The 288,358-nt window shown below is 37.7% G+C and overlaps 1 protein-coding gene across 1 annotated transcript; it reads right to left on the bottom strand.

Moving 5' to 3' along the window:
* Positions 1 to 6,525: 6,525 nt before the first annotated feature.
* SPEF2 (sperm flagellar 2) lies at positions 6,526 to 172,410 on the bottom strand. Its single transcript, XM_081053291.1, has 37 exons — positions 172,292 to 172,410; positions 161,287 to 161,389; positions 148,404 to 148,656; positions 145,081 to 145,251; positions 142,923 to 143,063; positions 141,335 to 141,399; positions 136,886 to 137,072; positions 130,386 to 130,574; positions 125,051 to 125,238; positions 119,507 to 119,675; positions 104,892 to 105,111; positions 103,203 to 103,357; positions 101,650 to 101,710; positions 100,608 to 100,669; positions 98,554 to 98,657; positions 95,658 to 95,914; positions 88,224 to 88,332; positions 86,943 to 87,100; positions 83,781 to 83,951; positions 80,251 to 80,325; positions 77,108 to 77,256; positions 72,815 to 72,942; positions 72,593 to 72,731; positions 69,946 to 70,083; positions 65,919 to 66,070; positions 62,291 to 62,471; positions 54,398 to 54,545; positions 51,940 to 52,068; positions 49,518 to 49,656; positions 46,607 to 46,836; positions 34,435 to 34,541; positions 33,545 to 33,727; positions 29,202 to 29,294; positions 23,500 to 23,679; positions 16,868 to 17,107; positions 16,586 to 16,708; positions 6,526 to 10,013 (listed from the first exon to the last, which is right to left on the bottom strand). The coding sequence occupies exons 1-37, from the start codon at positions 172,347 to 172,349 to the stop codon at positions 9,957 to 9,959; spliced, it is 5,412 nt and encodes a 1,803-aa protein (XP_080909417.1). The 5' UTR covers positions 172,350 to 172,410; the 3' UTR covers positions 6,526 to 9,956.
* Positions 172,411 to 288,358: the final 115,948 nt, after the last annotated feature.

Consider the following 288,358-nt stretch of genomic DNA (forward strand, 5'->3'; position numbering starts at 1 on the left):
TTGCAGTCCATCTCTCCTGAGATCACGGGCATGAGAGGGTTTCACCAGAAGACAAATCCAGGTAATAGAAAACATTCTGTGGCCCTGACATTGTTGGCGAATCTAGCTGCTCTAGTTCCTCCTCAAGTTACATTTGTCTTAGGATTTCATCTTCTGCATATGGACTTTTGAGTCCCTGATTAAGTTTATGTTGGGCTTCCTACTACACCCCCAGCAGAAATTCTAGGTTCATGAGAAATAGTAGTTAATTGTCTGGACTTCTCTGAACCCTAGTACCTAAATGAGAAGGTTGCATGGCTAACCAGATACTGTCTACACAATCTTAAGGAACTTCCAGGGGCAAAGGACAAGCCAGGGAGTCATTAGCTCCATGGCAAGGACAGTGTTAACTGGTATTCAGCCACTTCTTTTCGCTGTCTCTAATGTGAAAATGGAAGTCCATTTCATCCTGTGTGGGAAAATGCAGCGCCCATCACATTCTGGGAAAGTTGAGGGAGAGGCCTGCTCCATTCTCAGGCCACCTGATGCCTCAGAGCTTCTGCCCAAGTGCAGCTCAGATGTGAGAATGTCTGGTGTGGATGGGTGGGTGCTGAGACAGAGGTGGGGAACCAGAGTACGGGAAGAGAAATGGGCAATACTTTCACCCAGAGTGCCCCTACAATTAGTAATGAACTTTTCAAAAGATACATTTTTATTTTCATGAAGGAAAGGGGATGTGATGGTGGCAGTGAAAGGGGACAGGGTGATGGGGTGAGTATGGCAAATATATCTTCTGACCGTACTCTTTTGCCTCTGGGCATTTCTCTGAGAGGAAGGGGATGCCTTAGGAAATGGGTCTGCAGCCAATTTGGGAATAGATCCACCAGCTGTGGTTTTGGAACAAAAGTGTGAGCACAAGTGATCTGTGAGTTTTTAGTAATCACCACCTCGATGGCCTTGCCCCATTCTTAGTCACGGGGGGAAGGGTGGCTACAGGAAGCACTGCTGGCTTTTTCATTTTTCAATTTAGCCCTACAGATGACATTGACAGGTAAAAGGTACATTGCTAAACCACCTCCTATGCAAAGGTACGTGTGGGCAAAGGCATCAACAGATTATGCAGTGTGTTTGTGTGCTTATCCTCGGACTTGTCCTACTTTACTACGTCTGTGCTTCTTCACGTCTCAGCCTTGTGCCACACACATGTGCAATATGTCTCTTCTAGTCTTCCACATCTAGCATGATGGGAGATGCAGGCGATGAGAAAATGGGCTGTAGAGAGGGTCATATCTCTGATTTTGGTCTAGCTGTGGACTCCTAGCCTCCTGGGCGGTCAAATGTCTGCAGATAACAGCTGGAGAATCCTGGCTGTGGACTGTCTGCCTTCTTCAGCTGATTTTATTGTTTCATCCACATGGTTTGAATGTTCAGATATGCTGGGTGGGGCCACATCAAGGCTGCTGTACATGGTTGGGCACTTTGTGCACTGCAGAAATGCTACCAGTTAAAAGGAGAATGGGGGCTGAAGTCTATTAGCCAACCTGTAGTCTCCTGCCATGGTGCAGTATCAGGCTGGAGGATGTGATGCCTCCGAGAGGGTGCCTTGTGGAGAGTCACACGAAGGGGGCCCTGGACACATGGTTTAAGGCATGAAGTGTTGGGTTTGGCAGCCTGTTCCTGCTGCCGTGACTAGCCCCTCTGACTTGCTTGCAGTGACACCCTTTGGGGAAATCAGACATTGGGAAACTGATAGGCCACAGACCACACACAAGGCCTATGAACGTAATCATTTGGCTTACACAGAGTTTCAAAATATTTGAATTAATTGTCAATATGTACAATTTGAGAGACTTTTGCAACAAGAACCAGAATTTCTGTCTTCCCATGGTACTGCTGGGAAACATTTGGCAGCAGCCGATGAGTGAGTGACAGTCTTCAACAAGCCCCGTGGACCCCCTTTAGTACTGAGGATGAAGGTTAATTGCTGTTTATCATCATACTTGTACTCTGTTTTCTTGCAATAGAATTGAGAAAAAAGTGAACTCTATTCTGTGCTCGCTTTTAAAAATGGGAGAATTAAAGAAAGACTGAGAAGCCATTAAAAAAAAAAATCTGACCTGCTAAGTATTTTTAAAATGCCTGCCAAGTCCCTCTAGCATTTGTGTTTGCAACCTGTGCTCTGGTGGTCAAATTGTCTCATAATCATGCAGTCGAGAAAACTGGAGAACTTCAATTAAAGCACATGAGCCTTCATTTGACCATTAAATTAATCTGCAAGGCTGACAGAAGAACCTTAATTTTTCATGTTCCCTCTGCAGTAGAGGGCTTACCGTGGGAAGTGTGTTCTGGGGGCTCATCTGTCCCACTGTCTTCCTTCTAAAGTGCTTGTCAGGACAAAAGGTTTAGACCTTTCCTGCTAAGCTGGGAGTCTCAAAGGTGAGTGGACCCCATGGGGTCAGGACAAGGGTGAAATAGACAGATTTGTGATTAGAAATATGGAGATCAAAATGGGGGCGGGCAAAGACAGAGAAATTAGGAATGCAGGTAAGGCAAGACAGCTGGCCCCAAAAAGTCAGATATGTCTGTCGGTGAGCCACGTTTCATAAGCCTCTGTTGGTAAAGTGCTGTCACTAGGGAGGTAATGCTCAAGCGAGAGGGTCGAGGAAACCGCTACTGGGATGTCGCACATGCAGCTTTACCTTGGGAGGCCTCTACCTGACCCACAGGTGATAGAAAAGCAGCCAGTGGAAGAGTTAAGGACAAAGACTCTGGAGACAGATTCCAGCTCTCCTAGGTAGGAATCCTAGCCTCTTACTATTATAGCTGTATGGCTTAGGTGAACTCTTTAACACCTTCACGCCTTAGCTTCCTTTGGTACATAAAGAGGATAGTAATATACCTATCTTATAAGGTTGCCTATAAATAAGAATTCAATCAGCGAATTCTTAGAAAGTGCTTAGAATAGTGGTTGGCACATGTCAAATACCCAAGAAGCATTTATTACTACCTGTATGCTACCTCTCTCACCTCCCTTAGGAAAATGCAATGTTTAGAAACAAGGTTATTGGCTTGGAGGAAGTTGTCCTCTGAAGGAAATAACAGCATCATATTTTTACAAGTGGCACCTTAGCATTTTAAAGGAACTTTCCAAACAGTCCCACTGGCACGATGCGTAAACTTTATGAAACGTACCTAAATTCAGAAAGAAATTGTAAACGCCTCCTGCAGCATGAGAAAGTTAAGTGATGTCTTCCAATTCAGGACGCTTTTCCTGTAGACTCTTTTGCAAGGAGCATGGTAGCAAAGTCCTTGATTTACAAGGACTTTACCATGAAATGAGCTCAAACAGTGAAACTGGTGGAAGAAGAGTAAGCCTTCATCCTTCGCAGAGCATGATGAATTCTGCCGTGGGCGAGAAGGATGTTGTGGTTTCAGCCTGGTTTGTGGGGGCACAGCAAGGTGAGGCTGTTTCAGACAGTGCTCAGTGTCGCTGTCTCTCTGCGGTTAGCGTGAAGTGAGCAAAGACACAACAGCTTTTGCTTGGAGCTCAAGTGCTCAAGGCCCTGCTTTGAGCCCAGTGCGGCCCTTTTGGGGCTTTGAACTGCAGCCACAAGACTCTAGTGGCATCTCTTTCCAGATTTGTTTTGACACAGGCTTGAAAACAAAATTTCACTCTGTCTTTATGTTAAGAACCCAAGAGTGAATGTGCTTAAAGATTTGTTTATCCCTAGCTCACCAGAATCCTTAATGATGTTTTTAGTAACAGAAGATGCCCTGGCTAAGTCTGTGTCAGAGAACATGTCAGAAGAACTACTGGAGGCAAAACTAGTGCAGTAGGCAACATAAATTTGTTATTAAGGCAAATATGCCAGTAAAATATGAGAGACAGAATAAGTTGCTAAGGGTGTTGGGGGCAGAGTTAGAATAGCTTTTGTTTAGATAGAAAATGGATAGGGAGTTGGTGAGGGGCTTATAGGGAGCTCAGATGGTGGGGGCTGCTGGGCTGACCTGTTCAGAGTTATACCAGGCTCCAGTTCCTAAAAGGAGCTGATTATAATAGAATTCATGGGTTTCACTAGCATCTATTAGTCAGTTTCTAGCAGAGGTACCCTGATGTCACTCAGCCTCTTTTGTCCAGAGCTGCAGGGGGCCATTCAGGGAGGAGAAAAGTGACCCTCCTCACACACACACACACACACACACACACACTCCTAAAAGATTAAATCACTTCTTTCTAGCATGAAGGATGTATAAGTTTGTAGAAACATCTTTACTATAAAAAGTTCCTCTCCACCTCCTAGAATTTGTTAAAAGGAGACATCCCTCTTGATTCATTAATTCATTCCATAATTATTGGATATCTAATAAGTACCAGAAGCTGTGTTAAGTGGCATTGTGTGAACATTAGTGTGAGAGAAAGATGATAAGCATAGAAAGACAGAGTCTGATTCTAAATAACATTCAAGAGATGTGGAATTTATTTGATATCAAGGGGGCAGAGGTAAGGTTTTTAAGCAAAAGTGTGATGTGCTCAAGCAGAGTTTCAGGAAAATTATTTGGGAGTAGTGTAGAGGCTGGAAAGGATTAGAAAAATGGAAGGTTTGGAGGAAGATGCAAAAAGTAAGGAGGTTAATTGAGAGTTACTGAGAGAGTCTTGAAGAAAGATGTTGAGAGCTTTTGAAATAAGGTGGACATTGTGGGAACTGAAAGCAGAGGATTAATATCAGGTTTCTAGCCGGTGCCTATTATTTACCAGCTGTGAGACTTTGGGTAAGTTATGTAATCTCTAAATGTCATTTTCTTTACAGGTAAATGGCACTCTTAACAATACTTATTTCACAGAGTTATGAGAACTAAATGAGATAATGCCTGTAAAGCTTCCAACACATTGCCTGAGTCACAGTGAACTCTCTGTGGTATTAGGCATTGTTATCTATTGTTACCTATTATTATTTATTTTATTTATTTTATTTTTTTAAAGTTTATTGGGGTGACAATTGTTAGTAAAATTACTTAGATTTCAGGTGTACAATTCTATATTACATCATCTATAAATCCCATTGTGTGCTCACCACCCAGAGTCAGTTCTCCTTCCATCACCATATATTTGATCCCCTTTACCCTCATCTCCCATCCCTCTTCCCCCTTACCCTCTGGTAACCACTAAACTATTATCTGTGTCTATGAGTTTTTGTTTCTCATTTGTTTGTCTTGTTCTTTTGTTGTTTTTGGTTTATATACCACATATCAGTGAAATCATATGGTTCTCTGCTTTTTCTGTCTGACTTATTTCGCTTAGCATTATACTCTCAAGATCCATCCATGTTGTCACAAATGTTCCTATATCATCTCTTCTTACTGCCGAATAGTATTCCATTGTGTATATGTACCACAACTTCTTTATTCACTCATCTATCGAAGGACATTTTGGTTGTTTCCCTGTCTTGGCCACCATAAACAAAGCTGCAATGAACATTGGAGCACACATGTCTTTATGTATAAATGTTTTCAGAATTTTTGGGTAGATACCCAGGAGAGGGATTGCTGGGTCTATGGTAATTCTATTCATAATTTTTTCAGGAACCTCCCCACTGCCCTCCATAACAGCTGCACCAGTCTGCATTCTCACCAACAGTGTATGAAGGTTCCTTTTTCTCCACAGCCTCTCCAACACTTGTTACTATTTGTCTTGTTGATGATAGCCATTTTGACTGGGGTGAGGTGATAGCTCTTGTGGTTTTTATTTGCATTTCTCTGATGATTAGTGATGTTGAGCATTTTTTCATATGTCTATTTGCCATTTGTATGTCCTCTTTGGAGAAATGTCTCTTCAGGTCGTCTGCCCATTTTTCAGTTGGGTTGTTTGTTTTTCTGTGATTGAGTTGCATGAGTTCCCTGTATATTTTTGATATTAGCCCCTTATCAAAGGCACTGTTTGCAAAAATCTTCTCCATTCAGTTGTTTGCCTCTTTATTTTGTCGATGGTTTCTTTTGCTGTGCAGAAGCTTTTAAGTTTCATATAGTCCCATTCATTTATTTTAGCTTTTACTTCCCTTGCCTTTGGAGTCAAATTCATAAAATGTTCTTTGAACCCAAGGTCCATAAGTTTAGTGCCTATGTTTTCTTTATGCAGTTTATTGTTTCAGGTCTTATGCTTAAGGCTTTGATCCATTTTGAATTAATTTTGGTACATGGTGACAGATAGCAGTCCAGTTTCATTCTTTTGCACATGGGTTTCCAATTCTGCCAGCACTATTTATTGAAGAGACTGTCTTTTCTCCATTGTATGTTTTTAGCTTCTTTGTCAAAAATTATCTGTCCATATTTATGTGGTTTTATTTCTGGATTCTCAATTCTATTCCATTGGTCTATGTGTCTGTTTTTCTGCCAATACCATGCTGTTTTGATTATTGTAGCCTTGTAGTACAAGCTAAAGTCAGGGAGTGTGATACCTCCAGTATTGTTCTTTTTTCTTAAGATTGCTTTGGCTATTCGGGGTCTTTTGTGGTTCCAAACAAATCTGATGATTTTTTGTTCTATTTCTTTAAAAAATGCCATTGGGATTTTGATGGGGATTGCATTAAATCTGTATATGGCTTTGGGTAATTTGGCCATTTTAACTATGTAGATTCTTCCAATCCATGAGCACAGAATGTCTTTCCATTTCTTTTTGTCTTCTTCAATTTCTTTTAAAAATGTCTTATAGTTTTCAGGATATAGGTCTTTCACATCCTTGGTTAAGTTTATTCCTAGATATTTTCTTCTGTTTGCTTCAACTGCAAAAGGAATTGTTTTTTGTATTTCTTTTTCTGAGATTTCATTGTTAGTATATAGGAATGCAATGGACTTTTGTACGTTGATTTTGTAGCCAGCAACTTTACTGTATTCGTTGATTGTTTCTAACAGCTTTTTGGTGGAGTCTTTAGGGTTTTCTATATATAGCATTATGTCATCTGCAAAGAGTGACAATTTAACTTTTTCATTACCAATTTGGATGCTTTTTATTTCTTTCTCTTGCCTGATTGCTCTGGCAAGGATTTCCAACACTATGTTGAAAAGCAGAGGTGATAGGGGACAGCCCTGTCATGTCCCTGAATGTAGAACAAAGGGCTTCAATTTTCAACCATTAATTATGAGATTAGCTGAGGGTTTGTCATATATGGCCTTTATTATGTTAAGGTATTTTTCCTTCTATACCTATTTTTATTATTACCTATTATTAATATCAACCTTGTTATTGGGTCCTCTTTCTCTTATTAAACAGAATCGAATTCAAATCTCTGCCAACATTGTGTCAACCACAATTATAATTTGCATGGATTCTGCATCTTTCTTTGAATTTTTTTTGTTGATGTTTGGTATCAGAGAGGTGAATCAGACAGAGATGGTCAGTATCTGCTATAGTTAAATGTCCATCAAGGATAAGATATAATGAATCATTCATGAATTGTCTATGTTTGCTGAAGTCTCTCCACCAATACTCCACTCCGATACACCTTCGCTTGTCTTTGCATTCAGACCATATTTATTTACCTTGTTTTTAAGGATATCATGAAGATATCATGAATAACCCTGTCAAATGCCACCCTGACATCCAAAAGAGCAACCAGGACAAGAGACTTCAGGTCCATCTTGCAAAAGCAATGGCTGGAGGACATGGTAATATCTAGTGAGGAGAAAGGGAGGGAGAGAGGGAGAGATGGAGAGCAGGAGAAAGAGAGAGTGCAAATGGTAGAAAATACTGAAGAGGGTAACAATTTGGTAGGTAAGTTTGATGAGGATGGAGACAACGTAGCCAAAGTTGTCATTAACTTCCAATGAGGCCAATGCTATGTTGTCAGAAAATGATCTGGAAGTAGTTATTTCCAGAGGTCCATGCTGACACCTCCTGGACCTACAATTTAGAAGAAATGGTGACTACCTTGCAGGTTTTTCCTAGGAATTAATTTAAAATATCAATCTTTGTTAAAGAGGGAGAAATGTATCTTTGAAATAAGTGGACATTGTAAGCCAGTTGTGATGGAAGAAGAGACCTATTTAGGGAAGGAAACAATGTAGGTCTTTCTAATAATGTAGGTCTTTTGTAAATTCAAGTGGTGTAATGTAAACTTTCAGAAAGCAAGGAATATCTGTATTCCTCTGTTCCCTTCTATAGAATAATAGAATTATCCAGTAATAACTAGAATTACATGTAAATCAGCTAAATTCAAAGTCTGAAATCTCTGGCAGAGTTTCTTCTCTATCTCTGAAGCATGCTTCTGGGTCACCATCCTCCATCATCTTAAAGACAAAGGTTCTGGGCATGAAGTCTTGGGTGAACCTTAGCCCTTAAGAAGAAAATTTAGGAGCTGTGTCACTCTCTAAAAGCAGAATATAATTCCCACTTATAATAGAAATTGTTTTGCGATTGCTCATTGTTTTAGTGATCAATCTAAATGTGATATTTAGACACATTTTGCACAGATGTATCAGCACAATTTAAAGATGACTATGATTTTAGTCTTAGATTCTGGAGCATAACAAGAAAGAAAATACACAAAACTCTTAACTTCATGGAACTTACAGCCTAGTGGAAAGACAGATAAGCGAAAGAGTAAGTATGTTGTTTGTCAGATGTTAAGTGCAATGGAAAAAAGGTTAAGTGGGAGTGAGGTGTGTGTGGGGGATGTGCTATTTCTATCTTGTATTATGTGTTGAGGGAAGACCATACTGACATAGTATCATTTGAACAGAGACCTGAAGGAAGTCCAGGGATAAGCCACACAGATATTTGGGAGAGATCATTCCAGGCAGGGAGAAAAGCAAGTGCAAAGTCCCTGAGGCAGGAGTGTGCCTGGTATGTTCTGGGATCAACAAGGGGGATTTGTCAGTTAAACAGAGTGGTGAAGGAGGAGAACAGCAGGAGGTGAGATCAGAGATATAGTAAAGGGTAAGACCAAGGTGAGGACTTGGACTAAACTCTGCATGAGATGGGAGAGGACTGGAGCAGAAGGGTCATAAGACCCGACTTGTGTTATAAAAGACTTCCTCTGTTGGCTGTGGATACGTGTTTGCAATGACTATGCATGTGGTAATCTAGTGGACTGGTAAGAGGGCAGTTTGGGTTTCTGGAGAAGATGGAAATGGAAATTTCAGTGTTAGCCTCTGTAATACCAATAAAGTCATGGAAATGGATGAATCATCCAGGTATTGACTGTAGATAGAAAATACTGAATGCTGGGATCCTCCAACATTTGGAAGGAGATCCGGCAACATTTAGAACAGGAGGATCCAGCAAGATGTCCTTAGGAGTAGCTAGTGCGGAGACCTGAGGGGTTTCCTAAGAGCCTAAGCACTGAGGACACATTATTACTCACTTACAAAGAAAAAAACATTTTCTTGAGATGAGTGTCATTGAATTTGAGTCACTAATTAATACAACTAAAAAGATATGATTGTTCATCTCCTATACAGGAAACATATTCTGTTATGAAAGAATTATGAATAAACAATAGGAGCATGACTATATGAGTAGTTGACAGTATAGTCAACTACTCGTTGGCTTGTGGGATGAACCTTGAAATTGCACTTGTAGCAAAAACTACAAAATGTACACAGCCGAACTGCCCCTATGTGGAGCTTTGGGGGAATATTCACTGCATCTGCCTCATGGAGATGCTTTGCATAGGGATTGTTCATGTGTTGATTTTTGAACATATTGTTCGGGTGCCTTCTATTTTCAGAATCACTTCCAAATGCATTACTTCTTTGGATTTTTGCTCTGAAATTTAAGATTTATTACAGAATATTCTCTCAGTTAAAGATGGCCTCCTTTTCAGTGCACCTCATAACCTGGTAGGGGTCATTTCTATACTTAGAAGGATAACGTATATGACAAACACCATGTTTACATTTGACGTTCGGAAGATTCAATGACAAATTATAAAAATCACACTCTTGTGTCTTTATTTCTTTTCCTCTGTAAGTCTTGACGGAAATCATTCTCCATCACTTCCTTGCACATGCTCACTCCTCTGGAGAATCATTTTAATATCCTATGAGAAGAGATTCAAAGAGGAGTTATAAATATTTATAAATGACTTAGGGTTAAAGATCATCTGCTATATGACAGTAAGTAAACAGAAAATTGATTTTTATTTTTTTCCTTTGAGAAAATTGTTCTCCATTTAGTTTGAATCCTGCTCTGTAGCTTACTAGTTATATGCTTAGAAAGATGTCAGAGACCTTGAAGCCTGTTTTTTCTCATGTAATAATAGAATGGTCATATTAGATTAAATAACATTTATAAAAGCAATTACACAGAGTTTGACACATAGTGGGCAAGCCAAAAGATTATTTCCCTATTAATGAATAAAAAACAGTATTCACCTCTATTCAAGGAAAATTCCAATGACAAATTAATCATGTCTATGGACTTGTAGAATTTTAGAGCAACAGATTACTGAGGAGGTAGGGATTGCCTCATTTCTCCATGTATTTTTAATATCAGGGACAGAATGATGTTTTTTATCCACTCTAAATACCCAGCTAGCTTATATTTTTAAATCACAGATATTTTAAAAATAAACTTAAAATATTGTTATAATGTAGAAGGGGTACAAACACATGTGCAAAATGTACAATTATATTAACATTTATGCAGTTTCTAGGTTTTTCCCCCCACAACTTTAGGGAAGTACTTTAAAAGTATGAGTTTCTTCTCTTCAGAGCTAAGTTCCTAAGGTTTCAATTTGACTGTGGTCATTTTTCTCACCAAGACTTGAGTTAGTTCACTATCAGAGCTGATCCTTGCTGAGTGACACGCACGCTGCTTATCACTCACTGCCAGGAATCAGAGTGAATCATTTTCTTGAGGGAACTTTTCTTTGAAAACACAGATCTCCTACAGCCAAAGGCCAAATTTGAGTGAAATAAGTGGAAAAAGAACAGCTGCTCACCATTGACCTTTCTGGGCCTATCCAACACAACTCTTAATAACATGTCTTCTTTGACTAGTGAGTTTTTAATAACTAATGTTGACTGTAGACTGTTTACTTGAGGATTAGGAACAAGCTGACCTGTGTTTATCTGATACTCGATAGCATGGGGAAAGTTATAAACTCCAGATATTTAAACCAACCTTGGCTAAGTTTATAGCTGAAATCAGGGGTCATAATTTTCAGTAGCAGTTCACTGAGAAAAGCTTGATAGAGTCTGGAAATACAGAGGGTGCCAAAAAAATGTAAGGACAGACATTTTAAGAAAGGAAATCAAAGTATTAAAGTGATATTACTCAATATATACCGATAACAAAAGATAAATACAAGTCACGTGTATACATTTTTTTGGCACCCCTGATATTTGACATGGGTGCTACAAAAACACAAAGCACTGAAGCAGCCACCATATTTTGTTATAAAGATAAAGGAGAAGGTTGGAGCATATGTTAAAATCAGATATCTTGAAAACAAAATGGGATGAAAGTCCCTTCAAGTCACACTTACATTTATAGGTATTTTGTCCTCATGTAATTGGGACCTTACAGAAATTCTCCTGTAACATTCTGATTTTAACACTAAAGGATGTATTGTTATGCCCTATTGAATGGCCACCTTGATTTTGAGTATATATACTTGATTTATACGTTTGCTAGAAGAAATTTACATTTACTCAGCATGTGCTCACTATGAGAAACTACATTTGTTAGGTTAGTATAAAAAAAATCATGCATTCCTTTGCATTAGTAAATACATTTGGCATAGGATATTAATGGACTTTACTCACTAATAACCCAGTTATAGTATCCTCATCGATCTTGTTGCATTTAACCAAAGCATTTTCTTAATCATTGGGGAATATTACTTGAAAATAACCTCTCTGTATAATATGAGGTCTATGAAAGTAGCAGTTCAATACATGACTTGAATTGAATAACTATAAAATCCAACATAAAATCTGGATTTTCCGCATGGGTATTGATCACATGGGACTTCCTAGGGTTTCGGTTTAGACCTTTCGTCACTATGGCATTATACCAGTGAAAACTTTCTTCCTTTCCAAGAACAGACACTGAAATCAAGAGATGACATGCCAGCTTATTTGTTCATCCACATATAATTTCACACAGTTCAGAAATATGTCCTGTGCACTGCAACTACCAACAGACTAGCAATCCTAATAGTAATAATAATAATAAAATAGTGATGTCTACTGTTTATGGAGTGATATCTATCTGTCAAACATGTTATATGTATTAAGTCATTGAATCCATACGAGAACACTATGAGGTATGTATGATAATTAACCCCATTTTATAGAGGGAGAAACCAAGGCACCACGAGGTCACTTGCCCAAGGTCACACATCTGGTAGGTGTGAACCAATCAGTGTGGCTCCCAAGACTGCTCTCCTAACCACAAAGCCAGGCCACCCACAATAGGAGCAAAAATAAAACACATCAAAATAATTATGCATACGTGGCTTTTTCAAATATGTATTTTTTAAACGTAGATGCTTCCAAACACGAAACTTGTAAACATAGCTGTTAGGCAACAACCTTCACTTCCCACTGTTTATAACAGCAAACACATTTTAACCTGAAAAACCACACTCTAGCTTTTGCTCTACTTATCTTGAAAGATCTTCAAATAACATCACTGTGGTTAAAGTTCATTTTTAAATGTGATCTATTTACTTGCACATGGATATCTGGAGCAAAAAATGATGACAAGTTGAATGTGATAGTACCTGAATCTTCAGAGATTTCTTTTTTCCTCTTTCTCTTTCTTTCTTTCTTTCTTTCTTTCTTTTTCTTTCTTTCTTTCTTTCTTTCTTTCTTTCTTTCTTTCTTTCTTTCTTTCTTTCTTTCTTTCTTTCTTTCTCTCTTTCTCTCTTTCTCTCTTTCTCTCTTTCTCTCTTTCTCTCTTTCTCTCTTTCTCTCTTTCTCTCTTTCTCTCTTTCTCTCTTTCTCTCTTTCTCTCTTTCTCTCTTTCTCTCTTTCTCTCTTTCTCTCTTTCTCTCTTTCTCTCTTTCTCTCTCTCTCTCTCTCTCTCTCTCTCTCTCTCTCTCTCTCTCTCTCTCTCTCTCCCCCCCCCTCTCTCTCTTTCTTTTTCTTTCTTTCTTTTTCTTTTCTTTCTTTCCTTCCTTCCTTCCTTCCTTCCTTCCTTCCTTCCTTCCTTCCTTCCTTCCTTCCTTCCTTTCTCTCCTTTCTCTCCTTTCCTTTCCTTTCCTTTCCTTTCCCTTTCCCTTTCCCTTTCCCTTTCCCTTCCCCTTCCCCTTCCCCTTCCCCTTCCCTTCCCTTCCCTTCCCTTCCCTTCCCTTCCCTTCCCTTCCCTTCCCTTCCCTTTCCTTTTTCCTTTCTTCTTTATTTTTCTTTTCTTTTTTTGCTTAGTGAAAATGAGAATAGAGCATCTTACTGAAAAGGGAACCGCTTTCATTTTGAAATATCAGAATTAAGGCTTTTCACATCATAGGCTCGACTCTCCTCGATTCACAATCATAAGGATGAGTCCTGATTACGGTGGTCCCGTGTGCCCTCAGTAGATTCCTCCATGGAGGGACAGGGAGGAGGTGTGAAGGATGAGGAGAACAGAGTGAAAGAAGTTGACTCAGCGAAGCACTCTGGGAACGGAGGCTCAAGACCGAGCAGACTGACTGGCGGACAGACAGACTCTCTTTCTGCTCCTAGAGTGTCAGGCCATCTTGGTCCTGTGAAGCTGGTTCAGTGGGGCTGTGACGTCCTCCAGCTGGCTGGCTCTCAGCCAAGGGGTGCCTGAGCACCAGGGAGAAGTGGAGACTATGCAGAGGTACTTGTGGTGGTCGCTATATCTAGGTGCTCCTGGAATATAGTGGGTAGCAGTCCAAAGTGTTAGCCGTCCTGCCACACTGGACGCACAAGGAGGAACCGTGCTTTCTAAAATGACAATAGGACTTCAGGTGAGATGCCCTGCAAGTTGATGAAACTCCTTCCAAAATGAGGGAAGTGCTCAAATTAAAAAGAGATTTCCTGTGAAGTCAGGACACCGCTTCAGGAGACTGGGTCTGAAAGGCAGTCATCTGTTGGTCGTTTTCTTTTCTCAGGAAAATGACCAGCAGAATCTTCTCAGCAAGTTAATCATATTTCGCTGGCCAGAGTAAGGATGATCCCAAATTATGCTGACTGTGTAGGGAGTTTGTCTCCCATGAGGGGAGGAAATAATTGTGGTACCATTTTATGTTCCTACTTGCTCTTGTCAATATAAGATAAATACCATTATACATAATTCCAAGGGATTTGGAACATCAGTTTAGTGGTGCCAAGTGAGAAGACTGTTCGTTGAAAGGTGGAACAGAATGTGTAGGATGAAGTGCAGTCTAAAGTGACGAGCTTCTGGAACCCGCCTTATACACAATGACGTTTGCCAAGAGAAAGCGAAACGGGGGGCAGATCCCCACAGCGGGCGACTCTTCCCCCATCCTGCAGGTGACACTGACTCACCTGCCTCTCTCAACCCCTTTGTCTAGTTCTGATGTGCTCAGTCCCTAGTAATTCTAGGGTTGACCTGAGTTATGCCCTCCTCATTCTAAGTGGGGAAAACAGCTGGTCTTTGTTAATGAAAGTATGGGATATAAAATGCTGAGAAGGGACATGCAACATACTAGTTTCAGTGCAAACAGTAAGTGTTTGTGGAATGTATGAATACAACATCTTGGAATAACTGCCACCTGTGTTTCCCAATAATTCAGACCGATTTAAATAGACACAAATAATTTTAAAAAGGGCCCCCATTACATGTAGGGACATAACTATATGATATGGCTAAGAGACAAAGAAACACTTAGGGATGAAGAAATTAATACCACTTCATGCCCCTGCTCAGAAGTCCATCCATTCTCCATTGCTTTTTAAATCCAATCCAAGTGTCCCTGTGGGATGTCTGGGTTCTTTACAATCTGCCTGATCTTACTGATCCAATGGGATCACCAAACCCTTCACAGACTGCTCTTCAGCCAGTCAGGCTCCTGCTGCTCCCATGCAGTCCTGCCTCCACACCCTTGCCCAGGCCTCTCCTCGCACCTAGGATGCTACCTTCTCTCCATCCAACAGCAAAATCCATGGAGACATCCTGTCATCTCCCTCCACTTTCTAAAACCCTGGCCATCTTTAAAGACCCAGCTTCTAGCCACCCCCCAGACACAGTGTCCTATTTTTTGAATTCCCATAATATTGCATTTGCATGGTTTACCTTATATCATTATCTTATAATTCCTGCATGTAAAAATTCTCTTGGAAACAGAAGTGGATTGCTTGAGAGCAGCAACTGAGTTTTGTACTCATTATTCTGTCTCTCATGGATCCTTATATTCCTGGCCTCAGTAGTAAGTGTTCGGTATCGAATAGTAATCGTAATAGCCATCATTTCTGTAGTACTCGCCATGTGTCAGAGTTTTAGATGCCCGTGTTTTAGATGCACAATCTCATTTAATCCTCACCATCATCCTTGAAATAGGAATGGCTGTTATCTCCATTTAACAGATGAGAAAGCCAGGATCAAGAGAAAGTTAAGGTCGGGTATTCATATTAAAAAAGGATCAGCAATTTAGAGGCAATAAATTTAGGTAAAAAGATATTTAAGTCTGGATAGTCTCATTTCTGGGCATAGATAGTTATCACCGAGAAGTCAGGAGAAATGCATCTTATACCACCTGTATTTTATCAAAGTGAAAGTGCTTTTATCTTAAGCTCAGCAAACACTTTTAGTCTAATAAACAACTAGCAGTAGCCAAATAGGGGGACTTCATGCTGTTCAACTGGTATGTGAGAGGATCAGAGCAACTAGCTCACCCTGAAAGGGGTCAGCCTCTGCCTTCCTTAGCCCCTGCTGTTGGAGACCTGGGACTTGCCACGGAGGAGGCACATTCAACACGTGGGGTTGCAAGTTGCTTGGTTACTGTGTGAGCTCAGGGGTGCAGTGCTTCCTTTCATCCTTTCTTCCTCTGCTGGGTTGGTCCAGTCTCACTGGGTTTTGTCCCCAGTTTCCCCATTGTGAACACTGTTTCCCTGATGGAACTGGCATCCATTTCCTAGGCACCTTCAGCACCCACACTGCATCGGCAATATGAGCCATGAAGACGTCAGCACTTGGCTAGGGGTCATGGGTTCCTTAGTTCTCTTTGGCAAGGGGAGATCTTATTCTCCCTACTCGTTGATCATCGGTGAGGGTCATTGGCTGGAATGATCCAGAACACTAATACTGCTGTTTACCGGGCTTTATCTATTATCACCCTCCAGCCTTCTGTGGTAGCTCCAAAGTAGCCCCAGAGTCCTGATGAGACAGCGCCACAGTACTGAGAGTACTATCCCTAATATTTCTAGTACTATCCACAGTACTAGTATTTCTAGTACTATCCAAAGTACTGACAGTGCTATCCCTAGTACTGATAGCTATCTCTACTCTACTTGCCCTTGCTGCCCTTGGGTATTTTGGGCTAGCCTGTCTGGCCTGAGGCTATAACCAGCTTAGCTTCCCCAGACCCTGTTCTGGCTAAGTCCAACTTTTATCCCCTTTCGACTTGTCCACACTTGAAATGTCCCACCATGCTCTGAGTCTGAGTTCAGCCAAATTAGGATGCCTTTGAGTAGTACTCACAGGAATTTTATAGTCTGGATAACTCGAAATCAGCTCTTGAATAAACGGATGCTTCAAAAGGACAGCAACTTCAACTGGCTCCAGATGCTTGGCACCCAGGTCCTGAAATACTTTTATGAAGTCCTTTAAAGAGAAAAAAAAATGAAGTTAATTAACTTTACAGTCCTGCAGGTGTTAAAAAATGGTTTTACTTAATAAAGAAATTTGATGAAAATATGCTCAAAATTGGGGGCAACTTTTCTTATGTATAGGCTGCCCTTTTTACGAAATAATCTAACGAACCTCTGAATAAATGTTCTCTATCTTTAGGTGGCTGGCAAATCTGTTAACATCCTGTGCTTCACTTCCTCCTCTGAACACTTTGAGCAGTGTTTCCATGGAAATCTTTTCAGTGTTGGCATTTACGGGAATTTCTTCTTCCTTTTCCACCCTGTCTTCTCTTAATTCCCTTTCTTCACTTACAAAATTTTCCTCAAGTTCAGGATATTCCTCAATGGGACTCATGTTGGTAAAGGAGTAGGTCTGCACAATTAAATGAAGAGAACATGAAGTCAGACTGAAGTCTTCCCAGTAATAGAGACATTTAGAAAATACCAATTTTGTCACACACTTTTTATGCAATGGAATGACAGTGACTACCACAAACTAGCTAAATGAAGTCTATAGAGAATATTCTTGCTGAACTGGAAATCACATCAAAATCCTGAAACAATTCTTCTGGTAGTTTACAGAGAGGCCTCAGTGCAGAGTGTGTCTTACTCATCTCTATACATGCTTTGGCTTACTGACAGGTACATTGCTTTCCTCAATAAATGGACACTGGAAAGAATTTGTGTAGCTGGTGTCAGATTTCTTCCCATTGATGTAAAGTTCTAACAGGATTTGCTTAAGAAATTGACTGCAGACAAGAGGTTATGGCAAGTTCATTTCTCAAGCTTGATAGATTCTTTTTTTTAAATGTTTATTCGGGTGACAATGGTTAGTAAAGTTACATAGGTTTCAGGTATACGATAGATTCTAAGTGCTTTGGAAACATTTGTTTGGATATTGTAGGTTAAACTTGTCTCAACATTCATAAGGAAAAATAGGAAGCAAATAGAATATAGAAAGGTTGGGTTGGGATTCTTACTACTGTTCTTCGAAACTTGCCAAGAGTCATGAATTCAGGCACTGGCATTTTGAGTATGGTAAAGAGTACATTGTTTTTGAAATAATTTCTTATGTACCAAAAGCCTGAAAAATATTCCTATTCTTTGACTCTGTAATTATAGTTCTAGGAATTGATTCTAAAGAAATATTTATGTGCACAAAAACTTTTGTATATAAATGTTCATTCAGTGTTACTTACAGAAAACGTAGAAAACCTAAGATTCTAAAAATGGCGGAACAGTGACATAAATTATAGTGTATTTCTGTGATAGAATACCATGTTGCTATTAATTTTTTGGTGTAAAAGAATACCTAGTGACATGAGAAACCACTAATAGGACAAGTGCAAAGAGAAAACAGCACAAAGTAATAAACAAGGATCCTCGTTTTCTTATAGATCTATCCTTGTTAGTGAAGAAGTAGAAACAGACACCTTAAAGAGTTGGCAGCATTACCTCTTGTTAGTAGAATAGGTGATTTCTTTTTTACTTTATTTTGTATTTTCCAAATTCTCTACAGTAGATTTGTATTTACTGTATTGTAATGTGTGTGTGTGTGTGTGTGTGTGTTTGTGTGTGTGTGTGTGTGTGTGTGTCTGATGATGAAGTCATTGATATTTGGTAATTTGCCATAGAAAAATAAGCATCTTCAGAATGTTGACCGTTCCAATGTCACAGAACACCTGAGTGTTGATTCTGTTTGACTCCAAGGAAGGAAAAAATACTAATTTAGGCTTTTAAAAAACAAAACAAAAAAAACAACCAAAGAGGGTGCCAATGTCTGTACATAGTCAATTCAGGAAAGGCATTAAATACACAGGTCGTGCAAGTTATTTCCAAATAGTCATGTAAGTCCCATGTGATGAGGTTGATGACAGAGCACAAGATTAAACCTCTAGTAGTTGTCAGTCCCTATAGGGAATTTGTAGGGGCTTCAGGCAGTGTAATAAAGACAGGTGGCATTTTCTCTAGTTTTGTGTGGGCTGGGTTTCTACATCCTTTGGTAAACTGGGAATGTAATCTAATCTTAAAGTTGTGTGTGTGTGTGTGTGTGTGTGTGTGTGTGTGTGTGAGAGAGAGAGAGAGAGAGAGAGAGAGAGAGAGAGAGAGAGAGAGAGAGAGAGAGAATGCTCTATCAGGTAAAGATTTTGGAATTAAGTATAAATATCTCTATATCTCTATAGCCATCATTTATCTATCTATCTATCTATCTATCTATCTATCTATCTATCTATCTATCTATCTATCTATCTATCATCTATCCAGACTCTTCTCCATTTTAAACAATTGAAGTGCTACCTGGCATAAATGTGAGACTAGCTTTTTTTTTTTCCACCTAGGAAACTTGGAGATCATCACATTGGCTATCTGCCAATAATTCCCCAGGGCAATAGAACATTTAGTTCAGTGAAAGGAGCACAGTAGAGATGTAAAACAGTGTGCCGAGTGAGTGAAGGATGAATGAATTTCTATTCAGAGTGTTGCATACGTGCTAGGAGGACACGATAAAGACAGAACCTGCGGGTGAGCCAATAACTAGTCAGGTTAGATGAGCAGGCGATATGAAAATTAAAGAGAGAAGGACCCTGGCCTCTCTGCACTATTTCCATAATTAGAGAGCGACTAGCTGTTCAAAGACCTGGCATAATCATCATTGGATAAATGTATTTTTCAATTTTAGCTAAAAGGTAACCATTTGAACACTTGAAATCTTAAGTGAAGAATCCTTAACTAATTAACGTCACAGTGTGCTTTTTAAAGTTTTGCTCTCTAGGGGGTTGGGACAGAATAGAATTAGTGGTGCGTGGGAGGGGAGGGAGGGGAGCGAGGCGGAAATTGGGAGGCAAGGAGCCAGCCTGGCGCCCTGGCGGGACTGCAGGGTGTGCAGTAGGGAGGGGCTCTCTCCCACAGTCTTCGCGGAAAGACCGTGACTTTGAATGCAGGTGCATGGTCAAAACCAGGACACCAGTTTGCAGGAAAGTTTGCAGAAAAGCCAGTGCTTCGGAATGAGCAATTATTAGTGGCATCAAAACTCTGTGTGAGTCACTTTATCGACTAAGCAGGGGTACAGACTGTGACAGTAGCAAACACTATGTCACACTCCGCTGAGTCTCAGAAGCAGCCCTCCAGGGCTCCCAACAAATTGTCCCTGGAATGAGTGGTGCCTGCCCATGCATTTCTACATTGAATCAGGTCAGCCCTGCATCATGGAGGCAGAACAGGTCAGTTATGGGGCTAATGTGGACCAAGCGTCAAAGAGCAAGATGGGATGAAAAGTCAAGGCTTTCAAACTCCAGGACCTCAAACAGCTCTACCAAGCTACGTCAGTGAGGCTTTCCAAATGTCGGAGATTCAAGCTCACAACTTACTGAATTCCAACATCATAACCCCACACCACACAGGCCAGAATAAACCGTTTCCCCACATGTCAACTTATTTAAACTTTCATTGGGACTAGTGCATACTCATAAATGCTTTGCCTTTGAACGTCTTTTAAATTACCCAAGATGTGGATTCAAACAGGTCTGAACCACACTGAGTAGAACAGCATGAGGCTCAGAAATAGAGTAAGAAAGTAAGAAATAGCAGGGAGATTTACGGTTGTTTATGCGGAAAGCATCAGCAGAGATCTTATTCAGTGTCTTGGGAGTGAATGTGGATCTGTTGGAGGTGTTATTTCTGAGCAGGCTCATTATGGCTTCCTGGGATGAGGTTGCCCAGGAAACTAGAACAAGGTTGGAAAAGGGCACAGAAACAGAGTGGCATAATTGGAGGCAGGATGGCAGGGCAAGGGGTGAGCAAGAATGTGGGAAGTGGGTGAATCCTGCGTGTCTGAAGCTCCCAGGGTTCCCTCCAAGCCAGGAACAGGGCTATACATGTGGTGTGTGACACATGCTTTCCACCGCCTGCCCCTCACCCCGATTTCACTCTGTTGTGCAGTGTTTGTGGGTCACTTCTGGTGCAGTGTCCTTGGGCTTTAAAAGAGCTCTTGAGAGAAGCAGTCGGGGGCAGCTGCTTCCTGGGCAGGGGCACTAGCTTGCTCTGAATGAGGGTTTCAGGGACAGGATGGATGCAGTCCTGTGCTAGCTGGCTTGGCTGCTACCCACGCAGGCAGCGGTCTGTTGCTGTGGCAACAGTTCCAGCACATGCTTCCTCTTCCCTGGTCTTTCTGGCTCATTGCAGCCTCCTGGATGCTGTTATTGCCTCTGCTGGAAGGTCTGCTGGTCTCCACTCTACCTTGGAGACTGGATTCCATTCCTTCCTCTCTCCCTCCCCTTTTTCCTGGCATGTTCACAAACATTAGTTGACCATTTGCTGTGTGGCAGCTACTTTGGGGTAACATGTCCCTAACTGAAGGCAGAAATAGCTTAGCAGCAGGATTCTCTAGGTAAACAACCCCCCTCCTGTATTACTAGCTCTCTTTCTTGCCTCCTTTGCCCTGCTACAGTTTGTCTTAACACAGCAGCCAGACAGATCCCATGTCTTTTCAGTCAGATGGCCAAGCTCCAGTGTTTCTCATCTCGTTCCTTGGCATAGTCAAGGCTGCCAAGCCCTCCAAGCCCCCCTGCCCCACCACTTTCCTTTCTTACCACTCCTCTAGCTCATTTCTCTCCAACTGCAATGGAGAGAAATGACCCCGCTTTAAGGGCTTTTGCATTTACTGCTGTCTTCACTTGAAATGCTTTCCCCCAGAGACCTGCAAATCTCCCTCACCTTCTCCAGGCCTCTGCTTAGATGTCTCTTCACAGAGAGACCTTCTGTGACCACCCTCCTTGACAAGGCAACCACCGCCCCAGCTCCTTTATTGATTCCTATATTCCTTGTTCCTGTAGCACTTATTACCATTTGATGTAGTCTATATTTTACCTGTTTTCTCCCTCGGTTGTTCCCAGCACGTGGAGGTGCTGGATAAATACTTGTTGAATAAATGCATATGTGCATGTGATGGTGCTCAGCCTTGCCAGAGGAATTTAAAGGGGGCAAAGCTGAGAGAGTGCTCAGTGTAGCTCTTGGGTGTCAGACGAAGCTTCATGAATGATCTGGCAGCTGAAATAGGCCTGGGATAGTGGGAAGGCCTCAGATCCTTTGAGATACGCTGAGGGGTTCTGCAGATGAAGGAAATGGCAAGAGCAAAGATGGGGGGGGTGGGAGAGAAGAAGGCACAAATTCTCTTTTGATTGGTAAGACACCATGTTAATCTGTCCTTTCTTCTATGTTCTGTCCACGTCTGGGACATCGTCATCTCATCCTTTTCTGCACAGACAGGGGCAATTAGATGGAGTCCCTTCAGGGAAGCAAATTTGGTTTCTGTATCCCTCACAGGCTCTGCAGAGGATCTGATTTACAAAGCTAGTTAACTGACTGATTCACCCACTCAGTGAGCTCTACTGAGTATCTACTGAGCTCTGTGTCAGTAATTCCGGTCCAGGGATGTGGTAGGTTCAGGAATGCAGAACAAGGCACATGGCCCTTCCCTGCTCAGAAAGGAAGCTGACCCTGAAGAATTAGTTACCTGTGAGGAGAGGGGCCGAGCACAGCATGCTATGGGAACACAAAACGGGGGTGCCTGACACCATTCCAGGTCAGGGGGATGCAGTGACATCCCTGGGAAAGTGGCAAATGCAGTCCCAGTGAAGGCACACCATACCAATTCCTTATTTGTCTGGGAAAATTTAAGTTGGCCTTCCGCTGTCTAAGAAAACCACGTTCTTTAGTGGAAATCAACACACCCTCCTGAACTTTCTTTCGCTGTGTACGAGCTGAAGCAGCATCTACAGCACATTGGTTTGAAGAGCCAGATCCCCGAGTTGTCAGTTTACTAGGCATCTGTCAGGCCCTGTAAGGAGAAGGATATTCTCGTGTACCTGCTCAGGGTCAAAATGTAGGATTGTGCCAAAGAGTCTATTTCTTCTCAGGTGTGAAAGCTGTCACAGGAACTCCCCATTGCCATCCCCACCCGAGAGAACCCAAGCATACTCTATTTTGACAAACGTGTGTGAAAAGAAGTGTAGCTGGGATGTCTGAGGAGTTTGGACTGACAGCACCCTTCTCCCTCTGAGTCTACAAAGGAAGAACAGAAAAAAGCGTTCCATCACGAGGGCCGCAGCTCTGTCCCCAAAAGGTCAGGGCAAGACTAAAAAGGTCATACTCATGGGCACCTAATACGTGTATTAGTTAGTACCCTGTTCTGAGGCTTTTCCACCTAAAAAAGCCAGGGAGTGGTAACCCCTTAGAAATAAATCTAAGGGGAATGTGAAGTGTTATTTGATATTAATTTTGCTTCTTTGTCCTTGGATGCAGTTGATACAAAGTGGCGGTGGCTTTCAGGTGGCTGAGCTTTGACCTGAAACACTACCAGTGTCACGGGCACGTGGAATGTGTCCAAGGCCTGAACTTAGGTCACGGAGAATTTCCACAAAGTGTGACAAATACCTTGGGTTGATACCCAGGTCCTTCTCATTTATCAGGATCAGCACTTCATGGAAAATGAAGTGCCCTTACAGAGCAAACATTGATGCCACCAAGAAACTGAGCAAATTTTGATTTTACTATAAAAAGCATTGTGTTTTTTTTGGATCGTGGGTCCTTAATTCTTAATCCAATTGAGTAAGGCTTTATTGAAAACCTAGTATGTGTAAAACATTGTGTTAGGTACCCAGGAAAACAGAGAGATGAAACAAATAGAGATTCTGTTGTTAGAAGTTTAGAATCTTCTGGCATCCCCCTGCAGACCCCAATGCTATTCCATTTCTGGAACACAATTACCTCTTCTGCAGTATGAGTAGGAGCTTTAATTGGTTGGAAGATATGAGTCCCAGTGGCCACACTGAGGGCCCTGTAGACACCTTCCACAGGATCTGGGTGGCAAGCGAAATAAAGCAGCATCTGTGTGTAGTCAAGCCGGGGTGGATCCGTCTCATAGTCAGCAAACAGCCTAAAGAAAAACTGTCATACGAAAAGGATTTCAACCAAACATAAAATGTATATACTCAGGCAGTCCGTAGACGGACAGGCAGTGGAGAAGCCCTCCCTCCAGCAGCTTTGGAACAAGGTTTCTTCCGGAGAACTGAATCAGTGAAACTAACATATAATGAATGGTACTAAGTGAAGAGTACGCTAAGTGAAAAACGTAAAAAGTATGGCTCGAAATTCTAATGTTAAAGAAAATTGCATGCTATACAGTGCGTCAACACATTTAGGAAAGAATGCACTAACAAAGGTGGCAGGGAGGACGTGGTAAGTAGGGAAAGGGAGCCCCAAGGACGCATTTGTCTGTCCTCAGCACCCTCCTGATAACCTGCGCTCTAATTCCTAAACATGGAGCTTCTGGTACATCCCTCTCTGTGGGAAGAATGCCGAAAGCCTCTAGGACTCTAGGCATTGAAACCTTTAAACTGGCCCCTCTTGCTTTGAATTTCATGTTTAATCTATAGACAGTAATGTGATTTCTTTCAGTGTGGGTTCACGTCCAGGGAGACAGGATGTGCGCTAACCACTGAATAGTGGTTTGTTTGGCAAGTCTCTCTCTCATTCTAAGGACCGAGCTGATGGTCAGCTCTACTCTCAGGGTCTTACGTGTTCGGCAGCATGAGCAGTTAGTTGGTCCTTGGAAATCTAATATTCTCTGGGTCTCCCCACCCCAAGCCAAGACCAAACCCTGGGACACACAGGCCACCCCCAAGCACCTACGTGGCCTTATTGGGGGAGGCCACTGGCTCTTCTCAAACATGTGCATACAATGACCTAGGGAATCGTTTTAAAATGCAGATTTTAATTAAGTCAGTGGTTCTGGGGCAGTCTAAGTTTCTGCATGTTTGGCCAGCTCCTAGGTGATTTCAGTGCTGCTGGTTCTGGCCTATACTTTGAGAAGCAAGCGTCTGGACCCAGAGACGTTATTCTCTATCACTGACAATCCTTACAACTATGAGCAAGTTTAGTTAGACAAACAGGAGATTGGAAAAATACATTCCAGATATTTGACAAATCCAACAAACATTTAAATAAAAATAACTTTGGTAGGAAAATGCATAAAATCTGTTATGTTACAAAGCAGAAAAGAATTGTAGAGTCAGTAGGATCAGCCAATGCTTTATTAAATGTTTACCGAGTGTCTGCTGTAAGTCAGGTGCTGAGCTAGGATGAGATACTTAAAAACACTCTCTGATGTGGCTGCTAAGGCATCCTTAGATTTTTCAGGAGTCATGATCCGGCTACTGGGTTTGTCCAGGACCTTGTGTTTTCTTTGTCTTCTCAGTTGCCTTTGAGTTACTTTAGGGATTTCCAGCAGGACTAAGAGTAGAAAGGGGACTGACACTAATAGATAACCACGGCATTGTCCTTGGGTGTTTCTTTTCCATTTCTTTCACATGAATTGTTGGCCTTTAGTATTCTTTCTATGGAACCACTCTGATAAATGCTAAGCAGGGACAACACATGATTATTTCTATTAATAAAGAAGCTGAATATGATCTATTGAAGGAAGATGTGCAAAAATAAAAGGAGTTGATAGGGAGACTCTTTTCTATAGATACACAGGATTCATTTTAAATCAATGGATTGGACATTTAAAAAAGTTAAAGCTTAAATTTAACATTTAAAAAAGTTAAATATTGTAGTAGGCAGAGTTCCAAGAAGGCTTCAAAGGTTCCCACCCCTGGAGTACATATCCTGTATAATCCCATCCCCTTGAGTGTGGGTAGACTTGTAAATGTGATGGGAAAGTCATTCCCATGAGTAAGTTACCTAATATGGCAAAGGTAAAGGAACTTTACAGATACAATTAAGTTCTTTAATCAGTTGATCTTGAGTTAATCATAAGGGAGCCTGTCCTTGAGCTTGACCTAATCAGATGAACCCTTTAAAAAAGGTCCCCCACATTAAGGGAGAAATTTGAAGCCAGAGCGATGCTCTTTTGTGGTTATGAAGAAGCAAACTGTCAGGTTGTGCAGAGGACCGTGTGGCAGGGAACAACAGGTAGCCTCTTGGAGCTGAAGGTCTCAGTCCTACAATTGCAGGGATCTGAATTCTGCCAACAATCCACTTTGGAAGCCAGTCTTGGAACGAGCCTTAGAATTGGCCTCAGATAAGACTGTAACCCCACTGACATCTTGATGTCAGCTTTGAGAGATTCTGAGCAGGGAACCCAGCTAAGCCATGCCTGGACTCCTGACTTACAGAAACTGTGAGAGAATAACTAAGTATTCACAAGTACTTGTTGAGCTCCTAGGATGTGCTAAGCGTGGACTGTTCTCAGTGCTTAAAATGCATTCACCATGAATGAGATAAAAATGCGTACCCTCGAAAAAGCAGAATTGGGAGTGAAGAGTGGGAAGGAGGGCAGATTGCAGAATTAAGAGGTAAAATTTGAACAAAGTTTGGAGGAAGGCAGGGAGTTAGGACATCCAAGGTAAGAGCATTACAGGCAGAAGGATCTGTTGAGGCCAATTGCAGGAGTACACCTTGCACATTTGTTCAACAAGGACTAGACCAGTGTGGCTGGAGTAGTATGGCGGGAGCAGAAGAGCAGGAGATGAGGTGAGAGAGGGAAAAGAGTCAGAAGATGCAAGGCAGCCTGGCTTCTTAAGGACTTCGGCTATTCCTCCAAAGCAGGGCTGTGGGATGGTTTGAATAGGCTGTCATGGTCTGCCTGTAATCTGAGCCAAGACAAGAGAGAAAAAGGGAAAGTCATCATGAGGCTCTTGTAGTCAGTCATCCAGGTGAAGGGGACTGTGGTTTGTTCCAGTGACAGCAGTGGGGCTTGGAAGTGGTCTGATCCTGGGTATATTCTGAAGGTAGAATGACCAAGATCTCCTGAGGGATTGGATGTGGGGTTTGCAAAAAGGGAAGAATTGGGGATGACTCCTAGGGTTTTGATGTAATCAGCTGGAAGGACAGAGTTGCCACTGACCGAGATGGAGAGAGCTTTAGGGGAAGATGGGAACAGTGGCATGATGGGGATGGGAAGGCAGGTACTTAGTTTTGGACGTGGCGGGTTTGAGATGTCTACTAGAACACTCGAGTGGAGATGTCAGGTAGGCAGTTGCATCTAGGGGTCTCACATTTGAAAGAGAGGTTTGGGGTGGAAATAGACATTTGGGATTTGCTAGCGCATAGCTAGTACTTCAAACCATGAGTCTGGCTTCAACAAATATTAACAGCCTAAAGTAATGGAAGGATTTCACATAGACAAAAGCTGTGGAGAAGAGGTTAAGACAACACCTGTGAATGTGAACATAGCAAAATTCAATTGCCTTTTCTCAGGAAATCTCTAAGGATTTTTAAAATATTGGAAGAGTTGCTCTGGGTATTGAGTGTGTGGAAAGCTGAGAAGCCAGGACCTGGCCTGCTGAACTTTGATAGCATAAACAAGCATGTTGTAATTGTCTCAGGGTTCATTTTTCGGATGCAGCTGGGCCTTTCAGCCAGTGCCTGGGCTCTGAGGTCATCCAAGCCCATGAACAGTGGTCATGGCCTATCTTCAGGAGCCCTTGCTGGGTGTGGCTTGAGGCAGGCCCTGGATCACAGAGGGCACAGATGACAAAGCAGGGAAGCTGGTGGGACCCTACATTGTAGTCCAAGCACTCTCCTGGAAAGGACACAGAGGCCCTGGGAGGTGAAGGGACCTGCTGGAATTCCTACAGTGAGTCAGGACAGAACTGGGGACAGAGAGCCCAGGGATCCTGACCCTCAGAATTCCCTCTTCTTGGGGCATTTCCTCCATGATTTGGAGGAAAGAAGCAAACTTGTTTTATGTTTTCTCTTTGTTTCCCTTTCTTTAGTAAGTTAACTATTAGCCATTCTTTAACCATGCATGGTTAGTAGTTACATAGATTGGCATTTACAGAGGGTCAATCACTCACTCTCCACAACAACACCACCAGAGAGGGGTTAAAATAAACCACACCACAGAGAGGCTAGGTAACCCCTGTAAGACCTCACAGCTTGTCAGCTGTGGAATCTGTGCTTTTAATCCCAGTTGAAGAGCACCAAGATTTATGTAATGCTGAGCATCCAATCCCTGAGGCAGAGAGTGACGGGAAACACCACTCCTTTCTCTTTTTCTGTCCTCTGGACACCATACACACGCACGTACATATGCACGCACGCATGCATACACCTGTTAGCCATCCTTTGCCCCAAATGAGTGCTTCTTTCTCCGGCTTCATTGTCCTGCCTCTGCTCCCAACTTTGTTCCTTTACTCAATGTCATTTTTCAGCAGTTTGGGCAGTAGCAGGTAGGAGCCATTCCTTGGTACCCAAAGTTCCCTTCCTGTTTTATTGCCTTGGTCCTCAGGAACGATGAGCACTGTCTGCCTTCTGGCTTGTGTTTCTGAGTGAGTGGCTAAAGGGCTCTGCCCTTGAATGACATTGCTGAAAACTTCTGGCAAAGAAAGTGCTATTCAGACTGCCAGTTTCTTCCCAAGTAAGAATCTGTTTACATTTTTGGCAGATTTGTTCACAAAATCATACAGAGACAGCCTCCCAAAGCTTTGTAGGAATAGTGATCTTTGTTCTCTAGTTTCATATTGTAAAAAACACCAAAGACAACCAAAACAAAAAACTGCCCCTGTAACTGCCAACTTTGTAGCTTGGTCTTTTTTTGGTAATTCTTTGACTGCTTTCTCCTGCCTGCTGTCCTGTTAGCATCTAGCAGAGGTGCTCAAAAAAATATGCATCCAATTGAAGGCAATTGCATACTTTAAGATTATAACTGGAGTCATGTTCAATTTTGTACTGCAATTTTTGACTAATGGTTGGCTGGAAATTGAGTAATCGATATACATAGCTTGCTGTGACGTCTAGATCTACGTTTCAGTTTTTCCCATATCTTATTGAATTTGGCTCTGTTATGTATACTTTTCTATTTTAAATATTTACACTGAAGTCAGAGTGGATTTTAGATTTTAAGGTCTTGCTTTCTATTGTAGCCTCAGGAATAGAGCTTTAAAATAATATTATTATCAACATATTATCATAATAACATTATCAATAATTACTATTAATAATAATAATAATAATCTGATGGGCCATGGGCAATACTGAATGCAAACTCTTGACATGTTGCACAAGTTAGTCAAAATCAAAGAGAAATGAACAAAAACGTGTGTTGGTAAAATGACAGTTTTTATCCTAAGCTTTTAGAATTGGAAGGGACACTTAGAGACAAAAGTGGTGAATAACATGTTAGCTTGTTTGACAGATGAGAAAACTGAAACCAGGTTATAGACATTGCCCAAGATCACATAGAGAGTTAACAGTAGGATTCTGCCTAAGATTTTGGCCCTGCCCCCTCCCTCAGAACTTCCCATGATGCCACCTGAGTGAGTATGAAAGTCTGTACTTTGGGGATACAGCAGAGGAATTGGAGGGTGGCAGTGGTGTCTAAAACAAATTACATAAGTGGAAGAAAGATAAAAAAATTTAGTCAGTGTTAAAGTACTAAATTTTTTAAAGATTATAGTAATTACCTCTATAAGATGTTCCTGCCTATTGAATGGTAGTGGTTCAAGAGGATTTTCTGGAATTTTTATATCTTCATCTCCTGTAAACCATAGACCAGCCTATACAAAAAAATAAAAACAGAAATAATTAAAGTATTATGCTGAGATGCAATTGTTCCTCTACGAGCCATGGAGATTGAACCCATCTTGTGCATGTGTCTAGCGCAGTGGTCTCCAAAGTAGTCTGCAGAAACCATGGGAAAGCAGGAGAAAATACTAGAACTTCCATTTACATGTATTTTGATCTGATTCTTTGGTAATTTTTATTTTTTACAATTTGTATAACGTGTTAGTGCAGTAGTACACATGTATACCTTATAAATGAAAATCCACATATTAGAGATGCCAGCTATATTTAACTGTTGGAACATATGATGAAGCTTGGGACTCACTGCCCTAGATTTTGCTCGCTTGGCAATATTTTGGAGGGGTCTACACCCATAACAGTAGCTTGCATTCCACATGTCTTGTCTATGTTGCTATCTGTTCTCAGAACCTAGCGTGGTGTTGGTACACATTGTTGGAAAATCTTTGTTGAGTGAGTGACTGACTGACTCAAGAACTCAAAGGACTACTTTTTAATGACATCCCTCTTTCTCAGCCCGTATTTGACACCAATTACCAAATCCCTCTATTCCCATTTGGCAATGCCTTGTCCACCTCTCGCTTCTTTCCATTCCCAGTGCTGCCACGCTGGTGTAGAACTTCACTATTCTGTCATGGGCCTTCCAGTAACCCCAGAGCTGTTTCAGTTTCCAGTCTCCCTCTTGTTTCAGCTTATAGCATGCAACCATATCAATCTTCTCAAAAGTTTAATCTTGTCCTACCAGTCTCTGCTCAGACCATTTCCCATTCTTGCTCTTTTGCTCACACCATCCCTCCTACCTGAGGTGACTTCCTATCCACCCATGTAAAGCTACACATCTTTCCAGACCCAGCTCAGATCACACTTCCTCAGGGAAGGAAAGCGAAGGAAGATCCTCACTAATGCTCCCGCCTGGAGGGCGTTTCTAGCTGCAGCGCCAGGGGAGGCATCCAGTAGAGGTTGGCATTTTGCTGAGTCGAGAAGACAGGTTTTGGTATGGAAGGAGGTCAAGATGGCTAGAGTTTTCAGGACAGAATACTAGAGATTCAGGGGGAAAGAGAGAAAGAGAGGGAGAGAGAGAGAGAGAGAGAGAGAGAGAGAGAGGGGGGGGGGAGAGAGAGAGAGAGAGAAAGAGAGAGAGAGAGAGAGAGAGAGAGAGAGGGAGAGAGAGAGAGAGAGAGGGAGAGAGAGAGAGAGAGAGGGGAGAGAGAGAGAGAGAGGGGGAGAGAGAGAGAGAGAGAGAGAGAGAGAGAGAGAGAGAGAGAGAAACTAGAGATCTGCAAAGGGATCTTCTCACATCTTAATTGAGAGACCGTCTGTGGATGTGTGTGGAAAATACCTGAAGTTGGAGAAAGAAACCGGTAAAGGAGTAAGCTGAACAATTCCTGAGACTCATAGAGGGCTGGAAATAGTTCATGTTATCACCAGACAGAGTGGAAGGGCCTCCTAATACACAAGGAGTAGGGTGGAGCCCCCAGGAGGATACTGCCTTCGCATTGGGGCCACATTAGCCCTATACTAAAGGCCGCACTGGAGTACCCTTACAAATCTTAATGTAACCTTGACAGGATAAAACTGATTCCAAGTCACATCACTGCATGCCTGACAATATTTAAAGTACACAAAACTGGGCACCCAACCATATAAAATTCACAATATCTGACATCTAATATAAAGCTACTGGGTATGCAAAAAACCTAGAAAATATTACCCATAGCCAGAAGAAGCATCAAACAATAGAAATGAACACAGAAATGGCACAGAGGGTAGAATGAAAAAAAAAAAAGTTATGTTCACTTAGCTATTCTAAATATATTTCATTTGTTCAAGGAGATAGAGGACAAACATGCACATAATGAAGAGAGAAATGACAGACATTAAAAAATCCAACTTGAACTTCTAGAGATAAAAAATATGATATCTGAAATGAAAAATACACTGGATGGTATTAATAGCAAATCTGACACAGTAGAGAAAATAATCAATGAACTGGAAGACATAGAAATAGAAATGACTGCAAAACAAAGTACAGAGAGAAAAAGACTGGAAAGAATGAACCAAGCATCAGTGACCTGTGAGACAATAAACGTGAGATTGGATTTTGAGAAGGCAGAGGGTACAGAAAAAATATTTTGAAAACTTATCCTGAAAAGTTTCCAAATTAGACAAAAACTAAAACCCCACAGATTCAAGAAGCTCAGTGAACCCCAAGCAGAAGAAAACCCCAGTGAGAAACACAATAATCAAATTGCTGAAAACCAGTAACAAAGAGGACATATTTAAAAAAGCTAGAGGGGGAATAAAGACACTGAGATAGGACTCCTGCCCTTTCTTCCATCGCTCAACCAACTCGCCACTCCATATCCAACGGTATCAATGCGCAGGGATTTTTCCTGATTTTTAAAACTAAGATTCATATAAGCTTTCTAAAAATATGGGACATTTCATAAACTGGGAAACTGTGTCAAAGTGTTTCACGCAAAAGAGAGTCATATTACAAAGAAAAAAATAATCTAATTGGAAAACAACTTAGGAGTTTTAAAAAGTCATCCATGAAAAGTTTTACAATATGAAATGTTATCCCTGAACCTGTCTAGTCGGGTTTGAAAAGCAAGGTTCAGTCCCCCACATCTTGCCTCACTGGATAGTTAGGTGATTTCTCCTTAAAATATGGAAATGTCCTCTGTACTCTCTTGCTAAAATATGGCCAAATAATTTTTTTTTTTTTTTTACTTTTCCTTAGAAAATAAGTGCTGAGCTGTTTGGATCTTAGAATGTCTGACTCATTAAGCTTATAATAACATGCATTCTCACTGATAGAAGATGAGTCGAGAGTTCAACATCAAAGAAGTCCACATGAGTGTGACTAAACATCTACACGTGACAGTGACAAGCATGTGACAGCTGCAGCGGGGCTGGGAGCAAAGGGCAAATGGGCTTTTATGCTCATGTTGCTTAGCTGAGGTACACAGCCCATCTGACTTCACAAACGCTGTATCTTATTCCATTTCAGAAGTTGGGGAAATCAGTACACTCTTAAGTGGCTGTTGTGGTAAACTTGCAATTAGTCAAAAGAAAAGAAGAAAGATAAAATAAAAAAGCAGAGAGTCTTTCTCTCCCAGAGAGCTTCCTATCAGTAATGCAGTTATACTATTTCACTGTTTTAATATGGCATTTTCAATAAATCTTAAAAAGTTTTGCCCTAGAAGCTGTTTTGACTTTTTTTTTTTTTTTTTTTTTATGTGAGCCATTGAGTGTTGGAAATCTGTAAAAGTCATGTGGGATGGTCAGGCGGGCCTCTCCAAATGGCCTCCTCGTGCTGGGGCTCCTGAGGAGTGGAGATGGGGTCAGCAAGAGGAGAGGGCAGAGCTCAGAACTCCATTGCTCCCAGCACACAGGTGGTGTTCAAGTATTTCTGAGTTTCTACTATACGCAGCAGCTAACTTTCTCTAAGAAATTCACACCTGTGGTAAAAGAACTTTCTGGTTTGGGCTCAGCATTTTGGTAAAAATTGCTAACACCCTTTGTTCATCCCATGTTTGTGCAAAAGGATGTTTAAATTGATATCCTGTGTAATTGGCACATACTGTAAAGAGTGAAGGTGGGTAATTTCACAAGTGCCCGCTTTTTAAAATCTTAAGCCAATGATAAAAACAGAGTCAGTTTTGCTCTGCTGTTTTTGTTTTTAGACAAAAATTATCTTAGCACCTTTCTTATCAGTCTTGAAGGAATCTCCTCAACATGCAAGTGCTATTTCTTCTGGCTCAACTGTAGGATCTTGTGAACCTCAGAGATGGCCATAAGCATGCCATCCATTAATTATGAAAGAAAAGAGAAGCAGGAGGGATGTGATCTTTCAATGGGGGTATACATTGGAGATACAGGCCCCGAGAGGGTATCACCCTGTTTCTGAAGTAGCAACGATAAATGCTTCTATCTTTTGTGTCTACCAGAATTGTGAAATGGTGCACAACAGGATGAATTCAATTAGTATACACAAAATAAGCAATTCAGTCCCTTCTTAGTTACAGGATTTCACTCTCACACCTTCCTTACTCAAACTTCTCAAAAATGAATCATTTCATTTCTTGTCTTCACTTCCTCAGTTCTCGGCAATCTGGATTCTGTACTCCACCAGAATTGCTCTGGCAAAGCTCACCAGTTACATTCTACTTTTTAGGTCAAAAGTAGTCTGGTGTTAGTGCCACCAGAGGATAACAGCAACCTGCATATATTGCTGGAAAGTGACGGTGCCCAACCGCTCCTCATCCACAGCCTTGAACCTCTGCAGGGTCTTGAGGAGCTCCTTCTCCAGGGGGATGGGCCAAGGCAGCGCGGTTACTAACAAGAATTTCCGCCAGTCCACGAACTCCAAGTTTACTGTTAATAGAGATGTTAACTCCTGCAACTAGAAGAAAACAAGAAATGCCATTGGAATATTTGTATGAGTCTATCGTGACGCTCGCCCTGCTCGTGTTTCTTAGTCAGAGATTCAGGGGCAGGAAGTAGGATTGTAGACTGGTGGGTAACTCCCGTGCTGGCTTATGTTCCCTCGGGTTCTACCAACCAATCCACATCAGACAGTACCTAGACAGTGTTTCACCTTTTGCTTCCTTGACATTTGTGTTTTTGCTTACTGTTACACAACGATTTTACATGTGTGACTCCAGTTGATCTTGCTCCTTCTTGACAGAAGAGGAATAAAGATGATAGCAATGGCTGTGCAAGGGCTCTACTGTCTGGAGGGAAATATTCTTTAACCGCCTTGTTTTCTGATACATTCTTAAGAAACAGAATATGATGAAAAGCAAGAACTGCCAGAAGCATCTACTGTTACTAGGATCATTCCACGAGGTAGCAATAGAGACAAACTTAGAGGCTGAGCCTCCTGGTCTCTATAATGTTTCATTGACTGTGATCCTCAGTCATTCCTTGAATATTGAGCATGTGCATACTACTCATACGTGTCTCAAGTCCAAGTCCATTCATTCAAGTTTTATCGGTTGTCTACTAAATGTCAGATACTGTGCAAGAGCTGGTTATTTTAAAACTACTGACTTACTGATCAAACAAGAATTCTCAAAGCTTTGAAACCCAAACAAAATTGACACTTACTTCAGGTTGAGTGAGATTCATCCAACTAGTAGGAAAGTTGTTCGTTCCATAGTTCAGGGTGACCAAATCAAGCAGAATATCAGTAAATGTTTTATTTCCTATTATGCCTATAATACAATGAAACATATTTTTCAGTTACGTGACAAGGATTTGTTTTATTTTGCCCAAATAGAATAAATAATGGGTATTTGTGTAGTCACTTTATTCGTATTAGTTAAAACTGTAACCTTTTGAGAAATAAGACGTTTTGAAAACATAAAAATTATAATAAATTTCCTGATGCTGTCCCATTATTGTTTCCCAGCTAAGTCAAAATATCTTTTTTTTTGCTGAGTAATAAATCATTCCAGATTGGACAAAATACTGAGACTTTGTTAGTTTAGAGTCTTCTTTGAACTTTTACTCAGAATAGATTGAATTAAAACAAAATTCTGAGCTTTTCTATTATTAGTAGGACACAAAAGTAAAATATTTTGATAAACATGGGATAAAGGTGCTTCAAAAGCATGCAGATCACCACAGTTATTGAGGTAACACTTTTATCCTCATTTTGCTCTTTAGATCAGAATAGATTTGTTTTTGTAAATGTAGGGAGATTTGAATTGTTAAATTATGGGATTGGAAGACTTAATTTAATCACCTAATTGGTTCACTATTCCAAAGTATTTTATGAAAGATCGCTAACCTTTTAATTACTTTGTTCTGATACACTAATCTACTTTATGCTAATTTACTACTTATACACTACTCTACTCCAACAGAGATGTCTGCTCAGTCTCTCATTTCAAATTGCATGAACATGCATTTAAAAAGAAATAGGAAAGCAAAATAAATTGTTTTAAAAAAAGTGTCTAATTTCCATAATAGAGGTAACTTCGAGACCCAGGAGAGACTCCTGTATGTATTGTGTATCTTTCAGGTCCAGAGTATATGACTATTCTTCTTCGTTTAGAAATAAAAAGAGTGAAAAACTCTTTTCACTCAAATTTCATCTCAAATTTTTCTTAGTACATCTAAACTTTTAGCATTGCTAAAAGTCCAACATAAACATCATCATTTCCTTTAACCTTTAGGAATATACAATAATCCTTTTAAAACTTCAGTGGTTCAAGCCAAATATACAATTTTGAGATCTGGAAGGTAATTTTCTGGGTAGAAAGAGCAGAACATGTATTTCTTTGATATGATTAGCCATCCAGCAGGTTGTTCAGAAAGAAACTCTCTATCCTTTTTGATCAAACCTGAGCATCCAATTTTACAGAGATGAGGACCCTTTCCAGGATAGTAGAATTTTCAATAAAGTCATCTTTATATGATATTACATTGGTTTTCAGATATATTAGAAACAAGTCACTCATGTTCCTCACGATGAAAACATAAATAAACTCTACTGAAAACATGAAGAAGCTCAAAGTAGTTACAAATTCTGGTAGATATGTAAAATATTTCCAGTCACTAATAGCCATGATGCAAGCAAAGTACTGTAATACAATACTTTTAGTTTGCATAGGAATTGTTTACCTGAGACCTTAGTGCAAAATTTGTAGACTATTTTAATTTTTGACCTTGTTACTTAAGTAACCCAGGCATGTAGTGATACGATCTTCACATATTATGTGGTAACAAAAACAGATAAACTTACTAATTTTGTTCATGGATCAAAAAGAAACTCCCTTTCAATTTAACCCTAAATTAATTATCTGATGTAACTATCATTTAGAATTATCCAGGAAAAACAGTTCCTGGATTGTGTGACAGGCCTAAAGGAAATTCAGACCATACTCATAGTCCGGTAACCCTTAGCAATAACTCTCAGAAAGATGACATCAAAATAACACCATTGCTTAGAAGTATACACGTCTGCCCAAAGAATGTGAAAGAATGTGTGAATATAGAAGAAGAACTAGAAAGTTACTGGGAAACCAATCTTGGGATTTTTGCTTTGTATATCTGGAAGGTGCCAAATGCCTGTAGTATTGGATGAGAAGACCTGCGACAGTTTTACTTTCAACTTTCAGGTTTTTGGAAATAATTTTTTGTCTATGATCAGTGGTGAAGTCAGTATTTTTCATATTACTAATCACTTTCATAATGGCTTTCTGAGTTTGATGAGCAATCCGAATTGGGTCTGGTGTCACCAGTTGAAGATGGTGTTCTCCTATTCCATAAATGGATAGCTTTCCTGGGGTCAAAGTTATTAATGTCTGGAGAATTCAGCTGAATTATCAGGAGATCCGTCATGCCATCAGCCTTGATCTTGGCATGCATTTGTGACTTGGTGCGTTGCATATGACTGAAGCCACGTCCTGTCTCAGCTGAACTTGCGGGGAGGGTCAGCAATAGGTCCATGAGTGTCAGGATATTTGGATACTTGTGTAAGTAAACAGAATTCACAAAATCCCAGGTCAAGGTGCGGATGTTCTGAAACCTGAGAGGGAACGTGAAAAACGTAAAAGATTGAGACTCCTAAGTTTTACCCAAATATTTATAAATATCAACTAGTTTACTTACGCTTACCTAGCGTAAATCTCTGATTTCAACATGCTCCATTCAGTGTCCAGTTCATCGATGTGCACACTGGCAGCTTCCAACACCGGTTCATAATGTGCAGTCAAGATGGATACCTCTTTTTCTCCAAATTCTGCCATCAGTACACAAAATGAAAAGTCACGTATACGAAAGGCACTCATACAGGCAGTCAAAGAGCTGAAAGTTCAGAGTCAGTGCACACAGGCTACCTTGATTTATCTTTGTGGGCCACAATTTAAAGCTTCCAATGATGGTCGCCTTCACTACATCTTGGCTGGCATCTCTGAAACAGCCTCGCAGCTTCTTGATAAGATGTGTTAAAACCATGTTTCTCACATCGGAAATGTTTCCTTTCCCTTCTAGGCAGTAACCATGAAAGTGTGTGACTGAATTCACCCTACGTTCTTTGGGCCCTGGTCTAGAGAGAAAAAAAAATTCCCCCAAGCAAACAATTGAATGAAAAAGCACCTGGCAAATGATTTCCCAAGTGGAAATGTCTATTGACAGACCCTCAGATCATCCCCGACTCCTCACCTCCTTTGGTACATGCTGAGCATTTCTAGTGTTGACACTACGGTGGCAAATACATCCGCGATGGAAGAATTTCTGCTCTTACCGACACGGGACAGAATGCTAAGCACATTGACGACATCCACCAAGAAATGGACAAATTTGACCATGTCTGCTTGGAGAAGGAACTCTAGAAGTTCTTTGGCTTTCGGGTGACTAGTGTCACTTCCGTCTTCATCTGTCTGTAACACAGGTGGGGAATAAAATAGTGGTCTATCGTTCTCAAGATTATTATTGCAACTTGCTCGATAAAAATTCTTTCTGTTATTCAGAAAAACTAAAATGGCGTAGCATCTCAAAAATCACTTACTGAATGCAGCTGCTGGACAATCGCAGGGTACCCCTTGAGAAAGTTCTGGAGGGCTGCCTGTAATCCCTGAAGCCACTTTCTGCCTCCTACTTGAGAAGGCATCACGGGGCGAAGGTGAAGGCCTTTGAAAGCAGTTACCAGAGAACTCTTATGATGCGGAGAACTGTGGTAGAAGTGATAAACCCTATGAAGAAGGTCTCTGACGTCATTGTACAGGGGAATGCTCTGGAACAGTGCCTTGTAAGATAGTTCAAGATGATGTGCAAAGCAATATACAGTTAGCACACATGGCTGAATTTCTCTTAAAAGCAGAGCCACCCCGCTGCTTTCCCCCTCTGAGCCGGGGGCACCATCGCTTCCAAAACCAACCAATTTCTTTGCCCAGTCTTTGTTCAGCAGCCTAAGTTGAAGACTTCTCTCTAGAGTTTTCTCAATGGCATTTTTTATTTCCAGGGGATCCTTCTTTACTGCTGTCTGTACCCCAACAATTTGGCAATGCACTTTTCCAGCCTGTGCAAACTGCACATAGACAAGTTCAGCTCCCTCCACTGGACTGTCTGTGACTTCATCACTGATGACAGAGAAAAATTTACTTTCTTCTAGTTTCTCTCTTAGATGTCTCCGTTCTACTTCCGCAATAAAATACATAAATGTTCTTGCCGATTTGTTAGTTCTGAATACCGGGCCAATATCAACACCCTTCATATCATCCAACTTGCACATCCAGATAAAATCTTTGAGGGGACGTCCGGTCTTGGCGATCGCATGGCATGATCTGAATAAGTTTTCGACTCTCCCGAGGGTCACTTTGCTCATGGCCCTCACCATCAGTTCCGTGGTGGCTCTGTGCACTGGAGAAGCACTCGTGGCTTCCATTAATGAAGCCTGGGCATGAGCCTCGCTGAGATGATGTGCACTGAGAAATTCAGTGCTGAAATTGTCTGTGCCATAAAAGAAGCTCATTTGATTTCCCCTTGACTTCACTCCATGCTTCCGACACAGGCCACAGAACATAAGATTTAGTATCTCATCATATACAAGCCAAGGGTATTTTTTCAGCCAAATTTTCAAAAATTGATTGTTCCTCTTGGGAAGGTAATGGTCAAACTTCCATGGCTTTTTTTGCTTTTCGGTGACTCGACTCACGTCGTCTGGAAGATTCCTGTCTTTAACATAACTCTACATTGTTATTTTAAGTATTCACCAATGTCTACCCTCAGTTTTGCTTAATGCCTGCCACCCACTTTTGCTCATTATTTCTGGAAAAATTATAGTGAGTGATTACTATTTATCAGACATTCTGATTAGTGTTTTAAGAGGTTTCTATAGCTGAATCGTCATAAACGCTATTCTTATTTTATAGTTAAGAAAATAGACTAATTACTATTATCACGATTTTCTGGATAAAAAAAACTAAGGCACAGAGACATTAATTAATCTGTTCAGCGTCACAGTGCTCATAAGTGTGGAGCTGGGGTTCACTAGCAGGAAGTCCTACTCCACAGCCCTCTTGTTTACATACTGCACTATTACCGGCTTCTCATAAGGGCTCTATGACCATCTTCACTCTAGAATCCATTTCTCCATACATAACAGGCACTGCTTTTAGACATCATTTCCTTCCCATGGTGAGCAAAAAAGGATAACAGAACATGCACGGCAGCGTGTCTGCAAGATTTGCCTTGGACATCTGTTCCCTCCCACTTCAGCCCCGCCTTCTCCGGCAGTGGTTGAGCCACCATGTTACAAAAAGGGTGTCAGGCTATGAGTCCTGTCCCAGGTGGTTTTGTAAAGCAGCTGTGCCTCATGCCTCATCTTTTTCTTTTTCCTCAAAGGTCTCATTTTTGACAGACATTTGATAATTTGACCGAGAGGAGCATGTGTATATGTTTGGATGGAAGGACAAAAAAAGACAAATTACACAAAACAAAGTCCTAAAATACCAGTTTCTCCCTGAAGGCAGAGCGCCTGGACCACATACCTATCTTCCTCTTACAACTTTTGTGACACTGCTGAGCATTACGTTGTCCTATTTTATAGTATGGTGAAATATTGAAATATGTGTTTGTGTAATACATTTTTTCTTTCTTTTTTTAAATTAAATTTATTGGGGTAACAATGGTTAGGTTTCAAGTGTACAATTCTGTAATATATCATCTAGATATCACATTGTGTGCTCACCGCTCAGAGTCAGTTCTCCTTCCATCACCATATATTTGAACCCCGTTCAAACCCTCTTCTACCTGCCTCCTCCCACTTTCCCTCTGGGTAACCACTAAACTATTGTCTGTGTCTATGAGTTTTTGTTTCTTTATTTGTTTGTCTTGTTCCTTTGCTGCTTTCAGTTTTATATTCCACATATGAGTGAAGTCACATGGTTCTCGACTTTTTCTGTCTGACTTATTTCACTTAGCATGATATTAAAATACCTCATGTTGACCTACGAGGCCACACTCAGTGTTTCCTTTCATTTCACTGCTTTCCTGTCCTACGCTTTGACTCCTCAACCAAATTTAAACTCTGCTGATAGAAGCACACTTACATCTTTTGTGTCCCTAACGGCCAGATAAGTGCTAAGCACTTAGTAGACGTTTAAGAAAATAAATCTCCTTTTTAAATCGATTTTCTTGATCTCATCTCTCTTAATGTCTTGTAATTGAAAACCTTTGACATTGGTCAACCTGCCGCTGCCTTTCTTATTTCTTACCTTGTTTGCATCTAACTTCTATTTTGCCTTTGAATCGGTCTTTTTGCAGTTGTTGTTGTTAAAATGGACCCCCCCACCTAACTTTTTTTTTTTCCAAATCCTGAGCACTACTGTTCTTGTTGAAAACAAGCCTCATGCACTTGATGCCTTCGTTTTCTTACCTACATATTGGGTGACTTGTCAGTTTCCCACACTAGGCCTTTAGCAGCAGGTGAGGTACCTGCTCTACACATAGAAATGTTGGTGAATAACTGAATGAATGCATGAAAGACGAAGTCTCTTATTGCTAAAGGAAAGGACTTTAACTCTCACTACTGATTTAGCTAGCTTTGCTGTTTTCAGTGTTATGGACAAGTTTTCTAGAAAGTGTCATCTTGAATTCTGAGCACATACATTCATTTGCCCCATGTAAATTCTCTGGCTTTGTGAGAAAATGTTTCTTCCTGAAGCAACACCTGAAACTGCCCACAGGCAGTTTTACCAGGTCCAAAGTCTTCTAGATTTACCACTGCATTTCCGTGACCTGATTATGATCTAACGGAAGGAGTTCACCCGCAGAGAGAACCATCGGGCATATGAAGGCCCACACTCATTTTTTGATGTAATCCCTCGATTTTGCCACCTGACAACATATTCCTGTTAATAACATCAATCCTTTTTCTATCATACCTTTCCTAAGAGACCTTCCTATATTTCTTGATTTGTGTGAATGACAGACAAACTTAATTACTTTTCAAATCAAAATATGGGACTCGCTTACCAGCAAATATAGACTATCATCATATGTTTTTAATTTTCTCAGAGATGCTAAGCCTAGAAAAACCCACAGAACTTTCTAGTTAATCCTTTCCGGCAACAACCCAGATGTCCTCACTCCTCTGGGTTGGTTGAGGCTTTGTAGAGGGGCAGAGTAGCGTCTGCTGCTCTCATAGTCTCCACCTTCCTCTAATCCATTTTCCACATCCCTGGGCTCTAAACGCCATTGAGCACAGCTGTGTGTCCTTTGTCAGCTGCTTGAAACTTCACAACTTGACCACAGCCTCTTTGTAGTCCTCACCTCCTGCTTCATGCCCCAGCTGGTCTGCTTGCTGTTCCCTAAATATGTCATGCCACCTCAAAATCTCAATGTCTACTCCAGTTTCCCTTTGCCTGGTATACCCTGCCCCTGCTTCTCTTCCTAGAAAGTGCTGGCTGAAACTTTCCTACAGGCTAACCCCTGTGCCTATCTACACACATGGCAGTAACTTCTTCCTCCCTTGAATTCCTGTAAAGACCATGTAGCTGAATAATCTAGCTGAGCCACTACAGCCTAGAGTTCTGAATTTGTGTCTCTGTCTCTGAGACCAGTCACTGATTCTGAGGGTCTCCAGGAGGGGTTTGCAAGAGGGCTCCTTGTCACTTTTTAGAAGAATGTCACACGTCTTGAGCAACTAAATGCTGTCTCTCTTGAAGAAGGGGTGAGGGTACAGAATTTGCTGAACTTTGTTCTCCCCAGATAGCCTCTCAGCAGAAGCCAAAGTAGCTATGAACTGTCTTTACAGACATTGCATGGAGTACTGATGGGCTGACAAGAAAAAGGAGTTCTTATGGCTTAAGTGGGGACAGAAGAACATTGCTCAAGTGTTCTAGTTTCTACAGACTCCAAAGTGCTTTCCTTGGAGAAAGGCTGTCTTCCTGATGTACTTGGTACTTGCTGTTCAGAGACAAGCTGTACCTACCAGAGCTCGCTGCAGTACACAAGATGAGTGTTTTGTTATGGATGCTTATGGTCCCAGGGGAGCCACACACTTCATGGTTTAGCTTTACCAGGTAGTGTGATTTTATTGTTTTTTTTGGAAGTGTTCTGGGATAATGCTGCAAGGGCTGTTAGGGTATGTGTACCTCAGGATGCTGAGCAAACATTTTGGATAATAAGAAGTTTGCATCAATACTGTATAGTGCTACATTTTATACAATGATGCGATATTATCATAAGTAAGCAATGCAGTGATAAGGGCTTATAGCACACTTAAATTGCACATTCTATTTACCAGACACTTATATATATCAATTACGTCAATACTCATAACAACCCCGTGAGTTACCCCATTTTACAGATGAGGAAAGTGACACAGAGAGAGGTTAAAGAACTTGCCCAAGATGATACTACAGTCATTTGATAAGAGGTAGATTTAAAAAGAACTGCCTAACTCTTCTTACCCATGGATGGGTCTTCTTCCTCATCCAGCCATGGGTAAGAAGTGAATTAACAGGGAAATGGGGCTTGGCACATAGGGTCTGACACCATGCCAATTTTGTCTATTGTTATACTTCAGAAAATACTCACTAAATCCCCTCTCTGCTGGGAGTATACTCATGGGAGTGATTCCTGGGGCAGTCAATGGAAAGAACATCTTATAGATTCAGTGGCTGTCTTTTACTTAAGCTGCTCCTAAGATTCTAAAGTATGGACCTTGGCTTGAGTAGCAAGAAAAATGCTAGCATGACAAGTTGTTTCATTGCATTTTGCATAATCTTGTATGATTATCACACATGAGGTCATGTTTTTTCCCAGCATCTTTGTGACATACATCAAGAAATGGTATTTTATATATAATTACTACCTTTACCAAAAATTTGGAATCATCACAAATGGCAGAATTTGACCAGGAAAGGAGTGTTGTATATAAACATTCAAGTATGTGATGCATTTTCAACTTCACATTATCTTTAGTAAGAACTATTTCAATGAAGACTTTTAATTTTCAAGTGGATTAACTTATACTCAGCAGAAAAGTCCTTAAGCTTTAGTTCTTTCCATTTATATCCTGACAGTTGCTACTCACAAGCATTTAAAGTATTCAGCACTTGGTTTAAGCAAAGATTATCCATTTCCCTCCATAATTTTTATTTATGTAGTATAAACAAAAGTTACAAAGTATAACTTAATGACATTAACACTACTTGGAGATTTACTAAAAAATCTTACTGTGGGCCTAATGACATAATGACAGTTATGTGCAAATATGTGTGTTTGCTTCCAAAAAATCCATCTGTTCATCTTATTTGAATATGTGTTTTAGTGAACTTGAAGTTTGCATCTCAGATAACATCGGGTTGCATTGGCATACATGAAATAGTATGAGGAAATGCTCATTTATTTTCGACTGAGAAATACTAATAGCTATTTTCAAGTTCAAAGAGCAAGTTCTGTAGGATCACACATTTAGAAATGTAGCATATTCAGCCAGTTGCTCCGTACTTTCAAAGCTGCTATCACTTCAACTAAGATCATCTTTTGAAATTGTAGAGGTAAATGCAAGGTATCATAACACATTGTTTTCAAATTCTTGGAAGGGATATGACCAAAACTTCATTTCAGGGTGTATCATTTAAGGCAGTGAAGAACAATCACAGAATGGAGGAAGAAAAATGAAAGTCAGAGAATGTTTTTTTGGGGCCAAGTGAAATGGGGAGAAGGGGTTAGTGGTAATTATTGGGCTTCCTCAGGGAGGGGCACTGTCAACATTTGTAGCCTGACTCTGAAGATGTCATGAGAGAACCTCTAATTCTCTGACTCTGGGATGCAGAAAATAGAATGATTATTATTTTACCTTCCCTTTATAATGTTAGCAAAAATGATAATAAAGAATATTACTTCTGTTGATAAACTACCCAGTACTGTGATAAGTATTTCACACGTACTTAAAAGAGCAACATATGCAATAGATATTTTTTCAAATGGTGTAACTGAGATAACAATAATGAAAAGAGTTCAAACTGTTTGCTCATAGACCATAACTCATTTTGAACCACGTAGATCCCCAAGTCCCACAATATTACATAGCCTTGTAAGTTCTGCATTAACTCCAACTGTTATTAAATCTGGGTTAAGTGCCCCACTGGGGTGGGTGGAGGTGGTTCCCCAGACAGAGGAGGCCTCCCCATCTGTTTGCCTGAAGCTCCTGCAGATGGGGAGGAGAAGCAGAGCAGGCTTCTGACCTTTCCTGCAACATCTGTACTCATGCCTCATAGCTATATGTTTCCTAGTGACTGTTTTGCTCACTCTAAATATCCTCTGTATCCTTGCCATCAAAGCATTCTGCACAGCAAAAGAAACTATTGACAAAATAATGAGACAACCAACTGAATGGGAGAAGATTTTCGCAAACAGTTCCTCTGATAAGGGGCTAATATCCAAAATATACAAGGAACTCATGAAACTCAACAACAAAAAAACAAACAACCCAATTGAAAAATGGACAGAGGACCTGAAGAGACATTTCTCCAAAGAGGATATACAAATGGCAAATAGACATATGAAAAAATGCTCAACATCACTAATCATCAGAGAAATGCAAATGAAAACCACAATGAGATATCACCTCACCCCAGTCAGAATGGCTTTCATCAACAAAACAAATAGTAACAAGTGTTGGAGAGGCTGTGGAGAAAAAGGAACTCTCATACACTGTTGGTGGGAATGCAGACTGGTGCAGCCGCTATGGAAGGCAGTGTGGAGGTTCCTCAAGAAATTACGAATAGAATTACCATATGACCCAGCAATCGCTCTCCTGGGTATCTACCCCAAAAATATAAAAGCATTTCTCTATAGAGACACGTGTACGCCAATGTTCATTGCAGCTTTGTTTACGGTGGCCAAGACATGGAAACAACCAAAATGTCCTTCGATAGATGAATGGATAAAGAAGTTGTGGTACATATACACAATGGAATACTATTCGGCGTTAAGGAAAGATGATATAGGAACATTTGTGACAACATGGATGGATCTCGAGAGAATAATGCTAAGTGAAACAAGTCAGACAGAAAAAGCAGAGAACCCTATGATTTCACTGATATGTGGTATATAAACCAAAAAGAACAGGACGGACAGATGAGAAACAAAAACTCATGGACACAGACAATGGTTTGGTGGTTGCCAGAGGGTGGGGGCGTGGGGGGTGGGTGATGGGAGTGGGGGGGATCGAGTATATGGTGATGGAAGGAGAACTGACTCTGGGTGGTGAACACACAGTGGGATTTATAGACGATGTAGTGCAGAATTGTACACCTGAAATCTGTGTGAATTTACTAACAATTGTCACCCCAATAAAATTAATTAATTAAAAAAAAAAAAAAAAGCATTCTTCTTTCAGTTCCTCCCTCCAAATTATTGACCCACAAAATTTTCCCTGACCAACCTCATTGCACACTGATTTCCCTTGGCTCTGCATTCTTGAACACTTTTATAAAGTTCATATTCTGTTCCAGAAAGAACCTAGATGAACGTTTCTATTGTCTTCTTTTTTGCTTGCATTTTCAAACTCCACTCTAAGCCTCTAGGGCAAGTGGTTTTCTTTTTACATCTACTTTTTTTTTTTTTTTTTTAATGTAACTATCTCTGTCCTTCTCTTTCTTTTTAGACTGGACCTTGAAAGCTGTTGTATTTCTACCATACTCTGAAAGTAGATAAATCAGTTGACATCTTTTAGTCCCCAGGGCTTGTATAGTTAATCTGCTAAAATATACACATGCCAAGTTACAGCTGCTATTTCTTATTCATTTTTTAACTTTTAGTTGAAATACAAACTCTGGTTTTGAAGGTGGAGCCAAGATGTATGATGGTTATCATCATGAATACTAAGGTCCCTTCTGAAAGGGATTATGAGTGGTTGATAATTTTCAAAATCCACTTCCACCAATACAAACTCATAATCCCAATACAAAACTTAAACTAGAAAGACACACAAAGGCTGTCTCTCAATTGCCAGATGGAGTAATACTCAAATTTACCAACTTGCTGGCCAGGTGCAGGGGAGGCAGGAGAGCAGAATTGCCAGGAATGAGGATCAGCAAACTGCCAAAGTATTAGACACTGTTTTTCCCTTCTTTGCTTAATTCAGATCTATGTTGGCCGAAGTAAATATGAGATAAAATGAGAACAAAGCAAAGGCTCATTTTTGTGCCATGTAATCCCAAAGGGCTTATTTTATTAATATTTGTGGGCAAATGATTGACAGCCTGGTTGATCTTGACCTCTTTTATGCTCTTTGCATAATAATTATTTTTCCTACCTTTGGGCGCTGTATCTAAGAACTGATCTCGAAGACTGTAAAGCTGATCGATGGTCAAGGTGCCATTTTCTTCCTTTTCTACGGGTGGAGGACGTATCGGAAGAGGGGGATCTGGGAAGACCTTTATATCACCATTAATGAAGAAGTCTTCTTGGCCTAAACAGAGCTCATTCTGAAGTTTTGTAGATGTTTCGATGTGATAGCGAGCTACCTCAGTTAATTTTTCTACACTGAAAGTGGAAAAATGAATAGGGTTATCCTCGTTAGAGATACTATTAAATTAATGGGTTCTGCTTTTTGGATATCCACACAAAGTTAACACATTGTATAGCTGACTTAGACAATTCAATCTATATGTTCAAAAACTCTAATTTCTCTTCAAACCCATTTGTAAAAAGACGGTACAAATAAATAAGTGTAGATTAGAAACAAAATACCTGCTTGTTAACAGAGCTAACAGTCACACATTATACACCAAGATGAACAAAAAGAGACTTCATTAAATATGATTATATTAGAACTAGAACATATTTTACTATGTAAACAAGATTATGTCAAGAGAGATGTTTTATTCTAAGTATGAACCAGAAAAAGGTTATAGGGCAGAAAAAATACTTGTAAAATATGACTGCTAGAATAACACATTTATCTGGAATCAGGATAAATTATAAAAATTATATAATTTTTTTTGTATATAAATTTGTATATAAATTACAAATTTATATAAACATTATAAATTTAAGTATAAGCAGCAATAGTTAGGAACCACTGTGGTTCAGTGGAAAAAGCGCTGGAAGTTGAATTCTCATTCTCGGACACTCTCTAGGTCCTTGGATAAGTTACTTGAATTTCATTATCTTTGCAATGGAGCCAATTACACATAACTGAACACCTTATGGTTATTAAAGTGAAATCACATAGGACACAGATATAGCTCAACTGGGGATTATAGTTATGGCCTCAATTAAAAACCCTTTTAAAGGCCAGAGAAGTTTTATGCAGGAATAAGTACTAATATAATATCACGGTACTACTGAAAGTATCTTGTTTATGTCTTGCAATAAAGATTGAACATGGCAGAAAAAAATGCATTTTTAATCACTCATCTGCTCTTACATAACTCAGGAATACCAAAATACTCACATACTGAAAATTTAAAAGTTAGTATTAGTTGCTTTCTTTCAAAAGATACCCTTGAATTCAACCCCAGGATGCTGTATTTGTGAGTGTCCACAGAGTATGTCTTTTCTAGTTAGTTTATGTTTGATGGTGTTTGTGTGCTCGGGGCCAGTAGGAGAAAAGCATTGGGTAACTACTGAGTTTATAACACTTAATGAGGAGAGATTCCAGATGTCGTCTGAGACTCAGCCATAACCAGCACATCAAAATAAGTGCACCATCTAGTGGAAGGTTACCAAGAGTAACTTAATCAAGAATGGGAGGAGAAAAATGCTAGGGAAATGAAAAGTGGGATTTGAAGCTCTTCCTGTTTTTTTTCTTTTTTTTTAACTGTTAAAGAATTTTTGCAATAACCAAAACAGAGAGCAGAGCTGAGCAGTCCTAGATTGTGAGTTCTTGTGGCCACATTCAGAGGTTTTGTGTGTGTGTGTATATATATATATATATATATATATATATATATATATATATATATATATATATATATATATGTATGCCACAAGAAGTCAAAATCTAGGACCGTTTCTGTTTTGGTTATTGCAAAAATTCTTTAAAGAATTCTATACCTGAGAAATAGGAGTGCCTCTGATAAAAATAAGAAGCGTTTACGTTTGATGGCCACATGGCTGGGAGCTGTGAATCTTAAGAATGAAGAAGATGTATTTTCATTTGTAAGCGACAGGCAGAGAACAGAACTGAACACACTGCTCTGACGATGCTGAGTAACAGAGTTGGCGATTCAGTAGCCAACTTGTTTTAAACATTACTGCAGTAAGGTCACCAGGCTGAGGGTGCGTGTGTGCACACACACTTGTGTGTATGTGTGCCTGTCACTGTAAAGCAACAGGTATAAACAACTAGGCTGAAGATTTGACACCAGAACTTTCATTATGAGACAAGCACTGGAGAAACCAAACCATAGCAACCATCTCTTAGACGGCAGTTGTTGCTTCTGAGAATATTGCCATCTGTATTCTGTGTCTTGTAGCAGCTTCCAAGTTGTCAGTAAATGTTTATTGCAAACTGTAGTGTGTCACAGAATCTAGATCTAGTAGAAACCTGTGAAATACCCTGTCTCCTTTTATAGATGAAGCAGAGGGGGGAAACAATTAGGCACACTGCTAATGTGTGGACAATGAGAGAACCCCCGTTTCCTGGATGATCAGGCCTCCTGACTCTCACATAAGGGCTCTTTCCATTCTGCCGAGAGTTCTCTTCAAGACTTTTAAGGGAGAATTAAGAAGAGGATGAAACTCTTAGCAATGAGAGTCTGGAAAACCTTTGGAAACCAGCCAAAAAACAGAACAGGGTGTTACTCTTTCAAGGGACTCAGCCTAACTGGCGAAACCTTCCAGTCACTGACTTCTTAATTTCCCATTCATTGGCCCTGACTAATAATAAGTCTGGCGTGAGAAAGAAATGAAATATTATCTTACTTCTGAAAAATACTTTAAAGTTAATCTAAAATCTTACCTTGGAAACTAAGGTCCTCATGGGGCAATGTAAAAACCAAACTCAAATAATGTGCAAAACTGGATATTGCAATTCAACCTTTTGAAACATGATTCACTGTTTGAAAAGAGTCAATACAAATGTACATGTAATTTCCTAAAAGGTCAAAATTTCGATTTATAAATGTAATTAACACTTGTATGTACCTTAATAACCTTTGCCAATTTTGGTCTTTGGGAATTAACAAAGCGTATTTTTTAAAAGTCAGGCAGCACTTTACCTGGCCATTTCATTCAAGTACCTCTCACCAAGCCACATTTCCATGAGTTTATACACATCGACCATCTTTGTCACTAAATCTTCAAGGAAAGCCAATGCTTTTGTCTTTATCAGTTCAAGTCGGAACTGTGTGGCTCTCTCTATTTAAAAAGAGAAGTAAAGATTTTTAAGTGTATTATATGTACATGCATTTCCTGATGAACTGAATGCAATTTAAACCAACCATGCGTCAATTTGTGAAGCTTTACGTACACATTTAATATACCAGTATAGATAAGTAATCCCCACCCATCTCATTGAGAGACAAAATGTAGTATGTGTTAGAGTCATTTGACAGTTTATTTCAACCAAAACTATAGAGCTTTTACATGTATCATACTTTATAGCAATATACTCTTTGACAAGTTGGAATGGAAAAACACAAATAGATAATTTCCTAATTTCAAAAGGGTGCAAAGTCTCTTGATGATCTTTCCACTTTAGAATTTTAAGATGGCAATGCCATCATCTTTCTCAGCATTGGGGAAACGGGGTCAAGCCTATGTGTCCCGGGGCCCATTGCTGTCCCTGGCACACAATAAGGTCTGTGGATTGTACCTGTAAAACATCATTTTGACCTTTCTTCTTTGCTTTTTCCATTGTCACTGGCCTAGTTTGGGCACGGATTATCTGTCATCTGAACTACTGCAATCACCTCAGTCCTGCTTTCTGTACGTTCCTTTCCCCACCTCAAGTGCAAACCCAGCTCTGCACTGTCTCATTGCACATGTGATCACTGTCGCTTTTCTGCTCAGAATTATTTCCTTGCTCCTGGTTTCCATGAGAGAAAATGTAACTTTCTTGGCAGGGTCTATATGTCCTTGCATGATGTGGCCTTCCTATGTCCCTGGTCACTCTTTCCCAGAATATGCATAAGACTCTGGAGCAGGTCACATGTTCTCCCCTCCCATCCCTGCTGCATTTGTCCCCAGGGCAAACTCTCCACATTCTTTCACTTATTCTGAAGCCTTAAGTCGCCTTCTGGGAAGTCTTTCTTGACTCTCCCCATGTGCCCTTTGTCTTATAAGCCAACCTCCAATATTAGAGTATTATATGGAGTTGTTTGCATTTCTCTTCCTCCAGATTGGGTTTTATTTTTGTTTGTTTTGTGTGTGTCTGTGAGTGTGTGTTTCCAGCAACTACGGTAGGGCCTGGCATAGAGTGGGAACTCAGTGGGAACTTGAATGGGAATTGAGGCACAATGGGAATCACGTACTGAAGAACTGAAAGGTGAAGCATTTTTAAAGCAGAGGTGGGATAGGCAGTGGGGGAAAAGCTGTGTCCTGCCTTCCCTGACCGCACAGATTCTCCCATGTTCAATTTACTTCAGATTTTACTCTTGAGATTACGGAAGCAGGTGGTAGTAGGATGGGGAGGGGACAAGAGAAGAGAAGCCAGGGATGGAAAGCATTGTTAGGAACTAACGAGGGAGACCACCTCAGGGATGACGTAGATGCCTGATCACTGCCCTGTACACCTGAAGCTGAAGCTGAACAATAATGAATGTCAACTACAATTTTGTATATATACAGAAGTGGAGTACAGCATTAGGAATAGAGACAGTGGAAATGTAATGGCTGTGTGTGATGTCAGAGGGGTAGTAGATGGGGGAAGGGGGGTTATCACTATGTGAGGGATATAAACGATAAATGTCTAATTATTACATTGTTTTGTACACCTGAAACTAATAATAAAAAAAGAGCCAATGGTCATTAAGTAGTTAATGTGCCCCAGCTGACCCTATGCTGCAATTTTTATGGTTTTGTCATCTAATATATTGACCATGATTTCTTTCCAGTTAGAATACTTTTGCTGGGTTTCCTGATCTTTTAAAATTCTACTTTGCATTGCATTATGAGACAACTGATGAGCCAGCAGGAGACAGTATTGTGGAGTCCTTACCATATCCACACAGAACGAGGCCCTTGAACATTTTTGATCCGTGATTGGTTCTTCTATGGCCTCTGCCCCCAAGAACCCACTTTCAAGGCCTGTTCACCTCTGAACAGGGTTTATTTTTCTAATGAGAGGCTTAAATTATTCTTATTATAATATAAAATCATCCACCTATGTAGCCTCAAGCCTTCTTTCAACCTGTAAAATCATGCCACCTCCAAATTATTCTTTTTTTGTTTCTATTCTTTAAGATTTTAATTACTGCGGGTGCTCTCATCTCTTCTTCAACTCTCTGATATCCTAGCAGACACTGTACAAGAGTCAAATCTAGATTTCACAGGGTCACGTGGAAACAACCAATTGAATGCCATACTTCTCATTCAGTTGGCCTTGTGTTCTCATAGACATAGTTGGAGCAGCTGTGGGCTATTTGCCAACTGGTCTATTTTCTACTGAAAAGTATCATCTTAGTTCTTTCCAAATGCTACCTTCAAATTGCAGGGCAGCAAGATGCTCTTCCTTTATTTTGAGTCTCAGTTCATTTTTCTTTTCCATGTTGTCAATCTCCTCTGGTGTTACCGTTACAGGACTGGCTTCTGCTATAGGTGATGATTTACCTGAAAAGGCAATGAAAGACACTGAGTAAACTTACAACATACCAGGGTACACATATGGTACTTGGAGAAAATGAGTACAAAGTGAAATGTGTGGAGCTATAAACCTCGAGTGATATCTGGAAAGGAGAAACCGTCCTGACAGCATGAGTGATGAAGTACTGATAGTCTTTTGTTGAGAATTCTCCATGTGGTATCTGGGGTAGACGCACATAAAAATGTCCCATTTGTGTAGCATCATGGGAAAATGAAGCATGCAGCAAGCACAGACAGAGTTACCGACTCCAAAGAGGGTGCAATTCAGACTTTGTGGACAGAAATTAGGAAACCCCAACATACCATGGATGCCATTAGCCAATGGCAGAAGTACCTCTCCTTATGGGTTACTTGTATTAACCAAGTGTTTCCGAGGTCCTCATCAAGAAAAGACAGAAGATAACCTCAAGACCATATGGCTGAAATGTAGCTGATGGTCAAGAATCTGTAATCTACTTAATTATCTTTTAACTAACACAACCACAAGTACTTCAGTAATTACATAAGAGAATTAGAAAATAAGAATTTGGCAGTATTTGAGAATTTAGCAGTGTGAGGCTCGTTGCAGGCCTAGATTGTATCGTTCTACTTAGTTCAATAAATTGTTCTGGAAGGTCTGACTTCCAAGGGTTCAAATATTTTGAGGAAGACATAAATGTTAACAAAAAAATCGTAATAAGATGTGTTAAGTGCAATAGTGGATATATGTGTAAGTTACAGATGAAAGGAAGCTTAATCTCTCTGGATTTCTGTTTTATCATTGGCAAAATTAAGACGTTGGACTCAACTAACTATTCCATTAAAGTAAATTGAAACATTTCCTTCAAATTACACATATCTTTTATGTTGATCGTTTGAGATGGAGTGTTTTCTGCTGTGGTGCTACTCTTCCCTTCACGTGAAGTGCCACCAGCCTCACTTCATCCGCTACCCCTTTCCCTCCTCAGGGCTTTGTCTTAACTCCTACTCATGGCTGCTTAAATGTACTCCATCTAGGAAGTCTGCCTAACCCCTCAGGTGGAGTGAGGGGCCTCACTCTCAAGGGACTTGTGCCTCCCCTACCAAAGAGCAATGATTGGTCAAATGTCTATCTCTGTTGCTAGAGTACAGGTCTACAGGGCAGGACATCTATCTTTCTTTTTCTTTCTTTCTTTCTTTCTTTCTTTCTTTCTTTCTTTCTTTCTTTCTTTCTTTCTTTCTTTCTTTCTTTCTTTCTTTCTTTCTTTCTCTCTCTCTCTCTCTCTCTCTCTCTCTCTCTCTCTCTCTCTCTCTCTCTCTCTCTTTCTTTTCTTTCCTTCCTTCCTTCCTTCCTTCCTTCCTTCCTTCCTTCCTTCCTTCCTTCCTTCCTTCCTTCCTTCCTTTTTTTTTTTTTTTTAAGTTTAGCGTTCTGTCCTTAACACTCATAGCAGGTGCCTAATAAATACTGTGAGCAATTGATGAATGGCGTGACTTTTGCTCAAGTCCTTCCTTCTCTTTCTCTCTTGCCTCAAGTCACTTCAAAACTGTGCAAGTGGAAACATTCCGAGGGGAGGATAATGTTTGTAGCAGAGCTTATCCCTGAGGTTAACCAGTGGTCTCTTCCAACCTGATTTTTCTTTCCTCTTTCCATTGTGCCTCTAAGGCAGAGATTTATACAGGAAGATTCTAGGAGAAAAGGAATTGCTTGACTAAAACCTGAAATTTGAATTAAACTTGGAATTAAATCTTAAACTTACATATATACCAGGGGTGCCAAAAAAAATGTGCACAAATGGAAACTTTGGTCAACGTTGCTCAAGCAGTAGTTCCCCGTAATCAGAAGTGTCTAAATGCTGATGGTTAACACTTGGAGCACCTCTTGTAATTGCAGAAGTCAAATGTGACTTGTATTCACATCTTCTGTTATCAGTATATATTGAGTATTACAAAGTTAAAATGTGTATACTTTTTTTGGCACCCTCTGCATATATAATTAACTTTTAAACTTCTCTTGTTTACTGTAGCAAGTATCAGTCCTTTGCACACACTTTTCAGATTACATAGTGTCACCTTGGAGTTGTTTTAACATGTTCAAAACTGTCTTTGAGGTTAATTTTACCCTGAATATACTTGGCTATTCAGACAAACAAGTTAGGTGCGACTGGTATGCAATATGATTTGCCAACAAACACCATAGTTCAGAGAAGCCTGTGTCTAGAAGTTAAACCCAATGAACAGCCTTCTAGTGGCTTAGAGGCCAGTGTGCTTGGCTAAATGCTAGTTTTCTACTAAGGAGAGTTTTAAGCGTCCATGATTCTGGATGCTAAACCATGAGTACCTTTTTCTTTTTTGTCCTCCTTTTTTTTCTTGGGTTGTTCCTTTTTGGCTTTTTTATTTGCACTCATCTGAGGAGATTTTTCTTTTGTTTCTGATAATTGGTTTTCTTTTTCTTCATCTAGGAGCCTCTGTTGAATTTCAGCAGCCACCTGGTAGTACAAGAGCAATATTTCAGGTAAGGGAACATTTGTGCAAAATGATAACCATTTGGATTTCGTCCTCACGTGATTCCATTGAAACCCTATTCCACTGCAAACAAGCATGCCCTGTATTCAATCTTTACAAAACACACACTTCAATGTTTTACTTCAATGGAAATCTGGTCCTGTCCCAAGATGGGACTTCCCCGTGGCCATCAGTGTGCATGCAGCTCATTGTCCCACACCGTGCCTGCAATGACTGCCTCCTTATGTTTCCGCATGGCCACCTCCAGACTGTGACAGGTTCGTGGTCATGCAAAAATTCCTTTCTTTTTAATCTCAGACACGATGGATTTAACAGTCCCTGTTCTTCCAAGTTCCTATTATCTCTTGGCCTTCAATCTGGGGTATTTTCCTGTATCAATGTTTCTCTTTTTTTTTTTTCATTATTGACCCCCTATGGAATTTCTAAGACAGTTTCTCCCAATCACATCCCTTTCCATGGTTTGGTTTTTTGTTTGTTTGTGTTCCTTGTTTTTTGTTTTTGATATTTTAAAATAATTTTTAAGAATGGGTTCAATTATACCGTCCATATCCATAAAGTTTTAATACTGCAGAAGAGATTGTATCTCTCTCTATGTTTCATGTATATCTATGCTTTATTCATAAAATGGGTAAGAAGTTTTCATGCTTTCCACACCATTTTTGGGAGTCCACGCCCTGTATTAATTGGGCTCGTGTACACTTGAACTCTGGGCTTCCATTCTACTCTAATTCGACATCATCCCAGGAAGGTGCAGTGTTTATGAGGATGACCTGTTCCACAGGCTAACCTCTCTGTTGCTTCTTAGCTTCCTCTTTTTGGGGGCCTTCGATCGAGCTTCTCTCCATGTCATCAGCCCCCTCCTTTCATTCTCACAAGTATCCTGGTTTGAGAGATTAGTTCTGTGGCCACCCCATAAATGCTGATGAATGGGGAGGGCCCGGGTGTTGCCAGAGTCCTTCTATCTCTCCTGTGAGGCTGGCTCTGTGCTTCAGGCAGCAGAAAAGTTTTGTATTGGGGCTTATGCAGCTGGGGCCATGCCTACGGTTAGAAAAATTGGGCCTTTTGAATTAAGGCCAACTGTCCCAGGGGAAGTGGAGGGAGTTTGTGGGTGTAACCCTAAGAAATGAGAGCCGAGAAAAGACTCCAAGAGGAAGAAAGAAAACCCTGCACACACTCTGGAGGCAGGAGCTGCATGTGGTTCAAAATTGTAAAATCTCAATAAGGCAACCAGTGAGGAAATGGTGGTCCATGGGAATTTATTTATTTATTGAAGTGCTTACTGTGTCCAAAACCTGACATCGTTTCTGGGGAGAATTGGGTGAGGGGCTGGGAGAAGAAAGAGGAAGTTGGGTGGAATTGAACAGAAAGATGATCAAGGCACAATCTCTCTACTCTCAAAGAAGTTCAGTCTTGGGGGAGAGATAGACCTGCTAATTCTTGCCCTCTCCAAATTCCTGCTACACTTCATACCCCATGGCTTGGCATAGAACTGTCCTCAACTGTTCTGTGAGGGTTAAATGTCGCCCCACCCTTCAAATGGGCTTTAAGGCTCCCATGAGCTAAGTCAGTCCCACTTCTTGGTATTCTCCATAGCTTTTAGCACCGTGCTCTGCTTATAGGGGATGCCCAGGAAAGGCTTAGTAATTGATGGAATTTGCTTCTTCAGTATCAGCAGAACCTTGGAAGGATGCAGAAAGGTTTCAGAGAGCAAGCCAGTATTGCGGTGGTGTTTTTAATTTTTTTTTAATCAGATGCTCTTTAGATAAAAAATGTATTTTATGACATATACTGTACTTCCAAATTCTTGGTAAAGCTGAAAGCAGACTTGTTAACAGTCCCCCCTAAATTGCAAGCAATTCAGTTTGAATCTGTTCTTGCAAAGCACAGTAAGTTAGCAATTTCCTTTAAAATTGGATTTTTCTCCCTTGTAAACAACCTTGTGTTGGTGATGATGATGATGATGACCACCATCTGCATTTTTCTGTCCACTTCCCTTGAAGACCTTTGGGTCTTTCTCAAAAAAAATCGACATAGTTCACAATACATCTAGCAACGCAACCTGTAAGGCTGAAGAAACTAGAAGTAATGTCTCGACACTGGGCATTAACTATGTCTTGCTTCTTTGAAATCATTGCATACCTGCTAATTAGAAGAAAGTTTTGCTGGAAATTAACATTGCATACTAAATAGATAGCTCCTGGTAAATTGCTGTGTAGAAGAAAGCCTGTGTTAAAAATGCTCTCATTTCAGTTGCACTCATCTTAGCTGGCATTCTTTTCCCTGCAACAATGTGCTGAATCATGCCTGTCTCATTTGGAACTCAAAATTTCCTTAAGGTCATGTGACATCAAAGTCATAAAAGTCTATTAGAAACATAAAAGCAGGATTCAAAGATAATTATGAGTAACACTAATTACTATGCAACCCTTTCTCCTGTGTTTTCTGTGTAGTTTTTGAAGGTCCACAAGGAAAATAGTACAATTTTGAATGAGTTTCTTAACATAATGATCGATTTTATTTACAATTTCGAAAGCACTTTCGTATACATTGTTTTATTAAATCTTGTCAACTATTCAATAAAGCAAACATAAGGAATGTCTGTCATGTTACAGAGAAAGAATAGAAGACTCATTTTCTTAAAATCATGTAGCTTACTTAATCAAGAGGGATAGCCAGTGCTTATTGTGTTGTATGATACTCTGTTTCTAATAATGTTTTAGACATGTAAAATGTCTACACGTCATATTTTAAAATGTCATTTCCCCTGGGTGATTTTAACGGGACTCAAGACTTGTAAATTATGTGTATATAGCTTAATTGGCAGTAAAAATAATAATTCATTTTTTTTCCTAGAATTCTTAGATCTGGTTCCCCACTCGCTGGTGCTTGGTAGCTGTTGTGGCCTTAGCAGTAACCATGACTGTCGCCATCACCATTGATATTATCATCAGTGTTATTAGTATAGCAGCAGCAGCATCTCAAAACTGTCTTTAGGGCTTAGTAGTATGTTAAATGTAGATATTTTGCTAGGTGTGAGATATATAAAAAGTATTAGAATCTATTTATGTATTCAGGGTAAAAAACAAAATAAAAATTACAAACAGTAATCTAGATTATAAGAGCTAATGAATGGGAGACACAATAACCAGTACAAGAATTGGAAGAGCGTATGATCGCAGAAGGCTGGGGCTTCAGGAAACAGGCAACCCACTGGTTAGGAATGAAGGTAGGAATTCACTCTGAAGACTTAAAGCAAGTACAGGGTTTAAGCAAATACAAGTAAGGAGGAGTATAATGTAGGAGAGAAAAATGGCATTAGCTGGGGCATTGAAGTGGTTAATACCCATGGAATATGTAGGAGGCAATATCTAGTTGACTGATGAGAAGGTTGGGTGAGGTGGTACCAGTGGGATATAGAGTTCTGAGCCTCTAGGTCAAGTGTTTAGGATTCTTCGCTGGCTATTGGGGGTTATCATACTACCTCTCAGGTCAATTCCCTCTCAGGTCAATAATGGAAGATCATTTCTGTATTCTTATAATTATTTACTAATCATGTTCCTTTATCTGGATCATTTTAGTTTAATGTACTATAGTTGTAGATATATTTGGGGTATAAATCTACCAGCTTACTGGGTGCTTTTTATTTGTATTGCTTGTCCTGAATCTTTTTTTGTCCTACTTTCTTTTCTCATTTAGATTATATATTTAAAATTATTTAACCTTGGTTACTGTAGAAATAACACCATGAATCACTAAGTAATATTTAGACTTTGATGAGTTAATAATTCATGTATAATTCTTAGGGTAGACACAAAGAATAGTAATAGAATGCATCACTTATAAACTTACAGAGGGGAAAAAGCAAGAAAGAAAAGATACAGCAAGGTTGAAAATAAAAGGATGAAAAAGATGCATAAACAATATCCCAAATTACAATTTACAAAAAAAATACCATTATAGATAAAGAAGATTACCTGATAAAAATAAAAAGTTCAATTCACCAGAAGGATTTAACAGTTGTATATACCCAACTTCATGGCCTCAAACACACATAAAGCAAAACTTGATAAAAACTATAGAGAGAAATGAATCCACTCTCATAGTGTAATTTTATCATACATCTCTTGATAAATCAAATAAGAAAACAAATTTTAAAAGAATAAATAAGATTTAAGCAAGTATATATAATTATGCATATTTAAAATATAAATATATAATAAATAAAATAATAATGTATGAATACTTATATATAAAACAATTGTGTATATGTAATACATACATAACATATATATTATATATAGACACAATGGAATATATATATATATATATATATATATATATATATATATATATATCAAGAACACACAGAACATTTCCAAAATTGACCATAAAGCAAATTTCAAAAAATTTACATGAGTGTGTCCTCTGATTGAAATGTAATTAAGCTAGAAATCAGCATCTTATTTTGAAAATTAAAAATATACTTTTGAAATGTTTTGCACAAAATGATAACAAAAATAACACCATATCAAATTTTTTGAGATACAGTTAAAGCAAGCCACAGAAGGAAAAAAAGAAAGACTGAAAATGAACAAACTATCACCCGTCTCAAAGCCCTAGGGAAGAATGGGACAATAACCCCGAAGAAAATAATGAAGAAAAATATAAAATTAAGAAGAAACAAATAAAGTAAAATAAATCAATGAAGTCGAAAGCTAGTTATTTGAAAAGGCTGACATAACTGATGAAGTTCTGGGTAAGCTGATCAACGAAGGGGAAAAAAGCACAAAGATTCAGCATTGAAACTGGCAAAGGGGACATCACGCAAATACATCAAGTAGATAATATGCTGTGTTATATCAACACAAACATTAGAGGATATTTTAAAGAACTTCATGCCAATACATTTAGAAATCTAGAAATGGAAAAGTTTCTAGCAAAACAAAACTTACCAAAACCAACCCAGGTTTTTTTTCCAAGAAGAAATGGAAAATAGAAAGTATGCTATACCTATTAAAGAAAATGACTCCTTGGGTGGAGCGAGTAACAAAACTCTTCCTATAGACTTCTTACAAAACTATAGGCCTAGATGGCTTCTTAGTAAATGCTACCAAACATCTCAAGAAAAATTCCAACTTCCACAAAACCTTCCAAAGCTATATCCCAACTTAATTTGTGAGGCTAGTGTTACCTGGATGCTAAAAGTTGACAAGAACAATATAAGAAGGAAAAATTAGAGAATTTTGTCACTCATGAACAAAAGTTCAAAAGTTCTAAACGAATTATTAGGAAAACAAATCCAGCAATAGGTAAGAAGCCTGATGCTTCATTTCAATGTTGGACTTATTCCTGGAATGCGATGAAAGTTGCACATTAGAAAATTGATCAATATATTTTACATTAACATAAAATGTAGAAAAATCATATGATAATCTCAATAGATATAGAACAGACATTTGATAATACCATTCTTTAAAAAAAATACAACCCTTCAGAGTAGGCTAGAAATAGAATTGAATTTCCATAATCCGGTAAATACCACCTGAAAAAAAAAATCTACACCCAAATTTTTCATGAATCTTGACAAGCTGATTTGAAAATTAACATGAAAAGGCTAAGAGCCTAGAAGAACCAAGATTCTCTTGACAGATGACAAGGTGGAAACATTTGCTCATCCAGATAACAAATAAATGGTATGATGTTGTGTGGTCTGGGTACAAAGATAGACAAACAAATAGACAATGCGGCTGATCTAATTTATAATATGTGATCACCTAACTCATGGCAAAGATGATACTGTAGTGAAATGGGGAAAGGATTTAGCATTACCTGTGAAAGTTGAAGTATTACGTACAGTATTGTCTCCTGACATTGAAGAGAGCACTACTCCTAGATAGACACCTGTTAGGCGTGCATGTGAGCCCCAATGGACGTGTGTAAGAATGCTCACAGCAGCAGTATCCATAATGGCACCAAACTGGAGCCCAAATGTGTACCAGTAGCAGATGGGTTAAATAAACTGTGGTCTATTTATATAATGGAACACTACACAGCAACAAAAATGAACAGAATAGAACTACACTCTAGAGGATGGGATGAATCTCACAAAAATTGTTGAGTAAAAGAAGGCCCAAAGAGACAAAGGGTATGAGTCCATTATTTAAAGCTCAAAGCAAGCAAAGCTAAACTATGCTGTGTAGAGGTATAGATTTGGGTAATAAAGCTCTTAAGAAAGTCAAGGAAATGATTACTAAACAGGCAAGATGGAAGGTCCCTTTTACGGGGATGGAGGGACTTAGGGCTGGGAAGGGGCATAAGAAGAAAAGGTGCAGACCTTTTCATGTCTCCCTGTGAGGTGGTTCCATGAGGATGTGTTTTGGGCGGGCTCATTAAGCCATGCAATTATATTTCATGCATTTTTTTTTAAGTGTGTCAAAACACACACTAAAATAGTTTTTAAAAGAAGCAAGACAATGAGAGGAGTTTATGTTCACTTTTGAGAGGGAGAAAAGAAAGAAGTAAGGAGAACAAAAGAGAGAGAGAGAGAGGGAGTGCAGAAAGGAGGCACTGTGGCTACTATGGGACCAGGCCAGAGAAAAGAACCCTGCAGGCAGAGCAGCTGGGAAGGGACATGGAAAACGCCCAATCAACAGTGCTGATTGCTTACGGTGAGATTGTGATGCAAGCCCCTCTTCTGCCTCTTCCACAAAATCTTTTGGAAAGTTGACTCTGCTTTCTGTTTGAATGAAATATTTCAGAGAAACTCGAAGAAGGCTTGACACAAAATGGAGATGGAAACTGGGGGATGAGGGAACAGCGGTCATCTGAGGTAAACTCTGTGTGCCTCTGGACGGAGTGAAGCCTCTGCTTAGACTAAAGTTATTTGTATTGCTCTTCCTTTCTCCATTGACGTGGTACAGACTCCTTGCAGAGAGGGACTGTCATCTCTTTATCTCCCAGGGAGGGTGGAAAGGACATGGAACTTGGAAGTCCTAGAGACCCAGGTTGAAGTCCCATCTCTGACACTTACCTGCTGAGTGACCTTGGGCAAGTTTCTTAACCTTTCTGGATTTTAGTTTTCCACTGTAAAGAGGATAATAATAATTACCCCATAGGTGACTTATGTAAAATGCCTAGCAGAGGTTTTAAACTAGAGGCCTATAGGGCAGATGTATGTTCTGCTTGGCTCTGTAAATTTTTTTAAACTTGATTTTATTTCTAACACGTTAAAATCAGTAGGTTTCACATAAAAATCAGAATTTCTGATTTTTCTTCTAAAATGGGAAAATCTGGCCCTCCTGGGGCTCATTTTAAATGACTAGGATTGGGTAGGGCTGAATAGCACATACCTCTTTAGACAGGGGTGTGATTTCCACTTGGCCACAGTGCTTCCCCCTTCCCCCTTTTGCCTTATACTTGACCCACTCTCCATGATATTTCCTGATTGGCCTAGGCTCCTGTTTGGAACCTCGCCTGGTCCAGTATAGAAAATAATCTAAAAGTTGGTGCATGCCTTTCTTGATCTCATGTATTTGCTGTTTGAATTGTCTCACTTTCTATTCCTTTCAGAAAAAAAAAAAAATGGGGGCATAAATTTATACAATGCTTGCGAACATTGTGTAAATTTTTCACCCATGGCATGTCACCAACATTGGTACTTAATGAAAGGGTATCACTGAAAGAAAACATAACGACAAGCATGGCTTACCATCTGAGATATTGCGAAGGAAGCTTGCTGCCAGGTGTCCATTATCAGCTTCTCATCCGTCTCAAAGTTTAACTCTATTTTTTCTAGCGAGTGATCGATTTTGCCCTTCAGTAAGGTTTTCGGTTTGGGTTTGGATGTAGCTACATCCGGAGAAACAGATGATCGAGACACTAGAGGAATTCTTTGGAAACAAACAGACAAAACAGGAAATATAAAGATTTTATTTAACCAGAAGTCTATTTTCATGACCATGTTACTTTGTGAATTTTGTTGTCTCGCTTTAATCTGTTTTCAGAGTTTTCTTGGAAGAACTCTTTAAATGGCAAAAAGACTATAAAAGACTCTATTCACATTTTTGTGGTCTAGAACATCTTAAAAACAAGTGGAAACTAGAAACAAACAATGACAAAACGGAATTTTCGGGTTGCATGCTCAGTACTTGGGAGGAAGGGGATTAAACAATGGTAATGCTGAGCAAACACAATTTTGAAATTTATCCAGGGCATACACTTCTGACAAGGAGTAAATCAGTCATGAAAAAGCAAACCACATAGGCCTGTGTATCACACTTGAAGATGACTGGTATTGGCTTCCAGTGGACAGTTAAAAAGCAGGATGTGACAGATGTGAGGTCTGCCAAGGGGTATCCCAGTGAGGCAACAACGTTTTTGTGGTGGGTGGGGAAGATGCCCAGCAGCCTCCCCACTCTTGAGTATGGATGATGAAGGCTGTCTCTTTGTGTTGTAAAGTGCTGTGAGAACACAGCGTTAAAACTCTCCCTCCTCCTTCTCTCAACCATACTGCCGCTCCATGTAGAAATTTCGGAGCTGCCCTGGAATACTCTATCCCCTAAGGATTCTAGGATCTCAAAGGCTAACAGAGGTGGGAGAGATCCACAAGACAGAGGGACCCACCTCGGTGATAAAAAGTGAGAAGAGCTTGCCTCTTGGGCAAGAAATGGGGAGAGAGGAGCTCCAAGGACACTTTTGCTGAAACTTGTGGAGGAGAGTCAGGAGCAATAACAGGAACAAGCGTTTGGTTTGGCAGACTCCAGTTGCTGGGGAACAGAGCGGTGATTCAGAAAGCTGACTGTGATCCCCAGCAAACAACCAGCTGGCCTTGTTTGGAAGCATCAGATGAGGTTTCTTGAACTGGGCTCTCTGGTTCTTAGAGTGCTTGGAATTCTGACACTGTACCGTGCCTAGAAGGCACTGTGTTGAGCATCTACTACTCAGTGTACCTCTACCCACAAGGGCAATTTACAGTTCAATAATCAAGTAATGTTAAATCTCAGTCCGAGACGCATGAAATACATGTGTCTAATAAGCTAAGGCAAAGGTTGTGTGATCATCTATTGATGTTTAATATAGTATACAATGCATTTCCCAACATTTTGCTTTGGAAGACAGTAGCGGTGGCCCATCATTTATTCATAGAAAAAGAATTTCAGTTTAGAATTCATTTACTGGGAAGTACTCTGGTCTAGCTAGCTCTGCCATATGAACTGGGGCATGTCCCTTGACTTTCTGAGGCTCTGTTCCTACTGGAATTATACAAATATGATGATAATAATATCACTATTATTGTTACTAGTTATTAGTAATTACTAATTATTAGTTATTAATTAATAATAATTATTATTATTAGGTCTTTGAAGGAATAAAATAGACAAGCTTGTGAAAATGCATTGTGCTTATTTCCCTATATATGTTAGACAGCAGTTGATTGGTGGGTTGGTTGATACATTGATTGACTGAGAGAGAGTTCCAGTAGATACTCATAGCAGTGATTTGAGACTAAGATTGGTGCAGAGTTGTTTTGCAGAAAATAAGAACTGGCTGTTCTTTTGCCTGTTTCATTCTACTAACCAACATTAATAGCTTCCCTGTTATGCATGACTTGTTATTTTGTGCTAAGAACAGAATGCGCTGCTACTGTAGACATTGGAACTTGGCCTCTTTTGGTAGCTGTGATAGTTTATACTGCCTTTGGAATTTTTCATTGTTTTTCGTTTCAAAGTTCTTTTTCAGCAGCTTGCTGAGTTAAACATTTCTCTTGTATTTGTATCAAGAAGAGAGTACAAACTTTCCTTCTTGTGTTTTCTTGCTTACATGTGGGCCTGCCAGGGACATGATGGGAATAGATGGAAGAAGTCAAGAGAGAGAAGAAATGGGCCTCAGATCACTATATAACCTTATTTTTTTCAGGTCATTTCAAATCCTTTCTGGAATCAGGGAGGGTAACACAAACAAAGCAAGAACATACAACACTTACAATTAAAATAGGGCATGTGAGTAAGAATAGTTTATTGCTATATTGTGCAATATTAGTAACAGTCACCACTTAATGAGAATTACTGAGACTACTGAGGATTTCATTTTCTATGATCTTCTTAACAACCCTGCTTTACAGATAAGAAAACCAAGGTTTAAGAGAGTTCCAAAACAGTTAAATTGTCTTATTTACATAACTAGTAAATAACAGACCCAGGACTGAAACCAGATCTGACTTCAAAACATATTCACTCTTACTACTCATATTGATTGAGCAAGCTTGTAAAATAAAGCACATCCACTACTTTCAATCTATAATACATAGCTCATCTCCTTGGAAATTTAATGTTTAAGGACTATATCTTATTTTAAAAATATAACTTCTTTTTCTCCTCTTCTCATCAAGTTTATTTTCTCATGATTTGCTTACCGGTCATGAAAAAATGTTACTTTAATTCTTAATTCTATTTTATTAAATTATTTTATATTAATTCATATAATTTAAAGATTTTGAATTTTATTTTTTACTACTTTATTTTCTTACTTTTTGCTCTCTTTTACTGTGTTATAGTTGGGAACCAGATCACATGAATTAACACCACTCCCACCCCCCATTTCTTACAGATAGTTTTCTACCTGTTCACAGCTTTTCAGAGTTTGGAATCTTGTTTCTCCTCGCCCCCCACCCATTGGGTCTATAAAAGCAATTATTTACAAAACTTTCATATTGAACAGGAGTGTTTGGCTGAAAATATAATTTTTGTTCCACCCTTAACACCAAGTTAATTTTCTTGCTGGCAGGAACCTGGTGTTAGACTGTTAATAAGTTTTTTAGTCTCACAAAATCATGATCACATATGACTGAGTCTTTCTGTTTCTCTTTACTGTGAAAGAAGCCTCATAACCCCTTCCATTTTCTTTTACATGATGTGATACACACACACACACACACACACACACACACACACACACACACACACCAGCTTGGAACCTTTCATAAAGTGGTGGAGGTTCACAATCTCTTACCAGAAACTCTTGGGGTCAAAAGTGTTTCAGAATTCATGTGTACAATATATTCCCTTACATCCCCAGTGGAGTCTATTGGAAATGCTTTGTAACAAAACACACTATACCTCTGCAGCAAAAATGAGTAACAGTAAATATTCACTCTAAGTGGTATAAATAATGCATATCATTAGTCTTAAATTGAAGTTAAAAAAAATTCAGTTTTTAGAGCTCCTCTGGATTTTGGATTTGCAGATATAGGCTTATGGTTTTTATTAGTAGTATTCAGTTAAAAATCACAAAGCTTTATGTTCAAACCAATTACAGTGCAACATGATAGCCTGCCTTACCTAAGCTGGCTTTCCAAAGTCTCTTTACTATCCATTTGGACCAATGGGATACGGGTAAATCTCTTATTGTCCACTGCTGGGATTTTGCATTCCATTCCCTTGTAATAGTCTTGAAGGAATCTCTTTGTATCTTGGAAACGATTCAGTTCTGCCTTTAATAGCAAATGTGAATGTTAACACCCAAGAAAAAAACAAGCAGATCTGTACATATTTTCTATATAAGCTCTATGAGCACTATTTTAAAACATTTGGGTTTTAAATCAATTTTCTGGAAATCTATTTTCTGGACATTAAGAAAGGGAATTGGCTACAAGTGTATATGTAAAATTTCATAAAAATTAAAGGAAACCGGTGACAGTGTTCCCTATACTTATTGAGTATGATTCCACTTAAGAAGATGACATTTCTATGCCTCTTGATATTGTGACAAAAGATTGTATGGTGTCTGAAGTAGTGTATATTATTCATTATTTTGACATTAAGAATGTTTCCTGTGTCCTATATTCAATCAGTTACTATAGTAACAAACACTTGAGTGTCTTCTGTCACAGGTAACATGTTGATTTGAGAGATATAAAAAATATTATACATATAAATACCAAATACAAATACAAAAAAACTGAAATACAAAATAAGACTAGGTTTTGGTCCTCTAATTGTGTAGAAATGACAAACAGAAAGGCAGAGTGATAATGAATTGTTCTCTTTTTTACAGTCTCCATTCTTGCTCAATATGCAGGGTAGAAAGATCACTTCTCCATGCTCACAGCAAAACCCCTCTGCTAGCTTTGCCAGTAGGGGCCTCGAGGGAAATGGAGAAACTCAGAGGAGTTGGTGGCAAGGTGAGCATGAGTTATTCACAAGTGACTCCCTGCCAGCCAGGTCATTTCCCTTTGCAGTAATGATGAAATGCATGCATAGTGAGACCCCGCACAGTGCCAAACACACGAATGTAGACCATGAGTTTTCCAACCTGTTCTCCCATTAGGTATTAGGCCAGTTGGCATGTCTGTGCTTCTCTTTGGTTGTGTAAACACGACCTCCAGACTTTGCTTTAGTTAGTGGGGTTACTTAAACCAGTACCTGAGGGCTTAAAGATTGAAGCTCTTATATACATGTATTCCATGGTAGCTAGTTAATTATAGAAAGCATCTTTCTTAAGAAAGAACAAAACTGACCTACTGTTCAAAGCCCTCAGCTGAACCTAACCCAAGAGTATTTATGAAGCGATCCCTGTATTTAGCAAGCAATTAATATTGCCATTTATTTCATAAAACATGAAATAGTCTTTTACTGCCATATTTACAGTTGGGAACAAATAAAAGTCTGCTTTGTATTGTGTTGATAACAAAAGACAACGACAGTTTCAATAAGTCTGTGTTTGATACTGAAAAGCTAAGCCAAATTGCTCCTGAAAAACCTGTTCTCTGCATTATTAAACGTTTCTAGCTAAATAAATGAAACAAGAAGAAACTCATTTGGTTAATTTGGATCTGTGGTATACAATAAAATTACCATTCATATACTGTTTTAAATTATGGAACATATTTAAATACTCCACTTGGATTTTAAACATAAATACATATTAAGTAACTTTTCAAACTAGCTCTTTGAAATGATGAGGAAAACTAAACATTTGTCTCTTTCCTTGGTTGAGAAACCAAATTGAGTTTTAACATATTCATCTATGGACTAATTTCACAGCTTGCCAGTAAGTGTTTGTACCTGTCATGCTCAGATTTGGTAAAACAGTAGAGAGAAAATGAGTCTTGTAAATTCTATTCAGGGGAACCTACACAATAATTACCACACTTAAAATGAGTAGCATGCAAGTGAATCCCAAATTGTACAAATTGGATATTGACAAATAACTTTGGGGAACTGAAGGAATGTGTTCCAAGGTTATAAAAAAAATTATTAGGTTGGTGCAAAAGTAATTGCAGTTAAAAAGGTTAAAAAATAATTGCAAAAACCGCAATAACTTTTGCACCAAACTAATATTAGTCATTGAATTACAGCATTACATTATTTGGCAAATAAATTTAAAAATAAGGAACTGATTTCCTCTTTAATTCAGAGAACTCTTTAATTATGATTAAATGTAGTAGATCCTATTTTATATAGTTGGTATTTGAGACAATGTTCAAGGTAAGCTAGCCCTATTATATTATTTTATATAAAAGATTATTTTAAGGGGCATAATTTGATTCATATATAGCTACCTATGAATAAGATGCCATTCTATATCCAATATTCTCATATAAGCAGAATCGATTAACGTTCGGCTCACATTTATGATAACTAGTAATTAATTCTTTCTTATCATTTTTCTTGTCCCAAAATCTTACTTTTGAAAGGAATCTTTGAAATCATCTAGGATTGCATTTTCTAAAATTTATTTTGTTGAAAACTTGTCTTATAGACTGTTATCTTCCTTTCCCTTGGTTGGTTTTAGATGTGGATTAAGTTTCTCAGGGTGAGAGCCTTCAATCTAGGTATTGCTGAGATGTACGAGTTACATCATTACCAAAAGAGGCATGTATTGCTCAGACGAATGAGAATGACTCACAAAAATTCTCTATTCCCTTTACCTGCATTATTGGATTTCAGTTACTTGTGCTATAAGCTTTTGACACACCTGTTCCAACATTCAGTCTCTGCTTGCCCAAACTGGTATCCTGGATGCTCCCCAGACTGGCTCCGGCTGCTTTGGGAGTCTCACTTTAATCCTTTGCACAATTTATGCTTTGTAGCTCCCATCTGGATCCCAGACTCAGTAACTGGTGAGGCTGCTCCTGCCTCTCAGGTCTCTGCTGACTTTTCAGGCCTCCTGTGGTCCAACCTGCCGCGGTCCCAGGGGTATGTCCCTTTGAATGCTGGAAGTACTAGCATTCATAGTCATTTGTGGAACAAGTATTTGTTCAACACCTACTGTATGCTAGCTCTAGTGATTGTCAGATAAATATTCTCATCTCCTGCAGTAGTTCCTCATGTAAGCTAATCGGCTGAAGACTAGAAATGTTCCCCTTTCCATTCTCTATTCTTAATGCTATTCTCTTAGGAAAAAATATTCATGTAGACACAGCTTGACCAGGACAGACTTTATATTCCCCTCAGCTTGACTAAATTTCACATGGGCTTCTTCCTAACTCTAGGCTCCTTACGTCCCTCTTCTTAGAGGATTACTTCAGAAAACTTGAGATATAAGTCTTTTAAAAAGCTTGCTAGTTTTAGAACCCAGAACTGTCTTTCTCTGGGATCTGAGAACAATCTCTTTGAAATGGAGCAACAAGGGAGAGAGCCCTCCTGTGTCAGCTCCTCTGGGAGGGGAGGAGCCTCACATGGGTGTGGCAAAACTCCCTCCTGTCATGAAGATAGGAGAAAGTTTATTCCCCCTTTAGGCACGGTCAGTTAGAAAACACAAGATAGCCTATTACTTTGCTCTTCCCCCCACCCCAGCTCTTCAAAACTCTCTACCCTTATTCTTAGCAGAGCTGAGTATCCAGACTTGGTCTGTACTCCCTCCCCACTGTTAACAAAAAACCTGTCTTCTTGTCCAGTACGATTTTCTATTTAAACAGTCTGCAAAATATACCATAATCAGGTTGTTCTGATGAATGGTCTGCTTTTCTAATCCAGACATAAACCTTTTTCTGGAATCAAATGCTTGCTGGGTCTGATCTAGCCCGTGTAGGCTTTGGCTGACTACTTGGGTGTCTGCTGTGAGAGGACGATGAGGTAACAACTAGTAGAGACACCGTCTCTGGGGTCCCCTCCACAGCTCTTAGGCGACCTGGAAGCAGAGCTGGTGAGTGTTTGCTTGAGATGCTCCCAATTCTGGTGCTTGTTTGGTCCGGGGCCAAAATGATTTATTTCAGCTAAGTTCCTCGGGAAATTGGAGCCTGACAGAGTGCTGTGAGTAACACGACTCCTGAACAGACCCCTCACATTCCCAAAGGAGTTGTTACGTAAGGAACGTGGCTGTGGAGGAAAGAGTCTGTGTCATCGTGACCACTGGTGCTCTTACCTGCATCAGTGAGAAGAAATGGTTCATTGTTATCCCTGTGGAGTCCTGCAACCAGGCCTCATTAATGATATCCAGACGCTCTTGCTCTGCCTCTTCCTTCCGGGCATCACAAATGTCCCACAGGCGGTCTCGTAAGTCCTGAAGAAAAAGAAATATCACCGTTATGCTTTAGGGTCACGGCTCATATTACTGCAGTATAATAAAACCAAAATCCTTTGCCTGTCTTAAAAAATGTTCCTAAAGAAAATTCAGACCTAATGCGCTCATGTATTGTATTCCTTCCCTCAACAGATATTTATTTTGCTTTTACTCTGTGTCTGAAAGACACCAAATCACATGCCCATGTTCAGCACAAATCCGTGGCAGTTCACTTCATTCACGGTGGCTATGCTTTATGTATTTTAACCCTTCTTCAGAAAACACTGCTGCTGCATTAATATCTAGAAATCAAAAACAGTAGCAAGGAAATGGATAGAAATATATCAGTCGTAGGTGTTCTTAACTTACTTTCATCAGTTTTTGTAAGGTCATGTAAGTATAAAAATATTTAGAAAAATAGAACAATTGTTTCAATCAGAATTACTTATGACACTTTGAAAACTGAATGGTATATAAAGGCCCATCTTAAACCTAAGGAGTTCAGACAAAGGGCCCAAAGCAAAGGAAGGTTTATTTTTTTAAAACTTCACAAGTCTCTACTGTATACTCCTGCTGAGGAGTCACTGCTAAAAAGAATTATAATATCATTAATGCAGTTGATTTGGCCAAAACTTATTGAACCTGCCAAATAGAGACCACGTGTTCTTTTCTATTATCTGTCTTATATATATAAGAATTGTTCATATTTTAGCCAACTGAAAATTAAAAGAACTTAAAATTAAATTTTAAAATTAAAATAAATTTAAAAGATTATGTTAAGTAAATTAATTATATAATCTTGGGTTCGAGATGTATTTTCTAACTTGACCACAAAGACAAGCAATGAAGAAAAATTTTCTACACTTATCTACAGAAACATTAAAGGATTTCTCTGTTAAAACTCCTCTCAAATAATGTAAGGCAAATATCAAACTGATAATATATTTGTAACATTTGACCAACAGATGGTTTATATCCTTAATATATAAGGAGGTCTTGGAAAGCAATAAGAAAAAGGGCACAACCCAACATAAAAATGGAGAGAAATCAAACAGGTTTCAGGAGGAAGAGAAATAAATGGCAAACTTAGGAAAAAATGGTCAACTTCAAGTATAAAAACAGAAATGCAAATAACAGAAGATATCCATATTTTTGCCCATTAAATTGGCAGAGATTAACAAGAAACGTAGAACCCAATATTTGATGCATTCTCATAATCTGTTACTTGGAGTGACATTTGTAAGTTTTTAATGTGTTTAAAGACTAACCATAATTTTAGAATCAGCAATTTCCACTTTTTTTAGAAATTTGCCCAAGAAAATAATTAAGGATGTGGTAAATATTTAGCTGGATGAAATTTTACTGTATAATTCTATCGAATAAAAAGTTGGTGCTCAGCAAATATTTGTTAATGAAACGATGACTAATAATAGAAATTTGTTAAGTATATTATGATATAGTCAATTAATGACATATCTTTGAGACATAAAAATAATAAGGTAGATGAATAAGAAAACATGTAATATTGGTGAAAAAGAATGTTAAAAAACAAAATGTATATTACAGTCACATATTTTGCAAAAATAATTGCCCCAGGGTAATAACAATAGTTAATGAATGGCAGTGGGATTATGGATTTTCCATTTTAAATTTTGCTTCTTTTTATTACCTAATTTATCTACAACATTTGGAATTAGAAAAAAAATCCCACCTGAGATATTTTTAACTGAAAAACCTTATCATTCTACCAACAATCACCTGACTGATATGGGGAAGAAGTTTCGAGGAGGGCTGGCATTACAAATAAGTAGGAAAAAGATAGAAAAGGCAGATAATCTTTGGATTTACATAGCCATTAATTACCATTTGAGGAATGTCTAAGAACAGGTAAAATACTTCAGTTTCACTAGGACATTTGTTAATTCAATACCTCTTGGGTTAAATCCTCCAGCACTTCACTCACCCAAGTCACTTAATCTCAGTAGCCTCTCAACTGTTTCCTAACTGGTCTCCCTGCTGCTTTTACTCTATTATAGACTCTTTTAAAACCCAGCAGCCAAGACTTTGACTGTCCTTCAAATCAACACCAATATCCTAAGAATGACCTCCCAGGCCTTAAGTCATCTAGTCTCCTGTGATCTCTTTGACCTCATCACCAGACACTCTGATATATGCTTACTGTGCTCCAAGTACACCTGTCTCCTTGCTGTTCTTCAAACAGCAAGTCTCCTGCTCCTTCAGTTCCTTTGCCTTCTTTTGTCCCTGTGACTGGTACACTCCTCCCCCAAATATCTACATGGCTCACTCAATCACTTCTGTACTGAGTTTGCTCAAATGTCACCTTTGCAGTGGGTCTTTCTGCAACCACTCTTGAAAGGCAAGTTTTCCAACCATTTCCCTCCTCATCCTCACATGTTCATGAAAGTAAAAAAGGGAATGAATTAAGGTTTTGCAGTATGAGGTGTGAGAGTGTGGAGACCCCGGCCTACTTGCTCCCAGATTCCCTTACATTCACTCTTTGGTGTAGTTCAGCTTTTGTGTCCTCATCATCCCACAAGTCCTCAGGAACAGAGTTGAAATCGGCCTGCCACTGAGATACAAAATCTTGCTTGTGATCTGGACGCCTTAGAAAGTGCTGAAAACTTGTTCTGTGAGGCACAAAGAGAATGACATAGCGCTTACATGTCATGCCTGTAAACTGCAAAACTCGAATTTTGGAAACTTTACTTACTTAATCTCATAGAAGTAAGCAAGCACAGAGTGCTGGTCTTCTCTCAAATGCCCGAGTACTGTTTTGACAGAGTTTATATAGGAAGTTTCTATTAGTTCCCAGTAAGGTACTAAAAATGAAGGCATTTCCTGTTAAATAGTAAAGCATACAAATCATAATTTCAAAGTGAAAATTCTTCTGAATAGTTGAGTCAAAAGAAAAATACTAAACAAGGTGATCAAGATACACTTGCAAATACTGAAAACATTCTCTGTGAAGCTTCTTGCTCCTTTTTTTCTTCCCCTCCTCCAGCTAATTTCTGAGAATATCTATCTCATAAAGCCAGGAACAATGGTTGTCTTATTCGCCACTTTACAGTTTTCCTTATAATTTCCACAGTGTTTGGGACATAGTAGGTGCTCAAGAAATATTTATGGAATGAATGAATTAATTAATTAACTTGTCACAGATGTCACATTTTGCCTAAGCTGGAAAACTGCCTAGTAGGGAGAACACCTAGTGCTCATGTCAGAGTGATAATGAGTTATTTCTCTGAATTTACCCAGGATATTTTTATCTTTGCTCTGTGCACCATGAAAATTGGAAACTTTCTTTTATGTTATCTTTAATGATGCAAATAAACAATTAAAAACATGAAATAATCAAAATGAAATAAAACTAGAGCTATTATATTCACTATAAACTTGCTGAACTCATTATTCCCTTATTGGCTGTGCAATTATTTACTCAGGGAATCACACACGGGGACATTAGAGGTAATCTGGGCTAATTTTCTCTCCAATGTAGAAATGCCAAATACTAGAGGTAGATTATCCAAACTCCCTGTGGCTCTCCACGAGGCATTAAGTACAACATTCCAAGGCAGCTCCCTCCAATGTCACATAATTCACGGAAAATTCTTCCTTGTGGAAAGCAGAAATTTGCCTTGCTGTAGTGTCCATGCAGCCCTCGTTGTGACCCTTGGAGAAGGACAGACTACATTCATACAGTCTCTCCTATGATGGCCTGTCAAATATGTGAAGACATTAGTGAGGAGAGGTGGGCTGAGATTCAGGATGAAACTTGCTTGTTTGGGGATGCCCAGCATCTAGTGCAGCATATGTCAGATGCTCCATAAATGTTAACACGGGTGTAAGCTGACTCTCCTGAACCCAATTTTATCACCAGTTAAATTTTTAGGAGACTGGATGGCTCCATATAGTTCTAAAAGCCTACGATTCTATATCCAACCATACTTCAAGTATTCATTCATCTAAATGAAACATTTACATTTCCTTTAATGCTACTCTGACATTATTTTAATGCCTTTTTCTTACCTAGTTCCACCCTCTGGCCTCTACTTTGTCAGTGATCTCTCTTAAAGGATATGGTATCCAGAATGATGATAAAGACCATTTTAAATAAGTCCACTACTAAACCTCCCACCTGGTTGACTTCAATCCATTAATTAACACTTTGTGCATGAAGAGTTCCCACATAAGAATGGACCCAATTGAACTACCATCCTGCTCACAGCTCTCACCATCTATAAGAACTTCATGAGAAATTGTCGAATACTATTTTGAACTCAAGGTATGCGATGTGGGACTTCCCCAACCTTGCTATCACGGAAAAGGGACGGGCCAGGTCAGCTGGACTTGGTGATCTGTGTGGGCTCTGGGGGATCATTTTTGTTTTTCATTAGTGCTCTGAAGTCATGCATTTAACAACTATCTCTCGAATTTTGTCAGGGATCAGACATGATTATTGGTCTATATGTTGCTACATCCCATCTATCTTTCATTAAATATTTAGGCATTTTCCTACATCCAGTCTTCAGGAATCTTTCATATCCTCTGTGATTTCTTTGAATTATTGATAAATCATATCTCTGGGTTCCTCCAGTCTCTGAAAGAACCAGATGTAATTTTCCTGGGTCTGGGTAGTTGAACTTATGTGATGTGACTAGATGTTCAGATCCATCCTTCCCAATTAAATAGTATTCTCTTCATTGGAGAAGACTGAGCATAATAGGAAATTGGTAGGCAAAGCAGATATTCTCCAAAGCTTCAGAACAGAAAACAAAGAACTTTCACTTTAACTGCCTCCTTTGGTTCTCTCTGCAACTTCCCTTGCTGGCAATGAAAGAGGGACAAAGTTTCTCCTTGAACTTGGCTGCTGTCTCCAGCTGAGAGAGCCGGATATGAAAGCAATCTCTCTCTCTCTCTTTCTCTTTCCTTGCATATGCCTATTGAGGTAAGGTAGAGCCAGGGTCCTTGGAAGGCCTGGAACTAGGGTTACCAGATATGCCCAGTTAAATTCATCAATTATCTGAAATTCAAATTTAACTGGATGTCTATCTGTCTTTCCTCGTCCTTGGCAGGTAAACTCTGCAACTCATGTGTGAAATGCTTAGAGTGGAGAAAGGACTAGAATGGATCACATGGTCTTCCTTGTTTTCAGGCTCTAGGCGACTTCTATTTGTAGCAAAAGGCATTCTCTACATAGTTTTGCTTAGGTAACTGGAGTTCTGTACCGTATATCTTATTGTCCCTCCAGACCTACTTCCTTTCCTTTCTTCTCTATCCTGCTCGGGGCCCTGGAAGACTAACTTACGAGAACTGTTTCAGGAAACTCCCTTGTCTTCCACCTCCTGGGCAAGAGATACAAGAGCAGGAAGAGCATGCAGTCTGGTGAAGTATTTCCCTTTCCCCTTCTGCTGGGTCAATGTAGGTGGCTGCATCCCTCTGCTGAAGGCCACAGTTCTTGTCAGATGGCTCTCTCCATGCAGAGGTCCTCTTGCGGGTCTTTCATCTGCTCCCTTTCCTTACCTTCTCCGGACCACGGGCCATAATGGCTCCCAGCTATCCCTCTTTCAGGGGTAATGATCTAATCCTTGTAGGTTTCCTTACTTACTGGCCACATACATGTAAACAGTCCTTTATTCAACTCTCCTTAAATTATCATCTGATTTGTGCCGGAATCCTGACTGCTAGGAAATCTACCTGGGAGCTAGTGCCATATCTCATTGTTAACGTTTATTTTTTTTTCACTTCTGTCCTCTATTTCTTTTTTGTCTTCTATGATTTTATTTCTCTCAAGGGCTTCAAGATTTAGAGTTTAGAATTTCAATACTTTTGTCTCTCACTCTCCACCCCTGACAAATCATATTATTTTAATTTTATTCCCGTTTCCCAACTCATTTCTATATCCTACTTCTGTGACAGGTTTTTAATATATTTATTTTTAAAAGTAGCTTGTGTTTCGTTGAGTAATATCAGTTACATACATCCATAATTATATAATTCAGTGTTTTCATCTTTATATATTTTCTGTGGTAATTTCCTCCTCAATGTCAATTCATTCATTTATTCATTAGAGCCCTATTAAGAATCTGTTACGCCCTCTGCCCGGTGTTTGATTCTGTATTAAATACAGTGTATAATTTCACATATTCCGACCTTCCCCCAAATTGTTTATAATCTAATTAGGAGACATGATATTTGCCCAGGAAGCCTCAATAAAAACAGTCAACACCACAGTCATTACAGTTCATAATTGGGTCTCAAATGTCCGGGACAGATGGTCAGTGCTGAGTTAGGACTGCAGTGAAGAAGAGAGGGACCAAGTCTTTAAAAAAAACACAACAAAACTCATTGTCTTTTAAAACGTTTTAAAGGAAAGACTATTCTTTGTGTTTCTCAGATGATTTGTCTATGAAAGAAACCAGATACGCCTATGTGGCAACTGGGCTTTGCAGTTGTCAGGGAACAAAGAACTGGCTGGAGCTTCCAGGGCTTACCTGGAGCACCTCCTTGCCTTGTGCTAGTGTACCCACTGAAAGCTCTCAAGCTAGAAAACTGCCTTTTAGTAGTGTAGTTAGTTTCAAAAAAATTCTTCTATTTCTAAAAAGTCAGAGGTTAAACTTCATTTGAAAGCATTATGATGTGGGCATGAGAACACGGATAAAGAGAGATAATTTGCTGGATATGTGTTCTGAGGAAAGTCCTTCTTCCAGGAAACTGCATTTCTACTTGTCCTTGGGGAGAAAATTGGTCCTCACAGGACCTATTTGTTCCCTTCATTTCAGCACTCAATAGCAGCAGCTGAAAGCATGATTCAGAAACTTGAAGGAGTGGAGAAAGGATGAGATGTGGTTCAATGAGGAATCTCAAAAATCATCTCGGTTTTTTGATGAGTATATATTTATATCCATCTATGAAAGGCCTTCTGGATGGTGCAAATAATGGTGTGAATCTTACTATAAACAAGAAAAATAATAGATTCTACTAGCTTCAATTTAAACTGCCATACCTCAGGAATTGGTTCATCCACATAGACCCATTCTTCTGATCCCGGCTTAGGTAGTGGTGGCACCGTTGGAGTAGGTGACAAATCTGTAGATTCAGCAGGTAATTTCTTTACTGCTACTTTCCCTCCTTGTGGTTTTCCTTTAGGAGAACCTTAAACATGCATAGTAAGTCATTCCATTAGATGTATATGAAGGGGACCATCTATTTAGGTGGACAACTAAATGTACGATTGCCATGGACTTCAGGCAATTCATTAATTACTTTTTAAGCAATTTTGGGCAGCCATACCAAATACAAAAGTCTTATTCTCTACAGCTCCCAAATTAACCAATAATGCCAATAATAGTTTTTTTCTTTTTTAAAGCAATTACAATTTCTGTCATTCATTTGACTATGAAAAGCAACTTGGTATTTTATTTTCATCTCTGTCCTTGCTTCCACAATGAACATATGGTGCTTACAAAGTTTAGAGTCTGGGGCAAAGTACATTTCGTTTCCTATTGCAAAACTGGCAAATTAAACTCTCTACCCCGCATGAGAGAGAAGGTAGCTATACCAGGAGTGGTTCTCTGGGTGTTCCTTGGAGTCCAGGGGAAGAGCAGGGAGGAAAGAAGTTATTGTAAGAGTTGGCCAGAGTCGGTGAGGGAGGAGGAGAAGGAGAATTGTCGCTTTTGAATATCCCCACATTCCCTGCATGAGCAGGAAACTAGATGAAGGTAACTGCTTTGCTGTAAACCTCAGTGAATTAAGGCATGAGAGAGATAGGAGGAGAGGGGAGGACAGAAGAAGGAAGAGAAAGGAAAGAGAGAGGAAGGAGGAAGAGGAGAAGGAAAAGGAGGAGAAAGATCCTCAGTTTAGTTCAGAATCCAGAAATGGTACATGCTTACTTTTGGTGACAGCATCAAGAGCTGTCTAGACCAGTTAAGTGGCACCCTTATGCTCTGAAAGACTTTGTGATCGATCAAAGTCCTTAACTTGGAAAGAACCAATATTTCCTTAAAGGATCAAGGCTATTAGAGTTTAGAAATTCATTCTGTTTAAATTCCACTTACCTTTCCATTAATTATTCAGAGTTTACGTGTAGTTTATAGATGCCTGTAAAGTTGGGAGCATGTTCTTTCCCCAAAATATATTTCTTTAATGAGTATTATTTAATAATAATGCTATTTAGAAAGTACATATATCTTCTACTTTTATACTAGTTAAAAATATACGGATTATAAGTAGAGGGGAAATTGTCAATTGTATCTTCTGGATAGTTTAGGTGACTTCTACCTATACATTTAAAAAGAGTGTCCATCATCCACAGGTCTGAAGTCCCGTATCTAGATTTTTTTTTTTAATTTAGGAAAATTTAAGAAAATCCTTGTTCAGTCAATAACCAAAATGTTCACATATATTTTTCTATATGATGACTTTTCATCCTTTGACCTGAATCTCTGGTGAAATAAAAGTGATAACACTATGGCCATTTTAAGATGAATTTCTCCAAGAAGAATTCCTAAGAAGAAGAACTTTGTAGTTAGAAATGTGAAACTGGAATGGGTTTCTTTTTCTTTTTCGCCTATTTCAAGTATTATTAAACACCAGAGAATTTCAGTAAAATAATAGAAAAATTTTTGAAAGTCCTTGGGAGTTATTTAAATTGCGCTAACTACATGGCTCCAGTACATATAGTTACATATGGTTGAACTTGCATATGCTCATGGTTCATTTGGAGTGTATATTCTTTTAACCAAGAACCAAGGATGCTCTTAAAGCATGCCCACTGTTTGCCTAACTTGATGATTTGGTACCTAATATGCATAGGTATACTTAATTTCTACTTTTGATGATTATATGGTGAACCTTCATTTGTTTTTGTTGATCACAATGAGATACAAGGGATGTGTAATGTAAGTGTGAAAATTATTTTCCTATTAGTAAATAGGTGAGAGCTGAGCATAAATTATAGCCTTTAACCTTTTAGCTAAAATTTTTATCTCAGTGTTAACTCACCAAATGGCTCCAGTTATAAGCCCATCACATCATATAATCAGAAAAGGGTGGGATTCTTTTTGAAAATCATGATTATGAATCTTAGATACCAAAAATAAAGATCATTTTTAGTACATCATTTTGTGAACATTGCACACTCTTGGGTACCAACTATGTTGGTCATTGGTAATGAAAAGTTAAACAGAGTTACACAATCTCTGACAACCCATTTAAACATACTTTGGAAAATGTTAACTGTCTGTAACCATACTGCATTTCAGTAATTAATTAGTTGTTATTGCAGCTTCACCTAATATGCTTTTAGAGCCTGGAATTTTCTTCTACCAACGTCAATTACTTTAAAAAATTATATTCCCTTTATTTCACAGAAATAGTAAAAAAAAGTAAAAAGAATTAAATAAAATTAGGGTCAGGAAAAACACAACTTAAAGTAGAAGGTCAAAACCAGGAGAGGAATTAAAAGGCAGATAGTGAAATCTAGGTGCTTGCACAGATATTAAATTGGAAGCACTAATTTGGTTCTGAACTTCTAGACAGCCAAAATAGAAAAAGAAATGCTATCATTTAGCTAATTATCTAACCACTTAGAGGAAGATTTTCCTGTCTTTTGATTCTGAATGAAATTTCCCACCTACGATTTCATACAGGGGCCATTGAATGATGTAGTGGGCATATTATCCCTTCAGAAAATATAATACCAGATTATTATCGGTATCATGAAAGTTTCACTTTCACTGCTGTGTTATGTCATAGAGGCAGTTAAGGACTTTATACCAAATACCAAATACCAAATACCAAAGTGCTTATCAATGAAAGCAGTTCCATGGGGGCCCAAGAAATATGGTTCAGTGTGTGGCTCTCTATTGGCATAGCTTAGCCCAAGGATAACACCTATAATATCTATGATGAAAGGATATTCTGTATTAGATATTCTTTAAATTATTCCTTAAAAGCATCACTTTTGTTAGCAGGACGTTGCTGAGAGCCAGGCTGCAGAAACACTGAGGTGGTACGCTTTGGGAGAGCCTCATGGTTTACAAATGCCTGAGAGAAATATTTAACGTATACTACTATACAAATCTAGCTTTTCATTGAGACTGTTAGAAAATGCAGAATTACATATTACCGTTTAAAGGTCTGCTGTACCTTTTCTTTTGAGTGAAGTTTCACCTTTCTTCCCTTTTCCTTCCTGAAGAGATTCTGGCTTACCATGTGGGGGTTCTAAATAAAATTCAACACATATATATCATTGATGATTTTCTTCACTAGTTTGGGCTATATGATTTGTAAGCAATCAAATGTTATTTCTCACAGATAAACAGTTACATTTGTGAACCACCTAAAATGTCTCAGGCCTTTGCTGTGAGTTAAAATTCATCTGAAGACAGACTATGGTTTGAAATTTCTTGAATGACAGCCTTGATAGTACTATTCTGTCATACTAAGTTTAATGTCAACATTTCATAGTGGATTTGATTGTAAACTCTTTAATGCAACATAGCTGCAGAGTTTTAAAAGTTAGTCACAAGACAATTTAAAGCATATGGCTCTATTTGGATATATTTCAACTGAATGATCCTTGCACAATAAGATGACTGGAATTATAACGAGAATGATGCCATAACACCTTGAAGAAGAGTTAAATAATCACATTGTTTTGATATTGCGCATCCTTGAAATTGACTCCATACTCGGTTGCCTTGTGACTTCCACATTACCCATTTTTCATTGACTGTAACTTATAATGCAGAGGGTAGATTGGGTATATTTATCTTGGATTCCCTGGAATCTAGTTCAAAATACATTCAAAGGGTGAAAATGGGAAAGTGATGATCAGAGGTCAAAAAGATGTCCCAAATAATTTCAAGTTTCTTGAAAAAGTTTGCTACATTCTGCATTACTCACTAAACAAGTTCAATCATTTCCCTCCCTTTGTCCTGAGCTATAGTTTTTTTTTCTTCGGTAGAAGGATGACTATATGGGTCAATTTAAATGTCTGTGATGGAGAGACCCAATCTGAATTATTCTGTGTATTTAGAAGTGATGGTTATAAGAATGTGTAAATGCAGAACGCATATTACTTACACTTAAATATTGCAGATCTGACATAGAAATAAGACAAGTGCAAGACATAGAGAATGATTAACCTTGAAACTTTAACTTCTATAAAAGGACTTTTAAACATCCAAATAGTTGACCACCAAACTCATAAGCAAACAAACAAACAAATATCTAAATATCTGAATCCATTATTTTTAAGAAATAAGCTTAATAATAGTAATATTAAAAGTCTAGATAAGCTCCTAGTTCCTTGAATAACAATACTCTGGTTAACTGATTATTAGGTTGGTGCAAAAGTAATTGCGATTTAAATGGTTAAAATTAATTGCAAAAACCGCAATTACCTTTGCACCAACCTAATATTTAAGTAGCTCTAAATTTAAGTACAAGGCAACAGGGGAAGGTAAAAATAGAGATATCTAAGACACTGAAGTATTTTGGGCAAGTCTAATTTTTGCTGGGGGAGGCATGCATTCTACCCACTTCTTTTCAATCAGTTGCAAAATATGTTCTGAAATCTCAAAAAGCATTCTTAAATAGCAGCATGGGTAGTGCTATTGTATTTTATCACATTGAGAATTTTAGTTTTAAATTAAATTCTGACATTTGGTAGTAGATTTGGCAATAAACTCTTTAATAGAACGTAACTGCGATGTTTTTCAAATTTAATCCCACGTGTATTTGAAGCATATACAATGAGGAACTATATTTGGACAGAACGACTGTTAGTATTCAGTGGGCTATGCCTCCTTTTTTACCCCAGTTCTACCCTCCACCCTGATTTTTTTTTTCTTTTAGTAAATAATTCCTCTTTTCCTTTCATCTCAACTTCTAAAAGATTGTAATTGTGTGTTTGAGTTGGGTACATTCAGGGGCCTCAGGGTTTCAGTTCCGAAATGTTCTCTTTTGAAAAATTTGTACATTACTTATATAAAAAAAAACAAACCTACTGGAAATATCCCTCCCTCAAATCCCTTAACCAAGCTTCCCTGAGCCGTTAGCGCAGCACTGTTCGTTCTGTTGCCCCATCAACGCCCCAAAGCACTGAGATCTCCTTCCAATATGCACGGTTGTTGGAAAACAGTAATTAGTCCTCTGGAGATGAAAGATGGGGCACTAGCCTTAACCTTGGTGGACAAAAAAAAAGAGACAGATACAACCATTCTTTGAAGCAACAACAGCTTTATTATTCTTCCGGTGCACAGTATTCAAGAATACAATTTTAAATTTGCAAAAAAACTTCAGAAACTTAAAGACTGAACTGTGTTATAACTAGAAACACCAGGAATTGGTTTGAGAGATGTCTCAGCAACACAGATGCTGACTGTGAGCCAGGCCCAGGGGGAGAGCAGAGGGGAGAGCAGGGGGAGAGCTGCGGCCATAGCTGAAAGGCCTGTGCTGGATAACTGCAGGCTCACTTGACCTGCTGTGAAACTGTTCCCCAGTCCTAAAAGGCATTTTAAAGATTTCCATGTTTCCTTCAGACCTCTGAATTGTTTTTTTGTTTTAAATGCTCAGTGAGGTAGTGGGGAAGGATGTATATTTAATTCGTGGCTTTGTGTTTTATTGTTCATATGATAAAAAAATGTTCCTTTAGAGTTTGTGTATTTTGCCTTTAGTTAAGTCCCCATTTTATTGGAATACGATGGTCTTTAATAGACCATAATATATACTACTAAAGTCTTGAGATGTATTTGTTTGATATAAATAAATAAATTACAAAATATTCAGACCCATGTCCAACCTCCACGAAGCAGAAAGATACGGCATTTAGAAATACAATCATGACACAATATCAAGAACACTTAGGTAGGCTTGTGTAACTGCATAGTCAGTCACTTATAAAGCTGAAATAAGAAACTAGAGCCACATTTGTTCACATGCACTGGACCGAACCTCATATTGACATTCTACTATTATGCATTTCAACAATTAAGCATTTTACTTTTGTCACTATTTTCATTGTCCACCACTTGACTTAATGGCACTCTGTGGTTAAGGGTCTAGGAAAAAAACTTAAGCTAAAAAATATTCTCTATACAAGGTCTTTATCCATGCATATTACATACTATAAATATATAAGTTTACTGAGATGTTAGGTACTTGTTTCTATCCTTGTGTAATTACATAGCACTGAAGATTAAGTTACATGTAAATTCTACTCTCTAATAAGTGCCGTTGATTTGTTCCTTTATTCTTGTGGACAACTGACCATGCTAAGTCTCATTTTCTTAGGAAGCTCTCATTCTACATAAAACTCTACAGTTTAGCAAACAGTGGTCTGTCCTCTCGATCTGCTCTAAGCTTCTTCTGCTTATTCTCTGTGTCTTTCCTCTCTTCTCATCTGTGCTCTTACTCTACTCAGCAAATCTGGTCGTGAGGACTTCACAGTCTTCCCTATGCAGTGAAGTACCTGAGCGTTGTGACAACCATGCTCTTAGTTACTAAGGGTCTTCTCACTTCCATTTGAGCATATGTATAGCCTGGTTGCATATGACTGACATTGCTCAAAGTGTGAATCTAGATGAACCGACTGCTACTATAATTTGCAATGATTTTTTCCAAGTGAAAATAAGAAACTGACAAACAAGATTATAAATTACTCTGTCAATCACCTGATGGTGGTTTTCCTTTTGCAGTAGGAGTTTTTGAATGCTGTCGGTGAGGATGGATTTCCTTCTCTTTTTCTGGTTCAGGAGGAGGAGGGGGAGGTGAGGGCGATAGAGATTCAGCCAGGGAAACTTCTTCTTTTTTCTCAGCTTCCTTTTCTTCTAATTTCTTTTTAACTTCAAAAGGGTGATAAGAATGGATTTTTATTAGGGACTCCAGACACCTACTATTTCACTTGAACTAAAATAAACCACCTAAATTAATATATTAGATTGGTGCAAAAGTAATTGCGGTTTTTGTGATGATTTTTAACTTTTTAAACCGCAGTTACTTTTGCACCAACCTAATAAATTGCCCTTACTGATTTAAAACTAAATTCATGTTTTAGGGCTTTCCCTTAAGTTATCCAGTCCTTAAGATTTTAAGCCTCTCTGCTTGGTAAGAAATACCATTTCTCTTGCTTCTGATGGTGTTGGTGGTAGTGATCGGGATGGTGTGTGTGTGTGTGTGTGTGTGTGTGTGTGTGTGTGTGTGTGTAGCAGGTAGACAGGCTTGATGAGGGGTGCCAAATGCAAATGCAGCAATCTAGAAGTAGCTAATATAGTGGAATAGGAAAATAAAGGATTATTTCAAAATTTCCAATGGAAAAACAAGATGAAAAAAAGTGTAGAGAAGATAAAGAACAATGTGATAGAAAAGGTGAGGGTGGGGTGGAAATGGAAAGGGAAAGAAATGTGCAGCACCACCTTCCATGAGGAATTACATGGAAAGCCCTTAGAATAGCACATAGCACTCAATCATGTTTTAGCAATTCATTCATTCATTCATGTTACAACTATTTATTGAATGTGAATTGTGCCGTGACAGAAAGGAAGGGTCATAACAATGAGGTAAAACTGCTACTATCACGACTACTACTACTACTGCCACCACAAACAACCCTAGGCACACTTCCAGTTGCCAGAGGTACAACAGTATAACAAAAGAGAGAAAAATCATTGCCTTGTGAAGCTTGCAGTCCAGTGGTAGCAGGCAAACCATAGACATGATGGATAAGTTAATTTATATGACAGGTTGAAGGTGTTAAGTGCTACGGAGAAAATAAATAGAAGAGAGGACAGGGGATCAGGAGAGCTGTGAGGTGGCTGTTTAAGTTTTACATAGACTGCTGAGCAGGGAAGGCCCACTGAGAAAGTGCTGTTTGAGCAAAGGCTTGAAGGGAGTCGGGGAGTGAGCCTTGTGGATATCTGATGGAAGAGTGTTCCAGGCATAGGAGACAGTTAGCCCAGAGCCTTGAGGGGAGGAGCATGGTTTGTGTTTTTTCTGTTCTTGTTAGGGCCCTTTGCCTTTCGTGATTCAAGTTCACCCTTCCTGGCACACTGTCCCTGCTCTCCCTGCCCTTCCAGCCTCCCATGCTGGAAACGGCAACTTGACTGACTAAACCATTGGTAATGAACCCCTACACTCTTGTACGGCTATTTCTTTTTATACATATTCCTTTTGCTTTTAGGCTATTCTTTTCCATTCAGCAATCGAGGAGGCTTCATTCTATTAGATGTTTTCTCAAAGTGGAAATTACCTTTTTTTTCTGATTATAAAGTAATATATAATTATTGTTTTAAAAAAATCCAACAATTTAGACAAATAAGTAGAATGGGAAATTGTCTGTCAAATCTCTTTGTCTTTCTCCTTCCCCCACTATCAAATATTGTGTATACCGTCAGACTCTTTTCTGTGCTTATATATTTAATACATGGACACACTTTTAAAAACAAAAACGAGACTATGTTATGTATAACCAGCTTTTTCCTCCTTAACAGTATACAGTGGTCATTTTTTTTTTCACATCAGAATATATGTAAAAGTACCATATCCTTTTCTTTTTCTTTTTTTTTAATTAATCAGGCTGTTTAATACAGAGTACTGGACTAGGTAAATTTTTATTGTTTCAATGCTAAAATATTTGATAAAGTAATTAGCTGATTGGAATGTAAATCTTAAATAAGTGGCAGTTGAGTCTATTAATGTAATCCGTGATCAGCATATAAAATCTTTAGGAAAATGCTGAAGTGAATCTGATAGCTGGGTGGAACAAATTTATTCTAACCTGTAGATGTTTGAAGCTACAGCTTAGATTCTATTTGGTCCTGCTTTTCAGCCAAGACTCTAGGATTGCTGTGGGAGGTTCCGTCTTCCTTTCAGCTGACTTTCTGACTGACAAATAACATGGTAGGCCTCTTAAATAATGTGTAGATTGGTTTTTATTTTGTCTGAAAGCTTCACATGGGCGTTTCTGGAAAGCAGACATGTAGATGTAGGAGCTTGTCTTTCTAAGTGTGAGCTTCTGAATCCCCATGGTGATTGTGGCTTATCCCTAGGAGCTATTTTGGTATCAGTTCACTGGTACATTGTGGCAGTTAGATCACAAATCTAGTGATGGGAGACAGCTTGTTGTGAAGGCAATTTTAGAATCCCCGTGATCTTAACTTTGACCATTTTTTTTACTCTACCAAGAAACTTCAGTTGACAATATAATTAGGGGCAATTGATGAACAAAGAGAAAGATTTATTTCTCAAGTGCAAAATTACAATTGAAGTCTGGCATTGGCAGTATATGAGCTTCGGATCTCTTTCAATAATAAATTCTAATAATACTACGAAAAGTTAATAGGTAATTACTATTGATTAGATGAAGGACGAAGGGGGTCAGGATGGTTTAATTTGAGTAAGATGTATCCCACAAACAGGCTTATACATAAGTACCTAATAATCAGTAAATTCATACCAACACAAGAAGATTGGGGGAAATAAAGTGCCTAATGTTTCCATCTTAAAAGGAGAATTCACTCACTGTTTCCTTATAAGGCTGAGATTAATAAATTAAAATCTTTATCCTTCTCTGTAATATTCTTAATTCTAACTATGCTAATTTTTTTTACATGAAAACAAAAGAGATGACCTCTTTTGATTAAATTAAATTATAACAAAGAGAAAATCTTTTATTTGGAAACATTTGCTGCAGAAATATAGTCAAAAGTAGAAGACACTTGTAGATAATATAATCCAAATAGAGAGAGAACTTTGCAATCACTTTCACTTCCTCCTAAATTTATTAAAACCACACATTTTAGTTACATAAACACAAAGTTATAAAGAAATATAATTACCTTTGTTCTCTTTTTTTGTCATTTCAGTCATAAACATTTCTTTTACTTTTTGGCATAAAGACTCTTTATCTACTTCAGCATTGATTTTTATCAAAATATCTTCTGGTTCTGTAAACCATTGTTCCAATAAAGGCCAGTTGTCCAAGAAACCTGTAAGTCTACAAAATCAAAATATTATATGAATATCACATACTGATTGAAGTATTGGAGTACTATTAAACATGATTTATCTGACATAATGAAAATATAAACTGCCAATCTATTTAAGTCTGAAAGAGCAACTTTAAGGCCCTATGGAAGAGTTCACTTTAGAGAAGAGTTCACTTTAGAAAAAGAAATTATTTAATGCCATCAAGCCATACATTTTGAGACATATGAAAAAATAAAATAAGAATTGAAAATGGTATCATTTCGGGAATCCTTTATGTAGGTTCAGTTCTCTAAGTGGAAATCTAAGGAAACATCACCTGCACTCATAATAAAATAACAGCACAATTTTGATGGCAGCTGCAGCCTGAGCTACCTAGGTCATCTCGTTTTCTCTTAGAGATAGAAACTGAAGAGATCTTTGAGGTATTATAGATGATTCAGACTTACTGGCTTTACTCAACTACATTCGTTAGATGATGCTTGAAACTTTCCTGTCTTCCCAGAGAAAGAACTAGCTTAATGTAGCTGAAATTACTCTTCCCTGGCTCACTTCATATATTTAGACTGCTCAGGGTTTCATAAAATTGTCTAAATTTTCTTTTTCAATGAGCAAATTGCACACAACCAAAAAAATGTTTTGTTGTTTGTTTTTAAGCTTAACTTCATTTTGGCAAAATAGAAGTCATTTCAGAACTACACTGTGTAGTCTGATGCCTCTCTGTTTGACTGTCAAATAACATGCGAGGCTTCTTAAATAATGTATTGATTGGTTTTTATCTTGTCTGAAAGCTTCAAATTCCAGAATCTTCATTGGCATTTGCTGAATGAGGGCTGAATTAGGATTCTATATTATGAACTTGTAAATTTATGTAACCCTAGAGGGAAGTGTTGCCTGATTTAATTGTTTTCCTACTCTATTATGATGATTTGTGCTCCAAATATGAAAGAAAGTAAGTACATAAATATTTCACTCAACATTAAAGCTACTTAGCTTTGTTTTACCTGAAAAAGACTGAATGGCAGGAAATATATCCTTTCCTAGATCTCAGGATTCCAAAGTGACTAATTGTTAGTCTGTTCACAGGTCAAGAAACAAGAAGCAGGATGTTAAATTTTGAATTTTAAACTAACCTATGCTGTATTTGGTCTCTTAAATTCTGGTCCTCATCCGTGTGTTGGTTTTTAGCAGCTACACGTTGATTGATATCTTTATGATGGATCTCAGTTGAAAATGCTTCAGCTATGACATGAAAATTACTTAATTAGATAACTTGCAAAAACAGTCAAAGTTGCAGAAATACTGTTAAAATGTATTGATGCAAGAAAGTCAAATAGATATGGTCCCACTTTTGGTCCAAATTCAAATGTTTATTAAGATGTTGACAGAATGTCATTTTGGGATCAGAATTTAAATTTTCCTTGGAAATTGGAAAAAATGGGTAAAATACGACATTAAATAGGAGTTGTAGTTTCAATGTAAAGGATCTCGCGATTAACTATGAAGAGATGAGAATAAAAAATAATGGGTCATCAGGAATAACAAATTAGTAAACAATTAGAAAATCACCACCCTGATGTAAAAATTAAGAATGAAATAACGAAGTGGACATAAAGTCAAATATGCATAAAATTATTTGTCAATATTATATTACAATATAATAAAGTAATTTGTCTTTCTATCTAGACTCTACGATCTTTCCCTGTAAAATAAATATAAAGGGATAGACGACAAGAGAACAAAAACAATCTCAACATCTCTGATTGAGTCTTATTCAGGATTGATAGGACAAAGTTCAGAATACTCATGAACTTAGAATAAATGGAAAATCATAAAGAGGAAAGAAAGCCTTGAACTAGATTAAAATAAATTAGAATTACTCAATCAATGCAAGAGAACATTGAAGAGTGAATTCACAGTGTTGAAGAAAATGAAGGATCCTCACAGCATATAGCAATCAATTGTTCTCCATCTACATTCATGACAGAAAATGAGGAAATGGATTTAGCATACAGCATCATGCTTTTAGGTTATTTATAAAACTCAGAGATTACTAACATCAGTAATGGGTGATTGAAGGAAATTGTGGGAGCTCTTCTCAGGAGATGTTGCCATGTCCCATCTCACGATCACTTTCTCATATTTGTCAAGGATTTCAGCACATGAATCAGCATTCCTCTGTTCCCAAACCCACCCAGGCATTGGCCCCTTCCCCTTCTCTCCAGTTCTTGAACTTGCTACCATGGACACACCCTGGATTTTTGTGGCCACCTTGAATGGCTCCATCTCTGCAGTCTTAATGACTTACACTCCTATTATTTGTCTGTCCAGCACTCCTGTAGAGCCAATGAATCTCTCTATCATTCAGTCCCTAGACACCCTTTCCCCCTAAGATACCAGCATTATCCTGACTTCACTTTATTTTATAGCAAACCTGAGTTACATGGTTGAACACTTCAGCTTCTCTTTCTCATTTAATAACTTCAATTTCTGTGTCTTTCTGCTACACCAGCCTCAGATGATATTCATTTCTCTTTCCAAGGCTTACACTGGTAGATATTTTTCGAGAAAAACACACAACCCTGTGACTTGTAACCTCACTAATTCCCTGGCTTAAAATTCAGCTGAGCTCTTTCATGTACATGCACTCTTCTCAGAGAGAGAGAGAGAGAGAGAGAGAGAGAGAGAGAGAGAGAGAGAGAGAGAGAAGTGAAGAAACAACAGTAAATACACAGGTGCTATGGCTCTTTGTTTCAGAGACAAACTTCTTGAGAGTTATCTCCATTCATAATCTCCACCTCTTTGCCTCCCATTCATGCCTCAACCCAAGGCAATCCATCCTTCCTTCTCCCCTTTGAAACAGCTCTCACTGCAGTCATCAAAAATGTCAAGGCCAATGGATGTGTTTCAGTCCTTATCTTATTCTATTTCTCTGTCACATTTATAGGTAAAATTTAGCACATAATTCTTAAATACTTTTACACATGTAATGTTATTTTATATTCATAAAACACTGTGAGGTAAGATTGCAATTCTATAATTGGCCCAAATTGCATAGTTCATAAATGGCGGAGAAGAGATTTTATTCCAGCCAATTTGACTCTAGGCTCCGAAATTCTTTTTAATTTTTAAGGTGTTTATTGAATTATAGCTGCCCAAAAGAATGCATACAGGACTATACAGTCCAATGATCTCACAAATGAAAAACACTTAGCATCCAGATCCAGAAGCAAGTATTATCAGCCCTGGAAGCCCCCTCATGTTTCTTTTCAGTCCCTGTTACTCACAGGTTAAGCAAGCATATGGGGCTTGCACACAGAATCTTCCTGTACCTCTCGCCATATTAGGAATCCTGTTGCTCCCTCTCACACCGACCAATGGCCTGAGGCGTGGGCTAAGAACCCAGGTAGCCACTTATTCTTCATTCTGACACAGTCTTACTTCCACATTGGCTGTTCCCTCTCCTTAGCCCTTCCTGGCCTCCTGCCTGTTGGCTTTGAGTCTGGCCCATTCCTCTCTGCCCAACCCTTTTTGGACTGATGTTTGGCCTGTGAGCCCACCTGGCTTTGGCTGTAGGCTACTTCCCAACGATGCTGTCCTTCAGACTTCTCCATGGACCCCAAGCATTGCAGGGCAGCGTGCTGCCCCCCCACCCTAGTGACTGGGCTCCCACACCCCAGCCCTGGCCTCAGGAGCCCCCACCCCGACCAGTCTGGAACAGGGATAGTACAACACCCTTATTTTGAAAATCTGTCCTCCCTTTGCTTATAAGTTGTTACTCTTCCTGGCTTTCTGCCTCTCTCTAGCTGCTGCTTCTAAACACTTTTTCCTTTGCTCTCCCTATTAAATTCTTGTGTTCTTGAGTGTCATCCTGGATCTTTTATAAAACACATTTTTCTTTCTAGAAGATTTCTCCTACCTTTAAATCCTTAACTTTAGTGCACACTTTCTTTCTGACATCTAGACCCATTTATAGAACTGTTCTCTAACTTCTAATCTTAAAAGTCTCACAGGCACTTTGAGCTCTACATGTCCCTAAGAGACTCTGTGTATTTCTTTCCATATTCTCTAATGGTATCATCATTCAAAAAATTGTGCAAGTCATAAACTTGAAGTCATCCTGTTCTCCCTGTACTACATCCCCCAACCCAACTGGTCACTAAGTTCTGTAGTTTACCCCTAAAATACTGCTTGACGCTGACTCTTCTGACCTTGCTTCCTACAGCTGTCTTAATGCTTCTGTTGTAGTTCAGACGATAATAGTTTTCTAACTCATTTCACTGCTTCCAATCTCTCTCCCTTCCAATGCATCCTCCACACTGAAGTCAGAATGACCATTATGTAAAGCATATCTAATTTCATTAAATCTCACTTTTAGTATATTTCATTGAATGCACATGGTTTCAAGATAAAGTCCAAACCGCTTAGCGTGGGGCAAGACACTTCATCTGGACCCTGTCTAACTCTCCAGGCTCATTTCTGCTGTTTCCCCCCTAGCTTGCCGCCTCTCAGCCCTACTGAGGGACTTGTTGTTCTCTAGATGGACCATGCTCACCTACCAAGGCTTGCAAATGCATTTCTCTCAATTTTCCTCCCTTTCCTTGGCCTGGCTTACCTCTCCATGCTGGGGACACCTATTGTAGCACATAATTGACTACATATTATAATAAGCAGCTTACTTTTGTTTCTTCTCACACTACACTATGAACTACTGAGGACAGGGACTTGACCTTCATTTCTGTATTATCAATTCCTGACACGTTATCAATATTAGATAAATATTTGCTGGTGGTGCCATTTTAGCTCCCATCACTCTATACCAGTGACATCCAATAGAACTTTCTGAGATGAGGGAAACGTTCTACGTCATGATGTCTGATATGGGAGCCACTGACCACATATGTACATGCAATGTGGCCAGTGTGATGGAGGAACTGAATTTTTATTAATTTTAAGGAATTTAAATAGCTATATGTGGCTAGTGGCTGCCATGTGGAACACACAACTCTTATAATATAACCCCTTGATTCCTCATCAAGAATTTTCTATAAACTCCATTTCTTCTTTATTAGTTTATCACCAGTGCCCTTGCCTAGTGCCTCACACTTAGCAAGCATGCAATAAATAATAAATGAATATGTGAGTGAACAAGATATTTTAGAAAGATAGAGTTTTAGCTGTCTAAAATAGTTTGGATGGGGTCTTGCCTGAGATGAGGAGAGTAAATTGGCAAAATGATCTTTCAAAGCCCATTCAGATCTTACATTCTAAGAAAGAAAAATCTTAAGATATGAAAGAATAACACTTTTTCTTAAAATACGTGAATATGAAAGCTGAAGATTGACTTTCAAAGTTGCAGACAAGTACTTAGCATACTCATTTCTGACCAAAATAAGAACTATAAGCTCAATGATTTCACAGTAGTTTTCATGGCTTACATGGCCTGAATTGAGGTATTGGCTCAGTTCCCTTCAGACCTAGAAATATTCAATACTAGAAATATACGATAAAAAAGAAATAGATCATGTCGTGTGTTAATACCAATTTCTGATAGTAGAAAAATAAGATTATTTGTGTGCATGTAAGTATAAAATTTTGCAAAGGAGCAACTTTCCCTGGAGTAGTGAAGAAAGGGCATTTTGAAGCTTCGTTATAAGTCAAGGGTCTAGAATTAGGAAATTAAACTATTTAGATGCTAACATCAGCTGTGATAAATTTGACAGAATCATTTGTTATATCATTTCATTAAGAAATTGAAAGAACTCCAAGTGGATTGAGTATGATTTCTTGAAAAATTCTTGCCAGTTGATTTCCCTCTATTTCGAAACACACAACCATATGCTTCCCATGGAGTCCCAAGAGGGTAGGCCAACCGCTGAGGCCCTTACAGTCAGCTTTCACGGGCCCTCTCATCCACAGGTGTGTGTATGCGTGCACTTTATAACCTATTTCCAAGTCAGATTTATCTTGAGTTCAGCGCCCCATTCTGCCACCAGATGGACTGGCAATGTTCCCAATCAGTCCTCACAGTTCCCTGAATAGGAATGGGAAGCTGGTTGAACAAGCAGAACCGTCACAACTGTCAGCATGGCTCCTGTCACCTTGTATAAAGTGAAGTAAAATTCTCTTTTGAGATTTCATGGACAGCATCCAGTTTTAACTACAGGGCTAAATAGCTGAAGTAATATCGAATAGTTCTGTCATTTTATTTCAGTAAACAATGAAAGAAAGATCTCAAAATTACACAAGCTCAAAATAAAGATGAGTGTGAACTTGGACAAGTCAAGGGCTCATGCTTTAACTTCCCATCTATAAACAAAAGCACTGAAACAGATGATCCCACATCTATTGTCATTGTATTAGTAAGTGCCATTGCATTAGTAACAGCAATAATTTTTTAAAAATGTTAAATGTTACCATTTGTTAAAGGGCAGTTTTTTGTGTTTTTTTAGGAAAAAAAGGTAAAATCAAGACTCTCAAACAAATGTAAAATGTAATAATTTAACTCTTCAATTAATGAGAGCACCAGTAAGTTGTTACAACCAGTTTAAGTGAGAATCTTAATAATAGACACATTTATAGGCAATCACGAGTGCTGAAATAGACGTTAATAGATGAAAAACTGGTCACTGTGTGTAGACCAATGCAGTATTTGAAATCATCTTTTCAAAGGTGTAGACATTAATTGCATGTTGATTGAAAAATTCATTTGCATGTCTATGAACAAGACTCATTTGAATTGCTATCAGTTTCCAATAATTTGTAGTTACAGAAGAGCTAAGTAAAGGCCAATGAAAGACACAGACCCGTATGGAATCAGCTACTCCAAAGGGTCCAAAAGACAATACTCAGCCTTCTATTGAAAGGATGCCCAATAATCTTTTATTCATTTCAAAGTCTTCCACAACTGTTCCTGATGAATTTGCTATATGCTTATTACCATGTGGCAGATTCCACCCTATGTGTTTAACATTTATCTCATTTCATACCTGTGATATTGTGATATAATAAATATATACTCGAAGGTGGTCTTTGTCTCTGGCTTCTGACACACAGTTCTGAAAACCCTTGTAATATCCTGGGTGATAGGGTGAGAGGAGCACCTTTTGTTATTCATAATAAGACGCTTTCAACCTTTTCTGAGTGTATGTTAATGAGGTGACTCTTAGAGATTGGGGTCTGGTTGCCAGAGGAACCAACCAGGTGATTAGAAGGCTAGAACTTTCAGCCTACCCCCTGATCTCTTGGGAGAGAAGAGGGGTTGGGACTGAGCTAATAACGCATGCCCAATAATTAATCAATCATGCCTATATAATGGAACCTGCATACAAACTCTGAAGAAGCTTGATGAGCTTCTGGATTGGCTAATACATTCACATGCTGGGAGGGTGGTGCACTCTGAGCTCCATAGGAGCAGAAGATCCTGAGCTTGGGACTCTTCCAGACCATGCCCTATGTACCTCTTCATCTGACTGGGCATCTGCATCTTTATAATATCCATTATAATAAACCAGTGATAGTAAGTAAAGTGTTTCCCTGATTTCTGTGAGACATAGCAAATTATCGAACCTGATGAGGGGTCATGGAAACCCTCGAATTTGTAGGAGTCAAGTCGAACAGACATGTTGGTAACCGAGGGATCCACTACTTGAAATTGGCATCTGAAGTTGGGGGCAGTTTTGTGGGACTGAGCCCTTAACCTGTGGAGCCTGCACTAACTTTGGGTAAATAGTACCAGAAATGAATTAAAGTTTAGGGTGCCCATGTGGTGTCCTCAGAGAATTGGATGCTGTGGAAAACTCAGACATTGGGTGTCAAAAGTGTTGTGAGTAAAGAAACAGTTTTTCTTTCATATCCAAAAGAGTACAATGAGGCATTCTATTGCATAGGTTGTGACACTGAGGTTTAGAACAATGAAGTACTTTCCCAAGGTCAAATACCTCCTAAGTTGGAAAGTCAGGGTTCAGGAATATATGTTTTTATCCAGAAGTATTTAATTTGTGGAATAAAGTAATTTTTTTTCATTTCAACCATGAAAAGCAGTTAAATAAACCATAAAATGTTGGCAAGACTATTCAACCCCACCATGTGAGGACATCAGCCAACTGATCCCTGCTTTTCAGAGCTGACAAACAATCCAAGGGAAGCATATTATCAGATCCTTGTTTGCAGCACAGATGTGGGTTTTGACCTGCAGGAGGGCGACCCACCTAGATGTCTTGGATGGCTACAAGAAGCTCCTCCATGCATGCCAGTCTCATAAATGGCACCTCTGTGCCAGGGCAGCTGCCAAGTGATGGAAAGATTTAGTGAGACGTTTGCAGTTGGCATGGAATTTTTCGCTAGGTGCAGGCTTGGCCTGCAGTGCTGCATGTGGACAGACAAAGCAGGAGTCACCTGACCTCTGCTAGGGAACCCTTTGGAAGGCTGAAACAAAGTCTTCGTTATACACTTACAATTGTACCTGGGAATCGTCACAGATTCAGTCAAAGAACAAACAGACAAAGGGCTTGGACCTGTAGACAAGAATATCAAGAAGAAAACGAATAAAGAGGTGTCCAGCTTACCCATGGTGTCATGCATGCGATTCAGTAAGGAATTATCTGAAATATCTAATAACATGACAAAGTCAAATGCAGCAGGAGGAAGAGGCACTTCTTTGGCAGCTGTAGGATCAACAGCCAATGTGGATATTTGCTCTTTCTTCCCCTCCAGTTCTATGAGGCTTCTGTCATAGCCTGTGAGAGCTTCCTCCAGCAGCTTTGCTTGGTTTAATGTCATTGGAAAACCATCGAGGACCCAGCTTTGATCTGCAGGTATCTCACTAAATTGAAAATGGACACACCATGAACATTTTGATAAAGACAAGTACTTTGGAAATAATAATACAATTCTTTCAGTTCCACAAGAATCTCCTTCTGCATGAATCTTATTACTTTATAGCTCACGTTAATTAGTTGACTAATGCACCACAATCATTCCCTTGCTCACAATCCTTCTGTGGGTGGGTGCCTGCTGCCCTCCAAATCTATTCTGGAGGCCAGAACATGGTATTTAAAACCAACTGGACACAACTTACTTAGCTAGTGCGTCTACTCTCTCACAACTTTGAACCATTTACTTCAAACAAACTGATCTCCTCATTGTTATGTGAGTCTGAATTGGATTTTCTAGCTTGCGTTCATAGGCAGTTCCTCCTGTGAACCTGTTTCCTCATCTGTACATAGTGGGATAACATACCTCACAGGGTGGTTGTGAGGATGCACTGAAATGATGCATTTTGAGAGTTTAGCACATGGGTGGGTACTCATGGCCCACCTGGAGGGTTCTTCCTACCCCGCCCAATGCAGCCTAGAGTCATAGCCACCTGATCGGAACTCCTCTGGCTCTCATTCTCTTCGCTACACAACTGGTAATGATTATATTTCTTGACTTACAAAAATACAAGTGAGTCTGATTTATCTCAAGTAAATTCTAAGTTGCTATAGGGTTAGGACCATTTCTTGGGAATTTTGCCCTCAGCGCAGCATCTTCTACTGAGAATGGGTCCTCTAAGGATTATTATTGTAGTTCTCTAAGTTGGAAAACAATGTGAAAAGGGCATAAACTTCAACTTTGCTCTTCTAAGTCCCTAAATGATGCAAAATTGAGATTTTGGTGTTTGGATCAAACGTTGAGATTTTGTCTCTCTGGTAGAACTCATATTTCTCAAACACTAGAACCCTCCCTTTCTAAAGGTTTGTAAATCTTCTTTGGTGACTGCATGTGATCCTCCTGACAGCGTGGCAAGGAAGGAGGGGGAAAACTGAAGTGCAGAGGTTTCATTTCTTGTTCAAAATCGCAAAACTGCAAATGACCTCAACTCCAGTGATTCTGCCAAAGTATCAAGCTGCCTTCATGCCACTGCCTTTACTTCCCCCATAAGTCTATAAAGAGCAGAAAAAATGTGCATTTTGGCTTTTATAACTTGTCCAGAGCTTGGTAAAGCACTCTGCGTAGAACGGGTTTGTTGATTCATTGGCTTAAGGTGAAGAAGTTTCTTGAATACCTCCCCAGGTCTGGGTGACCTCTTCCCCCACCCACAGCCTGAAGAGCTACTTCAGAGGGAGGAGGAGGTCAGGGTCACACTTGTTCAGTTGCAGTGTTAGGACACCAGGTGATGGGAGTGAGGAGACCAGGGCTTTGACTCTGGCCATGCTGCTAATGAGATACGTATATGACTGGATTGTCTTACTGAGCTGCCATATGCCTTTGTTTCCTCATCAAAAAAGGATGGATTTCACCAGATGAAAGGATTTCAAACTGCTGACAGTGCTCTGAAGGTGTCTCAGGGGCAACGGGGATGGCGGTAGCTGGGTATCAAAGTTCTCAGGGTGGTGTGTAGACACTCCAGTTCCACTGATACCAGAGCTAAGATCTGCTTCATAGCTGATTTTTTCCATATACAGTTTTGTTTGTTTGTTTTAGAACCAGGAGTCCCAGGGGTAAAACATATTTTGTGCTTGTTCTGAGAAATGTTACAACTAGTAGAACATGATTCCTTTCAGCCCTAATGGACCACATCCCTGTTTCTTTCATACAACCCCATTGTATTCAAGGAGCCATCATTTCAAGATCCATCACAACTAAGAGGCAACTGAAATCATTGATAGAGTCTCAGGAAACACTGCAGGGGAGTCCATTCCTGATGCATAATGAAATTTCCCTAAAACTTTTCCTTACCTCTCTCGGTCTTCCTGTTTCCCACACAGCACAGCTACCCTAATGCTATTTCCTCCCCTACTGCGAGGTCTCCAAACTCTTTCACAGTAACTTTTTGATTCTTTTTCCCATCCTGCTAAGCCTCATCTCTTTATTACATGGATCAGTGGAGCCTCTATGGCTTCTTTCAATTTCTCTTTTTTCTGTATTACAAAGGAGGGCTGAGAAGAAGCCTTTGCTCTTAGAAAGTAGGAAGAAAGAGATTACAGAATTATGGCCTATTTTGACTTTTTCTTTATACTTTATCACATATCACCTGTGTGCTATGCTTGCCTGTGCAAATCTACTTTCTCAGTGCCTTCTTACCCATCACTGTCCAATCTTTGGATCCCTGGGTTCCCTCCCTCCTCCTGAAACACAAAACGAGGAAGCCCATTGGCCTGTGAGCACACAGTTAGGGTCTCTGCCTTCCATAATCTGTCCCTTGGCCTTTCCAAGTAGTGTCCGATATTTCCTTGAATTCCCCACATGGAATAGAAACTGACCTGAATTCCCATCTGGGTGAATGAAGTCATGGATGGTAAAGGGGGAAGTAAAATATAGGCATGTAAATCATAAAATATATTTTGACCTTGCTGTATGCTTTCTGAGGTAGATATGTAGTATTCATTAGACATTAAAAATAAAATATTTTTCTGTTATTCTTTATATACCTCTATCTGATAGAAAATATATTAAAGAGATATGAAAAGTAATACGTACTTAATAGCATTCACCAGGATGTCAACTAGCAACACGTCAGAAATGCTCTTTCCTTTCTTCAGCAACTGTTCTGATTTTGCACCAAGCTGAGCACGCACAGTGAGCTGTGAAAACAAACAAGGAAGAGCAGAGTATAGCTAATTAAAAGTCAGTTTCTAAATATTTGCGGGGAAAAAATAACACATTAAATGGCCATCCTCTCTAGTGAAGACACTGATCGTTTGTCACAATTCTGGAGTCAGCCAAGCATTGAAGGAAAATGTGTATGCAGATTTTGAGGTTCCTCCTCTGCAGCTCCTTCCCTTCCAAGATCTTCCTGATTAGTTTTCAGCTTTTCTGGCATCCCAAACTTCATCCTTTAATACCCTAAATCAAAAAGATGGAGGCTTTCTGCCTGAGTCCTAGCAACTCATGCCATGCAGATGGGGCGTGCCTCTGGGATAACCTGTAGAAGTTTGGCTCTTGCCCGGTGAAATTTCCTTTGTTCAATGGTCATATTCCATATAGTTTCTGCCTGGTTTCTGCTGCTTGTTTGTTGGCTGCTTTGCTTTTTACCAGCTGTGTTTGGCCTTCAATAATAAGCTGTTTTATTGTGTTCATCATTAGAATGTTATCTGTAGAAGGGCTGGTCCAACAAAACTACCCTATACCAAGAGGAACTTCCTTAGTGTCTACAAGTATTCTTAACTCAGCCACCGGACTGAGAATAAGTTAAACGATATTACATCTCTACTAAAAACCCTGCAAAGACTCCCCCTCTTATTCCAAATGTCCTAATCATTGCCTAGAAGGCACTGGCTGACCTGACTCTTTTTCCCTTCCTGTGCATTTCTCTAACCTCACGTCTTACGCTTCTCTCCCACCCTGCTGCCAAGCCCTTTTCTGCTTCATGTCTGTTGTCCAGCTGTTCTCGCTGCCTGACATGCTTCCCGGGTTCCAGATGGCTGACTCTCTCAATCTTCTTAAATCTCACTTTCTCAAGGAGGCTTATCCCGCATAAGACAGCAACCTTCCCTCTCTCCTAGGGCCTGTGCCTGTGATCCCCTTCCTCTAGTCTACTCCACTTTTTCTTCTCTGCTGGCATCATCACCCTTTAACAGATTATATAGTTCATTTACATATGTGTTTTTAGTTTATTATCTGTCTTCGTCTAGTCAACCTCTATTAGGTCCTGGAATGCTCTTTTTTGTTCAGTGGTATATCTCAAATCTTTCCAACAGTGAACAGAACAAAGTATGCCCTTTGAATTGAACTGAATATGGAATTTGGGAAATTTGAAACTCAATAAATGTAAACATAAAAAAATACAATTAGCTTTCTTGCTAATTTAAATTTCAAATACACAGAGTAAAACTTGTAAGGAAGGCCCCTTTCAGCACTTTCTCTAAACCCATCCCCTCCCCAGCAGTCATCATGGTTACAGTTTGGTATATAGCCTTCCAAAAACCTTTTTCTATTGTTAAACAATTTTGAAGTCTAAAATATTATAAAATTGTTTACCATGATGAAATGCATAATAAAAGCAATCAAATGCAATAAAAACAAAGTAAATGAAATTCTACTTGATTAATATGACCATTCTATTTGATGGCAAAAAATGTTTTCTTATACAGTAAAACCATACTATATATAGAGATGGTATCTATTAAAACAATAGTGAGTGAATTGTTATAAACATTTTTTTTCTGCGATTGATAAAATATTCTGTAGAGTCACCAATAAGGCTAGTTAGGATCATTCTGGGAAAATTTTTGAGTGTGAAAGGAAATAAATCATAAATTAACTGGTAAAGAAAAATACACGAATATAAATTTGGCATAAGTCAAAAACAAAATGCGGTTACTTGGCAAAATTGAATAGCAATTTCCATTCCTTTAGATATAAAGAATGTTAAGAATATAAAGAATATTAAGTAAACTCAGATTTAGCTAATATTTTACCATCAGATTTACTTGAAACCAAACAGGAGCACGTTGCTGTTTCATTTCACTTGAAGTCAGACAGCATGATGCATTTCAGTATATTAGTAGCTAAAATTAGATTATGGTACTTACTTTAGAGAAACTATCACTTGATTTGGCTTCTTCAGCTTTCGGCATTTTGTTAGTGTCAGTATCTAGCAACAGGAAAAGTGGTAAGAACAAACTCCAGTATTTACAACTAACAACTAGGTTAGTATTTGACCATCTATGGTTTTGGACAGATGGGTGATTAGACCCAGTTATGCCCGAGATACTCAGAGAAAGGAAGTAATAGAATCACCACAGCATGACTTTTACCCTCATTCCACAATGTTAAGATCCTGGCCACGGTGTGGCTTGGTGTTTTCCGCTTCCTTCCTCCCAGTATGGCTCACATGTAACAATATTATTAGAAATACTTTAATACAGTTTGGGTTTTGTTTTCAGAAAACAATCCAAGTTTTCTCAAGAAAGGTTAAAAGGTTAATTCTTTATAGTTTCTAGTTATAAGTAGCAAGTCTAAACGTAGAAAATTCTAGAAGTCAGAGGGGTTTTGGGTTAAATTCTATGGAAAAAATATGAAGTTCTCAGAGTTCATTTATAATTAACTGTACTTTAGTAATAAAATAAGTTACATAGTACTCAGTTTAAAAATCAATTTAAAATATCTTGTAAGAAACAAATAACCAACATAAGGGACAGAGTATGTCCTTTTAAAGATGGAAAACTCAACTGCTCTAAGAGAGTTGCCTGCTTATAATAAATCTACACGTTGTCCAGTGGTGATGGCAATGATGCTGATGGCAGTGAACTTTATTCTACAACACAAGGAAACTGTTCAATATGACACGGCCTTCACTAGCGCACATACAAAAGGTATTTGAGACTTAAAATTGTTTTCCGTCAGTGGCTCTACAACAGATCTGAAGAACTAAAACCCAGATCCCAGGGGGGATAAATTTTCATTAGGTTTGGGAAGCTTGGGAAGATGTTTGTGCTATATATATATATATATATATATATATATATATATATATATATATATATATGTGCTCTTACTGTTTGTCTATCTGTCCCTGTAATGTAAATTACAGATGGTTTGTTTTGATATCTTACTTACTCAGTGTAGTTTTACCTTCGGTTTCTGGTAATGCTTCATCTGAGACTGAATCAGCTGGAAATTCGTTTTGCAGATTCTTTGAGGAGAAAATACACACACACATACACACACACACACACTTATAAAAATAAATTTAAGAATGCTATTGAAGTATACCAGTTTACCTAAAACATTGATGATATTAAGAGGGACTGAATGATTTCCAGGAACAAACAAAATTTGATGATAATTGTGGAAAAACACAGTAACAAGTGTATAATCTGTCTTTAGGTTGGTCTTCAATTACTATGTAAAACACAGCAACTGCCATTAGGAAAACACAACGAAAGCTAAGAAAGAGGTAGAGTTTATGGAAAGTTCTAGAAAGAACAATCCTAGAGGTGTCAGTCATAGCCATAGGGAAGTAAAGAAAAGATAAGTGCATTATCTAGCACCCTATTGATTAGAGTACAAAGAGTACCGTAATATGGAAGATGAAACAGCCCTCAATGAATAAAACTTCTCCCAGTTATCTTCATAATCCATGGCTAAGTAATATTTATTTTGCAGCTTGTGCAAATGATCTGGATTAGATTCTCTGCTAATTTATTCACTTGCAGAGACAGCATACGGTGGGGGAAAGAGTACTGGATTTAGAGTCTGGGATGCCCATCACAGCCTAGACATTAACAAGCCTTCTGACCCCCCAGGACACCAATTCATGCTTAGGGCCTCTACTGTCTCCCGGTTAAAATGAGAGTGCTGAACCCATGGCAATTCTCAAGGTGGGGCCGCATTCTTCTCTTTTCTGTCCTAGAACCTTCGGGAAATAATGTAGCAATATTGATGGGAGTGTGATGCAGGTAAATCATGGGTTTGTGATGCTGGCAAATAATATGGAGACCTCCCTCCCACCCACCACCTCCCTGAATTGAGATCTACAAGTTTACATCAGAGGTCTGCAAACGATGGCCCATGGACCAAATTTGGCAGGGCTGACTATTTTTATACAGTCCCTGAGCATATACACCTCCATGGGATAGCGCTGCAAGCCTGGGGACTAAGCTGGGCATCCTCCTCTGCCTCTTGCCCCTGCTCAGCTCCAGTGCCTGCCTTGGCCGCTTCCCAGGGCTGACCTTGGTCTCCAACTACAACGTGGGGACTCTGCTGTTAGCCACCGCCAGGCTCTCAGTGGTGGAATTTCACTCCACGAGCTGGTGACTTGGTGAACTTGCCCATAACACTCATACGCTGCTATCCTCTAACCCCTTGCAGTTCAGCCTCTTCACCCCTTCACCAGCCCGTGGCTCTTACCTCAGGAAAATGTCTCCAACTGAAGGTAACTTGGCGCTAAGCCGGCCCACCACTCTCGATGGCCCACCCAGGGAAACTGGTGGTGGTAGGGGAGGGCTGCTCTTGTTACATAAGTAACCCCATAATATCCGGGGCCCATAAGACCTACAATATTTTCTTTTGAGACCTTTACAGAAAAGTTTGCCAACCTCTGGTCTAATAGATCTCTCAGATTTCATTCAGGTTCAAGTCTCTAATATATGAGGTGCAAGAAAGGAAACTAAAATCACACTTGCCGGGCTTTCTTTACTATCCTTTCGCAGAACTGGTAGAGCCTCTTGTTCAGCTTCATTGTGACTTGGGAGGGCCTCACTGACTTTTTCATTGTCATGAAATGCTTGGAGAGCTTCTTGGACAAGAGTGTCAATAGAAAGTATCTGAATGGGAAAATCTAAAGTACAGAGGGACAGTTTTACCAATAGCTCTTCATTTGGGAAATTGACCTGATCGTCCTATGCTGGCTTTATCCTCTAACACTGTCTGTAGGGCACCCTAATCTTTTTTTTGGGTCAAGCTGTTTTCCTTATTATTGTGTTAAAAATCACATAACATAAAATTAACCATTTTAAACATTCTAAAAGATACATTTCAGCGGTATTTAGGTTATTTACAATGTTGTCCAACTATCACCACTATTGTGTTCCAGAAAAATTTCATAGCCCCAAAAGGAAACTCTGTACCCATTAAGCGGTCCACTCTTGCCCCCACTGGTAACAACTAATATGCTTTCTGTCTCTATGGATTTACCTATTCTGGATATTTCATATCAATGGAATCATATAATATGCGGCCTCTTGGGTCTGACTTCTTTTACTTAGTATCATGTTTTCAACATTCATCCATGTTTATGGCATGTATCAGCACTTCATTCCTTTTTATGGATGAGTAATATTCCGTTGCATGGATATACCACATTTTATTATCCATTCATCAGGTGATGGACATTTGGATTAGTTCCACCTTTTCACTATTATTAATAGTGTAGTGCTGCTATGAATATTCTTATACAGGTTTTTTTCCTCTGTTTTTTGAACATTTGTTTTCAATCTTTTTGGGTATATACCCAGTAGTAGAATTGCTGGGGTCATATGGTAATTCTTTGTTTAACTTATTGAAGAACCACAAAACTGCTTTCCTTAATGGCTGTAACATTTTATATTCTCACCAGCATTGTATTCCAATTTCTCTATATCCTTACCAACACTTGTTACTTTCCAGATTTTTTTTTGTTTTTGTTGTTATTGTTATACCCATTCTAGAAGATGTGATGTGGTATCTCATTGTGATTTTATCAAGTTGCTTTTTAAGGAGGTCTTTTTAACATCTCAGTAATGACCTACTCTTCTCTGCCTTAGCATGATACAAGGTAGACAGCCTCAGTGCAAATTTTGAGTTTTTCAGTGAAAAGAATAATAGTATTGTATTGTTGAATAAAAACTAATTGAAGAGATGGAAACCTATGATTTTGCTTCTAACTGAAAGCTTCTACAAAACAAGTCAAAGCCTCGTTACAGTGAGGGTAAGAACTCAACAAATGTGAATAATTAACATATTTACAATTTTAAGTGATTTCTATTATGTATGTGACAACTTAGTAATTTCTTGCTTCATCTATTGGTAAAGTAAGTAAAGTCTATGAGGAAAAGTTTATGACTTGCTATTTCTATTTAGTCTATGCACTATTATTATATAGCATCCCCACATATCCAGGTTTACCTGGGACAGTTTATGACTCTAAACTCTATTGTCCAAGGGTCTTCCTTGGACAATAAATTATGTGTTCATTCTATTATAAAATTCATGATGACAGAATTTCCTAATATATCATAAGATCCTCATGTATGTTTTCTATAGACATAGCCATTTGCAGCTATAATCAATGTAAACAGAGTCCAGTAAATACAAATAAAAAAAGGAAATTCTACCTTTTTGTAGAAACTTTAGAGCAATAGTTTTTCCACTCAATGTTTTCCCCAATAAGCACCCTTTAATAGCAAATGAAGGTAATTCAGACTCTGTTGATTCAGCTTGAGGGGGAAGAGATTTTTCAATTAGTCTGTGAATCACATGGCCCAATATGCAATTGTTGGAGGGTGGTACATTATCAACTGTTTCTTCTGGTATGGCCCACTCTCCAACCATGTTCTGCAAAAATAACAATAAAACAAACAAAACAAATATTCTTAAATGTACAAGGTAGGCATACATGAAATTTGAATATTGAAAGTAAATCCAAATTATAGCAAATAAAAGCTAATCAATACTTTAAATAATCATATGACATACATCAGCAATAACATGAATAATGTATATTAATGAACAGAAACATGAGCACCCCACATAAACAAAACAAAACAAAACAAAAAATTTCCAACTCTAAAATCCTTAACAGTTAATGAAAGAAGGCATATTGACTTAAATGAGAATTGTTCAGGTTAATCATTAAGCTACTTAAATTGATGCTATCATCAGTAAGCAGATAAAACACAGTAATAGTTTATCTGCTATCGTATGCTTATACTAAGTTTATTTTAAAATAAGAAAGCTAAAAGAAAACTTTCCTGTTCCAAACGATGTCCTCTAAGTCTACTATGTTTGACTTCTAGTTTTTTCAGGTTTCTTGATGAAATAATCAAACAAGTAGAGGGAAAGAAAAAGAAATCTACAGACAACATTCTCAGAGCTCTGTGTAATAAAACTAGAAATGGATTTTTGAAAGACATGAAAAATATAGATACTTAAAAATTAAAAGCATTATTTTGAGTAATTCTTGGAGTAAAGAGGAAATTAAAAGTATAAATGTCAAAAAAATTAAAATAATAGATTTATTAAAAATATGGAATGGGATCAAACTGTACTCAGAGGAAAATCCATGACCCTTTTGCTAAAATGCCTTGACCTAAAATAAAAAGAGAAATAAATAACTAAGCATTGAAATAGAAAAAAAAGTAATTTAAAAATAAATAAAGGATACAAGGAGAAAGGAACTCATAAAAATGGAAATTGATAAATTAGAGAGCGAACTATTGAGATACCTTTTATTGATATATTTCTAGAACTTCTCTATTCTAATCATGATAATGAAGTTGCTATTAGTTCTGAACAAAGGTGAAGAATAGCAAGTATCAATTTTGTAACATAATAAGAAAGAAAGCAATAACAGAATTTAAGGAGACTTAAAAATCTTTAAGAAAATATTATGTAAACTCTACTATAATAAATTTGAGTTTATTACTGTATAATAAAATGATATTTTAGGAAAGTGCAAATGACAAAAATTAATTTAAGTGGAACATTTGAAAAGATGAAAGCCATGAAATAAATGAAAATTTGTGAAAGAACTATATCCCTAGGAAACTTGAAGGCCCTGATGGTTTTCAGAAAAATGTTCATTCCTTAATTAAACAGAAATTTAAATGTTGTTTAGTCTTCTGGAATATGGAAGAAAATAGAAAGCTTTCCAGTTCAACTGGCAAACCTAATATAACCATGATAGTATCAAAGTATATACCATGATAGTAAAAGGTATCAGAGATAATTGACACAAACAATATCCAAAAAGAAAACCACAAGCCAATCTCACTTGGAAACATTTTGCAAGAATCATGCCTAAAATTTTAACTAAATCAGCATTATAGTAAGAGACAATAAATATACTAATTGACATTTACTACACACTATGTGCTATATACTGTTGTTTTCATGAATTATCTCACATGATTCTCACACAACTCTTACATAAGTATTATTATTATCATTCCAATTTTGTAAGAAATACCTGAGTACTTATAGAAGCTAAATTTCTTGTCTATGGTCACAACAAATAGTAATAGCAGAATCTAGGTTGGAACCCAGGAAAGCATATTTCAGAACATGTGCTCATAAGCCCTATACTATATTGAAGTTGTCTCACCATGATTGAATGAGTTATTTCATGAATACAGGGAAGGGTAACTATTATAAAACCTATTGCTATATCACATTAATAGGCTAAAATAAAAAAATAAAAGCATCTTATCATTTTGACCAAGAAGCATCTGATAAAATTAAAAATTTATTTCTGAGGAGAAAAAGTACAAATAAAATTAAAACAGAGCAAATCTGTTAATATACTATGAATTTAAGATGAGTTCCTATCACTGTCTGGACTGATACATAATGGTGAACAAAAGATACCTTTTTCCATTAAAGGCAGGAATAAGAAAAAGATGTTCATCATTAGCATTAATGGTCACATTATTCTGGAAATTCTAACCTGTGCAAATAAGAAAAAGAAAGTAGCTATATCCCTAGAAATGGTGGCTGCTGTGGAGTTGAGTTCCTGGTTTAGACGTGGCTGTTGCAACCTGACATTCTAGTGTTCTGTGATGGTGGCAATGGTGATAGTTTTATCCTCAGAATTTGTTGTGACAGTTCTGGTCATCTTCCTCAGAAGTTTAACCCTGAGTCTGGTTCTAGAACACACACAGTGATTCACTGAACTACCCAACATATTTTGAATATTTTTTCTGCTTACTCAGGAAGAGTCAACATTTTTGCTTGCAAGTAAAAACTTGGGTGAGAATCAATGGAATTGACAAGAAGTATATAAAGAGCCCATAGATAGAAAGCCTCAAAATTTTACTGAGGAATATAAGAAAAATGAGTTAAATTAAAGGGTGAGTTAGAAAGTTTCAACATTATAAACCATTTTTAATTCTTCCCCAAATTAATCTGATTTAATGTAATAACAATAATGCTAGTGTCACTTTCTCCCTTGCAGGGTGATATAACAAATGATTCTAAAATTAAAGCAGCAGAAGAAACATAGTGAATAAAAATATTCATTTAAAAACTTAAAAAGTAATGAGAGTGTTAACTTTCCTGATGTTAAAGCACTTGTTAAGAATATAGTAATTAAAAAAAAGTTTGCAGAAATAGAAAATTCACTGCACAAAAATATCAATTCTAGAAACAGATCTAGTATATGTAAGAATTTAGTACCAATAAAATTTGTATTTCGCATTAGCAGAGAAAGAATGATCATCTTGTAACTGGTATTAGAAAAACTGGCCATATACTTGGAAACAAAATAAAGTTATATATCCTTAAACTTTTCATGAAAACAGATTCCAGGAGAATGAAAGATGTAACCAAGAAAGCATGAAGGCACCAAAATCTGGATGAATATTTATGTGTTCTAGAATGGTCTTTTTAAGCATGAAAACCACAAAGGAAAAGGCCCATAAATTTTATTATATGAAAATGAAATATTCTGTACACACACACACACACACAAACATGCAGTTTAAAAATTAAGAACAAAGGGAAAGTGTCTGCAACACATCTGTTTGACAAAAGGTTAAGAGTCTTAGTACACAAAAAGCTGTAAGTAATAACATAAAAAAGAAAAATATCCCAACAGAAAAATAAAGACACAAAGGATATGAACAAACAATTCCCAAAATATAATAAAATGGCCAATGGGCTTTTGAACAAATGTTCAAATTCATAGTAATAAAAATATCCAAATAAAACTCTGATGCACCATAATAAAACAATTTTGTCTAACACAGATAGGAAGATTAGTCATACTTCTCATTCATTACTGGTGGGAAAGTAAATTAGCACATTGCTTTATTATATTTTCTAAAGTCCAGGAAGCGCAGAATGAACCCAAACAGGCCCACACCCAGGTTGCCTCCACATCTTGGCCATTGTAAACGATGCTGCAATGAACATACAGAGGCACACCTCCCCTTGAAGTAGTGTCTTGGATTTCTTCAGGTAAATACCCGGAAGTGGGATTACTGGGTCCTTCACTGTCTCTTCTTACAGCCTTTGATTTAAAGTCTATTTTGTCTGGTGTAAGTATTACTACCACAGCTTTTTGTTTTGTTTTGTTTTGTTTTTTTAATTTTTACTTTCATGAAATATTGATTTCCATCCTTTTACCATCTGTCCGTGTGAGTCTTCAATCTGAAGTGAGTCTCCTGTAAGCAGCATATGTCTTGTTTTCTGTGGCACAGTCTCCCTGGTCACCTGAGTTGGGTGCTCCAGGAGTGTCCCTTGTGTGGGTTGTGTGTAGTCTCCTGTTACAGTTGAGCCTTGATTGCTATTGGCATATGAGTGGTTGGAATTGACCCTCAGGCTAATTGGCTGTGGGGTTTGGCCACATCCATAGCTTATGGGCTGCTGTGCATGAAGCTTACCCCACTGAGTGGGATTTTCCCCACTGGACTTTGGTGCCTGTTGAGACCACCTTTTGTGTGTGCCACTTGTGGGGCTAATTGGGCAGTGCTCTGATATGGTCTGAAAGCCAAGTATGTTGGTTCTGGGGCCTTATGGGAAGGGCTTCGGTATAGGCCCAGGACTGGCTGCGGACTACCTGGTAGGAGCTACAAAGTGATCTGTGATTGTTTGCTGCCTGTGCTAAACCTGGAGGCACATGGGAGAGGCCATGCTGTGAACTGAGGATGACTATCACCAGTATCAGTCCTGGGGATAACTTTGCAAAAAGCCAGGACACCAGGAGGCCTGCTGCCACCTGCCAGCTTCCTTGAGGTTCAGCCACTGGTAGAGCCTCATGTGGTATGTGAGTTGGATGAGGCAGGGTCTCAGGGAGTCACTAGAATGGGAAAAGTTGTGGTCACCAGGTTAATGTAGACTCTGGTTTGCTGCCAGTACTGAGCCAGGAGAAACTCAGCAAAAGTCTTAGAGCACAGCGAGGCCAGTTCCTGCCTGCCTGGGGCCCATGGACTTCTATAGTTTTGCAAGAAAGAATGCAATGAGGGAAGGACTGCTGCTTTTAGAGAAAGTGCCTCTGGCAGTGCATTGGGTGCTAAGTCAGCAGGGCGGAGCCTCAGAGCTCACAGGCCAGTCAGATTCAGATTTGCCCTGTGGGGGCGGGCTCAACACAGGAAAGATGGCTCTGGCCTGCTGGCTGCACGGAAAGAGGACCCCTCATTGGGAAAATGCCAACTGCCCTCCAGTCCTCCCCCTGGAGCCACACACCTTAGCCTGTCTTCCCCCCTCCCCATGTCTCTGAGGCCCCCTGAGTCACTGTCTCTCTGCTGGAATGCAAGGTGAATGCCTGTGAGCGAGTCTGTGCGCGAGTCATTTAAGAGGACGGCTGGGTTTCCCGCAGCCTTCTGTCCCACCAGAATGGTTGGAATCCCCTCCGTTTTTCACAGGTAGATGTTGCGGGAGATTCTCTTCCTGGCACCAGTACTCCAGGCTGGGGGCCCTCACTTCCCGGGGTGTAACCTCTGCAGCCAAGATTCTCAACTGCCACAGGGAAGTTTGGGGCCTGTTCTGCGTCTCCACCCCTCCTTCCAGTACCGATGTTATAGGACTTCTGTTCAGCTAGATTTCAGATCGTTCTCCAGGTTGATTGTTCTATAATTTAGTTGTAGTTTTAACGTGTTCATGGAAGGACACAAGCACAGTGTTTACTTTACCATGTTGGATCTCTCCAAAAATATCTCCATTTTTTATTGGTCTGAACGCCTGTGAGCACTTTTTGACCCACCTGACCTCAATTGGAGCACAATTACCACTTGTAAGTGGTTCTAAGTGTTCTAAGACAGTGGCTTTCAAACATTTTTGACCAGGACACTCCATAAGAAATACATTTTACAGTGTCACCCAGTATTTGTGTGCAGGTATATGAGTACATAATACAGAAAGTTTTATGAAATACTTATCCTTACTACTGGTTATTTGCGTTATTTTCTATTGTATTGCATTGCATTGTATTTATTTTGTTGTGGTTCCATTTTTTAAAAAATAAATAATGGTTGTGACCCATAAATTAATTTCATAATTTAGTCTCAATCCACTATCTTAAAACAAAAAATAAAGGGTGTTTTACTGGCCAAGACACCCAGGAACCCTCAGTTCTGATTTCATGTCTCTAAGTACTATCTTGGATTCATCTCTTGGATATCTGCAAATAGGAAGGGTATACCCTTAACTTTATACCAACTGATGCAACCGATAGAGTGACCATGTGGGTATTTATCAAAATACATTTTTAAAATAATAATACAATTTTTGGTGCAATTTCTCATAATTGGTAATATTTTAAAGATCTGGCTTATTCACATTTTTAGACCTTATTTGCGTGATGATTGCTTTTAGATCTTAGTTATGGGTTGCTTATTTTATGGCATCTTAGAAAATAATTTTTTGTACAATTACTGTTTTAAATTTTTTCATAATCACTAAAATCTCATTAATTAACATCGAGTATAATTATTCAAAATGCAGTAAAACTTCATGCCTATTTGAAAATAGACTAATAGTTAAATTGTATCCAAAAGAAAAGTTTTAGAGATAACAAATTAACTCAAGCCCAAACAACTTGGGCAGAAAATGATATCTTAATCAGGCAAAACCCAATAGCTTGTTTATAATATTTTAATTCTAATTCACAACTACATATCTCTCCTTAAAATTTTTTAGGTATACCGAATAATGATATCTTCAGCAGTTACTAAAATATTCTGATGATGCAGGGGACTCTTAGATACCCACAACATACTTGCTGAGTTTAGTTTGATCTACATGCTTGGGAATACATGAAGTCATGGAAAGGGAGAGTATAAAAATATGCTCCCAGTTCATGGGGTTAGGTCAGTTTTGAGTTCATACCTTTAAACCAGCTGGTGTATACATGTTTAACTCAGCTGAAACTCATCTATTCCATTGCAGCCCCATAACTCCTGTACTTATCCACATTTAACATCATGCTCTGGCATGGTTTCTCTCCCATCCCCACTAAACTGTAGGCCCCATGAGGGAAGGATCTCTATCTTAATCAACTTTATATCCCCAATACCTAGAACCATACTGGCACATAGTTGACTCAATATGTATTGATTGCATTAATGAATGAATGAATGAATGAATGAATCAATCAATCAATCAATAGTATAGGCTCATAGTAATGAATCCCTCATAGTAATGACTACTGCCACTCTATGTGAACTGAATAATAAGTGAATACATGAATATTAAATTTTAGCAATTTTGGTTAAGTACAAAGATGACTGAGATCCTTAAATGAGATAAACAGACACAACTCAATCACTCAGAAAAAAAGCCATACTCCACAGGGAAGGACTAACGTAAAACTTTGTAGCTTTCAGAGCTTCTGTCCTTTCTTGCCTTCCCTTCTCAGGCTTTCTCTCTGCTAATCACCCAAAAACCCCGAGGGAATCTGGAGGTACTGCCTAAATTTGTAATTCAGACTTTTAATTCCTGATAACTACCCATGATTTTCAAAAAAAGCACAAAGGGTGGTTGGATATCTTAACTGATGGGGTATTCAGCTCATATAACCTGGCAGCCCTACAGGGTTTCTTGACCACTGTAAGGGGCCTGTTTGATAGCCAGGTTCCAAAGGGAATGGACACTGCCCTGTACTTTCCTTAACAAGGAGGAGAGAGAAGGCAGTGAACTGATGTGCATCTAGATTCTGACTTCTCATCCAGGAGCTGCCATAGAATGGGCTCTGTGTTGAGGCCCAGTTTAAAGGTCTCAGTACAAGTTGCAAAGATGAACTGGCCCTGCTGAGTGAGCTTGGCAGCCTTTGTTAGTCACCTGACCTCCAGTCAGGTCACAGTATGGTTAGGTACCTGGCCACACCTTCCTGCCAGACAGTCTGGACTTCAGATTCCAGAGGAGCTAGAGGCATGAGGATGTACACCTCTCATTAATGTTGGTAGGGCAGGTGCACCTCCAGAGAGAAGGTATGCCTCTGTGTTAGAGTGCTCAGGCTGGGCCACGTATATGTTGCCAGGAAGTACAGACGTAGATCATGGTAACTAGGAACAGAGGTTAACTCGACTTCACTACCATGCTGAGCTGAAGGCTGTGCTGGCTAGAAGCCAATGCTTAGCTACCAGTTGATCCCGTGGTTGATTCTGGCTCATTAGGAAATCTGAAGACCTGGTCCTCATCCAGTTAGGACTTTTACTCAGTATCTGATCATTTCTGTTCCAGCAGTAGCCTTCCCCAATCTGTCCTGATCTAATATTATGGAAATAATATCATGTCTAATTCTAACTCATCACAAAAGATGACCCAGGGCAACCAGGGCAACAGACTCCATCTACCTAGTGCTTATTTTTGGATGGAAATTCAAATTGGCCATGGTCAATTACCCAGCATGTGATGAAGATCACTGTCAAGCCTAGAGGTCCACATTTTAGAGAGCCTGACACCTCACTAAGCAATCCAACAACTCTAGCTTGCCGTAAGGCCATTAGTTCAGAAAGCTCAGCACTTGTGAGCAATAGCAGACTTCTTTTTCCAAAACTTTGAGCTACCGGTTACTTATATATCAGGCAGCCAGAATCACTGGGCTGATATTTTGTCTTGTAGTTTTGATTATCGGGGGCAACTTAAACTAAGCCACTCTGAGAGATCCTCTGTCCTGAAAACTTACATTTCAGTGCTGCTGAAATTCAGTGACAAACCAGATGCAAATGATGGGCAGGGACTTCAGCTTGGCACTCTGATTTCAGACATGCTCAAAGCAACTCATTGAGGAGATCAGTGGGGGAGTAGCTTATGCACCCCAAAATGACAGGTTCCTATTCCTCGTTCCATTCTCTGACCTGGCAAGCCACAATGGCCCTTCCAAGGTGTTGAAGGTGGCACACTAGAAATTATGACAGCTGTGCAGCCAGCCCAATGCTTCTCACAGCACAACTGCCTGGGTCTAAAACAAAGACTCTAAGGCTACTGCATTTCTCCTGACCTCCAAATGGCTGTGGGACTGCATCACCCGGACATCATATCAGATCTCTTCCTGTGCAAGGGCCACCAAATAATTCTGATGGAGATGGCAGTCCTTATATAAACAAGAAACTTCATTCCTTCGTTGCTCAAACTATTCTCTGTTCATCAGGGAGGTCATGGTGTCACAATCATTTCTTTATTAATTTCTATGGTCTTGCTGGTCAAAGAGCTTGTTCAGAAGCTTCTACATCTGAATTCACCTATTTGCTGCTATTGCTCAGCCAAGACAGTCAGATGTGGTTTAGAATTTCTCTCACGTCATGAAGCATGTAGACACTATAACTTGGTCTACCTATCTTGTCACTGCAAAATTCACACAAAATTTTTCCACACAAAATACCCTCCCTCATAGTAATGACTACTATCACATTATTTTCTTTGTTTCACTGCTAAGGTTGATACCTCAAAGAAGTATAAACAAAAACAAACAAACAAACAAAAAGTTAGAGTAATGTATGAAAGACTACTATAGGTCCAGCGCATCAGAGACTATTTCTGATGACAGACCCTGGGCACAGAATAGGAGCAGTGGGGTTGGAGGGTTTTCCAGGTGGGAGTGTTTCTGGTTCTCAGCCCAACTCATCTGCCCCACACCAAAATCCAAAGACTTTCTTGTATCCACTCAAATTTCTCAAGATTATCAATCACACTGTGTTCTTGCTGTATTTCTCTACCAAGACATAGCTGGAGAGTTCAGACCCTCATAGCCTGTTCTAAAAGACTAGGTGGAAAGTTTGAACAATTGATTGAAGAGAAGCTAGACTTGATGCATAGGAACTGGTTCCTATGGTTGTCAAAGTGGGTAGAGGATGAACCAGAGAATTGGTGATAGGAAGCCCAGGGAAGCCTGTGTGGCCCTCCATAACAGGGGGTCTGGGAGAGGACTGGCTTCTCCCTAATCTGTGTGATCAAGAGGAAATAAAAACAAGTGGTGGGCATTCACTCTAGTCTCATTAATGTCCGTCATCCAGGACTCTTCACTTTGATTATGTCTTCCTCACCCTTCATTCCATTCCATTTTTATTGGGGATCTAACACAGAATCTAACAACTCTTTGGCTCTGTAAAACTTTTCTCAATTCTGTTCTGATGTCTTGAACTTGATACCTTAATACAACCATTCCTACCATGGTTCACCATTGAACTCAGCTTGTCCCTAGTTCCAATAATTTGAAGCTAAATACCTTCCTCATAACCAAAGCTCACCTTCCGTTCCCTCTACTCACCCCCTCTACGCACCCCCTCACACAAGGCCTCTGCCAAACTCACTCTAGCCCCCCGAAATCCTTGGCTAACCAGAGTTGGAAGATAATCTTATTTCTTGGCAACCATGGGCCTAGGGCAACTATAGCTCTCTTTGAAAACTAATACATTAATATTCTGCTTTGTAAGATAGTATCACTATTGTTAGATTGTCATGAATCAGTATTCTAGGGCGTACTGGTAACCCCACTAAGACACAGCCACATAATGGGACCTAGCCAGAAAAAAACAACCAGATAACTTACCGTTACAGAACGAATTAAGGGAGTTGGGGGAAAAACTCTAGGAAACAGAGAGGAGAAATTGCAGCTATGAAATGCATAACATAAAAACTAAACTAGACGAATAGTGGGACTATTGCTTTCCGTACAGATTTCTTTCCTAGCTCTTATTTTAGAGGCTGATTGCAATTCGTATTACCTCCTTGGAAAATGTTGGTATTTTACCAGTTCCTCCAGCGTCTTAATCCAAGGCAGTGAGAATGTGGGGCATCAGGTACAATGGCAGACAGAATTTCGAAAGTAGAAGTCCTGACAGAACACCTCAACTCGCATCAGGTAAGCAATTGCTTACTTTACCTCCTTAAAAATAAGCTACATTCCTACATATCTCAACATAAAATATAAACATCATATTTTCATAGTCAAAAAATAAGGCATTTTAAGTTAAGACTTCTCAGCAGGGGACAAGAGAATCTACGAAACCAGCAATTTCCTGGGTTCCTATACTTGAATAGTACGTTTGCACTTTGAGATATTTTATAAGTGTCCAGAATAAACATGTATGTTATCAACTGAATTGTGTCCCCCAACTCCCACAGTGATTGATGGTATTTGGAGATGGGGACTTTCAGAGGTAATTCAGTTTGGATGAGGTCATGAGGGTAGGGCTTCCATGATGGGGTTAGTGTTTAAGGAGAAGGAAGGAAAGAGACCAGAGTTCTCTCTCCCTGCTTCACGTGAGGACCAGTGAGAAGGCAGGTCTGGATGAGAGTCCTCACCCGGGGAATTGAATCTGCTGGCACCTGGATCTTGGACTTTCCAGAACATTGAGATAAATTCCAATTTTTTTAAGCCACTCAGTCTATAGTATTTTCTTATGGTAGCCTACGTTGATTAATACAATCTATTCCTTTTAAAGAAACAAATAAATAATAATGGTCTAGTCACCTGCCCTCAAAACTCATCTACGTATTACTGAAATCTACCACTGTGATTCAGTCAGTTATCCAGTGATGTCACTTGAGTGACAGAGGCTTTAAATTGATACTCTTTTGCCTGTAAGGAAACCTGATTCAATAATGAACTGTGAAGATTAGGTCATTCACTGAGAAGCCAGGGAGCCAGGCAAGGGCTAAGCCAGAGCGTCCACTGTCAGAAGTTGAGTCTAGAAAGCCACTGGATCAATACCAAAGGCTGGAGTTGAGAGTAAGAACAAGATAGTGTCTGGAGTATTTGGGTCCAACAAGTCAGCAGAGACTCACATAGGAAGACAAACAACCCCATGGCCCATTTAGTCCCACATCCCTATTCTCTGTTGGAAAAATACCTGGCAATAGTGCCATTGTGTAAGCAAATTTGGAGATGGGTATGTATGTATGTACATACGCTGTACTGACCAGAGCATGAATGTTAAACCATAAGGTATACAAATGCATCTTAAAGTCTAGTTAGTGGAAAATCATAAGCCAAAAGTACTATTGATAAAAAAAAATATGCATTACAGCACACATTTAGGGTTAACCCAACAACCACAGCAAACACAAGTGATCATAAACTTACACAATAATTTTTCATTAAAAACACAAATAAAAATAGCAATTACAACAGCAACAAGTTAAAACAACAAGGATGATGTGCTGGACACAAAACACCCTTCTTCCAAATTGTAGGAATTCCTACTGCAACTTGTTCGTGGGCATGAACAGTAGAGCTCTGCAAATTGCCAAGTGTGTTGTGGCAGAAACTTCATGAAAAGGACTTGCATTTGGCATGGGGTGAAGTGGGGGGTTGACCAGGATGAGTCCACTGCATAATTGAGAACCACTGGCTGCTATGTGGGGGCTGTGCTGCCAGTTGAGCTAGAGTAGCCGGACTCCTGGCTTAGCCTGCTGCCCATGGCCCATTGGGTTTTCAGGGCTCCTCTCTGAAATAATTCTCTATTAAATAACTAATTGTTATCCCAGGCAGTTGTCTGGGATCAGCGGGGTCCAGCTATTTCATGTTGCTGTTCCTATCTCCTTCCTAGGAGTGATAAAGGATATTTCTGGCCATACCATTCCTGGACTAGAGCTCTCTCACTTGTAGACATTCTATAAATCGAGTGTGATGATTTAGGAAATGATCTTAAGAAATGAGTCAAATTTTCATCAGCGACATATGATGTGTACATGAGCAAAAATTTGCCAATTTCTAGGTGTAATATTTAAACTTTTTAATCATGATAGTTTCACAGAGCTTTAAAATTATGGGCTCAAAACTGGGAGGTATCAGTTCTTTAAGGATGGTGTTTATGGGCCTCCATAAAGTATGCTAAGAGTGTAAAGCTTTTGAAGATTAATTCCTAAGTTATGCATTTACTTGAAGGATTAAAAATGCTGAGCAAATTTAGCAATGATAAATATAGACAACTGTTTCCTTTAGCTGAACCAGGGTGTGTTGTCCTCTACATCTTGTGAAAGACTATTTAAGCCAGATAATATATTTTACAAGTTGAAACATGTATATTTACTTGTATGCAGGAACATTGAACAAGATCCTGAAGAAACAAAAAAGCTCTAGCAGTAAGGGAATGACTATTAGGATAGTTTACAGTACATACATACATCCTAACACCTGTATGTGGTATATTTTCCATCATGTAGTCAAAAAGAGCAGTGCATGTAAACACAAATCAGAAATCTTAAGGTAACGTTCATTTCTAGAAAAATAATAAAAGCAACAAAATGAACTGCACTGCCAGACGTTCACATACTCCTAACAAAAGTGTACAATTTCCTGCAAAAGAAATGTACCAGCTGCTTCAGGATGTGGGTAAGACATGCATGTTCCGGTGGTGACAATTTCCCAAACAAGAAAAAAGTTGAAACGCCAAATCTTTGCTAAGCTGCAGACTGCTAGGTCTCCTGATTTATCGATCAACAAGAATAGAGTAAGTAGAGCTGTTCATGAAATAACTTAGAAATCAATATTCCATGAATCAGCAAAATTTGTCAAATAAAATGGCTTTACAATGGAAAGAAATAGTTTTACATAGCTTGATATTGTCAAAGAATTTTATTACAAAGCATTCTAAGTGGACACACTAGATCTAGTATATTCTACAACCATTCAGAATAAATATGCATATAATCCCGTAAGAGTCTAGTTAATCCTTAATAAATACTAATTCTTTTAGTAATACAAATACAGATTCATCCAATTAAAAGCTGGTGTACAGTTTCTCAGAATCTCATTTTCTTTCCTTATCTTTCCATAAGCTTCTTTCAATAGTTACATATCAGTGCGATTTTACACTTTGCCCTATTCATTGTCATTCATTCATTTTTTAAAAATGCATCCTTCCAACAAACATTTATTGAGTATGTGCTAAATATCAGCAAATGATTGGGTCAAATCAGCTTCCCCTCTCTGTTTTTCATGTTGCACTTACCACCCTTCTGAAACTCATTCAATATTTCTAACAAAAAATCCTCACTCTTCATTTCATTGTTGTTGATCTACACAGACTTCTATCCAATGGAATTGATTTGTATTATTTGCATCCAACATGCAGTGCACTTGGCTCAGTGTTCAATATACATTACCTTACGTTTCACAACAACAAAACAAGACAGGTATATTATTATTCCCATTTCATAATGGGACTAGGAAACCAAGTCTCTTAGCACTTAAGGGACTAACTGCCTATAAGGTGTCAGACAGCAGCTGACAGTGCCAGTAATAGGTCCTTGGTCTGTCTAACCCCAAAGGCTTTTCAGCGGCTCTTCTAAGAAGCACAATTGGCACCTAACACTTTTTTTTCAATCTTTGAATAAAATGTTGTTTGAATCTATGCTCCTCATAAAGTTCAGACCTCCTCCTTTTCCATTTGCTTCCAAAGACAGTATACTATTTGGATAAATTTTAAGACAAATACCTTTTAATAAGGGTTTTTGAAGCAAAGGTAGATAGCTGATACAAAGAAAAATGCTAATAAATAAATTAAAACATTTTTAAAATTCTGAAATTTATCTGTCAAGGTAATGTGTTACGTTTGATTTTTTTTCCAGACCACTCTTTTAATATTACTTGCAGTAATAGATATGAATAGATTATGAATAGTTAGGAATTTAAAATTAGTAGTATAAAGATAAAGTAAACCCAGGGAAAATGCAAACATCGAATACCTATTTCTATTAATAGGAATAAAATGAAATAATATCACAACATTGATGTTAAAGAAACACTATTTATTATGTTGAATTCTAATTATTCCATATTAGTTTGTACCTGGTATTCTTCATAATCATTGTTATCTAGCAAGTCCCTTTTTTCCAATTCTATAAGTTGTTGTTCAGAGGGTTTAGCTGGTACATGCTTAGTAGAGGCTTGCTCATATATGGGCTTTCCATTAAAAAACAGTTCCTTCCAATCATGCATCATCTTATACGGAATCAGACTATAGCAAAACAATAATAATAATAATAATAAGAGATGAATCAATGGTTAGTCAAATATACACCTTAAACCTTAATTTTTCTAGTCTTATATTTATTCCCCCGGGTCTGCTGTTTGACCAGGGATTCCACTTGCTATTATTATATTCCTAGTGGCTAATACAATGTCTGGAACTTGGTAGGTTTGAAGGAATGAATGTTACTTGCAGCCAGTGGTTCTTTAAACTTTCTTATTGACTGTGCACTAACAGAACAATATATCTAAAAGTAATTAGAACTATCATAATACTTAGGTTTTTGGATTCCCAGCTTTGATATTAAATGGCTGTGCAACATTAAGAAATCATTTAAATGTTCATGTCCTCCTATGCAAAATGAACAGACTGAATACTTTCCAAGGCCCTGTTAAAATGACAGTGGGTTTACATATTTGCAAATAATTTATAACAGAAAAATATTTAACTTTTTAAAATCTATGGTCATCTTATTGTCATTGCATATTTGGTAACCTTTAAAATTATTTTTCAGTACTTATTTCTATTTGAATATGATGAATGACTAGGAGGTAATGAGACAAAGAAACGGGAACACAGTTCCAAGGGGAACAAAATGTGCAAAGGAGGAAAACATATATGTGACATAATTCACATATATTTCTCTAAAAATATTTGGACTAGAGCTTGAAATTACAACTTAAAAAGTAGTATTTCTTTATTACATTCTAATACATGTGAAACAATGAATTAATCTTAAAGACATTATGCTAAATGAAATAAGCCAGACACAAAAGAATATTATACGATTCCATTTATATAAGGTACCTGGAATAGACAAATTCGTAGAGACAGAAAGTAGAACAGAGGTTATGGGGAGTGGAGGAGAGGGGAAATGGGAGTTGTTAGTCAGTGGGTATAGCGTTTCAGTTTGGGATGATGAAAAAGTTTTGGAGATGGATGGTGGTGATGGCTGCACAACAATGTGAATATACTTAATGCCACTGAGCTGTATACTTAATAATGTTAAAATGGCAATTTTTATGTTATGGATGTTTGGCCACAATAAAAAAAGTAGTGTTTCAATTAAATGTAAAACTTCAAATATGATCATATGTTTTCCATTAACAAAATATTGTAGTTGCTGAAGACTACTTTATGGAGATACAGGAGTTTAGAAATTAATAATCTCAGGCATAGAAATAACATCAGAATTATTGAAATGGCATTGGCTTCTATAGTGGAGTAAATAATTAACAACTTAGGTATTGTTCAAACTTAATTTTACAGTTACTCTATAGCCTACTATCTGAAATAGTAATCATTTTGTTAAGAAGCAATCTTAACAAGTCAGTTCATGTAAATAGGCTGATACCAAAAATATACCTATGCTTAGGAAAAAAATATACTGATAACATATTAGTTAGCGAAGAACATGCACTAAAATGAATTTATCTTGACTGGCAGTAGGGTAGACTAATAAAATCTTAACATATATGTGTAATTATTGTATGCCATTGCAATTAAAAGACACTTAAATTTCAAAGTAAAAGCCCCCTTAAAAGATCTATGATATCAATACCTCTGGAACTTTAAATTTTTATGCATTTTTTTCATTAAAGAAAAATGATTTAATGTAGCCAATATAGTCTCTATATTAATTTTCATGAAGCATGATTTATAGAGTAATAAAAGACTAGTATATGTCTCTGTGAACTATTACAATCATCAAACTAAATACATATAGGAAGTCTGCAACTTATTAATAAGTTGTTCTCTGTAAGCTGATTTTTAAGTCACTATTCAACATAGAAATAACCCTTATATGGCCTGAAAAGTAGGACAGTCGGTCGTCACCTGGTTTCCCTTATGCTGACCCAGCCAGCGCTACTAAGACTGTCTCTACAATCTCTTCCCTCAAAAAAGCATTCACAGTGCTGGGATCTGAGGAATCCCCTCCCACAGTCTTCTTTCCAGGCCCTTCTAGGCAGATGTCATGGGGATCTTTGGCATCCCTGGACTGGCAGCTGTGTAACTCTGCCTTTATTGTCACATGGTGTTCTTCTTGTGTGTCTCTTCTCTACTTCTTATAAGGACACAATCATATATCTTTCATTAAGGTCCCACCTTACACCAGTATGACCTCATCTTAAGTAATCATGTCTGCAATAACTCTATTTGCAACTAAGGTTACATTTTGCGGTACTGGGGGTCAGGACTTTAGCATAGCTTTTTGAGGGGACACAAGTCCATCCATGTGTCAACATCTATATACTGCATTTTTACATCCAATTTTTACATCGTAGTTTGAGCTCTTTCTGATTCTTGGAATGATGAGTGATTTTTTTTTTTTTAAATTGAAATCTACACATTTTGTATTATGTTGCAAGACTCTGGATCTTATATAAGCCTTCTGTTTTAGCTGCTTTGTTTGACGTTGCTTAAGCAAGAGAAAGTGCCGTTGTGCTACTGACTAGTATGGATAGAAGTTCCCACCTGGGCTTCCTTGCCACCCAAGGAGAGGGTATCCTTGTTACTGCTGGGAGGAGGTGGTAATTTTGGTTCCCCAGACGGTCTCCACTGCAGTGGGGGTGGCCTTGTTACCACTGGGTAATGGTGAAAGTCCTGACCCTCCAATGGGCCTCTTGTAACAATACTCCAGCAGGAAGGGGTGGAAGACCATGCTTCTTACTTGGCCTACTCAGATCTACTGTGATGGGTGCGTTGGAGTTCCTTATTACAGCTTCATGAGGGCAGGAGACCAGGCTCCCTACGTGGCCTTTGCTGGCAAGGGTGAGAGTGGAGTCCATTTTCTTCTGTGGTATTGGATAGAGAATGGTTACAGTACTGTGTGAAAGTTTTCCATCTTGCTAGGCTGCTCCTTTACTGGTCCTTTGGCTAGAGACAGCAGGCTTTAGTTGGGGCTGTTTTTGTCAGCACCACTGGCATTTCTGTGTTGCCAGAATATTCAGTTCTGGGATGTGTGAGGCCAAAAGAAAACTGAGGAAGCTCAGCGCTGTGCCATCCTCGGGTCCCCAGGTCACTAGCTGGTCTGACTTCTCCCACCTTTCACATCCTTCTTGTGTCCGTTTCGTTTATAACGAATGCCCTGTGCTTTGTGTTGTACTTTGTGGGAAGAATAGGGAAGACAGCCTTGAATCTGTTTTCCCAGGGCATAATGGGATTTGCGTTGATGTCTTAATTTTAAGTTGTGAGCCTTTATTTGTTTGGGGAAACCAATCTACTTTATTCTGTACATTTTTTCCCCTTTAAATGATCTTATTTTGTGTTTTCTATTTAAATCTCCTACTTTTACCTTTTGTAATAAAATCTATCTTTTTTACTATTAAATGCTTTGCATCACCTTTCGTTTTAACCCTTTCATAATTTAGCTTCCTCATCTTTTTGTTCTTATAGTTTCCAAACTTTTGAATTTACATTAATCTGAAAAGTATTTTTAAATGTTCACTCTTTTTTTTTTTATTTATTAGTTTCAGGTGTACAAGACAAGGTAATACTTAGACGTTCATCATTTATATCCCTCACACTGTGAACCCCCCTCCCCCCACCCACTATCCCTCCGATCTCACACTGAACCATCACATTATATATATAAAATTATAGTTGGCATTCATTAATGTTTAGCTTCTGGTGTACAATGCCATGATCAGGTATCCACAGTATCCCTGAGGTGGTCTCCCAAATAGGACACATGTCCATCGGATACCCAACAAAATCTTTACAACATTATTGAATACCTTCCCCAAATTAATTTTCAAAAAAACCCTGAGGCCATCTTGTGGTTACCAGCTGCTTCCTAATCCCTTCACCTTTCCCCTTATCCCCAACCACCCCCCACACCCATCTAACAACTCTCGGTTTTTTCTTTGTGTCCCCAAAACTGTTTCTGATTAGTTCATTCACATAGTCTTTTCTTTAGATTCCATATATAAGTGAGATCATATGGTACTTGTCTTTCTCTTTCTGAAATGTTCACTCCTTAATCCCTTTCCATTTTCAGTGCTATTTATTTTCTTTTTTTCTGTCTTCTACCTTATTAGTTTTATCTCCAGAATGTCGTCATCATTATGTTATTTCATTTAGTTGTTTTTTTTATATGGCAGTGGGTCAGAAAAATGGCTACAGGGGTGAGAACTGTGGAGAATGTCCCTATCATGGATGGTGTGATGGGCTGCTTTCTGTCTCACCTGTCTGACCCTGTAGATCATCTGGCTTTCATTCTTTTCAGCACAGGTTCTCAAGAAGAACTCAGTGTGGGTAACTTGAAAGGTACACAAAATTTGAATTGCCTTCTCCTTGTCCTTATAGAATTGCTTTCACTGAGATCTACTGCGATGCCATTCCCCTTCAGTTTTGAGCTAAGGACATCACAAGAAATAGGTCTATGAAGCCAGATGCTACCGTGTTTCCCCGAAAACAAGACCTAGCCAGACCATCAGCTCTAATGCGTCTCTTGGAGCAAAAGTTAATATAGAACCTGGTTATTATATTATATTACATTATATTATATTATATTATACTCGGTCTTATATTATAGCAAAATAAGACCGGGTCTTTTATTAATTTTTTGCTCTAAAAGACACATTAGAGCTGATTTTCCAGCTAGGTCTTATTTTCGGGGAAACACGGTATATATGCTTAAAAGACATTGCTGAGGACCTTCTTCACTACTCTACTCAGTGTACCTTGGGTGAGGCCACATGAGAAAACTACTGTTCTAAACTGAGTTCCAAGAAAAGTTTTGTATTTTGTAAAGAACTAGAATGGAAAATGGAAATCATGTAACAGATTGTGTTTCCCTTTTTGCTTTGGCCACCAGGAAGCTCAGATAAAATTTGCAGCTCAGTTGCAGTAACTGGCAAATCTACTGCTGCCTTTATAACTGTTTCAATTTATCCCTTGTTCTTTACTTTCTACTTTAATTTGGATTTTCCTTTGCTCTTATTTTGGCATATTCTTTATATTTTTTGTTTTCTGTTTTGCTTATAAATACTTTGCTTATTTTTAGAAACAAGGTGCAATGAAAATAAATAACATTAATTATTAGTAAATAATCTTTAAATAATTCCCATCTTCTAGGAAGTTTCAAGTGTTTCAAATAAATTATCTTAGTTGTCCTAGTAAATTATAGAGAATCTAGACACAAAATTTAAATGTTAAAAAACATATAAATTCACATTAAATAAGGCCAGTCAGTGGTCTTACATCAGTAATCAACGTACTCTGGATCCCACTTCTTAGTCTTCCTTTCATAAAACATTTTATCTCTCTTCAATTCTTAGCCTACTGTCCAGTTTACAATCTTATTCTTTCTCATTCTCTGTGGTGTCTCCATTGCATTAATTATAAAAAAAAATACTTACTTATTTGTCAACATTCGATAGTCTGCCACTTTAGTGGATAAATCAAGTATTTGATCAAAAATATCAGCACACATTAAATAATGCTTTTTGTAACGAGCTTGAGCTCTTTCCACAGCAATTTGTTCATGAGCTTCCTTCTCTCGGAGGGCTTGTTCTTCACAATCGATCTTGGCTTGTTTTGCCAAAGCCTAAGGTAGCAAAGACATTTTTACGTCACTGTAATTGTGCAATGATTCAAATGAAAATGTCTTAACTTCAATAAACAAAATGTGTCTAGATAGAAAGAAACCTCCTTGTAGTCCAGGAAAAAAAAGTAAATAAAAGAGCATTTTCTCCTCAATATATTAAGTGCTGAGTATGATGACAAAGACAATATTGGAAATATTCTCCTCTAAGCTTATCTTATCAGTGAAACACAGTGCAGAGAAAAGTGGCCTAGCCAGGGTAAGCTCATGGATTAATAATAAATTGGATTTTAAATATTTTAAAAGAACTCTTGACTTCACGGCTTTCAAATAGTCAGAGGCGGGGATCAAAGAGAAACAGGCAAGTCTGGGCCAGACCCCAAGCATAGCTGGCCTCTTCGTACCCATCTCAGGAGCCTTAACCTGACATATCTGCTCTGGACAATGCCCTTTGTCTTTTAGTGAGAGAGTTCTAGAATACCAATTTATGCATAGAAAACATTTTGTAAACCCCCTGATTATACTGGCTTGAGAATATCACACATTTGCCAACAAATGTTAAATGTGCCTTCTGCTATTACATCCTTAATAAATTGATATAAATCATTCATAGAGACATCTATATCTGCAGTAAGTAATGAAATATTTAAACAGTTTGCCATCACTCTCTGCTCAGTTTGCACATTATTTAATTTAGAAAACCCCTTCTTCACACAAAGGACAAAGGCCAAACTCAGCATGACAAAATATTGCTTTTCAAACAGCTCTCCCAGCTCCTTGAGGAATTCTGTCCTGTGCTAACATGCTCCAGAAACAAGACCTGCCTCCTATAAGTTAACCCAGTGTGTGTAGTGTAAAATGGAGGTAAACTGGAGCCTTGGTGGAGCTGCGATGGAATTCACGCCCCGGGCTGTGTACAGAAGTCGGGTACTAGCTGTGAGAGCTTGGGCAAATCATACATTCCCTAGACCTCTATTTCCTCAATGCAAAGCGGGGATATTAATAAGACTTGGCATTAACAGGAAAACTAACCAGATCATCTTGTGAGAGCAAATATTTCTTATCATGATAATATTCACAAATGACTAAATGCATGACAATGGACTGATATTGTCCATTGAACCAAATGGAAGGTTAATTTGTTTTGTTACTGTCGTTTTATTTTGTTAGTTGTATCTTTGTTGGGAAAGGTGACCTCTAAGGTCAATCCTGTTCATTGGGCATGCTCAGGAAATACAACCGAATTTGTTATTTTATTATTTTGTAGGCTCTATTTTCATGGAGAAAGCATACAATTTAAGTAAAAGCTTTATGGCATGCTGCATGAAGTGTGAGTTCAGAGGAAAGAGGAAGCTGAGAGAGTAGGAGTAGTTAGATGAGAATTTATGGAGAGAGTGACAGTAGAATGGGTCATGACGTTGGTGTACTACAGTGCCTGTAAAGCATGGGGAAATATTTAGGACATGAGGACACCAACAGCTTGAAAGGAAAGTGGAATGTCCCTAGCAGAACAGAGCAGCTTTCCTCCCTCCTCCTCCCATACCTTTCTTCCTTCTTTGTAGCCATCTGGTCTTCTATCTGTACCAAGCCCCCAACCCTCCCCTGTGAGAAACCCACCATAAATTTCCTGTCCCATCACAGCAGAATGGATTGCAGCCCTAAAAAAAGAAAGAAGGAAAGGAACAAGGAAGTCTGTGGGAGGTAGTAAATCTCAGTGGTTATGAACTCTGGAGTCTGATGGAGATGGCTGTGCTCCAGGTTATACCACTGACAAGCTGTGTGACTGTGAGCTGTCTGCGTTTCGTTTTCCTTATGTGTAAAATGCAGATGAGGATGGTGTCCCTGTGAAATGGCCATTGTGAGACTTATATATGCAAGTAATGGAACATTGCTCAATGCTTAAGTAAATGCTCCAAATGAATGTTAAATATCAACTTGTTTGTTTATTGTTAATAACAATAGTAGGTGGTACAGGAATTTGAAATCAGAAGCTATCTTAATAGATGCCCACTTTTCTTAAAGAGATTAGCAGATTTTGTCTAAAAACAAAACAAACAGACAAAAACTGCTGATGATGAAAAACTTGAGCTTTTTCTCTCTCTCATTGTACCAGACATTGGCCTAAGCTCTGGGAAAACAGAAGCAAACATGGTCACTGTCCTCGTAGAGCTTTCATTCAGTAGGCGAGGTAGTCAAGAAGCCACACAAATAAAGGTATCATTACATATTATGATGAGTGTCACTAGGGAAAGACTGTGGCGTGTGGGGCTTCATAACAGGGGCCTTGACCTCCACTAGAAGCGGCAGGTGCACGGGGCTCTGGAAGACGATTATTAACTGGGGAAGTGCACATGGGAAGAGGGGGAAAAGTAGAAGGAATAACTTGTTCAAGGAACTGAGAGCAGACCAGTGTGGCCAGAGGCCAGGGGTGGAGGGAACCAGTTAGGAGCAGGAATCTGGTGGAAAGTAAGCCATGGATATTTGTGGTGGGGAGGGCGTAGTGGCCAAATCTGAGTCCACAAGATTCCTCTGGCTGCAGAATGGAGAATGGTTTGGAGGAAATGAGAGTAGGGCAGGTAACTTGCATAACTTCTCTCTAATTTCCCCCTTTCTTCATTTCTAGTGGGTAATCAGAGTCTTTTTAACTTCTGCTTTAGGGAATTTTTGCAGGATGGAGAACTGAAACTGTTGGAGGCTCCTCCTCACTTTAAAAGACTAAATTCAAAGGCAAATTAATGTAGGTTACTCAAAGGGGAAGGCTTTCAGAACAGAGAGAAAGAGATGTGTACCCCGCTCCCTGGCAGCTCCTGGGAACAGCAAAGCCTAAAAGGGGAACCTGGAAGGGACCCACAAAGGCTGGGACAGCCTCCTCAGAGGCATGTGCTGCTGGCAGCAATGCGTGGGCTCAGGTAGCTGAGGTCAACAGACTGGGCTTGTGCCTGATGGCTGGAGGGCCCTGTGACCTGTGCCCTGTGTATCTCTGTGGGCAGAGCTGAGTTGCTGGAGTTCAGCTTAGGTTGATTTAAGAAACATAAAAAATTATATTTTTTGCACATACCACCTGTGGCTGCCAATTCATAGCCACTAAAAATACATAAAGGAAATCATTGCAATGGGAGTAGTAGAGCTTAGAGTGGTGGTGTAGACATGGAGCCAAATGGACAAACTGACGAGATATTTAATACATGAAATCAACAGGATGTTATAATGTTTTGGATAGAGAGGGGTGAGGGCGAAACAAACAAGCTTCAAGCGGGCCCTGAGGTTTTGGACTTGTACAGATGAATAAATGGTGATGTCTTTCGTTGAGCTACGAAAACTTGTCAAAGACCAGTTTAGTGATAAGGGGCATAAATTTGACTTTCATGTGTTGAATTTGAGGTGTCTCTGAGATACATGAAGGGAGATGTCAAAGAAGCAGTTAGAAATACAGATTTACAGCTCAGAAGACAGAGACACAAATGCATGTGTGTTTCCCTGATGACTCGGCCTGTGACCTAGGCCCTTTGTCTAATGCAGTAATCGTACCCCCACCATCTTGGAAGAGATTGCCTGAGGAATAAACACAGAGGATAGGAGGAGGCCCAGGACCAACAGTCAATGTTTGGGAATTACAGAAGAATGTGCCTACAAAGAAGGCTGAGGAGGAGCAGGCAAAGGAACAAGAGGAACACCACGGGAGTGTCCTCCACAGAAAGTGACCATGTCATCATCAGTACTATGAATCTTAGTAATATGAAATACTATTAATAGCCTGTGAGCACCATTAACAAACTTTAAAATTTTTAATGAATTTAAAAGTACTTCTAGGATATTCCCCCTTCCCTCACCACAGACAATAACAAAACTATAACGATCACAATAAATTTTTTTTTTTTAAACTTTCTTCTTCTTCACAAAAGTAAAGTAGTAGAAGGGTAATGCCATGGGGCATAAAGTATATTTTGTTTAGTTCGTATGATACTGGAAAGAAAAAGTGAAGGGTTCCTTTGACAAATTCAATTCGACATTTATTTATTTGGTTCCTATTTATGCACCAGCCACGGGTACATCCAAACTGTGAAATCAGCTATCTGAAAGGGAGGGGTATCAGGGAGGCAGACACCTCAGCTTTAGGAAAAGGTAATCGAATGTAACTGTTTTCAGGTGCTCCAGAACCTCACAATGCTGGTCTCCGAGGCCCTAAAAGGCCTGAGTGTCCCAATCCTCAGAAGTCAACTCAAGATAATGTTTCTCACCACAATGAGGCCTGTGCTGCTATAAATATTATACTATCCTGCACTTAATTAACTGGGTTTGTGAAGCAAACATATTTTTCTAATAGGCACTTAGAAAAATTAGCTAAACACATCATTTCTAATGCAAGCAAAGGGCACTCAATCCATACAACGTGACTCTTGTCAAAAATAAAAATGAAAAAGGGCACAATTATCCCGATAATTCAGCTCTTGAAGAAGATGCTTGAGATCAGTATTCATGCAGACACAAGGACTAGTGGGGAGCCTTAAATATTTGTAGAACCAAGACGGAAGGAAGAGAGTATAGGATGTGGGTGCTATATGTGCTGTGGGGACAAAGCCCCAGAGAGCAATTTCCAGGCTCTTGGCCTCATGTGGAAAGGTGCTGGTTCGGGTAGTAGATGGCCATCAACTGTGATTGGATGGCCATCATCTGTGGTTTGCTGGCCGTCAACTGTAACCAGTGAGCCATTGGCCACTGATATAACTGCCCTGGCTACGCTAGCAGAAAATGGGAGCTAACAAGAAGATGGTGGCTGAGCCTGCAAGCGGCGCAGTGAGGGTTGAGAACAGTGTGGCTCCTGTTTCCTGTGTCTCCAATCCAGCCGCCAGCGAGAATATAGCGGTGACTCCCCCATCTATGGCTCCATGGGTGTTCCTTTATGGCCTCACCATGTCTTGCATTCTTATGTGGGGACCACGAGCTGAGACCCCGCATGCCACCCTGCATGACATGTGCTGTCAGTGTAATTATACAAAAATAAAAATGGTGAGAGAACACAGAGAGGCCATATACAAAAATTAACTTTGTTCAGTGATTTGGCAACTAAATCCAGATTTGTTTACCTTGACTTGGTAGAAAGGATCAAAAAGTAACCTTAAAAGATTTTTGGTAAGGGAGATATTGTTTACCGCTTCTCGATTAAGAGCATCCTGGAAATCCTTTAGTCGTCTTTCCTCATATTGTTTTTCTCTGAAAATTCTGTTTTGCCACAAAACTTCCTTTTCATGCCGAACGTGCATGAGCTGCACAGCGATCCTGCGCTCCTGCTGGGACTGCCGCATCAGCCGGTTAATCAGCTGCTCCTCCCGATAAGCCTCCTGCAAGCACCATTGCAAGATCCAGTTATCCATCAAGGGGAAATCCATGTCTGCCCCTGGGCTAAGAAGCCTGTCCGTAAATAACGTGTAAAAGGCATAGTAGCCGTCCACCTCAGTTTCTGCCATTTGATTTAAATTTCAACATGGAAAGAATCAAGTCATAAAAATAAAAATTCCCAGCAAAGGTGGTAAGCTTTTGGTATCTAGAAGCATTACAGTCTTGCAACTCCCAATTATTTTAAGTGAATTATTACTTCCTTTAAAATCCAATCAAAATTACATTAGGTGATTGTGTTCAAGGTTTTATAAACAAAGGATATAATTCTTAGTGTATAAGTATGTTTTCAGAAATTTGGAATTGTGCTATATGTACTCTTAACATAAACACTAGTCATAAAAACAAACGCAGACACCGACTGGCTGAAGATGGAAGAGCTGATTAGTTCCCAGTGGGGACATCTCAATACCTGTTTGAGGAAAGTCTAAAATCTGATAGAATGGGAAGGCTGGAGAAGAGGCTAAAGGGAAAAGACCCACTCTTTATTTTAGGAAATTCTAATGGTTGTAATCTGGAAGAGAAACGCATGCTCTTGGCTCTCTTTAAGAGAATTAAAGGGGAACCAGAAAGTGAATAGTGGAGAAAACATTAACATGGGAATCAGAGGCCCTGGCCACTGCAGCCAGTCGTACCATTAATTGGTTGTGTGGCCTTGGGTAAGTAACTTGAATTTTCAGAGCCTAGGTGGAAGACGATCTCCAAAGCCCCTTCAACCTCTTTCACTCTGTCTAAACAGAGACATCATGTGGAAGGAGGAGGTAATTAAAGTTCTCAAGGTGGGAGACTAAGAAGACCTAAGTATTGGAGTTGTCCACTCAACAAACCGATGATTCAGGAAGAAAATCTGGCATCGTTAAAGACACTGTTTCACATCATCTCTTCCACTATGAGATTATGGGAGAAATACTGTATATAATTTTCAGAATCATGACACAAATAACAATAACACTCTGTGGTAAACACCAAAACATGAACCTGGGAATTATATAAAAATGTAGATTAAATGCAAGTTTAACTGAAAGTAAATGTAAATTCTTTTCTGTTAGTAACATATATCAGATAAAAAGTAAAATCATGAACAATTTTGAAACATCTCATCTGATTATAAATAATACATCCCATCTAATTATAAAATTCTAGAAGCTTTATGTTAATCATTGTTTCCTTTTGAGATCCAATGGTGGAGGTGAGGCAGAATGTAAAAATGGCCACAAGTTCTTCCGTTTTCTTCATCCACAGCTTTGCAATTTTATCCTGAAGATATTCCCATCAAAAAAGTAAAATCTATTTCTCCATTCCTTAAATATGGGGTTTGGGGTGACCATTGACTTGAATTGGTCAATGGGACATTAGCCAAAAAACAAAACAACAACAAAAACAAACAAACAAACAGTTGGGGTCTAATTTTCTTAATGCTCTTGTGACTCCTACGACTACCACCGCATTTTCTGGTCTGCTAGAAAATATGCCGGGGAGAGAGAGAGAGAGAGAGAGAGAGAGAGAGAGAGAGAGAGAGAGAGAGAGGCAACAGTCTTCCCAGTTGGACTTGATGAAGTTCTCGTAAGTCAGCCAGCCACAGCCAACTTACCAGCTGACCAAAGCCATCTGTGCAAGGCCAGCTAAAATCAGCAAAAGGACAACACAGCTGAACATAGCCCCATCTGTCTACCACATTTTGGGGTGGTTTGGGATACATGAGGGGCAGCCACAATTATATTTTAAAAAATAGGCATATATATATATATATATATATATATATATATATAACCTTGATTTATTATTCCAAGTGAGTTCTATAGTAAATATAGACTATATTCTACATTTGGCTGTGTTTATAGGGCAAAGCAATTAAGTTATCAAGATGAGATCTGGTCAGACATGCTTTGATTATTGCTTGGATGACAACGCATTATGATCAAAAAGAAGAAAATTACTATTGAATAGCTGAGTCAATACTAGGTATATGAAGCTTCAGTATGAAAAACTATCAAGTATATTAAAACCTGCACCCAAAAGTTGAGTAGAAAAGACTTTTTTTTTTTTTTTGGTTCCATTGTACAAGTAGTTCATGTTTTAGAAATACACTTTTTCTCAAAATTTCATTAAAATGTGGGATCCTTTCTCATAGAAAGATCTAAATTATGCTTAGGTGCTCAGGACAGCTTACAGATGTCTGTTTAACCCATAATAGATGAAATATTCTATACACGTCTATGCAATGAATAAAATAAGAGAAGTCAATTTCTCTTTTAATTATATGTAGCCATATTTGGGGAAGCTTTAGACAAATATATAATCTAAAACACCCTCAATTTGATTGCTAGGCCCTCTGCCTCTTCCAGGAATGGAGCTAGGAACTTACTCTGGCTATACCATTGCTTAATTCTCCAAAGATGCCAGAGCAGCTCTTGTGGAGGAATGTGGCACTGCAGGAAAGACCTGGAAGCAAGTATTCAAAGGTCTTTTAGTTAAGAAGTGGGGGAGGGACCTAGTATTCAAATGCTACTTCCAGGGAAATAATACAGAAAAGGTCTGGGAAGGTGGAGGTAGTGGAGTGAATCCCAAGAACCAGCCAGGATGCTAGCCAGATAACCACAGAATCAATTGGGAGCCAAACTGAGTTCATAGCCTGAATATCTCCACTTAAATGCCTATGAAGTGCTTTGAACTCAACAAGTCCTGAACTAACTCCTCTTTAGGCCTGGTTCTCCCTCTCAGTATTTCCCCATCTCAGTCGATGACCCTATAAACCTATGACTCTGTGATCTAAAGTGTTAGCGCCATCTGAAGTTCATTCCCTTCTTATTACTCCTAATATCCAATTCTTAAAGAAGTAGTCTATTTTACCTCCTATGTTTCCAATCACCCCCTACCCACTTCTATACATACTGAAGTTACCCCCACCTTGGACAGCCTCGGCCCCTCCTTACCATGCCTTCCCCTCAACCCATCTCCAAAAGCTATCCTCCAGAAAAGTCAAAGTGATCTTACTAACCTTAAATCTCATCATTTCATTCACATTGTTACATTTCTTTACAAATCAGGAGGCAAGATATCAAGAGAGCACAGGTCTCTGGCTCGCTCTTCACAAGCCCATCTAAAACAAGGGTATATAAACACCAGGGGGAAACAGCAACAACTGGAAAGCTAGCGAAGACATTCTGAGACATTTCTGATAGCTGTAGTACACATGGAGCCAGAATAAAATCATCCGGGACTGACATGAGATTCATGTCATGCTCCCAAAAAGCAATGGAGAGTTGCAGGAAGCAGAGGAACTCCTAGCCCTGACAAGTACCATTTTCTTTTCGGAGGAGAGAAGGACAGATGGGAAAACAGGCCATGTTGCAGATGGGAATTTCCCATTCCACCACTGTGGAGCAGTGACACTTGTGTCAGCTACACAAAGAGGTGGGGGACGCCACACTTAATGGAAAGGAGGCTGTGGAGGTGGAAGCCCCTTTCTGTATGCCCCAGACTGGTTCTATAATAGGAATAGCAACTTTCCCCAACAGAGAGAAGAAACAGCACAGAGATGGAGTTCCCTTGATGGAAATATCCAGAACACTGACTCTCTTTAATGTCTCTGAGGTTGCTGGATCCCTGAACAGATCTCGAGTTAGAGCCTTGAAAAAGTGATGCTAAAAGCATCCGGGTGGAAAGGGAGAAAAACCAGAAAGAATTCACTTACTCCATTTTCCAAGTAAATGTCAGGCCCAGATTATGAGCAGAAAAATAGAAAGAAAAACCTAGCAGCCAACACACCAGTGATTTATAACAAATGGAAGTGTGCTGAAAATTCCATTGCTAGTTAACAAAACTTGAAATAGGTAGTTGTTTTTAAAATCTACTTTGCAATCGTTTAATTTTCAAAATTTGTAATTTTGCTAATTAAAAGAAAGACTGTCAAGATGAATGAATAAAGATATATGTGAATCCGAAGAGAGAAATAACCTTTTAGCACAAAGTGATGAGGGCAGTTATTCTTTGAATTTTTCACTAAGAAAGGAGTAAATCTATAGATACACAGTTTTACTTCTTCGTACTTTTACAAAACCTATGTTTCCCTTCAGTTAACAGAACCACTGAGCAGACCAGATGTAGTAGTTAGGTGAATAAAAGAAGTATCCTCAAATGGACTTTCATATTTCAGATCTGCAATTTTGTCCTATTTACATTCGCAACTCAAATCACCTTCTTTCCCAAGTCTGTTCCTCTTACCATCTTCCGTATCACAGCAAATGACACTCCCATCTGCCTAACTGTCCAAGCTAGACATTTGGCCTCTTATCCTACCTTTGCACTTCCCCATGTCTAATGAATCTTTATGTCCTATTGATTTTACCTCTAAAATAGCTCCTGGGGCACTTCTTTCCATCCCCATTGCCACCACCCTAGATTTAAACCAGAATAATGTCTTAACCTGGATGACAGCAACAGCTATAACTTTTTTTGTCCCCCTGCAATCTATTCTCAAAACTAAAGCCAGAGTGACCTTTCTAAAGGCAAATCTGACCTGGTCACTCTTGTTTGCCTTTGTACTCAGGATAAAATCTCCTTATTTCTCTTTACATAGCTTACAAGGTTCATTGATTTGGCCTCTGGTGACTCGTGCCAAATGACATATAAGTTTGCTAAAAGCCTGAGCCTTTCCATATGATATTCTCTCTTGAAACACACTTTACCTTCCACCATTTTGGCCTCTGCTAGGAACTAACCCCATCTCCACTCCACCACAACTACCCCACATTCAATTAGCTAACTCCTGACCCTTCCCTCCAGGCAATGACTTTTTTTTTAATATGACCCTAAAGCACAGGGAACAAAATCAGAAATCGACAAGTGGAATGGCCTCTAACTATAAAGCTTCTGCACAACAAAAGAGACAAGTTACAGAGAGAAGAGGCAACCTATGACAAGGGAGAAAATATTTGCCGACCGCACACTTTGGTTAATATCCAAAATGTAAAAGGAAGCCAAACAACTCAATAGCCAAAACAATAATGAAAAAGCCAAATAACCCAATTTTAAAATGGGCAAAAGATCTGAGTAGACATTTCTCAAAAAAAAAACAAAAATGACAAATGGCCAATAGGTATAAAAAGGCGCTCAACATCACTAATTACCAGAGAAAATGAAAATAAAACCAAAATAAGATCTTACCTTATACCTGTTAGAATGGCTATTACCAAGAAAAAAACAAAAACAAAAACAAAAACCCAGATAACAAGTGCTGGCAAGGATGTGGAGAAAAGAGAAACCTTGTAAACTGTTGGGTGAGACTATAAATTGGTACAGCCAATATGGAAAACAGTGTAGTGGTTTATCAGAAAATTTAAAATAGAACTACCATATGACCCATCAATCCCACTTCTGGGTATTTATCCAAAGGAAATTAAATCAGTATCTCAAAGAGATACCTGCACCCCCATTTTCACTGTAGCACTATTTATAATAGCCAAGATATAGAAACAACCTAAATGTCCATCAGTGGATGAACAGATAAAGAAAATGTGGTAAATACACACAGTGGAATATTATTCAGCCTTAAAAAAGAACGAAATCCTGCCATTGTGACAACATGGATGAACCTGGAGGATATTATACTAAGTACAATAAGCCAGAAACAGAAAGACAAATATTGCATGATCTCACTTATATGCAGAATCTAAAAACGTTGAACTTACAAAAGTAGATCTAAATGTTCTCATCAAAAATTGACAACTATGTGAGGTGATGGATATGTTAATTAGTTTAATTATGGTAATCATTTTACAATTACACATATATCAAAACATAACATTGTACACCTCAAATATGTACAGTTTTTATTTGTCCATTATGCCTCAATAAAACTGGGGGGAAGTTCCCTTTTACCTTTAAAGGTAACAATAGATACACAGAGTTGACAATAAATTTTAGATTCCTTTTTCGTATTTTTTTTACAGTAAATAATACAATTTACCATTTTAATCATTTTTAAGTGTACAATTCAGTGGTATTAAGTACATTCACCATGTTGTACAACCATCACCAGATTTTAGATTCTCTAGTCAATGTTGTATGTAGTTTTTTTTGTTTTGTTTTGTTTTGTTTTCTGAGTGTATTTGCTGTTATGATGTGAGGATGTGCTATTGACATTTGGGTTAGAGTGGCAGATAATACATACAAAAGATACACATGTATGTGTATAAAAGACTACGGTTTGTAAAATTTCCAGCACTATTATTTAACCAATTTCTAAATATCTTACCTCTTGTGCTTCGTGGGCTATTAACTGGTCCATTAACAGTCTCCGCCGTCTTTTCTCCCTTTGTTCTCGTGCAAAAGCATCTTCTTCGAGGCGTTTTTGGATTTTTTTTATGTAGTCATCATCAGAGTAAGTGTTTAATAAATCAGTAGTCGGCTGGCCTGCTGTATCTAAAGAAGTCTTGGTTGCACTAGGGACAATAGTTTTTATTTTAGATTGAAAAATAATGTGATCCCAGGTTACTACTTGTGACCATGGAGGAAGACCTCAGGAGAAGGCTCCCCTGATGCTCTATTAATTTATCAATACAAGCATTAAAGTGAATATTAGCACTTCAGTATTACACCCATAGCTTACCGATAGATTCCATTTGCCTCATGCCATTTGAGATCCTTAGCATAGTCTTCTTACTAGACTTATCGCCAACTTGTTCTTTTGCTTCTCATGATCTTCACTCTATCCAGAGGTTCTGAATGTTTCTCCTTTTTTTTTTTTTCCTGCCGGCTCTCATGTTTTGAGTCAACAGCAGCATATCATTGATAACCAAAGAGTGAGGGAAGGCATATCTCTACAAGAGTCAGTTAGGTATACTAATGTTTGGACACTGAGAGTATTTCCATGGATGGTTCCACCCACTATCACTCTCTCACTTAATGCAAATAGAAAGGGGTCTATGAACTCCCAAAGACCTCTGACTGGTTAGGGCAGTGATCCAGCTGTTATTGGAAGCTCAGCAGTTGAAAGCTGACTTGCTCATCCTGCCACACTCATAAGCATAGGTCTGACCTAGCCTCGTGCCCAAGTCCTGGATCAAGAAGAGTCAGTGGTCTTACCAACACAAAGCAAACAATTTAGTGAGACAGATGGTGGCTTAGATGAGAATTTATAGATTCATTCAAAAGTTATTAAAAATAAGATAATTTTATATCTGTAAGGATCAAATAATCAATTCTCATTGGCATACTTCTTTAAAAAAACAGAATACAATACAATGGTACAAGATATATCACTATATGATTTGCCAAGAAGTAGTAAATTTTAGTATTATGAATAATTACTGTTTTTAATATTATGTTATTGCTGAATTTTTTATGTAACTTATAATCTTACTTAAAAGACAAGGACACATTATTATGGTGTGTAAGAACTAAACAGTCATCAATGCTCATGTAGACAAATAGTCTTGTGAAAGCATAGTTAATTTATATTTAATGGTATAAAAATTGCATGCTTATTGTACAGATCGTATATTATTATAGTGCATTATTGTAAGTTTGCTGCTTCCAGCTGACCTCTGAGTTCATAAGAAAAATGTTCTATTTTACTCCTCTTTGTACCTATGCCTCATACGCCTGACGTGTAGTTGTCGTCTGCTAAATATCAAATGATATGCTAAAAAACACTACATAAGTATAACATAATTTTTAAAATCACACACTAAAATTCTGGTTATTTTATCAGCAGGAGCTCAACCTTCGGTTGTATCTTGTCACTGACAACTGTTGAACAGAACTTGTGTAGCTATCAAAGCCTCAGTAATATCAAAGTTTAACCCTATTTATTAAGATTTAGTATAATTATTTATGAAAATTATGTAGCATAAGTTTTTCAGGTCATAAAACTTCTCATATTTTTACATAAATGTATTGTTTAAAAGAGTTTGCCCTGGATTGAGCATGGGATTGAGCTCTTTCAACATTAACTTATGCTGCTAATAATACACCTAATATATTGCTCCTCTTTTATTTCGCAGTCTGTCCATCCACCCATCCACCCACTCACCCACCCATCTACTGTCTTATTACAATAAAGCCACACAATATTTTGTGGAGTGAATATTTATTTTACTAGATGTGGATTTCTTGAGGGCAATAATTATGGTTTCTCTATATCTGTTTGCTTGCTAGGCCTCCATAGAGTTAATGATTGTATGTGTAGGAATTATTAGTAATAGGAACCTTGGCCAAATTTGTAAAAAAAAAAGAAAAAAAGTAGTTGTTCAGAAGATCCTAAGGGAAACCTACAAATCCAAATGTCAAACTGCAGCAGCCAACAACCTCATGCTTTATCTTAAAAAAATAAAACTGCACATGTAGGGAAAAAAGTAGACATGCGAGGTCTTGTGTTGCTCACATTAAAACATCATTTTATTCTTCCAAAAAAGAGAAAAAGATGGATTTTGAGGTGACATCCCTGAGGAACTGTTTCAGGAGCAGGCTGCAAAGAGGCAGCTGCAGAAATTGTTCCCTAGAGTCGCCTATGAGAGGATTTTAGTGCTTTGTGGCATCAAGTAGTATGACGTTTCTTAACAAGCTGAGACATGCTTGATTCTAAGCTAAGAATTCAGAGTGAACCAAAATTAGTGATTACTAAAGGAGCTTAAGAAGGGCCATATTGTACCATAGCCTTTGTTTTCTTTAAAAGTTTGCTCTAGATTAGTGTTTCCCAACATTTTTCATTTTAGGGTCATCAGAGGTATTTGCAATCTCAGATGATCCTGATCACAGCCAGAGTGACTGGACCAGGGTCTCTTGCTACCATAGGTCCTATCCTGCTGCTCTGAGAAGTGAGGGTGTCAATACCACATTGTCTTCCAAGGGAAATTTCTAGCAGAATCAAAAGGAGCCTTCTACAGAGAAAGGATTTGTGATAGACACTGCTATTTTCCTCCCTTTTTCCTTCAAACAGAGTCCAAATTTTATTCAGAAAAACAATGTACCTAGCTAAAGACTACATTTCCCAGCCTCCCATTCTGCTACACATGGCCATGTGACTGAATTCTGACCAATAAGATGTAATCAGAATGTTATATGGGACTTGTGAAAAGGCCCCTAAAAGGAACTATTTAAGATTGGAGATATCTACTTCTTGCCTAGCCTCCTTCCTAATGGCCAGACCTCCAGCAGCCATCTTGTACTGTGAATATGATATTGAGGGTGAAAACCACATAACAGGACAGTGCAGTAAAAGAAAAGGAAAAGCCTCGGTCCTTAATGACCTTGGAGCTGCAACACACATCTTGTACTGCTTACATTCTGATTTCTGTGACATGAGCAATAAGTGAACATCCATCTAATTTAAGCCACTCTTGTTTTGTGGTTTCTAAAGCTCACTGATAGAGAGACTTAGGTTCAGATTGAGTTAACAGGGCAATAGGGGACAGGGTGAAGGTCTGTAGCTGAACAGGGATGATCTTTAAAACATTTAATAACTGACATTGCAAGAGCACCAATCAATCAAAATGCATGCTGGTGCCAGGATTGGAAGATGCTGCTGTGCTTGGTGTTACCTATGGTTGCTAATTGTGTGGAGTCCCAGGAAAAGGGCCAGCCATGGGGCTACAGAGAATACCATTCACCAAACAAAATAATTGAAATGTAACAAAATAATTCAATATGTTTAGATGGTAATTCTGGTAGATACCATCTGTGTATCACTCCAGAGCATGTAGCCGGTGAAGTGAGTGAAAAGTTGGAAGAAATCCAGTAGTTTTATGGGTCAAGGTCAGGGTTCAGGTGATGACTACCTGGGTAAGTAGACTTGGACTGTGTTTTCTTTAGGAGTCAGGGGCAGCACTGAAAAACGGGAGTGAGAATTAGAAGAGGGCATCAGGAGTTTCTGCAGAGGGTGTGAGGAAAGGTACTGTATGTATTCATTTTGCTTCATTTTCCTTCCTCACCATTTCTTCGTCTAGCTTTTTCCTTATTCCTACTCATTTGACTCTATTCCCTCAGAAATATTAATATGGAACCAAAGTATATAATTTGTGTCTGTTTTTATTTTTTGACAAAGATTTCATATTCTATAAATATAAATAAGTAGAGTTTGGTAGTTTCCATGTAAAAATGTGAAAAAAGACAAAACATTCAAGTTGCTCCTACATATGTAGTTACTAATGATTATTTTCTGTGGGTCAATGACCCTTAATAGGAAACAAAAAGGGAGATCTTTATCTTTGGGCAAATGAAGTCCATCAACCAGGAACTTTTTGCAATGAATTCAGTGAACTGAGTGACATTTGGTCAACAAACTCATTCAACAACTTTTTATTGAATCTCTGTGCCAAATGCTGAGGATGCAACAAATGCAACATGAGAGAAACCAACAAAAGTCTAATAAAGGCTTTACTGTGACAAATTTAACTGGAAACAATTTTAGGGAAATGTTTCAAAAATGTGTGTGAACTTAGAAGAGTAAGCACACCACAGAAAAGTAATTTAACTTCACGTTTCTTAATAGCCGCCTTCCCTCTTGATCTTTACAAAAGTTGCTAATGAACAATTAATTTGAATTTTAGGTCATTTATCTTCCTTTATATACTCTCTTAATGAAGATTCTATAAAGAAAAAAGATCTTTGGAAAGCTATTCCAGGTAAACTATTTCTAAATATTCAAAACTTATAGGTAGAAAAGAATGTAGTTTTATGATTATTAAAATAGTTCACATCCTACCTCTCTTTTGCCTGGAGATCCTTTTTTATTAATGCTTCAAACTTCTTAATCTCATTGGTCACATCCTTCAAAAAAAATTCATTATCAGTTTTCTGCCTCTAAAAACCATTGAAAATCTTCATTTACCATATTCATTCAAGTTTGTAAAGTGACATGCAATATTAACTCAAGCTAATTAGGTGAGATATAAAAAGCTGTACTCTAGAGTAGTTTTATAATTCTGATTTGTTACTTCTAGGATAAATATACCTAACAGAATGTGAAAATTGCCTAATCTGAATAATTCAGGTCACAATTTTAGCTCTGATAGTATATCAAAGGGCATTTAATCAGCATGAAGATTATCAAAGAATCAGGACATGATTTTTTTTATTTAAAAAAACTTTTATTGAAGTATAGTTGACACTTTTAATTGCAATTCTCTTTCATGAGAATAAGCATTTTTTGGATATAAATATTTTTTTAAATGATTTAAACATTTTTAAATGATTTAAACATTTCTCACGCTACTTTATTTACTAATTGGCTCTCTGAAACTTGATTTTAGCTCATCCTCTGTCTACTGCAAATTCTTAATAAAATTTATTCAACTGAGAAATGTGAGAATTATACTGACTAAGATAGGAAGAAAAAAACCTCTGTGGGTAGTATATTTTAGTAGAATCCAAGTACAGGATTTTTTTTAATATTAAAAAAATGTGGATTAATATAAAATGCAACAGGTTTAGAAATCAGAGATACCTGTCAACCTCTGCTTTACTAGCATCATGAACTTGGGTAAAAAACATGTCAGCTTTCCGAGTCTCAGTTTCCTTATCTACAAGATGGGCAAAATAATACCCTACCTAGAGAGTTATTCACAAATTAAAGATAATGTGAAGTGCCCAATCCACAGCCTGACATAGCAGATATTCAATAAATGGTAGCTATTAATCTTTTTCTTAGATTATGGGCAAAAATATCACTAACATCATTGTATTAGCAGGTAGTGTAGATTGTAGGAATCAGTATCAAAATGCAGTACTGTTCCCCTCCAACATAGAATCAGACTGCAGTCTTTGGAATGATTGACAGCTGGTAGGGTCCAGTAAAATATCCCTTGGGTAGTATCTTAAATTTAAATATACTGACAACAAGCAAATCACTTCACATTTCTAGGAGTCATTAAAAAATGGTACAGCATGGTGAGGAGAAATTGAGTAAAAATATAGTAGAAATGGTACATACATGGTATGTGCACCTCCACTGGCCCCTGTTATACCCATGGGAGTCACAAGCCATTATGACGACACCCATTCTGGCCTAGTTTATTAGCGACTACAGAGTCCTCAACACAGGTACTATCGTTTAACAGGAGTTTGTCATCCCTGGCCTAAAGCTACAGTCTCTGTTTCTGAGCAAATAACAGTATAAATGGGTTGAATATGCATACAGTGAAGGAATTTGTAATGAGAAGGGACAATGTCAGCGATAATGTGAAAAGAAAGTAAGAAATTTTGGAAGTCCCTCTATATGTATGTTTTAGGGAAAAATCATTATTAAGATAAACACAACACAATACTAAAGGATTTAATATTATATCACTTACGTCTGCCTCTTTTTTCTTTTTCATCATTTTTTGGACTTCAAGTGCTTTCAGAGTACGGTTTGACGCAGGTTTCGGAATCTGTATGACAGCTGCTTGGATTTTGGCCATTATTTCATTTTGTCGTCTTCTGCTCAAGCGTTGCTGAATATCCCATACATATTAGTTTAGTGATTCAGTTTGTGAGAATAACAGGCAGCTATACACTCACAGGTGCACATACAATGTTTCCATTGAAATTCTCAGCTATTAACCAATGGTCTAGGTGTCACAACTACATAATGCTATGAAGCAGGAATGAGTATGACGTATTTTGAAAAGTATGATACGAAAAATACAATTTTGGAGTCCCCAAACTATGCCAATCAAATGTATTTTCATCCTGGGTGTAGATACTGAAAGGATAATAAAGGTAACCCAAATACAATAATTATTTCCCAGTTTTACCTTCATGACCTACCCAATAATGGGAAGAGAAAATTCTGCCTCTGAAGATGGTCTGAAGAAAAAATTCAGTCTAAGATATGGTTTCTAAGAGGGCTCCTAGGAGCACAACAGAGATGACAAGCTTCCCCCAAATTCAGTAATACTTAAACAGTGAGTTCAGAGGCTACATAAGATACGGAACTAACACTGCTTTATGTGATAACATTATTGAATCATCTCTTCTCCATCTAGGATGGAATTATTTTAAGAAGAATATAAGCAGAAGGGCACAACTGAAAAAAATACAGTGAAAGTCAGATAAAATATTTTAAAATAAACGATTTAAGAGGCAACATGTGAAACTAATCGTGTCTTTACTACTATTACATAGAACTAATAAGATCATTAATACCTATATCCCAAGATAAGAAACTTCAATTCACCATTAAAAAAAATCAGAAATTACAAATAATTTAAATTTTTTCTTCAGTTTATTTTCTAAAATGTGAATTTTTATTTAACTGCAATATGTTTACCTTTTTTCCTTAAGAAAACCAGGAAGACATATGCTCTGTTTTTTGTCCCATTTGCTTCTTATGATTTTTAACGTAATAATGTATTTCAGAATATTTAATGCTATACTGAAAAAAGTATTTAAATATCTAATATTTTAAAAATAGTTAATATTTGTTTTTCTCAACTTTCTTTGGAGACTTTCTGTATTAGACTTGGCACATCAAAACTGGGTAGGCTGGTTCCATATAGAGTCCCAGCATTCGGTCTCAAGTTAAACACTATTTTAAGAATGCCTTGTCTCCTTATCATGCAATGCCTAGGGAAGCCCAATCCTTTATCCACTCTGCTCTCTGGTAAGTAATGGCATCGTAACATCTTCCAGAGTTTGTCTCTCATCTACCACCATCACCACCCACTTCCACATCCCCTCCCCCCCCCCACAAGGAGCCGACTACACTCAGAATATGTTAATTTCTTATCATTCTAAATATATGAATGTAAAGTGATTTACAGTGCAATGACAAGAACCATCATTCTTTTGCCTGTAGTTTACACATTCCATACACATAGTCACCTGAAATTCTCTTAAAAGTCTTTAATGATTCCACACACCATAGTCTTCTTGTGTCCTTAAAGGCACAGAAAACCATTAAAGACTTCCAGAGAAATATGAGGAGCAGCAGGGAGTTCGTCAAAGTCAGAAGGGTCAGGAGGATGTTAAGAGATGTTTAAGGGCGTTGGAAATGGAAGCAAGCAGTGCATCACCCCCCATCACCCAGGAAGACACAAGTGGGGCAAGGCAGAAAGACCAAGGGGTTGCAAAGTAGGGTAAAAAGAGGGGGGCAGTGTCCTCCATCTCCCCCAGTGGTGACAATGGTCATAGCCTTCCCTGGAGTAGCCAGTGGCAAACCCCATCACTACAACATAAAAGAAGCATTAATTTCTTCTGGACAACTTAAAAAGAGATGAACTTGTCCTGTCATTCCAGAGAATGGCAGTTCTTGTTCTTAGCCACATGTGGAGGTGACAATTAGCAAGAGTGGGAAGGAGAAAGGGGAAATATGAGGGAGAGCGAGGTGAGAGCAGGGCCAGGCATCACGTGTCATCAGGAACCTGTAGCTTGTGCTACGCCGATGCTTATGCAATGTGCACTCTAGGCACAAATCGCAAACGGTATATATATGCACTAAGGAGTTCTGTTAAAATCATTCTACAAAACCTTTTCGATCTTAATATATCTTTGTTCTTCCTTGACTTTTTGAAAATTTTCAAGTTTCTCAAAATGCATGCGGACAAGATCTTCTCTCATGTGTTTATATTTTTCTTGAAACTTGTGTGTAACTCGCATCAGATTGAAATCAGATTGACGTGGTATCAGATTTCTAAGTCTCTAAATGAAGAAAGCATTGCAAAAGATCCTGTCACTAGAGAATAAAGAGTATACTGTCATTATAAGCAAACATAAAATTTGTCTTTAAAATAAAATTTCTGTGAATTACTATTGGCGATGGTTAAAATAATTTCAAGCCCCATACTAATCACTCATATCCTTAATTTATGTGAGGAGAATTAAAAAACAAAACAAAACATGATTTGAACTCCTTCTTATAAAATAGTCTCACATATACTTTTATAGTAATTTGTTTTTCTTTGCTCTGAGCTTAATTTTCAATGAATGGCATTTGAATTTTTGGAAATACATGCTCATAAAAATTATTTTATAAAACCAATTTCAACACATAAAAGACAATTTGAGAAGCCAGGTTTTTTCCATTACTCGAGCCACTTCTTAGTAAAAAGTGAGGAAATATGAAAACTTCCAGGCCACTGGAAATGAGAATGCAACAGTGCAAGAAAGTGAACTCTCAAAGATGACTACAGAGGAGGACACAATGCACATAACTAAATTTTTTTATCCAATAGTGATCTCCTTAAAAGCAGAATACCTTTGAGTCATTTCAAAGATGACTACAGAGGAGGACACAATGCACGTAACTAAATTTTTTTATCCAATAGTGATCTCCTTAAAAGCAGAATACCTACTAAAAGCAAAAAGAGATGGTCCCATTGATCAACCATTGTTGGTCCTTCTCTCCTAACACTACCTCAGTAGATACTGGGACTTACTCAGAATAACATTTAAGGATCTTCGAGCTGACTTTAAGCCCTTACACACCTTCCTACTCTTCTCTCTGTTAAAAATCGCTTGGCATCCATTTTCACAGAGGCAATGTAAATGTAAGGTCCTTGAAACTCCTACCTCTCCACGTCAACACATACAAGTACATGTTATATATCTTTAACTTAAGTCTTATTTTTCCCTCAACTCAGGAAATACTCATTGAGAAACCGTATCTACTGTTAAGTGTGTGGCTTCTAGAGTCACACTGCCTAGGTTTGAGTTTCAGCTACCACCTTCATGAAGTTGAGCAAGTTACCTAACCTCTTTGTACCTCAGTTTCATCATCTGCAAAACGGGAATATAAAAATTCTTACCTCATAGGACTGTTCTAAAGACCAAGTGAGACAATATATATAAAGCCCTTAGAACAGGGCTTAGCACCTCACTATATACGTTCACTGAATTTTAGTCATTATTAATATTACTATGTAATAAACACCGGTCTCTTCTTCCATCGTATCAAAGTCACCTCTATTTTTTCCTGAAATGTCTCCTCCTTCATCTGACCAATTGACTCATTCCTCCTCTTTTCTTCCTTTGAGGATCTCCTTCTACTTCGTCATCACACCAGTCATCCCCGACACTGATTCTTTTTCTCAACTAACAAATTGTCCCAATACCTATATCCACAAACTAAACAATCTCACACTTTCCTTGAGTCTCTCTCCTGCAGCTACTGTTCTTATTTTCTCTTTTCCTTTACCTCCAAATTTCTTCCTCATTCCAATTTACTCCTCAATTCACTGCAATCCACACCATTCTACTGAAATAATTTTCTCTCCCTAAAAGGTAACCTCTAAGAGGGTTGGGTTCAACGTGCAAGCGCCTGACATAAAGTAGGCTCCAAACAAATATTTGTTCAGTGAATGAATGATTGACTCTGGTAGGTCACCCAGGACCAATGTTAATCCCAGTGGTCTCTTGTTTGGCCTCATCTACACGGCTCTTATAGCACTTGTTACTGTTGACTATCTTATACTTCACAAAAATTTGTCTTGTATCTTGTCTTCTTAAAGCTACAAAAAAGCCTAACTCTGAGGCAGATAGAGATGACCATCACTGTTTTTATTGTTGGGATAATTGAGACTGAGATTGTTCCAGGGACTGGCCCAAAGTTCAGCTTGCAAATGAAGGAGATAAAATGCAATACTAAGTCATTCAGCTTAAATACTAATCTAATTTCTAGCTCTCTATGGGTCCTCAGTTCATTCTGCTACCAGGCTCATAAGGATGTCCATTAAGAAGAGACAAATCTGAAAGTGGAAATGGCCTTCACATCTATTATGTCATTGTTGCTTCATAAATTAAAATTTTAATTAATTTAATTTATATTTAGAGTACTGCATTAGTACACTCCCCATTACACTAGAGACCTGGAAAAGTTAATGCACTTCCCTTACCATAAGGAAATCACACAGGAACTGGATAGAATTGCCAACTAAAAAGCTGCATCAACTAAAAATAATTTAATGAGTATTTGCAATGTTCAAAGCATTGTACTAGGCATTTTCCTTGAATCTGAGGAACTGAAACATCTTGTAAGGCCATAAGACAAATAAAAAATGAAAGTTAGCAACAACATCAGAACTGGAGGTAAACACCAGAGAGTGAGAATACCTGAGGTTCACGTGAAGAGTCCATGTGTACTGGGAAGGTTGCACAGAAGTACCCAGAGAAAAGTTTGGGGGAAGAGGAGACGAGAAGGGTGAGCTTGGGTGAGAGAGAGGGAAGAGCAGGAATATACAAGTCCTATTCAAGAACAAGCTGCCAACCAATGTAGAAGAAAGACTTTATGCTGAGGACTATGAAAAAATAAAGTTAGTAAGACAGGTAGAGATGATTTAGAGAAAGGTTTTGTATGCCAGTCTAAGTTGGGAGACAGGATATATGTAAAATAGAAGGTTTCTGAGCAAGAGAAGAACCCAATGAAAGTAGGTGGAATTTAGGGATGATTCGTGTAGCAGTTGATTAACCTCTAGAAGAAAGCCTGAAGGTCGAGAGACATGTTAGTAGCTTGTTGTGGTAGTTCCTAAGGAGATCTGAGCAGATGTGATAAGGGTAGAAATGGAAAGAGAGGAACAAGTATAAAAGCACTAGGAATTAGGAACAAACAGAATTTGACAAGCTATTGAAAATGTGGATAGAATGGAGGGAGACATCAAAAATGGGTAAATGCATTGAAAATATTAATATAAAATAAGACCCAAGTATGGCCAATAACATCCATAACGGATATATATATATATATATATATATATATATATATACCCAATGGGGCTATTCTGAGAATGCAACATCACTCGGTCATTTCTCTTGACCGAGTTTTACATTGATATGCTTATATTTCTTTATGTACTTACATCTCGAAATGCCTCACTTTTCATGTTTTGAAGTCTCATACTTATCAGGGGTTGCATGGTTTGGATTTCTGTTCCTGTCAGTCCACATTTCTTCTTCTTCTGAAGAGCAGTGTACAACTGATATAAAAGTTTTGTTGCTGCCCCAGGCTTTTCTGTGATAATGTCGTTAGCCACATTCTGATCAAACTGCACCCCCAGAAGGTGAAGTGTTGGCTCCAAGCGAGAAAAGTTATTAAGTTGGGCACTTGAAACCCTAGGCATTCAAATATTTTACATATTTAGACACTAGCATTGAATTAAAAAAAAAAAAAGTATCAGAGGTATTATCATGATCCAATATTTTGAATTATCTTATGTTCTTTTAAATATATCATTCCCCTCTAAAACCTCTCAGTCTTGTGAATACATTGAGCTTTTCCATTGTCCCACACTCCATGCATTTATTTCTCTTGAATGGCTAAACTAAAACTCATTAATTTTATATACTGATCTGTTAAAATAGGTGCTAGAATTTCTACAAGAAGTCAACATAAAACCAGATAACTAGATTTCTTCTTCTAAATGGAGAAACTTAACTATAGTTTTGAAATACGTTACTCAAAAGACAAAATTTCAATTTAAATATCCATTTCTTTAAATGATATGACTAGATATTATTATGACTTAATGTGAATAAACAACTTATATGTGAAATAAATAAAGAATAAATAACTTAATGTGAAAATAGCCAGAAATATTGCATTGACATCTCTAATAATGATCCTCTTAGGCACTGTCAAAAATATTTACTTAAATAGTATCAGCTACTTAATCAAATTAATTACGTAATCTTCATTTTACAGTTTATACTACTACTTTAAGAATCTGTAAAAGTGACCTCAAAAAGTGAGGGGTGCTTTTTGAAACTCCCCCTTGAAGTTACAACAAATTGACCAGCTATAATGCAACAGAAGATTCCCTATGTAACACAAAAACACGTCTGAGATGTCCACACAGTGAAACATCTGAAGGCAAATGGGGGCAAACGGGAAGTGGGGAAGGGGAAAAGGCAGAGACAGGAGCCGCAGGACGAAGCCCGGAGCTGATGGTAGTCCTGGGAGAGGGGAGGATTGGGACTGCGGGTGCACTTTCTGTGGCCCTCGCAATCCTGCTTGAGGGTTCTGTATATAATACTGCCTATAATACTGCAGTGTGACAATGGGGGTCAAATAGCCCTCACTGCCAGGTAGAAAAACAAAGCCATTAAGCCCGACCGCCTCTCCCCACCCTCCCAGAGCTCACCTTCCCACATCCTCCCAGTGTTAGCAGTGGGCCCCAGAGGGGAAAGCAACAACAACATGGTAACACTGTAAGAGCAGGATATCTGCAGCCATGGGAACTGGAGAGACAGTTCCTGAGTGGCAGACACATGGTGCAGCTAATCCCAGTGATGGGGGAGGAGCTATAGAGGTGAGACAGCTGTGGTCTGGGAGTTGCCATTGCTCAGAGGAGAGCAGAGCCACAAAAAACGCCTGCCACCTCTCCCAGCCCACCCCGCCCCCATCTTTCCTGGCTGATCGCAGCAGGGGCATCCAGGGTTGCTGAGCAGACCTCTGCATCTGTCTGCAGGGGCAGCACTAATATTTCAGAGGCTCAGGACCCCATTGCCCACCACACCTTCCCACAAGGTGGTGCCCTGAGACTAAGGTGACCTGGTCACAGAGGATAAGCCCACCTCCCCAGGAAATCTCCCACTATACAGGAAGCTTGAACAGCAAAAGAGAAAATAAAATGTTCCGGTGCTACCTACTGGAAGGCAAAAGAAAGACCTCTTCATATCAACCTGCTGCAGAATTCACTCCCGTAGATGCCCAGGAAGAGAAATAATCCAGTAATTGCCATTAATAAACAAGGTAAGAAGGCAGCTGAGAAACAAAATGAAAAATCTCCATAAAATAAACTTAAAAGATATGGAAATATGCGACTTAAATAATAGAAAATTCAAGATTGCAGTTCTAAAAAAGCTCAACAAGATGCAAGAAAACTCAGATAGGTAGTTTAATGAACTCAGAAATAAAATCAACAAACAAAATAAATATTTTACCAAAAAGTTTGAAATTTTAAAAAGAACCAAACAGAAATTCTGGAGCTGAAGAACTCAATAAAGCGATAGAGAAGGAAATAGCGAGATTAGGAAATAATGCTGACTAGAGGGAGGAAAGAATTAGTGATATCAAAGATAAAAATCTGGTAATGATGCAGATGGAAGAAGAGACTTGAGAGTTAAAAGAAATGAAAGAACTCTACAAGAACTATCTGACCATCAGAAAGAGCAATGTAATAATAATGGGTATACCAGAAGGAGAAGAGAGGGAGAAGGGCACAGAGAGTCTATTCAAACAAATAGTTGACAAGAACTTCCCAAACCTATGGAAAGAATTGGATCCTCAAATCCTAACAGGTCTTCTCCAAGGCACATTATACTGAAGCTATCAAAAATTAATGATAAAGAAAGAATCCTCAGGCAGCCCAGGACAAGAAGGCTATAACCTACAAAGGAAAGCCAAAAGATCATCAGACTTTTCAGCAGAAAATCTACAAACAAGGAGGGAGTAAAATAAAATATTCAAACTATTGAAAGAGAATTACCAGCCAAGAATAATATAACCAGCAAAATTATCCTTTAGATATGAAGGAGGAATAAACACTTTTCCAGATATACAGAAGCTGAGAGAATTTTGCATCACAAGACCTGCATTACAGGAACTACTGAAGGAGTTTATTCTACTTGAAACAAAAAGGCAAAGGGATACAAGATTATGAGCAAGATTACTAACAGACAGACAGAAGCAGGAAATGGCAACCCCTACACAGAATAGGGCACTATACACTTAAACATATCAAGAGCAAAGGAGATAAAAATGTAGAAAAGTAAAAGAGAAGAAAAAGACTGTTTGCTACTGCAAATCAGAAATCAACTCACATCATAATCAGGGATAATTTATGACAACAAAAGCATAAAAGGAGAGGGAGTAAAGATCTGAATTTGCAAGGGGGAATGCAGATATGAAGCATGCTGAAGAAAAAGGACTACTGTATCTATGAAACTCCAAAAAAAAAAAAAAAATCCAGAACTGAGACACATAACATAAAAAAAAGGAAACAGGTAGAAGTCATACAATACCCAACAAGACAAAGGATAAAAATCATATGATCATTTCAATAGATGCAGAAAAAGCATTTGACAAGATACAACATTCATTTATGATTAAAACACTTAAGAAAATGGGTATAGAAGGAAACTATCTCAACATAATAAAGACCATATATGACAAACCCTCAGCTAATATCATCCTTAATGGTGAAAAACTGAAAGCTTTTCCTCTAAGATCAGGTAAAAGACAAGGTTGACCCCATCACCACTGTTATACAACATAGTATTGGGAGTCCTTGCCAGAGGAATCAGGCAAAAGAAAGAAATAAAAAGCATCCAAGCTGGGAATGAAAAAGTTAAATTGTCACTTTTTGCAGACAACATGATTTTTTATATAGAAAACCCTAAATACTCCACCAAAACACTATTAGAAACAATAAACAAATACAGTAAAGTTGCAGGAAAATCAATGTACAAAATTCCATTGCATTCCTAAACACTAACAATGAAATGTCAGAGAAGTGAGTGAAAAAAGCAATTCCTTTCAATTGTAATAAAAAGAATAAAGCACAAACTTAACAAAGGATGTGAAGGATGCATACATTGAAAACTATAAGACGTTATTAACAGAAATTGAAGAAGACACAAAGAAATGGAAAGATATTTCATGTTCATGGATTGGAAGAATCAATATAGTTAAAATGGCCATCTTACCAAAAGCAATATACAGATTCAATGCAATCCTTACCAAAAACCCAATGGGACATTTTCAAGAAATAGAAAAAAAAATCATCAGATTTGTATGGAACCACAAAAGACCCTGAATAGCCAAAGCAATCCAAAGAAAAAAGAACAAGGCTGGAGGTCACTGCCTGACTTCAATTTAGGCTACAAAACACTAATCAAAACAATATGGTACTGGCAGAAAAACAGACACACAGAACAATGGAATAGGATTGTAAACCGAGAATTAAATCCACATATATATGGGCAGATAATTATCAACAAAGGAGCCAAAAACATACAATGGAGAAAAGAAAGCCTCTTCAATGAATGGTGCTGAGAAAATTGGAAAGCCACATGCAAAAGAATGAAACTAGACTGCTATCTGTCACCATATACCAAAAGTAACTCAAAATGTATCAAAGACTTAAACATAAGACCAGAAACAATAAATTACATTGAAGAAAGCATAGGTAGTAAACTTATGGACCTTGGGTTCGGAGAGGATTTTATGAATTTAACCTCAAAGGCAAGGGAAGTAAAAGCAAAACTAAATGAATGGGACTCTATCAAACTAAAAGACTTCTTCATAGCACAAGAAACCATCAACAAAACAAAGAGGCAACCACCAAATGGGAGAAGATATTTGCAGACAACGCCTCCAATAAGGGACTAATATCCAAAATATATAAAGAACTTGTACAACTTAACAACAAAAAAAACAAACAATCCAATTAAAAAAATGGGCAGAGGATCAAGAAGACACACAAATGGCCAACAGATATATGAAAAAATGCTGAACTTCACTAGCTATTAGGGAAATGCAAATCAAAACCACAATGAGATACCACCTCACACCTGTTAGAATGGCTATTATCAACAAGACAAGCAATAATAAGTGTTGGAGAGGTTGTGAGGAAAACTGAATCCTTATACACTGCTAGTAGGGATGTAAATTGGTACAGCCACTGTGGAAAACAGTATGGAGTTTCTTTAAAAAAATGAGAATAGAATTACCATACAACCCAGCAATCCCTCTTCTGGGTATCTACCCAAAAAATCTGAAAATATTTTTTCATAAAGATGTATGTACCCCTATGTTCACTGTAGCATTATTCACAGTGCCCTTTGATAGATGACTGGATAAAGAAGATGTGCCACATATATACAATGAAATATTACTCAGCCATAAGAAAAGATGAAATACTGCCATTTGCAACAACATAGATGAATCTTGAGATTATCACGCTAAGCGAAATAAGTCAGAGAACCATATGACTTACTCATATATGGAATATAAAACTGAAAGCAACAAAGGAAAAAGACAAACAAAAACTCATAGACACAGACAATAGTTCAGTGGTTACTAGAGGGTAAGGGGGGTGGAGGGTGATAGAAAAGGGAAAAGGGGTCAAATATATGGTGATGGAAAGCGAACTGACTGTGTGGTGTTCACACAATGAGATATATAGACAATATAGAAATGTACTCTTGAAACCTATATCATTTTACTAACCAATGTCACCCCCAATAAATTTAATAAATAAAAGAACCAGTAAAAACTTTCTAATTATAAGTTACATTTATTTTTTAATTACCTGTTATCAAATTAGGCTCATATTTTAGTAGAAATTCATTATTTCATTCATTTATTAATTTATTATCTCAACCAAAAACATTTATTGAATACCCATTACATGAAAGATTTATTCATTAAATTTATTATGTAAGTAATATGTGCATAAATTTAAATCAATTTACATATTTTAAAAATTCTTACAAAGATGAATAAGACTTTGTTCCTACCCTTGAGGATTTCATAATGGGGAAAAAATAGATGAATAAACAAATAGTGATAAGTTGAGGTAAGTGTTGTAATACAGGTTTCAAATGATCTAGGCTGTTAATGTGCCTATGGATCCAGTGACAGAAAGAAAACCAAAGATGCTGGATGTATTTTCAACGCTTGTGCTTCTCTCTGATCCAACTGGATACAAATATCAGTTTTAACCACTGGCCTATTTTCTCTTTACTTTAACTTCTGAACATTCAGTGACATTCCTTAAAAGAAAAAAATATATACTGAATATACTTGAATATAAGTGAAAGTCCTACCCTCTCTCCAAAAATGGTACCCTAAAACAGAGGGAGTTGCCGTATATTTGGCAGAATTTCTAACTTTATAGAAATTCTATAAATTTAGAATTTCTTTAGAAATTCTATAAATTCTATAGAATTTCTTTATAGAAATGCTATAGATTCTGAATTTCTAATTCATTCAATAACTTTATTTTGGACTACAAAATTATTTGGGGAAGATGCATTGACTTTCAGCAATTAAATTTTTAGAAGCTTATAAAAGTCACTTTATATATTGTCCCTAGTATACTATCTCTCAAGAGATTGCTCTTAAGCAGTGGTCTTAAAACGTTTTTTTTAATCATCTGTACCATTGAAAAGCTGATGAAAACTATGGAACCTTTTCCACAGGAAATATATACATCCATGCATATATACAAAATGTGTATACCATTTTGGGTGCTTGTGAACCTCCTAAAATCAAGCCCAAGTTGCCATTAACTGCAAGTTAAAAATCCATCTCTAAAAGGAGGTGAGACTGGGGAAATATCTGAATGATTTCTAATATGATAAGGAGCCAGTATCACAGGAATGTAAAGTGAACAATAACAAAAATAGTGACGTGATAACTGGAATTCCTTTTCCAGTTGTGTGGTGTAACTTACTGTAATATTTCCTTTATTTGTTATTACGCTTTTAATGGAAATAGTTGGTAAAGTATACTTAGGCTATTGTAATACATCAATCAAACTTTGAATATAATATTTTAAATTAATAAAAAAGAAACTGATCTTAGAGGGAATGAGAATTGATAATGCATGCTACAAGGAAGTCTTACCGACAATAAGAGTAAACATTATTTTTCAGGTTTTCTCATGTCCAGTTTTGCAATTTGTTGCCCCATAAATGCCTTTATAGTTTGAGATAAACATTTGCCTAAAATGACTAGGGTAAAGAAGATCATATTTTAAAGAGCATGATTGTAAAAGAGGGTAGTCAGATCAATGACTTGTGGGTACATTCCTTGGACAGGTAACTTAAACCCCTTTTGATTTCCCTGTCCGAGGAGTTCTATATGCCTTGTCCACTACACATATTTAGAAAGCTAAGGCCTAGAGCCACTTGTCAGGGCTTTGGCCTGGGTCATAACCTTGGGCTGCAGAGGTTAGGAGCAACATAATTCAGGAGGGAGAATCGAAAAGCAAACATTAGCTATTTCCAGATTTTATCAAAACTTAGCCCTGTACCCAATAAAAGTGAAGGGCACTTCCCATCCTCTTACTTATATTGCATGGCCCTCAGAATGCAGTGTAAGCCTACGAATATTATGGTTTTGTTACACATAAACTTTAAAATGGCTTTTATGGACTGGCAGAAGTATCCAGGTATAAGAGTACTTCTCTCTTAAAGTTATTAATATTGATTTCAAATTTCCAATCACTCAAAATTTGGAGAGTATAACTGCTGCCTAAATTGATGGAAGTCCACTCTTGTTATACAACACACTTTATCAGTTACATGAGCATCAACAATTGTTTTTGAACACAGAGAAACCACTGGGACTTCTTTGCTCTGGAGACAAAGCATCTGATGTAAGTGATGACTCTAAGGAAGAAGAAATGTATTCTGAAAAAAGTCTTTTCTCTCTCTACTTGCAGTGCTAATTCGCCAAGGGATTACCTGCCTCCTCTCCTCCTTATCACCTGGTGAGGGAATACATCTTACAAGGTAAGTAGAAGCTGCCCTTCCAGGGATATCCATGCTTCTTTATTTTTTAATCTTATAACTAATCTGCTCATTTTTCACCCTTTGAAATGGACTAAAGATATTCTAAAACAGAGAAGCCTTTCAGAGTTACATGAGTTATTCTTAGGATTAAGTAATTTCCAAAGCAAATAACTTCAAGTGATTAGCCACATATACTTTTTTTGCTGTTTACATTTTAGACTAAAGCAACTAAAAATACTGACAAAATCACAAGCTCTGATACTAGACAGCTGCCTAAAAAGTAGGCTTTAACAAAGAAGGACCCTTTTCCTAACCAAATACACTATTACAAAGGTCATATCCGTGGGTTTACTGATCCTTGCCTTCTTTATACGACTGTGTGCCCTGGAAAACAGTGGATTGTTCCAAGAACTAATGATGGATAGTATTTTGTTGTCAGGACAAGTAGGTCCCTCTCCCCATGTTGAGGATTGTGATGGCTCTCAGTGAAACAAAAACTTCGTGTTTTATAGTGGGTGAAAAGCATGGCTGTCACACATGATGATAAACAGGACACACTCCTGTCCAAAGGAGGGATAGGGTGTGAAATCTTCCCTGTGCTCAGCTGGCCAAGCCCTATCCCTAGCATGAGGCTGCTTCATCCTTTGTCTTTGCACAAAAGCCTCTCTGTTCACTAAGGCCTCTCTGTGTCTTCACAGCTATGTCCATTCAGATGGGGAGTCCTTTTTCCCATTTCACACAAAGGCCCTCTATGGCCCTGCTAACAAATCAATTTAGCACACCTGAAATATTGCATGAATGATACGGTTGGTATGGTCATTTAAGTTTTCTATAGCTAAACAGGTATACTTTCTGACATCATTCATTTATTCAATAAACATTAGTGTATGTCTGCTATGGGCCAGAGACAAAGCTTGGAGCACAAAGAATAAGCACACACTGTAACGTTCAGCAACTCTGTAATCTAGTTGAGGAGTGAACATTGCTATACTCATCCATGGATCATTGTTTGGACACTGGCACTCTGAAAAAAAATTGACATTGTATAAATAAATAATTACAACTTAATGTGACAAGGAAAGGGTCGTCCACAGTGTTATTAGAACAACCAGAAAAAGAGAACTAAATCTGCTAGGGGAGTCAAAGAAGAGTTTAGAGCTAGATCTTAAGAATGAAAAAGAGTTTCTCGTGGTGAAAGTGAAGGAAGAATATTAATACGCAAAGGTGTAAGGCATAACAAAATACATGACGTGTTTCTGGACCACAGCAGCTTAGCTTAGGACTCCAGGTTAGTGGAAAATGCAGCAGAAATGGTGGAGGAGGGTCACACTGGAAAGCACCTTGTAAGACATGACTTGAGAAAGACAGAGAAACTGGGATATCTCAAGTTTCTTAAGCTGATGGGGATACCACACCTAAAGATGTGGGTGTAGAGTTTTCCTCCTACTGAATTCAGACAAGGTCTCTGTATGTAGGATTTATCAGGATACATAGCATTCTTTAACTCAAAAAACATTTATTGAACGCTAAATATGCACCAGGTCTGTGATAGCTCTGTACATGCAAAGAAAAATGACTCATTACCCCTAACTTCAAGGTGTTTGCATATGCAATGTGAAACATAAAAGAAACTCATAGAGAGTGACAATAAAGTTATCAGTGTTATAATAAGTAAACGTGTAAGGTAAGTCATTTTTTTGTGTGTGTGTTTTTTAACTTCCACAAAAGAATAATAAACAACAAAAAAAGACTGGAAATCTGGTTACACACAAATCATCACAAATCTCAGGAGCATATGAACACTCCTGAGAACAAACGGGAGATAAAGGAGGGTGTGGATACTGACCTACCTACTTTGGACCTCTTATACTTTAGAGGCTGACGCTGGCTTCTAGTAAAGGGAAGGCAGTGCAGGTAGGAACAGAGGTGGCACAGGGCTGGGAGTTCAGGCCAAGGAGGGAGTTGGGGCCACGCTGTGATGGAACTTGTATGCTTTGTCCGTGAGAAAGAGATGTGAGATACAGGGTGCAGAGTATGGATTAGAATGTTACGCAGTACTGTAGAAGTTTAAGAAATTATCTGGGATTAGCAAAAGAGGGGTTGTTTGGTATGAAAATATATTACCAATCCATGATTTGTCTTGTATCATACTATTATTACCTGTACAACTAGCAGAATCTCTCACCTTTAGAATCTCTCACCTTTATCAGAGAATAATTCACCTTTAGAATGGAAGTATCAGATTCTTTTGCCCAGAGGTCTTGCAACATAGTTACTGCTCCATGGAGGCCTACTATTCTAGGCAGTCAAAAACTAAGGAATGCTTGACTGGGAAATATCAAGTTAAAACATTATGGATTCAGAGAGAGACTTTCAGAGTGGCAGATCCATTCTGCCATAAAGGCAATAAGAAAACGGACAAAATTGTAAAAATCAACTTTTCGTAACTCTAGAAATTAGCCCAGGGCTTGAAACAATCCAAGTAGCATTTATTTACCAAAATGAAACTTAATCTCAGTGAAAACAGAGAGTTTTTGGTCATTTTTACTTGCCCAATTTCCATTCCCTTCTTCCCAGCTCCATGTACCCTTAAAATCCAGCAACTCTTTGTTGACAAAAAAAAAGGCCATATATTAAACCTGACAAGTTCAGGAGTAGGCCCCCATAGCAGACCCTACAACTCAGAGACTGAAATTAACCACATAGGATGATCTGAACATAAAATCCCCTCACCAAAATCGGGTCATGGCCAGTAGTCACATCGTTGGCCTGCAGCTTCCTTGACAAAGGTCAATCTGTACATTACATGAGCTTGTCTATTGTCTTTTTGCATCTAAGATAATATACCCTTGAAATGTTAGTGTAATCCCTTTATTCCCACCCCTCAGGGCACAACCTTGCACCAGAGCATGAGGACACAGAACCTCTCAGTGTTAACTTGTTCCCAAATACCATTTCCATGTGCTGTAAATGTTAATTATTAATTAGCATGTACTCACTCACCAATGTAAAAGAAATTATCTTATCCAATCCCAGAGATTGCCTCGCTTTGCTTTTTCCCACCCCCTTTAATCTACCTCCAATGGATTTTATGTAACCTTTTTTACATCTCCGCCTTTGATTCTAATGTGTAAAATAAACTGCACACCCACTATTCTCCAGAGCATTTTCTTAATCCTCTGAGATTTTGCTGCCTGGCAATTGTCGCCAGTTTGGACGTTTCTTACGTCAAAACTTGCAACCGTGGAGGCTGTAAAAACCAGCAGTCTAGCAGCCATCTGAGTAGATACACAAATTTAAATCTCCTCAAAAATATTTTAAAATAGTCAATGAACCTTATAATCCAGCAATCTTGCTCCTTGGTATTTACCCAAAGGAGCTGCAAACTTATGTCCACACAAAAAAACCTGTCCAGGGATGTTTATAGCAGCTTTACTCATATTGTCAGAACTTGAAAGCAACCAAGGTGCCCATCAGTAAGTGAATAAATAAGGAAACTGTGGTACCTCCAGATAATGGAGTATTATTCATCGCTGAGAAGAAAGAAGATAACAAGCCGTGAAAAAACCTGGAGGGACCTTATTCCTAAATACATATTCCTAAGTGAAAGAAGCCAATCTCAAAAGGCTGAATACTATCTGATTCCAAGTATATGACATTCTAGACAAGGTAAAACTATGGAGACAGTAAGATCAGTGGTTGCCAGGGGTTGTGGGGAGGAAGGGATGAATAGTCAGAGTACAGATAATGTGGGGGCAGTGAAAATACTCTGTATGATACTGCAATGGTGGACTCATGTCATTACATGTTTGTCCAAACCTATAGAATGTACAACAGCAAGAGTGAACCCTCACGTGAACTATTTACTTTGAGTGATGATGACGTGTGAGTATAGCTTCACCAAGCATAAAGGATGTACCCTCTGGTGGGGGACACTGGTAATGGAGGAGGCTATAAATGTGGAGGGCAGGAGGTTAATGGGAAATCTCTGTATCATTCTCTCAATTTTGTTGTGAATCTAACACTGCTTTAAAGAAATAAAATTTAAAAGAAAACAGGCAAGAGATTGGAATAACATTTCACCAACAAAACCATACAAATTGACTAATAAGCACATGAAAAGATGCTCAACACGATTCGTCACTGGGGAAATGCAAATTAGAATCACATGAGATACCAGACTGGCTGTAATCAAAAAGGCAGGCTATCGCAGCTGTTGACGAGGACTGAAGAAACCGGATCCTTCATACATAACTAGTATAAATGTAAATGATGCAGGCACTTTGAAAAGCAGTTGGAATGTTCCTCAAAATGTAAACACGGACCACACAACCCAGCAATTCCACTCCTAGCTATATACCCAGGAGAAATGAAAGCATTTCCACGTAAAAACGCAATGTTCATGAAAGCATTATTCACAATAGCCAAAAAGTGGAAAAAAACTCGTATCCATCAATTGATAAATTCATAAGCAAAATGCGGTATATCCAACTGATATTTTTCAGCAAATAAATAGAAATGAAGAAGTACTTATCCATGCTACAACACAGATGAACCTTGAAAACATCCTACGTGGAAGAAGCCAGTCACAAAATACCATATGCCATGGGTACAAAATTATAGAACAGGCAAATCCATAGAGACAGGATGTCAGTGGGTACCAGAGGCTGGGTGTGTAGATAGTTGTGAATATGTAAATATAATTAAAAACACTGAATTGTATGCTTTAAAATGGTGAATAATGGTATGTAAATTATATCTCAATATAGCTGCTAAAAACAAAAATTATTATTATTATTATTATTATTATTATTATTATTATTATTTTACTATTAGTTAAGTTCTATTTTATATTTTTAAAACACAAAGAAAAACACTAATTGGCTGTTTGCTGTTTCACTTCTTCTCTTAAAAGAAAGCAGAACCAATGAACAAAATAAGTAGTAATCTGGCCTAAAATTCCAGGAGTATAGAAGAGATTAAAGTGAGTCCCTTCTAAGGATGAGGTCTGGCTGCAACCATATACCTTTCTGTGCTTTGTACTCCTGGGAAATGAACACAGGAGGAAGCAACAATTTCCAAACCAAAGGAATCCTTGGCTGGTTTAGGTTTAAAGGGAATCTTGAGATTGATGATTCCTAAAAGTTAATTTTGGAGGCTAAAACCATCCAAATGCCAAAGGAACTGACTTTTTTTAAAGTGAGGAATAATCTCACTTACCTCTTTTCTGAAAATTCTGAAAAATCATCCTGAAGTTCAAACTTGTGCAGAACTTCTCCAATTAGATAGCCACTGGAAAATGCCTTTGCAAAGGATTTGGGATCTGAATTTTCAAACATAGAGATTCAAAAGTAAATATCATGTTGCACCTAGAACTTACATATTTTCATTATGCATTTATAAGGTAAAACTCCATAATTTAACTTGAACACAAAATGCCATGAAAATACTTCTAGAAATATCTTTTAATTACCAAGTAAAAAGGTTGAAGTTTAACAGTAGACATCTTCTAAAGATTCCTGAATAAATATATATCAATTCTTGATGACGCATGAAATTTTGAAAGAAAAGACAAATCTGATCAAACTAAAGTAAAACCAATAAAAGGTATAACCTTAGATTTAAAACCAAACCTTCAATATATTTTATAAAATTACACTCTGATACCTTAGTTAGCAATACAACCTATAGATGATGATAGCATAGTATTCTGGACAAGTGAGGTACAATATAACTTTTTAAAACATTAATTAAGACTCAATGTTAATCTTTTTACAATGGAAATTTTACAAAAATCATCTGCACCTTCTTAAATAAAGCCTACTGAATATAGTCAACATGTGCCTAGGTGGTTGAAGGGGGTTACTCGGGTCCAGTTGTTCTGTGCAATGATGAAGATAGTCCAGACGGAAGCAGGCTATGCAGCCAGAGACATCCATGTTGGAATCTTGGCTCCTGAGTTTCTTATCTGTAGAACATATGGGACGTATCTATATCTACTTGGAGAGCTATTTTAAAGATTAGAGGTCATGTATGAAAATTCTTTGGTACCACACCTGCCTCATAGGAGGCACCTAATGACAAGTGCATTTTAAAAAAAGTGTTAAATAGAATTTGTTTTCTTTGAAAATATTCTTAGTTTGGGGTCACTTGCATTTTTTTTTTAAATCAAGTGAAGGATATAGGGTTGTCTGGTTTTCAAGGATGAGACATAAAATAAACTATATTATCATAGAACAAAGCCAGCTCTCAAATGATTTCAAAATCCTCAACATGTTTCTATCAGGATCCTTTAGACAACAGCAGTCAAAATACTGTATATCATTGCAGTTCTCACAAATGCATTCGTACCAGATTGTCCTCTATTATCTATTTGACTAATAACAAGGTGGCCAATTAAATAGGAAGAAATGTTGGAGTTGCAGAACTGATGCTTGGCGAGTGGTTGCAGGGGTGGTGAAGTGAGTTGCTCCATAATGGCCACTGCTCAGAGACCTTGCTCATTAGACTACACACTATCATAGGAATAAGACACTTGAATATCTGACACCAGCCCACAATTTTGCCGAAAGCTTTTCTAGTATTTGTTCTCAAAATATTTTATACTCTTAATAATACCCCAATTCTTACATTGAATCAGTATAATAACAAAGTAGTTAAAAAAAAGATGTCAAATATCCCCATGGATTCCATTTTAACTATGCCTTCTGACATCATATAGTAATCGTCTTTGAAGCAACTGAGATCCAAATGTCTCCTGCCTTTAAAGGGTAGAGATGTCCCATCTCCTCCTTCTGAATTACTGCTGCATTCTCCTTCCCTCAAAGACCTGCCACTGCTGGCCACCAATGCTGTTCCCTGGTCTCAGCTGCCACCACTGTCTTCATGTGCCATCTAGGGTGTTCTGGATGGCCATTGCACCTCTTCTTCCTGTGCCGTCCTTTTTTCTCTTTTTTCCCCCTTCTCTCTTCCCTTGCCCATCCCTATTCTTCTCTTAGTTTTTAAGTAGCCATTGTCAAGACTATGAATTTCTATTAATAGTCTAGAGACTACAGCTTTGCATTCAATAGCTATGCTGTATTCAGGTAGTCTCAGTCCCCTTCCCACTCCCTCTGGATTTTGCACTGTGCCTGTTGTTCATGTTGACTGAATGCATGAAGTCTAGCCCTTGAATAAGTGGGGAATAACTACTACCGTGTTTCCCCAAAAATAAGACTTAACCGGAAAATAAGCCCTAGCGTGATTTTTCAGGGTGACGTGCCCTGAGCATAAGCCCTAATGAGTCTTTTGGAGCAAAACTTAACATAAAACCCGGTCTCATTTTCGGGGCAACACGGTATATCCTATTCCATCACTCTCAATATAGCAGGCAAACAATCTGTCATAAACCATATGCTACAAAAAGGTCACTAGAAAAATAAAATCATAATCGACTTCCTTTGAATTGGCATGTTGTGTTAATAAGGCAATTCAGATATGGATAAAATAGAGGCAATTATAGATATAAAAGTTAAAGAAAGACAGTAAACACTTATTATTTCATTGCCAAATAATTTAGTACAAATATAACCAAGTACAAAAACATCTATCTGCACTTTTGTATGCACAAGACACTTCAGATTTACTGTGTGCTACATGGCTGAAAGAGAACAAAGCAACAAAAGGAAAACATGTACAAATAAAAGAGAAGAAAAAAGAATATCTGTAAGAAATTAGACATGGAAAGAAAAAGATAAAGTAAAATATATAAGCTAGAAATATATAGATTAAAAAGTATGAGAAGCCAGGTAAGAAGTCGAAGAGAGAAAGGGAGAGTTGGGAGTAGAGAAACAGTAAGGAAAACAGAAAAAGCAAACAAAAGCTTATTTGTTTTCTTCTTGGTTTATCACATTTTTCTTCTCACTAAATATTCCTGAATAGCATGACTACTTTCACGACAGCCACCTCTGTAAGATAGTTTGTACTACCAACTGGAATTTCCTATGGGAAAGAAGAAGTGGGTTTCCTCTGAGATAAGGAACAATGAAGAATATGAGGACTAAATAAACCATGGGAGTCCAGTGATGATCTCATACTGAGCTCTAAAATGATTACATCCAGGATAAGGTTGGTCAGCAACAACTCAACTGTGCCTCCAATCTCCCAATCCCCATCACTAAGGTTTCCTTTGCTGAAATCTTTGATGTGGGCCTTCATAAAAGGTCTACATTAGGCAGGGACAGTGGGTGAAAAGGCCCTGAGCCAGCTGGAGAAAACACATACAAGGTGTGATAAAAAAAATATGTTGAATGTTTAAATTTTAAAAAAATATATTACAGTAAAATACACATTACCATTAATCCCCTTAAAATACTCTCCCTTCGCTCCGAACACACTTATCCCACTATTCTTGCCACTTTATGAAGCAGTTCTGGAAGTCCTCTTTTGTGAGTGTCTTTAGTTGTGCTATTATGGCTGCCTCGATGTCCTGAATCGATTCAAAACGTTTACCTTTCATGGTCCTTTTGAATTTGGGTAAGAGCCAGAAGTCACACAGTACTAGATCCAGTGAATACGGTGGATGAGGACACGCCATAATGTTTTGACAGAAATTGCCGTACCAGAAGTGACGTGTGACATGGAGAATTGCCATGATGAAGGAGGAAGTAAAGACACTCACGAAAGAGGACTTCCAGAACTGCTTTAGAAAGTGGCAAGAAATGATGGAATAAGTGTGTTTAAAGTGAGGGAGAGTATTTTGAGGGGGATTAATGGCAATGTGTCTTTTACTGTAATAATTTTATTTATATTTTAACACTCACCGTATCTTTTGATCACACCTTATAAAGGAGATACCCCTACTACATTCCAAAATGGTAACGAGAAGAGCACAGACTCTGGAGAAGGAGTTTCTGGGTTTGACTCCTTGCTCATTTAGACACCGCTAGATTTTGGGCAGCTATAATAGCCTCAGTTGCTCATCTTTAAAAGAGGGAGAGAGATGAGTTTTACCTCATGAGAGTTGGTTTGAGAATTAAATGAGATAATGCATGTAAAGTACTTAGCATCATTCCTGGCATACTTTAAGGGCTCAGTGACAATTTTTTTTGCTCTTATTACTGCCTAATTTAAGACAACAGGTCATATTAATTAGATAATTCATAAGCTCAATAATATATCATCAGTGGCTCGATACAATACAAACATTATTATTTAAAAGGTAATCCAATGCTCAGAGAGCAAATATTTGACACTGTCCTTAAATTCAGATACAGGCCCACCCTTAGGGACAGATAAGCTATAACACTCCCACCAGAAACACATATAATCAAACACAGTTGATTTCTATAGCCCATTTCAGTGGGAGAAATAAAGACTAGACATAGCATCACAGCATTTCTGGCCAAGTTTTGCCAGCAAATGAATAAAGAAATGTTTGGATTTTGGAATTGTAGAAAACAGGCGGTAGACCTGTCCATTCTATAGCCTTCACCCTTCTTTACGAGAAGAGCAAAGGTCGAACCTGCATTGTCAACCACCTTTAAAATGCCAAGCAAACTCACTTTCATTTGAGAGAGAGAAAACCAGCTGCTGATGCCTGGGAACTGGCTTGGCTCCATCAGGCCTTGATCTTTCTAGGAGCTGGGCCAGCACTCAGGGGTAGGCCTTGGCCTTCTCCTGCTCAACATAATCAATTTCACAGCACACCAACACCAGACAAAGCCACTCTTTGACCCTCATAGAGCAAACCAAAACAAAACAAAACAAAAATCCTTCTGTAATCATGCTTGTGCTCAGACAAAAACAGTATTGTCCAAAACACAGAAGTGACTAAACATCTCCCAATTCTGGCCACTACTTGAGTGGTTGCAGGGCTTTGCCTTGCTTTATTCTCCCCACTTCCTGGAAAAGATGTATTAAGATACCCAATCATAGAGATGCCTATGCTTCTTGATAAGATCCAACTCAGAGCAAAGCACTGTTTCCTTGAACCCTCCTCAAACAACACGCTCAGTTCCCCATGGTATGTGTTCTCTACTGTTGGCAACAAGTCAATAAACCCAACTTTGTTCAACTACTGGTGTATGCTGTGGCCTTTGGCTGGAGCACATTGACAATTTCTTTTCTTCCAGTATAAGAATAGGATGACCAATCTCCTTTGAAGACTTACTTTATCAAAATTCTCAAGCTCTACTATTTGAAACACAATCTCTGTATTATTGTAGCCTTCTTTAATGGTTTAAAAATTTGGATGACATTCTTTTCTTAGGACTTCATATCTTAAAATTTTGACACCGATTTACACAACAGCCTTCTGCTCTTAGATTTGTTGTCTCAATTTCTAGTCAATGGAAGCCAAGTTTTAATCAAGGAAAATTCTGCTGAGCTAGTCAGAAAATATCAAAATCTGTTACATTACGTGAGAACCAACATATTTCCTAATGACCCTGAGGGATGAAGTATGAGAAAATGTGTGGTTTAATGATGCCAAGTTAAAAGAGAAATGAATTAAAAGTCAGCAGACCCAGAATCTACTGCTAACTTGTATTACGTAGCTGTATAACCCTAAACAAATCTCTAAAATCTATTAGGTTGGTGCAAAAGTAATTGCGGTTTTTGCAATTATTTTTAACCTTTTAAACCGCAATTACATTTGCACCAACCTAATATCTGCTTTAATGACCTCATATGCCAAAGAAGAATTAGATGTCAAGATCTTTTTCAAATCAAAAGCTATACGATTGTATGATATGGTATGGTCACAGCTCACCACAATATATTACAAAATGCATATAAATAAATACTTGATAGAATATTTTAATATCTCTATTTTTAAAATAAAATTTGATACTTTTGAAAAGGTCTTAACATAAGACCTAATCAATGAAATATAGTTAATGCACAAGGGGACCCAATAAAGAATGCCCCTGAAATTTGGGACAAATAATAGAATAGATCACTCTCTAAAACAAAAACTAGTAAGAATTAATATAATAGAACAAAATTAGTCATCTATGGAAACCCACTTATACAAAAAAAATTAACAAGGAACATAGACGATCTGTTAAAATTCATAATTCATCTATTTAAATATTTTATATATCATGTAAACTATATATAACATTATATATAGTGTTAATTAACATTATTATGTGTTAATTAACATTATTCAGAATAGAGATTTGCTGTAACAAAAGAAAAATACACAAATATTGTAATATCAGAAGCTTTTGTACTAGTAGTAACACTGGAAAACATCATCAAACAGTATAGTTTATCCAGAAATTGCTGGAAAAGGAGGAGGAGGAAGGAATTTTATAGAATCTAATCTAATCTAATCTAACCTGTCACAGCATGTAGATAACTAAAATACATCAAATATTAGCTTGATTTTAGAGTTATTTTAAAATGTCTAATTTTTAATTGTCAATGAGCAATGTGATTTATAAATTTGATCTTCTCTTGAGTGGACCAGCTCATTAAGATGGTGTATAATGTTCAATTGCCAGTAAAGGTTATTCTTCTATCCTTTTCCTCATGATGAATTGGTACCCCGGTTTGTAAAATCAGCAAAATGTAATTTCAGTATGAAATGATTCCTAAGAACTTGCTTAAAGTAATAAAACAGCTTCTGTAAAATCAGCAAAATGTAATTTCAGTTAGCATGAAACGATTCCTAAGAACTTGCTTAAAGTAATAAAACAGCTTCTGAAATCATAAAGCTGAAAATCAAAGTATCCAGCACGACCTTCTCAAGATGAACAAATCCATAAGGTTCAGTCTAAACAATACTCTCCTTTTGCCTCACTCATAGACTTTCATGTAATAAACAATTATTTACTAAGTGTCCATTATGTGATAGGCACTCTACTAGTCATTATTCTAAAGTGAAACAAAGACAAATAGTTGAAATAATATTTACTGAGTATCTTGATATAGTAGATGTCAGGCACTGTGGTATATATTTTCCATTTGCAATCTCATTTAATACCCTCCCAAATATATAGCAATTCTTATTCTTACCTTTCAGTGTATAAAATTGGGACCTAAAGATTATTATTTCTACTGTGAATACTATACAATTTCCAAAACAGCCACACCCAGAATCCGAAAGAACATGGACCACCTTTGCAAAGAATCTGGTACAGTACATGGATTTAGAAGGCTTCTACTCATTTATGGAGAATGTTCAGTAATTTATGGAGATATGAGGCTAGTTTCCTCTTATGGTGAATTCGTAAGTTTTATAAAACAGAGGCAATACTTATTCTTGAAAATAACAGAGTTTTTAATGAATTTTACAACACATCCTTTAGTGATATTAAGGTACTATTTTCATCCTTTAGTGATATTAAGGTACTATTTCATGCTTGAATTTCAGATGTCATTTTGTGTGGAGTAACTTTTTGTATTCTAAGCCATCTCATTAACATATACATCTAAGCATTATTTTCCAGGGGCAATGATCTGGTTAATTAGCTCACTGAACATCCTTAACTTTGGTAGCCTAGATTTGAATCTTCATACATTGAGACTAATCTAGTCTCTGGTGACTCCAGAAACCTCTTTCCATTAAGTGGAAGGAGATTGTTTTCAATTGATCATTGGCATTCATTTGCTCTACTGCTGATATTCAGGGTAATCCAGGCAACACAAAATTCAATGTAATATGCTTTATCCCATTGACTTCTACTTTTCAGAATTATCCAGAAATCAATTGGCTTTCGCTGCCTCTCCAATGACTGAACCAATCAGTCTCATCAAGGCAGCAAATGCACTCCCTTGGCATTCTCATCCTGTTTTCTTTGTTCCGGCAAACAACATACAGATGGAATCACTTCTAAACAAACATTAATAAATGTACCTTTAGCACTTAATCATTTAGGAGTTAGGTTATATCTGTAAAGTTATAACATGGCTCGGTAGTTGAATTTCTGTACTTCTTATGACTTCAAATTGAACAATAATCCTTGTAAAAGGAGCTCGCATGAATGCAATTGGAACAGCTGAATTTTTAAAACGTATATTCTCTAAGTATAAATTCTAGTATAACAATATAGTGCCCAAGAGCACAGGTCAAAGATCTAACTTCTAGCTGTGTGACCCTGAACAAACCACCAAGCTCTCTCTCCCAACCCCTTTTACTCACCTGTACATGTGGGACAACGCCTCTTAGGGATTTCTTGTTTGTTTTTGTTTTGTTTTAGGGTTAAATAAGAAAACCTAAGTAAAGGGCTTAGCACAGGGTCTGTGTAAGTGCCTAAGTGCTCAATAAGAGGTAACTTGTATTATTATTATTATTCTTTCCTTTATAAACTTCATTTGAGGAAATAACTATGTCACCCCCCCATAATACTTGATTATAAGATTCTTGCTATAGTTCAACTAAAGTGTTAAACCTTGTTTTCTCCTATTTTGTCATGTGAAGTTTGATCTTCTTTTTGTTTTTTTTTTGTCCGTAATGCTATATGAATTTTCCTTTCAAATTATGAAGGCAATACAATCAACAAGCCAAATGACACAGATGTATAAAGAAAAGCCACTATCTTCTCCTTCTCCAGAGTAACTGACACCAATACGCTGGTTTATATCCTTCCACACTTTTATCTATACTTACACAAAACCACAATAAGAAGCTTCACGTCAATATGTCAATAGTCCAATATATGTCTTTCCACACATTTCTCTATGCTCATACACACATATATACGTACGTGTATGCATTTGTGTATTTCTTAGTTGGCATAAAAATAAAATTATACTATTCATAATAAGCTATAACTTTTTTTTTTACTTGACAAAAATACATGAATATTCCTTAGGTTAAAAGTTATTAAAAAAACTCATCTTTTCTAATAACTGCATAACAATTCATAGCATGACTACAGCTCCATTTACCCAAGTATTATACTACTGCAGGATATTCAGATTGTTTCCAATTTTTCCTTTTTGCCCCCACAATCCATGTAGCAATAACCATCCTCGTTTCAAATATCCTTACATATCGGTGATTTTATTTTTGTATGACAGTTTCTGAAAAGTGAGATTAAGCATTTATTTTATCCCAAGTACTATTCTAAATGCTTTACATTTATTATCTCATGTAATAAATGAGGTATTATTATTACTCTTGTTTGAGTATGATGACATTTAGGTAAATAACTTGCTCTCGCTCACAAGTTAGTAAGTGGTAGATAAGTGATTTCAACCCAGGCAGTCTGGCCTCCAAGTCCTTGCTCTTAACAGAACGCTTATCCAGAATTTGCCAAATTAAATATATATGAGAAACAAACAAAAATAAATAAAAGAAAAAAACCCAGAAGTTGCCAAATTACTTTCCCTAGAGAATGCACCCACTTAGAGTCCTTCCATAATAGTTTCTATAAACTATTCAAAGTCTACCATTGTAAACCACAGAACTAACAGCTTATTCAATGCTGGGAACTATCAACTGGCAGTGTATTTCCTCGGGGGCATAGATCCTATCTTGTTTCCAAAGCTAGTGAAGTGTTTTTCCTATAGTCTGAACAGTTTTTTACAATATGGAATCTGGTTACCTTGGGGACTGTCTAGACTTCTCTAAGCAGCTGGAACCACGAAATAAATCTGCATTTTTAGCGAATGGGATCCAGAATACTAGCTATTTAATATTGTAGCTATTTCTGCTAACAGCTTCCACATTTACACTTCAGGAAAGCAGACAGTGGGAATTTTCCATTTATAGCTTATATTGTTAAAACTCTTACTTAAAAAGTCTCCATTCTTTTAATCTTCACAGAATGAAGTAATTCTTCCTGCTCCCCTCATAGACAAAATTTCAAAAACTAATTACAATTATAATGTCATATTACTGTTCTCATGTTTCACATTAATTTCGTTTACTTTTCTCAAAAGTGTTTCAATTGCAATAGACTGGGCTCTTGAGCAAAGGGTGTGGTTTATTACTAAACAAGTAAATGATCCAAATTGAACTCAGTAATCTGTAATTGCTTTTCATTGGAAGAGTATAACTTTAGGGCAGGATATTGCATTTGGCTCCAATGGTGAGAAAGGAATAAGAAAAGAAAAATACTAAACATAGTCCTGAGGTCGGCATCCACCGTGTTTTAGTAGAGAAACAGAGACACAATGGGATGATCACAGAATCCTGGGAAAGAAATGAGTGCAATTTCCAGGGAGTGTGTGGGTGGTGGTTTTGCTTATGCCTCAAGAAATGCAGCTGGGGGTGTTTCGAAGTGATAATAAACACTTCGCCATTTCAGAAACACTACTGACCTAGTAAATGCTGTGGATAACCTAAGGTTGGCTTGGCATTACTGCCCCTGTGGTAGCAAGCTGGTATTATGCAAGGATGCTTCTGGCAAAACAGACTGAAATGATTTGGGCCGAAAACCTCTTGCCTGGAACAAAACCCATCCCATCTGAAAAACAAACTCCTGTTGAAGAAACAACAGAAAGAAGTTGAGATGAAGTACAGTGCTGTGCTGGAATTACTTGATTGTCACAGAAGTTGACGGCATGTAAAATTACCTCTGTGGTTGTGAAATTTAGAGACTTTGGGTGGCAACTTCATGTTTGGGATAAAACCAAGTTAGTGAATAAAGTCAGCTTTGGGCAAGAGTAAACAGTAGTCAGAAATAGCTAATGTTTGTAAATTTTGAGCTAAAACTGCTACAATTTGTAAATGTTAACATATTCTGCAGTAACTCATTTCACATGCAGCCTCTTCTGCTGGCAGTTAAGTATGGAAAGTATGTTTGGATCTATTTTATTCTGGAGGAAACGTACTCAGAGACGGCACTGTAACTTGTCCAGGAGCACATATCTAGGTAGTAGTGCGGTAGCTGGCTTTAAGGCTTCATATTTCATTGGCTTGCCAGCACACCATGCTTCTGAGAATGTGAAACGGGCACTGTCAGGGCCAGACTCTAGAGTCCAGCAAATTCCTCTCTCCACAGGAGCAAGGGAGCCCTTCCTGAGCCCTCGGATTGCTTAGAACCACACATTAGGTCAGAAACTGCAGGGTTGGACCCACCGGGAGTGGCAGAATGAGGATGGGAGAAGCCCTGCGGTGGCTGGAGTGACCGGGAGGGGAGCCGCTGGACGGGCCTGGGGCGCTGCTGGGCCCCTGAAGCGCCCCACCTGTGCAGCTTGTGCCATCCCCACCACCTTCCTTTAGCCCGTCGCGCCCAAGGCTGCGCTTCCCGCTCGCCCCTAACCACTATCGCCAGGTTGTGTCACTCACTCACGGTCTGGGACACCTTCAACTCTTGGTTGAGCCACTGACACAGGATCTCCGACATGGTTCGGCGAGAGCCTGCCACAACAAGCCGGGAAACCAAGCCCACCAGTTCGCGTCTTCCTGTTGCCAAGGGCAACCCGTTGCTAAGGAAGCGTGTCCAGACCGAAGCTAAGGGAAAGGCTAAGAAAAGAAGGCGCCAGAGCCCAGTGCGGAGGACAGAAAATCGTGGCCTGCCACCTGCTGGCGAGTGTGACCGGAATGTGCGCAAGGTGGGGGTCGGAGCCTGTAAGGGGCCCGAAAAGGTAGCGCAGAGTGGCTGTGAGCAAGGGGCGAGGCCGGGAAAATTATGGACTGGGCAAGGGGTCTGGGATGAGCAGAAAGAAAAAGAAAGGGTCTTGATTGAAGGGGAATTTTTTTTCTTCCCGTTTGTCTTTTGAAGAAACCTGTTGAAGATCTCACTCTAAGGCCAGCAGTTTTGTCATTGACTTACAAGTTATTAGTTTTAATTGCTATGTCTTATGGGCCACCCTAGCAAGGACAGAATGTGTCTTATTCATTTTTCAGTCCCAGACTTGGTATCCCACCAGGTGCTCTGTCTTTTAGTCCAGCTTTCTCGCAAGAATCCTGCTGGGTCAGTTCAGCGAAAATCCCCCACCCTCCATATCTGATCAAATTCCTCATCCCTCAGCCTTGATATGGGATCCGCCTGGCCTGCCTTCAGCAAGAATCCTGTCAAGTCAGTTTAGCCAGAATTCTTCTGACTCCTGATGTAATCCCTCTTACTCCTTAGCAATTTTCCATCCACTGACCCCAACCCTAATCCTTGGCAATGAATCCCCACTTCCTGTTGCATTCAAAACTGAGCTCCGATGCTCTCTCCCCCCTACTGCAAAACCCCCAATGCAGTAGTGCCTTAAGTAAACTGTTCCTTATCGTTTTTAACAAGTGCCAGAAAAAATTTCCTTTAACAATTTCTAAAAGTTTAGATGGGATAATAGAAAAAAATTATATACATATTATATATCATAATCTTATAGGTATAAAATAATGTATATATGCATGTCACAAATATAAGTAATTTCTCCCCAAAAAGCCTGGATACGCCAAATTATGATCCTTTTAAACTGTAGGAACAATAACAGTAATGTTCTACTAGAACAAATGTCTATTAAAATTAATCTGAAATTGATCTGTGTCTCTGGATTGGATAAAAGTTTAGTACCAGTTCACTGTTGGCTTTACTTTTTTTTTTTTTTTAATTTATTAGTTTCAGGTGTACAAGACAAGGTAATACTTAGACGTTCATCATGACTTTACTTTTAAATCTCCCATCCATCCATGAATTTCCTGACATCTGGCACAGCAGGCCTGACTACGATGGGAATTCTGACAGAGATTTATGGACAACAGAATTGGGGCCTAATGCATTTGATGTTCTCACCTTAGAGCTACCCAAATCTGGAAGATTAGAAGATTCTAAAAAGCCTCTATAACTTGGGGAATATATCCTATAAGGCTGTTGGCACTGGAAGCAAATCGTCTATGAAAATGCTTCTAAAGGTAGGATAGGTGCTTAGAAATGGCCTCCGAGGCACTCCTGCTTTTTGTCATCCTAGGAGCATATTTAAATTGATGACTAGTGCTACATTTAGTAAGAGGTTTGAAACTTTAATTTCAGTCTGTAGAACCAGGGGAATAGAAAACAATATTTTCTCGATTGCTCAGAAAATTGCTTTTGGGGAAGGATATAGATGGTGGTGCATCAAACTCCAAAGCTGCACAGGAATAAAATGCCTGAGCTCAAAAACCACCTATAGATATGGACTGTTATTCCCACATCAAAGTAGAATATTTCTGTGCCTATGTATAGGAATTGTTTGGTTGTTGTTTGTTTCAAAGGGTGGTTTGCAGTGTTTGTCTCTGGAACCCAGCTTCGAACAACATAGTCTGTCAAGGTGGTATTTTGGAAAAGAAGTTTATATACAGATTTTAGATAAATGAAGATATAGACACTTTACAAAATAAAAAGCAAAGTCTTCCATTTAATAAGAAGAGGATAATATTTTTTCAGTCCCCAAAGCATCCAAGTTGAAAATGACATTAAAATAATGAAAATTTTGAGCTATTACTTAAATACATGCATTTTACTGTGTGTAGTTGTTTTTTTCTCTTGAAATTGTTGGTTTAGTTGTTAGTCCAATTTTAACATTAAATCTATTGTCTTCCCGTTAAAATCCCAGCTTTGGGTAAAGTTTCTAGAACTACCCATGTTGGTATTTTGCATTAATATGATATATGGCTTGTTTGTTCCCTTAAGTGGAATCAGCTGGGAGAGGAGACAATTAAAGAAATGGACAGTTTCTCATCTGTCCCTGAGATAGCTTCCCTATTGTTTTTTAATTAAAATTCTTAGAATATTTGGCACCTGCGTCCAATTAGAACTACCACAGCAATTTTAAAACTCAATAAAAGTTTTATTTTTAAAAGCATTACATGTCATTTCATTATAAATCTTTATTTCTCCTCTGTAAATAGTGAAGAGTGGATTATAAAGAGTTATTTTGAGACTACAAGTTAATTTGAAAAGTCATTCTATGTACTTAAATGGAATACACCTCATTCTTTTAAAAAAATAATTGTAGCATTTTTCCATAAGTGGAATTTTACCCTATCAATAAGCTTAAGCTTTGGAACCCAACACACCTGAGTTTGAATGTCTGCTTTTGATTTGATTAGTTCTTTGACTTTGGAAAAGCTACCTAACTTCTCAGAGCTTCAGTTGCCTTTTCTGTACAATAAGGACATCAATATTTGTTTGACAGTTTTGAGGATTAAATGAGAAACTGCACATGTTAATGCTTGGCTCATACTATGTTTCCCTGCAAATAAGACCTAGCCAGACAATCAGCTCTTATGAATCTTTTGGAGCAAAAATTAATATAAGACCCAGTATATTACATTATATTATATTATATTATACTATACTATATTATATTACCGGGTCTTATAGTAAAACAAAACTGGGTCTTATATTAATTTTTGCTCCAAAAGATGCATTAGAGCTGATTGTCCGGCTAGGTCTTACTTTCAGGGAAACAGGGTAATAGACATTTAACAAATGTTTCTTTCCTTTTCTCCTAAGACTGTAGATTTTTTCCTTGCATTAGATTAGATAAATTTAGATTAGCATATAATATTTTTAAAAGTTTTTGAGGCAGTTATTTCATATCGTTGCTTTGATGTTGTTTATGACCAATTCAATGTTTATACACGCATAATCAGATGTAATCAAATCTTTAAAATAAATCTTATCTGGTCCTTCACTCCATTATGTCTTGCATGCATTTCTTCATCTCCCCTCTCATCACCTTAGATCATTCTTTCATTCCCTTTCCTCTGCATGTTTTTCGGTGGCCTAGGTCAGTTTACATTCATTAATTCAAATATTTCCAGAAAAACAAATATTTTCCTTAGTGTCCACAATAACCACCGAAGCTAGGGTGATTCTTCCCTTCCAGGCATCCTGTGCAACCAGTCCAGTTCATATTCCCAAAGCCCTTCTCTATTCCTCAGCTCAGACAAGTTCATGAACTTCACTAGAGCAGTGTTTACCCACGTGGGTCTTGACTTCTTAAATGAATATATAGTTTTTTTAGTGGGTCATGCCATAATTCTTTATAAAGGAAACGGTTGTAGAATAAAATGGAATACAAATTATTAGAGGGCATTTAATACAGGAAGAGTAAATGTGTGGGTTTGGAGGTCTTTTTGTTTCATTTTTTTGTTTCTTGTGGTTTTCTTTTGTAATATTTCTGGAGCCATGGTCCTGGTGGATAAAGACCCCATGGAAGGTCCTTTACAACCTAGCCTCATTTCAGCCTTAACTGTAAGCCACAAATTCACTTTACACAATTTGCTCACATTTATTACTAGGTCCCAACTTCCCCACCTCTACGTACTTTGCAAAAAAGGCAACTTCCTGTGTCAGCCAATCCTGCCTGTCCTTCAGGGTCTAGCTCATCAGTCATCCCCTTCACAAAAGCTCCTACACCCTCCATCTTCCCAACCTCTTCTTCCTTCTTAAAGTTCAAACTAAGTACTTTCTCAGATGCCTAGTTTTTACCAACTACCCCACAGCTTAGCCAGCAACTCAGTTTTGCAATCGTCTAATGTATTTCTCAACACTTTCGCAAATCAATGTTGATTTAGATTCTCAGAAGAGGAGACAACTTTAGCTCTTGTTATTTATGGCAAATAACAATAATGTTGTGAAAGTTCCAAAATTCTTGAAGTCTTTTATACTAAAGCAGATATGATTGTTTCTAATATGTGTCTTATTTTCTAAGCCCATGTGATTTGTCTTATATACGGATTGTGTCTTTCTCAGGAAAACATTTAAATTTCCAATCTTAGAGAGCAACCAGATTTGAAACAAAATTAAGTTAAAAAAAAACAGAACAAAATGAAACAAAAAAACTTGGTACCACACGAAAAAAGGTGAGTCATATGTTCTACAACTATAAGAAAGAGAAACTAAAGTTCATTTATCAGAATTCTTGCTCTAATTTCTTATTTTTCCCATACTGAAGTTTTCAGAAAAGCCAAACCACACTTTAATATCATGAATTTAGAGCCCAAAATTCATGTCTTATTTTTTCCTTCCGAAGCAAAAAGTTACCATTAGCAATAAACTCTCAGTTTTGCTGACTGTAATCAAATCATTTTTATCGCAACGTTGTACTTGTACAGATAGACCCCTGTTTTTATCTCTTTCATAGATTATGCTTTACAGCAAACTGGATTTCTATGTGTGCCAAGTTTCACAAATAACTCCACTGCAGTTTTTCTCTAAAAAAAAAATATTTTCCAGAGAATCAGGGTTTTGTTGAATTGAGTAACTACTAAGAGTCATTATCCTCTATACTTCTACTCTTGATGGAATCTTTATTATGCTTCCGATGTTTTATATGTAGACGATGATCCAGCCTGTATATATTTCTGAATAGTTCTGATGGATTGATCTTCCTTCACCATGCTATTCTTCATACCTTGTAAAACTGCAGTGGTTCCTCATTTCCTATTAAGAGTATAAGCCAGGCTTTCCAGACACTCCATAATCTGGTTCTATCCTACTCAGTGAATCTCTAATTTCACACATTCCATCATGAATAACAATATATACTAGTTCCTGAATCTATTCTATCTGGCCAGTTGCACCAAAGCCTACTTTTTAAATCCGATTCCTTTTATAAAATTATCATTAACAATTCTAGTTGACAGTTGTTTTTTCATCTCAACTCCAGTGGGGTAAGATGTGTCAGTGGAATCTTGGAATCTGAATACAAGGATTGCTTTTCACTTTCACATATCCAGAACCTACTGCAATTTTCACATGCACAACTCTACAACTGTCAAAATGCTCACTCAATAAATGCTGTGGCACGGATCCTTGAATGCCAACAGGATTTTTGACATGTACCACTCATTTTAGTACCTTGGATTACGTTGTATAATTAATTGTTCTTTTGTGTCATGGTTGGGTCCCATTCCTCTGTATTTAGGACAATGATTATCACAAAGGGACATGTGAACATGAGACCTGCTTTCTTCTCATGTTCTGCTTTCAGTTATGGCATGATGCAATAAAAGGGGTATTATGCTTCCTATCCACTATAATCAATTATAAAGCTGGAAAAACATATTAAGCAACTTTTTGGGCAGTGGATATATAGTGGACATTCACCTCAGATTTCTTCCTTGGGGAATTTTTCTGACTATGGCTTAACGAAACAGACACCAAACAGAGGCAAAGATCCCACTGGGTGGAAGAAACAGTGATTGGAATTTGGGGCTGAAGAAGCAGTTGGAATTTGTATAGTAGGATAATAGAGAAGCTATATAGAGAAGGCACTCTAGAAATTATCTTGGTGTCTCCTTGAATCTGGCCAATACAAGTCTTTCCATGCACAGGGGGATTGGGAACTAATTGGAGATTCTGGATGTTACAGATTTCTAGGAGCAACTGGAGTTCCAACCAGCCAGAGTGGAAAAACCTCTCTAAAGACTGAGAGCATTCAAGGGAAACCCCAGATATAAAAGATGCTTTTTATTGTAAAGCTACTTTAACTGTAAAATAAGGGCTAACAGAGCCTAAAAAGAAACTCTAGTAAGATAAAACTGATTATTCAGTAATTAACTGCCAACCAGAAGAAAAAAAAAAAGCTTAATCTTTAAAGGAAGACAACTTGGATATGAGTCTTCAGTCTCCATGGTGTTGCAGCCCTTCCACATTAGAATACTGGAGAGCTGAAAGGGTGTGTGTGTGTGTGTGTGTGTGTGTGTTTACATGCTGAAGTCAAAGTATCGGCAGTTGCCTTTTTACAGACTAAGCCAATTTCTTCTTTTAGGGCATCATCTATTTTTCTATGCACTCTGAAAGAATAAATATAGTTAGATTTTGGAAGAAATATTTTTAAGTTTTCCATGGAGCTTACAAACTTTCATATAATTTCAAGATCTTCTATAGAATCTACAGAATACAAAAACACAAATTTCACCCAAGAATTCCACGATATATGAGAGAATTGCCCTTAATAAGTCAAATCCTCAAGAAGAAAAAGGTTTTCTCAAATTTTGTGACCCCTGGGAGATTGCTGAATTCTTGTAGTACTAATCCGGATGCTTTAAATCATGTTATTTTGAATTGTGTCAGGAAGTCAAATCCAAAGTAAGGTCTATGTATGCTCTGGTTACTAGCTATTTCCATATCATATTCTTACATTTCTGATCTGAGCCTATGATTAAATTATAAAATCCTCTAAAAGTTTGAGAAGACTGGTTCAAGCTGTACCAAAAAGAAATTTAAACACTTAAGCATAAAGTTAACTTTAGTTTCCTTACTTTGTCATCTTCTACTGTTTCACCAAGTTAATAACAGGTCTTTTGAAGTTTTATTTATTCTAAACCACTCATGTGACAGAGGCGACCTGTGATGAAAGTATAATGAAAATGCATCTACATTTGTTAAGAAACTTTATTTTTTTATGTCTAATTAGTTTTTGGAAAGTGGAACTCAATGTTCAAGTACCATTAATTTGCTATTACCAGATGGAGCTCTTTTTATATTAAATTCCTGCTAGTCTCACCAAATAATTCCTATTAAATATACTTAGAGCATCTCCAAAGACGGCAGGATTTTAACAGCTACCAGGAAATTAATGATTATAATGTATGCTAAAATAGCAACGATGTGTTGACCAATAATTATATTACATTTTATTACTTTGAATGTACCTTTATTTCATTAGTCAGGTAGAATTTTTATTCTGACAAAAGATGCATCAGGACAAGTCTACTGGGTATGAATTTAAATAATTTACCAGTCAAATAATGGAAATATTCTGTATCCAGAAGTCATATTCAAAGAAGGTTTATATTTGCCTTTCTTTACTAGATACAAGCAATTTCCATAACATATTCTTTCATATGTTTATAAATAAATATATATATATACACACACACACACATTAATAGGTGCACATGTGTACAAAATATTGCATTAAAAGTGGAAGAGTAGATCACTGTGCTTATTTCTAGTACTGGTTGAAAATAAATGTGTTTGGAAGTACAATTGCTTATAAACAGAATAGGCCACCATTATTTGAGAAATCTATATAAAATATAAATACAGTGTCTATCATTTACCTCCAAAGCTGCTTTTCTTTGAGTCTTTAAAGTTTTTGGAAATCAGAACCTTCTGTTAACATGAAGACCACTGGAGACTTGAGATCAGATTTTACACCTTATTCCACTTACATCTTATCTGTTAATATCTTAAGAGAGATCAGCAAGAATGGGAGGCAGGACATTGTAGATGAACTAAGTCTGGTGAAAGGGATAGCGATCCTAGAAATGGAAGGGGGACTGATAAAAGGAAGGTGGAAGTTGACAAGCTTTTATTCCACCCAAAATTTACAGAAGGTTAAGTTTAACCTTGAGGATGAAATCTGGAGGCAAGATGTACTACATAAGGGAGAAATCAAAGAAGTTCTGAATAAGGTATAGTATTAAGATTCCTGGAATTGATACCTGTTTTGCACTATCATGATTGACTCCATGGGGTGTGGGGTGGGAAGGGAACCAAAGAACTTTTTGACAGGGAATGGGCAGAAAAACTCAATGATGAGTGATAGAATATACTTCTTTCTCCATTATAACCACAAACACAAGAGTGAAGGATGAGTCAAAAGAGGTAAAAGTTAGGAACTAGGTGGATAAAATCCTGTTTCTTTTTTTTTTAAATTTACCCAATTACAATGTAATGTTGAGTTGGTGTATTTTTCCTTAGATGCCTTACTAATACTATGGACATAGCTAGTGAGGAAAAACACCAAAGATGGATAATTCAATATGGGTAATTTCCTTTTGGTAAACAAGTTAGTTATATCATCACCATCAGTAGTAGGAAAGACCAAGTGACCGGATTCCTTTACATCATGTGAATGCTTGCAATCCTCACTGTTGCTTAATGAATGCACCATCTGCCCAAGTCTCCTCCAAATCCCCGCAGTTTTTTCAACATTGTAAATAGTTCACTTCACTCTTTTCTTGCTTGTATGATTTTTGATAAGTCCACTGTAGTTCTTATCCATGGTCCTCTATATGTGAGAGATTTTTTCCTCTTGCTTTTTTCAAGATTTTCTCTGTCTTTGTTTTTCTGCATTTTCAATATGATATGCCTAGATTTGCTGTTTTTTTTTTTTGTTTGTTTGTTTGTTTGTTTTTTTTTTTTTTATCTATTCTGCTTGATTCTCTCTGAACTTCCTGGATCTAATGATTTAGTGTTTTGTCATCAATTTTGGAAATTTTGTGGTTGGTATTTCTTCAAATATTTATTTTTCTCTGTTCACTCTTTCTTCCCCCTTTGGTCTTCCAATTATGTATATGTTTCACCTTTTGAAATTATCCCACAGTTCTTGAATGTTCTGTCCTGTTTTTATAGAGCTATCTTAAAGATCACTAATTTTTTCCTTGGTCATGTCCAGTCTGCTGATGAGCCCATCAAAAGCATTCTCCATTTCTATTACAGTACTTTTGATTTCTAGCATTTCATTTAGGCTCTTAGAGTTTCCGTCTCTATTTACATTATCCATCTCTTCTTGCATGTTATCTACTTTTTCCATTAGAGCCCTTAGCATATTAATCACAGTTATTTTAAATTCCCTGTCTGATAATTCCCATATCTGTATCAGATCTAAGTCTGATGCTTACTTTTTATGTTCAGACTGTTTTTTCTTGCCTATTAGCATGTCTTGTAATTTTTTGTTGAAAACTAGACATGATGTATTGAGTAATAGAAACTAAATGAAAAGGCCTTGAATGTAAAATTTTGTTAACCATCAAGAGTTGAGGTATGTGTAATGTTTGCTATATCTGCAGGTGCCAGAGGTTTCCAATCCCTCTAGTGTCCTTGTGTTTGTGTCCTACTTAGAAAGTCTGTCTGTGTAGTGAAGCTCTTTCAGCTACAATCCACTGTTATTACACTGGAATTCTGTTAATATGGTGGTAAGGCAATGCTATGTTTCCCCGAAAATAAGACCTACCCTGAAAACAAGCCCCAGTTAAGATCTCAGCCAGAAGGACACATTTAGTACATTATGATGATGTTCCAGGAGAAGATGACATCACTGTAATTGAATAAATATAGATTGTTGTACATGAAAAAATAAGATATCCCCTGAAAATATGCCCTAGTGCATCTTTTGGAGCAAAAATTAATGAGACCAGGTTTTACTTTTGGGGAAACATGATGGGTAGGGAAGTGTTAGATAATCTTACATTAAATTTAATTTCTTTAGTGGACATGCGTTCCTGCATCTATGACTTACACATGTATTTCTTAGCTTTTTTATTTTCCCTTAGGTAAGGCAGGAAGGCTAGGAGCTGGAGTCAGGGAAATGCAGGTAAATACCTTTCCCTGTGGGTGGGGTAAACCTCGGTTAAAGTCTTTTTTCCTGAAGAGTAGGCCATTGTTAAATTGTTAAGAAGAATGCTTTTCCAGAGCCATGAGAAAATCTTCAATGGCTCTTCACAGTAAGAAACTGGTCAGGTTCCTGGAGATAAAACCAACAAAAGATTGCACCTCTGCTTCCCTCCTCTTCAATACTACAGCCCCCAGCAGTTTTCCACTCTCAACTAGTTCACACTTAGCCTCCAACAATTCATCAAAGTTACCATTTAAATATTCCTAGAGCTTATGACTCCCAGCAGTTTCTGCTGTAGGTTAGCTTTTCTGGGCTATGATTGGGTATATCTACCTGTCTTTCCATACATAGGGGTGGTACTTCCCTGTGACCTCACTTCTCTGATGGGTCCAAAAACAGTCATTGACTTTCAGTTTGTTCAGGTGTTGTTTTTTTCCCTTCCCCCCCTCCAAGAGTGGGAGTGATGATTTCCAAGCTCCTTACATGTCAGAGGGAAAACCAGTAGTCCCAGAGTAAACTTTAAAAAGAAGAGACCTGATCATGTCACTTACTTGCCTAAACCTGGGCATTTGTTTTTCAGCAAAATAAAAATCTTTTTTTTTTTTTTTTTTAAATATAACACCTAAGACCTTATAAATCTCCCAGGCCTAAATCTACCACTCACCTATATCCACCATTGCAACTGGTGTCCCTGACATGTTCTGCCTTTACTATGCCCATCACCTAGAGTGCTTTTTTCTACTTCCCTAATGAGCTATGATATTGAAATCTTGCTTGTTTTTCAATGGGCAGATCAAATGTCAGCTCTCCTATCAACATTTCTTTTGCACCGATTTTCACTCCACTCAAATTTTATCTCACTCTCTTGCATTTATACATCATTTTATTTGTATATCCATTCTAGCTTTCTATTTTTCTTTCTCTGAAAGGGCTTTGAATCTTTTCAAGCATTCGTACAAGTGCTTGGTGGAGCCCCTGGAATACAATGTCCTATCAAACGGAAACATTTTCCAATAATTTTTATTGATTCACTGCATCACCTGTAAATAAGCCTTCTAATTGGTATCTGTACAATATATAATATATATATTGAAGGATGGGTTAAAAACAGACATCTAGAAAACATCTACCAAAGTAGCATTCAGAAGGATCAGGGATGAGTGCCCTTTCAGCTTTGTGGACCGAATGGTTTTATTTTACGGTGGACCAGGGAGGCTGGGCTTACTGACCCTGTGTTTTTCAGCTGCTGGCCTCTGGGCCATGAAACCATTATACACTAGGAAAACACTTCTCATGTTGTTCACAGCAAATTCTTACTTTCTCTGCTTCTAGTCCTTTTACCTATGCCTTGTTCACTACCTTTTCCTAATCTAGCATTTTCTAAATTCTTTGCTCTTTAATTTATGTTTTTCACAGTCATCTTGCATCAGAGACCAAATTACAACAGAAGTTACAGAATATTTGGAATTGAGCAACAATGAAAGTACCAGATATCAAAATTTGTGGGATGTAACTACAAAGAACATTTATCAGAAAATTTTATCGCCTTGAATATATTAGCAAATATATTTGAAAATCAATGAGTGACGTTTTTCTTAAGAAATTAGAAATAAGCAGCAGAGTTTTATTTTTTTAAAAGAAAATAATGTGTTAGAATTGAAATTAACTATTTTTAAAAATGGAACAGATCAAATTAGAAGAGTGCATGGCATATAGTAAGGTCTCTGTAACTATGAGGTATTATCATTATTGAAGTGCAAGGAGGTAATGAAAACATACTTTATCTGCGTAGGATCTGGAGTTCTGTCTTCTAGTTCTCTTTCTTTAAATGACTAGATATTGTGTCACTTGTGGCAAGTCTCTTCACCCTGCTGGACTTTGTTTACTTAACATGTAAAATGAGGGGTTTGGATGAAAAGTCACACTCAGCTCTATCTTTGCCAAGGCCCTGATGGTGGCAACAGTTTGCCTGACATAAAATTTGACTTGTAGACTTCTGTTATCATATGGTCCACTAGTGCTTGCTTGGGAACCTGGAAACTATGAAACATATTGTTACATCTGTACAGTACATATCATCATCATCATTATTATTACTACTACTACTATTACTAGTAGTAGTAATAGCAGTTATTGTTGTTGTAATAGTATTAGTGCAAAATTTATAGTGAAGTTGACTCTCTTGCTACTTTTATTCCCTTTTAGTGTGGTCATAATTAGTTCCTGACTAAATTCCCAGCATTAAAACGAAAAACCTTCCCTGTCTTTACAATACTTTTTCTCAGGAAATTCATAACTCTCTTCTCAGGCACTTTATAGAAGTTGCAAGTTGCTGTGCAACTTGTCCTAAGGCAAATTGACTGCTAACCATTTTGTTAAATCAGCATTATGTTCACTTAATGTCTAAAAGATTCTGGTCTAAAAGAAAATTAAGGCAGTCTCTTTCATTTCACTAATAAGTAGAATAAAATAAAACAATCATTTTCTTTTTCAAAGTTAGAGAAAACGGCCACAGTCCATTTTTGCTCATAATATAGAAAAGTCTTCCTTAGCTTTCTCTCGATCTTTCCCTGCTATTACATCGTCAAATGGGTGAATGACAGATGGGAACAGGATATGAGAGTAGCCATTTTTTTCTCCCTTCTCTCCTATCTGCTGCCTCATAAACCTTCCAGAGGGTCTATAAAGTCAACATAATTCTTCTAATAATGATGTAGGAGTATTTTCCTGTGAGTTCCCAAATGATGTAGATAATGTTGGATCTGCTGGCAGTTTCTGGGTGTAGGCCGGGATCGTGTCTCGTGAGACCGAATAATGGAAACATGGACCCAAGAGCGGCAAAGAGTTTTAACAAGAGGATAGTTTATTGAAAGCAGAGTCAGAGCTCCCGATTGGGAAGGGGTCCTGAATGGGGGTGCTCTGTAACTGAGGCAAAAGCTCTTACTTTTATACCTTCCTTAGTATGTTTGGGGAAGGGGAGCTGTTTGAAGAAGGGAACTGTTTAAAGAAGGGAACTGGCGCCTTCTAATGAAATTCATCTACCTGGTTTGTTCTGCTTGCCCATCCTAAAGAAATTAGCAAAATAACCCACTCGTATCTATCAGATCTGCTCCATTTGTCAGGCCAAAAGGAATTTTATGATTAGTTATTGCATTATGTCCTGGAGTGGAAGGAGTGATTTCAAAACCTGGAGTTTTAGGATATGGCTGTCTTTTGTTTATTCCACCAGGGACCTCCCTGTCTGCCTAGGGACATACTAGCTAACCTGTATCAATAATACTAAGGCATTATTAACTTTTTAACTCTTGTTTTCCTATGAATGTATAGTGGAGTTTTCCAGAAGCTATATGACATGTGATATCACAACAGATTGAATATGGAAGCAGATATAAGAATCTAGCTGTGTTCTGTAAAACCAGTTTAAAGACATTTGCAAAAATACAAAGCAATGCCACTCTTTTCACAAAATATTTTTGGTTTTGAACATCTACTTTTCATAAAGACATGATATTTATGTTAAGTCATGGGTTTATTATTATTTTTTAAAATCAATTAATAAGTGAATATTTGTAAAATTCTCCATTTTAATTTCAAATGTGGTAAGTATTAATAGATACTAATCCACATAAAGAAAAGCACTTTATAATATTTAAGAATATAAAGAGATCTGGAGACCAAAACTTTGAGAACCATGCTTTAAATAGTTTCTTCTGTAGCTAAGAGAAAAAACTAAGAAATAAATGAACCTAAAATACAGAGAAAAGGACCAGAGGCACTTAAATGTTTTGCTAATCCCAAAAGAATATAGGATAATGTGCTTGGAAAATCTCTTCCAACCTCCATAATAGTTTAGACTCAATGTGATTAACAAATGAACTCTTCAATACAAAATCATATTTGAGATTAGGCTAGAAATAATAAGATAAAGAAAGAATTAAGGATAAGTGGGAAAGAGATCAAACTGGATTTTAGATTTTTAATATTCTTATATGGTCTCTTACTGTTGTCTTTAAATACAGTATTTGTTTTATGATCCATGAATTTGTGTGTCTCAAATGTTTGGGTTATTGTATATATAGCTTCTGTGCATATGGCTTAAAATTTACTGTTTGGAACATGTCCTATCATCCAGTCCTGCTTGGGGATGGTAGACTGGAAGAGGTTCAGAGCAGAGATTCAGGAATCAGGCTGCCTGGTTTTGAATCTCAGGTTATCAAGTTACTGTATTTTCTCATCTTAAGGGATAAATAAGAGGGGGTTGATAACAATAGCAACTCCACAAAATTGCCATGAATTTAAAATGAGTTAATATTTGTTACTACTTAATCGATGCTTAGCACAATGCCAGGCCCATCGTACCTGCCATATACATGTTTAGTTAATAAATAGGTAGAACCTGGGCTGCCCAGGTTAGACGCCATGAAAAAGCAAGGACCTGGACCTTGAAGCAAACACAATATCGGGAGCAGATAAGACTGAGTTACTAAGTAGGAAAAATAGACAGCAGACTTTATAGTGAGAATGAGTCCATAGACAAACCCCATACCAAGACATCAAAGGTCTATTCTCCTCTTCAAATGAGAGAAGAATGGGGTTGGTCCGAATAACCTTCAAGAGAAAAGCTTCACAGAGATTGAGCTTCTTTTGAAGGTCTGAAGGAGGCTTTGCCCATACTGCGTAGCCTAGTTCCTAGTTGAAGTGTAGAGGCACAACCCTTGGAATTACCACCACCACTTGATGGCAGTATGTTCAAATTGCTCGCATAACAACTAACCTTTTTCCCATTTTTAGATCTTTTCCAAACGCTGTCCCAATGTCCTTAAAAATGTGTTTGAAATATTTTGAGATAGAAAGAACATGGCAGTTTTTTTTTTTTAAAAAAGTCATACCACATTTTTTTCCAGGAGAAATTTAATTAAATTTGACAAAAAAGGATCTTTTATTTATTCTGGAACTTAAATTAATCTTTCTAATCTCATTAAGTAATCCAAATGCTTTGGAAAGCCACCTTGTCAAGTACTTTATAATAGTTAAATTTTAATTAAATGTACTAACTATTTACTAATTATTCAAAAATAGTGCTTTGCTAGCATATGTTAAATTTATAATTCACAGTGTGGCACATATGTTTGTATGATTTTTTTTAAACAACAAAGGCTTTCAACTATTGTGTATTCAGAAGTAAATAATGAGTTTAATATTTTAAAATCAGACACAATTTAATTTCATGTGGTTAAATATTTCACAATAGCTAACCTTCAGATTTGCAATGGAAATTCCTTTGTTTCTCTGAAGCTTTAGATAGTTGAGGTAGGTACAATTATTCACTGAATGCAACGTGCCTCTTGTCTGTTCCACCCAAATACTAGGTCAAGTTATTATCTTTGAGCTTATTTTATGACTCCATAATGGTAGGAGTAAACTTTTGGAGACATTACTTTCTAGTATGTGCACTTCCACACCTATAGGAATCCATTAAGTGTGCAGATATTGTTTATAACGGGTGCTCTTCTTCTGGAAGCAAAGTAAAGGGACACAACCTTTCAAGCAAATCCCTTCTCTGATATTATATAAGGTAACACTGATGCTTCGTTCTAGGGAGTGGCTTTTAAGAACAATGGGGAAAAATTAAATAATCATATTTGCTTTTGTGAGAGAGTAACTTGAATACTTTTACTTTCAAATGATACCTCTGTTGGGAGCTTGTGAAGTATTTCATATAAACAAAATTTTAGGCAGCCTCTTGAATGAAACATGAGAAGTACAAGGATTAGGACGGTTACAGACATGTCCCCCTTGATTCTTTCAAAAGATAACGTCTATAGAGAGCTCAATAATAAATACATAAAACCTGAGGAGAAAGTTATTTTTTTTTAAGAGAAGTCTTCAAAAAGGGAGATGTCTGAAGAAAGCATAGTAAGTCTTCTGCTTTCTATGGCAATCGGTCCATCTCAAACAGTAGTAGGCAAAAGCTAACACAGGATCAAACAACCTGAAGATCACAGCTCAGTTGCAACTGAAGCTGGATTGTATCCATAAAATTTTTATCACAGAGCTTGGCACATAGTGAGCCCTCAATAGCAACAATATTAGTATATGACTAATTATTATTTTAGAAGGTAAAGTCTGATGGAGTAACTGAGCTTCTTTCCCATCCTTTCCTATTCCTTAGTTGCTCTTTCACCTACCTCCTTGCTTAAGCAGTGTTAATTCATTTATTTAACAAATACTTATTGGGTGCCTATTCTATGGCAGGCACTGTTTTAGGCACTAGCTAACAATGTTGAAATTTACCTACGCCTAGAAAACAGGCTCCTCCTGGAATACAGTGTGGGTCCAGAAATCACCCTCACCCTTTCGTGTCCTACGAAACAGCTCACTGCAAAGAACAACCCTTTCTCTTATTGCTTAGGTAAGACTCGATGATGACCCCCTTGTTCATCTACAACAATGTCAGTTGCAGACCCTCCAAATTCCTATTCTTTATCTCATAGTGATCAGCTGAACTATTGGACCCCACTGACCAATTTGGATAAAATGCTCACCAACCTGAGTTGACCAAACTTTAGTCAGGCTTCTCTCCTTCCCTTAAGAATAAGGGAACTGAACTTTGGTGCACCCTTGAACATTGGAACATGGAATAACCTCTCTTTCCCTCTTTAATGACAAGAATTGGCTAACCTTGGGGAAAATACTCACTGACTAACCAGCCTATCACTTCACCTGCTCATCTTACTTCTCGCTCTTGGTTCTTTCAAGTCTCATTTACTCCTCCTTATTAGTGGAAGCCCTTATTTATCTGACTTTTGAGATGCTTGCAGATCTCATGGTTAAAGTGTTCTCCCTATTGCAATAGTTTTGTGCCTCCTCAATTGCCGTAGTATCCTTTACCTTATTGGAATAATCCTTTTGAGTAAAGTCTCTCCTTACTGAATTCCAAACTTATGTTTTTATTTGACAGACAGTATAATGGTAAACAAAACACACAAAATCCCTGCCCTCTTGGAGATTACATTCATGGGAGAGACAAACAGACATAAGAAAAAAAGTATTTGCAATCTTGTGATGATTGCTTAGGAGAAAAATTAAAAATTGGGAGGAAAGGAGTCATTAAATATGGACAGGTAGTTGAAATTTTACATAGAGTGATTAGGAAGGCCTCACAGAGATGACTTTTGTGGAAAGCCCGACAGAAGTGAGGAAGCAGATAACTTAGGGAAGAACATCGTAGTCTTGTGTGGGGAGCATGCTTAGTGTACGCAAGGAAGAGCCAAGGCATTGATGTGCCAAGAGCAGGAAGATTTCCAGGACTCCCACTGGACTCCTTTTGATGGAGGTATGGAGTCCTGCATGCAGCGAGGTAGGTCTTAGTCGGAGGGCAAAGGCCCTTTTTATGAGCCCTGGGAATAGTGGTCAGCAGAGTGGTGATTCTATACTAAATTCCATCTTGACTTCGATGGAGAGACTTCTTTGAAGAGAAGATCACTACATAAGCAAGGAGACCTAAGGAGCTGAAGGCACAATAGTAGTTCAAAGCCAAAGCTTTTTATTTGCAAGGGCCTGATATATATAACTTGCCACAACCGGTTGATTGGAAAGAGAATAGATGAGATGCCAGATAGTCTTGCCACCACACGCTAGATAAAGGTCTTACTGGCTTGGAGACATGTGAGGAAGGAATGAGGGAACACAAACAGGAGTGTCCCTGTACCCTGCTCATCTTTCTCTTATGTGGGGCTGAGTCCCTCTGTATAAGTGAAGTAAATGATAACACCTTTGCACAGGTTTGGGAATATCAGGTCAGAGAATACCAGGTCAGAGAATCATTTGTGAAGCTCAGAGAGATTACAAACTTCTCAGAGTAGCCCCCTCTGCTCCTCCCTGTTTCCTCACACCCAAGCATGCTAAAATGGCCACAGAGGAGAAATGGTAGCATAGTTTGTTCAGGTAGAGAGGTCTGAGTCTTTCTTCCCACAATCCCATCCTACCCACAACACACACACATACACACACACACACACACACACAGCCCAGAATAGCGCAGAAGAATGAGCAAAAGTTATCTCCAACCTCTATGAGTTGAGAGAAAGTGGCTGAGAGAGGACCCCAGCCCTGGAGTGGCCTCTTGTCAGACTGAGGAGCATACAGATCTTCACAGGCCAGTCGCTGGAGATCAGAGGGGCTTGAAACTATCTTTGCATATGCATTGAGACAGTGGAGGACACCAGCAGGTGCCAATGACCATGCACCAGAAACCTCTCTCCCAGTGGTGGTAGGACAATACATGAGCTAGGATTTAGGAGTCTTCCAGGGGAAAAGAGATGCAGAGGAATTAAAAGACCTGATTACACTAAGTTCATACCAGAAACAACTGAGGCAAAATCCATTAGCCTTAATTGATCAAACTAGGTTTTCCACTATCAGGTGAAATACAATCTTATTATTATTATCATTATTATTATTATTAATTTCAGGTGTATAAAACAACATAATGATTAGACATTTATACCCCCTCACAAAGTGATAACCCCCCTCCCAGTCTACTGACCCTCTGACACCATACATAGCTTTTACTATACCATTGACTATATTCCCTATGCTACAGAGACTAAGGTTTTACTTCCTGAGCATACGGTCTGAAATACCAAACTAGTTCGATTATTTTACAGTATTACTTATTTTTAGTATTAATAGGTAGTAAAGCCATCCCACAGTGTAGCTCAGTTTCTCTGTTTCTATATTTTGTTTCCCAGTATCTAGCAGAACATCTCTGGGGCATTTAATAAACATCCTCTTGTTTGGCTATTAGTCTTCTGGTGTCTTTCTCATGAAAATTCCCTTTGGGTCTTCCTTCACATTAGCCAGAAGGAGATATGTGCCCTCTAGTCGAGGAGAATGAAACATTCAATAATGTCACCAGTGTTATTTCACCGCACAACTCCAGGTGGCAGCACTTACATTATAGTCTATGTAAATGATGCTTCCTTGAGTTATGCAATGTGAATTTCACCACTCACAGGCAGCCACTTTTTAATAATTTGGGTATATTTCCTTCCACACAGCATTTTTGTATGCCCGTTTTATACTCTGTAAACATTATTTTAATCCTTGCCTAATAATTTTAATACATGTCATAATTTACATAATGATTTCTTTATTTTTAAACAATTAGTATGTTTATAAGATTTTCTTATTAAAAATATAGATGGATCTATTGTCTTCTTTTGGGGGGGGGATATATTTTCTTGTGTACAATTATTTCTTCACATTTGAGTTGTTGCTTTAGGACAAATTCTCAGAAATAGGTCAAAGGGTGTGGACATTCTTAAGGCTCTTAATACTCAGCTAAAAATTGTTTTCCAGAAATATTGTTCTGATTTACTCTCCCATTAACTGTGTATAACAGTGGCTTTTTCACAGCAACTTCGCCAGCATTGAGAAGTCCATTTGTCAAATTGGCAAAGATTAAGACAGTGAGTGAGTTGGAGGGGGTAAATCTTGTACATTTCAGGAGGATAATTTGTCCTATTCTTTCTGAAATGACTTTAATGTATGCAAGGATATTAGAAACATGCACACTATTTGAACCCTTATACACTGCTGGCACTAATGTAGCATCGATTACAAAAGTTTTTGTAAAAAAAAAAAGGAGAACAGATATAAAAATGAGCATTTAAGAATGTTTATGTTAGTGTTACAAGATAGTGAAAAATGGAAATAACTTAAGTAAATAAAGATTATTGAAAAATTATGAAATACCTGCTAATAGATCATTACAAAGCAAGTAAAAATATGATAGAAAAATATTTAACATGGAATGTTAATGACATTATTAAGTAAAAAAAAAAAAACAACTAACATATCAGTAAACATTGTTCTGAATTCTTTAAAAGCTATACATTAATTTTAAAAAACCAGTATGAAAAGAGATACCAACATATTAACAGTGGCTTTTTGTTTGTTTGTTTTTCGTTATCTTTATTTTATAATATCTGATTGTACAATAACATATTTTAAAGGATGAAAGGATAAAATTCTTATTTCTACGTCTACAAAACTATAATCAGTCAGTCCAGAAATTTGGCAAAATCTATTACAATTAATATTTGTACTTTACATAAAGTTTTTATCAATATCCATCAAAGCCATTGTTTATTTATTTATTATTTTTAATATAACAGTTTTGTTGAGATGTAATTAGTACACTATACTATTCACTCATTTAAAGTGTACAGTCCAGTGATTTTCACTATAGTCGTAGAACTGCAACTATCATCACAATCAATTTTATAACATTTTCTTCACCCCAAAAAGAAAACCCATACTCGGTTTCTCCAATACTCTCAGGCCTAGGCAATCACTAATCTACTTCTTATCTGTCCATATTTGCCTCTTCTGACATTTCATATAAATAGAATCGTATGACATGTGGTCCATGTGACTGACAACTTTCACTTTACATAATGTTTTCAAAGCTCACATATCTTATACCATATTAATAACTCATTCTTTTTTATTGTTGAATAATTTTCCATTGTATGGCTATGCCACATCTTTATTAATTCACAAATTGATGGAAATTTGTTTCTTCCCCTTTGGGGGCTCTTATGAATAATTTTGCTATGACTATTCATGTACAAGTTGTTGTGTAGACGTATCTTTCCATTTCTCTTGGATATATACCTACAAGTGGAATTGCTTTTCACATGGTAAATCTATGTTGAACCGTTCGAGAAATTGTTTTCTATAATGGCTGCATAATAATACATTTGCACTAGCAATGTGTCAGGGTTCCAATTTATCCATATTCTCACCAACAGCTATCATTGCTGGTCTTTTTTATTATATCTATCCTAGGAGATATGAAGTGGTATATCTCATTGCGATGTTAATTTGCATTTCCTGATGAATAATGATGTTGAGAATCTTTTCATGTGCTTGATGGCTACGTTTCTTTGAAGAAATGTCTATTCAGAAGAACTTATTCCCATTTTTTATTATTATTTTAGGTGTACAAAACAACATAGTGATTAGACATTTATACACCTCACAAAGTGATAACCCCAACAAGTCTACTACCCATCTGACACCGTACATAGCTATTACAATACCATTGACTTAACTTCTCTATGCTGTACTTTAAATCCAGTGACAATATACTTTTTAAATTATAGTTGACATTCATTATTATTCTATTACTAGTTTCAGGTGTACAGCGTAGTGTTTAGGCATTTATATAATTTATGAAGTGATACACGTAATACTACATGATACTATACACTGTTTTTACATTATTGACTATATTCCCCATACTTATTTCAAATCCCTGTGACTATTTTGTAACTACCAATTTATACTTCCTAATCCCTTCACCTTTCTCATCCATTCCCCCCAAACCATCAATTTGTTCTCTGTATCTATGAGTCTATTTCTGTTTTCTTTATTCTTTTATTCTGTTTTTTAGATTCCAAAAATAAGTGAGATCATATGGTATTTGTCTTTCTCAGTCTGGCTTGTTTCATTTAGCATAATATCCTCTAGATCCATTCATGTTGCTGCAAATGGTAAGATTTCATTCTTTTTTATGGCAGAGTAATACTCCATTGTATATATGTACCACTATTTCTTTATCCAGTTGTCTCTTGATGGGCATTTTGGTTGTTTCCATATCTTGGCTTTTGTGAATAGAGATGCATTAAACATATGGGTGCCTATATCTTTTCAAATTAATGTTTTGGATTTCTTTGGATAACTACCCAGGAGCAGAATTGCTGGATCATAAGGTAGTTCTATTTGCAATTTTTTGAGGTACCTCCACGCTTTTTTCCATAGTGGATGCACCAATTTGCAATCCCACCAACAGTGCATAAGGGTTCCCTTTTCTCCACATCCTCACCAACACTGCTGTTTGCTGATTTACTGATGATGGCCATTCTGGAAGGAATAAGGTGATATCTCATTGTGTTTTTTTATTTGCATTTTTTTGATGATTAGTGATGTTGAGCATACTTTCATATGTCTGTTGGCCATCTACACGTTCTCTTTGGAGAAATGTCTATTCAGGTCCTCTGCCCATTTTTTAAAATGGATTTTGTTTGTTTTTGTTTTGGTGTTGAGTTGTATACATTTTTTATAAATTTTGTCAGCTGTATTATTGGCAAATATCTTCTCTCAGTAGGATGTCTTTTTGTTTTGTTGATGGCTTCCTTTGCTGTGCAAAATCTTTTTAGTTTGATGTTGTCCCATTTGTTTATTTTTTCTTTTGCTTTCCTTGCCCAAGGAAATACATCAGTAAAAATATTACTAAGGGTAATAATGTCTGAGAGTTTACTTCCTGTATTTTCTTCTAGGAATTTTATGGATTCAGGTTTTACATTTAAGTCTTTAATGCATTTTGAGTTTATTCCTGTATATGGAGTATGAAGGTGGTTCAGTTTCAATTTTTTGCATGTATCTGTTCAGTTTTTCCAGCATCATTTATTGAATAGACTTCTTTACCCTGGTGTATATTCTTGCTCCATTGTCATAGACTAAATGACCATATAGGCATGCATTTATTTCTGGGCTCTGTATTCTGCTCCATTGATTTACGTGTTTGTTTTATGCCAATGCCATGCTGGTTTGGTTACTATGGCCTTGTAGAATAATTTCATATCAGGTTTCATGATACCTCCAGCTTTGTTCTTTTTTTCTCAGATTGCTGTGGCTATTCGGGGTATTTTATGGTTCTATATAAATTTTAGGATTAGTTGTAATAGTTCTATGAAAAAATACCATTGGTATTTTGATGGGGATTGCATTAAATCTATATATATTGCTTTGGGTAGTATGGACATTTTAACTATCTTAATTCTTCCCTTCCATGAGCATGATATATATTTCCATTTATTTATATCTTCTTTAATGTCTCTTTTCAACGTCTTATAATTTTCTGAGTACATGTCTCTTACTTTCTTGGTTAAATTTATCCCTATATATTTCATTTATTCTTTATGCAATTATAAGTGGGATTCTTTTTTAATTTCTCTTTCTAATAGTTCATTATTGGTGTATAAAAATGCAACAGATTTCTGAATATTAATTTTGTATCCTGCTACTTTACTAAATTCATTCATCAGTTCTAATCACTTTTTGTGTGTAATCTTTGGAGTTCTCTCTACATAATATTAAGTCATTTGAAAATAATGACAGTTTTATTTCTTTTCCAAATTGGATGTCAGTTATTTATTTATTTATTTATTTATTTATTTATTTATTTATTTATTTATTTATTTATCTGATTGCTGTAGATAGAACTTCCAGTATTATGTTTACTAAAAATGGTGAACGTGGGCAACCTTGTCTTGTTTCTGATCGTAAGGAAAATGCTTTTACTTTTCCTTATTGAGTATGATATTAGCTGTGGGATTGTCATATATGTCATATATATCATAATTCTTTCTTATGTTGAGATATGTCCCTCTATTCCAGCATTGATGAAAGTTTTTTTTTAAATTTATTAATGTGACAATTGTCAGTAAAATTACATAGATTTCAGGTGTACAATTCTGTATTACATCACCTATAAATCCCATTGTGTGTTCACCACCCAGAGTCAGTTCTCCTTCCATCACCATATATTTGATCCCCCTTACCCTCATCTCCAAACCTCCCACCCCCCTTACCCTCTGGTAACCACTAAACTATTGTCTGTGTCTATGAGTTTTTCTTTCTCATTTGTTTGTCTTGTTCTTTTGTTGTTTTTGGTTTACATATCACATATCAGTGAAATCATACGGTTCTCTGCTTTTTCTGTCTGACTTATTTCACTTAGTATTACACTCTCAAGATCCATCCGTGTTGTCATCAATGTTCCTATATCATCTTTTCATACCGCCGAATAGTATTCCATTATGTATATATACTACAACTTCTTTATCCATTCATGTATTGAAGGACATTTTGGTTGTTTCCATGTCTTGGCCACCGTAAACAAAGCTGCAATGAACATTGGAGAACACGTGTCTTTATGGATAAATGTTTCCAGATTTTTTGGATAGATACCTAGGAGAGGGATTGCTGGGTCATATGGTAATTCTATTCTTAATTTTTTGAGGACCCTCCACACTGCCTTCCATAATGGCTGCACCAGTCTGCATTCCCACCAACAGTGTATGAGGGTTCCTTTTTCTCCACAGCCTCTCCAACACTTGTTACTATTTGTCTTGTTGATGATAGCCATTCTGACTGGGGTGAGGTGATATCTCATTGTAGTTTTTATTTGCATTTCTCTGATAATTAGTGATGTTGAGCATTTTTTCATATGTCTATTTGCCGTTTGTATGACCTCTTTGGAGAAATGTCTCTTCAGGTAGTCTGCCCATTTTTCAATTGGGTTGTTTGTTTTTTTGTTGTTGAGTTTCATGAGATCCTTGTATATTTTGGATATTAGCCCCTTATTGGAGGCACTGTTTTCAAAATCTTCTCCCATTCAGTTGGTTGCCTCTTTATTTTGTCGATGGTGTCTTTTGCTGTGCAGAAGATTTTAAGTTTCACATACTCCCATTCATTTATTTTAGCTTTTACTTCCCTTGCCTTTGGAGTCAAATTCATAAACTGCTCTTTGAACCCAAGATCCATAATTTCAGTACCTATATTTTCTTCTATGCAGTTTATTGTGTCAGGTCTTATGCTTAAGTCTTTCATCCATTTTGAATTGATTTTGGTACATGGTGACAGGTAGCAGTCCAGTTTCACTCTTTTGCACGTGGGTTTCCAATTCTGCCAGCACCATTTATTGAAGAGGCTGTCTTTTCTCCATTGTATGTTTTTTGCTTCTTTGTCAAAAATTATCTGTTCATATTTACGTGGTTTTATTTCTGGGTTCTCAATTCTATTTCATTGGTCTATGTGTCTGTTTTTCTGCCCATACCATGCTGTTTTGATTATTGTAGGCTTGTAGTACAAGCTAAAGTCAGGGAGTGTAATACCTCCAGTATTGTTCTTTTTTCTTAAGATTGCTTTGGCTATTCGGGGTCTTTTGTGGTTCCAAACAAATCTGCTGATTTTTTGTTCTATGTCTTTAAAAAATGCCATTGGGATTTTGATAGGGATTGCATTAAATCTGTATATTGCTTTGGGTAATATGGTTATTTTAACTATGTTGATTCTTCCAATCCATGAGCATGGAATATCTTTCCATTTCTTTGAGTCTTCTTCAATTTCTTTAAAAAATGTCTTACAGTTTTCAGCATATAAATCCTTCACATCCTTGGTTAATTTTATTCCTAGGTATTTTATTCTTTTTGCTGCAATTGCAAAAGGAATTGTTTTTTGTATTTCTTTTTCTGAGATTTCATTGTTAGTATATAGAAATGCAACGGACTTTTGTATGTTGATTTTGTAGCCAGCAACTTTACTGTATTCATTGATTGTTTCTAATAGCTTTTTGGTGGAGTCTTTAGGGTTTTCTATATATAGCATCATGTCATCTGCAAAGAGTGACAATTTAACTTATTCATTCCCAATTTGGATGCCTTTTATTTTTTTCTCTTGCCTGATTGCTCTGGCAAGGACTTCCAACACTATGTTGAAAAGCAGAGGTGATAGGGGACAGCCCTGTCATGTTCTTGAACGTAGAGCAAAGGGCTTCAGTTTTTCACCATTAATTATGAGATTAGCTGAGGGCTTCTCATATATGGCCTTTATTATGTTAAGGTATTTTCCTTCTATACCTATTTTATTAAGTGTTTTAATCATAAATGGATGTTGTATCTTGTCAAACGCTTTTTCTGCATCAATTGATATAATCATATGATTTTTGTCCTTTATTTTGTTTATGTGATGTATCACATTGATGGATTTGCAGATGTTGAACCATCCTTGTGTCCCGGGGATGAACCCCACTTGGTCACGATGAATAATCTTTTTAATGCATTGTTGTGTTCAATTTGCTAGAATTTTGTTTAGGATTTTTGCATCTGTATTCATCAGAGATATTGGTCTGTAGTTTTCTTTTTTTGTGTTATCCTTACCAGGTTTTGGTATCAGGGTAATGTTGGCCTCATAAAATGAGTTAGGGAGTACTGTCTCTTCTTCAATTTTTTGAAAGTGTTTGAGCAGGATTGGTATTAGATCCTCTTTGAAGGTTTGGTAGAATTCACTGGTGAAGCCATCTGGTCCAGGACTTTTGATTTTGGGAAGGTTTTGGATGACTGATTCAATTTTGTTACTGGTGATCTGTCTGTTTAGATTTTCCAGTTCTTCATGGTTCAGCCTAGGAAGGCTATATGTTTCTAAGAACTTGTCCATTTCATCTAGGTTATTGAATTTGGTGGCATATAGTCCTTCATAGTATTTTTGGATGATCTTTTGTATTTCTGTGGTGTCCGTGATAACTTCCCCGTTTTCATTTCTGATTTAGTTAATTAGTGTCTTCTCTCTTTTTATCTTAATGAGTCTAGCCAAGGGTTTGTCAATTTTGTTGATCTTTTCAAAGAACCAGCTCTTTGTCACATTAATTTTTTCTATTGTCTTTTTGTTCTTATTTTATTTAGTTCTGCTCTGAGTTTTGTTATTTCCTTTCTTCTGCTGACCTTGGTTTGCATTTGTTCTTCTTTTTCTAGTTCTTGAAGGTGTAACATTAGGTTATTTATTTGGGATTTTTCTTTTTTCTTGAGATAGGTCTGTAATGATATAAATTTCCCTCTTAAAACTGCTTTTGCTGCATCCCCAAAATTATAGTAGGATGTATTTTTATTGTAATTTGTTTGTATGTATCTTTTGATCTCTCATCTAATTTCTTCTTTGACCCGGTCATTCTTTAAAAGTATGTTGTTTAATCTCCATGTATTTGTGTTTTTTCCTCCTTTCTTTTTGCAGTTGATAACCAATTTCAAAGCCTTGTCATCAGAGAATATGCTTCATATGATTTCAATCTTCTTAAATGTGCTGAGGCTGATTTTATGTCCCAATATATGGTCTATCCTTGAGAATGTTCCATGTACACTAGAAAAAAATGTACAGTCTGATGTTTTAGGATGAAATGCTCTATACATGTCAATTATGTCCATTTCATCTACTGTGTCATTTAGGGCTGATATTTCGTTATTTATTTTCTGTTTGGATGATCTATCCATAGCTGTCAATGATGTATTTAAGTCCCCTAGTATAATTGTGTTTTGGTCAATTTCTCCCTTTAGTTCTGTTAGTAGTTGCTTGATATATTTCGGTGCTCCCTGACTGGGGGCATAAATATTGATGACTGTTATGTCTTCTTGTTGTATAGTCCCCTTTATGATTATGAAATGTCCATCTTTGTCTCTTGTTACCTTTTTCACCCTGAAGTCTGTTTCATCTGATATCATTATGGCTACACCTGATTTTCTCTGGGTACTATTTGCTTGGAGTGTCAATTTCTACCCTTTCACTTTGAGTCTATGCTTGTCCTTGTAGCTGAGATGTGTCTCTTGGAGACAGCATATTGTTGGGTTTAGTTTTTTGATCCAGTCTGCTACTCTGTGCCTTTTTATTGGTGAGTTCAGTCCATTTACATTTAGGGTGATTATTGACATGGGAGGATATCCTGTCATTCTATCTTTAGTTTTCTGGTAAGGCTGTGTCTCCATTGTTTCTTTGCCTTTTTGTTGTTGTCTATTATTTCCGTGTGGTGGTATTCTATGATGTTTCCCTCTGTTTCTTCTTTTATTACAGTATATATTTCAGTTCTGGATTTTTTTTGAGTGGTTACCCTTAAGTTTATGTAAAAGAAAGTTTGATATTTAGAGTATTCCATTTTCTTCCCCACGCTTACTTTCTCCATTCCCATATTCCGGTTCAGACCTTTACTCTCCCCCTTTTTATTGTCCCTGTTGATGGTAGTCGAATATCCTCCTTTAGTATTTCTTGTAGTGCAGGTCGTGTATTAGAAAATTCCCTCAGCTTCTGTATGTCTGGAAAGGTCTTTATTCCTCCTTCATATCTAAAGGACATCTTTGCTGGATATATTATTCTTGGGTCAGAATTTCTCTCTTTCAAATAGTTTGAATATTTGGTTCCACTTCCTCCTGGCTTGTAGAGTTTCTGCTGAAAAATCTGCTGATAATCTAATAGGCTTTCCTTTGTAGGTTACCGTCTTCTTTTCCCTGGCTGCCTTGAGGATTTTTTTTTTTTTTTTTTTTTGTCGTTGATTTTAAACAGCTTCAATACAATGTGCCTTGGAGAAGACCTGTTGGGATTGAGGTAATTAGGTGTTCTCTTTGATTCTTGGATTTGAGGATTCAGTTCTTTCCACAAGTTTGGGAAGTTCTCATCGACTATTTGTTTGAATATACTCTCTGTTTCCTTCTCTCTTTCTTCTCCTTCTGGTATGCCCATTATTCTTATATGCTCTTTCTGATGGAGTCAGAAAGTTCTTGTAGAGTTCTTTCACTTTTTTTAAGTCTCGAGTCTCTTTCTTCTTCCATCCGTGTCATTTTCTGGTTTCTATCTTCAATGTCACTGATTCTTTCCTCCATCTGGTCAACTCTATTACCTAAGCTGGCTATTTCATTCTTCATTTCTTCTACTGAGTTCTTAATCTCCAGAAATTCTATTTGGTTCTTTTTAAAATTTCAATCTCTTTCGTAAAATGCTCATGTAGTTCTTAGATTGTGTTTCTGAGTTCATTAAACTGCCTTTCTGTGTTTTCTTGCATCTCGTTGAGTTTTTTTCAGAACTGCAATCTTGAATTCTCTGTCATTTAAGTCATATTTCCAGGTCTTTAAGTTCCTTTTCTGGAGACTTTTCACTTTCTTTCTGAGCTGTCTTGTTGCCTTGGTTATTCATGGCAATTACTGATTTATTATTTATCTTCCTAGACATCTACAGGAGTGACTTCTGCAACAGGTTGATAGGAAGAGGTCTTTCTTTTGTTTTCCAGTACTTATTGGTAGAATGTTTTATTTTCTTTCCGACTGCAGCCTTTTTCTCTCTCACACATGGTAGTGCTAAGTTTTCTCTGCACTATTCCAGCTTCTCACACAATGGGGGGATTCCCTAGGAGATGGGCTTCTCCTCTGTTAATAGTTCGCTTGGGTCACAGGGCACAGTGTCTGTGTGGGTATGCGGAGAGCTTTTGAAATTCCAAAGCTCTTCCTGCACCAGATTCAGAGCCTGTGTGTTTCAGCAGTTCTGTTTACTCCTGCAGGGATTCGCCCAGATAGGTGGGGCCAGGGGCGGGGTGAGTTGTGAGAGGTGGCCCTGAGCAATGGCGGCGACCACCACCATAGCCAGTCCTGTTTCCACAGCTCCCTCCCCTTTGCTGGAACTAGTTGGGCTGTGAATCTGTGTCTGCAGTCCACAGTTCTCAGAACAGCAAATATTCTGTTCTTTTGATCTGACACTGCTACTGTTCCACTTCTAGCACTGGGCAGGTGGGGTGGGGAGAGCTCTGGTTGGGTAGGGAGGTGGTAGCTAGTCTCAGTGCCTAAGGCTTCCGTTCCCTGTAGCAGTGAGTGCTTAAACCACCGTTTTTAGCCTTCTTCCCTCAGTCTTTTCTCTGAGGTCTCTGCCGTGAGCGTTGGGTTCAGCCGTGTTATATGCTGCCCCCTCAGCCCTGTGGGCCATAAGCGGAGCCCTAGCAGTCTGAGTTCTTCCCTCTCCAGCAGCTGCGGTAGTTCCGGGATGCAGCAAGCTCAGAGCACTGAGCTAGGTCTGCGTCCTGCACCCTCTTGGCTCCGTCTCCACACTTCTCCTTTCCCCTCTCCTCCTCCTCCTCCTCCTCCTCCTCCTCTGCTCGCGCGATTTGCCCACCTTTAGGTGAATTCAGTAATGGGCCTCTTCGTCTTGCTTGTCTGCTGTGCAGGGAGTCCTTTGTGGAGTTATAGTTGTTCAATTAGTTGTAAATTCCAAGGGAGATTTACAGAGGCTCACCTCACGCCACCATTTTGATGACGTCCTGCTGAAAGTTTTTATCATAAATGGATGCTGGATTTTGTCAAATGCTTTTTCTGCACCTATAGATATGACCATATGATTTTTATTTTTCATTTTGTTTATGTGGCAGATCATGTTAATTAATTTGTAGATAATGCACAAACTTGCATAGCAGGAATGAATCACACTTGATAGTGGTGTATGATCTTTTAAATGTATTGCTGAATTTGCTTTGCTAATATTTTGTTAAGCATTTTTGCATCTATGTTCATTAGGGATATTGGCTTACAGTGTTCTTTTTTGTAATGTCTTTGGCTTTGGAATCAGGGTAATGGTGGCCTTGTAAAATGAGCTTGGGAGCCTGCCTTCCTCTTGAATTGTTTGGAATTGTTTGAGAATAGGTGTTAATTCTTTTTTTGAATGTCTGTTAAAATTCACCTGTAAAGCCATCTGGTCCAGGTTTTTTTTGTTGGGAGTGTGATGATTACTGATTCAATTTCATTAGTAGTAATTGGCTGATTTAGATTTTTCTGTTTCTCCTTTGTTCAGCCTTGGAAGATTGTATGCTTCTAGGAATTTATCTATTTCTTCCAGATTCTCCAATTTGAAAATAAAGGGATGGAAAAATTGATGCAAATGGATATTAGAAAAAGTCTGGAGTAGCAATACTTATATCGGACAAAATAGACTTTAAAAGAAAGACTATAATAAAAGACAAACAAAGATATTACATAATGATAAAGTGATCAATCCAACAAGAGGATATAACCCTAGTAAACATCTATGCACCCATCATAGGAGCACCTAAATATATAAAACAAATATTGACTGACATAAAGGTAGAGATTGACAGTAACACAAACATAGTAGGAAAATTTAACACCCTACTGACACTAATGGACAAGAGCAACCCAGGAGAGGCTGCAGTGAAAGTTGTGGCTGACTACCATCGAGAGTTCCCCAGGCCACTGTAACCGTCCAACTACCGCACAAGGTTTTCACAGCTCGTGGGCAGGGCCTGCTGCCCAGGAGCCAAGGGCACCCCAGGCTTTGCAGCACTAGCTGGGTGGGGCAGAGACCTAAGGCATCACCAAGTTGGTGTGCATGCACAGATTTTACCAGACCAATTCAACCTCAGATTTGGCCCTTTGGGGGAGGGTTCAACATAGAAAAGATGGCACCTTCTGGTCGGCTACATGTCAGGTAGGCTCTACTCAGAAACAATGGCGCTGTCTGTCCAGCCCTCAATCTTTCCCCGTATGTCTCCAGCACCTCTTGAGTTGCTGCCCTTTCGTAGGAGCCCAGGTGACTGTTTGGAAGCGAGTAAGTCTGTGTACAGGCCCTTTCAGAGGACATTTGGGTTTCCAGCCACCTTCTGTCTCACTGGGCCAGATGGAGTCCTCACTGATTTTCACTGCCAGATGTTGTGGAGACTCCTCTTCCTGGCACAGGACCCCTGGGCTCGGGAACCTGATGAGGGGCTGGTTCCCCTCTCTTTTCAGGGGTATACCTCCTGGCATTCAACCACTACGTGTAGGTTTGGAGTCAGCCCATTTCACTCCCTCCTACCAGTATCTGTGGCTTCTTTTTATAATCTTAGTTATAGAGGTTTTTTCAGGTAGTCTTCAGATGATTCTTGAAGTTGATTAGTTTATAATTTAGTTGTCATTTTGATGTGATCCTGGGAGGCAGCAGGCATACCTAATCTGCCTTCTTGAACTTCCTCCTGAGCTTTGTTTTTATTTTTAGGAAAATGGATTTCCTTCCTCAGCTATAGTAATATGTTAATTTTTTTATCATGCATCTAACTGCAATTATGAGCAAATGCAATGCTTTGTTTCCCATTTGTTTCATTAAAATTCATAAAATAAAACCTAATAGTATTTCCAATTGTATTTCCATATATTTTACCATTGATAAAGATAAATTAGCTTTTTAAAAATTAAACAGTTTAAGAAGAGTTTTAAATACATAAAAATATGTTACTTTTGGAAGTCCATCTAAATAGATAGCAAGACTCTGTCAGTTCCATTTCCCAATGTCTCCCCTCCCAGTCAAATCTAATCATTGCTAAGTTGATGTAAGTAACCCTTTGCTGCTCAGAATGCATTCTGTTAACCAGTGGCATCTATATCATCGGGGAGATTTTGAAAAAGCAAAATCTCCAGGCCAGTTCAAAAGTGAGGATAGACAAGGTAAGTTCTCTATATGATTTATATGCACATTATCTTTTGAAAAGCACTGGGCCAGGAGTGATGAGAATAAACATTTTCAATTTTCTTTTTCTTTTTTTTTTTTATTTAAATGTGACCTTGAAGGTAAAAACCACTAATATAGGACTATTCTGCCCAGCTTGAAATGAATTTTTTTTTTCAAACGCCACTGCATGTTTTCAAGCCAAACAAATCAAGATAAAGTTAAAGTTTTCCTGGAAAATTCAAAGATGGCGGGGGAAAAAATCTCAAATAGACATTTGCTTAAGTATATCTGTCAAAACGAGATATATTGTTCAAGTGATGATTCCTCTTTTTATCCACAGGCAATATCAAACAAAAATATAGATCTCTTTGCATAAGCAATTACCATATCATGGTTTATGGGTAACATTTTCTGCTGCCAGGATTTCTTTTTGGTAAAGGTGGCTTCTTTCAAAACTGCACTTTTAAAATACAAATATTTGATCTAGAACAATTCAGAAGAATAACATGACCACTTACACTTAACACATCTGGTGGAAAATAATATCCCAGGTTTGAAAGAGTAGATGGAAATTTTTCTCCTGGAAATCCTGAAAACAGTCCCTTCAATCTTTGCAAGAATTTCACTATGTGTACACCTATAAACAGAGTTACAGGAGAAAAAGAATTATGTTTTTTTTTTATCCTATGAGCTCAGTGGAAATACTCACTCTACTCATTTAACCTATGAGGAGAGTAGATAGATAAAAGTCTCTAAAATAAGCTCTTCCACTGATTGTTATGTCTTTTCTGAGAGGGCTTCTTGTGAGCATTCTGAGACTGGATTTTAGGTAGCTAATCAACCAACTTTTGGCGGATTAAGAGGGCCATAAATTGTTTGACTTTCCTCTTCTCAAGAGGTTGGATCTAATGCCCCTCTCTTTGCAACTGGGGTGGAATGCAGAGAAAATGACACTGTGTTATTACCTTCAGGGCTAGATAGGAAGAACCCATGCAGCTCTTGTCTTGCCTCTTGGAACCTAGGCTCTCTGGATGCTTCCCAAAAGGACATCTCTCTTGGGGCCCAGTAGACAAGCTGTGAGAAGTCCAGTGTTGCGAGTGCCTGTAAGGGCAGTCACCACATTTCAATCTCTTCCTGAAAGCCAAGGGGACATCTAACCCCTCTGCAGGGCCCTACGTTCCTGTATGGCACTCTACTCCTGACACGAGTGGGGAACAATGTCCTGACACACAGATTCAGATAGAGTGAGTAACACAGCTTTATTTGGGAACCAATGTCCCTCCAGAGGCCAATGCTCTAGTAAGCCCAGAAGGTTATACAGAATAGAATAGAATTTAATAACGAACCACATTCCAGAGTCAATTGAGGTGGAGAAGGTTTCTGGTCCAGGTGAGGCAACTGGGCCCACGCTGGGTCTGAGGCAAGCTGGTCTTGCAAGGAAGAACTTCAGAGAGTCCCAGAGTATCGCAGCTTGCCACTCACAGATGATTCTGTAGAATAGTGTTCCAGTGCCAGTGTATTCCCAAGAACTTTAACAAACATTTATTTTTGTGAAAAAGACCAACTATTTTCAGTTACTAAATTATGTTGATCTTCAACACATGGCTAAAGGAATTTCTAATAAAATTAAAGTTTATTGCTTAAATGGCAGGCTTGTTTCAAGCAACAACTTGGCAGTCTTGACTTAAACCATAACTGAAATGTCAGAGGTAAAGCCCTCAGTCATTTCATGGCATTTTTAGCTCGAGTCCATACCTGTCTTTGCTGCCCCTACTGGCCAGCTTTATCCATCTACTCCATCTATCCATCTATCCAACTATTTAAATAGAAGATATAGCGGAATCTAAACTTGTTTCTTCTTTTGGTACTCATCCAGGCCATGTTTTAGCAGACTCAAATAGTGCATAGGAATCCCAGATACTGCAAATAGACACGTGTCTGTTTTAGAGCTGAGGGGTGAGGGGATTCCAGGTTGTTATGATGGTCAGAAGATCCAGAAGTACTGATTTCTACTGTGTGGTCCTATGCCATCTGCTCTCCATGAGTGTCCTGTGGGATTTAGGCACTCAATAGGACAATGACACATGGGAAATCAAATCATCACTTCACTCTTAGCTAGACTACTGCTTGATACTATAATATAAAAATCACCCATATAGTTGGACCATGCAATTTAGGCTTAAGGCCCAAGTAGTCCTTGCTTTTCCTTATGAGTCCCTAAGTCTGGGTCAAGCTAGAACAATTAAAGTCCACATGTCAAGGATGGTAGGAGGAAAGTGGTGGCCACACCTTGGCTCCTTGGGACTTCCCTGAGTTAGTACATCAACAGAGTTTGAGACTTCCTATCGTGAGAAATAATCAATTCTCCTTATTGCATAAGTCAGTTGGATTAGCTTTCCTGTAGGACTTGATACGTAAAGACTCTTAACAGATATACCAACTCTATAAAATGGGAATTTGAATACCTATATCAGAGGTTTTTGAGAAAAGAATACAGGGTATATGTGTAAACATGTCACAGCGTGCTTGTCATATGCTCAGCAAATATCAACACTGTTACAATTAACAGCATTATTTTTATTAGTAGTAATAGTACTATCTCTAATATTTCAAAGAAGGAAAGTTCAAACTAGAGAGGTTAAGTGACTTGCCCAAGGTCATATAGTGAACAAGTAGTAAGGCAGGGAACAGACTCAGACTTCCAGACTCCCACAAAAGAACATGCTTTTTGTCGCATTATGACACCTCCTATGTTATAAAAGTATCTTTATTAAGCTACTATCACATAACATGGGCCCAAAGTTTTATAGTTTCTTTTTCACTTTCTAAAATAATGGAACACCAGCCAGTATTTTGATTTAATTGCTCCTTCCTTGTAACAATTTGTTTTACTTTTCACGTGTTCACATTTTCTCCCGAGGAAGTGGTAAAACAAGATAAAACCCCCACAAATTCCATTTTAAGAGTTGGAGAATTAAAAGAAAAAAGAGTAAGGGCTATATATTTTTTTCTCAGCTAGTAAATACTATCTCTTCCTGGCTTTCAACCCCCTTCTTTTTTCATTTCACTGTGTTTTCTTACAATGAAAAGAGAGCCAAAAAGTATGGGGATTTATCACAAGAGGAGAGCTTGAAATATGGGGAGGGGTAAGTCAAAGCATATTAAGGAAGAGACTACTGTATGTTGTCCCCCATTTGCTAACTTCGCCATAAATGGAAGCAGCAGATAATTGTTCCTGGTGATGTTATAAATGTCCGGAAAAATTTATTTCACATAAATTTTGTTTATAATAGATTGAACCACTTTGATTTCTATGTTTTGTCTTGACCTTATAGTTTCAGGACATGACTGTTGTTAAATCTCACAGCATTTCCTAGCAGATTTGGGCTCTGCAAAGAGACGAAGCTTTCTTGTCAACTTAACTATGTGTCATTGTGCAGTGGAACACACAAAATAACGGTATTCTGCTTTGGTAGAATCATCTCCCAAAGAAGAAATGTTCTCTCATTAAAAATTTTTAAATGACTTTAGAGACTTAGGGCATTAGAATTGCCTGAGAATTAGACGAGCTGGAAAAATGCTGTTTCTCTTAGATTAGCAAAAGCTTATTCAGTTAAATAAGTTAATGTGTCCTCATCATAGTCACCTACGATTTCAGATTTAGCATGGTGAAACCAACACTGAAGTTCATTCCCTGGTGTTCCAGGCCAGTAAGCCATGGGATTAATAAAATCCTCCTTCAAAGCTAGTCACATCCATTAGTATTTGCAGTGGTTTGAATGATTGATCTCCCCAAATCTATTTTATCTCAGATACATAGTCTGAGGCAATGTTGGTAATGACAGTTCCTTTAACAGTGGTTGGCCTGGGTATGAATATGTAAGGCAATTAAAACAAATGAGGCGGGAGGGGAAGTCAGGTTGAGATGAGGGAGGAGGGAAATTCCGGGATGAGTGAGATAGAGAGTGTGTTCTAAGCTGAATTCCCTAAAGATCCTCAGATGTCGATTCTTGTGAAAGGTATTTACTGAGAATGTGCTCCCTAGAGAACAAGAGTGAGAGAAGTAGAGTAGGATACAGAAAACAGTTAAGATAGAGTGATTAAATAAATCCTCTGTTGCAGATAGGAGAATGGATTTAAGGGAAGGTGACCACAATCAGGCAGACACAATTAGAAGACATTTTATTGCCCAGGTTTGAACTCATGAAAGACTGAATCAAGACATGGCATGAGAAATAAAGAGGGAGAGAGAGAGTTGAAGAAGAGTTAGAAAATGAAATCAGCAAAACATGGTGATTGATTAAAGTGGGGGTAAGTGAACAAGAGGAAACAAGTACATCCTAAAGTTTCTAGCCTGGTGACTGCTGTGGCCACTGATGAGCCCATGGCCAATAAGAGATGGAAGTGACAGCAGAGTTGATAAATTCAATTTGGGATATGCTGAGTTTATGGTACCTATGGGGCAGTTACAAAGAAACAGAGAGCAAACATTGGGCTCTGGAGGTGTGAAGATCCGTGAGAATGAACTTGGGCTGAAGATGTCTATGCAGTTGTCATCAGGGTATTTATTGTTGGTGGCAGGCAAAACCCAGGAGTTTCCCAGAAGGAGTCATGTGACTCTGGTAAACAAATCATGGTCCCCCAAGGATGTCCATGTCATAATCCCAGGAACCTGTGAATGTTATCTTACATGGCAAAAGAGGCTTTGCAGACGTGATTAGGTTAAGGAGCTTGAGATGGGGAGATTATCCTGGACTATCCAGGTGAGCCCTGTATAATTACAAAGGTCCTTAATAAGGGGAAGATGGGAAGGCCAGAGTTAGAGAGAGATGAGAGAGGTTAGAAAAAGAGAGACTGGAAAATGCTCCACTGCTAGCTTTGAAGATAGAGTACAGGAAGCCAGACAAGGAAGGCAGGTGATCCTTAGAAGCTGAATAAGGCAAGGAAACAAATTCTCCCCTCAGATCCTCAAGAAGGAATCAGCCTTTCAACACCTTGATTTGAGCCCAGTGGGACTGAGTTTGAACTTTGGACCTCTAAAACTGTAAGACAAAAAATTTGTGTTTACTTAAGCCACTATGTTCCTGGTAATTTGTTATAGCAGGAGTGGGAGACTAATACAGTGACCTTGTGTGAGCCATTTGACCTCTACAAACTCTAGCTAATTCTGTCCTTCCAAAAATATGTACTGAATACCTACTCTGTGCCAATTCATAGCCTTTAGAAACTAATAGACCAGTGGAAGAGAAAGAAACAGAAACAAATGTAAAAACTGTGTGAAAGGGGCTGAAATATACAGAGCTTTGTAAAGAAACCATGGGGTTAAAAAAGGTAGTTTCCTTGGCTGCTGCCATTCCTTGGCCTGTGGCCACATCACTCCAATATCTGCCTCCATGGTCCCGTTTCTGCTTCCTCTTCTGTCTATGTCTAATACTCTTTAGCCTCCCTCTTATAAGGATACATGTGATTACATTTAGGGCCCTCCTAGATAATCTAGGATTATCTTGTCTCAAAATCGTTTACTTTATTATATCTGCAAAGACCCTTTTTCCAAATAAGTTCACATTTACCGTTTCCAAGAATAGAACCTGAGGTCTTTGGGGGACATAATTCAGGCTATTACAAATACAGAGCTTACAAAACTGAAAAAATATTACACAATGGTAGTGAACATGCAAGATAGTATTGAATGGTGTTAAATAACATCAGTTCTAGAGTCATCCAAATTAGGCTTCAATTCCCTGCTCTACATTTATTACTCGTGTGACATTGAGCAGGTGATTTAACATTTCTGTACCTCACTGCCCTCATCTGTGAAGTGGGCCCAATATTACCACCTCCATAAATGGGTTATGAGAAAGAGAAGATGAGATAATGCACTTAAAAGATTTAGCATGTGATTGGCACATAGCAAGCTTTTAATATTTTCTATTGATAAAAGTTAATAAGAATAGGGGTGAAATATCAGAACTCTGTGAAATTTCCAGTATTGTCAATTATGTTCTTTTACATTTAAAATCACTTCCTCTTAAATCACAGAAAAAGATAGAGACAAGTTGAGTACTTTTTTTCTAAGGAAAAGACATCAAAATAGCCTTTATAAAATAATGGAATCAATAAGTAGGAGCAAGAGTTGCCACAGGCAGAAATACTGAATACGAACAAATGGGAACTTCCGTTTGCCTCACAGTAGTACAAATACAGAATCAATTTCCAAGAAAAAGTACAAAACAAATGGCAGAAATGCTTTTAAACTGGTAGATATTAATTGCTTAAAGAATGACTAAAGGAGAAGCCATGATTTTAGATTCAAATAGAATAAAATGGATATGGCTGTTAGTCTAAGCAGCCCTTTTTTAGTGCCCAAAGACATTATGTTTTTTTAAAAACATGGTAAATACTATCACAGAAGAGAAAGATTCTGTAGAATTGTCGATTCTTTAAGGCAGCAATTCATGAAGTCACTCGGGATGGAGAATGTTCTTGTCACCAGACAAAAGGGTGGGGCTTTCATTCAGGCAAAAATATTTCTTGCCCATTCCTTTATTATTAATATAGAATTGAAGAGATTTTTGAGAGAAGGAGGGGTTCAAATCTATTTCACATCAACTGTAAATTTGATTTTGGAGAGTAGAGTGTGGGTGAAGTTGGTGAATATAGAGAAAGTCAATTTTCGGTGAAGAATTCTCCAGAACCACTAAATAGATACTCAAAATGACTAAATCAGCTAAATATCTATCTCTCTTTGTCAACCTTAAATCCAAAATGGTTGCATTCAAAATGAAGTCCAGTTTCCCCCCCCCCCCCCGCCCCCGGAATTACGTGTGAATAGAATAGCAAGGTTTTGCTGGAGAACAGGATCTACATGTGAGGCTTTATTTCCCCTTTGCTGATGTGGGAAGGAATACTTCAGCAATCCTATTCCCTTTCCAGTCTTACCCTCAACAGCTCTTTTCAGTTCCCTGCTATTTTCAGTCTCCTGCAATTACTTCTCTGACACCAAGTGCTGAGGGGATTCTTACTGCTTTCCTATAACTGAATTATTGAAAAGCCTCCTGTTGCAGCCATCAGCACACTTTTTGTTCCAGTCAACGTTATTATTCATCCTAATTGGGAAGGTCAGGTTGTGAAAAAAACCTTATAATAACTTCTCATGGCAGGACAGTCTGATTTACTAGGTTTGCCGCGGACTCAGGGTTCTGGATTTCTTAAACTCTTTCCCATAGCTTCATTTATATGATGTTTTCTGGTCATTTAAGTAAATCATCGTATAGGTTCATATAAGTACCTTCTCTCTAGAAGAATGACATGGGCTGCTCTTTAGAAAGATTATAATTTTGCTCCTTGTGACTTCTAGTGCCCTGGACATGGTGAGATATATATATAGTGTGTGTGTGTGTGTGTATGTGTGTGTGTGTGAGTGTACGTGCACACTCATGCATGTGGTTTAGAGTGTATGTAATAATGCCCATCTACTTCTAAACATTTGGAAAAATCTTGGTTTGGACTATGAGTGGAAATGAGAAAGCAAAAAGGAAGCCCCTTAATAATTCAAAAAGTTTAAAATTATTTGAGAATTGATTATAATTCCAATCACAAAAATAGGTAATTAAAAATAGAATAAAATTAACAACGGAGTGATTAGTCTAGAATATAACTACATATGTTCTTAATCTCTTTCACTTCCTTCTAATTATATTTTATGAATTACATGATCTTTGAAGCTCTTTTAAATCTTTTTTATAGCAAAGTTTGCCAAGAACTAACAATGATAACAATACTAGCAATACTAGTAACAGCTGCCATTCATCTAACATGTATTAATTCATGTATTGTAAAAACATGTATTAATCACAGGCACTATAGCAAACACTTTACATATAATGTATCTAGATTCACAACTATCTTATCAGAGGGATATTGTCACTTTTCCTGTTTTACTGATGGGAAAACTGTGGTACCAAAAAGTTGAGTCACACTAATGAAAAGTAGTTCGTCTGGGATGATCCCATGAAATCTGATTTCAAAGCTTAGCACCTCTATTAAAAAAAACCCCAAACTATTAATATTTAAAGAAATGGCATTTTAAAGCATAGGTTTATTTATAACTTTGCAAAGTTTTGCCTCAGGACATAATGCCCTGAAGGCCAGATTTTCATTCCTTCATTCATTATGTATAGTATTTCTGCTTCCCAAAGGAATTTGAGTTGGTTTAGAAGAGTGGACACATAGACACTAGAGTGAAACAATCTAAGAGCCAGAATCTTTAAGGAGAGAAGGGAGTATGAATAATTCCCACCAGAAGACCTAGATGAAATAAAGCCACTGTGATGGTAGATGGAAAAACTAGGATTTGAACCCAGGTCATCTGTTTTGCTTATAATTCCTATGATATATTGCAGACACTGAAGTCTCTGAACAGTGCTGGAACTGCAAATATTTTATGAGTATTTTAGATGTATATGAGGTGACAATTAAGTTCGCGAACTTACCACCGTGTGCTTACATTGGCAGCACTGTGCAAACAGCTCAGTAAGGTTTCATCACCTTGGTGTATCAGTGTCTCACAGCTGTGTTCGTGTTGATGTGTGGCGGTGTCTTGCTGAGTGGCATTTATTATTGTTGTTGTGTGTTTTTATGTGCCATTGCGAGAATGTCTGAGCTTGAATTAGAGCAATGAACAAACATTAAATTTCTTGTTACATTTGGCAAGAGTGGAAGTGAAATCAGGGACACATTACTCCAAGTTCACGGGGATAATGCCATGAAAAAAACCAGCAGTGTACAAATGGATTAAACGTTTTTCTGAGGGGAGAGAATGCATCACTGATGAAGAGAGGTCAGGGAGGCCAGTAACGAGCAGAATTGAGGGAAACATTGCAAAAATTCATCGAATTGTGCATCAAAATTGTCAGCTGACTGTGAGAAGCATAGCAGACCAAGTAAACATTGATAGAGAAGCAGTTATGAAAATCTTAACTGAAAATCTTGGCATGAGAAAGTTGAGTGCAAAAATGATCCTAAAGGAGCTCGCAGATGAACAAAAGCAAAGGAGAGTTGAAGTTTGCCAAGGCCTTTTGGAGAGGCAAGACGATGTTTTGGGCCGTGTTATCACTGATGATGAAACACAGGTGTACCAATACGACACTGAAATGAAGTGTCCAAGTGCACAATGGAAGTCAGCCAATTCTCCACAACCAAAAAATTTCCATCTGACCAAATCAAAAGTCAAAATGATGTTGTTAACCTTTTTTGATATCAGAGGAATTATTCATTTGAATTTGTACGAACTGGACAAACAGTTAACCAAGTTTACTATTTGGAAGTGCTGAAAAGGCTGCGTGAAAAAGTTAGATAAAAACAACCTGAACTTTCGCCAACAATTCATGGCTCTTGCATCACGACAATGCACCAGCTCACACAGCACTGTCTGTGAGGGAGTTTTTAGCCAGTAAACAAATAACTGTATTGGAACACCCTCCCTACTCATCTGATCTGGTCCCCAGTGACTTCTGTCTTTACCCGAAGTTAAAGGTAATATTGAAAGGAAGACATTTTGATGACATTTAGGACATCAAGGGTAATATGATGACAGCTTTGATGGCCATTCCAGAAAGAGTTCCAAAATTGCTTTGAAGGATATAGTAGGCTCTGGCATCGGTGCATAGCTTCCCAAAGGGAGTACTTAGAAGGTGACTGTACTGATATTCAGCACTTGACATATGTAGCATTTTTTCTAGGATGAGTTCACGAACTTAATTGTCAGAACGCATACAATAGTTTTTGAAAATGTACTAGAAAATTTGCCTCAAGTTAACTTCCATCCACCACCCAGAACTCTCACAGTTCATCTTGTCAATAAGTAACACAAGGATCCCAACTGTTTTATTATCCAGGAGTTTTCACTTTATACCTATAACTCATTATCTTTCAGCTGCTATCCTTTACTTGTTCTTGTAATATAGATACAAAGAGCCATTATTTTGTGTGTATGTAAACTTTTCCTTCCAAGACTCAGATCCTTCTGAGCTTTGACCACTCTGGTATTTTTCTATCATACAGTAGTCCCCCCTTACCCATGGTTTTGCTTTTCATAGTTTTTGTTACCCAGTCAACCATGGTCCAAAAATATTAAATGGAAAAATTCCAGAAATAATTAACTTGAAAGCCTTAAATTGTGTGGGGGTCTGAGTAGTGTGATAAAACCTCTCGCTGTCCTGCTGGGCCCCGTCCTGCACATGAATCACCCCTTTGGCCACAGTAAGCATCTTGTATGTGGTCCACACCCATTTGTAACTTAGCAGTCATCAGCTGAGCTGTCAAAGTATCACAGTGCTTGTGCTCAAGTGACCCTTATTTTACTTAGTAATGGCCCCAAAGCACAAGAATAGTGATGCTGGCAATTCAGATATGCAAGGAGAATCTGTAAAGTGGTTCCTTTAAGTGAAAAGGTATGTATGTATGTATAGGGAAAAACATAGTACATTTGGGTTCAGTAATATCCTCAGTTTCAGGCATTTACTGGGGTCTTGGATCATATACTTGGGGATAAAGGGATGGGGAGATACTGTACTATCCCCTGACATTCCCCTTTGGTTATATGTCCTTGGTTTTATCTTATGCACAAGTCCTTATAAAATTTAACCTCATCTAAGGAGACCTGTGTAATCAGCATGCTTTTTTAAAAAATATACCCATCCCCCATTTTTTTCACTTGTAATTATGAAATCAGAATTAAATTTTCAAGAGCTTCTCAACTCGCTGACATTGGCTTTTCATTTCAAACTGTGATGTGAGTTTCACATCACATCATTGGCTTTTCATAGTTTCACATGCCTATATTTTCTTTGATTTTTTTTTTATTCCCACCCTTCTAAAATCTAGGACACCCCTTTCATTGGCTATCATGAATGTTTTCTGCCAGGTCCCACTATTTCTTCTTTGGTAAATAAATACATTATCCCATATTGGCGGAATCAGCTTCAAAAGCATGTAATCTATGCTGGGTCACAGAATCTCATGCTTAGAAGGGCCCCACACTTTTTCTAAGGCACTCCTGTCACTATCCTAAAAACTTAAGTCTTGAACAAAAGGCCCACATTTTCATTTTGCATGGACCTCTGAAAATTATGTAGCTTGTCCTACTACTGGTCTGCATTCCTAATAGAAATTATCTACCTGCTGTGTCTATTTTGTCAGACATAAAGTTGACTACAAAACCAGTTAGATCATTTTTACTTTTGTGTTTTTTTTTTAACAATGCTTCTAGAGGTGTTCACTCTACCGTGTTTCCCCGAAAATAAGACCTAGCTGGACGATCAGCTCTAATGCGTCTTTTGGAACAAAAATTAATATAAGACCCAGTGTTATGTTATGTTATGTTATGTTATGTTATATTGTATTATATTATATTATATGACCTGGCATTATGTTATGTTATATTTATTATAGTATATTATAAAGACCCGGTCTTATATTATATAAGACCCAGTCTTATATTATAATAAAATAAGACCGGGTCTTACATTAATTTTTGCTCCAAAAGACGCATTAGAGCTGATTGTCCAGCTAGGTCTTACTTTGGGGGAAACACAGTATTTAACAACTTATTCCTATGACCATTCCTCAGAGCTTTTGGTCAAGAACCTTCTCTAAAACATTTCCTTTAAATAAACAAAAGTTCTTTCCAACACAAAAATAACATGTTTATTGCCAAAAAAAATGGAAAGTACAAAAAACACATTCCTACAATCCATAAACAAGTAGCTTTAATACTTTTTTAGATTTTCTAATGATGTAGCTTTTAATATAATTATGGGTATTCAGCATCTACCAAATTTTGTAAATTAACATTTTAAATGACATTATTTCATTATAAATACACAGATGCACAATTTTAAAAAAGCTGACTCCAACAAATCATGGGTATTTTAAAAAGCTAAAAATAACTCCAAGGACTCCTCCAGTCAGAAATAGCAACTCTCATAGTTTTGAACATTTTCCTGTACTCCTTTTATCTCTGCAGATTTTTAATAAACGTATGCTGTGTAACTAATTTCTAAGCAAATAAATGTTCACAAATAATAAATCAAAAAGCATCTAAAAGGCACTAATACATTACACTCCTCCACAGAAGCCTTACCCTTCAATACCCAGCTTCTTAATTGCTATTCCTGTCCTCCTTGCTCTCTTATTTACTCCCAATTCATCTTTTTGACCCCATCATGTTGCTCCTGGCATCTAGTGAGCATAGACCAGGGATGCTGTTAAATATTCTGCAGTGCACAGGACAATCCTCCCCACCCCCCACAGCAATGACTAGCCAACCCAAAATGTCAATAGTGCTGAAGCTGAAAAGCTCTGGCTTAACATAATTCTGGATGTATGACGTGGTACCATTAGAAAGGAGACAGAAATGAAAAATATAAATATTGGAAAGAAGACACTTATTTTTGCAGAAGATTTGATTCTATACTAGTCAACCCGAGGGAGCCTTTTAAAACTACTAATTGATTATAATACAAAATAGAAAAAGAAATCTTACTAAAAAAAGCAAAAAGTTAATGCGCATTACAACTTGTGATATTATAAGGTATCAACTGAAAATCAAATATTTACAAATAATAAGAAAACATAAGTATTTCTTTTTATAACTTTTAGTTTTTGCAATCATTTTAATTTTTAATCAAGTTTACTTTTGTCAACAAATGTGGTTTGGAATTTAAATTTTCTATAGGAAAATGCTCCCATGATGCAGCTGCAATAAGAAGAAAATATTATGAAGTAGTTACTCAGATTAAGAAACTGCTAGCATCAGTCAACATCCTGCTTCCTTCACTGAGAAAGTCTTGGGATGAAAAATGTCAGCTGACCTAAATAGTGTGCTTACTGATGTTGTAAAATTTGTGAATTACATAAGGCTAATGAAGTAACTTTGAGATTATTCTCTTTATTCTGTTTACCATATGAGTTGACAAACAAGCTATCATTGCACGCTGATATATAAAGTTTATCAAAGGGAAAAACTCTGTTGAGAATATTTGAGCTATGGAAAAACATCTTAGTGTTTTTGGTCTCAACATTTTAAAGATGTGAAATGGACATCCAGCCTTTTCCCTAATATCTTCTGTATTTTAATAACTTTAATACGTCCATGCAGGAAAAGAATGCAACGTGTTTTTCAATGGCAGTTAAAATAAAAGAGCAAAAATGATAGCAAAAAGTTTGACAGAACAGTTCCTACAGGTCATTGTGACATTTTTCATAATTTGATAGTAATTAACCATAAAGTAGGTGATTATTTGAATATTGTGCAAAGAGTAATCACTGAAAACTTCAAATTTGATAAGATGTTTTCAATTTTATTTTCTGTCAAGAGAAGATTCATTCTAGGAAATTCATTACTTTTGAGTCCATTTCTTTCATCAAAAGATATTATAAACTTATAACTTTAAAGGGGAAGTTGCTGGAAGTGAGCACTGATGAGAAATTAAAGATAGATTTTGAAAATACAGCTTCTTTTTCTTCATTTGGGGAAAAGTTATATATTAATATTGAAAACTTGATGAAATTGCTTTAACATCTTATTTTCTTTTCCATCAACATACTTCTTTTTTTTTTTGAAGTAGTGAAAAAGCAGTTTATTAGAAGAAAATGTACACTCCAAAGAGGTAGAAGCAAGCCTAAGCAGAAAGCAGTGGCTCTAGGCCATTATTAGAAGAGAAAGTACACTCGAAAGGGATTGGAATGGGCCCCAAGCAAAGGCAAGGCTCAAGAGGTGCTGACTGGCGAAGACTTGGATCCATCAATGTACTTCTGAGAGACTAGTCTCTCTACTGTGAAACAACTTCAGACATACTTGTTCGTCTGTGAGTAGCATTGTCAGTCTGACCTAGAGAAGATATAAACAAGAAGCAAGTCCACTGGTCACCAGCAAAACTTGAAATATTGATATATATGGTGTTTATTTAAAATATGTGTACAAGTATTTAATGTGGGGGATAAACTGTTGTGAAGGACTAGATTTTTTTTTAATATGAAGCCCTAAAAAGAGGGGATAAAATAAAAAATTATTAAATAGGATTTCTCTCAAAATATGCTAGGCGTAAGCGATTTTCATAGGTATACTTCTTTTTTTTTAATTAGTTTCGGGTGTACAAAACAATCTACTACCCCTCTGATATTGTATATAGCTGTTACAATTCCATTCACTATTCCTTATGCTGTGTTCCACATTGCGTGACTATATGTACATATGTATTTAATTATAGTTGACATTCAATATTATTCAGCTTCAGGTGTACGGCGCAACGGTCCATGAAGTGGTCTCCCTCTTTTAAACTCTTAAAGAACAGATAACTGGTATAATATTTAAATAGTTCGAGGGCATAGAAAAAGGAATCATCACAATTCTTCTTATGAGAGCATAATAACCCTGATATGAAAACGTAACAAATAAGAGAAAAAAGAAAATTATATTTTAAAAACAGTATATAAGGAAACTCACATGATGTGGATTATAGGAACATATTAAAATGACTCCAGAATTTAAAGTTAATTCAGTAATAGGAAAACTATTAATATAAATAATATAAGTTATGGACCATATTAATAGGTCAAAGGAGAAAAATATCATAAGCATTATAGTAGGTGCACAGAGACATTTGACAATGTTGAACATTCATTATTATTTTTCAAATTAGAAATTAACGGTAAATGGATATTTTTTAATACACATATTAACGAGGAAGTCAGATACACACACACACACACACACACACACACACACACACACACACACACACACGCCCCTCAGGTCAAAAGCCAGCATCATGCTGAATTACAATATGCTAGGACTATTCTCATAAGCCAGGAACAAATCATGATCTTCTATCACCATTATTGTTTAATATTGTTTTCACAAATTTTTCTTGGGGGGATTTGAAGCTCTAATATAGATGCTAGTGTAGTAAACTAAATAATTGACTCCCCAAGAGGTCCTCGCTCTAACACCTAGAAGCTGTGAAGATGTTATATATTGCATAGCATAAGGGAATTTACAGATGGGATTAAGGTTACAAAATTTAAATCAGGAGATTATCCTGGATTCTAAATATGGGTCCAATGTAATCACATGATACCTTAAAAACAAAGAACCAGAGGTCGAAGAGATTGATGATTGGTGAGAAGAATTTGACATACTATTGCTGGCTCTAAGATGGAGGGGCCCACATACAAAGACCTGAGAGAGGCCTCTACATTTTAAGGGTAGCTGCTAAAGGACACTCAGCAAGGAAACAGGGAACTATAACTGCAAGGAAGTGGATTCTGCCAACAGCATGAATGAGCTGGGAAACAGAGACTTCCCAGAGCCTCTTGATAAAAACCCATCAGGACAATACCATGATTTTATCATTGTGAAACCTGAAACCCCTTTGTCTTGGACTTTTCACCTTAAGAACTGTGAAAAAATAAATTCCTGATGTTTAAACCACCTGCTTGGTGGTGCTCTGTTATGGGAGCTCAAGCAGACTAACGTGGGCAATGATAGGAAGCTAACACAGTTAGGGAAAGCTATCAATAGGGCACTGAGCCTTGCAGTATGAGCTATCTGGGTATGTTTGTTCACTTAGAGTTAGTTGATAATACATTTTTGCAATTTTGAAATTTTATCTATGTTATTAAACTTGTCTTTTTTGTTTTTTTAATAGCTTCTGAATTTCATGTCTTGCTTAGAATGGGCTTTGAATCTCTCCACCCACCATTGCTCTCTCCTTCACTCTCTAGAATAACTTTTCAATGTTAGGGAGCATAGTAAGCATTCTTCCCCTTCTAACCTTGCTTTGCTCTTCCATTAACTTTCTCTGTCCTCTTTATCAGTTTCCCTAAATACCAAGAACAGCCCAGGGTATGTGATAGGCAAATAAATTTATCTTGACTAAATGCAGTTAGTTTTGAGAAATGCTTATCTGATAATCCTGTATCAATTTCTTTCTTTTTTTCTTTTTAATTAAAGTTTTTTTGGGTGACAATTGTTAGTAAAGTTACATAGATTTCAGGTGTACAATTCTGTAATACATCATCTATAAATCCCATTGTGTGCTCACCACCCAGAGTCAGTTCTCCTTCCATCACTATGTATTTGATCCCCCTTACCCTCATCTCCCACTCCCCAACCCCCTTACCCTCTGGTAACCACTAAACTATTGTCTTTGTCTATGAGTGTTTCTTTCTCATTTTGTCTTTTGTTGTTTTTGGTTCATATACGACATATCAGTGAAATCATACAGTTCTCTGCTTTTTCAGTCTGACTTATTTCGCTTAGCATTATAAGCTCAAGATCCATCCATGTTGTCACAAATGGTCTTATTTCATCTTTTCTTACCACCAAATAGTATTCCATTGTGTATATATACCATAACTTCTTTATCCATTCATCTATGGAAGGACATTTTGGTTGTTTCCATGTCTTGGCCACCGTAAACAAAGCTGCAATGAACATTGGAGAACACGTGTCTTTATGGATAAATGTTTCAGATTTTTTGGGTAGATACCCATGAGATGGATTGCTGAGTCATATGGTAATTCTATTCTTAATTTTTTGAGGAACCTCCACACTGCCTTCCATAGCGGCTGCACCAGTCTGCATTCCCACCAACAGTGTATGAGGTTTCCTTTTTCTCCACAGCCTCTCCAACACTTGTTACTATTTGTCTTGTTGATGATAGCCATTCTAACTGGGGTGAGGTGATATCTCATTGTGGTTTTTATTTGCACTTCTCTGATGATTAGTGATGTTGAGCATTTCTTCATATGTCTATTTGCCATTTGTATGACCTCTTTGGAGAAATGTCTCTTCAGGTCGTCTGCCCATTTTTCAATTGGGTTGTTTATTTTTTTGTTGTTGAGTTGTATGAGTTCCTTGTATATTTTGGATATTAGCCCTTTATCAGAGGCACTGTTTGCAAAAATCTTCTCCCATTCAGTTGGTTGCCTCTTTATTTTGTCGATGGTTTCTTTTGCTGTGCAGAAGATTTTAAGTTTCACATAGTCCCATTCATTTATTTTAGCTTTTACTTCCCTTGCCTTTGGAGTCAAATTTATATAATGCTCTTTGAATCCAAGGTCCATAAGTTTAGTACCTATGTTTTCTTTTATGCAGTTTATTGTGTCAGGTCTTATGCTTAAGTCTTTGATCCATTTTGAATTAATTTTGGCACATGGTGACAGATAGCAGTCCAGTTTCACTCTTTTGCACGTGGGTTTCCAATTCTGCCAGCACCATTTATTGAAGAGGCTGTCTTTTCTCCATTGTAGGTTTTTTGCTTCTTTGTCAAAAATTATGTGTCCATGTTTATGTGGTTTTATTTCTGGATTCTCAATTCTATTCCATTGGTCTATGTGTCTGTTTTTCTGCCAACACCATGCTGTTTTGATTATTGTTGCCCTGTAGTACAAGCTAAAGTCAGGGAATGTGATACCTCCAGCATTGCTCTTTTATCTTAAGATTGCTTTGGCTATTCAGGGTCTTCTGTGGTTCCATACAAATCTGCTGATTTTTTGTTCTATGTCTTTAAAAAATGCATTGATGGGGATTGCATTAAATCTGTATATTGCTTTGGGTTATATGGCCATTTTAACTATGTTGATTCTTTTAATCCATGAACACAAAATATCTTTGTATTTCTTTGTATCTTATTCAATTTCTTTTTAAAATGTCTTATAGTTCTCAGTATATAGGTCTTTCACATCCTTGGTTAAGTTCATTCCTAGGTATTTTACTCTTTTTGTTGCAATTGCAAAAGTAATTGCTTTTTTTTATTTCTTTTTCTGATATTTCATTGTTAGTATATAGGAATGCAATGGACTTTTGTACATTGATTTTGTAGCCGGCAACTTTACTGTATTCATTGATTGTTTCTAATAGCTTTTCGGTGGAGTCTTTAGGGTTTTTTATATATAACATCATGTCATCTTGCAAAGAGTGACAATTTAACTTATTCATTCCCAATTCGGATGCCTTTTATTTCCCACACTATATTGAAAAGCAGAGGTGATTGGGGACAGCCCTGTCGTGTTCCTGAACGTAGAGCAAAGGGCTTCAGTTTTTCACCATTAATTATGAGATTAGCTGAGGGCTTGTCATAGATGGCCTTTATTACGTTAAGGTATTTTCCTTCTATACCTATTTTATTAAGTGTTTTAATCACAAATAGATGTTGTATCTTGTCAAACGCTTTTTCTGCATCAATTGATATAATCATATGATTTTTGTCCTTTATTTTGTTTGTGTGATGTATCACATTGATGGATTTGCAGATGTTGAACCATCCTTGTGCCCCGGGGATGAACCCCACTTGGTCGTGATGAATAATCTTTTTAAAGTATTGTTGCATTCTTTTTTCTATAATTTTGTTTAGGATTTCTGCATCAGTATTCATTAGAAATATTGGCCTGTAGTTTTCTTTTTTTGTGTTATCCTTACCAGGTTTTGGTATCAGGGTGATGTTGGCCTCATAAAATGAATTCGGGAGTATTGTCTCTTCTTCAATTTTTTGGAAGAGATTGAGTAGGACAGGTATTAGCTCTTCTTTGAAGGTTTGGTAGAATTCACTAGTGAAGCCATCTGGTCTCGGACTTTTGCTTTTGGGAAGGTTTTGGATGACTGATTCAATTTTGTTACTGGTGATTGGTCTATTTAGATTTTTCAATTCTTCATGGCTCAGCCTAGGAAGGCTATAAGTTTCTAAGAACTTGTCCTTTTCTTCTAGGTTATTGAATTTGGTGGCATATAGTCTTCATAGTATTCTTGGATGATTCTTTGTATTTCTGTGGCATCCATGATAAATTGCCCTCTTTCATTTTTGATTTTGTTTATTAGTGTCCTTTCTCTTTTTGTCTTAGTGAGTCTAGCCAAAGGTTTGTTAATTTTACTGATCTTTTCAAAGAACCAGCTCTTTGTCACATTAATTTTTTCTATTGTCTTTTTGTTCTCTATTTCATTTCATTCTGCTAACCTTGGGTTTCATTTGTTCTTCTTTTTCTAGTTCTTTAAGGTTATTTATTTGGGATTTTTCTTGTTTCTTGAGATAGGCCTGTAATGATATAAATTTCCCTCTTAAAACTGCTTTCGCTGCATCCCAAGAATTTTGGAAGGAAGTATTTTCATTCTCATTTGTTTCTATGTATCTTTTGATCTTTCCTCTTATTTCTTCTTTGACCCGGTTGATCTTTAAAAGTAAGTTGTTTAATCTCCACGTATTTGTGGTTTTTCTTGCTTTCTTTTTGCAGTTGATAACCAATTTCAAAGCCTGTGATCAGAGAATATGCTTGGTATGATTTCAGTCTTCTTGAATTTGCTGAGGTTAGTTTTATGTCCCAATATATGATCTATTCTTGAGAACGTTCCATGCACACTAGAAAAATATGTATAGTCTTATGTTTAGGATGAACTGCTCTATCTATAAATGTCAATTATGTCCATTTCATCTAATTGTGTCAGTTAGGGCGGCTATTTTTTTATTTACTTTCTGTTTGGATGATCTATACATAGCTGTCAATGATGCATTTAAGTCCCCTAGTATAATTGTGTTTTGGTCAATTTCTCCCTTTAGTTCTGTTAGTAGTTGCTTGGTATATTTTGGTGCTCCCTGATTGGGGGCTTAAATATTGATGACTGTTATGTCTTCTTGTTGTATAGTCCCCTTTACCATTATGAAATGTCCATCTTTGTCTCTTGTTATCTTTTTTATCCTGAAGTCTCTTTCATCTGATATCAGTATGGCTTCACCTGATTTTCTCTGGATACCATTTGCTTGGAGTGTCAATTTCCACCCTTTTACTTTGAGTCTATGTTTGTCCTTGTATCTGAGATGTGTCGCTTGGTGGCAGTTGGGTGTAGTTTTTGATCCAGTCTGCTACTCTGTGCCTTTTTATTGGTGAGTTCACTCCATTTACATTTAGGGTGACCCTGTTTCAATTTCTGTGGGTTTCTTTGTGGGTTGTTTCTTTTTCCCCCTGACTCTTGTAGGTAAAAAAGGAAAATCCACCAGATATATATTTCCACCACAATTCATGATTATTATATTGATAGGATGTTAATATTTACCCATTGAATGGACAGCTCAGTCACTCATGTACCATGTATCATATGGCTGATTAAAACAAAATAGGTCCTTGGAAACTCTTATCCTCTTCAGAGCAATACTCAAGATATTTCTTCACTTCTCCTTGGCTATTATTTACTTTTTTAACTACCACTAATTTGTAGTTCTTCTGACTCCTTTTCAGGCAGTCATGTATGTACAATTTTACCTCAGACTCCAGGTAGCAGTCTCTTGGAGCCATCTTGCAACAGCTCCTAAGAGCTAATTGTGTTCTACTTGAATGTGTTTTGCAAACGCATTAACAAAAATGACACATCTGAAATGTAAACTCTGTGTGACAGCTTCCTTCAAAGGACTCTCATTTGTCTTTAAAACAAAGTAAATTACCTGAGAGGATACAAATTCCATTTTTGTGAAAGCTTTGTTGAGAGGTGAATGAATAATTGGTCAGGAGACTATAAGCTTATGCATTGGCCTTTACTCTCCTCCCGGGTGCACTGGGATAAATAGTTTAGTTTTAAAACATTTTTGAAAGTTAGTGTGAGAAAGTTTTTGAGGACTAGAGACACAGAGTATTGAAGCAATATGTCCAAGGCTGGTCTTGATTAAGACTTCTAGGGGACTAAGAGAGAGTTCTTCACAGATAAAATTGTACACATTTCTTGAGACTCCCAACCTGGGTTTCATCACTTAAGAATATTTTAACGTAACCAGAGCTGCTGCATATAGCTGTTCAACTTGCTCTGAGGCCAAAGTGGGGAGGGGCTGAAATCCAGCTTTTGCTTCCCCCACTGCCAGCTGCCACTTAGGCAGCCTCCACCCAGAGGAGGCACCATTTTCTAATTCACGCAGGCACTATGTAAGCTAGTGGTGGCGCTGCCAGAAAGGGCCCTGCTAGCAAGCGATTTCTTTTACATTGATCAGTGGAATACCCTTCGGGATAAAATTCATTTGAAGACACTACATAAAACAATGTTAGATTAGGCTCATCTTTATTTCTGACACTTTTAGTGTCTTCCTAAGACAGTTGGTTACTTAGCTCAGCATATAGTGAAAACATGGAAATATCTAGGAACATTTTTTCTTTACTTCAGCATTGTTAATTTTTAAAACTATCCCCAGGATTGCCATTTTAAATCTTTGGTGTCTGGACTGGTAAAAGAAAGTTATCGTGTATTGTACTTTTTAATCCCCTTAAGGTAAATCAATAATTAACGCATTTTTATTAGACCAGGCAGCAGTGGGCTAGGAGTATGAAATGTGCATTTTCATTCTGCCTGCCAGCCCACACTGGAAGCTTGGAAGAAATCTGTACTCTCCAAATCCTGGACAACAAACACTGGACTAACCTCTGACTATTTGGAACCTTTTGCCAACTAACCTCTCAGTCAAATCCTAATCTGTGGAGAGGCTATCAAAGAATTTATATCTGCTACAGACTCTGGCTCGACTCCTGGTTTATGCATGTGGATCCAGGATGCAGATCGAAGCAGAGAAGCCCTGTGGAATCCTTTTCAATAGCAAAAAATGATACTACAGCTATCAAAAATCTGGGGGTGCGCCATTTCCCATTAAACTCTCCTATCTTTTAGGATCCCCGAGAGAAGTCAAGGGGTGGCCAAAGCCATCATCCCTCCTGGAAAGAAGAATGCAAACTCTGGTACTGCCTTAAGATTCAGGACACAGACCATATTTCCCCAGGCATGGAGGTGGAGTGCATCAAGAAACACATGAGCTCTTCACTGTCTCAGCAATTCTATCCTCATCCCTCTGTTTGCAAAACATGTTTTTGGGTGTGGAGAGACTGAGTTCTCGGGTGTCTAATGATGCTCATCTCCCAGCTTTTCACATGTGGCCACAAGAACTCTCTGGATGACTGTCATGGACCTGACAATGTGTGCTCCCCGGCAGCTGCTGCACCACTGAGCACACTGCTACCCCACCTGTGTCTGGGCGGCCCCAAGTTTCCCATCTGGGGCAGGCCACGAGGCATCGGTAGGAGCTTCAGGAAGATGGTCAGCAGCATTGTATGACAGGCGGGAATGTGGGTATTCAGGCTGCCTCGACTACAGCTTCTTCCTCCATCCCTCAACCTCGAACCCCAGGGCTGATGTTAACTCAACATCTGGGCTGGGCCTGGTCTCTAGATCTCTGCGTTGCTTTTATCTCTGCCTCCCTCAACCCCTATTTTTACTTCACGCAACCTTTCCTTCTCACCTGGTTACAGCAAACCTCTTCTAGTTGTTAGACCATCCATCCTTAGTCCATCCCACCACTCTTGAAAAAAATCAATCTGTCTAGCTTGCAGTTCGTGCCAGCCACCTCCCCTAAAGTTCAGTCAGAAGACTTCACTATAAAGCTTTCACTGCAGTTTCAAATGTCCCAAATTTGAAAGTTTGAAAGTAAAAATTTAGTAATCAAAAATTCTAGTATTTTAATAAACTCAACAAAAGCATGCATTATAAATGCTTAACTACAGAGTTTATGAGTACTTTTTATTTCTATGTATTCTCTATTTTTTTAAATGGCAACATTCTATAAAGATAATAAACTCTATAGTAATAAAAAAAACTGGTTTGAAACTCTGCTCCTCCCTTTAGTTGTGCTCAATTAAAAGACCTGGTTTTAGAGTTTGTTTCCTTATGTATAAAATAATAAGGTTGCAACACCTACTTTAAAGATTTGTTTTGAAATAGCAATACCTGGCACAAAGTAGATGCTTAATAAATATTAGTTTTCCTATTCTGCACTCACCCCAGAATAGTATTTTTGCTTAAATTACTTCCTAAGTTGAATAAATAGAAGATAGATAATTATGCATATTTTGGGGTATCTCATCTATCATTGACATTGTCATTTATCTTTATCAATGAGTTATCTCACCCAAAGTGAGGTTTCAAACAGTGATTAAGTTCATTGGAATCCGTTTTTACTTTTCTTGATATATATAAACTTTAACAGCCTACCCACCTGCCCTAAAACTGCTTGCTTTACAGCAGGGGTGTCCAAACATTTTTCAACGTTTTTTACCAAGGGCCATATGCGGTAAAATACACAAACAGCTGGGCCACTCACTCGAGGTGAAGTACGTATTGCCTCACCCGGTTTATTTAAGTAAACTAAATATAGTTTTGGAATTTGCTGTGGGCCAATTAACAATGGATTGCGGACCGCAGTTGGCCCGCGGGCCGCAGTTTGGACACCTCTGCTTTACAGTAATCAGAGTTTCATTCACTGCCTTTAACAGTAAAAAAGTAAATACTTTTGAGGGGGAAAATGTTTTGTTTTTTTCATGTTTTCCCCTCAAAATTGGAAGTGAAAGAATTATGAGAGAAAAGGTACAAGAAGTATGATATTTATTTTAAATACAAATAAGAAAACATTAAAAGTAATTACAATCTCAATACTTGTAAGCAAAGTGAAAATTGACTTTCTTATTTTGTTAATCAAATTGACTTTAGATATTCATTCCTGATCATCTCTGAGGTTCAAAGTTGATGAGAATAAACTAGAATACCAGAAGAACCCCGCATTGAGAGCTTTAATATGTACAATCAACATTTAAATACACTCAAGTACTACTGATTTATTTTTTAAAATATTTTAAAATGAGGCACATGGATACAGCCAATGTTCTGATTTTTATTTTTCTCATTTTATCTTCTTTTACATGACATCAAAATGCACTATCTAAATTTATTTCTCTACACTCAAGGCACACAATATATCTGTTTCCTTTGCCAGGTTTGTAAGTCTGAAATCATTCCATTTTTATAGCATATCTTCGGATAACAATTCTATTAGACACTTTCCATTAAATAAATGTAAGAGAAGTGAAATAGGACAGGTAGTTCTCAAAAGAACACAGATTACCTGTCACACAAAGATGCGTCTGATTAGGCCCAAGATTGAGGCTGGTGGAGCTTAAGTATTGCATATTAAAGATAAAATTGCCTTCCAGATGCTCCACCAGGATAGGGCTTCAGCTGTCCTCTTTCTTCCCTATAGTCAAGTTCTCCGTATTTAAAGGAGTACTGATTGCACTCTCAGGGTGCTGTGGTTATAGCATGATCATGGAACTGTGCTGGGAATGCACCAAATGAGAAGTCATCAGAACATCTGACTCAGCAGTCCTTGGACAAAGAGCAAGTCAATTTTTCTACAACGATGCTGAAAACACAAATGGCTAAATTGTGGATGCCAAAGTGATCCACTCTTCCTAACAATAACATTAGGCTGTTAACAGATTCCTATAATGCAGACATTTGCCTCTGCAGAGAAGCAGAAAGAATTGCTGTACTCAAATGTCCAATTTGTTTGTAGAAGATTATTTGGGGTAGAAAGTGGTTCCACAAAGTCAATTTATGATTTTTGTGCCACTAAGAGCTTTCAAGTAGATCGATTGATAGATAAATAGATAGATAGACAGATAGATAGATATGTATATCTATATAGATCAATATATAAATCTACAGAGAAAGAGAGAGAGAGAGACAGAGAGAGAGAGAGAGATGATAGATAGATAGATAGATAGATAGATAGATAGATAGATAGATAGATAATAGACTTTATTGGAAGAAATTGGTTCAAACAATTGTGAATACTGAGAAGTCCCAAGATCTGCCACCCATGAGCTGGAGACCCAGGAAAGCTGATGTGCAGTTCTAGTCTGAAAACCAAAAAGCTCAACACCAAAGAAAAACCAATGGTTCAGCATGAGTCCAGAGGCTAGAAAAGACAAACATTCCACATCAAGCAGTCCGGGAGATGGAACTCCCTCCCACTCAGACTTTTTGTTCCATTCAGATCTTTAATTGATTGAATGATGGCCCAACCACATTAGGGAGGAAAACCTGCTTTACACAGTCTAGACAAAAAGACATGTAAATAAGCTGACGACATTTGAAGAATGTTTTTTTAATCTTAAAAGGCAGACTTTCCTAATTCATAGCAAAGATTCATGAGGTATACCAGGTGAACATCCTTCAACAAAAATCATGACCAAAATGTCATCAGTCACGTTGCCCCTAACTCCTCTGGTCAGGAGATGCTGTAGATTGCTGTGATTAAAGTATAACCAAAAGATGACCTGAGTGAGATTCACCTGTGTGAATTAAAAACAGATTCTGAGACCTAATTCTAGATCTACCGAACCGGCGTCTCTATGAGTGGCTCAGAAGCACACTGAATCCCCCCCACACACATACACACACACACACACACACACACACACACACACACACATATATGTATACACACACACACACACACACACACATATATATATATGTGTGTGTGTGGCTTTTGAAAGCAAAAATAATTTATTTTTTGGACCTTTCCTTCAAAAAATGACTTCTGGGAAACAGGTAGAGACTTATCTGAACGCTCTGAACCAAATTGTCCCTGACTGTTCAATGTGAAGGGTGACATCAATCTCACTCAACAGTGAACAAAGAAGAGCATCAATTGGGGATTCAAAAATCCTTGCTTCCATAAATTAAATTCTGAATATCTTTTCAGGAAGTAGGTTTACTAAATAAAATGGTTCATTTGGGCACTTTTGGTTCTTGGTGCCTACCAAGTCAGCAGAGTCATCTGTTCTTTTGTGATGTTCTTACCTCTGGTTTCTAAATTCTGAGAAAAAAGAAATAAAAGGAAAAGAACCCAACATATACTGAGTTCCTAAAATAGGCCAGGCTCTATATTAGGTACTGTCATATACAGTATTGCTAATTTAATCTTCACAAAAGCCCGAAGGAATAAGATATTATTAAATCTCAATGAAACTCAGAGATTCACTTTGTTTGTCAAAGGCTATACCAGTAGTAAATCATAGAGCCACAAAGTGAATCCAAGAACTGTCTCATGTAAGGCCCAGGTTTTTTGTGTACGTCATCTTGTTGTCCAATTAGATTAGAACACAAACTAGTTTGGGGAACATTTATGGGGAGACAAAATCAAAAATTACAATTATCTTCTTTGAACTTTTTTTGAGCTCTTTGAATTGGTGAATGTATATATGTACTTCTGTGTATTGGAGGTAAGGAGGTTATTTGAGCTATTTCTATAAATTTACCAGGTATTAGTTAAATCTCTCTCTCTTTCAAGATATTTAGGTGAAAACCTATGAGAAGCACTGTACTAAACTGATTTATTATCATGTGAAACCCAGAGCCTAATGGGACTACTGAAATAAGTATCACTGTTTTTGGAAGTCCTGAGAAGTGGAAATAACTAATTGAAACCACTGCATGTGAATTGGTTTATATCCACTATTCTTCTCTAATTATGTGTGTACTTCTATTTAGTGGAAGACAGAAGGAAGGATTAATACTTGGTGAGATGTGCCCTCAGGTATAAAGCAGGCAGCAGAAGTAAAAGGGCAGTTTCTAGCTACCAACATACAAGAAGTAAAAAATAATAAACCATACCTATAAGAATTTTGTAAAATGAATCAAGTTCATGGGAATTTGCTTTCCTTTAGCTATTTCTCCACAATGACTAGTAATGAAACTCATAAAAGACAAATAAACAAACAAAAAAACCCAACTATGTACTTGTATAGTCTATGTTACACTAACTTCAGAAAAATTCTACTATAGCCCTGAGCTTCTGTTCCAAGGGATGTCTAATGATGCTCTAGTTGGAAGTAGGTCCCCTTTTTGTTTCTGCCCAAAGCTTTAAGGATGAACCCCAAACTGTATTCTTTTTACACAAAATAAAATAATTTTGAACAAGTGTACAAGCAAAGCCTAAGAACTTTTTGCAGGTTATTTCAAAGGCCCTGAGTAAGGACGAACATATATAGTTGTATATTGGTGGGAGTGGAGAATAGTATAGGATCCTCAAAAAGATCAATGAAACTTGGAGAAAAGACTTGGACCAGAAAAATCACAGACACTGTTTTCTTACTGGTTAAGTATCTTCACAAATTACTAATTTGAGAGGGAATTGGAAATTAATATCAAATGACCACTATATTGAATCTATTCTGAATATAATTATTCAGCGTACATTTACCATAAAGATAACAAAAAACACATATGGAGTTCTAGTTTTGTTTTCTTCACATGTCTTGAGTTGAAGAATTCTTCTGGATATTGTTACGATTTATTTGACCTGCCTCTTATGCTTGTATATAGAACAAAACCTGAAAAGTAGTAATCCTTCAAAATGTTGCTTTAATCGGTTTATTTCTTCCTGGATATGTTGTGTTTTTTTCCAAGGTAGAAAGAAAATTAGAGCTGCAGAAAGTATGACTGTATCCAGAAACTATGCCTGTACTCTATTCTAGAATAGAACTGGAGTAAAAATCTTAAGAGATAGAATGGCTCAAGTCAGCATTAAAGCATTAAGGAAAGCAGACTGTGTTTCTAGGGTAAGATTTCTGGGAGGAAAATAAATCCAAGGGCGTTGTCCTGGATCTGAAAAGTGGCCCCGTGAACCTAACAATAGAATGAATGGTCATTGAGGGTTCCAGACACATTAAAACCAACCAAATAAACATCAACGTATTTTGAGGCAAATTTGGGTAAGTCAAACATTTTTGATACTTTTTACAGTATTGAAATAAATGGAGCATTCATAGATTCTTAGAGGTCACCATAGTTAGATTGTCAGCAATGAATTCCAAATGAATTTTTTCTTTCGTATCCCACTGACAAAAGTTGGGAGCAGACCAAGAATTCATTCACTCAGCAAATATTAGGTAAGAAAACCCATTATCTAATTAGCTCAGCTTGGTCAGGTGCCCATCCCTGAACCAATCAACTGTAATGAGAAAAGAGAGGGTCACAATGTATGAACTTGGCTTTGAACATAACAGTGAGGATGGGGAGGGGAATTTTCTACATGTTGCTAGGAAGGAAGGCAGCTTCATAGATGTCTAATATAGCACATATTGTGATCTTTTTCAGACGTCCAGATGGTTGAGTTTTCTATCATTGCTCTACCATCTTTGTAAATCTGTTTCCTGAGACCATGCAAAATAACCCATTAAATATTGTATCTTTTTTTATCCCATTAAAAAAAAAGATGCACAACATGGATGGATCTTGAGAGTATAATGCTAAGTGAAATAAATCAGACAGAAAAAGCAGAGAACCCTATGATGTCACTGATAATGTGGTATATAAACCCAAAACAACAAAAGAACAAGACAAACAAATGAGAAAGAAAAACTCATAGACACAGACAATAATTTAGTGGTTACCAGAGGGTAAGGGGGTGGGGGGTGGGTGATGAGGGTAAAAGGGATCAAATATATGGTGATGGAAGGAGAACTGACTCTGGGTGGTGAACACACAATGGGATTTATAGATGATGTAATACAGAATTGTACACATGAAATCTATGTAAATTTACTAACAATTGTCACCCCAATAAATTTAATAATAATTTAAAAAGATGCACACTTCTCGATCCTATATAGAAGCTGGAATTGCACACAATGAATGTGTCATCAAACCAAGGATAGACTCACTTTAAGAGGAATGGGGTCCATTGCCAATGCAGAATTTTGGCTTAGGTTCATCATAAGTCAAATTTCAGACCAATGTTAGCCCTGAGAATATAAATTGAGTGTCATTTGCAACAGACTTCCTGCTATATTTCAAAGACAGGGCCAAATACAGGAGTGAGGAAGAAGGATCTGCAGGTTTGATTGTGGGGCAGGATGGAGAGCAGGTTGATGTTTGAGAAGCACTAAAGGGCATCAGAAAGCAATGATTACGATAAAGATGGTAACAATGAACTACATACAAAAAGGTGGCCTATAGAACATATTACAAAAATATTCTCTATAGATTTGGTCTGTTTTCCCCCACTTAATAAAAACGTTGGTTTACCTGTTATGTTCATTAATTCCTGCCACATAGGAGGCACTTAATAAATATTTGTTGAATTAACAAATAAATAAATGTAGGAGTAGATAAATTGTAGCAAATATATTAGAATAGTATTTTACAATGTTATGGGTGGTTTTCCCTGAAAAATTTCTTCATGAATATAGATTGAAAATATTTTTCATCCAGGGTGGAGAGCTAAAGAAAAATAAAATTTGTGCTTCCAGCACTTTCACGTCACTGGGGTCTCAGTGGAAATCTGAGCATGTCAGCAGCATGGCTTCACCTCTCTCAGGATGTTACAGCCAGAACTCATTTCTAAAACTACTTATTGATTAGAATTCATTTAAATTAGAGGGTAAGGGGCTTCGTTTGGGGAGAATAGGGGATTCTTTGGGGTACTTATTTTTAAAACCTGGTACTTCTCCTGTTTATCACCCGTGAAGAGTCTATTTGTTTTTTCTCTTTCTTTGCCCTGATTTTTCCACACACTGGCTGATATTTTCATACTTTTAATTATTTACAGAAGGGTCTAATGTTGAAGGATTGGCTTATCTGCTCATGACTTTTTCATTAGTTTTATGTTTTTATTTGTTACATCCTGAGAGTTCTCACCATATTTTGCTAGTTTATTTATCACCCCTCATTCCCTTGCCAAGATTTGAATTAGCAAATGTATTTTTTTCAGCCTTGTTCTTTTCCCCTTCTCTTTTCTCTGTACTTAATTTTGAATAGGAAAGGCATCATAGTGCTTCATTCTTTTGGTTCTAATCCATTTCCAACATGGCTATAAAACCCCATGAATTTTTTTGTTCATGCTTGTTCTGGTGATGGTCAATTTTCCATTATTTCATTACATGCCACAGCATGTTGTGGAAAAAGTAGGGATTGGAAGTCCTGATACTAGTCCAGGTTATGCAATTTACCGGCTCTATGAGTTTAACCTAATCACTCAAACCCTCTTTGCTTTAGTTTCTCTACCCATCCAATGAGCATAATAATACTATTCTTATAAGACTGTTGTCAAATCAACTGAAATAAAAGACTTGTAATATCTTCTGGAATGTACAAAGCATTTTCCCAATTGAAACACTATTGCCAGATGTCCTTTTACTGAGGTTACCTTGGCCACTGGTTTAGGTGTACTGACTCAGAAATATCCGCTGTTCAGGACAGGCAGAATCATAGCCTACCCCGGACAGAACTCAATCTGTCATTCTAAAAAAAATGTTGAACACTTTCTATGCTGCCTCACATTTGAAGGAACTGCAAATTCACTTGTCAGTGATACAGATAAAATATTTACTCCCATGAGCTTATATTTCAGGGAACATAAGATTATAGGAAAAGGGTAATTAATATAGAATAAAAAATATTTATGTACAAGTATATTTATACTACAGAAGTGATGGTAAATCATGAATATTGCAAATTATATATGTATCAATAAGTTTTTTAAAAAATTTCCCATTCTTATTGTGTATGGGCATGCCTTACAAAATTCATGGACATTCAAAACAAGACCAAGGTGATGTTTAGGGTAGAGATAAGGTGAATACTCAGTCCAGAGCCAGGGCCAAGCCCTAGTTGGTGCCTTCTATAATAACCCTATAGAAAGACCATTTTCATCTTAGATACAGCCACCTTCTCTCCATCTTGACCCATCTCTCTTGGTTTTGTGTTGTGTTTTGTTTTGTTTTCTTCTGTTATGTTATGAGAGAAAAACGTGTTGCCTCTGTCCCATGAAAGACTTTGTTCTCCACAATCTCTATCATCCAACTAAAGTAAACAACTGTGTCATGTTATAAACATCTCCCTTGGCCCTCATCCCATCCTAGAGACTATATAGATATGCCCCCAAACCATCCTAATTCAACAATAAACACAAACTTTGTGTTTATTCAATACTTTTGGTAGAAAGCAAAAGTCAGCTCATGCTTTGTCCTCAGAATGTGGCATAGTGGCAGAGGACACATGGGTGGAAAGCTCAGATCACAGATATATGCCTTAGCAGCTGTGTGTTTGGACAAGGCACTTGGTTCTTTTGTGCCTCTGTTTCTTCAATTGAAACATGAAATAATAAAATTGCTCATCTGACAATGTTCTTGTAAGAGTTAAATGAGATAATACATGTAATGTACTGCCTGGTACCGAATGATCACTCACTCAATATTAGATAGTATTATTTCTTGACAGGGTAATTAGTCATAATTTTTCCATAATCTAACAGAGAGCCTGGTGGTTCTGAGAGGAATAAAGTAAATATAAACACAGATTGGATCATTATTTTAACAGTAGGAAGCTATATAATAAATACAATAGTCCCTGGTATCTGTAACCCCAGATAATTTATTTAATTTCTCTGGGGGATCATTTATTTGCTCACCAGAAAAACAAAAGGGTTAGCCTCAGTTCACTTCAAGTTCTAAAAGTGATCTGAGTAGAAAGAATTGCAGAAAAATATTCATAGGCAAAATGCGAATGAGAATCAAATGGAAAAGGTTTTGAGTTCATGCAGACAGGGAATGGAGAAGAGTAGCTCGTGAGTCATTAATTGACATAGCCAATGACGTAAGCAGAAACAGAAGTCTGAAAGGCTTCTGGGTCATGGGAACCATAAAGGATAAAATAATTAGGTCCAAGTGTCAATTACCTGGATTGTTTAGTGGATAAAATGACAATTAATTTTAAAGTGCTTTGAAACATAAATGTGCTTCAAAAATGTGAGGCCACATCTTGGCTCATGCTGCAGACTTTCCTAAAATCTCTCAAAGGTTCACAAACCCCAGAGAAGAAGCATCTGGCCTTGGTGGTCCCTGTACCTTTTGCTAAGTAGTCCCAAGCCCAGCACTAGTGGTAGCCAACCTTGGTTCACAGCTTAGCCTCTCCCAATCATCTCCAAGCCCAGGACAAGTAGCCACCATCTGCAGATCACTTTGTAGCTCATACCAAGTGGCCCCAGGCAGGCACAAGCAGGAGCTGAACTTGGCCTTCACCAGAGCCCCTCCCAAGAGGGCCCAGAACCAACATACCCAGTGGCCAGCTTCAGACCACAACAGAGTTCCACCCAGCAACCTCCACAAACAACACACCCAAAGGGCAGACAGGGCAGGCACCAGAGCTCTGCTAACATGAATCCTGCTTCCCAGGTCAGCTCCTGCACCACAGTCCTCCACTGTCATCACAGCCAGTTCACATAAGCCTGAGGGTCATTCCCTCCCTTTGACATGACAACAGCAAACATGGCTCAACTACAACAGGAGGGGACACAATCCGCACAGGGACACACCTGGAGCACCCAGTTCAGGTGACCAAGGAGACTGCACCCTTGGGCCCCACAGAACACCTATTACATTAGGTCACTCTACCAAGACCAGGAGGCATAGTAACCCTACCTATTACATAGCAACAAACATAAAGAGGCAGCCAGAACGGGGAGACAAAGAAATATGTCCCAAATGAAAGAACACAATAAAGCTCCAAAAAAAGAACTAAACAAAATGGACATAAGCAATCTACTAGATGCAGAGTTCCAAACACTGGTTATAAGGGTGCTCAGTGGTCTCAGTGAGAGCTTCAACAAAGAGATAGGAAACATAAACGTGGAGATAGAAAACATAAAAAAGAACTAGTCAGAAATGAATAATACAGTAACTGAAACAATGACTATATTAGTGAATCAACAGTAATTAAATGAAGCAGAGGATTGAATCAGCAACCCAATCAGAACAGCAAAAAGAGAGAGAGAGAGAGAGAGAGAGAGAGAGAGAGAGAGAGAGAGAGAGAGAGAGAGAGAGAATTAAAAAAAAAAAAGGAAAAAGGATAGCTTAAGGGGCCTCTGAGACAACTTGAAGTACCAACATTCTCATCATAAGGATACCAGAAGGAGACAAGAGAGAGCAAGGTACTGAAAACCAATTTGAAGAAATGATGACAGAAAATTTCCCTAACCTAGAAAAGGAAATAGACATACAAGTCCAGGAAGCAGAGTCCCAAACAATGAATGCAGAGACCCATACCAGGGCATGTCATAATTAAAATGACAAAGGTTAAAGACAAAGAGGGAATCCTAAAAGCAGTAAGAGAAAAGCTGTTACCTATAAGGGAGTGCCCATGAGACTGTCAGCAGATTTCTCAACAGAAACTTTGCAGGCAAGAAGTGGTGGCAGGAAATATTCAGCAATGAAAAGCAAGGACCTACAACCAAGATTACTCTACCCAGAAAAGCTATCATTTAGAATCAAAGGACAGATAAAGAGCTTCCAGACAAGAAAAAGCTAAAGGAGTTCACCACCACCAAACAAGTAAAAAATAAATAAATAAAAATAAAAATTGTTAAAGGTACTTCTATAAGAGGAAGAAAAAAAGAATAAAAAAATATGAAAAACGGAATGGCAATAGCTATCAACAATTACTTCCAATTTAATGAGTTAAAAGCTCCAATCAAAAGACATAGCGTGGCTAAATGGATGAAAAAAACCAAACCCTTCCTAATGCTGTCTACAAGAGTCCCACTTCAGATAAAAAGATACACACAGATTGAAAATAAAGTCATGGAAAAAGATATTTCATGAAAATGGAAACAAATAAAGCTGAGGTAGCAATACTTATACCGGACAAAAATAAACTTTAAAACAAAGTCTGTAACAAGAGTAATCCCACGTCTGGGTATTTATCCAAAGAAAACCAAAACACTACTTCAAAGAGACATGTGCATACATATGTTTATTGCAGCATTGTTTACAATGGCCAAGATGTGGAGGCAGCCTGGGTGGCTGTCGATGGAAGAATGGATAAAGAGTAGGTGGTACGTATATACAATGAAATATTGCTCAGTCATGGAAAGGAATGGGTTCTTGCCCTCTGCAGTGCCATGGATGGACCTGGAGATTATTGTGATGAGTGGAGTGTCAGAGAAAGACAGATGCAATGTGATTTTATTTATATGTGAAATCTAAAGAACAAAACAAACAAATAAAACAGAAACAAACTCATAGATACAGAGAACATTTTGACAGTTGCCAGATGGGGGATGGGTGTAAAAGAAGAAAGGGTTAAGAAGTATAAAGTGGTAGTTACAAAATAGTCATGGGGATGTGGATTACAGCATAAGGAATATAGTCAATAATATTATAATATTTATGTATGATGTCAGATGGGTACTAGATTTATCGGAGTGGGTGATCACTTCTTAAGTTGTATAAATGTCTAATCACTATGTTGTACACCAGAAACATAAAATTCTGTCAACTGTAATTAAAAAATAAAAATTATTTTAAAAATGTGAAACCATTTTAATAATGAGCAGATATGCTCCTTTGATAATAGATACTTAGGACTGAAAATAGGATCTTGTGTTGTGTTCATTCCGTCAGCATCCTGTTGGTTTTGGTCGACTTAAGGTATGGCATGTATAATCAGTTATTCCTTCTTTACTATAAATTTAGTATTCAAAATAATCTATTTTGTTTATATAAATATTTTTTCTCCTCTTTTTTTAAACAGAGTTTTTGACTTTTGCTGTTGTTATAGAACTAATGTTTTTGTTTTTTCAATGCAACCTAGAGGGTGACTGCTCCTACACTCAAGTCATTCTATTGGTTTAGGAAAAGTTGGGTTTGTTTAACTTGAACAAAATCTCCATAATGGTAGAAGGAAGGAGTTGGAGAGGACAATAAAGAAAAATGCCACAGGACACTGAATAATCCAAGATTAGATGAGAAGAGTTTGATCGATATTTTAACAGCTGTGCAGTAATAGTTTACAAATTATTCTATGTCTCAGACTCACTTTTATGACTTTTAAAATAGTTCAAGACATTGTCAGCAGTGGTATTCAGTGAAGATTTGGTTATAACCAAAGTAGATTTGATTATGTTGTTCTTGCAAGAGAAAGTTTTCAGTTCCCAAGATATCATTGCCCCCAGAAGCCCTATGCCTGTATATTAGTAGGCAATAATAAGTTTTCCAGATGTCTAGAGCTAGCTCTTGAAAATCATCCAGATGTAGAGGAGGCTGCGACAGGAGATTTCCTCAAGATACGAGAAAATCAATCTAAAAAAAATAACCCAAAAATCTTATTTTGTCAAACTGTCCATTGTTGTATGCCTTGAAATATTTTCAATCTGTATTACCCTTTCATGCCCCATCATTGTCCTATTTCAGGCTAATACACCTGGGATCAGACTTTGCTTTTCCCCTAAACTAAGGTTACATAGATATGGAGGGAGCCAAGAGAGAATGAAAGTCTCCCAGAACTTCTAAGTCATTTGAAGGAAAAAGAAAATAAGATCATATAACTTGGGTTCTGTTCTCAAAAAATTAGCAATCCAAATATGGAAGAAGATTAGCGCAAAACACTAAAAAGTGTCAAATGGTGTTTGCAGTAGGCAGCCTCCAAGGTGGCGCTGAACCATTGCCCCTCATACTATTCACACCCTTGTGTTGTCCCCTCCACATCATACTAGGCAGCGTTGGTCTGTGTAATCAATAAGATATGACAGGGGGAATGGTACATCACTTCAGTGATTAGGTTATAAAAGATAATGTGGCTAGCATATTAGTTACTCTTTCCCTAGAAGGGAAGTTAGATGTGAAGAACCTAAGGCCTATAGCCGACCTGAGTGAATTTATAAAAGGATCCCACAGAGCAGTCAAGCCTTCAGAAGACTGCAGCCAGCATCTTGACTGCAAACTCCTGAGATTCTCTGAGTCAGAACCACCCTACCCTTCAGAAACTGGGACGTAACAAATGTTTATGGTTTCAAGTCTCTATGTTTGGAGGTCATTTCTTATGCAGCAATATACATCTAATGCAGTGTTTTTCAGACTAAAGTTGCTCTCAAAATAAGTAGAGGTCAGTTCGGTGTCATCTTATGTGGATATATGTAGGTAACTTGGAGAAAGTTTGGCAACAGTGAAGGCATTTCAGAGAGAATAGATCTTCTTCCCGCCTCTCACACCCAGCCCTATGGCACTTCTACCCAGAAAAGTCACTGTTGCTAGCTTCTTGTGTATCTTTCCAGCATATTCTGAGCATTTCTGATGTTAATTTTGAATATTTTCAATCCTCATAAATACTGAGAATTTCTCCTTATGGAGGAGAAAAGCGTGTAAACTTGTCAAAACTTTGCATCATGTTTTAAACCCATTTACAAAATGGGTTTGTTTTTCAATCCTAATTTTTCACATCTATTGCTTCCTTTTTGTCCTGCTTTTCTATTTTGCTTGGATCCATGGAACAGGCTATTCAAACCTGCATTAGGACTTGAGACTATTACAAAATCACTTAATAAATAAGTAATAAACTTTTTTAACTTATCACTTCCATTCATGCTGCAGAGTAGTTCCCTTTAGTCTTTCCTCCCTTTCTGGAAATATTTAGCTTTCATTAATAATTCATTATCTATTTTTAACAAATGTGCCTCAGCTTTCATGAATAATTCATTATTTGTTTTAATGGTGCTCAGCTGAGGGTCCCTGAAAATTGAATTTATAGCTTTTTAGAATTATGAAGATTCTTTGTTCTATATGAAACTCACACATTAATTATTAGGGGATTTTTCTTGCTTATGAGCCTTACAAGCCACTGAGACTTTCCAAACACAGACTGTCCATGAAGTTATACTTTTCATCTTAGGGATTTATTAGTATTATATCAGCATTTGGAATCATGTTGCCTCCATTTTGCTTTTTATTTTTTTCAAGCTTAGCTTTTTTAAAAAAATTTAAAAGACTGTCTGAATTAACATTTGAATAATAAATGAAAATTATTTCAGTCTCAGGCACACAACAGAGAACTTCTTTATTTTCACTGGTTAATAAATCTTTCTTTCAAATATAACGTTTCCACGTTTCTTTATCACCATTTCCATGCTATGCTTCATCTTCTTTGTATTCACAGTCTACTTTTCAGCGTGTGCTTCACTTCATTTTAAAGTTGGTTACAAACTTTATTTATTTTTAACACCAGACCACAAAACACATTTACATAATTTAAAATACACACACACACAATGATTAACATTTTAAAAACCATAAAAATTGTAACAGTCATATGGTTTTACTTGGTTAACAGAATGTACTTGTTTTTATTTTTTAGAAGGTTCATTTTTGCCTCTAGCTATGTGTTTCAGGGTATTTTTCCCCGTTTTAACTAATTTTTCACATGGCCTTGAAAAATATGCAATAAGTGATACAATTCACAGAACTTTTCTCCAGCTTGCCCTTATTTACTTTTCAATGGTATAACAGTAAACTGGATTCCCCTAATTTCCTCTATCTAAATTTAACCTACTTTATTTTTTGTTCCTAGCCCCTGCCTCATGAGACCGACCCCTAACAGTCTACTCTGAATAATTTCCAGGCTTTCTGATTTTATTTTATCTGTCTCATCATTCATCCCTATTTATTGTTGGTCCATCGATGAATGGACCAAAAATGGACAAATGATGATCCACTTCTTAAGCCTGACATGGATTTCTTCCTCTCTTTTTAGTCATCTGAGTGTGCCGCTGTATAAGCATGCTAAAAGTCAGATAGAAGAAGATAAATAAAACTCTTTTGCTTTAAAATTTTACCTTTCTCATTTTGAAAGTAATTCTCAAGCTTTGACAAACTGTTGGTTCATTAAAAACACAAATAAACAAACAAACAAAAAAACAGTCATCCATTAAACTTGGTTGTATCCTTAAGAAACACATCACCAAAGATTAAAACGGAAGGTCAGGATGGTCCATGGGTGTGATTTACTTTGCTAAGCATGTTTAGACAGACCTCTGGTACACAGAACTGCCTTCCAATGTAATAGCCATATAAAAGTCATTTTATCTGTTTTGCCTCAAGTTTGTTATGCTGTGTTTGCCCAGTGCTTACAGGGCTAGAGAATAACAGAAACCAGACCAGAAATCATTGCATTGTCTCTGGGCTCTAGATGTCATGTGTCAGAACAGTCACTGGATTCCCACCAGTCTGTTGATTGAATTCAGATTATAGCCTGCCCATCTTTGATTTAAATTACCCTGAAGGTATGAGCTCAATAGTGCTCTGAGGCAGTGTTGGCACATGGTGTGTGAACAGTCCATACGCAGAACTCAGGACCGCCTCACCAATAGCCTAAGTCAATGTCTTACAAAACAACTTACAGGTTGGAGGTAAATAACGATTTCAGTGACTTTAGGAAAAGCATTTGCATGATTCATTACGCTTGCGTGAACTAGCCAGAGAAAATATGTTCCAAAGGATTACCCAAAACACTTAAACCAAGGGTATCTCTGAAATAGTATGTTGGGGTACACAACTGTTAGAGACTTGAAAATATAGGCTATCCCTACTTATTCCTTTCACCTCCTTCTTGCAGGTAGTTTACTTTTCTGCAAATCTAAAAGTATTTTAATATTAAAGGGTATTAAAATAGTATTTGTTTTAAAAACTATAATTGTGTTTTTGTCAGTTTCTCCCTTTAGTTCTATTGCTTTATATATTTTGGTGCTCCCTGATTGGGAGCATATATATTGATATGTGTTCTGTCTTTTTGATGTATTGTCCCCTTTATCATTATGAAATGTCCATCTTTGTCTCTTGTTGCCTTTTTATCTTGAAGTCTATTTTGTCAGATATAAGTGGGACTACACATGTTTTGCACTAAATGCCATTTACTTGGAGTATTGTTTTCTACCCTTTCACTTTGAGTCTATATTTGTCCTTGCTTCTGAGATGGGTCTCTTGAAGACAGCATGTGGTTGGGTTTTGGTTTTTGATCCAATCTGCTACTCTGTGCCTTTTTATTGGTGAGTTCAGTCCATTTATATTTAGGGTAATTATTGATATATGAGGATTTCTTATACCCATTTTATCTTTTGTTTTCTGGTAGCTTGCTGTCTCCACTGCCTCTTGGCCTTTCTGTTTCTATCTGTTATTTCAGTTTGGTGGTATTCTATGATTTTTTCCCTCTGTTTCCTCTTTTTTTATGTTATGTGGTTCAGTTCTGGATTTTTATTTTTTTGAGTGGTTGCTATTAATTTTGTATAAAAGAAACTTCCATTGAAAGCTATAGATAGATCATCCAAACAAAAAAAAATCAATATGTAAATATCAGCCTTAAATGACACATTAGAACAAATAGACATAATCAACAGAGCTTTTACAAAGCTTTTCATCCCAGAATATCAGACTATATATTCTTTTCTAGAGTACATGGAACATTCTTAAGGATAAACTATGTGTTGGGTCATAAAACTAACCTCAAAAAATTTAAGAACATTGAAATTATACCAAACATATTCTCCAGCTACAATGCTTTGTAATTAGAGATCAACTGCAAAAAGAAAATGGGAAAAACCACAAATACATGGAGATTAAACAACATGCTGCTAAAGAATGACTGAGTCAAAGAAGAAATAAAAGGAGAGATTAAAAGATATATAGAAACAAATGAGAATGAAAATACAAAATATCAAAATTATTGGGATACTGCAAAAGCAGTAATAAGAGGGAAATTTATATCATTATAGAACCTATTTCAAGAAACAAGAAAAAACCCAGATAAACAACTTAATGTTACATCTTAAAGAACTAGGAAAAAAAAGAGAACAAATGAAACCCAAAGTCAGCAGAAAGAAGGAAATAATAAAAATCAGAGCAGAATTAAATGCACTAGAGAACAAAAAGACAATAGAAAAATTAATGCAACAAAAAACTGGTTCTTTAAAAAGAAGAATAAAAATTAACAACCCCCTGGCTAGACTCACTAAGGACAAAAGAGAAAAGACATAAATAAACAAAATCAGAAATGAAAGAGAAGTTTTATGATGGATACCATGGAAATACAAAGGATCATACAAGAATACTATGAAAGATTATATGCCACCTAATCAATAACCTAGAAGATATGGGCAAATTCTTTGAAATATATAACCTTCCTAGGATGAATCATGAAGAACTGGAAAATCTAAATAGACTGATCAATGGTGAGGAAATTGAAACAATCATCCAAAACCTCCCCAAAAGCAAAAGTCCAAGACCACATGGTTTCACTATTGAATTTTACCAAACATTCAAAAATGATTTAATACCTATCATTCTCAAATTTTTGCAAAAAATTGAAGAAGAGGCAATACCTCCTAACTCATTTTATGAAGTCAACATCACCCTGATATCAAAACCTGGTAAGGATGACACAATAAAAAGGAAACTATAGACCAGTATCTCTGATGAATACAGATGCAAAAATCTTAAACAAAATATTAGCAAATCAAGTACTGCAATACATTAAAAAGATTATACATCACAATCAAGTGGGGTTCATTCCAGAGGCACAAGAAGGGTTCAATATACACAAATGGAGCAATGTGATACACCACATAACCAAAACAAAGGATAAAAGTCATATAATCATTTCAATAGATACAGAAAAAGTATTTAACAAGATACAACATCCATTTATGATTAAAACACTTAAGAAATGGGTTTAGAAGGAAACTACATAATAAAAGCCATATACCGTGTTTCCCCGAAAATAAGATCAAGGCGGACCATCAGCTCTAATGCGTCTTTTGGAGCAAAAATTAATATAAGAACCGGTCTTATTTTACTACAAGACCGGATCTTATATAATGTAATATAAGACTGGGTCTTATATTAATTTTGGCTCCAAATGATGCATTAGAGTTCATTGTCTGGCTAGGTCTTATTTTCGGGGAAACAGGGTATGACAAACCCTTAGCTAATATCATACTTAATCGTGAAAAACTGAAAGCTTTTCTTCTAAGATCAGGTAAAAGACAAGGTTGACCCCGTCGCAACTGTTATTCAACATAGTATTGGAAGTCCTAGCCAGAGGAATCAGGCAAGAGAAAGAAAGAAAAGGCATTCAAATTGGGAATGAAAAGGTTAAATTGTTACTTTTTGCAGACAACATGATTCTTTATATAGAAAACCCTAAATACTCCACCAAAAAAACTATTAGAAACAATAAACAAATACAGTAAAGTTGCAGGAAAATCAATGTACAAAAATCCTATATACTAACAATGAAATAGCATTCCTATATACCAACAATGAAATTTCAGAAAAAGAAACGAAAAAAAACAATTCCTTTTCCAATTGTAATAAAAGAATAAAATACCTTGGATTAACTTAACAAAGGATGTGGAGGACTTATACATTGAAAACTATAAGATAATATTAAAAGAAATTGATGAAGAAATAGAGACATATTTTGTGTTCATGGACTGGAAGAATCAACATAGTAAAAATGGCCATATTCCCCGAGGCAATATACAGACTTAATGTAATCCCCATCAAAATTCCAATGGTATTTGCTAAAGAAATAGAACAATAACAATAACAGAATCATCAGATTTGTATGGAAGCACAAAAGACCCCGAATAGCCAAAACAATCCTGAAAAAGGGAACAAGGCCAGAGGTATTACACTTTGTGACTTCAATTTGGATTACAAAGTGACAATACTCAAAACAGCAAGGCATTGGCAGAAAAACAGACACACAGACCAATGGAATAGAATTAAGAACTCAAAAATAAATGCACGTATATATGGGTAGATAATTTTCAAGGAGCCAAAAACATGCAATGGAGAAAAGGCAGCCTCTCCAATAAATGTGCTGGGAAAATTGGAAAGTCACATGCAAAAGAATGAAACTAGACTGCTATCTGTCACCATGTACCAAAAGTAACTCAAATGAATCAAAGACCTAAATATAAGACCTGAAACAATAAATCGCATTGAAGAAAGCATAGGTAGTGAACTTATGGACCTTGGGTTCAGAGAGGATTTTATGAATTGGACCTCAAAGGCAAGGGAAGTAAAATAAAAAAAATAAATGAATGGGACTAGATCAAACTTCTTCAAAGCAAAAGAAATCATCAACAAAACAAAGAGACAACCAACTGAATGGGGAGGAGATATTTGCAAACAACACCTCCAATAAGGGGATAATATTCAGAATTATAAAAAACTCATACAACTCAATAACAACAATAAACCAATTCAATTAAAAAATGGGCAGAGGAACTTCTCCCAAGAAGACATACAAGCAGCCAACACATATATGAAAAAATGCTCAACATCACTAGCTATTAGGGAAATATAAATAAAAATTACAATGAAATACCACCTCACACCTGTTAGAATGGCTGTCATCAACAAGACAAGTAATAACAAGTGTTGGAGAGGCTGTGGAGTAAAAGGAACTCTCATACACTGTTGGTGGAAATATAAATTAGTTCAGTCACTATGGAAAACAGTATGGAGGTTCCTCAAAAAATTAAGAGTAGAATTACCACACGACCAGCTTCTGGGTATCTTCTGGGTATCTAACAAACAAAATCTGGAAACATTTATCTGTAAAGATATATGTACACTTGTGTTCATTGCAGCATTATTCATGGTGGCCAAGACATGGAAACAACTGAAGTGTCCTTCAATACAAGATTGGATAAAGAAGATGTGGTAAATATATACAATGGAGTATTACTCAACCATAAGAAAATATGAAATACTGCTATTTGCGACAACATGGATGGATCTTGAGATTATCATGTTAAGTGAAATGTAAGACAAAGTCGAGAACCATATGATTTCACTCATACATGGGATATAAAACTGAAAGCAACAAATGTACAAGACAAAGAAACAAACAGAAACTCACAGACACAGACAACAGTTTAGTGGTTACTAAAGGGGAAGGGGGAAGAGGGTGTAGTAAGATGATAAAGGGGATCAGATATATGGTGATGGAAGGAGAATTGACTGACACAATGCAATATACAGATGATGTATTATAGAATTTTACAATTGAAAACTATAAAATTTTACTAACCTATGCCACCCCAATAAATTTAATAAATATTAAAAAAAACAATAACAGAGACTAGAAGGATAAGATGATTGTGTAATGGATACGGAAAAGAAGGACTAAAAGGACATACCCAGGCAATGTGATTGAGTCTGTTGTGAAGTTATAGAAATCTGGAGAATATTTCTTAGGGACAGTTCCTGTTCTGGGTGTGTGCTACACACTGACGGTCCAAAAGACATTTCAGTAGTGAGTGATGGTGCATGTTTGCAGGTTAGAAGGCAATGAGGAAGAGATGGGTGTCACAGAGAGAATCTCTGCCTCGGGGTTTTAAGAAGGAAGAGTTGTGTTTACTGATGTTAAGATTGTGGGCTGTTCTAGGGCTGTGAGCCTGATTCTGGAATAAAGCTTCTCAGGGGTCCTTTTCATGATCCATAAGCATCTCCAGAGCATACCTATGCATCAGGAATTGAAGATACAGAGATGAACGGGACAAGGTCCGAGGTCCTTGGTGTCAGGAATTCCATTGAATAGTGAGGGCAGGTCCACAGGCCAGTATGAGAATCACTAAAATAAAGTAAACATGGAGTGCTAAGCGACCCTAGAAAAGAAGCATCTAGATTAGACTTTGGGTCTGTGAAGACTTGAGCTGAGTATGGAAGGATAAATAAGTTAGGTGAAGGGCTGGGCCTTGAGGAAGAGGGAGTAACTGAGCAAAACATGAAGCAGGAAACAATATGGCTCACTTGACGAACAGCAATGGGAGCTGCACAGTGCGAGTGAAGATATGTGTGAGATAGTGGCAAGAAATGAGGCCAAAGTGTTAAAGAGTGGTCAGAATAATGTCTTGCGGAATAACCTAAGGACAGGAACTCTTTCTAGAACATTACAATCAGGCTCCTTATAGCCTCTCATACCCCACTTCTGGTACTTACTCGTGCTTTGTAATAACCTGTCAAGTAATCCTGTAAGACAAATGGAGGAATGAACATAAGGTCGACTAATGTAAGATGAAAGACTACAGACTGATGTTTCACTGTCATTTTTATTGTACTGTGTATCTCAATTCTACCATAAGGGATACATTTTAAAGGAAATAAAAACTCATATGATGAAGAATGTGCAAAAGTTCTGCCTCATAAAGATGATAAAAGAATATTTAGGGAAGAATTCCTAAACCAGACAAATTGTGCCATAGAACAATTTTAGAAATACATACTTGCTATTCTTGAGGTAAAGATCTTGCTATTCATGTAATCATAGATTTAACTTTTCCATGGACTGTACATATTTTGTGTGTGCCTTCAGTGCGCAGAAAACTGTGCTTTAACCCCTGCATGGCCTTAGCACAAATGTAAATGTCATAAGAATTGGGAATGTTACACTTGGAGAAGAGAAAGCCAAGGGACAACGTTTGAAGATAGGCTTGTTACCAGGGGTGCTGCCATGAGTTGGCTGGGAGAATATGAGGTTCATAAGGGCTTAGCAAGAGCTCTGTCCATCTCGTTCACCCTGTATCCATAGGGCGTAGCAGATAACCTCATAGGAGTAGGTATTCAGTGAGAACAGTTGGATGGCTGGAAGGATGACGGGATGGAGGAAGGGATGGACGAAAACAATTGTAGGTGTTACAAAGCTGGCACTCCTAGAAGTGGTGGAAAGCTGCCGCTGAAAGCCTCAATGGTGGCATAGTGTATGTAGCATAGTTCTGAGAGTGTGGGCTCTGAAACCAGGCCTTATGGATCTGCTTCCTGACTCTGTCACTTTCTAGCCTGGTATAGGCAAGAAATGTCACCTTTCTGTCCTACGTTGCCTTATCAGTAAATGAGGGATATTGAAAGATATGAAAATAATGTTTATATCATATGGTTACTGTGAGAATTAAGTGATATACATATATCACTAAATATATATGGGAGATCTATATATCACTTAATATATCTTTATATACATATACATATACATATACATATGTAAAATCAGCATATACACACATACATACAACTGATTTTAGTAGTACCTGACAGATGGAAATCATTAAAATACCATTTATCTATTTATTTAAGGTGCCTTTTTGAAAAGATTTTATTGGGGAAGGGGAACAGGACTTTATTAGTGGGGAACAGGTTGTACTTTTCCAAGTCAAGTTGTTGTCCTTTCAGTCTTAGTTATGGAGGGCGCAGCTCAGCTCCAGGTCCAGTTGCCATTGCCAGTTGCAGGGGGTGCAGCCCACCATCCCTTGCAGGAGTCCAACCAGCAACCTTGTAGTTGCCGCAAGGGATAGTGCCTTCCTTTTTTTGGTATGTAAATTCTTGAATACTAATAACAAGAAGAAAGGAGGATAACAGGAAAGTACTATACAATTTTCCATCCTTTTCCATGCTCTTATTCTCAGTAAGGAGAAACTGAATGGGAATCATGAAAAATAATTATTGTTGAAGGAATAAAATAAGAAGTCCAATGAACCAAAAAAATCTCTGAAAAGTCTGGCATTGGTAACATAATACGCTCAGATGGGTTGATCGGAAGTTGAATTCACATGAACAGAAAATGGAAGCTAAGAGGTGGTGGATTTTAACACATACCAGGGCGAGAAAAGTACTTTCTCACCTAAAAATGAATTCTTTCCGGTGCTTTACTCCTTAAAGAGAAAGAGGCGAAGAAATGCTGACGGCTGAAAACCCTGAGCAGGAGCTCATGTGTGCTTTCTTCTCACGGCTGAAGTTCTGAAGGGCCCACTCATCCTGCTGTTGGCACTTTCCTCACATCACACTGATTCCAGGAACTGCTATGGTCACGAGGAAATTACCTGTGGCGGGTGGTGATTGACTCCACAGAGACATTAGGCCCCTGAGGATTACAGAGGACCCTTTCTGTCCTTATCATCGCACCCCTCCCTCGGGCAGCGATCACCCGGCTCTCATCACACCCAGCTAACTTCGCCTGTCCTGAGAGGCAGCCTCCGGAGGCAGACAACTCTCTGATTCTCGGAATTGTTTGGCAGGTGGATTTGCCGAACCACTAATTTCCTCTCACTTGAAAACAAGATGAGAAAAGAGGAACAGCTGAGATGCCTGATGTTCCCTCCTCAGTGTGGCAGCGCGGCGCCTCTCAGCGTGGCTGCTGCCATCGGCACTGCTGACTCATTTCCAAAGCACAGTAGGTCCATCTAGGTATTTGCTGTGCACACGGGGGTTGTCGCCCAGAGAGCCAGTCCATTCTCTTCCATCGAATATAAAAATGTATTTGGGAGAATTGGGGAACTGACTTGAGTTTTGAAAAGGGCCTGTTCAGATACGAGGTTTTCTCATCCCCTTTACCAGTGAGTGGTGTTGGAATGAACGGACGACCCAATCTGGCCCAAGAAGTGTTGACTGGAGGCTGTGGCTTCACCACATATGAAAAAGTCAGCCATCTATGACTTCAAGGGGAATCAGCTGACACTGTGGGTGGCCGGGTGGCAGAGGGGAAGCTGAGCCCTCAATGGCATTGTTAACACATTGGAGTAAACCAGAAGTGGATGTTGCCTTAGGATCTCCACCTATGAAACCTAATAATGTTTTTGCTATTGCCAACTGCGTGTTCTTACTTGCTGCTAAAACACCTTAGACGTGCAAAAATATACTTAAAATATATAATTTTCCTTTTACATTGCTACATTTTTATGTAAACATATAGGATCAGCTTTCTAAGGTGCAGAGAGTTTCTGAATGAACGAGTGAGTGAATGAATGAATGAATGTTGGTTTACTCATCACATTTTGTTCATTAATTCTATAAGCCTTAGAGGAGTGTCCACTTTTGGTCTGGCACTATGCTTGACAGTGAGGGTAAGTGGATAAGTAAGACCCTACCCTCAATCGTTTCTATCTGCTAGAAACTACAGACGTAGAAAAAGAACGTGGAAATACAATGTGATAAATGCCATGATAGAGTTATACAAATATCCCTGGGTTCCAGAGAAGGGATGATGCCAGAGCTGTGTTTTATAAGATAACTGGGAGCTAAGTCAAGTAGAGAGGAAGCATTCCAGGCATTGGAGATGTTTTGAACAAAGGCAGGGCATCCACCACTCAGACCATAATGTGAATGACAACTCTTAGGATTGGCTGATCCACAGCCTTTACTACTGTATGCAGGAACCCTCAATAAAGACAAAGGAAAATGGAAAATGGTGCAAGATATCACAGAACTACAAAATGTCATTCTTGCTGCAATGGCAGACAGGTCCTCACAGGAGATGAGGTAGGCGAGGCACTCACAAGCGTGCATTCTTCTTGTAGAGTCACCTTATGTAACGTGTTAAGGAAACCACACTATCCCATAGGTTAGTATTTCTCCTAAAGTATGTGCATTAGCATCACCTGATGAACGTTTTTCAAATGCAGACTTGCAGGCCCAACTTTCAGAGACTGATTTCACAAGTCCGGGGTGAGGCCAGAGACCTGCATCTATAACCAGATCTCCAACTGATCCTTCTGCCTCCAAAAATTGAAGAAACAGCAGTGAAGATAATGTGACCCGGCGTCACTGAAGGAGGTCAGTCGGTGGAATAACATGGTCAAATTTATTTCAGAAAAATACTTTTCTGGCTGCTGTGTGAGGACTGGATTGGGAGCTGGCAGAGTAGAGGCAGTTAGGAAGAGGTGACGTAATTCAGATGAAACATGAGGAGACAAGGTCCGTAAGGATGGAGAGGAAGCCAAAGATTTACGCAGCTTCTTAGCCAAGCCAGATGGCCTCAGTGCCAGAGGAACACTATGACCCTTACTTGTTTTCTGGATGGAGACCCTTATTTAGAAACAACTTGTGAGTGGGCAGAGAATGCCAGAAGTCTGTGTGACATCTCTTGAAGTTGTTGAAGCAATCGATTTCATGGTTCCTGCTGAGCACACACATGCCCGTTCAGGAGTTGAGGTCCCGGGAATCACGAAGCACTGTGGTGCCAGGCTCTGGACCCTCAGGGACCAAGAATTGACCGATCACATGTTTTGCCCAAAATATTTGTAAAATACCCGTTTAACTGCCCAGGGGCATCGTACAAACTGAGGAGTAAAGTGTTGTGAAGACTAGAGGCACCAAGTGAAGAAAGGGAAATGGGAGATAGGAAAAGTAGTGAAACCCACAATTTTCATCAGACCTTTTTTGTCTCCAAGAGTCTAACCAACTGATGAGATGAATGAGCTCATTCAGTCATCCACAATCAAGTGTTTAAACACAACTCCAAACACCCCTTGCCACGTACTAACTGTATGACTTCAGGGGAGTTATCTAATCTTTCTCTTTCCCCAGTTTCCTTTTCTATATAATGGGGATGATAATTGTACTACCTCAGAAGATGGCTATCAGCAATAAATAAATTCATCTTTGTAAAGCTCTTATAAGAATATAATTTAGTGTAACAGCAGTGCAACACTTAGCAAAGCCCTTGGAAGTGCTTCTTAAATTTAATTTAAATAAAATATATTTTAAAAAATTATATTTAAATGAAAAGAAATTCGCATTTGAATAAAATGTGCCCATTATGTTTGCACTGAGTGCCCAGGGTCTGGTTTGAGCCACAGTCTCTGCATTTGAGCCTTTGCTTCCCTGCTGGGACAGGTGCAGTGGCTTGTAAGTTAGGTTGGTACATAGTAATTGCAGTTTTTGCAATTGTTTTTAACCTTTTAAATCACAATTACTTTTGCACCAACCTGGTAATACCACACAGCCAGTCCTGACCATAGCTGTAGAGAAATCTATGCCCACATTCACAATGCCAGTTTGCAGCCTGTTACAGGAGCTCCACTGGCATTGTTTACTTAACACTGATGACAGCTCTTAACTCTCGTTTCTCCATGGGTTCTAGCTTCTAATATTGTAGCCTCTAGTTTCCAGGCTGTTTTCCACTGATTTACTTTCTAAGCATACAGGAAACACTATTGGTCAATGCACTTGTTATTGCAACCTCCAAAATGAGCTTTTTCATTCTTTCTTCCACAGTGATATTTCTATAGAAAACTGTCTACATTATTTCTGTTTATGGTTCTACCCAAAAAAGATAATAAAGTTTTATGTGTGTGAGTCCCTGCAATACTGTTACAAGAGAAAGCTGCCTGGTAGACAAAAGAAGGATCTAAATGTAAAAGTTTAATTTTTAATTCCATTCCAAAGAACTGTGAGCTGGATCCGAGTTAATTCCCGTATCTCTGAAGGAGATTTAGATGCCAAGACACTGTCCAGCTAAGCCATGTTTGACATTGTGGGTATATTTTATAATAAGTAAACATTAAGTGAAAGCTATCTTCTCTAACTCCTGTATAGGCTGAAAAACATTATGTCACTCTGGGAGGTAGCATTCCACAGAAAAATGTTTCTCAAAGTGTGGTTTTGGACAATGTACATCAGAAACTCCTAAAGTGTTTATTAAAATTTCAAAGGCTGTATCATAAGCCTAAGAAAGCCATCTAGGGGTAAACACAAAGCCCCCAAATCCAGGCTTTTCTGCTGATTTTGTGCACACTAAAGTGTGTGAACATGCAAACGAAGGTCCCAGTGGACATCACTTTCATGACTCTGATTCTTAAATTGAGGGAAGTAGTTAATGAGGGCCAAACATTCAGAAATTAGGGTAATCTTAGGACAAGAAAACCTCTATATCTAAGATATTAGTGTATAAGTAAGTATTAAATTGAAAGAAATTAAAAACCCAAGAAAGGGGAATACAGAAAATGAATTAAATATTAGAAGATAAATCCATAACAAGTTATGGACAGTTTGAGGCACAAACCATATAACCTTCCAGGATTAATTCTCCACAGAATATCCCTTACAGATGCTGTCAGAAATAGACCCCAAGATTGTTCTTTTTTTTTTTTTTTGTACTTTTTTGCAAACTTAATACTATACTGAAGATTTCCCCCATTTAAGAATAAGTTCCTCAAGGACAGAAAGTGTGCCTCTTGTATTCTTTGTATTTCTGGGGAGTAATACAATGCCTATTAATGATAATAACAGATCTCAGCAAATGTTGAGCACATATCCGCTGTTCAGTGGATGTTTGCTGAAATATACTAGGTGAAGGATCACTTTGTTGGGAAGGGTTTATCATAAAGGAGAAAACCCAACGTAGTTCACTGAGATATGGGTCAATTTACAAAAGCCTTGTTGTTACTCAATGTATTCTTGACATTTCACTAAACATATCTTTCAACATCACATTTTTCCATTCTGTTCTGATAGTATTACATATAATCCTCTCAGGTGGACTTGGGGCTGAAGATGATAAATTACTTGGCTGAGATTACACAGATTAAAATTTAGAATTAGGACTGGTTCGCAACTCCTGATTTTAGTTCCTGACAGAAAACAAGGATTCTTAAGCAATGCAAATGTCAGAAATGCTTGCTATTACTCCAAGTGATACCTCTGTGACCCAAAGATTTATCTGTAATAGTTCCTAAACTTTGCAGCAGGAATTTAACTAAACTAAAATCTTTCATTTATGAAAAGCAACTATATGAAGCAAATAATGTTTTAAAATTTACTTTGTTATAAAATAGCTCTGAATATTTAGTATTTGAGAAATTGATACTGGATCAAAGGCAAATGAAAGGACTTGAATGAATTACAAAAGACAGACCAAAAATGTGAATTTTATTCTGAAAAAGAAATGAGGAGCCCAGAGCTGGGATAAAAGAAAGCCAGGCTGCAACCTACTATATAACATGACCTTGACACTGCTTTGAGCCTCAGATTTCTATTGTCACAGCCTAAGACTGAAGTAATCCAAAGGAAATATTGAATGGGAAATCATTCTAAAAAGCATTCATGTAATAAATGTATGTTAGTACTATTACTATACTAATTAGGTAGATATGTATTATACTAGTTATTAGTATGTAGCATTATAGTTAGTATAGTACTAAATGTTATTAACATTTATATTATACTAATACTTAATGCTTTTAAAGTCAATATTTTTTTGTTACCATGTCAATTGCAATAACTTGAAACAAAAATTATTGTAGAGCCAGAGGTGTTATTTTTGAAGAATCCTAGAAGACTAATGAGATGACCACAGGTGGAAAATGGGTGGCGGAATTCTATTCACAAGACTCTTCCTCTCATCTGTCATCCACATTGTGCTTCAATTTTTTCCAAATGTCTTCAACATCTTTCCACATAAATGCCGCATTGCCTCAGTCTCAACATGTACAAAGCTGCCTTTTCCTCTTGTTCTCTGAACTCATATTTCCGGTATTCCTAATGATATCATCAGTCACCCATATACTGAGCCTGGACACCTACCTTGGTTTCGCCTTTCCTTTCATCCTGTCCTCTGCTCTTCTATGTCTAATTTATCACCAAGTTCTACTTCATTTTTTAAATTGTGGTGAAATCCTTATAAAATTAACCATTGTAAGGCACACAATTCAGTGGTATGTAGCACATTCACAATGTTGTGCAACCAACACCTTTATCAAGTTCTGAGACACCTTCCTCACTAAAGACAATCCAGATACCTATTAAGCAGTCATCCCCTGACCCCCATCCTCGGCCCCTGGGCACCTGACAACCACCAATCTGCTTTCGGTCTCTATGGATTTACCTATTCTGGATATTTCAGATAATTGGAGTCATACAATACGAGACTTCTGTGTCTGGCTTGTTTCACTTAGCATAATGTCTTTGAGTGTTGTAAGCACATATCAGTACTTCATTTCTTATTATAGCTGAATAATATTCCATTCTATGGATTACCACATTTTGTTTATTTATGCATTTGTTAAAGTACATTTGTTTATCCATTCATCTGTTGTTTCCACTTTTGGCTATCATGAATAGCGCTATTGGTACATTCATGTACAGGTATTTGTTTGCGTACCTGTTTTTAATTCTTTGGGGTATGTACTATCTTAGAGTTCTCCAGAGAAATAGAACCAATAGGTTCTCTCTCTCTCTCTCTCTCTCTCTCTCTCTCTCTCTCTCTCTCTCTCTCTTCTCTCTTTCTACACACACACACACACACACACACACACACACACACACACACATATATATGTCTTTCAACATCATATTTTTCCATACATATATATATGTAGTTTGCAGGCTGCAAATTCAGGTAAGGTTTACTTCTATGCCATGTATTTGAGGAGAATTCTTTCAGTCTACAAGATTGCACACTTTTCCCAACACTACAGATACCAGTCGCAAGACCTACTGGAGGTAAATCAGAGGTTCTCATGACCCCCACCTCTGGTTCAATTAATTTGGGGGATGAACACACAATGAGATAAATAGATGATAAAGTATAGAAATGTACTCTTGAAACCTATATAATTTTACTAACTGATGTCACCCCAATAAATTTAATATAAATTCAAAAAATAACTGATGTGATATAATCCTAACTAAAATGCACAAGCAGTTTTTATGGAATTAGACAAGTTGATTCAAAAGTTCATATGAAAAAATAAATTTGTCCAGATAGTCTGGAAACCACTGAAAAGATAAATTATATGGAAAGACTAGGCATACCAGACATTAAAGCATAAAATAATCCCCTATAATTAAAACATCATGATGCTCTTCCATAAATAGACAAACCAAGTGTAATAGAAAAGAAAGCCAAGAACTGGACCCAATATACAAATGGAAAAGTAAAGAGCATAATATATCATAAATATGGCACCTCCCAACATATAGGCAATAATGGCCTATTTCATAAATGGTGGTGGGACAACTGAGTAACCTTTCAGAAAAAGATAAATTAAGTGCCGTTCTTCGTACCATACACAAGAATAAACTGAAGAGGTTAGGTATTTAAATTTAGTATATGAAACCATCATGTTCTAAGAGAATGAATTTCTCTGCAACCTCAATGTTTATAAACCTTGCTTATTATGATTCAGATGTCAAGTCAACATAAGGTTAATAAACTTAATAATAAATTTGTGTGTGTGACACACACACACACACACATACACACAAAATAAGAAAAACCATAATTGCTAGAGCAACTCAAAGAACTCAGAGAAACATTTTACTTACTAAATCACCAGTTTTTTATAAAAGGATATAATTCAGAAACAGTTAGATGGAAGAAACACACAGGACAAGGTATGTGGAAAGGGGAGTGGGGCTTCCATGCTCCCTCTGAGTGCTCCATTCTCCCCAAATTTCCACATGCTCACCAACCCAGAAGCTCTCCAAACCCTGTCCTTTTTGGCTTTTTATGGAGGTTTCATTGCACAGTCATGAGTGATAAAATCATTGGCCATTGGTGATTGATTCAACCTTCAGGCCCTCTTTCCTCCCCTTTAATCAGGGATGGGACTGAAAGTTCAAACCTTCTAATCACATGTTTGATTCTCCTGGCAACCACCCCCCATCCTTAGGTGGGGCTCAGGGGTCACCTGATTGACGTAACTAGAGACAACTTTGTTGATCTCAACACCCAGAACATTCCAAGGATTTTACGACCTCCATGCCAGAAACAGGCTTAAGACCAAATATATATATTTTAAATAATTGTTTTATTTTTCAATTACACTTGATATACAATAGTATATTAGTTTCAGGTGTATAACAGTGATTAGACATTTGTATAACTTACAAAGTGATCACCCCAATAAATCTAGTACCCATCTGCTACCATATATAGTTATTTCAATATTACTGACTATATTCCTTATGCTATACCCTTCATCCCCATGACTATTTTGTAACTCCCAATTTGTACTTCTTATTCCCTTCACCCTTTTCACCCTGTCCCTAGACCCTCTCCCATCTTTTACCCCAACATATCTAATATCCCTCTGACACCATACATATTTATTACAATATTATTGATTATATTCTTTATGCTATACCCAACATCCCCATAACTACTTTTATATATATATATATATAAAATTATAGTTGAAAACCCCGTGGCCATCTTGTGGTTACCGACTGTTTTCTAATCCCCTCACCTTCCCCCTTATCCCCACCCCCCACCCATCTAACAACCCTCAGTTTTTCCTCTTTGTCTCCAAAACTGTTTCTGATTAGTTCATTCACTTATTCTCTTCTTTAGATTCCGCATATAAGTGAGATCATATGGTACTTGTCTTTCTCTGTCTGACTTATTTCACTTAACATAATGTTCTCTAGGTCCATCCATGTTGTTGCAAATGGTAAGATTTCTTTCTTTATGGTTGCGTAATACTCCATTGTATAAATGTACCACAAATATATATTTATTATTGTAAGTCATAATATCACACTGTTTTCCACAGCAGCTGCACCATTTTGCAGCAATGTACAAGGGTCCACTTTCTCCACATCCTCTCCAACACTCACTATTTTCTGTAGTTTCTACTAAAGCCATCCTAGTGTGCAGGAGGTGTTCTGATTATTTTTTATTATACCTTTGGAATCACTAAAAAATTGTTTTTGGAGTTCTACTATCTGGGGTAACTCTACTTTTGCATGACATAGGAAGTCCTGGGGACCTGGGTCAGATGAACTCTTTGAGGTGATGATTCAATCATCCTCTGGTGAGATTACATTTTAGAAATTATTGCAATGTATATTGTAAGCAGGAAAACACTTCTTCCTAACTTCTGGTGTTTCCTTCCATGTAAAGGAACTTTCACATAGTTTAACACCCTTAGCCATTTTGTACCCTCTTAGACATAACTGGGGATTGAGCGTGAATGGAAAAAGGCATGTGTCACTGAGATCCTTTCTTTGCCTTTTTTTTTCTTAAGAGTGAACTGCCTTTGGAGAGTCAGTATTGGGAAAGGCCTCTGAGGAAGAACCCTATCCCTGCAGGTAAGGAGTTCTCTCCAGTCCCATGCTTATTTGTAAATCTGACGAGTCTTGGGGTTCAGTATGACAAATCCTATATGCTTGCAGACGTATGACAGATTTTCTAAAAGAATCTCTTCAACAAAGGAGTTATTTTGGTCTCTATCTGCTAATCCTTTTGTCTTTTCTCAATTATTTTAGAACTTAAATTGGGAGATGAGATGTTTGTTATTGTGTCCATTACTTGAAGACATCTGTATAAATATAATTCATATTGTATTAATTTTATTTTATGATTAATCTGATCTTGCTACAGTACAAGAATATATGCATTTGTTGAATATACTTTTTGGATGTAAAAGATCCACCTTATTAGTTCATACCATTAATTGGAGAATTGATTCCTGAGTGTTTAAGCTATTTGGTTAATGCACTTGCTATCCCATTATCAAAAGATGGGTCAAGTCTCAACTTGTGCAAGTATTATAGTTGTTATTGTTTAACTTTTAAAAGCTATTTTTGTAGGATAGGAGAAATTGCCTGGGATGAGATCTTTCTTCTCCAAAATCAACATGCTGCTTTTCTAAAACAAAACAAAGAATATTAAATATATTAAAAAATGAAAGAGTTCATAAGATCTGTGGGAAGGCGAGAAAATCTTGAAGGGAGAAGTGGATTATGAGATTTTTCAGTTAGTTTAAACTGATCCTTCATAATGTTAATTCTCAAAATCATTATAATTTTATAAGAACTGTTCTTTCACTAATTCCCTTATATCATTATTTTTTTTCTATTACCACTAATTATGCTTTTCTAGTCCTTTTATGATCTTTCCAAGTTGATGAATAAGTGTGTATCTTTCTCCTTTAGCAATTTTTCGATTGCAATAAGGTCTTTATTTAACTAAGATTATTTATTCTCTAGACAGATCATTAATGGTATATGAAGGCTGTGTGTGTTTTAGAATACCCAGGCCATCAGGTAGCTTACTGTGAATTTTCTTGTAAAACATCACATTTAAGCTTCTAAACAGATTAAACATTTTGAGAGCCAGTCAATCTGCATATTTGTGTCCCATGTGTATATGCCTGTCACACATTCCAGATTCTTCTATTTCAAGGCCATTTTAATTTCTCACCATGAGTAGCTGAAGCATGAGATTACAAAAATTTAGTTCCAGAACACTGTCAGCCTAGGAATTAATTATAGACAAAACAAAAGACTTCACTGAGAGTTGTGTATGCATATTGAATCCAATTTATCATTATTAAAGAGTATCCTGGGTTATTAATAATTCCCTATTATTTATTTTGCAATTAAAAATTTATTTTTCTAATGAATGTAGTTTTAATTATTTTATTAGTATACTAAGGAATTGTAATAGAACAAATGTCATATCTTTATACTAAAGATTTAGTGAGTTAATATATGTAAAGTGTTGCACATGTAACACATGTTTGGCTGTTGTTGTTATTGTTATTATTACTATTAGCCTTAGCTTTGGGGGGTAGATTATATTATTTTCATTGAATCTTGAGGTTAGAAGTGTGAGCTTAGACTTACCAGCCATATGAGTGTACTACTCAGCTTGGGCTGCCATAAACAAAACAGACTGGGTGGCTTAAACAACAAACTTTATTTTTTTTCACAGTTCTGGTGGCTGGAAGTCCAAGATCAGGGTGCCACATGGTCAGTTCATAAGACCTTCCTTTCTGTCTTGTAGATGTTTACCTTCTTGCCATGTGCTCACATGACATCTTCTTTGTAAGAGCTCCAGAAGAGAAAGAGAACAAGCTCTTTGGTATCTCTTCTTATTAGGCCACTAATCTCATCAGACCAGTGCCCCCACCCTTATGACTTCACCTAAACCTAATTACTCCCAAAGCCCCACCATCAATTGGGGTTTGGGACTTCAATTTATGAAATTTGGAGGGTGGCACAATTCAGTCTATATCAATGGATCGGGGCAATATTTATCCTCTCTAAGGTGAATTCCTTACTTTGTAAAATATGGATTAGTTCACAAGAATCATTGTGAGATTTAAACGATTATTTTCTTTATTTGCTTGTTTTTGTTATTTTGTGAGGATTTCCCCCTGAAAAGACATGTATTGCTTTTGTTATAAGAAATAATAATAAGACACAGTCTCTTAAGAGGGGAGAAAATGTCTCTCTTCTCTTCTTACTGGCTTTTTGTTCTGTCTGTATTTTGTTTTTAAAATCCTTCCTGATGTACCTTAGCCTATCTTTCCAGCCATAGTTCCCCTCTACTTCCCCCATGCAATGTATATTCCAGCCAAATTAGACTACACTTTGCCTCCACGTTCTATCTCTATTTGCCTAGAATATGCTATTGAACCACATCTATCTGATGAAATTTTACTTCTATAAAACTTTCCTAAATCTCTCTCTAGAAATAGTCTTTTCTTAGAGCATCAATAGGATTTTGGGTCATTCTTTTAAAAAAAAGATTTTTATTAAAATATGGCTAACATACAATATTATATTAGTTTCAGATGTACACCATAGTTATTCAACATTTATATACCTAAATAAGTGATTACCACATGTCCAGCAACCATCTGATACCATACCACATTATCACAATACTATTGACTATATTCCCTATGCTTTACAATACCTCCACGTGATGTATTTGTTTTATACTTGGAAATTTGGACCTCTTATTCCCCTTCACCTTTTCCACCTTTTTTAAATTTTTCAATTACAGTTGACATTCAATATTATTTTATATTAATTTCAGGTGTACAACATATTGGTTAGACATTTGTATAAATTACGAAGTGATCCCCCTGACTAGTCTAGTACCCACCTGGCACTATACATACTTATTACCATATTATTGACTATATTCCCTATGCTTTACTTTATATCCCCACAACTATTTTGTAACTATCAGTTTGTACTTATTTTTTTAAATTTTAATTTATTAGTTTCAGGTGTACCAGATAAGATAATACTTAGACGTTTATCATTTCAGTTTGTACTTCTTAATTCCTTCACTTTTTTCACCCTGTTCCCAAGCCCCTCCCAACTGTCACTCCAACAAATCTATTACCCTTTTACACTATATAATATAGTTATTACAATATTATAATTACAATATTATTGTAATATTATTGTAATAATATTGACTATATTCCTTATGCTATACCCTACATCCCCATGATTACTGTGTAACAAGCAATTTGTATTTCTTAATCCCTTCCCTTTAGTCACTCACTGCTAACTCTCCTCTTATCTGGCAACCATCAGTATGTTTTCTGTATCTATGAGTTTATTTCTATTTTGTTTGCTTATTTTGTTCTTTAGATCTCACATATAAGTGAAATCACATTACATCTGTCTTTCTCTGTCTGACATACTTCACTCAGCACAATACCCTCCAGGTCCATCCATGCTGCCTCAGATGGCAAGAACCCATTCCCATCCATGGCAAAGCAATATTCCATTGTGTATATGTACTACCTTCTCTTTATTTATTCTTCCATTGACAGACACCCAGGCTGCCTCCACATCTTGGCCATTGTAAACAATGCTGCAATGAGCATATGGATGAACATGCCCCCTTAAAAGTAGTGTTTGGATTTCTTCAGATAAATACCCTGACGTGGGATTACCAGATTCTTCTTGGTCTCTCGTTATAGCCTTTGTTTTAAAGTCTGTTTTAAGTATTGCTATCCCAGCATTTGTTGTTGTTGCTGTTGTTATTGTTGTTGTTTCTCATTTCAATTTTCATTAAATATCTTTTTCTATCCCTTTACTTTCCTTCCGTGTGTGTCTTTCAATCTCAAATGAGTCTCTTGCAGACAACACATGTAAGGGTGTTATTTTCTTATCCATTCAGCCTTCCTATGTCTTTTGATTGGAGCATTTAATCCATTGACATTCAAAATAATTGTTGATAGATATGTGGCTATTGCCATTTTATTATCATAATTTTGACCTTTTTTCCCCCCCATCTTTAAGAAATTCCTCTAACATTCCTTATACTACTGGTTTGGTGGTGAGGAATTCCTTTAGCTTTGTCTTGTCTTGGAAGCTCTTTATCTGTCCTTTGATTCTAAATGATAGCTTTGCTGGGTAGAGTACCCTTGGTTGTAGGTCCTTGCTTTTCATCACATTGAAAATTTTGTGCATATCCTTTCGGGCCTGCAAAGTTTCTGTTGAGAAATCATCTAACAATCTCATGGGAACTCCCTTATAAGTTACTAGTTGCCTTTCTCTTGCTGCTTTTAGGGTTCTTTCTTTGTCCTTAAACTTTGCCATTCTAATTATAACGTGTCATGGTGTGGGCCTGTTTGGGTTTATCTTGTTTGGGACTCTGCACTTCCTGGAGGTGTATGTCTATTTCCTTCACCAGATTACAAATGTTTTCAGTCATTATTTCTTCAAATAGGTTCTCAGTCCCTTGCTTTCTCTCTTCTCCTTCTGATGCCCCTATGATGCAAATGTTGTTATGCTTGATGTTGTCCCAGAAGTCTTTTAAACTCTCCTTATTTTTTTGGATTCTTTTTTCTTTTTGCTGTTCTGGCTGAGTGTTTTCTGCTACCTTGTCCTCCAAATTACTGATTCGATCTTCTGCTTCATCTAATCTGCTGGTGATTCTTTCTAATGCATCATTTCATTTATTGTATTCTTCACTTCTGACTGGTTCATTTTATGGTTTCTATGTCCTTTTTTATGCTTGCTATCTCTTTGTTGAAGTTCTCACTAAGTTCCTTGAGCATTGTAAGTTGTTGGCTTCCATTATTTTTTAGTTCTTTTTCTTGAGTTTTCTCCTGTTCTTTCAGTTGGGATATATTTCTTTGTTTTCTCATTTTGGCTGCCTTTCTGTTTGTTTCTATGTATTATATAGATCTGCTATGTCACCCAGTCTTAACCGGGTGGCCTTATGTAGCAGGTGCCCTGTGGGGCCCCAGTTGCGCAGGTCATCTGCACTAGGTGCTCCAGGAGTGTCCCTTGTGTGGGTTGTATGTTCCCTACTGTTAGAGTTAAGCCTTGGTTGCTATTGGAAACAAGTGGGTGGGATTGATCCTCAGGCTGACTGTCTGTTGGGTCTGGCCAGGTACACAGTTTACAGGCTCCTGTGTGTGGGGCTTTCCCCACTGAGTGTGATTTGCCCCAGTGGGCTCTGGTGCCTGTCATGCCTGCCCTTTTGGTGTACCACTTCTGGAGCTAATTGGGCAGTGCTCTGCTGTAGTCTGAAGCTAACCTCCAAGTATGTTGCTTCTGGGACTTATTGTGAGGGCCTCTGGTGCAGGCCCAGGTCACTCACTGCCTGTGACCAGCTGGGACTATCTGGTAGAATCTACAAAGTCATCTACGGATTTTCTTGCTTCTGCTAACCCTGGAGGTATATGGGAGAGGCCACACTGTGAACCAGGGATGTCTGCCACCAGTAGCCAGCCAAGGGTAGCTCTGCAAAATGCCAGGATACCCTGAGGCCTGCTGCCACCTGCCAGGTCTCTTAAGGTTCAGCCACTGATAAAGCCTCGTGCAGTGCACAAGTTGAATGAGGCAGAGTGAGGAGAGTTGTGGCTATCAGCTTAATGTAAATTTTGGTTTGGTGCCAGTGCTGAGCCTGAAGCTACTCAGCAAAAGTCTCAGAGGATACCAAGGCCAGTCACTGCCTGGGATCTGTCAGACTCTAATAGTTTTCGAAATAAGAGTGCAATGTGGGAAGGGCTGGCTGCTTTTAGAGAAAGTTACTCTGGGGTTAGGGGAGGTGGGTGGGGTGGGATCCCAGTGAGTCAGCAGGGCAGAGCAGCAAAGCTCATCAAGTCAATCAGATTCACATTGCGTGGGAACAGGCTCAACACAGGAAAGATGGTGCCTGCCTGCCAGCTGCTCAGGAGGAGGACCTCTTTACAGGGAATTGGCAACTGTCTGCCAGCCCTCAACCCAGAGCAGCACAACTCAGTCTGCCCCATGTATATCCCTGAGTTACTGTCGCTCCACTGGAGGTGAGTGCCTCAGAGTGAGTAAGTCTGTGTACAGGCCCTTTAAGCGGACGCCTGTGTTTCCCGCAGACTTCCATCCCACCCAGATGGTTGGAATCACCACTGTTTTTCACAGCCAGATTTTATGGGGGCTCCTCTTCCCTGCAACAGTACTCTGGGCTCGGGAGGCCAATGTGGCACTGGGATCCCTCTCTCCTCTGGCAGGAAACTCCACGGCTGAGATATCCTTAGGGGTTCTCAACCACCACACGGAGGTTTGGGGTTAGCCAGTTCTACATTTCAACCCCTCCCACCAGTCTCAACGTGGCTTCTTCTTTATATCCTCAGTTATAAAACTTCTGTTCAGCCAGACTTCAGATGGTTCTCCAGGTTGATTGTTTTATAACTTAGTTGGAATTTTAGTTTGTTCACAGGCACAGTATTTATCTACACTGCCATCTTGGATCTCCCTCTATTCTCTGGGCCATTCTTATAAGTACTTTTTCATCTGTTTTGTATTATAGTTAATTATATACAATTATAACTTATGTCTCTATTAGTGAAAAACTCTTAAGTGAAAGAGGAACCAGGTTATCTCCCACAGAATTTAGCACACAGTAACCATTTGCTTCCTAAATGAATTGAAACAACAGATAGTGCAGGTGATGGATTGAAATTTTTCTTTGTACTTTTAATGCAAATAGACATGATCATATTCATTATAATGAAGAAAAGACCACGAAGAGAATGGCTTACTTAAGAGAAACAACTTTTGAGTGCTCAAGAAGCAGTAGTTATATACACAAAATTGTGGTATTAATTTAAAATACAGTCAAGTATTCATTAAATTCCCTGAAGATCAATATCAGGCAACACTTCATTAGCTTATGTCGCTATTGCATAGACTTGACTACAATAAAGATACATGTATCCAGCACTTAAGAGTTTACAAAGTGCTTCAATGTACATGATCTCATTTGATCATCACATCAACCCTGTGAGATGGACAAAAAATTATTTTTACATCAGTGCTACTGAACAAACATCCAATTGGAAAGGATATGACTTGTCCAAGTTCACAAGCTAATACACACTGAAACCAGGGCTCAGTTGTCAACCATCTCGCTCCTGATCCATTTTCATTAAAACAACATGTTATGTCCCATTATACACTAAAAGCTATTTCATAATCCATATAATAAATCAGACTAATCTTTTTTACTACCTTAATCCCCTTAATCAGTGAATTTAGCTACACTCCAAGTTTTCACTTGAGGAAGCCTTCAGAGGAACAGATTTTTATTTGATTGCAAAATATTCAAGGAAAACTAACATGATTAGGCCAATCCTTTTATTCCTGCTTTTGTTTTCGTTTTTTGGTTTTTTGCGTTTTTTTTACTTTATTATTACAGTTGGCCCTCCGCATCCTCAGGTTCCAAATCTGAGGATTCAACCAAACTTGGATCAAAAATACTTGAAAATAAAAGTTATGTTGTTGCTGATGTGTACTATGTAGTTAGAGTTACAATGGTTGGGTCTGTACTAAACATGTAAGACTGTCTTTTCTTGTCAGTATTTCTTAAACAATACAGTATAACAACTATTTACAGAACATTTAAATTGTAGTAGATATTATAAATAATCCAGGGATGATTTAAAATATATAAGAAGATGCCCATAGGTTACGTGCAAATACAGTATTTGCCATTTTATTTATATATGGGACTTGAGTATCCTCGAATTTTGGTATCTAAGAGGGTGTCCTGAAACCAATCCCCTGTAGATACCAAAGGATGCATATACGTAGGGAAACTGCTGCACTGCATTTACCCAGTGTATTCAATGTATAAAAACACATCATATCCCTAAAACTACTCTATTGATTACGAAGAAAATCTCTGAAATCCAGCTAAACAGCTTTCATTTTATAAAATTCTAACGCTGCTTCCCGGTAGAACACATCAGTTAAAATGAAATATGATGTACCACACATGAGTTTGTGTCTTATTAAAATTTTACAACGTTAGAACAGAGTGTCTAAATGGTATAGACTTTAAGCATTTTGCATTGTTATATTTGCTAATATAATTAGCTTGCTTGGCTCTAAGTTATTGTCTCTCTTTATCTTTCCTTGTGAAATTCTGTTCAAGCTTTGTAATCAAAATGACTGCTTGTTTACTAAGTAATGCTAATTATAATTCCTGTTAAGTGATAATCTTGGTTATATTTCTCCAAGGAAAACTCGCCAGTATTTAGGTTTTTTGTTTGTTTTGATGTGTCTGTTTGCTTGTTTGTTTTTTCAGAATCCTTAAACTACCCCAATTAAAAACATGCCTATGGTATTCATTAGGTGATTTCCTCTGGAAAAGAATGTTTAGTTCATTTATACTGTGTTGTAGTGAATGCTATGGCTTATTCCATTTCATTTGACTCTAAGTTTTTATGAGTATGACCCTCTTTGCTTGGATAGGCTGTGCTAACCTTTTAGACTTGTCCCAGTACAAACGACTTCATTCTGGTGGTTAAAAGGCTTGCTCTGTACTTATAAGCCTTTGGCTTGGCTTCTTGCCATGATGTCAATTAGGACTTGCTTCTTCAGTGTTGGTGTTGTGTCAGGGTGACAATTATGATAGGGAAAGAAAGCCGTTCAGATTATAAGTGCTACTTCATTTAGATTTTAAGACCATAGCTTTCCACTGAGGTTCTACGAACTTGTATCTGCTATCTCTGGAGCCAAAGCACTTAGAGACAGTTCAAAGAGTTGTTTTGCAAAAATAGTGTAATGATCACTTAGGTAGTGAATGAAAATAGGTCTGGCCCAACTTGAGGACATTCTGAATGTTTTGTTGTGGCTGGGTTACTTTATGATGCCAAATAAACCCCTTAAAAGAGCAGTACATCAGAGAAAGATTAAAAACTTAGGTTCTAATGGTATGGAGTAGTCGGGATATCTGGAAAACAAAGGTAGCAACCTGACAACTTAGAAACAAGGGGTCAGGATGACATTGAGACAAACAAGATGTATCTCAACCGCTTCTAATTCTGCAAACACAAGGTAATCTCCTTTCCCACTTGGATCAATCTTCCCAAAGGTTTTTCCTGAACTATATATGCTTAAAGCCTATTATACTGGCGGTGCCATTCTAGTGGAACATGGAAAATGTCCTGTGCAAACCAATTGTACCTGGAATGTTATGGCCTTAGAAATCACATATTTAACTAGAATATCATTCTGAAAGGAAAATGAATACAGGGTTTTGATAAAGTAGAAATTCCTTCTAATTGTTGCAAAGACTACGTACAGACTGAAATGTGATGACACACATACTGACATGCAATTGGAAATGAAGGTTGTGTGTTCTGTGTCATGTAAGCAAACTAATTTCAACAAATTAAGAAAAAACAGGAACAGAATCACAGCTGCCATTTAATTTGCTTCCTAAGAATGGCAATCTATATAAAATTTTTATAATGACTTTTGAAAGAGGAAAATATTGTTCATCTTCAAAGACGTTGAAGTCATGAATTTAAGACTTAACCACAAGTACATGTAAACCTATCAAGATTACAAGACTGAGGCATGGATCTTCTAAAACTCTGTCATCAAAAATGAGAAAAAGGAAACTGTAGGAACATACAGAGTTTGGTTAGCCTCTAGAGACACCTTATAAACCTTGGAAGGTAGTAATAAATTCAGTTCTTTAAAAGTCAGACTGAGATATTCGATCATGATTTTTATTGCCAAGATGTTTATCCATTACTAAATTGTGTGTCTATTTTACTGAAAACCTTGAATGCCATTACTCATGGGTAATGTCTAGTGAGACTCAAGATGGCCTCCAACGAACTGTGCCTCCTGGTATTCATACTTGAATGTGTGACTTTCAAGCAAGGTTATGAAAGACATTGTAGCATCTGCCTTGCTCAGTCTGGGGAAAGCCAGGTGCCATGTTATGAGGACAAGTCAAACAATCCTTTGGAGAAATCCACATGGTGAGAAACTGAGGCCTCCTGTCAATAACAAGCATTCACTTGCCAGCCCTGTGATGAGCAACATTGGCAGTGGGTTCTCCAGCCCCGGTCACCTGCAGGTGACTGCAGTTCTAGGTGACATCTTGACCAGAAATTCAGGAGAAACCCTAAGCCAAGTCAGATTAGCAGAGCTGCTCCCTAATTCCTGACTCACAGAAACTGTGTGGGATATAACATGTTACATGTTTTAAGACACTATGTGTTGGGTTAATAGTTTATACAGCAACAGATAACTAATACAAATGCGTAATGCATAGCTCTCTACAAATCCAGCTTATCAAAACTTTTCTTCTGGCCTAGACTTTCCAAAGACTTTTCCATAACACTAGAGTCTGAGTAGTAGAAGAGAACTGGTGGCAAAAATGGGGATAATGAAGCATTGTTCCAACTCCAAATTCATAACTTGGTCCTAGTGATTAGAGGAATCAGAAACATCCTACTGGTTCCTTTGCTTTCCTCATTCTCTGTGGTTATCTACACCATTTAAATGGCACCTGAATTGCAAGGCGACTAGAAATTTTTGTTCTGCAATTAAATAAGCATAAAATGTGTTCAAAATATTTTTGCTTGAGTGCCCTAAATTTCCAGCTACATCATTGGATAATTCAGAGGTGAAAGGGCCAGGGAGGTGGTAAATATTTAACAACATTGCACTGAAAATGGCGAACAAAATAAGACGGCTTCAGTCAGGGCCGAAGATTCAAGAAGGCTGACCCATTTCAAGCTCACCTCAGAGTTCTTGGCCTTTACCTCATATGCAGTACATTTGCAAATAGGCAATACATGGTACAAAAGTCGGGCCAGGCCAGGGCTCAAAGCACAATGGGCTATATGAGAGGCGTGGGGGGTGTGCAGTGCAAAATCAAAGAAAGGACACTGCAAAAGGCAATTTAAAAGCTGGAAAACAATTCTTCAGTGATTTAAATAGTCCATTCCTGAAAGAGGCATGAATGTGGAGAAGACTCTCAAAGGATTGCAGAAGACTGTAGCCAGTACCTAGAACATGGCAAGATGATAATGCATGCAGCTGCCAGGAGAAAGGATGTTCTCAGTACCTGGAAAGGAGAGTACAATCAGGCAGAGGGGTGACTCCAGATAGATGCCATGCACATAGGGAGAACTTTTAAAACATCTTCTGAGAGAAGAGCATCTGGAGGGTAGCTAGAGAAGGCACAAGAAAACATCCTAACAATCAACAGGCTTACCCTCACAGCACAAGGCTTTTAGACACCCTGAGAATCTTGGCAGCTAACAAGGCTTTTGCTTTGGGCTTGGAGTTGGTTTGATCTGCTTTTGCTACAGTTGCTGGAAGTGTTCCAGCTGGAATAAACAATGGTTTCTCTTCACACCTCAGAGCCTCAGATGGTTCACATGGGACTGGAGGCGTTCTCCAATTCCATGCAGCTCTGCTATTAGTTTTATGCAGTTGCTCCATTTTGCGAATGGAGACAGAATTTCCCCGGGGGGGCACAGCTACTAGTGAAAAGTGGAACTGGTTCGAACACCGACTTCTTGGCTACAACCCAGTCCTCTTTCCATCCCTCCATCTTCCCGGTAGAACTGATCAGCCACACACCTCATTCCTGCCTCAAAACCAGCAATAGGTGACCATGAGGCATGAGTTAATTTCAAACTGGAATATCAGTTTGTGTTCTACTTAGAATTGCTAAGTATGGCAATGGCTTGGAAGATTAGTTGACCACCCTGGGAAATAGTACTTCACTTCTCACACCGATGCTGGCACTGCGAATTCTAATCCCCTTTGCAGCACATTTCATTGGCTATAGCTATCTGAGAAGCAGGCTAAGGCAAAACTAAACAAGGCCATTCTGCTGGTTATTCTGGGGTTGCCATTCTGCCACAACCCCCATCCCGGAAGGTCCACTATCTCAGCTCTTCTCCATCTTGCTTTGTGCCCTTGAGGCATGACCGTGAAGCCCACCATCCTTGGGCATATTTGTCCTCTGGCTTCCCACTGGGTCTGGTGGGAGATCTGAGGAATAAGGAGAGACTTTGGAGTAGTTTTTCCCTTGTTCCCTTCCTTCTTTAGCACCAAGTTCTGGGAGTATCTGTGACCGTATCTCCCATCAATTACCCTCCCTTCCACAGCCCCCGCTCTCAGCAGGCTCTGGAAATACAGTCCTTTGCCCTGGATTCTTCATCCCTGAGGGAGGTAAAAGCTTTCTGCTATCGCTAGACCCTGGGCACCTCCATATCACTTGCCGGTCTCCTTAAGCTGCCCATAGCTCTGTATGTAGTCTCCTTATTGATTCACTTGTAAGGGCCCAGCTGAATGAGCCTTTTGTTTCCTTCCAGGAAATCTGCCTGATAGTTATTCACAAAAAAACCCCACAAAAAACTGTTCCTCAGAATTTTAAAAAGGCATGGCTTTATAATCAGAGTTTCTCAACTTCACACAGTATTATTGATATTCTGGGTTGGATAATTCTTTGTTGTGGGGGACTGTCCTATGCACTGTAGGATGTTTAGCAACATCCCTACCCACTAGATGTGAGTCATACCCCAACTGGAAATGTGACAACTGAAATGCTGTGACAACTGAAAATGTCCTCAGACATTGCCCAATGTCCCCTGGGTGGCAAAATCAACCCGTTAAGAACTATTGCTTTATAGTAGTGTTGTCGCTTTATATTAGTCCTTGTATGTAAACTAACCTGTGCATATACACATATGTATAAATAATTTTATACATAACCATCTGTATCTTTATTAAGCTAAGTATGAGTTCATATTGATGTCTCAGCTCTAATCCAATGCTACATGGATCACTCTAGCCTCTTACCCCTTATCTGTAACCTCCACTCTAACAGGGAGAAACCTGCCTCCCACCATCTGTCATCCATTTACTTTATTCTTTATTTCCAGTATACATGGATAATGATTTCAGCATAGTAAACCCATACCCTCATGTAAAATACTTTTTTTAGCTAGAATACAGTGCTTACGGACAGATTATTTTGCCTTTTGTTTTACATGCTGTCCTTATTTCCAAAATCACATAGATCATCACTTTTTCCCCCACCACTTCAGTGAGGTTGTTTCCTACATGTATAATACCCTCAGATTTATTCAGTCGCATTTTGCCTTGTACCTGGGATCCCCCAAGCCCCTAAATATTTCTTTTTTATTTGTATTATTTAAGGTTCACTCCTTGTGCTGTAAAGTTCTCTGTGTTTTCACAAATGAATAGTCATTTATTCAGCATTACAGTATTTTACAGGGCAGTCTCACTGCCCTAGAAAATTCCCTGAGCTATCACTCTCCTCACCCCTACATCTTTACAACCACTAATCTGTTTACCACCTTTTGCTTTTGCTTTTCCAGATTGTCATATAGGTGGAATCATAGCACATGTAGCGTTTTAAGACTGTTATTTATCAATGTGTGTTTAAGGTTCACGAATGAAGCGGTATGAATATTCACATGTAAGTTTTGTGTATGCAGTCATGCACTTCATAATGACGTTTTGGCCAACAACAAGCCACATATACCACGGTGGTCCCATAAGATTATAATGGAGCTGAAAAATTCCTATCACCTAGTGCTGTCATAATATCATAGCACAATGTACTATTCATGTATTTGTGGTGATGCTGGTGTAAACAGACCTACTGTACTGCTAGTCCTCTCAAAGTTTAGCACATATAATTATGTAAGTATATAATACTTGGTATTGATAATAAATGACTATGTTAGGAGTTTATGTATTTACTATACTATGCTTTTATCACTATTTTAGACTGCACTCTTTCTACCTATAAAAAAAGTTTGCTGCAAAACAATATCTTGTGTTATGCCAGCAGCAGCTTCATCCATCTCAGTGTTTAACGCATGTCTTCATTGCATCATTTTCTCTTGTGCTTGACTTAATCTCATATTGTTTTTTACAGTAACATGCTGTATAGGCTTGTAGCTTAGGAGCAGTAGGCCATACCACATTGCGTAGATGTGTAGTAGACTATACCATCTAAGTTTGAGTAAATGCACTATGATGTTTGCACAACAAAATCACCTAAAAATGTAATTCTCAGAACATATCTGTTATTAAGCAGCATATGACTGTACTTAAATTCCACTTTTCTGTATGCTTTAATCACCCGACACATTTTACTATTATTGCTTTAAATAAATAGATGTCTTTGAGATCCATTAAAAATAAGAAAATTAATATTTCATTTTACCTCCATTACTTTTCTGATGCTCTTCCTTTGTTTTGGTAGATCTAATCTCTAATCTATAGCATTTTCCTTCTGCCTGAAGAACTTCTTTTAACATTTCTTGTAGGGAAGGTCTACTGGTGACAAATTCCCTGTTTTTGTTTGTCTGAGAAAGTCTTTATTTCTTCTTTACTTTTGAAGGATAATTTTGCTAGATATAGAATTCTAAGTCAGTGGGTTTTTCTTTCAACACTTAAAACTTCTCATTTGTTCTCTTCTTGCTTTGGGTTATATTTATCCTGCTCGGTATTATCTGAGCTTTCTGAATTTGTGGTTTGGGGTCTGTTACTGATCTTGGAAAGTTCTTGGCCATTATAACTTCAAATATTTCTTCTTCTCCACTCTTTCCCCTCCTTCTGCTATTCCAGTTAAGTGCATGTTACACCTTTATAAATTGTCCCATCATTCTTAAATGTTCTATTCTGCTATGGTTTTATTTTGTTTTTATGTTTTTTTCCTTTGCACTTCAGTTTGAGAAGTCCCTATGACCTATTTTCAAACTCACTGATTATTTTCCCTATGGCAATGGCAAGTATACTGATGAGCCCATCAAAGACATTCTTTATTTCTGTTACTGAGTTTGCTTTCCAGAATTTTCTTTTGATTCCTTCTTCTGCTTACATTACCCATCTGTTCTTTCATGTTGTCTACTTTTTCTACTAGAGCCCTTAGCATATTAATCATAGTTATTTTAAATTCCTTGTCTCATAATTCCAATATCTGTGTCATATTTGAGGTTGGTTCTGATGATTGCTTTGTCTCTTCCGACTGTTTTTTCTTGCCTGTTGTCATGCCTTGTAAGTTTTTTTTTTTCTTGAAAGCCAGTAAACTCTAATACTTTTTATCTGTGAAGTCTTTGATACCTTACTCAGCCACTCTGAACTCTAGGCACCACATCTCTAAAACAGAGGGAAATAATGCTTACTTATAAATTTGTTATGAGGCTTGTTTAAAAACAAGATCCTGTGCCAAGGGTGAGACTTGTGACAGCCAAGGTGGGGTTCATGATTTGACATGTCTTGGAGGCCAGCCTGGCTGATTTTAGGAAATGTCAAGTTTTTTTCTTTCTTTATCAGGTTTTCATTGCAACCCTTTTTGTCTGGGGATGGCAGGATTAGGAAGAGTGCTGAGAATGGATTACCAAGTCCTACTTACCACTGGAAAGTAACAGCCTAATAGTTACATATAAAGTATTCAATCAGCCATCATTCCTGAATATGGTGATCTGTTTTCTCCTACTAAGTGCCAGGTCACTTCTTAAAGTTGTCATATGCATTTATATCTGAATGACCTGAGATCTTCTGTACTAAAGACATGTGCGGTGTAACGATAGTCATGGTGGGGAATTTAGAATCCGGAGAAAAGCCGGTTGGATAATAAACAGTAAAGTACTTTAGAGTATTCATGCTCAAAAATAAACAGAATCCTTCAAATCTAATATTGCTTATTTAGTTTTGGCCATGCTGTTTGACCTAATCCAAATGAATTGTGTTAGCATACCTAGAAGGAAATATGTCAGAGAATGTCTATCAGAAATTATATTAAATGGCCTGTAGGGGGCAGCAGAGGGAGCTTACTTGCCAACAATAATACTAATTAGGAAGCTTCAAGCCACTTCTGTTCTCAATGAAATCATGTGATTGATTCGAATGTAATCAGCAGATACTGACTGACGTTACTGTGATCTATGACGTTACTAAGGGACTATGTCTTAGACAAATATAAACAAGGAAAACACCCTCATTCCCTTGGACACCCTTAGCTGCATACCAAACTTTGCAATTATATTTCCTTTCAAGAATCTACAGCCGAGCTACAGAAATTAGAAGTTATTAACAATTATACGTATGTAAATGAAGAACAAATTCCAGAAAGCATTCCCTTTGACATTAGTAATGGCAAAGTGAACATCTTTCTAAAGAAATGTAAACACCTTCATCCATGCCTGCCTAACATTAATTGAGCCCTTATTATGTGCAAGACTATGTTCTAAGGACTTTATATATATTATACTTTCTTCTTACTACTCACAACAGCACTTAGGGGTAACTTGTTATCTCGTTTTGGAGATGAAGAAACTGTGGCTCAAAGTGATTGCCACTTGCTCAAAGTCATGCAGCTAATATAGGATAGAGACATAGGTGTGACTGTAAATAGTCGTGTCTCAGTTACAACAAGAAACTGCCTTCATGAGATGGGGTGGAGGTGGGGCATTCGTGACCTTATACTAATGCTGCATCCATTTGGTCTCAGCCACAGAGCTGCAATCATATATTCACAACCAGGAAACACACATTAAAGGTGACTTATGTGAGATGTCGGCCTCAAAGAGCTTTTTCATGCTTCATATTAACAAATCAACATGGAACACCTCAGAGCTAAGTGAATGCAGAGAGAGCCAAACTTTCTACAGATCTTATTTGCAATAGCAATTAGCCATGAGCAATTTAAAGGAGATATAAGGGGAGAGTTTTCCTTTCTTTCCTTTATTTTCCAAGAATTTAATAAATATGTATAAAGCCTGACTGTACACCCTGAAATGTTCTAGGTTCTGAAGATCCAGTGGTGACTGAGAAACACCTCTTGCCTTCAGAAAGCTCAAAATCTAGTAAAGAAGCCAGAGAAATAGTTTTCAAAGATGCGCAGTAAATGCTATGCTGTATTAAATGACTACACATAAGACAAATACCTGACCCATTCTGGAAGGCAATAAAAGTGTCTTAGGTGAGGTGAAATAATTTTAAGTTCTGGTATTTTAAGGTTCTTAGTAAAAACAGGCAAAATTAAAACAAACAACCAAAAATCGAGCAATGAATTAAAAAGCTCAATTAGATTTTTGGAGATTACTTATGTATGTTTCGCAGGCATGGATAAAAACTTGAGTTACTAAAATCAAAACACAGATTGAGCTCCGTGAGCTCCTCCAGGGAAGGGACTATGTCTTAGACAGATATAAATAAACATGACACCTAGCTTCCAGTAGTTGCTCCCCAACTGAATCTGACAGAGGCATGGAGTAGAAGCCCCATGTTTAAGAAAGATGTGATCACTGGGGAAGATGCAAAGAAGATGAAGAGAATGAAGTCTACATGCAAAGTCTTGACCCCCAGTTAAAATGTCTCAGTTTTTCAGCAGACCTACTTAATCACAGAAACTAAAATCTCTGGGGAAGTGGGCTTGTTCTTGAACCTGACCTGCTTCCTCAAAAGGTCTCTTGGGGAATCTTTAAAAACATGAGTTGGGAGGCATAACTGACCCAGTTGATGCTTCTCATTTAAGGCAAAGAAAGCTAACATGAGACTAAAACATCATAACTCTAAAAAGCTTTTGTAGAGAAGTTAAGAACCACGTGCCTCCAAGTCCAGTTTAAGGATGAACACTTGAGCTAGACAGTAGAATTGAATTTGAAGTGAATTAAAAAAACACAAACAAACAAATTGAAATGTGTGAAGTTTCCTACTCAGCCTCAGTTCTTCTCTCCAACTTTTCTCCCACTGGGAGATTTGGGAGTAGAAATGGAAGAACAGAGAAGATGTCAAGTTTGACAGGTGAGCTGGTACCAAAGAAAAAGTCTCTACAGACATCTTGCAGAATTTAATTCCCACTAAAAAACCAAAATATTAGGACACTGCCCTGCACCTCCCAAACCACTGCCCACACCCAACAGATGTAAACACTTAACATATAAGAAGAAAGCTCTCAACAGTCATTAAATTAAATGCCAGAACTCTAAACACTTAGGACACTCTCTTAAGTTTTTACAAATAAGTTATTTTTAGGGGAAGAGACTACACACTACAAGTAGCCGTAGTGTTTCTTTTTTTGTTTTTCTTTTTGTCTGTTCTTCATACTATTGCTTTTTTTTTTTTTAGTATTTTATTCCTAGCGCATATAAACCTTGAACAATTTTGTGAGCAAAAGCCACATGCCACAGAATATCTCTGAGACTTGTAATACAGTGACATTTTAACACTCTGCTGCCTAATTTTAACAAGCTGCTTTTAAGGGACAGGAAAGGTCAATGCTTTTGTAAGTCCAGCAGGAGAAATGGGGCAAAAAAGAATTCAGAAGTGGAAGGTGATGACAAGTACTTCACACTCAGAAGAGGTAATTATTTAAAAAATAAAACAAAAGCAATAATTGCTTGAAATGAATCATGAAATTATGAGAATGACCTCACATCAATGTTGTAATGTAAAAGCACATAAAATCATTCAGGGAATTTTTCCATCAGGATGTACCTCCTGCCTCTAGCTTAGCATGTGCCCATTTCCACACCCTTATATGTGAACTGAAAAACTCCCCAGTGAGCGTGAGAAACTCCTCACGTCTACTCCTCTTACAGCGAACATTATGACTTTAGTTGTAGTTAAGGCATTAAGTGATTAAAGTAGGGGGAGAAGAAAAAGCTGGAGTGATTACTTTGAGGCTATAACGCATGTAGAAGAAAAAGATAACCTCAGATTTAACAAAGTTACAAATATAACAAAACAGGTAAAATTTATTACAGTTTGTTATGTGACAGGGAGCACATAGTACACAGTATGTGCACTAGTCATTCATTAATTTCCTCTCTATTCATTCACCAAACATTTAAGTGCCTACTATGTGCTGTGTCTACATTGATAATCTCAAATAGTTGTGCTTCTTAGTTTCATAGAACTTACGTGGTAGTGGGGGGAATAATCCATTCAACCAGGGAAAACAAATGTAGTAAAAATTCTAATTTGTGTTATGAACAAAAAGAATGAAGCAATACGAAAGAAAACAATGGGTTAGAAGAGCGCATGGGGCCCTAGTTGTATAGGAGAGGCACGAGGAAGGATTTCTCTGAGAGAGATCCATTTAAGTCAAAACCTCCAGGGTAAACAATACCCAGTCCCATGTAGCAGATACATCAGTGCCCTATTCCTGTCCCTTCACACTCCCTTCCAGTGCCAGGGTCTTGACTTCCAACTGCCAGCATTTGTACCTCTTTCTCTGAGGGCTTTCTCAGGTAACAAGAGTCCATTTTGTCCCATGGTGCAGCAGGCAAAAATTATCGGGAGTTAGCACCAAGTTAGCACACACAACCCCCACAGAGTAGAACTCGAGTAATATCTCATGGCAGTTGACATATAAAGACTCCAGCCTCCTCATCCGTAGGTGGGATCATTTGACATGTACATATGTTCTAAGCTGTTTTCTGGGGTTCCCCAGTGCGAGTAAGCTCCAACTGAGCCCAGCAGTGGCATGCTCATCAGTGTACCTTTATTTGCTAATTGTCCTTTCTTGTCTCCATCTTCTAGTCCCCTCCCAGTCTTTCCCAGGACACCCTCCCAAATAAATGACTTGAACTCAAGAATTCATTCCAGGGTTTGCATCTCAAGAACCCGAACTAAGACACCAGGTTCATTCCAAGCAGAAGAGAAGGGAGGTGGGAAGGCCCCAAGTCTGGTCATAAAGAAAGCCAGGGTGACCAAGCACAGTGAGCGGGGGAAGGGCCCAAGACGAACTAGAAGAGGGAGGTAGAGGCCAAATCATGTCTACTACTATACATTCTTGTATAGTTTCCTACTGCCGTGGGTACAAATTACCATAAATTTAGTGGCTAAAAACAACATAAAGTTATTATCTTACAATTCTGGAGTTCAGAGGTCCAAAATGGGTCTCAATGAGCTGAAAGCAAGGGCAGGGGCTTTTAGCAGGGCTATGTTCCTTTCCAGAGAATGCCTGTTTCAAAAATGTCTGCATTCTTTGGTTCATGACACCCTCCCATCTTCAAAGTTGGCAATGGTTTGTTGGTTGAGTCTTTCTCATATCACGTCACTCTGATACTCTCTCTCGTTCCCTCCTTCTACTTATAAGGATGCTTGTAATTACATTGGGCACATCGGATGATCCGAACTAATCTCCCCATCTTAAGTTCAAATTAGTCCCATCTTAATTCCACCTCAGTTCCCCTTTGCCATGTAACCCAACATATTCACAGGACCAGAGGTTAGAATTTGGATACCTTTGCAAAGGGGGCATTATTCTGTCAACCACAGCCATGTAAAGGAGTTTGGATTTTTCTAAGAGCTAGAAGCAAATGGAGAATTTTAAGTTGTAGAGGGATATCATGTAATTTGTGTTTTCAAAAGATTCTGCTGGAGGGGGACAAAAGTGAAAATGGGCAGATTAATCAGAAAACTGTTGCAAAAGTTCAGTGAAAAGCAGTGGTGGGGACCACAGTGGTAGGACCAGAAATTTTTGAAGGGTCAGCCAGTGGATCTGGGGAAAATGAAAGAGGAAGCTTTCGAAAATGATTCCCAGATACGAATATTCCTGTTACATGGAATTTAGCAGTTTATGTTTTTTTGAGCAGGGAGCATTGGACTTTGTATTATTCAGTTTCAGGTGAAGAAATCAAATTTTACTCCTACTCAATTGAATTATATACTGTTTGAATTTGTATATCAATCATATTTAAATATCTCACTTTTATGATTAAAAATAAAAGTAACAACATATTCTTAAGCACCCTATTAACAGAGAGTGGAAGGAGACAGCCTAGAAGTAGTATGCATTTGGAAATACATACTACTTGGTGTAGAATTAACCCCTGGAGGTTCACAGACTGTAAAAGAATTTACAAGACTCCACAAGAGTATTCAGAGAAAAGATTTATTGAAAGTCAGAGAGAGAGAGAGAGAGAGATACTGGCAAAAGTTTAGTCACGGCAGATTCCGATGGGGGACAGTTGCACTGAGAAGGAGTGCTGTGGTTTTATATTTTTCTAAGCAAGATGTAGCATGCTTGTCAGCTTGTAGGGGGCTGCCATTACAATTGTCTTCTTTGGGGAACTGCTCTGTTCCCATCTGTGATGGCTGTTTGTTAGCTTGCAGGGGGTTGCCATTGCGATTAGAAACTGTTCTGTTCTCACCTATGATGGATGTAAGGTGCTTGTCAGCTTGCAGGTCTAGTGCTAGCCAGGAGAGTAACAACCAAGCGGTTAATATTTAAGCTCGTTCTTGTTAACTATTTACTTGTCTCATCAGAAAAGAAGGTAATTGTAATATTCAAAACAAGATGTTGCATATAACCACATGTTGGCTGTAATATCTCAGCCAAGTAAAAAAGTGAGCACTTTTTTCTATCTGAAGTCATGTAGCATATACAGTTGAGATTCCACATGAAAAAAACGTACTCTTCATACTTCTCTTATCCAACCCTAACATGCAAATGAGAAAACAAGAGAGTTGAATTATGTATAATAAATTTAAATGCTGCTAAAAAATTCTTAAAAGGAAATGGTGGTAGTGGTGGTGTTGATGGTGGTGGTAGCATTGAAATAAATAATGAATAGGGACTCTGAGAGGAAAAGAGTGGATTCTGTACAGACGTTAAATCACATATGTAAAATAAAAGTAAAGTTAGGTTATAAGAAGAAAGAAAGTCACAAAGGCTTTTATATTATCAGCAGAAGTATCCAGGACATATCAAAGAGAGTGCATTGGTTTCATAAACTTGAGTCAATGAAACAAAATAACACACATGTTTCACAAAATAACAGTTTTAATATGAAGATCCTATTATATTAGTTAGTACAATGCTAGTTTCCTTGGCAAATAAAGCCAGGAATGCATAATGGCCTGAGAACAATAAAACATATTTCTTACTCATGTTTACTAGGTGGATGAGCAGAGGCTGGTTGATACTCTTACACAATCATTCAGAGATACAGGATGAGAGAAGCTCTGCTACCTTCCACAGGTGGCTTCCAGGCTCATCTGGGACTCCTCTCTATCTCAGCTAGAGGAAGAGGACGGGTATGGAGATGCACTTATGAAAGTTTACATGGTCCAGGGCTGTGATTGGTACTTATTTCATCCATGTTCCCTGGGTAAAGTTCAGTCACAAGGACATAATTACAGGGAAAATTGGGAAATAAACTCTTGCCCAGGAAGAGCAAGAGAACATGGATTTGATCAGCAACTAGCACCAAATAGTACTAGTAAAACAGAATTACCTCTCTGTACATTGTTCATAATCAAATAGTTCTTCATCGGGCTGCAATACTGTGTGTGCAGTGCTGCCTGAGACCTCAGCATGGACTTCCCCAAATGGTCTCTGAAGGACTCTTCAAGTCCTCCTCTAATTTTGGGAAAGGTGATTTATTTTTGTTTAAGAAAAACAGAACACAGGAGAAGTACATGTGTAAAGGAGAATGGATGGAGCGATTGGGAAATTATACAGTGTTTTCTGTTGACAGGATGTGGAAGGAGGAAAGTTGTAAAGAAATTACAACAAAGGAGAGGGAGAGACTAGGGAGAGGACAGGGACATGGGAAGGACAAGAGAGAATGCTCTGAACTTCCTGTGAAATGCTGACAAAAGGTCAACACAGGAATAAACAATGTTCCAAAAAGGTTAAGAGAAAATATCACAATCTACTCAGTGCCACCTATTCCTAGCTCAATAAGTCTCATGAGCAAAAAGAGTTGCAAATACAAACCGGTATAGACTCCCACTTGGGAAGCCTCTACAATATTGGTTTCAGAGTTGCCCTGGGTGGCCAGTAAGTCAGAGCAGATATAACTTTGTCCCAGTATTTACACTTGGTTAATATGTACTGAAATCACCTGCTTATTGTGACAATTTGAGTCCTTTTTTAATACTTTGATTTTGATTGCTGTTTTTTCTTTTTCCTTTCTCTCTCTCTCTCTCTCTCTCTCTCTCTCCCTCGTTTTCTTTCTCTCCCCCCCACAACCCCTCTCATTCTCCCTTGCCAGGTCAAACAAGCATTATGCAGTTACTTTAAAAAGATTAGATTAACTCCCTTAAAGAATTTGAGGTTTTTAACCTAAAAAAATCATAGATCTTCTGGGTTGGAGTCTGAATTTTGCATGAGACTTTTAGACCTGACCATATCCTCATTTGTTTGGAATGTGTAAATGAAGATGCCAAACCCACAATGACATTAATAACCAAGGTCAAGCAAAGTGCTGATACAAGCTTTTTAATTTCTTCTACGCCCAGGTATTTATCTTTTCTACAGCTGCCCAGCTGGAGGGGTACTGCAGCACTCCATCTGCTACTTTGTTTTTGTTAGACTGCCATCAATATGATTATGTTGCAATGAGATCAGAGTGCACCTTTTAAATGCATCATCAGAAGATTGTTCACTAGCATTTGTAATCTTACTGGTCTTATGGACCAGACATCATCTGAATCTCTGCAGGACCCATAAAACTTATTCTGATTTGTTCTACAAGAACAAAGCAAATATAGGTGGAAGATAGAAACTTCAATACGGCACTCCTTTCCATCTCCCTTGGCTCAGGGTAGCTGACCTAACATTTCCCTTTTAAGTTTTGGAGAATGGCAGCCACTGCAGCCAAAAGTTAATGTCTTAGTATCATGACTTGGGTAGACTTCACATAAATTTTGCCTCAATTTTTTATAGCAATGGCTCAAGTTTCTCTGTTCACTGAAGACATGCAATACAGAACATGGAAAGGATTATATACTGTTGACTTTGATGATTGAAGGATATTCTCATAGAAGTTGGAAAAAGATGGAGGAACTCCATTCAGATATAGATAAGCTACTATAGCAAAGATATGTATGTCCTAGAAACTGACAAAAATATTACTGACATGGATATACCATGTGAAAAATCTAATTATCACTGAGGACATATTTCCTAGAAACAAAAAAAATGGTTTACATGTCATGTTTTATTTGTAGATTAACCCTATAAACAGTTATTTAATAGAAAAGTTTTTGTATTTTGACTGAATTTTTCTACCTATAGGTTTACAGAAGAAGTTTATTTGGTCACCCTTAAAACTGGGAAATTAATAAATTAGGTATGATGATGTCAGTTGTTGTTTTGAAACAACATTTGGTCTCATAGATAGGTGCATAGACCTATGGTTTTTTCTACTGTGTTTCCCTGAAAATAAGACCTAGCCAGACCATCAGCTCTAATGAGTCTTTTGGAGCAAAAATTAATATAAGACCCAGTATTATATTATATTATATTATATTATATTATATTAATTATATTATATTATATTACATTATATTATATTATTATATTATACCCAAGTATTATATTATTCCCAGCCTTATATTATATTGTATAAGACCCGGTCTTATATTAAAATATGCCTGGTTTGTAAGGACCAGTAAAGAAGATCAAGTAGGAAAACAAGCCATTTTTCTTTACCTTATACATTTGAATTTATAAAGATTGGATGTTGAGAGCTGCCGCGGCCCGCGGGCCAGGAGGGCTCAACCTGAGGGGAGATTGAGAAAAGACATGGAGACAGGAAAGCTGGGATGGGGAGGTCCACCGTCCACGGATGGCGGAGCAGTGGCACTGTCTCTATTTCACACATGGTTTATATACAGTGTTAGAACAATTGTCTATACAAACAAGTATTAGCAGAACAAGCAGGTATCAGTATTCTGTTTTGTGTATTGGCAAGTTTGAATGTCTGTGGCTGCATTAGTGTTATCTTGTTCTTCCTGGGAAGATGCTGAGGCGAGGCTTCCCATGGGAATGACCTTGTAGGCTGCAAGGATCTTGTCAGCTTACAGCCCGCTCCATACAGAGCGTTGCCTTTGTGTTATCCTCATGTCATGGAAAATGTACTTTCCCATGACATTAGGTAAATTGCCATTAGAGGATCATGTGGTAGGCAGAATAATGGCCCCTCGAAGTTGTCCTAATCCTCAGAATCTATGTCAATTTACATGGTAAAACAGAAGTAAGGATGAAGATGGAATAATGGTTTTAATCAGCTGACCTTAAAATAGAGAGGTTATCCTAGATTATTTGGGTGGGCCCAATGTAATCACAGGGAGCTTTAAAAGTAGAAGAAGGATGCAAAAAAAGAAGTTAGAGTTTTCCCATGTGAGAACTACTCAACTCATATGTTGATTGTTCTGAACACGGAAGAAGGAGGCCATGACTCAAGAATGTCATAGAAACAGACAAGAGATGGTTGCCAGAAGGAAAGAGGGGTAGAGGGAGGGCAAATTGGGTGGAGGGGTCAAATATATCGTAACAGAAGGAAAGTAGATCATTGGTGGTGAACATGCAATAAAATACACAGATAATTGAATTATAATGTCACCTGACATTTATATAATATTATTAGCCAATGTTAGTCAATAAATTTAATAAATAAATGGGAAAAATGTTTAATTTTTAAAAAGAATGGGGAAAAAATGTAGACAGCCTCTAACAGCTATAACAAGCTCCCCTAGAGCCTCCGGAAGGGAATGTGGCTGTACTGACACTCTATTTTCACCAATATGGGTCTTTTAACACCAACAGTAATAAATTTGTGTTGTTTAAGCCCTGAAGTTTGAGATAATTTGTCAAAACAGCAATAGGAAACAAATACAAATGCTTTCAAGGAGTTATAGAATATCAATACTTGGAGATAAAAAAAAAAAAATCCTAGCCATGGGTGGACTGATGCTAGCTAAACTTCATTTCATTCTGAATTCCACATAAAATATTACAAACCTTTAAAAATGTATATAACTAAGCTTTAAGGAAAAGAAAATTTGCTAGGGGAAGAAATAAAGGCAGAATTGAAAACCAGAAGAAAATAACTCATAACTGATGGATTTTGAACCAGATACAAGTATTCTCTTGGTGGTGGGAATAAAATGTTCCAGGAGAAAAAAAGAAGTGAGAGGTTAGTTATACCTTGAATATGCAAGAAGACTCACATAGTGGTTGACACTTAAGTTGGGACCAGAAAGAGGAGTGGAATTTCACCAGGTCAGTGAGAGAAGGCAGAAGGGTACTGTAGACAGAGATCAAAGACATCTCGCATGAGAGTGGAAGGTATGTTCCAGAAACCACAGTATGCTTGGTGTGGGTTTAAAGGGAAAATAGATTGGGTCCAGATTATGTAAAGTCTTGGATGTCTTCATAAAAAGTATTGACTCTCTTATAGGCCAAATGTCACAAACTGGAGTCCTGCAGATGTGTTTTAGTTAGCTCTCACAGTGTTTTTTGTGTATGTTAGGGTTTTCATTATTATTATTATTTGTTTGGTTTAGTGTGTTTGTAATTTGAATTACAAAATTAAATATCTTAAAAATTGGGAGACCTGACATAAAATTCTTGACTTTCAGCTTCTCTTGGAAAAAACAAAACAAAACAAAACAAAAGCTAAAACAGATGATTTGGCCACATTGGGCCTCACTTGACCACAAATGGCCAGAGCTGAGTAGCGACTGGCCCTTTAGTATAGGCATGTCCTCTTCAGTCTACTATAATTTCCAAATTCCCCACACCTCCCTACTGCATGATATCTGCCCACTTCACAAATATTTGTACCTACTAGACTTGTATAGTCATTTGGGTTTACAACCTTTGCTTTAAGCAGGTAGAAACCAATGAAGGATTTTAAAATCAAATCTGTGCTTTGGGAAGAAAACCCTGGTAGCAATTTTAAGATGCTCTCTGCATTCTGATGACACATTATATGTATTTTTGTCATTGCACTTACCACATTGGGTTAAAATAATCTATTTATGTGTCTGTCTTCTCTGCTAGACAGTAAAATATTGTAAGAGGTCAGAAATGTTTCTTGTTTACCTATGATTCCATCATCTAATGTCGTGTAAGTGCAGATGAGACCCTGCAGGCAGAGAGATGAGTAGGGAGACGCTTCACCTCATCCTAAGGAAATATGGTGACAGCCTGAATTAGGATGATCGAGGCAAGAAGGATGTAACTGCCAAAGATACTTACAAAGTAGAATTAATTGGACTTACCAAAAATTGGGCATGAAGGATGAAGGAAAAAGAGGAATAAAAAGTGATTCTGAGATTATGGTCAGACATACCATATGGGATAATTTCTCAGGATTTATTTTTCACCACTCCAAAGAAAGTAATTATCTCACCCAAAGGCCTCCTACCTTTCATTAGCACATGGCACAGAGTGTTCCTACTGAGAAACAGGGAAAGTCTTGAGGCTAGAAATTGGAGATTTGGATTGATCAAATCTCGGTCCTCCTTCTTACTGTGTAGACTTGGGCAAATGACTTCTCTGATATTCAGCTTCTTCATCTGTAAAATGATGACTGTCTAATACTAAACACTAATCTGTTCATATGACTACTTAAGGATAAAGCCGATTTATCTAAAAGTACTTCTAAATCATGTTATATTATTTAAATATACTTTACCTGCCAAGCCTGTGGCTAGTCACTAGAGATGTAAGGATGAATAAGGCATAGATGTACATACTCAATTTTAGAGAGGCTGTGACATTTAAAATGTAGTTAAGTAAAATGTCACAACATTTAAACATGGGGGTAAATACAGAAATATTCAATATATTTTTATTCAACACTTTCTTGGAATTCTTCCTGGAAGAATAATTTTGCAACTAATATTTTTCAGCCTAGGACCACGAGTTGTGACGCTAATTAAGGTTCCTTGGCAGACGTTTATATTTCCCCAAATTTGGGCTACTGTTCTGCTATGTTCACTGGGGGTATAATTGCTGATGATATTACTGATGAAAGCACTATTGAAGTGTTTAATAAACATAAATGCATTTTAAGTCTTACTTACCCAGATCCTTCAAACCACAAACAGACCCTTACCTATGACAGCGACCATGCTATGTATGTGGCAGTTCTGTAGCACTGGAAAATTCCAGGGCAAAATTAAACTGAAAATTGAAATAAGCCATAATAATGCCATCAAATCTAGTCAGAATAAATGCAGGTACTCAGATCCCTTCCCTGGTCATCTCTTCGCCCTCTTCCATGGATAATACACAAATGCATTAAAAACCACTTAGTATGGGAGCTTCTCTGATAATAACATGTTATATAGCTTTAGCAATTTTGTAAGGAGTGAGAGTAGCTTAATTTCAAATGACTGGCCCATTTGAAGCAGCAGATAAAAATGACATCAGGTGAAAGTAGGGTCGTTGTGCTAACAGATGGTGAGTACATCTAATCGGCTAAATGAACCAAGTGGCTTTTTAATTTATAATAGAAAAAAGAAGTTTTAGATCATTTAGTGACAGAGAAATTCATATCATTTGGGAATAAAACTGAAAACAAAGCTGGAAATGTTATCCTCCCAGTTTTTAAATTTGCAAAACCAGTTTCACATTAGAAGAACTAACTGGTCATTTTCCAAATATTAATATGCAGCAAGGCTATGTATTTATTAAGTATGGATGCACATCTTTAAATTGGAACTTTTTAAAATTCTAAGGCACTATGAAAAGGGAATCTTTTATCAAGGCAAAGATAAATACTTTTGGTTTGGGAACACAAAAGATTAAAAAAAAAAAAAAAAAAAAAGAACAAACCACCAAAACCAAAAACCTCAAATATTCCTCAGCAGGGGAGTTCTGAACTACATACATTGCGGTTAAAAAAAAGAATGAGGAAGATCCTATGGATAGAAAAACAGCCCCCAAATACATTTGTCCTGGACAGTGTATAGAAGGCCTGGCGCGGTCAACCATCCTGATTAGCTCAGGGATAAGAAATTTCCCAAGATGCAGCACTTTCAGTGCTAAAATGGGGGAAATCCTGGGCTACCAGGCACTGGTGATCCAAGTCTAGTAACCCCCCCTTCCTTTTTTTTAGTCCCCTTTTTTTCTAAAACAATTCATATTCATTTGTATGTGCATAGAAAGCCTGCGGAAGGATACAAAGAAAGTAACAATAATGCTTGCCTTTTTTTTTTAATGCTTGCCTGTTTTAATCTTTGGTGAGATAGGCAAGTGGGTAGAAGAAGGACCGAGATCATAGAGAATTATTTCATTCTATGTATAGTCTAAAGATTTTTGACCTACGTGGACGTGATAGCTATTCAGGAATTAAACAAGCAAAGAAATAAACAAAAACAAATAAAAATAAACAACAAAAAAAGTCAGAAATGAAAAGGCTACCTGTTTTGTTTGGTTTTTTTTTTTTTTTGCGGAGGAGGGTGAGATATGTCCTTTTCCAAAGTGAAGAGCAAAGTGTCTTAGGTAATTTATAGAGTTGAATGGTTTGGAAACTTTCTTGCAAAATGCACTTTTTTATATAACCTCTGCCAGCCATTTTTGGGACAATGAATGCAATGAAATGTGCCACCTTCGGGAACAAAGTCTTGCTGACTGACTTGCTCTGGTCAAAGAAAGAAAATCTGAACTCCCTTAAATATCTGAATTGTTCAGACAGTCTAATACAGGCTAATAAAACTACTGTCTGAG

This window comes from Rhinolophus hipposideros, assembly GCF_964194185.1.
Source record: "Rhinolophus hipposideros genome assembly, chromosome: 7".
Taxonomy (NCBI): Eukaryota; Metazoa; Chordata; class Mammalia; order Chiroptera; family Rhinolophidae; genus Rhinolophus; species Rhinolophus hipposideros.

Bases quoted from the DNA above. Each gene is read 5' to 3' on its own strand.
- SPEF2 (XM_081053291.1), bottom strand. From the start codon at position 172,349: ATGTCGGAGATCCTGTGTCAGTGGCTCAACCAAGAGTTGAAGGTGTCC. The intron at 95,915-98,553 runs GTACGTATTACT...TTTTCAATTTAG, and splicing joins ATCCTGGTGAATGCTATTAA to TGAGATACCTGCAGATCAAA. The intron at 72,732-72,814 runs GTAAGTAAAGTT...TGTGCCTCACAG, and splicing joins GCTTACTTCTATGAGATTAA to AACAAGTTTTCAGCACTTTC.